The sequence below is a fragment of the Podarcis melisellensis genome, assembly GCF_964234715.1.
Source record: "Podarcis melisellensis genome assembly, chromosome: 6".
NCBI lineage: Eukaryota > Metazoa > Chordata > Lepidosauria > Squamata > Lacertidae > Podarcis > Podarcis melisellensis.
Window position 1 is genome coordinate 27,794,004 of NC_138538.1, and position 218,743 is coordinate 28,012,746.

General features: G+C 42.2%; 5 protein-coding genes and 3 long non-coding RNA genes across 11 annotated transcripts; 2 read left to right on the forward strand and 6 right to left on the reverse strand.

The window, feature by feature from the left end:
- Nucleotides 1-36,962: 36,962 nt before the first annotated feature.
- LOC309373025 (beta-2 adrenergic receptor-like) lies at nt 36,963-40,937 on the reverse strand. Its single transcript, XM_081917199.1, has one exon. It carries the CDS (start codon nt 39,809-39,811, stop codon nt 38,729-38,731), a length of 1,083 nt encoding a protein of 360 aa, XP_081773325.1. The 5' UTR covers nt 39,812-40,937; the 3' UTR covers nt 36,963-38,728.
- Nucleotides 40,938-71,306: 30,369 nt separating this feature from the next.
- LOC309373291 lies at nt 71,307-72,203 on the reverse strand. The gene is made up of 2 exons (XR_014169949.1): nt 72,026-72,203; nt 71,307-71,447 (listed from the first exon to the last, which is right to left on the reverse strand). It is a non-coding gene; the product is annotated as an uncharacterized lncRNA (long non-coding RNA).
- Nucleotides 72,204-72,469: 266 nt separating this feature from the next.
- Nucleotides 72,470-106,704, forward strand: PIGU (phosphatidylinositol glycan anchor biosynthesis class U). Its single transcript, XM_081917088.1, has 12 exons — nt 72,470-72,625; nt 74,598-74,662; nt 77,978-78,037; nt 80,426-80,488; nt 82,024-82,133; nt 85,531-85,631; nt 86,179-86,276; nt 87,060-87,214; nt 89,130-89,273; nt 98,487-98,611; nt 99,890-100,032; nt 105,059-106,704. The coding sequence occupies exons 1-12, from the start codon at nt 72,496-72,498 to the stop codon at nt 105,170-105,172; spliced, it is 1,308 nt and encodes a 435-aa protein (XP_081773214.1). The 5' UTR covers nt 72,470-72,495; the 3' UTR covers nt 105,173-106,704.
- A 5,929-nt stretch (nt 106,705-112,633) lies between these two features.
- Nucleotides 112,634-154,287, reverse strand: MAP1LC3A (microtubule associated protein 1 light chain 3 alpha). Its single transcript, XM_081917402.1, has 4 exons — nt 153,961-154,287; nt 130,021-130,076; nt 115,390-115,496; nt 112,634-113,821 (listed from the first exon to the last, which is right to left on the reverse strand). Exons 1-4 carry the CDS (start codon nt 153,998-154,000, stop codon nt 113,659-113,661), a joined length of 366 nt encoding a protein of 121 aa, XP_081773528.1. The 5' UTR covers nt 154,001-154,287; the 3' UTR covers nt 112,634-113,658.
- On the reverse strand, nt 115,504-120,908 carry LOC309373279. Of its 2 annotated transcripts, none has more exons than XR_014169934.1 (3): nt 119,267-120,908; nt 116,428-119,040; nt 115,504-116,312 (listed from the first exon to the last, which is right to left on the reverse strand). It is a non-coding gene; the product is annotated as an uncharacterized lncRNA (long non-coding RNA). The 2 variants fall into 2 exon arrangements; XR_014169935.1 differs by having other exon boundaries at nt 116,428-119,052; nt 119,283-119,317.
- A 2,429-nt stretch (nt 154,288-156,716) lies between the features above and the next one.
- DYNLRB1 (dynein light chain roadblock-type 1) lies at nt 156,717-162,820 on the reverse strand. The gene is made up of 4 exons (XM_081916148.1): nt 162,682-162,820; nt 159,557-159,632; nt 157,621-157,788; nt 156,717-157,123 (listed from the first exon to the last, which is right to left on the reverse strand). Exons 1-4 carry the CDS (start codon nt 162,682-162,684, stop codon nt 157,080-157,082), a joined length of 291 nt encoding a protein of 96 aa, XP_081772274.1. The 5' UTR covers nt 162,685-162,820; the 3' UTR covers nt 156,717-157,079.
- A 2,859-nt stretch (nt 162,821-165,679) lies between these two features.
- On the reverse strand, nt 165,680-215,943 carry ITCH (itchy E3 ubiquitin protein ligase). 3 transcript variants are annotated; one of them, XM_081916771.1, is made up of 24 exons: nt 215,815-215,943; nt 200,162-200,252; nt 196,743-196,884; nt 194,721-194,845; nt 193,649-193,786; nt 192,946-192,988; nt 190,068-190,237; nt 189,037-189,259; nt 186,317-186,412; nt 185,428-185,602; nt 184,518-184,578; nt 183,370-183,454; nt 179,978-180,106; nt 179,176-179,248; nt 177,978-178,049; nt 177,627-177,715; nt 175,627-175,786; nt 174,550-174,683; nt 173,765-173,905; nt 173,205-173,325; nt 172,570-172,674; nt 171,304-171,400; nt 170,172-170,244; nt 165,680-168,904 (listed from the first exon to the last, which is right to left on the reverse strand). In XM_081916771.1, exons 2-24 carry the CDS (start codon nt 200,229-200,231, stop codon nt 168,805-168,807), a joined length of 2,622 nt encoding a protein of 873 aa, XP_081772897.1. In that variant the 5' UTR covers nt 200,232-200,252; nt 215,815-215,943; the 3' UTR covers nt 165,680-168,804. The 3 variants fall into 3 exon arrangements, with proteins under 3 accessions (XP_081772897.1, XP_081772898.1, XP_081772899.1); XM_081916772.1 differs by lacking the exons at nt 200,162-200,252; nt 215,815-215,943 and adding an exon at nt 198,685-198,819; XM_081916773.1 differs by lacking the exons at nt 196,743-196,884; nt 215,815-215,943.
- A 97-nt stretch (nt 215,944-216,040) lies between these two features.
- Nucleotides 216,041-218,497, forward strand: LOC309373276. The gene is made up of 3 exons (XR_014169931.1): nt 216,041-216,269; nt 216,794-216,863; nt 218,391-218,497. It is a non-coding gene; the product is annotated as an uncharacterized lncRNA (long non-coding RNA).
- Nucleotides 218,498-218,743: the final 246 nt, after the last annotated feature.

A 218,743-nucleotide genomic window follows, 5' to 3' on the forward strand; every position in this document is an offset into this window, starting at 1 on the left:
TTTCCATTTTGCAATTGCAGAGTGGAATTTGTTGCATCAGTACTGCCTTGAATGTTTTGCTCTGCTAGTGATCTGACTGTTTATTAAAACAAATCCCAGTCTCAGTGTTAGGTAACATACTCCATTAAGCCATTAAGAAGGTGGGGTGGAGCCGATGGGTGTGATCAGCCGTTGAAGACAAACAGTCTCCTTCTCCAAGCTGGTGGAAGATCGATGGCTTTTAGCCCATTAAGAGACATTTGTGCCACATTATCTGTGAGACAACCAGCATGTTCAGAGACTAGTTCTACTAGACTAGGACTGGGAAAACCAGAGTTTGAATGCAGCCATGAAGCTCACTGGGTGACCTTTGACCAGGTACTCTTGTTCATCCTAACATACCTTAATGGGCTTGCAGTGAGATTAAAGTGGCGGTGTGGTTCAGGAGAGGGACCGTGTATGGTTTTGTGAACATCCTGAAGGCAGGTTAAGATATAAATGAAATAAATACATAACTATTAACGCTTTGGATTTGCTATCTAAATCTACTTGGAGTCAATTTAGAAACATGCAAAGGATAAATGTTTTAATAAATATTTCAATGTATTCCTTTCCTTTCAGTACTGGCAGATGCGGAATTGCAATAGCCACTAAACCTAGCAGGCTCATTCCTCTGTTCCCCACAATATGGAGCAGAAAGTTCCGCAGAGAACTTGAGCGGACAAGGATGTAATTTGATGCAGGGAGCTGACAGAGAACAAGGGTGTTCTGGTTGTGGAAACAGATGGGAGGGGATACTTTTGTTAAGCATCTCCTGTCTGTTTCCCGTGCTTGTGGGATAGACTTTTCTCCCTCGTTATCTGTGTAGTGTCCTCGTTGTGACACTCAGAAGAGCCCAGATGGCTGAGTCTGATTAATCAGAGCTTTAGTTTTAATCTGTAATCAAACTATAAATCGGTCCATCAGTCAGATGAATCGATTTTAAAGCCTTCTGCTGTAGTAAGGGTTTGTTTGTTTTTTGCTGTCTATTCTTTGGTGGTCATCAACGGTATAGCAAAGGGATCCTGTTTTGCATGAAGTGTCCCAGTTTTAAATGGGGAGGGGAATGTGACGATGGGTGTGATTGATGTGATGATGTCTCAGGTCAGAACAGGTATTACCATACATCAGTGGCATGGGGAGAGCCCACAGGGGTGGTTGACCCAGGTGCAAAATTATTAGGGGGCACAAAATTTCAACACCCGGTACTGCCTCAAAACAGCTGTGCGCTTCCGTCAGTGGGCTGCATTGACAATGGCTTTTCCATGTGAGCCAGGAAGTGACCTCTTCAGACAATGAAATGACCCTTCTTTTCTTATCTCTGCAGCTGAGATCTCCTGGGTGACATGGATGCCATTAGGCAGTTGAATGTGCATGCATACTGTGATCTTGCACAGTGCCCCAAAATGTGCATTTTGGGGTGCTGTTCCCCCTCCCAAAAATTGTTTTGGGGGCTGCAACCTTGTGTGGGTCATGTGACTTGCAAGGGAATGTGGACTTGGAAGATGGTGTCCCAGACTTGGGCCGGGTCATCTTGGAAGGTATGCTATTACATCCAGACAGATCGGAGCAATGTTTCTGTATGACACACACTTTCCTCCCTGTGCTGGATGAAATGGAAAATTTAAAGGTCGAATTTCCTTCTTGCTGACCCATAGCTAAGAGATATTCTTCATTTCTACTATTGCTACCCTTCTGTAGGAAGAGCCCCAGGAAACTAACGCTGGCAGTACTCAGTTAATGATGGGTAACTCTACCTGAGGAGATTGAACTTGTTTTGGAAGCCATGTTGGCACTGGATGATCCGTTACTCATTACTGTAATAGAAAAGATTCTCTGTTTCATATTCCCAAATTAATGAAAAATAAAATATTAAAGATGACCTTTCTAAAGATTGTATTGAGTGGCAGATTTATTTATTGCCATACATGAGATAAATTGTACATTTATACATCCTCAAAAGGCACAAATACTTATTTATCTATTTATTTAGAAAATGTCTGAATCACTTTACATTCAAAAGAATGTCAAAGCAATGTAAACATGCAAGCGTGTTTACTGTAAATCTAATCATTTGTTAGGGCTTGTTCTCAGCTGGGTCATTGCCGAATCTGTTAGCCGCTAGGTGCCAGCGTTGAATTTGACCTGAATTGACATCTGTTTAGTTACCTCCAATTCTTCTAATCTTCTGCTGCTCTATTATCTGCGCTCTACCTTCAGAAGCCTCAGGGCACCGGGTATGGCACAATCCCCTAAAATGAATCATTTGAGCTTCTGTATATTTCCTGGCTGGAAATTTTCCTAGTTGGAAAAAAAATTCCACTGTATCAAGCTGAAATATTTGGCTGTGTTGCGTGCCTTTGAACTGTGTGTAATTTAATTGCCTTTGCCCATATGCCAGACTGTTTTGTAAACCAGCTACAATAAAATCTCACAATAAAATCTCACAACTCTTTGTTTCACAAAACCCTCAGCTTAGCTGGGCAAACATCAAGCTTCTAGTTTGACCTATTCCCCACCAGTAGCCTGATGTTAAACGTGTATATAGTATTTAGGAAAAAGTCATGCACTCACTTCAGTGGGACTTACTGCATTTAAGATCAGTCACACTGCTTTTGCAACTTGCTTTTATCTTTTTTTGGCCATTTGTTGCTCAAATAAAAAGGTGCTTTCTCACTCGCCTCTTCTCTCTGTCATCTTGTGGATCCAATGTAGCTGCTGAAACTACTGACTTTAAATGACATGTCCTTTAATTTATATAAAGCCATTCTCAACTTGGAGCTCTTTTCTTGGTGCTGTCAAGCAGCACCAAACAGGAAGAAGGAGTCATCTATTTTAGTTTGTTGATGTCCTTAGGTCAACTGCTGGCTAGACACACATGCTTGTGTAATCCTATGGTGTGGGGGGAGAAGGGAGGAGAGAGACTGTAAATCACAGCCGTAATATTGGACACCAGGATAGCTATAAATGTCTTGGTGTGTATGCTGAAGAGAGCTAGGGGACACTAAAGTCCTCTCCTAATCCCCCAAGATTCCTAGCCTTGGTGTAGATCTTGCCTTGCGTGTTATGCATCTCACACATACCATCTGTGAATATCTGAAATACGAAGAATATCAACATTGACATGGGAATGTTGAGGATCCCAGGTAAGTTTTGTGAAAGTCTCAAAAACTCCATTGACACACCAGTGAATATCTGCTAAAAACGATTGTCAGCATCCACTCATGTACATCTGAAAAATGGGACAACATCTCTGTCTTTGGATAGTCACAAAATGCACCTGGGATTGTCAGCATTCACATGCGCATGTCGGCACCCACCAAATTTCAAAGATTCACATGCATGCATTTTCGTAGGGTACCAGGCACTAACAGGAGGCACTAACAGTGCAATGGGGCTTACTTCAAGGTAAGTTGGTAGAGGATTGTAGCCTAAAAGCTGCCTCCATTTGAACTGATATGTCTGTGGCAGGAAGGGGTAGCGATGATTAACACAATCTGATGAAAATGAGCTTGGGAGGGTTACCAGTCATACCACAGTCATTCCCAGACTCTCATAAAAATACCAAAACCTGTATAATTTAAAAGCAAAACCCTCAGTTTTGTCCTGCTAATTATCAAACCTAAAAGGTAGATATCATATTCTTTCTCTTCTCTGTGGCCTTCTAGATGTTTTTGGCTTACAGTTTTCATCATCCCTGACCACTGGCTGCAGCTGATGTGAGCTGGACTCTTGTTACACCTGTAATCAGTTTTAAAAGGAAAGAAAAAAGGAAAGGGGGAAAGATACGGAACGGGGAAAAGAAGAGAAAGAGGATACAAGGCCCTCTACCACAATTACTGTATAACTTCAACACACAGAAGAGTGAACCCTCTCAGTTAAAGTTCATATAAAAGTAAGGTTAAAAAAGAAATATAAGGAAATAGGAAGGGCTTCCCATTCTCTGCCAATTATGCATATGGCAATTATAAAAAATATTCAATGTATGCATTCCAGGATAACATCTAGCTGTATTATTCTTCAGCTGTTTCTCAGTTCTGCTGGACTCCTGCTTCTTTCCCTGTGGTCAGTGATCTTCAGTCTGATAACATCTGACCAAAAATGATACCTAGGGATGAGGAATCAGCACTTTGTAGTGGAGAGAGTTTCATCAACTGAATTTCTGCTTGTTGTTCAGTTGTTAAAAGCACAAGAGCCCTGCCACAGAAACAACGGGAACCTCAGGTGGGAGAAAAACCCCATGTCTGCCTCTTAGGGGTCCGGGTGCTCTCAGTGTGACAAAATGCTTCAGGGCCAGTCCTATCATTAGGCAAACTGAGGTGACTGCCCTCAGGCAGCAGCAGCCCTCTGTAAGTTTCTCCTAAGTCCATTGGCCATTTTCCTCTGATGAAAGACAAGAGCTGTGAATGCTGCACAGCCTGTCCTCCCCCCTGTAGTGTGCTATAATAGATTCACTCAGCAGTCTTATCCTGCCTGGAGATAAGGTGCCATCTTGCCCTTTGCCTCAGGCAGCAAAATGTCTTGAACTGCTCTATGCTTTGAGGAGTTATAGAGTGAAAGGCAAAAAGATGATATGGTGGGAATTCAGATCTCAGAGAGGGGAAGGGGAGCTGGAAGACTCCAAAGGAGAGCTTTCACATGTCCAAACATCCATCTGAAGGACCCTCTCCCCGCACTGAATAGATTCCAGTGGGAAGTGTGTGCATTGATGTAGGCCTGTGCTTTAAAATTCATAATCTGGCCTTTTGCAATAAAAGGCCTATTTCTGTTTCTACCTGTCTGAACACTCACCCTAGGCGGTTATTCATCCCAGCTGGCTGTACTTGCGAAGGTCACAGATACGTTTTCTAAAATGTGGCCTATAAATAGTTTACCAGTTAACATGGAGTGAAATGCTGACTAAATTAGGGCAGGCTGTGGGTCAAGCTGGCCTCAGAGAGCACTGACCAAGCATTCCTCAGCCTTTCTTCCAAGGGGAACATATGATGCTGACTTGAGTTGCATTCACATGTCAGTTTATTGCATTTTCCTGACATTCCCCTAGGTGTTCCTTTCCACATTATATTCCACATTCTATTATATTCCACACAACGTAAACGCTACTTGCAGAAATATAGTAAAATATAACACAAGTTTAGCATGCTATTTGCATTCCCCCCCCCCCCCCGGAAGCAAGTAACATGCAAATGAGCACTAAATTTGCATTATATTCCACTGTATTTCCACAACTAGCTTTTCCGTGATGTGAAAGTTCAAATATATAATGCAGAAATTAACAGATAAGGAAATGTCTAGAAAATGAAATAAACCGAGAGTGCAACTGTAAAAGCCACTTACAGAAATATACCAGAATATAATGCAAAACGGCATTCACATGACATGTTTATTCTACTTTACCGACTTCTGTGTCATGTGAAAGCTCAAATACAATGTGGAGATTATCAGGAAATTGTTGAGAAAGCAGGATAAACGGCTGTGAGAATGCAATCTTACACAATGTTCCAGGAAGTCTCATTTATGTAATGTGAAAGCTCAAACAGAATACAGAAATGAACAGTTAGAGAAATGTGTGGAAGATGGAATAAACTGCCATTAAAAAGCAGCCTTATAACAGGTCAGACTATTTCTTCATCTAGCTTAGTAATGTCTACTCTGACTGGCAGTAGTTCACCAGGGTTTTGGACAGGCGCCTCTCGCATCACCTGAAACCTTATCCTTTTAAACGGAGATACAATGTGTGTGCTCTACCACTGTGCTACACATCTGATCCAGCTGTCCAAAGAATTCATAGTCAAGATGTGTGTTGAAAATCATGTCTGATACACATCCAAACTGCTGCAGTTAAATCTATTAATAAATGGCTACAAACCATCTATGAAGATGTGATTCTTTACTGGGCAGAGATGGTGACTAGAGAATAAATAAGTATCTGTTCCCATTAGAGATGCCGCATGCCTGCCTTGTAAAGCTTGCCTTCCAATGTGTATGGAGTTATGATGCACCCGCAAGTTCCTCTCTGGCTCTCATTCAAATACAAGTTGGAGAAGAGCCCTGACTCTCAGCTTAATTGGCCTCATAACAGGAGCCACTGGAGCCCCAAGAAAGGCCTTCATCCCTGGTTCCTTGATCACAGCCACACAGTTGTGTCCCAGGTGCTAGCAACATTGGGAAATGTAGTTTTCGAAGGGCACTCCAGTTCTTTGGATAAATGTCAGACTATTTATTTATTTACGCCCCAACGTAAGCATAAAAATAAATGAGGGAGACCAGGAGGTCTCTGTGAAGTCTGTGCTTCTATCACCACCAGACCAGGAAAAAGAGAGCAGGGCAATTTTTGAAATCTCAATAAATATCTTTTAAGAGAGAGAGAGAGAGAGAGAGAGAGAGAGAGAGAGAGAGAGCAGGGCAGGGCAGGCTATAGGAACTCTCTGGGGCTCATGAGAGGTTTGGGAAGGTGTTTGAATCTTGTTATGCTCCCAATGTCAGTGGGAGCATGAAGAGTCCCAATTCGACCCAGAATGAACAAATCTATTTTTTTGTTTTGTTTCATAAGGTAATAGCTGTGTTTGCAAAACCTAATTTTGAGCCAGGTGTGTGGGATTTTACAGTCTTTAATTTGCATTTTGAACTCTCTACTTTTGTTGTTTTGTGCTGTTTTCAGTATTATTATTATTATTATTATTATTATTATTATTATTATTGGTGTTGGCATTGCATTGAACTTTATGTATACATAAATAAATTTACCCATCAACTCAACCACGTGGTGAATCTCTCATGGATGTCTGGGATGCATCTCTGCTAATAAACATATGATAGAAGTACTAAATACTCAACTACGTTTCAGAAAAATGTGGACATTTCACAAGTGGAAGAGGAGTCTGTTTGATCCCCTGCTCTCAACTGGTCGCCACAATTTACTGCCAGCATCCTACAAAGTTGTGGCAGCAAAGTGCCTCTTTTTGGGGTCTGTTTTGTGCCTTGCTGAGTTTTAAAGGATTGCTTTCTGCTAACTGAAGGGCTGCTGCTTTACAAGGCTGTCCTCCACAGATAGGAACTTCGCCTGCTGCCTCATGAATGCATTCCCAACCGGGACACCGACATACAGAGGGATTGAGTATCCCCCACAAGCCAGCGCTTGCTTGCTGTGTATCATTTATCTCAGCTGTTTGTCTCACTGATCCAGTACACAAATTGGTATGTAGATAGGCCCTGGGTTGGAAAATTAATCTAACGATCCTGGAGAAAAGAGGAGGAGGTGGATAAATTTAGCATCTGTCTGAGTTATTCTGGGTCCTGGAAAAAAAGAGAAAAAGAAAAGTCAAGGTGAAAGGGATTTCAAAGAGTTATTGGTACTGCTGACAGAAACTCTACACTCCCACAGTGCTTTCCTTTATGATTTCAAAGCAGAACTGCAATGTAATTTAGGCCCCTGAATCCCAGAGGTTACAGAAAAGAGGCCATAACTGTATAAAGTCAAAATATTTCCTCTTCCTCACATAGTCAGTCCCATAACTATAGCATCAGGCTGCTCAGAGTTGAGTGAGCATGTACAAAAACTAGTAAGCCCTTGGACATTTGCAGGTGGGTGCCACCATCTCAGTGCTTGGTAACCAAACTTCACAGAATCACAAAATGGTAGAGTTGGAAGGGACCTTGAGGATCATCTAGTCCAACCTTCTGCAGTGCAGGAATCTTTCACCCAGCATGGGACTTGAACCCATGCCCCTGAGATTAAGAGTCTCGTGCTCTACCAACTGAGCTATCTCTATGTTCAAAAGGTAATGACAGCAGCGGTGGTGAAGTATGGAACCTGGTATGAGGTTTGGCACAAGGATCTCCTCATCTTCTCCTGTGGTAGCCAGAATAACCATTGCCAAATACTGGAAGATAATGGGAAAATGGAGGACTAGTATAGACAAACAGGGAGAGTGGCATGGATGGAGAACTTCTAACTAAATGAGTTAGAGCACCAAAGACTTCAATTTACACCAAGGACAGCTTTGGTGAACAGTAGTGTTTCATTGCATACATCTCAGAGTTGTCCAAAGATGCTTCATTAAGTGGGTCAGACTTCTGCTGAAGGGTCTCAGGCTGACAGATGGGAGCCTTTCACCTCACCTGCTACCGGCACCTTTTTAAAGGATGAGATGCTATTGTTTGAACCTGGCCCTTCCGCATGCAAGCATGGGCGTTTCCACTTTGCTGCAGGCCTTTCCCCACTGCAAAACAGCCATTGAAAAACGGTCTCGTTCCCATTTGTAGCAGTGTGTGAGAAAGGTATGGCAAGCATGTTTTGCATCTCATAGCTTCCAGTTACCCCCAGGATTGAAAAAAAGGGAGAGATAAGAAGAGAGGAGGAAGCAGGGTTGTGTGCTTTGCTAGCTGGGAAGCTTGAGAGTCTGCTCCATCTGATCTGGCAAACTCTGCTCCCCAAAATAGAAAAAGGCCAGGCATGGGAATGAAATTATCAGCACACAGAATTTGATAACCACCAGTGCATAAACATGATTTGCACACAGTCACACACTGTGTCCCTGTTAAATACTCAGCATAGGCTATTGCAGTTTAGAATCCATGTTTTGGATTTATGGTACAAGCTTTCTAAATACTTTGGGATTACGGTAAAGGAAAAATTGGGTGACACTGTGAGAGGAAAAGTTGTTTGCGGCTACTTCCTGAACAGTATTATCTCTTTGTTTCCAGGCATCGTACAATAATTTATCTTCAAGGACCAACTTTAGGATGTAACCCTGCGGAGGTATCATAAGAAGCAGATTTGCTTAAGCGTGCCACATAACATGTAGATTTACTTCAAGAGTGCCTTCTCGTGGCAGTGAAGCTCCGTTCATTAGCTAAAGTATGTGCATGTAAGTTTATTGCATTAAATATTTCCCATTATTGATGTTAAATCCAAAAAGCATCTGAACTCCCATGTAGAAACATCTGCTATCTAAATCATTCCTGGGGAAACAGAATTCCCCATGGAGGAAAACTTGGGGAAAGTGTTCACTGGAAAGACAAACAAATCCACATGGATTAATTATTATTTTTTACTTCAATGTAGGGATGGATGAATCTGTCAGGTTTAATTTCTCTCAGTTTCTATTTTTTCCCAGTCTTAAATTCAGTTAACCACACTTCCTCATCAGTTTGCTCTTTTATTTTTTGTGGGGGGAAAACTCCTCATGGAAATTCACCAGCATATTTTTGTATGCAGTTTCTCCAAATATATACATTTTTGCAAACTGATTCCCCTAATATAATTGGTTTGTTATATAATTCTCACCATTGTGTGCATTTTCCAGCGCACATACACCTTGTTTTGGTTGAAGAACTGCATTGTAAAATGTGGAGAAGTGCAAAATTCAGAGAATAGCTGTAGTGTTTCAGTTTGCAAATTAGGTAGGTTCGCTTTAAAATGCAAACCAAACTGAATTTCTCCCTTATCCCTGCTCTAGATAGTGTTTCCTTCTTGAACGAGCTGCCAAACACCTACTTAGTTATGGTAAATGTGACTATATATTTGTAAAGCAGTTTGATTGGAATACTAACACCAGAAGAGAGCAGCAGAGATGGCAGCAGATAGTGAAAAAATAAAAGTGCTTAAAATCTGCATGAAGTGGATATTTATCCATTCCCAGCAGGAGCGCCCAATCCGTTTGGACATGCCGGCCAGCCGGACTAATGACTTCACATCAAAGGATTCAACACTTGACTTCTGCTCATTCCAGGAAATAGTTATTTAAAAGTAGGGAACAGGACGGAAAACATGAAAACATTTTACTCATTTTATTTATTTATTTAAAGGCACTGCTAAACAGCTTCATAAAAAATATATCCAAGCAGTGTACACTGCATGCAATATAAAAGCAACGGGTGAAATCCATTGTCGTACTAACTCGCTCTTTCCATTTGCACAAAGAATTTCCACTTGTGCAATGGAACCTCTACTACCCCTCCTCTCCCTAGGTGGCCCCTAAATGGGTTCTGGGTTTCTCCCAACCCTCGTGATTAGATTTGGGGAGGGTTTGGTGCACACATGTGGGAAGACAGGGCGGAGTTCCATTGTCCAATTGGAAATCCTTTTGCTGACAGAATGAGGGAGTTGGAAGCAGCTAGATGCAACATCTGTTAAAACAGGACAAAACAATACAACCTCACAGACTTTTGCTTTTCTCTTAAGGGTGGGTGCACAGCACCATACCCAAGAACAGGCTCAGTCCCTGGCATCTCCTAGTACTGATGGAAAAGAGTCCTCTCTGAAACCTAGGAGAGTTGCTGGCAAGTCTGTGTGGAGCAGTTTTCCCCAGACTTGGATTCCATAGTTTTGATGGACCACATGTCCCATCATCCTTGACCCAGTGGCCATGCTGGTCAGGGCTGATGGGAGTTGGAGTCCAACAATATCTGGGGACCCAAGGTTGGGGTCTGGTGTAGATAGTACTGAACTATGGACCAATGGACTGGCTTGGTATAAGGCAACTATTTATTTGTTTATCTGTATCATTTATATGCCACTTAATATAGCAACATCTCTAAGCAGTTCACAGAAATTAGAAACAAAAAATCACAAGCAAATACACAACATCAAAATGCAATGAAAATCCAATAATATGTTCAGCAAAACATGAAAGCATAAATACTGAGTGGCATAGTAAGGGGATTAAGTGTCAGGGGAAGCCTGACAAAGCAATCAAGTTTACTGTTTAAATTGCACCACAGTGACGGCCTACAGCAGTGGTGTCCAAACTTTTTTCAAAGAGGGCCAGATTAGATGAAGTGAAGGGCCGTGAGGGCCAACCAAAGGGCCAACCAAAGTTGTTGACCTTTTTTGAGGATTTAGGTTATGGAGGTTTTTGTAGGATTTTACCCCAGGAAATAAAGTGCCACAGGGACCGGATTAAACGGACTTTGGACATGCGTGGCCAGTATCTGCCAATGAGGCAGTCCATGATCCTTACAATGGTATTTCTATAGAAGGTCACTTGTTGAAATCGTGCCGGTTCAAGGACTATTTGCTTAAAAGGAAATGGGGATAGTAATTTTTTGGAAGCCAGATAATTCTTCCCAGAATTTTGGTATGCAGTTCTTATGAATTTACAATTCTTCTGCTTGTGGTTATCCTGTTTAGAATAGCATCACCAAGGAAACAATCTTTTGATGTGAAATGTGTGTTGTGTGAATGAGCTCAGTGTCAATAATATACTTCTCATTACTAGCTTTAAATGTGCCCAGCGTAAGAAAAATAAAAGAACTGGCGTTATTCCCTGGTATGCTTAATGACGTAGAAGGGAACCAGAAATAGCTGAGCTAAGAACATGCAAGCAGGATTCTTTTGTCAATCATTTCCTCTATTTTGAAACTCATAGGTGACTGTTTATTCTTAAGCAGCCAAAATAGAATCAACCACACATAAAAAAGAAGGCGGCATCAGCCAGTTGGAGGGAACCTGAAGGTTTGTGGAAGTACCATTGTTCTGTAGGGGGAGCTAGGTGGACAGACTTCCTAAAACAGAAAATTGAGGACTGAGAGAAATCAAGGGCCACAGAATGCTGCCTGACCATTGTAGATAAATGGAGGGGTGAATAGAAAACTGAGTAGGAAGGGCAAGGGAATGGAGTATTCAGCAAGGGGTCATGGCTGACTGACTAGGGCAGAGAACAGGAGCAATCCACCCTGTAACATCTGTTTCAGGTTCCACATTTGTCATTGTTCCAAAGGACTCAAAAGAATATGAAAGACAGCTTTTCACTAAAAACACATACCAATTTGTGCATAATTTATTAGGTTCCTGCTAGTCATGGGAATGGGAAAAGAAACCATATCCACTCACTGACCACTAAGAATATTCAGCAGTGAGCAATTCTGGCAAGGCAGATTACACCATGTTCATGAAAACAACTTTGCAACCATAAGGACTGGAAACATGCCAAAAGAAATAAAAGAAAAGAGAGAGGAGAGGAGAGGAGAGGAGAGGAGAGGAGAGGAGAGGAGAGGAGAGGAGAGAAGAGAAGAGAAGAGAAGAGAAGAGAAGAGAAGAGAAGAGAAGATCCACAAACACCTCAGATTCACTGGGAGTAATTTTTGCACCTCACACTAGGCATCATGTTTATGTGGAATCATAGCCCTGTCTGTGACTGAGTGTGCAGAAACAACACATGAGCATGGAGGAATTTTGGAATAATTTTGACAGATAATACACTACTTCAGACTTCAATTTCTGACACACACACACAACAAAAAAAATTCCTTCCAGTAGCACCTTAAAGACCAACTAAGTTAGTTCTTGGTATGAGCTTTCGTGTGCATGCACACTTCTTCAGATACCCCTTCTTCAGATACACACACACACACACACGGCTGGCATCAGGTGTTGGAGTTCCCCGGAGAGGTCCAGCTGCCAGATCCTAGAAATTCCCCGCTCTGCTTCTCATTTGCTGCCTGATCACTTCTGAAAAAAAGAGGTAGTGACTGAGAGCACAGCAGCGTCCATTTACACCTGTGCCTTTCCATTTGGATGGTGGAGCAGACTGGGCCCAGAGGAAGGACGCAAATGACTAGGAGTGGAGATAGCAGCATGAAGAAGGTGGTCCAAAGAGGACATCTTATCCAATAACTACCCAAACCCTATTGTCTGTGCTAACAAGATCTTCTCAGATAAGTGTTATTGCCTGCTTTAATATGCTAATGTACTTTATTATTGTGAAATATTGTAGTGGTTGACGTTCATTATTTTTGTGTGATGCATTTCTGTCCTGGGACCATATGGTAAAGCCGTGGCTTTCAGCCATTGTGCTGTGGCACTCTGGGGTGCCTTGAACGATGGTGAGGGGTGCTGCGGGCAACACTGGCCTCTGTCCGTCTTCCCTTCCCTTCCTCCTTTGATGCCCTCGCAAGTCTCTGCCTCCCAAAGGCTTGTGTGGCTGTTTGTTGCAGCAGCCCTAGCTACATACAAGCTCCCCAGGTGAATGGTGCCTCTGGGGCTGACCAGGGAGTGCTTCCCAGGCCTCTGTGGGGCAGTGTGAAGAGGCACCTCCCTTTGAGGCGTGGGGGAGCAGCTCTGAGACCAGGGGTGGCAGTAGTGGCTGCCCAGAGGACTCCTGAGGAGAGGGGAGAGGAGAGGAGGCTGAGGGAACACTCCACAAGGGAGGGTGTTCGAAAAGGGGTGAGGGGCTGCCAGCTCTGTGGGCAAGGGGTTCCTGAGCCCCACAGGGGTGCCACCAAAAGAATGTAGTTGGTCAAGGGAGCCATGGACTCAAAAAGGTTGAAAATCTCTGTGGTAAAGGGTGGAGTATAAATGAGTTAGATAAGAAGCATTAAATAAAACAACAACCAGCACCATTGCTTATTTGTGCATTTTAAAGAGCTGCCATCACTCCCCACAATCTTATATATCCACAACAAGATGCTTGTTTATGTCTAAGCACAAGAGGCCTACTTAAGCCAGTGTAACTATAGAGCTACAGAAGATCTTGGCTTTCTGAAAAATGCACTAAATATAGACAACAGAATTGGACTTTGTGCTGCTGCAACACTTATGTGCTCTCCTTTCTTTCCTCACTCAAGTTGCTAAATGTCACTTGCAAGCAGACCTCAACCCTCCTGCATTCTTTATGCACACAGAGAGTTATAAAAGGGTTGGCTCAGCAGTTCAGCAAAAGGCTAGCGTATATTTTTATCATCAAAGGGCCCCAGGACACTGTAAATGATAAGCTGTGAATGCAAATGCGATAGGAGCTGGTGCCATATCACAAAGGCCTCCTGCTCAGACAATAACCTTAATTGGCAAGAGATGGAGCAATTCCATTGTCGAGCTTCGTTAGTGTGCACCGTAGATCATATGTGGAGCCAATAGAATTTCCCGTTAAACTCAACCATGCTAAATGGGTCCCACTCTGCACCATAACAGCTATGTCCCATGATTTACGATTTCCTCAAGGTTTTTGCTGTGAGTACTGTAGTATGTCCTTGGGTCACATAATACATGCCACTCTCTGTACAACACTGTGTAAGTATCTTGATACATTCTCAATAATTAAAGTCACCATTAGGGAGGTTTCCAGGTTACTTCTTGCTGCTATTTTGTATCCAACTCTCCTTTTAGTTTCTGTATGTGGTTCCTTCTCTGGAACTGTCGACTTTTGCCCCAGCAGAGCTCTTTAGGATTCCCCCAAAGTGCTATTTTGGAGTGCCATTTTTAAATGAGGTTTTAGGGGTGAGCTGTTGCCCCAGTCCTTCAGAAGGAGTTTCAAAGTCTGTGTGGCTGCTAAACCTTATTTTAGCTGAAGTGCCTTGAAGGCTTAAACATTGTTTTAGAGGTAAACTGCAATCTGTCTCATCCCCCACCAATTGTAAGGAATGGATTTCGAGTCTCCCTGACCTTCTGTGTGGTTCCTAAACCCAGATGTTGAAGTGAGGAACATAAGTTTGTTTCAGCACATTGTGGCAACCATCTACATGACTGGCTCAGCACCCTCAGTCCTATGGAATTCAGTATTGGGATGGTTTTTAATATATGAAATGGTTTTGTATTATTTACTAATGTTGGCTGCTCTGAGCCCGACTTTGGCAGGGGAGAGGGCGGGATACAAATTATTATTATTATTATTATTATTATTGGAATTGTTTTTTACCATGACATTTTATAAATGAAATAAAAATAAATGGAACAACATAAAAACAATAAATAGGCTCAGTGTGTCTCAAATGTGTCATCTCTACAAGCTTGCCCTTACCCATGTGCTTGTTGACATCTCAAAGAGATTTCCTCAGCAAGCCTTGCTTATTTATATGTTTAATCATTCTGGTTTTAATAATGTGCTCAACCAGTTTACTCAGGAGAGACATTAAGTTAAACAGTGTGTTAATTTCTTGTCTCCCCATCCCCCACACAATCCCTTCAGTGTTTCCTTGGCTATCTTACAGTCCTCCAGCAAAGAGGCTGATCTTAATGACAAGATGTATATTTCTGCCAGGAGGTCAGCAGTTTTGCATTGGAAGGCCTTCAGAACTCTTGGGTGTATAATCAACTTGCTAATTTCCAAATTCCAATTAGCCACAGAGCAGAAGTGGGGAGCTAGTGGCCTTCCAGGCATTGCTGGACTACGGCTCCCATCATCACTGACCATTGGCCATGCTGGCCGGGGCTGGTGGGAGTTGGAGTCCAACATCTGGAGGGCCACATGTTTCCCATCCATGCCCTAGAGCTTCATCGCTTGTCATCTCAATTTAATTTATTTCTTAAGACAGCTCTTTCCCAATAATCCAGGTGTCTGTCCAACATCTCCCACAGTTAAAACCAATGCAAATAATTAATTCAATGCCTGTACAATTTCCCTTTCTTTCTACAGCAGCCCTTTCATATCACCACTACCACCCCTTGTTGATTTCATACTCTGAATGTACTTAAAGATTTTTTAATTTGCTGCTTTATCAATGGTTTTTACACACACACACACACACACACACACACACATACACACACACAAATCTTACTGTCAGTTTCCAGGTTTTTTGGTGTTTTTTCTTGCTTTCTTCACTTGGGCAAGACTTTCATTTTTCAGAGGAACCACTCTTGCCTTTTTTTAGCTTCCTTGACTCTTTGTTAGCTGTAATTGCATCCTCTTGGAATTATTTGTACTTGTACCTTCCCTAATCTGTAGTATACATTCTGTCTAAGCTTCTATTATCTTATCGTGGTTTTAAATGACCTCCAGACATCCTGAAGGGATTTGACCTTCTTGAATCTCCCTTTCAACCTCCTTTTAATTAACCACCTCAGTTTGAAGGAGTTTCCCCTTTTGAAATTAAAAACAACTTCCTGGGCAACTTCTCACTTAAGTATATGTTACATTCAATGTCACTTTGATCACTCTTCCTGATCAGTTAAACAAGAATTATATTTTGTACCAGATCATGGGCACCGTACAGGATTAATTCCAAGATCGCCATACTTGTAGTTAATCCCATGACCAACTCTTCCAAGGCATGGCCATAATATGCAGAAAGTTAGTCTCTCTGTTGCAACCTGAAAAATCATTTTCCAAGTGAATAGGGCTATAGCTAGTATCCCCTGGTGTACAAGGAAGGAAGGAAGGAAGGAAGGAAGGAAGGAAGGAAGGAAGGAAGGAAAGGAGCAGCTTACACCACAGAACCATTGGAAAAGTAGTCATTTGGGGCCCAAATGATCATTTAGTACATCTATGTTATGAAAGCAAAGATCTATGAGCCGTGCTGATGTTGTTGTTTAGTCGTTTAGTCATGTCTGACTCTTCGTGACCCCATGGACATGCAAATAGTAAAAGCATCACTGTAAGGTTTGAAAAAAAAATATTTCAGACACCTAGCCCGGATGTCACAGGGACTAAATCTACAGACGGGCTCTCCATACATGCACATAGAGCCCCGAGCATTTAGGATCAGCACCCACACTTTATGTAGAGGAGGGAGTCTCGAAACCTTCTTCATCAGATCAGCAGCAATGGGACAATCACACACATAGGTCACACAGTACCCTAAAATAAACTTTTTAAAAATAAGATCAAATGCATATGAAATATATATTAAATGGTATATATTTACTTTATTTTTATTTTGACTTTTGGTAAAAACAGGGAGGGGGGTCACCTGTCACCTTTTTTATTACCAAAAGTAGTCACAATTGTCTTAGGACCCAAGGCAGTTCACAATATGAATTAAAAAGAGATGCAACTGAAACACACACCAATCAATCCACCCTCTAGGCTTTTCACAAGGTGCCATAGGAAAAGTTAATAGGCACAGGTGTGAAAACAGCATTTTCAGTTAGGATTGTTCAATAAATAACTTTTGATCTGCCTGTTTCAGTAAATGCCCTTTGGTTTATGGGTGTGGGGTGTACAATATTGCAAAGTGTTCGACCTTGGATCTTTCCCCTTGATGATTCAGGGGGAGGCAGTTTTGAATTTCTCTGGGTGTGTCTCAGGACTACAGGGAAAATGGATAACAGCCTCACTGAAACTCACTGCCTAGTCCTCAGTTTGTACAATGCTGGCCAGATTTCCTACCCTAGTTGTAAAAAAAATCGACTCCCGTCAGTTTAAACCATTGAGCTTCTTAGGCTTGCCAATCAGAAGGTCGGTGGTTTGAATCCCCGCCACGGGGTGAGCTCCTGTTGCTCTGTCCCAGCTCCTGCCAACCTAGCAGTTCAAAAGCACACCAGTGCGAGTAAATAAATAGGTACCACTGCGGCAGGAAAGTAAACGGCGTTTCCAACCCTGCAGTCCCTGTGGAAGGCAGACACTTAAAGTCATGTTGTGGCCATGTCTCCTACTCCACAGAGGGCAGCCCTCCATATGAAAGGTTGTTCGTCTGAGATGAAAAAGCAGATTGCGGCACTGACAAAGCCAGTCCTGTCTTTCAGGAGTCCAGACAGAAACTGGAATAAAATGAGGAAATAGATGGTTGAGAATTTGGCCATCTGGGTGTAGCACTCCCCTTTCTGTTGCATGCGTGTGAGTCAGGGATCAGACAGATCTAGAAGGTGCCAGGAGTACTGGGGCAAGTCTAGTTAACCCATGTTGATGCTACCAGGATCAGCAGGACACATTTAGAACCTGATATCACTCCTAGGAGTACTTTAAATTGTATGCACTTTGAGACCAGGTCCTGTCCTTTTTTTGTTATAATTTCTAACAGGGACAGTCCTACAGGTAGGCAGAGTGAGGCGTCCATCTCAAGCAGCAGTGATGGCAGGCATTGGACCCCCAAAGCTAACCTGCTGCACTCATATATATTGTAGAATGCTGTCCTGTCACCATTGTTGAAGAAAGATTTGACTGGAAACCTTGGTCAGCTTCTATACATGGCATTGTGATGACACCATCTTATCTATTGCCTCAAGTAGCAAAATGCCTTAGTCGAGCCCTGAGTTTTTGCTTATGCTGTAAGTGTCATGTGCAGTGAGGATACACATTATCTACATAAAAACAACAACAATGACACCTTCATGGCTCAGACCTGAAGGAAAAGAAATGTTGAAAAGATTTCTTAGGTCTGTATTTTCCAAACTTTCAGCATGCGTCGGACAGCAGCCCTCCATTTTTAATACCTTGTCTCTTGCTGCAATAGTTGCCCTGCAATTCTTATTGAATAAAATGGTCACAAATGGCCGGGGGGGAAAGGGATCAGAATTGCTAAACGTGCAGGGAATATTTCTTCTGGATTTCTGTTGAGAATGTGTGAGTGTGATGGCAATTAGATTAAAAAGAAGAAGAGTAAAGTCCATTTAAAACACAATTCTGGGGATGTTTATTCATAGTAAGCTGTCTTATTAAGTTTGGTGAAACTCACACCCAGTTAAAGTTAAAAGTAAAGGTACCCCTGCCCGTACGGGCCAGTCTTGCCAGACTCTGGGGTTGTGCGCCCATCTCACTCAAGAGGCCAGGGGCCAGCGCTGTCCGAAGACATTTCCGGGTCACATGGCCAGCGTGACATCACTGCTCTGGCGAGCCAAAGCTGCACACGGAAACGCTGTTTACCTTCCCGCTAGTAAGCGGTCCCTATTTATCTACATGCACCCGAGGGTGCTTTCGAACTGCTAGGTTGGCAGGCACTGGGACCGAACAACGGGCGCGCACCCCGCCGCGGGGATTCGAACCGCTGACCTTTCGATCGGCAAGCCCTAGGCACTGAGGCTTTTACCCACAGCGCCACCCGCGTCCCTTTTCACACCCAGTTAAGCTTGCACAAATTTGAAGTGTCGTTGACTAAGCATTAGATGGAACTTGCCAAGCATTTTTTTTAGAATTCCTATCTTTGTTCACGCTACTAAGCGGCACATGAATCCATAATTTCTGGAAGGCACAGTTATAGCATCATATTAGCCCTGGTGAAATGCAAGTGCAAATCCACCAACTGGATTCATTCTACTGAAATGAAGTTGCCTAGCAACAGGGGATGGGCCCATATACAACAACCTCTCAAGCCCCTACCTTCTCTTAAGAACGTCTTCCGCAATTTTGATTTGTTTGCTTCTGTCAGGAACAGCCATGACACAACTCTTCGCTTACACTATTGCGTCACAGGCATGACTTATTTTCCCTTTGTCAAAATCAGAGCACCCGGCAATTATAAGAGCCACAGCCGAGGAACATGACGGGGCTGTCAGGTGGTGTGAGTTGCTGAACAGGTTCCTATTGTAGGAGCTCACAGAGCCGTATTGTGTATGGCTGAATTGTTGTCCCAAGTGAGCAAGGGTGAGACAGGGAGTTGGCAAATGGATAAAAAAGGCACATGTGGTTAAGGGGAGGAACAGGCTGGGTAAGTGGGGTGGGGGAATAATCTCTTAATCACTTGAAAAATGAAGGGAAAACAGGATCTGTGCAGTAACCTGCAAATACTTTTTGGACAAGTTAACATTTGCCTTCCGGTGTCTGACAAAGAATCTCAGGAACTGTAGTTTGTTCAAGGTGCTGGGAATTGTAGCTCTGTGAGGGGAGGAAACTACAATTTCCAGGATTCTTTGGGGAAGTCACATGCTTTAAATGTGATTTACATATAGGGTGTGTACACAGCCTTTGACTTGAGTTCATTTTCTGCTATCCGGGTGCCGTGGGAAGTGGTGCAGGGAACTGCTGTTTCTCACGCTGTCTAGATAACTTGGAAAGCCCTAGCCCCTGTCAAATGAGCCCACACTTCACAGGTGACAGGAATTAGAAAACACCATTGTGAGATAGTTTGAAAACATGCCCACCTGTGTGTACAGACAGCACAGGTGGTAGCTGCCGCTTTAGATGATGTTATTGCATCAAAGTGTGTGCAATTACAAGCAGCAGAAAAGTGCACTGCAAAAAAAATGACCTCTACATGTTTCAAAGGCCACATCTGTGCAGAGGCTTTGATCACCTGTAGGTCAGGTTGGCTGGCATCTCACTGAAGACCACAAGAGCCTACTAATGTCACAGGAATATTTGGAGGAGTAGCAAACGTTTGCACCAGAGATGGAAAACCACTGTGACCCTTCAGAAGATGTTGGACTCAAAGTCCCATCAGCTCCAGCCAGCAAATGCAGTGGTCAGGGTTCATGGGAGTTCTGGTCAACGAATATTTTGAGGGCCACAGCTACCCCCACCCCTGCTTTACACACTTCAAAAAGTTCTACATTTTTCTAGTGGTATTATTATCCTCATTTATCGGTTGTTACACAGAGATAAACAAGACACTTGATTGCAATCATTCACCAGTCTCTTTCCTTAATGAGCATTTAGCATAACTAGTAATTTGACGATTATCATAATTAATGGTGAGTCATAACAATTGGGAGTAAGCCCACTAAGCTTAGTGAGGCTTACTTCCAAGTAAAGTTGTTGTTAACAGAATACATTGCTACAATGGTTAATGAAGTTGCAATATACTGCAGCACATTAGTAAAGTATGCAAGCCATCCACACAACAGCTGTTTCAGAGTTATCTATCAGCAATCCCATAAACTTCAATAGGGCTTTGCTGACATTAATACACAGGTGGTGGTGATCTGCTTCTTGCAGTCATATATTTGAAGAGACAGGTGGATGAATTTGTTGTTGGGAAACCTACTCCAGGATTTAATTTTGACAATTGCAAACCTGTTCTGTGTATCAGCTGGCATGTACAAAGCTGTCCATTCATTTACAAAGTCTGTACCTTTGCAAACCTAGGCTGCATAAAAATTCATGAGTGAGGGTTAAACTGCCACTTTTACTTTAAAGGTTTTCCAAAATCTCTTGATTATGACCAACAGTGTCTGAGCCTGCCAGAACTCTTCATAAGGTTGAATGTTAACCAAAGTGGCCTTGGGGAGTGTGAATACAGTAATGCTGACTTGTCATCGAAGCCATAATGTCTGCATTGGTCAAATGCTCACTTTTGTTGCATAGTCTGGCACGAAACATGGCGACAAGGATCAGGTTATCGGGCTTGTTGTGAAGATCACTTGCACTTAAGAATTTGCCACCACATCCCTGTTGGAATTTCTTCACCCCGGATGCAGAAAAGGTGCTGAGCTCTGCCCCAGCATCACCAAGGAGCTCTCCTCCTCTCCCAAACCTAGCCAGAATTAATGATATCAAGAGTCAATGATGCTAAGTAAGTCCCACTGAACTCAGCTGGATTTTAACATGCTTAGGATCAAGCAGTTGGAAATGCACCTACTGTACAAGTTACAGAAGATTCCAACTAACATCAGGAAGAACTTTCTGACAGTAAGATCTGTTCAACAGTGGAACGGTCTTCCTTGGAAGGGGGTGGACTCTCCTTCCTTGGAAGTTTTTAAGCAGAGGTTGGATGGTTGTCTGTCATGGATGCTCTAGTTGAGATTCCTGCATTGTAGGTTGTTGCACTAGATGATCCTTGGGGTCCCATCCAACTCTACAATTCTATGATTCTATGCAAGGTATAGGCTTAAGGATAACCGATGAAGTGCAGCCCATCTGGGAATGACTATCCATGAATTTCAAATTGTGTGGCTTATGCAACAAGGTGATGCCATTGTGAACCATATCGGCAGACAGTCACCAAGCTGGACCTTTAACATCTGCCTGAAGCAATGTAAGTTTTTGTTTGTTTTTAACTGCTATTAGCTTTGGGTGAGTCAAGCATGGGAGAACTAGAGCAGGGTAATCTGTAGTCCTCCAGTTGTTGTTAGAATCCCATCACTTTCAGACAGAATAGCTAATGACCAAGGATGAGGGTTAAATACTTGTTATGTTTTTAACAATGTTGTTATTGATTCCTGTTGAACCCTCAAGGTCCCTTCCAGACCTACAGTTCCATGATTCTACTATCTAAACCTTTGGAATGGGAATGGCTACAAATGAAATTAACAAAGCACATTGAATTCCTGTTGTTGGCAGTATGTTGCAAGATGGGTTAGTTAATTGGTTGGCTCAGGTTGTTGGAACAGGGCACCACTCCCTGCGGACTACACTTATTTAAAAGAGGGCTCCATACACCTACACTCTGCAGTCTTCTAGCCACTCACTGGGAAGTAACCCTTCATCTACTGCAGCTGCAGTCATGGGAAAATCAAACAGGTAATATGTATCAAGTGAAGAAATCTGCATCCCCTCTTTGGTGTGTACTGAAATGTGCAATGAGAACTTCATGAATAAGAGTTTGAGGCGGTTGCATGAATAGGAAAACCAAACAGGTAATGCAAATCAGGTGAAGACAACCCTGCTTCTTCCCTGGTGTGTAGTGCAACACAGCAGTGGGGAATGACCTTGCTGCATTTTAAGTAGCTAATGTAAACATACCCTTTGTCTTAGCCTTTATGTAGCTTTCCTACCTCTGGAATAAGCAAAGCCCTTCTGATTTCTCCAACTGACCTTTCTCTGCCTCTTTTTATCAGCCCTGCCCCCACCACCTTCCTCTTTGGAAATGACCCACTTCCTTCCTAACCATCCTGGCTGGTCACTTAACAAATCCACTTCTCAATACCTCCAACAAGCAGCTCTCGCCATCTTCCTCCACCAACCACCAATGTGTTTGTTTACATGCCATCTTCCAACTCAACTTCTCAAACTGGCAGGCTGTCAAAGGGCAAGAACCAGTTTCCAAACCGGTTGTGTAAGATAATGGCATTTTGCACAAGCTCAGAATGTGGTAAGGGATCCTCGCCATGACCAGATGCCAACATATATATTATTTAGTGTGGTTAATTGCAGAAACTCTAGGTGGTAAAGGGACTTGCCTAGTGTAACAGAGTGACTAAGAAATTGAAACCCAGGACTTATTTCCATAATATATGACTGCATTTGAACATTTCAGCTTGGTTAGTCATGGGCGGAATAGAAAATAAAGTTTGAAGTTCATAGAAGCCTTCTGGGTTTTTAGGGCCTCTCCAGCAACGTGGTGCCCTCTAGATGTTGCGGACTCCAACATCCATCAGCCTCAGCCAGCATGCAAAATGGTCAGGGTTAATAAGTGATGTAGAAACTGGGAGGTTGACAGATTCGTCCACCCACATCTTAAGTAAGACTCCCATTTGCCCTGTGACAAAATATTGTGGTTGGAGTGCTGGGAAACAGCAATATGTGCAACTGATATGTTACCTTGAGAGAAGATCTCTGGGTGTTATGCAACAGACAAGCAACAACTGCACATTTATTCCACTACCTTTTGATGACCTAGAAAGGTCCCCCCCCCCCCTCTTAAGCAGTCACCAATTTTACATACAAAGAATTTGGCATAGAGCTGGATCTATGTTATGTTGGTGGGTTACAATCATTCCTCTTCTTCCTCCACCCGCCCCCGTGTTGTTGTTGTTATTTCCTCTTCTTCTTCTTCTTCTTCCTGCTGATTTCTGGAAGCCTGCATGCACACAGTTGATCCTACTAAAGCCGAACATAGGAACAGCTTATAACAGGGTGAGAGAAAGGGAAGGAAAGGGGGATGGTCAACATTCCCATATATGTTGTTGTTATACCACCCTTCATCTGAAGATCACATGGCGGTTTACAATATAAAAGCACAAGTATACTTACCATAATAACAAATAAACATAATAACTCCACCACCACACACACATACAAGATCCCATACATATCTACTTCTCATTTCATTTCATATTTCTTTATTTACTTACTTACTGCATTTTTTATCCTGCCTTTCCTCCAAGGAACTCAAGGAGGTATACATAGTTCTCTTCCTCCCCATTTTATCCTCACAACAACCCTGTGGGGTAGGCTAGGCTGAGAGACTGGTCCAAGGTCTCCCAGTGAGTTTCATGGCTGAGCGGGGATTTGAACCCTGTTCTCCCAAGTCCTAGTCCAACACTCTAACCACTGAACCACCTTGGCACTCATTCAATGATGCTTACCCCCAAGAAAATGGGTAAAGGTTTGAGCTTTTATTTCCATTTACTCCGTTTTTGAAGGAGCACCCAAGTGATGTAAAAACGAACTTCTATTGTCCAAGTTGGTGGCCATTAGCTGTGAATTCTATAGCTTAACTTTGTGCTGTATGGATTTCTTTTGTCTGTCCCAAATCTGTCAAGAATTGCTCACCACTGACTTTCTCTACATAATTCTATACATTTATATCATGTCCGTCTTCCTTTTTTTTCTGTGCTAAAAGGGCTCAGTAATTGTCACCTTTCTTCAATTAAAGTTTTACTTTAATAAAGTTTTACTTTCATAAGATACCATGAAGGAGTCTACAGATGTACAGAGGTTAAAGGCAGATCAGTAGAGCTGAAAGCTTAAAGTGACTGTGTCCTGCATATGAAACTTAATAAGAATCTATCACTGGGCAAGTTGCTGTGTTTATTTGTTGTTCTTGTATTTACATGAAAGCCAATAAAAATTATCTGGATTAGAAAGCTTAAAGTGAATCACTGGTGCCATTAAGCAGATTCATTAGCATCTTATTAACAAAAAAATTAATTGGAGTTGCCTGAATTCAAGGTGTGTCAGTCAGGTCTGGCCTTACTAGGAATCAACATGAAGTTATTGCTTCAGGCAGAAAAGGGTGCCATTTTTCTGCCTTTAGTCTCTACTTCTATGTCTCATTGAAAATAGTATTTAAATACAGCTGCACTCAGGAGCAGTAACACAGAGCTATTATTTAATCCTTTTGTGACCAAAGCAAAAGTAATCTGATTGCCATAGATTTAATTACTGATTGTACTTTTAAGTATCTGATAGGCATAAATTTTAGTACTGATTGTACTTTAAATACATTTTCAAAATACACACACACACACAATTGTTTTCTGTAGTGGTCAGCTGCTGGACCCTTCTATTCATGAATAAGAACATAAGAACTCAAGACGACCCATCTAGTCCAATATTCTGCTCTCATGATGGTAAACCTATGGGAAGCTTGCAGACAGGACCCAAGTGCAGGGGCGTATGAAGTGGGGGGTGGAGGGGGTGGGCCGCCCCGGGTGCCACTCTTGGGGGGGTGACAAGATGGCCCTGCCTCCCCGCAGCTGTAGAGCGGCCGAGGGCGCGCGTAGTCAGTATGGGTGCCGCTCTCTCACGCTGTCCATACAGATTGCCGTGCATGTGTACTCTGTACAGGATGCCGCACATGCACACTCCATACGGACGTCGCACGTGCATCACCAGGCAGTTTGTCCCACCCTGGGTGCCAGAGAGGGTTCCTCTGCCACTGCCCAAGTGCAGCAGCACAAATATTCTTCAAACATTGCCTTTATTGAAATAGTGTGCACTGGTACCTTGGTTCTCAAACGCTGAAAACCCAGAAGTAAGTGTTCCAGTTTTTGAATGATTTTTGGAAGCCGAATGTCTGATGCGGCTGTCAGCTACTGCTTATGGGGCACCTTGGTTTTCGAACATTTCGGAAGTCAAGCGGACTTCCGGAATGGATTAAGTTTTGCGTTTTTGTTTTTGAGGGTTTTTCAGTTAATTTGTTTTTGTGACTGTGTGGAACCCAGTTCAGCTACTGATGGATTGATTGTGTGATTGCAGAAATGGATAAAAGCTCCCCATCCAAACAATAACTATCATCAGTGCACGCAAGAAAAAAAATTAATTTTAATTTTTCTCATCTACAATAATGTCTTATTTATTTTATTTTATAGTACAGTACATTGATTATTGCTTTCATTTTATGGATAATTGTCTCATTAGATAGTAAAATTCATGCTAAATTGCTTTTTTTAGGGGTTGTTTTGAAACGGCTTAATCCATTCTGGAACAGATTAATCCGTTTTGCATTACTTTCTATGGGAAAGCGCGCCTCGGTTTTGGAACGCTTTGGTTTTGGAACGGACTTCCGGAACCGATTAAACTTGAGAACCAAGGTACCAATGTATATAACTAGCTAAATTAATCCATTCATTGTACAACATAACAGCAAGATAGTTAATTTACGGTACTAAGAAACACTCAGCCATATATAGGGCTTGAGGGACACAGGAACATGCCAGAGGAGACATGAAAAGTGGCAGGCTTTAGGAATGCTGAAGCTTTAGCCGAAGAAATAATAACGCTGATGCAAGGAGAAAAGTAACAGGGCTTGTTTCTGGCCTCTGCAGTAGGAAAATGAAAAGTTATATTTCTTGCGGATGCAAAATTATTTGTTGTGCCGCTTTGTGGAACAATAAATGCAACTTGGTGCTGACATTGTTCAACACACTGAATTATTTTGCAGGGGGCTAAGAGGATTGGTTCAGTTTTGTCATTGCTGCTTCCGTCATGTCAACAATACAGAGCATTTTAATGAATATTTTACTTCTGTGTGTTGCTGCAAATAATTGCAACGATTGCCTGTACAGTGGCTATTTAAGGAATTTGGGGATTTGCTTTTAATTGTTCATTATTTTCTCGACAATGGCTTCCAAACTATCCAGTATTTCACTGAATAGGATTGTGCATTTCTAATTTAGTACATTTATTTAAAAAATTGGGTGGTGTATTAGACTTTAAGAATCCAGCCATTGTTCATTTTACCAAGGAACTCTGGGAATGGAGATGAGCAAGGTACAAACATAGCACAGCTCTGACCTTTGCAAATAAAAAGGGCTGACCATAAGTGACTATTTGAATAGCATTGCAACAGAGACGCAAACCACTCCCATACAGTCAGGTGCAGTGAGCTGATGTGAAACTACCCTGAAGATTACCAAAAGAAACAACCCAGCCACAAAGTTAACTTGGCAGTCATAAGCCCATGTCTGCATCACTTCTGCTGAAAGCAACAGAACTTTAAATTCTTTATTTTGGTTGAATAACACCCAGCGCCTTGGAATTTAATGTAGCCTGATGGCCTGTGTTCTTTTGATGTAATAAGCGTGGATCTGCACATTGTTTAGTCTATGCAAGGGAGAAATTTGACATGGAACTAAGCACTCTGTGAATTCATTTTGCCACTTGCTGGAAACTGCAGGAGAAGAGAATGCTCTTATGCTTGGGTCCTGCTTGTGGGTTTCCGACAGGCATCTGTGAGAACAGGATACTAAACTAGATTGGCCTGATCCAGTAGCTGCTTCTTGTGTTCTTGCATGTTTAAAACTTCCAATCTCACAGGTAAACTGTTCCCAGCTTCTTCTGGCATTATATACTAATAGTAACACGAACTTGTCCCAAGTTCTGGAGATACAGTTTTTATTACAAAGTTTGTGCTGAACATTGTCTGGATGATCATATATTATGAAAGAGATCCAACAGAAGCCCATTCACCTCCTGGAAGTTTAAGACTATTTAAGAGTCTTAAACCAATTGAACCAATTACCTCTGATTGCATGGTCAGCATATTTCCAGATGTTCTTGCCACACACATTCATTCTCCTGGCTCACACGATGGTTTCCTCATACATACCACATGATATTTTTCATACATGGGGATAGTATTCATGTAGCAAGAGAGGAAGCATATGTCATCATATGTGCGGTGAGAAGCATGTGGCTGTTTTGCTGTGAGAATGTGGAACAGGAAGCCGGACTCAACTTTCTTACCAATATGCCAGGGATGGAGAATCTGTGCCCGGCTCCCATGCTTGGACTACAACCTCTGGCAGCCCTACAGCTGGCAATCCAAGTTTGGGAAACCTTGGTGTAGACAATACAAAGCTAGATGGACCAATGGTCTGATTCAGCATAAGGAAACTTCCTGTGTTCCTATATTCCTAATTTCTTCTTAAGTGCAAAAACAAAAACTTTTCAGATTCACCACAAGGGATCTCAGCAGCAAGTGCAAATACCAATGTAGATACCAGCTGTCAGACTTGAGCAGATATATTGCCCAATGTACAACCACCTGTCAACACAAGAAGGTCAGAGTTGAGGTTACGTGCAAATGTGTGTCATCATCTTGTTTTTGGGGCAAATAACAGGCATCCTGAGAGTTTTAACTTCGGGAAACAGAATGTTTAAACCAGCAACATTACATAAACAGCCAGCTTCATGAGCGTCCTTGATCATGGGCAGTGAGTGCCTTCATCGTCGTATAGCAGCAATAAGTCCTGTTCCACAACTGGCTCTGCACTAAGAGATAGCCAAGGTGGTCTTCAGCAACCTCAACTTTTGCAGTTGGGCTCTGCCCTCCCAGGCCATGTGGAAAAAGATCTGTAAGGCAGGGAGCAGGTCTTCCAGGACTCATGGCCAAGATGTCCACACCATGGCTTGTCTCTTCAAACCTTGGTTTGTGTTCCAGCTGGTCTTGGCTTGTGCCTCTGCAATGTGGGAAGTGTCTGGGATGGCCAAACAAACCAGGTGCTATGCAGGCTGCATCCCTATCCAGAGAGAGCAGACCTTGGCTTAGTTATCAATTCACTAGTGGCATCCACACTAGGCTATTGTAATGTGCTCTATGTGGACCTGTCTTTAAAATTGCTACAAGATGCCGCCGCCTGACTATTGGTTGGAGCCAGGCAGCCAGAGTATATTACACCTTTATTGTACCAGCTGTGATGACTGCCAGTGCATATCTGGGCCCCATTGAAAATGCTGGTTAGGACTTTTAAAACCCTAAACAGCTTGGATCTGGGTTACCTAAAGGACCACAGTCTTCTGTTCCATCTTGCCCATACCTTAATATCTGCCTTGAAGCCCTGCTATGGTGGCTTCCTAGAATGAAAGTTAGACTGACAAGCACTTGGGTGAGGACATTTCCAATGGTGGTCTCACAACTGTAGAATACATTTTCACGGGACATCAGACAAGCCCCATCCCTTGCAGGTTTGGAAAGAGCCTCGAGGTGCCTCTTTACTGCAATGTGTAGCAAGTAATCTGATCAGAGCTGTAGAATTTGCACACATCAGTGGGAGCACTGGGTTGGCTCTGGCATTGCATCTGAGCAGCTGTGATCTTGCCACTGCCGTACTACCTTCGCCGTTTACCTTCCCGCCGGAGCGGTACCTATTTATCTACTTGCACTGCATGCTTTCGTACTGCTAGGTTGGCAGGAGCAGGGACCGAGTAACGGAAGCTCACCCTGTCGTGGGGATTCGAACCGCCAACCTTCCGATCAGCAAGCCCTAGGCTCAGTGGTTTAGACCACAGCGCCACCCGCGTCCCTGCCCCCACCTTGGTAAACAGCAGCAATGCCTCAATCAGGAGAGTGGGCATGTGTCACTACCCCACTGCACCAGCCACTTCTGCAGGTACATATTCAAATTTTTGTACTTCAAGGAGGAGGAGGAGAAGGCTGCCCTAATATAATTAGAACTGTAGTGTAACAGTTGGAGTCTAACTGAAGAAGTAATGCTTCCTATGGACACTAGATGGTACCATTGCACAAAACTAATTTAAGACTTCCTTGTTGGGGCTCATATTTCACAAATCCCAGAATGATGTATTTTGCTCCATTCTGAGGCTGCTTACGCACTGCGTCTTCAAAACACATCCAAAGTACATTCTTTACTTCTTCTTTTCCCCCAATACTCAGTGCTGTACATTAAAGCAGTCTTGCTGATCATGATCGGTAATATCAGTCAATTATAGCTTATAATATCCATTTAAGTTTCAACAGTGTTTTAAAAGAAAGGTTGGAAGAGCATACTTAACCTGCGAAACACAGTACGAATTCATTATGGAAAAAGAGCATGTTTTCGTTATTTTAATGGTCACGCCTACCAGTCCCCTCTGCAAGCAAACCCAAATATTTACATGTCCTGGATTAAGGTCCACATTTGGGTGTGCTGCTTTTCATATTTCAGAAGCTCTTCAAAAGTTTCGGAAATAGGAAAAACAGAACACGCAAATTTGGTACTCTTTCAATGCACCTATGCTTAAGCAATAAAGTACCCCATTGTGCCACAAAGGGAACAGCTGCTCTGTATCAGGGGGTGGGGGGCAGTATTTCAGGAACTTGGTTCAGTGCCCAACCTTCAGCCAAATCTTTATTTCTTTACTGTACTTTGATATGGATCCATGCTTCCAAAGGTTCCTCTAGAAAATTTCAGTTATCCTATAAGCCCTATATCTGGAAATAGGTAAAGCCTTATTTAAAATCTTTTGTTTTGTTTTCGTTTTGTTTGTTTTAAAAAAAACCTGCTGTTTTAAGGCCAAAGTTAAGGCTTTCTCATTCTGGCTCAAGCCCCACAAAGCCAGAAAACTGGAAACTAAGGCTGATAGCTTAACAGGTATGCCCAGTAACAATTTGCAATTATTTTGTAAAGGTAAAGGGAACCCTGACCATTAGGTCCAGTCGTGGACGACTCTGGGCGCTCATCTCACTTTATTGGCCGAGGGAGCCGGCGTACAGCTTCTGGGTCATGTGGCCAGCATGACTAAGCTGCTTCTGCCGAACCAGAGCAGTGCACTGAAACACCGTTTACCTTCCTACTGGAGCAGTACCTATTTATCTACTTGCACTTTGATGTGCTTTCGAACTGCTAGGTTGGCAGGAGCAGGGACCGAGAAACGGGAGCTCACCCCGTCGCGGGGATTCGAATCGCCGACCTTCTGATTGACAAGTCCTAGGCTCTGTGGTTTAACCCACAGCACCACCCGCATCCCTAGCGCCACACAAATTGTGCTTCCTTACAACTTACCCCCCACACACCCACATTTCTCCTTGGTGTTTCAAACCCAAATCTAGATGGAGAGCATTTGGGCAGCGGTGGGGAAAAAAAGATGTGCCACCTGTTTATGTATCTGTACCTGTTTTTATCTATCAAATTATGTTTATATATGAGTCAAACCACATACAAACATCTTGGCATTTTACCTTTTCTTTCACTTTTGTGAGTAAAAGAAAATATGAAACACTTTTTCATCAAGCATCAAATTAATGTTAGTCTGCAGTACTAGTGTACAGTACTTGCAGAAAAGTTAAGACCACCATGAATTTTCTGGACAGAAGGGTATTTATTTGCCTGCCGAGGAGGACGGCAGGGAGGGGACCCTTGTGAAAGAAAGTGGGTATATGTACGCATGTGTGTCTGAGTGTATCAGCGAGGTAATGGGGAGGAAAGGGAAAATGGAGTGTACTAATGTTGCAACAGGGGACGTGGGTGGCGCTGTGGGTAAAACCTCAGCGCCTAGGGCTTGCCGATTGCATGGTCGGTGGTTCGAATCCCCGCGGCGGGGTGAGCTCCCGTCATTCGGTCCCAGCTCCTGCCCACCTAGCAGTTCGAAAGCACCCCTAAGTGCAAGTAGATAAATAGGTACCACTTTATAGCGGGAAGGTAAACGGCGTTTCCGTGTGCTGCGCTGGTGCTGGCTCGCCAGAGCAGCTTCGTCACGCTGGCCACGTGACCCGGAAGTGTCTGCGGACAGCGCTGGCCCCCGGCCTCTTAAGTGTGATGGGCGCACAACCCTAGAGTTGGACACGACTGACCCGTATGGGCAGGGGTACCTTTACTTTACCTTTAATGTTGCAACATGAAGGGTGGTGGAAGGCACTCTGTACATGTTCAGAGAAGCATATTTTGGATGCAGGAAGCGTTGCAAGATGTCCTGGGCAGGGGGGGTTGCCTCATGGTAGCAAAATTAGTTGGATGTGGTGGCAAAAATATCCAAACTGCTCCTCCATGTTGAAATAATTGCATACCCCTGAATCAGTAAGGCAGACCTGCTAACGTAAGTCCATAACAAATGAGGGGGTTGGTTGAGCTGTGTGCTATTAGAACTGGTCCCCTCTTTGGAAAGCATTTTTAAAGGTTGACATTATGTCATGGCCTATTTTGGAACAGCCAGTATACCTCCTCCCTCTCCATTTCTTCCTCTTCCCACACAAGTGAGAACATATTTCTGTGGGTTAATTTCATATTATATTCACTGAAACCGTGTTCTTTGTGAGCCACTGCTTTTGGTTGAAGAGTGAAAATAATGAAGCAGAAAAGAGAGTGGAGAGTTCCTCTATTGGACTCCTGACTGAATTACTGGTTTTGGTTCTTTACTATTATTTCTTATCACCCAACTCCCAAGGCCACTTTTTCACACAGTACTTTGAACTTCTATTTACCGTCTTTCAGTGTGGTCTATTGTTTCCTTTTGTGTTCGTTCTCAAGTTTGTGCAGGCCCCGCCTCCTCTTGCTCTCTTCATACGCCACTGGAATACAATAGTAACTATACACTCCATTAATACAGTGGTACCTCGAGTTACATACGCTTCAGGTTACAGATTCCGCTAACCCAGAAATAGTACCTCGGGTTAGGACAGTGGCGTAGCGTGGGTTGTCAGCACCTGGGGCAAGGCAAGTAATTTGTGCCCCCTAACCCGTGGATTTGCGCCCCCTAACCCTAACCCCCAGATGTTGCACCCGGTGCGGCCGGCCTCCCTGCACCCCCCACGCTACGCCACTGGGTTAAGAACTTTGCTTCAGGATGAGAACAGAAGTCGTGCTCCAGTGGCGCGGCGGCAGCAGGAGGCCCTATTAGCTAAAGTGGTGCTTCAGGTTAAGAACAGTTTCAGGTTAAGAATGGACCTCCGGAACGAATTAAGTACTTAACCTGAGGTACCACTGTGAATTTCATTTATAAGTCAAATTCTAACTGAATGCCTGTCAGGGCCGGCCCAATACTACTACACTATAGATGTGGGTGGGTGTTAAATAATCCCCCCTTGCCCCCAAAATGGTAAACTTTGCAAAGAAGCTTAGGCATGTATTCTGCAGTACACGCGCTAAAGGACATCAATAAGAATTCACTGTCTCCTTACAGTACAGTGGTATACATGCCTCCTTCAGGTGTAAATCTCTTTGTGTTTAATGGATCTCGCTCTCATGTTGTGTTACTATGCCCCTATGGCAGCCATTTTGCGACTGGCACCCACGGAACTCTCTCAGAATTGGTCCAAAATGGTTGGTGAACCGTGTTGCAAGTATTGAGATTGTTGACAAACAAAGCAGGCATTTTCTCCAAGAGTACATCCCTCCGGCAACTGAAAAATGCCAGCATTGCAGAACATTTCCAATTGCCTTCCGTATAAGTACATAGCACATAAAAAATGCTTTTGCACTATGAATATTGATTCAATGTCCTCTTTTTGACATGTCACCAAATGAAGAAGAAGAAGAAGAAGAGTTTGGATTTGATATCCCGCCTTTCACTCCCCTTCAGGAGTCTCAAAGCGGCTAACATTCTCCTTTCCCTTCCTCCCCCACAACAAACACTCTGTGAGGTGAGTGGGGCTGAGAGACTTCAGAGAAGTGTGACTAGCCCAAGGTCACCCAGCAGCTGCATGTGGAGGAGCGGAGACTCGAACCCGGTTCCCCAGATTACAATGAAAATGAAAATATAGCTCCTTCCAAAAAAACTCCAGCATCACAACAACCAAAAAACACCTCAGGCAGTGTTTGCATATTATATCAATCTAAACACAATGCATTTCACTGACGTATTCCAGCTCATCAGCTCATTAGATTCCTCATGTTCTAGCAGTGTTTTAAATAAAAGTATATTAAAAAAAATAGTTTACTAGCCTGTAAAATAGAAATCAAATTAATTCTCATAATGTTTGTGGCAGTTATGACCTTTGCACAATAGCTTTTCAAAGTCATACCTATCAGACTTTTCCATGGACAAAATCAAATATTTGCATGTCCTGAATAAAGGCCCAAATATGCACACACTCTCATATTTCAGACTCTGGTGTTCCTTTTCTGCTGAAAGGTGAGGAAGAATTCAGGTGTTGGATTTCCTTTGAAACTCTTCCAACAGGTGACATTCTTAGAACACTCTTAGAAATTCAGACAAGCCAGACGTAAACTCAAAGAAATAAAACACAGTGGGTGAAAATCAGAGGTGCCCACCTGCCAGTAGAACAGACATAATGGGCACAATGGACTTTTCACTTCTGCTTATGCTACAGAGGTTTTGGGGACCCTCCAGGAGGTGCTTTGAGAGCCCCAGGGGAAAAGAAGAAGGGGAAATCCATTTATTGGATATCACCCTTTTATTCTAATTTTACACAAGTTTGGCATATGCTTAGTTTGCTTTCGGCCATGCTTCAAATACACAGAGTGGAAAGAAACTTGCAGTATGTTTATCTACATCACCAGACTTGTAAACCCCAAGCAGAGACAGCCAGAAGACACAAGCAGGAATTACACCAGTAGCCAAAATCCAGTTGGCCTCATGGACTATCTTCTATCTTGAGATTGGCATCAGTGCATGAAATTAACAACCCCATAGTTAGGAATTGTGTCGTGTGCAACTTTGTGTTTAGAAAAGCCCAAAGAAGGGAATGCAGCATCTTTCAGTTAGACCCATGGAGCATCATTTTTGTGGAGTTTGGTTTTCGTATTGCAATTTGGCAATGTTCCATGTTGTTTTCAATGGCTCCTCTAGAAAATTGTTTATCCCAGAGTCTGCAGCACCTAGGAAAGACTTAGTCAGCATACAAGTCTGAGACTTACAAGCCGACCTCAAGGCTACAGCTGCCCATTTTTTGTACCTCCCCCCCCCCCATTTTTCTGTGTCCCACCCACCCTCTGCTTTGTGTAGCAACTTGCCCAGCTGAGAATTATGGAGAACCCAGAAGCTTGCCACATTTTTGTTTTTGGTATTGATATTATTATTAGTCTAAAGGGTATTATTGAGATTTTAGTAAATACTGTCTGTTCTGTTGTTTTATCAGTTCGATATATAAGGAACTCTAGATGTCCTGGCAAAGCGCAACCCCTCCTTTGAGGCACCCTTCCCACAGATGTGGATTCCTACAGCTATTGAGCCAGCTGTCTGCAGAAATAACTGTAGGCAGGAGTGATCCTGCCCTCCTGGCCCAGGTATTGCCACCTGCTCTGCTCCCTGAATCTGGACTGGGAAGGTGAGGTCTTGCACACTTAGACATTGGTCTCTATTTCTCCATTGGTACCAAGGCTGTTTCCAGACTGCCAGTATTTTCTGGGAAGGATTTCAGTGTATACCGGAACTTTAGCTTTGTGTGATCAAAGTGGATAAAGTGCAGTGTCACCTTAGCACAACAAATCCTTTTTTTTGTGGTTTGTAAAGCAACAAGGAAATGCATTGGAAAGTATGGAACGAACAAATGATTAATGGGAAGACGTGTAAATATCCCACAAGCAAATTGAGAAGAATGCTGATTATAGTATAAACTGCCCTCTAAACAAATCAGAACAATTGCTCAATGAAGGCCGGACATAGTCTAACCACCGTATAAGCTTTGTACAAGCAAATCAAGAAGAATACTTCAAGTATTTATTGTTAAGCAAGAACCTCCCTCTCCTATAACTAATCAATTTATTGTGTTAGGCTGAAAGCTTCTATTTCACCCACTGCAATCTGTCACTCATGGTTTGCATGCTCTCTCCTCAATTGTTTTAGATTTTTTTGGCAGATACTGAAACAAAATGCAGTAAGGCAATCCAATTGCTGGAACAAGTCTTGGGGTGGGGCAACTGGCTAAAATGTTTTACAATGTTTTAAACAGTTCTAATTTTGGTTCCTCTTGTTTTTGTCGGGTTGGGGTCGGTTAAATGTTTAGTTGGGGTTGGCAGTTATTTTAAATTGGGTATAACTGTAAACTGTTATTATTGTTATTATTGGTTTCTATTGATTTATTGGTTGGTTTTTTGCCTGTATAGGATATTCTGGTTTTTTAATGTTTGATGTTTTGTTGTATTTTTATATACCGGTATGCTATAAGCCACCCAGAGTGGGAAACCCAGCCAGATGTGTGGGATATGATGATAATGATGATGATGATGATGTTTTCAACAAATGAATAAAAAGCTCTTTCTAGATCTGTGTAGATTCCCCTCTCTTTTTCCATGGATTCGTAGAATTAGAAGGGAATGGAGGTAATCTCGTCTGGCTACTTGCCAAACCACAATACACTGCAGGGTATTATGCAGAATATGCCTATGAATCCAAAATGGAACAACATGGAAAGATGCATATATAAAAATGGCATCATGTCGCTGTTTCATCTGCATTACATTAGATGAAGACCATCCAAAATAATGTCACTTCTAACCAGAGATTTGCAAGGCTCATTTAACAAACTCAAAAGGCTTCCAGCATACATCAGACCCAAAACTAGGTTGGCCTCCTGCTTTACAGGAGGACAGGCCTCTATTTGAAGGACTAACAGAGGACAGTCTTCCGGTTGAAAGAGTTTCCTATTTGGGAGGCTTCCAGGCCAGTTTAAATAGAGCAGTTGAAGTCTTTAGGAGCTGCTCACCAGTAGTTGCACCTGGATAGCAGAGTGAATATATCGACCTGACCACTTGACACATGGCAATTTATTGTGGGCTCAGCACAGCTCATTCACGCAAGCTTTTTGCAGCAAAGTTAATGAGAAGGTAATGAATTAGCAGCAGCAGCAGCAGCAACAACAACAACAACAACAACAATGACATCCTATTTCCCCATCCCATTCAATACAGGTTTACTATTTCCAGGTTTGCTTGTTTTTTAAAAACAAAAACTTACCATTTTCTGCAGAAATGGTAGCTCTGATTTAAATGAGAAAATTATATGGGACAGCAACCAGTTCTGCAAGTTTGCAACAAAAGCCGTCTTTGCACAGCCCTGATTGGCTAGAACCAGTGATATCACAAAGCCACCACTCCTCCCCATACAAGCTGTGCTAAAAAAAAATCTTGAAGTATGTAGAAGGGAAAAGACAAGTAAGTGAACCAGAATTCTAATTGTTGTTAGTTGCTTTCCAAATACAGTGGAACCTCGGGTTACATACTGTAACCCGAGACCCCATTAGCGAAAGTGCGCCTCATGTTAAGAATGGTTTCAGCTTAAGAACGGACCTCCAGAATGAATTAAGTTCATAACCGGATGTACCACTGTACAGGAGGAAATTGGACTGAACCTTGCAGAGAAACATGCATAGTGACACTTGTTTTTGGTACATCTGTATGCATCTAATTCTCTTTCTGGACCGCTGCAAACCAAGTTTAAGGAAAGTTTAAGGTAATAGTTGCAGGATCCATTTCTGTTGCTTGTCAGATCACTGGAAATCTAGGATTTTGGAATTATTATTATTAATATTATTAATAATATTCCGGTACATATTGAGAATATACCGGTACATATTGAGAAAGAATGACACCTAAGTCAATAACCAGCACAAACCAATGCTACTTCAAAACTTACAGAATCCAGATAACAAGATATTGCTTTTGCCCAGTGTGTTTTCAACTTAGCTGGAACAAAGCTGCTTTTCCTGAAGCCATCCCTTTCAGGGCTGACTATTCAAGTGCTGCTGAAAATCAGAGACTGGACTGGGAACCTGTGGCCCTCCTTGACCATTGGGCATGCTGGCTGGGGCTAATAGGAGTTGAGCCCAACAACATCTGGGTGACTACAGGTTCTCCATCCCTGCCGTAAATGAACTCTGTGCATCTTTTCATTGAGGCAATGCTTTTAAAATGATTGTGCAAACAATATTTATTCTTTTTGTAGCATTCTATTTAACCAAGGGAAATTCATCATTAATGAGTACATTCAGAATGGTGTATGTTATCAAGATAGCCTCATACAACAAATACTGCAGTTCTTTTAAAGCAGCCAAATAGGAAAAGAAGTCATAACAGAGGATTACACAGAGTGAGAGCCTTTGTAAACATCCACCAAGCCTTGTGAATGCCGGATGAAAGGTCTATCAACAAAACAGTTGTTCTATCTATCACTTAATTGTCTCCTTAATATTACATCACTGTCACGTATTACAACTTCCCATCTTTTCAACATCAACATGTTGTTGTTTTTTGTAACAGGAACCATGTAAAACAGATAAGCTGCCCCCAATCCACTTTAATAAATACTTCAACATATGATCAGGGTAATTGAAACCTTATTCTTCTATACTGCTGAATACAAGTGGCACATTGCTTGCAAAACCTTCCAAGTTGGTGGTCTGGTAACTCTGCTTTATCAAGAAGTGCCAGCTTCCCATTCTTTCAATTCCTAATTAAATATGACCATGTTAATTTTCAATAGTGATTCTGAGTACAAAACCATAAAGATAGTTGTTTTGATTTAATTAACCCAGAATAAAGGATGTTATCTTAAGTCTGTGCCAGCAGTGCTCCATATTTAAGAGTACAGTGTCCCTGGTTTTTGTAGAATGTGCACATTTAGAGTTTGAGTGAATTTTATATGTTGCATGCTGAAATACCATAACCATATTTGTGATAATACAACAAGCAATAACTGCACCCAAGGGCCATTTTTGGTAATTGTGTTGTTGTTTTCCTTGGGCTTGGATCTACAAAGGGCCCTTTTCCAAGTTTGTACAGAGAAGAAATATTCTGCTCGGTAGAGATTTCTGTGTTCTGAGGTTTTTTTAAAAGGCTCTGTTCTATACCTTTTCCTCTGCTTATTTATGTAAACTGGAACCTACTTAGAACAATTTTTGAGAGAGCAGCATGCTTCTGCACTCTGCATTATAATTCATGCCCATAAATCCATGCTGCATTTATTCTATGAAATCCAGGAGGTTACATCTGGCGCTTCAAGAGAAGTGCACATTTCTAAAAGATAACAGGACCAGCTCCATCATTAGGGAGAGTGAGGTGGCCACTTCAGGCAGCAGATTCTGTGGGACAGGGGGTGACAGTGACACGTTGGAGGCAGAGATGTGTAGGCTGTGTGATCCGTCCTACACTCCTTAAACTAGCCAATGTCCAATTGTCAATTCCATACATGGAAATAAGGGGGCCATCTCGTCCTTTACCTCAGGCAGCAAACTATCTCTGGCCAGCCCTGTCCACAAAGGAGCCTGCAGTGGAATAGGATAAGGACTGCACATCCCAACACAACAGCCACCCTAAACAAAATGGCAGACACCAACTGTGCTATCGGTTGCTCTCTGGGCGGAACATCTTCTTGAGGACTGCCACACAGGCAGGGGCAGAGCTGTGCTCCTCCTGTGAGCAGGCGGCATCCTGAGAGGTCGATATCAGCACCGGCTTGTTGAACAGCTCCCGAACCCCCTGACGGAACTTGGGATCCCAAACACTGTAGATAGCCACGTTCCAACAGCTGTTGGAAGTGAGGATCCAGAAGGCGTAAAAGGAGAACTTGCACCATTGGTATCCCACTACTGACCCCACAACAAATACTGCAATGGGGAGGAAGGAAACGGAGAAAGCAAAAGTCAGAATGCCAATGGTCTTGGCAGCGGTAATGTCTGAGAAGGAGACCTGGTTGCTACCGCCCTGTGCCTCTTCTCCCAGTTGCTTCCGTTTCTTGCAGTATTGGTGGACGGCTGCAAAGGTGATGACATTGATCGCAAAGGTCCCACTCAAAACTGAGAAATCAAAGACTGGGTACAGAAGCATGATATTCCAATGGGATTCAGGCGGCTTGTCTGTTGGAAAGGCATAGTTGCACATCTTGCTGCAGGCATTGTACTGGAAGGTGATATCAGGGCTGGACAGCAAAGGCACCACTGCCAAACAGCAGCTCATGGCCCAAGAGGCCACAATGAGCCAAATAGTCCTGCGCTTGGTGATCACTGCTTTCCTGTGCAGAGGCTTCAACACAGCTACACTCCTCTCAACTGAGAGCAGAAAGATGGTGCTGATCGAGACAAAGGTGCAGCCTGCAAAGATGGGCCCAGTGATGAAGCAGGCAGGCTTCTCATATTTATCCATCTCTGGTTCCATCCCCCAGGTCAACCTATTCACCTCCCTGTAAACAGAGTAAGGCACAACGATGAGCCCCACTGCCAGGTCAGCTAGGGCCAAGGAGGCCTTCAGGTAGCCTTGGGAGGTTCTGAATTGCCTGACACGGAAGAAAACCAGGAGGCTCACCAGATTGCCGAGGCTGATGACCACCACCAGGAGGACCATGAGGAACAGCTTGCAGATGTCCCCAGCAGAGGCCTGGCTCCAGTCTGTGCAATTGGGGCTCCTGCCACTGCTGTTTCCCAACATTGACCAGGTTGTATTTCCTTCCTAAGACAAGCAGGGAGCTACAAAAGTTACAGGCTAAGGTTTCTTCACCTCTGAAATTCCATGGGAGGTGCTTCACAGGGTGCTTCCTCCATAATGAATTTCCAGAAGCAGAGTTTGCAAGAAATAGCAGCACAAAGAATTTGAGTGGAAGTCCGGGTCAAACTGCAGCCTATTCACAAATGTAGAATAGACTGCTGTGCCCACAAAGATGTGAAGTGCAGATCCACACAGGAACAAGCTTGAGGTGCCAGTCAGGCTCCCACTCAATCTACTGTAACAAGTTCCTTCTCTCCCTCCCTCCCTCCCTCCCTCTCTAACACACACACAGGAGTCTAACTATAGTAGTGCATAGTTCACACAAGCAAAGAATTAGTCAAAGATCATCTGCAAATACTGTGATCTTGCATCACTTTGTTCAAAACACACCCGTTGGTACTGCAATGTCACACAAACCCTCAGATTTTTGCAGAAGCATCTCTCAGGCACACCTTGCACGCGCCCGCACACAAATATAACAACAGACCCGTCACCAATCTTATATGAGAGCCCTTGAAGTGTTCAGGTGGTATTTGCCCTGGGATAATACTATGAGATGTAGGTTGCAGCTATCCGACAGACTATCGCTCCCTTCTCCCACTCTTGAAGAGAACTTTCCGTGCCTAGACCTACTAGTGTAACAGCAGCCTCCAGCGTAGTAAAAGCAAGGAAAGGGCGAGTCTTAACGTTCCGCCATAGATTCACATGCTGGCAATTTCTCGCATCGGTGAGAAGTCTTTACGCGGATTATCTGCACAGTCTCCTCCTCAAAACAAAGCAAAGGAACAAAGCAATCCTCGGGCCCTTTCCTGGAGTTGCCATTCAGATGCGCTCCGAAGTGGCTCCGCTCTTCTGGAAGGAACGTGCGCTCGAAAAAACCAGCACAAACTGGGAGACCCATCAGCCTGTAAGGCTCCCTGTTCGCTCTCTCAAGCTTTGCGGCGCTGCGCGCAGCTCCGGGCTGTTTTCATCCTCTGCTTCTCCCCGCATCGCTAGCCCGACGGCCGCCTCAAAGTTCAAGGCACCCTTGGCGAGAGTCCCTGCCCCAACTCCGCTGCGCTCTCGTCCTGCGGCGTTCCCGTGGTTGCTCTAGAGACCAGCAAGACGCTTCCCGCGACAAACAGCCTCTCTTCTGCAACCCGAAAATGTGGTTACCCGAAAATCCATGCAACAGGTTCCTGGAGCTTCCAAAAAGGGGATGCTACCGGAAACATTCGCCACGCGCCTCCAGATTGAATATGTCCAGAACTCTCTGCTCGCCAGTCCTTCGGCTGCTCAGCCAAAGCTAACCCACGCGCCTGAGTTTCCAAGTCTTCTTGCGTAGCTGCTTTTGGCCTCCGGGGACTGGGTTGCGGACGGCTCTTGCCCCATCGCGCGCTCCCTGCTTCTCTCACCTAAGCGAGCAAAAGGCGAGGGGCACTGCAGACTGGAGACGCACGAAAGAAGGCTGCCGAGATTCTGGGCGAGATTATTTGCAGTGCTGGGGGCGTTGCTCAGATTTCCCCCGCACTCGCCGGCTCCAGTTTGGGCAGAGGGGGTGTGCGAGGGGAATGGGTGTTACTCCAGACATCAGGGTCAGTTTCTTCTGGGAGCGCGTGCGTGCGGGTGCTCCTAAGGGCGTGCTCCACATTGGCTGGCGAAACGCAATGTTGCGTTATGCAGCGCTGCGTCCCCGGAGACCACAGGGGCGTTGTGGAGGGTTGTCGCTCTCATCCTACGATCAATCACCGGTTTCCTATTATTATTATTATTATTATTATTATTTTATTTCCCCGTAACAATTCGTTGGACAAAAGAAACCTCTCGAAGACCAGTCGAATGAAGAAGAAGAAGAGTAGTTTGGATTTGATATCCTGCTTTATCACTACCCGAAGGAGTCTCAAAGCAGCTAACATTCTCCTTTCCCTTCCTCCCCCACAAGAAACACTCTGTGAGGTGAGTGGGGCTGAGAGACTTCGAAGAAGTGTGACTAGCCCAAGGTCACCCAGCAGCTGCATGTGGAGGAGCGGAGACGCGAACCCGGTTCACCAGATTACAAGTCTACTGCTCTTAACCACTACACCACACTGAATGGGCGTTTTCCCTGCACCACTTTTTAATACAGGCCCAGTTCCATACACTCTCGAGATTTATTGCTAATCCTTTTGTCATAAACATTGCTACGTCTCTCCCTCCCTTCTCAAATTGCCCTTCAGTTGAGAACTTAAGAGACGCCTCTCCATACACAGTGGTGACGTCAGGGGGGTGGGGCGGAATAGAGGGGCAGAATCGTAGAATCCTAGAGTTGGAAGAGACCCCGAGGGTCATCTAGTCTAACCCCCTGCGATGTAGGAATCTCAGCTGAAGCATCCATGACAGATGAGCAAAGGTGCACTTCTAGTGAGTGCCTGTTTGTCCCATCCTCAGATTTCTAAGAAAAATTGATGATGTGGTGGCACTCCTGTGTCCAGCCTTCTCTTGGGAGGAGTCCTCTCTTTGAAGGGATGTCCTGCAAGTGTTGTCTTTGTCTGTTCTCATGTAGAAATTCACTGCAAGGTGAGTTGGTGGTTAACTGGACTTTATCTCCAATGTGGCCTGGGTGCCTGCATTGAGTAGAATCCAACCTCTCCTGCCAGGCCACATCTTTAAGCAAAGGATCATAACTCAGTGGTAGAGCAGCTGCTTGACATACAGAATGTCCCAGGTTGAATTGCCAGCATCTCCTGGTAGGAATGGGAGAACCCTCTGCCTGAAACACTGGGAAGCTGCTGGATAATCACCACAGGTAATCCTGAGCTAGTGAGCCAATGTACCGGTAAGTCAGTTTCCAGTGTTCTCTGAGTCAGCTCTCCAGGAGCCAGCCTCCTGTGTCATAGCTGCTTCTCACAAAGGAGCCACCTGCCAGATATTTAGCTGATAACACATACATTACATCCCCCCGTCTACCAGTAAAACATGAAATGAAAATATCCCTAGATGTTTACAGCAAGGAAGCAGATACAGGGCTAAATCATTGCTTTCTATTGTGCAACACAGTCCTCCCATCCTTTGGGTTTGAATTTCCTTCCATACATTGAATAGTTGTTGCTTTCACTTGCTGGTGCTTCTGGTCTACAAGCACGTTTTTACCTCTGAAATGAAAAGTGGAGGTGTTTTGAGTGGGTGGGCATTTTCAGGGCAAGAGTGATGGGTGGGAGGGGTATATTTAACTTTTTCCCCAGTTGCTAGTTTTGCTCCTAGTGAGGTAGCAAGAAAACTGCTTGCGTATTTGCAATTTGCAAAGTTAGGCAGGGTCTGGTATGATGTCAAATAGTTTAAACAAGCCAGAAATTCCCAGAATGATAACAGACACTTCATATTAAAACTAAAAGTTCTCACTGTTTTTCACATTTCTCAACCAACAGAAGCTGTTTCAGTAAAAGATTAGTCCTTGTCCTCATTATGTCTCTCAAAGAAGTCTATTCATCTCCTGATGGTTAAAATGTGTTAATGATCTGCAGATCCTTCACAAATCCTTCTCTTATAATATTGGCCGTCCAGACATAAATAATCTCTCACAGTAAAAGATAAGTTGCTCACTTTAGATTTCCAACAGAACTTGGTTAAGTGATCATCTATCAAGTGTTTGTGAGTCCTCTCCAAATCCTTCAGAAACAGGAAGTGCAAGCCATCCATTTGGACAGAGAACAGCATGAACTTCAGAGTAACTGACAAGCATGAAATAATAATGTCACAGTACTTGGCATCATTTCATTCTGCCTAATTTTTTTCACTCTATCCTTGGGGGCACCCTAAGGATGAAAAAGCCTGAGGAAAATGCTCCCCAAAATGGCGCCGAGGTAAGACGCTCTTATCGGAGCTCAAAGAGATCTTTTAACTAAATGTTGCTGGCTCTCCTCCTTCCTTTGGATTTTATTTCCTTTCACTATTTCGCTGTGCTTTTGAACATCTTATCTTATCCTCCTCGGTGCCGAAGGCTCTCAGACATCCCCTCCCGGGCATTAAGGCACTCCCTCCTAGTTTCTCGTTGACTCCTTGTGACAAACTTATTCCAAGATCCAAGGATCTTTAAGGACTTCCAATGGGCTTTTAACCCTAAAAACCACAAATTCATAAAACCACAAATTTCTCCCACCACCTCTAACTTCGTGGACCCCCAAACATCTCAGTTGTTTTAATAAACAGAGATGAAGGGGGGGTACTCCAAAGGAGTGCTATAATTGGACCCAGCTTTAAACTCCTCGCAGCAGCCTAGCCAGGACTGAATGAGAATTAAACGAGATTGCGACCTGAGAACTTTAGCGCTTTATCACTCTATTAGAAGTCTGATCTCATTGACTTAAGAAGAATCTAGCAATGAGAAGACCCAAAAGACTCAGGTGTCTCGATACAGAAACTGACACAGAGCCCTCTGGTTTCAAACAGAGTAATCTAGATAATTACCTGCTACCTCAAAAACAGCACGTATCTCCTCCTAAAACCTTCCTCAACTCTTTACATGGAAAGACAACTGAAGAGATATCCCTAGGAATAAATGAGGACAAGGCTACTACTCCCATAACCGAGGCACAAGCACTAATTGATAGAAAGGTGGAGCTGCTGGAGGAATGCTGCCTATTGACTGCTCAAACTGTTCAAAAAATCTTTGAACAATTACAAAACATCTCCAAGATGCTGGATAACCCAGATGAAAGGAGGCAACTCACTCCCTTCTTGCCATCCTTAACAAGCCCTGGAGATAAACAGAACAAATACAAATTTATACCTCTAAACCAGCCAAAAACCAGAGGAAGCCCCCCTCACTCAATCAACCTGATACTGAGACCATGTGAGATTGTTCTTCACATTTTTCCATATAGAGGGTCCCTACCTTACTGGGAGTCATCTTTCTGGGCCAGACATCATCTAAATCTGCTCCTAGGCCTTGAGGGTGGAAGCACTGACTTAAAAGCAGTCAAGAGGCTCACTAACGATGTATATTCCAAAAAAGTACTACTAAGATTTGGTAGCCATAGAATTCCAACCAAAATCTTAAGGGAAAAGGCTCATTTAGCCCAGAAAGGAATTATTCCGCGCCGACACTTTGAAGATATACCACCCAGACCGTTGATTGCATCTAAAAGACAGAACAAGATGAACAAGGCCATTCCACCAGAAGCCGACATCTGCCCTACTCCCGTGGAAGAGCCCAGTAGATGGGAGAAACCGCAGCCAGCTATCCGGGAAATCACCCAAGAAAAATCCAAGCTCCCAAACCATGCGACTGTAGCATCAAATAACAACCTCGCCCTTGACACAATAGACTGGACAGTCCCAGAAGAAGAAGATCTGCTGAGTAACTTTACCAAGTTACCAGATAAAGAACAAATAAATATACTCAGTAAATTGACGAAGTTACAGGCCAGATTGACCGAAATTCACCAACAGGGTCAACAAAATGCAGCAGAAACAATACACAATCAAACTTTACACTTACCAGCCCTTTCCCCAAAATGCATAGTCAAAAAGAGAGCTACTAATGGAACTTTCAAATGTATAGATGCAGAGCTTCAAATCCAGCCGCCTTTAGAATATGAAATGGCAAGGAAAAACTCCAGTAATGAGACCACAAATTCCTGGCTGAGATATCAAATACTAGCTCCAAACGAAATAGGTACCCCTCATTTAAGTACTACAAAGGACTCTAACATTGCTGAACAAAAGATGACCTCCAATAGACCTGACACATTGAGTTCAACACCAAATGAGGCCAAAGAAATGGAAGTAGAGACTGAAAACAGTCCTACTGTCCATAATAGTCCATCAACCACAGAAATTTCTCAGGAACAAGGAACAGCAGCGACAAATGGCTGTATCTGCACAAGACAAAATCCCTCGCTGGACTCAATGACAGAACTAGAATGACTAAATGCTGTCAACCAGCCACCAACTCAAAAACGGATCCTACGCTTGCTGTCCTGGAATATCGCAGGGTGGGGAAACAAAGACGGAGACCCAGACCCAATGAACTTCCTTAAAGACTTTGAATTAATACTTCTACAAGAAACATGGTCAACTAGAGATATTAAAATCAATGGATTCACCTCCTATACGAAACCCGCATTGAAAACAAACGCGAAGGGTCGGCCGAAAGCAGGGTTCTGTTGTATGATCAAAGACAACTTAGGGTTTGAAATCAAGCAACTAGAAAAATGCTTACCACTTGCACAAGCTCTACTTTTAACCCAAAAAAATGATACTTTGCTACTTGTAAATGTCTATATCCCCCCAACCAAAAACAACAGCAGCAGTGAAAATTGGTCACAACTAACCTTTTATATAGAAAATTTGACCGATAAATACCCAAATGCCTCACTGATAATAGCAGGTGATTTCAATGCCAGAGTGGGAACCAACAATGAACAACTATGTAGCAAACTAAATTGGAATACTGATAATGATATCGCACATGCCCTGAAAATAGGACGATCCTCCAGAGACAGGGTTGTAAACAACGAAGGCCTACGCCTACTTGAATTATGTAACAACTTTAATTTGCAGATTGTGAATGGTTCAACAAAAGGTGATAGAAGTGGGGAGTTTACATACTTCTCCCCCCGAGGATGCAGTGTCATCGACTATATTCTTGTCCCTTATAATATCATAAATTCGATCATGGACCTCAAAATTGGAACGCGCACTGAAAGCGACCATCAGCCATTATCGTTGTCTATAAACTTAAAGGACGAAACCAAAATAACTAAGCACAATATCATAGAACCTTCTCAATACAAACAAATGACCCAATTAAAATGGTCCCAGGAAATGAGTGCAGCAGTGGGGCAAAAACTTACAGCCAACCTGAGAAAACAAGTATTATCCAACTTAAAGACCACTAATTTCTACAGTGATATACCGAAAATTTATAATGAAATCTTCTAAATGTTCGTAGAGCTTAGTACTCCACCTAAAGTTTGGGTACTTAAACATAGCGCTAGCCCTTGGTTTGATGATGAATGTTTCCAGCTAAAAAGAAAACTGCGCCAAACATTTAAAAATAATCGCACTAAACTAGAGCCCTCTTATCTTGATGAAAAAAGAAAATATCATTACATTCTGGCCGAAAAGAAACAGAAATACGCAACCCAAAAATGGCTACAATTATTCGACTCAATTCAGAGTAAAAACAACAAAGCGTTCTGGAACTTAGTGTACGGAGGATTGAAAGCCGAAAATCAACTAACTCTACCACCAATTGCAGAATCCAAATGGTCCCAATATTTTACATCTGTATTTAACAATCTACACAGTGAACTTAAAGGAAATGAAACCACTAAAAATAAAATTAATAAACTCCAGGAGTGGCCAAGGGTAAAGGAAGAGGAAATTAGAGAGATAGTTAAAAATTTCAAATCGGGGAAATTTCCTGGGCCAGACGGTCTACCAATAGAATTATTTAAGACCTATATAGATTGGTGGGCAGAACCCTTAGCTCAACTGTTTACTCTCATAGATAAATATGGGATCATACCTGAGATATGGTTAAGATCAATAATTATTCCAATCTTTAAAAATGGCGACCCAAAAGAACCAAGGAATTATAGACCGATAAGCCTATTATCAGTTATAGGGAAAATCTACGCCAAGCACCTCTTATCTAAACTCCTTACCTGGATGAAAAATCTAAATTTACCAGGGAAAGAACAAATAGGTTTCTCCAAAGGTTGCTCTACACTAGACCACTGTCTTATACTTATGCATTTGGTTGAAAAATACAGATCCCAAAGGCAATCTAAGATATATGCTGCTTTTGTAGATTTTCGTGGTGCATTCGACTCAATTGACCGCCCAAAGTTGTGGAGGAAACTCGCAGAATTAAAAATTGATCAGCGCTTATTGATTCTAATGCAAAATCTGCACTCTTCTAATACCTGTCAAGTCAAACTTAACACCAAAGGTCACCTTTCATCAGACATCCCTAACTCGAAAGGGGTAAAACAAGGGTGTATTCTTGCCCCCTTCCTATTTAATTTATTTTTATCAGACTTGCCAGATTACCTTCAAAAAATAGAATCACATGCCCCTAAACTTAATCAGAAACCAGTTCCTCTCTTATTATACGCAGACGATGCTGTCCTACTATCATTAACGTGCTTGGGTCTGAAACGTCTTATATCTTCACTGATCCTTTACTGCGAATGCAACAAACTCTCTATAAATTATGAGAAGACAAAAATTTTGGTCTTCTCGAATGGTTGGAAATTAGAGAAATGGAAAATAAGAGGGCAAGAAATCCAACAAGTGAAAATCTATAGGTATCTGGGAATCTTATTCCAGAGCAATTTAGGGTGGGCAACCCACCGCACAAATGCCATAAAACAGGCAAAGTGCACTTCATCAGCAGTTGCCCGTTTTTATTATCAGAAAGGTAATCAATTTATTCCTGCGGCCAATCAGATATTTCAAACAAAAGTGCAATCCCAGATACTCTATGGAATCCCGCTATGGGTCCAAGCATATAACAGTGATCTAAAAAAGATCCACTCCAGCTTTCTGAGACGTATTCTTGGACTCCCAGCTATGATCAAATATGAAACAATGTGTGCAGAAATAGGCATACACACAATGGAATATTGGGCACGGTCCACCTCAATAAAGTACTGGTTACGCTGCCATTTTCGCTGCCCTCCATCAAGTCTGCTCGCTGATTTGCTCAATGACTCCTATAAATCAAGATGGTATCAGCACCTCGAAAAAAAGATTGAATCTTTAGGTATCGAGCTGGAGCCCCTGTACAATTCTAATGAGCAATACATTTTCCATAATATCCTAACTAGACTAAAGGATGTCGAGAGACAAAATATTATGGCAGCTGTAAACAAAATTTGCTCCCCCATATTCTATGATTTAAATATCTTAGATAGCAGAGCCAATTACGTCACTAAATTAATAATCCCAGCCCAACGTAGGGCTTTTATGCTGGCCCGTTTGAATGTTTTTCCCTCAGCATTTGTCAGGGGAAGATATCAAAACATTCCTAGAAACAAGAGATTCTGCAGATGTTCTATGAATGTCCCGGACACTATAGAGCATATTCTCTTTCATTGCCCATTGTACAGTACGCTCCGTCAACGCGTGCTGTCCCCTCTCTTGGGTGGTCTGGAACCCCAGCAAGGTGAATGTGTGGGACTCTACCTATCCGACGTTGACCAAAGGGTAACGGCGGGGGTAGCCGAGTTTTTGGTAGCAGTCCTCCAAGGAGCAGGTTAACAAAGAAAAACATTGATTCTATATGTATATATATGTATATGTATGTAGCCAACTGCTGCCCTTTTACATATATTTCAAGGCCTTTATATGCTATTTTCTCTTCTATGGTTTTATTCGCATAATGCCTAATAAAGGTTTGATAAGTAAGTAAGAAAAAGCCTGAGAAGATTTGTCCACTCTGCATTTCCAGCACTGTTATCAACCCTCACTGGAGCCTGAGAGAAGTGTAGTTGGTCTCGAATCAGGGATTTAGCTGTCTGGCTTTGGCCGGACATCCTATTCACTGTGCCTTCATGATGGCTTTTGCTCATGCTGCAGCTGTACATGACCCGTTTTCCATACTGTTAGCACCAGCAAAAGTGTTAGGGCAGGCACACTCTTTCATTTCCAATCAGTGCATATCCTGCTTAAATCCTACAACTATTTATGCCTCAAATGTTCTGGTTTGTTTTTGAACCAGTTTCATTGCACTGTAGCCTCTCTAGATAGCAGTATTGTGATAGCAATGGAGAAGCACTGGACACCAGGCTAAAGCAGAATAAATCCTCCACTACTATTATTGTGGGAAGGCCATGTTGCAGAGTACACTGGCAATAAAATAGCAAGCTGTGGGGGGGGACAGGGGTGCAAATAGGCACAGCTGGTGGGAAGAGCCATTTCTTACCTGCACTGTTGAAGGGGCAAAAGTGTGAAAGCTTCCCTTCCCATGCCATGGTTTTGGGGGACCCTATACCAGCCATTTAAAAAACTAATTGCTATGTGAGTGACACATCATGTCCTTTGACTGACCTTTGCCTTTATGTAACCATAGCTTCCCACTTCCACAATACCATACAAACTGAGAAAAAGTCACCTGAAGAACAAGTATTTCACTCTTGTTTTACCGAAAGTCAAATATATGGGCTGTTTACATGGGCATGCCTTAAAATAGTTCAGCTGCTGTCTTAAAAGATGTACAGACATAATTTTTGGTGGTGGTTTCTCCCTGTAACAGACCATTATCAAGGCTGGTATATATATAAAAAATAAATTCTCCCAAGATTGTTGATCCAGCCCTGCCAGGCCTAAAGTAACATCGGAATCCTAGAGCAGCCATGATGGAATGAAATGGATATAGTAGTGAAGGGCATGGGGGGAGGAAAATCCAACCTCTGAGAAAACAAGGAAAGCGCTTGTGAGTCAAAAGTGACTCCTTTGAGGTACTTCTTGGGAGGTGGAAATGCTAATCTCCCGGCACAACTCCTTATGTCACAAAGCTGCTAGTCCTACTCAGAGTAGACCCAAGGAAATTAATGAATATGACTAACTTGGGTCCATTAATTTCAGTGGGTATATAATCTGAGCAAAACGTAACTGGTTACAACCCCTAGGCCTATTTCTGATCATAAGATGTAAATGTCCAGACGTCCAAGTACTTCCTAAATATCTTTCCTGTTTTGCTTTCTCCACCTTCCTTCCTTTCTCTTCTTAAAGAACAATAATCTGACAAATGAAGGCAAATAAAGATTTTGGATTGTTCTTCCACCTGCTGTCACGTGTTGCTTTATAATGATGTTTTCAGCCTTACTTAGGTTTCAAAAATCTCTCACACAAAGTTGTTGTTGTTTAGTCGTTTAGTTGTGTCCGACTCTTCTTGACCCCATGGACCAGAGCACGCCAGGCACTCACACAAAGACTATTCAAATAATTATAGCTATGTTCTCCTTTAGTTCTATATTTGAAACAGGAAATGTTTGGCTATTGTTTTTGAAACAAGTGTGTGCCCAGGAGAGCTGCTCTACAAGACAGGTGGAATGGGTAGACTAGAAAAGGCAAGTTCGTCTGGCTACCTAGACATAAATTAATGGTTAGACATGTCCTTGCCATGGCCCCAATGGAAAAAATATCAGCTAGTGGGCATGGGATAGCTTCCCAGAATTCAGTGTGTTTTGAGGGGAAATGGAAGGGGAATCTTAATGTAAACTATCCTGAAAGGTAGTGTGTGCATTAGGAAAGAAGCTGGTTAACCCAGAAGTTAGAACAGGATTATACTTTCAGCAGTCCTGCATTAAACCATCTTCCTAAACATACATTCTAATTACATTAATATCTGAAGAAAATATTAATTACATTAATATCTGAAGAATTAATATCTGAAGAAGTGTGCATGCACACGAAAGCTCATACCAAGAACTAACTTAGTTGGTCTTTAAGGTGCTACTGGAAGGATTTTTTTTTTTGTTTTATACATTCTAATGAAAGTGAGATTTAGTCAGCAGTCAAAGGGCTCGTATCCATAGTACTTTTTAAAAGTGCCTAGTTTATTATTACAATTACCTCCCTCTGCTTATTTCAAACATGATGGCTTTTAGCTGTGGGAGCTAAGCACCAGCTTGCGCAACCTGCTGTTCAAACCCACACCCACCCACTCACACTCCAGAGTCCTAATGAATCCAGATACACAGCCACAAAAAAAGCTTTTAATGGTGTTTGATGATTTAAGGAGAAACTGGTAGCATTGTAGCACAAATGGGAGGAAGAAAAGATTGGAAGACATGTGGAACTGAAAACCACACCTACAATGCTGAGGACTTCTCCCAGAATTCATGCCATGCTGTTGGAAATACAGTACAGTGATACCTCAGGTTACAAACTTAATTCGTTCCGGAGGTCCATTCTTAACCTCAAACCATTCTTAGCCTGAGGTGCGCTTTTGCTAATGGGGCCTCCCACTGCTGCCAGCACACAATTTCCGTTCTCATCCTAGGGCAAAGTTCTCAACCTGAGGTATTACTTCCAGGTTAGCGGAGTTGGTAACCTGAAGTGTTTGTAACCCGAAGTGTTTGTAACCTGAGGTACCACTGTATCTGAAATCAAACAAAATGGTGCAATGGAGAGACCTGGTGGGGTTTTGTTCCAAAGAATCGTAGCCTTTCCAGGATTAATGAAGCATAATATTACCACATGCCCTAAGATGCCCTAAGTTATTACACAGAATTTATGCGCTATAAGAGATGCACATGATATGGGTAGCTTAGGAAATTTTCAGAAGGCTGTGGTTTATCCTGTATCTTCAGCAAGTAAACTGAGGAAAAAAGATCAACAATTTAGGGGTCTCCCAGCCTAAAAAAAAAAAAAGATCAACAACTTTTTTGAACTTCGGCAACCCTAAGATAGATGGGTCTTTTGTTTGCAACAAGGGCTGCCCTGTAGATGGTTCTCTCTTGCATTTATACCTTGTCCTGGAAATTTAAAGATAGCATACGCACCTGTCCATAATTAAATAATTAATGGCACAATCCTATACTGAAGATCCATCAGCTGAGGGGCTACTGAAATCAGTGGAATGTCAACTATGCCCCTCACCATGACAGAGAAGGTGGCCGAACACCTCAGATTTGTTGACAAACCCTTTCTGCTTCTGAAGATACACTGATGGATCGAGCAAGTATTTTCCACCCATGTGTTTTTCCTCTCCATGCCAAGTACTCCTTGATTACAGTAACTTAGCTTCCATGTCATGCGAAGCCATGGTTTGTTTTAAAGCATAGCTTAATTGTGATGTGCCTCACCTCCCCTACCCCCAAACTGTGTTCTACTTGTTTAAAATAAACCACATGTGGTAAGCCAGTAATAAGACAAAGGACTTGTGCAGCAGAGCAGAAGGCATGTTCATAATTAAGTCCAAGTCTGGCTTAGCAAGATATGCAAACAAGACATTCTATTGGCCTAGCAGCTGTGTGTCTCTGGTACTGGCATAATGTGAGAACATAGCTGTCAACTTTCCCTTTTTTGGCGGGAAATTCCCTTATTCCAGTGCCATTTCCCGCTGCTTCCTGCTGCTATCCTAGATTGTTAGATATCCGGTAGACTGTCCCTGGGACAGGTGAGGCTGCTGATCCCTTATTTTCAAGGCTGCTGATCCCTTATTTTCAAGGCTGCTGATCCCTTATTTTCAAATCTGAAAGTTGACAGCTATGTGTGAGAATAGGATTGCTCACTCAGTTCACTAGGTCATATACATATTAGTTTATACAATCTTAGGTTGCCTCCAGATTACTCCATTATTCAGAATTCATCCTGATTCATTCATACAATTATTTGCAGAGAAGTTAAACTATGGTGGTTATTTACTGAGAATTCATTCTGATTTGTTAGGTGGGACTCTGCCAGGGAGGTTGCATCAAGCAATTGTTCTCCCATGTTTTCCGGTGTATATTCCTGTCATTTTCCTTATTGCAAAAAGTCTGGTTTGGAGGAGGGGCCATGTGCAAGTGCACCAAATCAACTTTAATTGTGCAACCTCAGTTTGGCAGTATGTAACTGAATCCACTTGAAAATAACAACAATCGGGAAGTGCCATTATTGTGTGAGATTGCACAGCGGTAGAGTAGCAATACTCGTTCTGAGCCACACATAGTCCCCTTATTAATAAAACACATCTCACCTAGGAAAAAGTTGTGAAGTTCAGAATGGGTTGCAGGTGCCTTAAAAAAATCTTCTTGCTGAATTCCTTGTAAATTGTTTTCTGTTTTAAAACCCATTTAAAACCCGCATGAGTCACACTTGTTCAACATTGTTCCACTCACAACCCCAACTCCCAGATGGAGCGGAACCCCCATATGTGAAATTATAGATCTGGTCTATGGTTTCCTATAATAACTTTATGAATCACTGCTATTCATGGCCTTAGAACCAAAGCACAACACTAATTCAGAAGCCAACCAATTACAGCACAATTTTTTAATATAAGAAATGCTGTGGCATTACAAAGAAAGCTGACTTCACTTCTGCCATAGCTTTTGTTATATGTTGTTCAATAAAAATTACCCGGGGTGATGAATGGCATGGTAAACCTTCACCGACTCCACCTGCAGGTAAGGGCTGATTCATACCTATGTAATGTCCCCATGAACAGACCTAGCCCCATGAAGCTCAAATATATATATGTTTAAAACAATGAATGGTGTTTAAGATTATGTGAGATGCTATTAAGGCTCAGCCTATTTCATAGGTCGTTGTTTCACTTATGAAAGTCATCCCGTTGGACAATGAATTCATGCTGTGATGAGTTTGCCAGCTACATCACAGAGAATCTTATTATTACTTAGAAAGAAAAGAAGACAAACAACTGCATTGTCGATTTGGAGTGAAAACTCCAAGATTGCATGGGACACGGTAAGCAGTGACTTGCTACATCATTGAACTAGGACTAGGTGAGCACATCAGAAGTGTGTTGGCTGATCTAGAGCAACTGTGACACTGGAGGCAAAACATAGCCTCCATCGTGGCAAGTAGCAAACTTATCCTATATGGTCAAAACAAATTTATTTATTTATTTATTTATTTATTTATTTTGACTGCATCAGACCAACATGGCTACCTACCTGAATCTCTTATCCTACATGGATTTGTCTAATCTTCTTTTGAAGCCATCCAAGTTGGTGGCTGTCACTGCCTCCTATGAGATCAAATTCCATTGTATTTTCTTTCTATCTGTCCTGAAACTTCCATCCTGCTTGTGTCATTTTAGTCCATTCAATTTAATATTTGCTCTCTTTGGCTTTTGGTTCTGTCTCAAGAATGATCACACCTGTGCAGAAATAGACTGGGACCTCCTGGATGTAAAGCATTACCACCACTGAGCTACAATTTGCACTACTAAGGTCTTGTTGCCCTTGACAGAAACTCATTTAAAGAGACCTTCCAGCTTTCCTTGCTTTTAAGAGCTTGCTATTCTCTGTTTCATTATTCAGACCCATAGCTTTGATTTCTCTATTATTCTATCCCCAGTTATTCAATTAGCAGGAAGACTTTTCCTTTGTGCTTCCAGTAGCAAAGAGAAAATAAATGGTATGCTCTGTATGAGGCATACACCACTTCTCTATAACATTAAAAGGAACAAAAAGCCAGTTGTTCTGAAGGTCTGTTAATGCAAGAGGACATCTCTTGCTAATGAAAAGCAGAAAGATGCAGTCCACTGAGTAGAATAAATCTGAGTCATCAACACTACTGGCTCTGGGTTTCTAGCAAGGGAGTGTTTAACGAACCAGTGCTTTTCTGTTTATGAGGTCATTTCCAAGACCTTGTGTTTGTATTGCATTCTTACTGCAACACCTTTATGGTCTTATCTGTAATATACAGAATTTCAGTACTAAATGCAATGGTCAATCAACCACACTCTGTATGATAAGCTACTGTTTTATAACGGGTTTGCTATTGCAGAGGGCCTTCTTGGTAGTGGCGCCAGCCCTGTGGAACGGCCTCCCATCAGATGTCAAGGAAATAAACAACTATCTGACTTTTAGAAGACATCTGAAGCCAGTCCTGTTTAGGGAACTTTTTAATGTTTGATGTTTTTTCACTTCTTATTTTTATTAATAATATTCTGTTGGGGGCTGCCAAGAGTGACTGGGGAAACCCAGACAGTTAGGTGGGGTATAATTAATATTTTATTATTGTTATTATTACCCATGCCTGATGCAAGGAATTTGGTCAAGCGGATGTCACCCAATAAGGACTCCATAAAACCATCAAATAGCAAGGGAACTGAAGGGTCTGCTGTGCTTGGAATTAAGACTATGGAGGGCAAGTTCATCAATAGCATTCCTATACACCATGGAACCTCATGTAGCCAGAATTGCATAATCTGTGCACAAAATGGAGATATCAGAACACATGGAGGAACCTTGAGGTTTGCAGAAGTCACCCCCCCTCCAAAAAAAAATCCTAATTGTGGCAGGGTAGAAACCCCAGAACAGGCAATGGAGGACTGAGCATGCTCAGTGGCCATGGAATGCTAGCTGATGATGTGGAGGGACAGAAAAGAAGGCGAGAGGGGCATGGAATGAAGTAGGCTTGGAAAGGGTATGGCCATCTTAAACAGGAGCATGGGTGAACCATGCTCGGATCCAGCAAGGCAGGTTTGCAGCGATGCTGCTGGACTACAGCTACCATCATCCCTGATTATAGGCCATGTTGGGTGGATTGATGGGTGTTGGAGTTCAACAGTATTTGGGGGTCCACAGGTTCCCCACACCTATCTTAATAGTTGATCACCCATTATAATGAAAAGATTCTCAGTCTTTAAACTTCCAATGATAGATTTTAACCTTGTATTGTCTTCAGCATTCCAGAGAAAGTGATTCTACAAGAGGACAACTTGTTGCATTGCCCAACCATTTTTACAAGTGCTCCTCCATATCTAGCAAGCCTGTTTTGCTGTGAATATGAATCCATTGTCTGAAGCTCATTTCTTAATGTTTCTGGTTTTCTTTTCTGCAGTATTTCAGATTTTTTCGGAGAAAAACAGTTATCATCATGCTATCCCCCACCCCCATCTCAGTTAAATACCAACTGTAGATTCCACATTCCACACATTTTATCATTGCGATATAAATTAAACAATCACATGGTTACTTTCTCTCCCCCTGACAGTCCCATGTCTGGTTTAAATCATCTGCACACACTGTGCTGTTCTTGGCCACCAACTACTAGCTATCTCTCATGAACTCGACCTTGAGCATTAGCCAGAATGCTTACATAGAGGATAAAGTAGAGGTGCCAAAATAAAACAAAACAAAAATTCCTTCCAGTAGCACCTTAGAGACCAACTAAGTTTGCTACTCAGTTGGTCTCTAAGGTGCTATTGGAAGGATTTTGTTTGTTTGTTTGTTTTGACTATGGCGACCAACAAGGCTACCTACCTGTAAGTAGAGGTGCCAGTTAGGCTGGGGGACCAGTAATGTAAGCTATGGAGGTGCTGAACTCAGAACCAGGCCATGACACTGAGCTTGATCCACAGTCTGTCAACCAGAAGCCCTCTGAATCACAAGCCCCAAAACTGGGAACACCTCCTGAGCCATAGTCTCCCAGAGGGGAGATTTTCCTCTCTATACCAGGATTCTCATGCTCCCCAGTGCCTTCTTGCCAGTGATGGCAATGCACAAGGCAGGAGTTTGTGGCTATGGATCACAAGACTCCAGGCCAGAGGACTGCCCCTTTAAAATGTTCCAATATTCAAGGTGGAGGCGGAGCCTGGGAATGGTAGTTGGCCCCAAAGGCCTCCAATGGTGTTCCTGGTCTTGTTGAAAGTAGGTTGTCTGCTTGGAACTATCCAAGGTCCTGTACACCAGCATGACCCTACAGTACTTGCTACAACAGACTAAATCTCTTTCAGGTATCCATTGTGGTTTGTGTGTTCCTGTTATGATCAAGACATTCATTCATTCAAAGAATTATGCTCTCACAAGGCAGTTTACAGAATGACGTTTTGTAAAACACTTTAATTTACGATACAATGCGATATCTTTATTGTCATTGTCCCATACAGAACAATGAAATTGAACTCAACAATTCAAATGCAGCAAATCACAGTTGCTATCATTAATTTAAAGCTAGCAGCAACTACAAAGTTACCATGTTAGAATCTTTAGCTACCATTTATTAACCAAGCATAGATTGAGATAAAAATGTCTTCAGAGTTTCAAAAGGCCACCACGGAAAAGACCTGTCCCCTAGTAACAGCCAATGTAACAGCTCTGATGCTGACCATAACAGGCAGGATCATATAGCTATAAGTATCCTTCAGATAATCCTGGTTCTGCACAATTTACATCTTTAAAGGCCAAAGCCAGCACTTAATCTGGTTCTAAAAATAGGAAGCTGAATTGATACCATAGGATCTGAACACCTAACTCCAACAGGCATTCTGACTGCCACATTCTGTACTAATTGCAATTTCCAAATCCTGTTCAAGGGCAATCTATTGTACAGCACATTGCGTCAATCAAGACTGGATGTAGCCAAAGAATGTGCTACTGTTACTATGCCCACTTTCTCTGGAAAGGCTGTGGAACTAGCCAGAGGTGGTATAAAGCACTCCAAGTTGTCAGTGCCACATGAGCCTAGGACAAAATGTGGCATATCCCTATATACTTAGTGAGCACTGCCATGTCTGTTACCTGCATGGTGCACTTTGGTTTGCCAGTTCTGGGGAACTAAAAATCAATACCCTCTATTCCATGGCACAAACCCAGTGCCTAACTATTGCAGAACTCCCCAGAAGTTGTGGACTATAAGTCCCAGCACTCCTGACCATTGGTCATGCTGGCTGGGTCTGATGAGAGTTGTAGTCCACAGTGTCTGGAGTCATCCTGAGGACTATCATTGGCATAACCACTACAACAGGCTTTAATCAGCTGATTTGGCTAACTTCCCAATGACTGAAGGGCTGATTAAGAAGAAGGCTATAAAGAGATAGAAAAAACCCTTCTTCACAAACATGGACTTTCTCATACTTCTCTTGAGCTTATTAATAACACCAGCTGGTTGGTGTTTTTCTGCTAGGAAGAAAGTGGGGAGAGATAAAATCATCAAAGTAAGTGTTTGTGATTTTTAACTTTCATGGCATGTTTTGGACACAGTTTGAATAAGTTGCATTCTGCATGCAAAAGGATTATGATAAGCAGAAAGGTTGACTATAAACACTGCAAGGAAGTAATAAGGATATTAGACAGGATTTTGGAGTATTCTTTATCTCCCACCTTTCCTGCAAGGAGTCCCAGGGGAAGCACACAGTTTTCCCTGTCCTTTTTTATCCTTACAACAACCCTGTGCTGTAGGGATGGCTAAGAGATAATGGCTGGCCCAAAGTTAATGAGTGAGATTCATGGCTAACTGGGGATATGAGCCTGAGTCCCCAAACCCTAGTCTGATACCATAACCACCCTAACCTCCATCACACTGGACCTGTGGAGAAACATGTATATGTTTTTAAAGCAGGTAAATATTAGTGACTCTCTCAGTGTTGGTCTTCAGGAAAACCCTAAATACTTCTCTCCACATTGCACTTCGTTGATTTTATGGTGCTGTGCTTCCATAATGGTTTTATCTTCCACTGTTATCTTAACATTGCTTATTTTGTTGTTAACTGTTTCAATAATTTTATATAGTATTGCATGGATCTTTTGATTAAAATCTATATGACTACACTGCGGCTGCATACATGCCACAAATTTAAGGTTCATCATTAAAACATCACCCCAAATAATCCTGGGAATCCTGGTAGTTTGTTAAAGATGCTGGGAATTGTAGCTCTGCGAGGGGTAAACTAAAGTTCCCAGAATTCTTTGGGAGAAGCCATGTGCTTTGAATGTATGGTGCACATGCAGCCTGTATCAAACCTTTACATGAACCCACCACAACCATCAATTCATATGTTTTAAAATGTTATATATAAAATACCAGAGGTGATTAACCTGTAGCCATCCAAGATGTTGTTGGACTACAACTCCCATCACCCCTGACCACTTGCCATGTTGGCTGGGGATGATGGGAGTTGAAGTCTAACAACATCTGGAGAGTCATGCTTTGTACCATTTTCTGGTATCATTGTGGAGACTCTTCAGGGGTTCAGGTTGGAGGTCTTCCCTAGCCCTGTTACATGAGATTATGTAGCTTAGGTGCTAGGGACTGAATCTCAAACAAGGCAGGTGCTCTGCTGCTAAGAGCCTTCTCCCCTGAGTGTGGCCTTGTGTGGGAATTGTTGTCCTGTGCTTATCTTTGACTACTATGAAGCTACCTAGATGCAATGAAGTAACCCAACGGATGAAATTAACAGCAAGTGTATAACTCCATTGATGCAAACTAAGTTCTGTTGATTTACACACACGTGTACATTCTCGTGCAATTAGTAGCAAGCCAATGCTCTTTTATAGTTGATGTTTGTGCCTTGGTTTTTTATATATATATATATCCATGAGAGAGTGGGGGAGAAGGAGAGCCTTGAATAATACATCTGTAAATAGTTCAGATATGTTTGCTCAACTAGAAATATTCATAACTGCTATTCATTGTGACAACTTAATCAGATTTATGAAATGGTTTGAGAGGCTTGAAGAATCAGGGGAAATGAGAAGGATGAAAAAAATCTTTTATATTTTTATTGTTAAGGGAAAGCGTTTCTGCTGTTGCGGCGACAATCACCAGGCTGCCACGGAAACACTTTTGCAATGACGACTGTATGTTTCATAGCTGCCCAAGAGCATATAAATAGAGTGCATCACACCCTTTCCTGATTTTTTTCCTAACCTGGTTATTCAGTAAGCAGGGAGCCCACAAAATAGACCCAAGTGGAAAAAAATCCATGGTATTCTTTATACAACCAACCTCCCTAGGTTTACATGTCCGTAGGGCAAACTCATATGTAGGGGAAATTGTAAATAAATAATGAATACAGTGGTACCTAAGGTTCCATACGCTTCAGGTTATATATGCTTCGGGTTACAGACTCTGCTAACCCAGAAATAGTACCTCGGGTTAAGAACTTTGCTTCAGGATGAGAACAGAAATTGTGCTCCAGCGGCGCGGCAGCAGCGTGAGTCCCCATTAGCTAAAGTGGTGCTTCAGGTTAAGAACAGTTTCAGGTTAAGAACGGACCTCCAGAACGAATTAAGTACTTAACCCGAGGTACCACTGTACACCACGAGCAATGTCACATTTTGTGCCTGAGGGTATTGGAGGGGAGGCAAAAGAAGCAGTGAGGTACCTTTCCATTGTGCTTAGATCCAGCACCATGATCCACTGGATTACTGCTTTTCACACAGAGGCATGAAGGGTTTTGAAGAGCAGAAAGCTGAGATGGTTAAACCGGAGACCACCAATCTTTTGAGGCTTGTGGGCACATTTCGGATTTTGAGCTTCTGCTGTGGGCACAACCCCCTCTGGCCGCTTCTCTCTTCCTGCTTCCAGATCAAACTCTCCGCCCTGTTCCCAAGAGACAGAAAATTAAAAAGTGTACTGCACAAACACTTTGCTTTTGCAAAGGATGTGGGTAAAAGTCAGATGAAGCAGAATTAATATGAGCCTTATTCAGCATATGGAGCTGAAAGAGGACGTGAGAAGGAGTACACTCTATCTATTTCATCTGCCAACTCTATCTACTTTTCAACAGAGAAAAAGCTAAGCATCCTCACCACCTCATTTCCAAGAGGGCTTTACGTCTTGAGGGCTACTGAAAAGGAGGAGAAGGAAAGCTTTTATCCTAAATGTCCAAGAAATCTTGCTGCCCTGCGCTGTTTCTCTCTGCCACGAAAGACAATAAAACCTGCTGAGTGCATCAGTGCAAGGCTTTCGTGAGCAATCTTCTTATAAATGAGTACAAATAAGGTACATTGGTTATAAAAACATTTATCATAGGAATCAACAGGCCACTGCTGGCTCTGTAGCAATGGTAATGGTGATAGCTTGAATAAACAAGCAGTGAAGTTGTAGCTGAAAGGTTGCTAAGAGTTCAGGAAATGTAAGAAGTGCAGTAGAAATAGGCATTCTCTTGAAAGTTACAGAATCATAATACAGATTCATGTCTGTTAACCAGTTCCCCCCACTGTACTTTTTTTGGCCAGTGTTTTAGAAAACAGATACCATTTTTGTAACCTTTTCAGTATCGTTTTTTTGTATATGCTGCAAATACAAGTGAGAGAAACAGTTTGAATGAGACCAGCAAAGGGTATTCTAAGAAATGCTATGCTTAGATGGTATGTTCATCATGTACAAATGTGGGACAAGAGATTATAAATGCCATGGAGCTGGGTGGTGATTAATTCTTACAGTTATCCCATAAATATCTAAAAATAGCTGTTTCTTTCTTTTCATCTCCTAAAATCAAAGGAATAACATGTAATGAGGCTGTGTTTGCTCTTCTGAGGTCAAGGCTGGAAACGGAGCGGGGATCAGATTGTGTACATAATTGCTGTCCAAAGCCTGATTTATCTTTTTATTTTTGAGGGAATAAAATGTAAGCCTGGAACCTTTGCCACCTTCATTTCATGTGAAAAGTGGTGGTGGTGGTGATGTAAGAAGAAGAAGAAAATCTATTGCAGTGACAATTTTGTCTTGTGACACTACTCTTTCTACAGACACACTTTCTTGACCAAGTGAGCAGCATTGGACACAACAAAATTTACTTCTGAATAAACATGCTTAGTGTATATGTGAGATTACGATTTTTATGCCCCAGTGTGTGTCATGTGACACTTGTTTACACTGAATTGCATTTGTGATTTTACTGCTCATTCACTCAGTTTGGAAAAATCCTTTTGAAGCTTTTCGCAATCTCTTTCCTGTTAACCATCCTGAACAAAAGTGTTTCATTTAAAAATTGTATTTTTAATTCTACAGTTATAATTATAAAGCTATACAGGCCCTGCTGAAAACCTGTCATGGTAAAAGCCTCAGAAAAGGGGGGCGGGGATAGGAAATGTACAGGCTCCATTTTCAATGTGAGAAAGCCAGTGTGGTGTAGTGATTAAGAGCGGTAGATTCGTAATCTGGTGAACTGGGTTCGCATCTCCGCTCCTCGACATGCAGCTGCTGGGTGGCCTTGGGCCAGTCACACCTCTTTGAAGTCTCTCAGCCCCACTCACCTCACAGAGTGTTTGTTGTGGGGGAGGAAGGGAAAGGAGAATGTTAGCCGCTTTGAGACTCCTTAGGGTAGTGATAAAGCGGGATATCAAATCCAAACTACTACTACTACTACTACTACTATTCTTCTTCTTCTTCTTCTTCTTCTTCTTCTTCTTCTTCTTCTTCTTCTTCTTCTTCTTCTTCTTCTTCACTGGCATAGTTATACAGAGCTAACCTTAGCATGGGACAGGCAAACTGCAGATGAGACTTTGCCTTATCCAGCAACATTTTGGTTGTATATTTCTGTCTGCCAGGATGAACAAAAGGAAAAGGATGGAAAGCTTAATACACCCTTTAAGGTTAATGGAATACCCTCCCCAGGAAGACCTGCCCTAGCCCCTACCTTTTTTTGCGGGGGGGGGGTGCCAAGCAAACATGGCAAGAGTGCCAACATCTTGTCCCATTCAGCTGGCAGCAAGAGGGTTCTTTGAATTAACATCTCCAGCCTAAATGAATCACATATAGAGCTGAATATTATTTTGTTTGCTAAATGTTATCAGCCATGTGAATATGGATACCTGGCTATTTGATAGTGACAAAATCAATATGGGCTTCATGTTCAAGGGCCTAGACAGATAAATCCACCTATGGGTAAGATAATTTTAAAAAGTCAAATAAACATATTCAAACAGATGCATTACATGGCAGCAGATGTACAAACATATAAGAATATTATTAATCACATTAGCATTTTAATAGCTGAAGAGAGATGCAGGATGGCACATACGTTGTATCCTATCACTGGCATAGTAACGTGGCTCTCTTCCTTGTGGAGAGCAGAAGGGGATTGATAGCAATATGGTTCATTGCTTTTTCATTAGCTGATATGCTCAATACATCCAGGTGTTTGAATTGTCTGCCTGTAGAACATTCATAATTGGAAAAATCTAGGACTGAACATGTTCAAAATGTTGCTGCAGAGTAACAGTTGTATTTAACATTTCATCAAGTTAATTACTAGCACTTTGGAGCTCTTTAGAAGGTCACATAAATCATGACTAGATAGGTCACTGGTGGCAAAAGAACATTCCCAAGAGTAATGGAAAAGGAGATTAATAGAAAATAGAGCACAACAGTTCTTGGGTTAGAACAAACTAACTTGAAACAACCACCATCCAGTATATATGAATAGCAGAAGAGGGGATCCTGAAGTTGCCAAAATCTGTGGCACCATCCATGCAAAAGAGAGGGGTAAACACAGGCATAGGGGTACCCTAAGACTTACAGAGCCCCCAAAAATATTTTGTGGAAACCTAAAGGAAGTACCATCATGACCGTCTCTTGGTGCAGATCAGGTCATTGAGCCTAACTGCTTCTGGAGGAGGAATAAAAACTCACAGGGAGAGGGAATAGAATGGAGTATTCTGTTCAGGGCATAGCTGGTACCCTGAACAAAAATACTCCACACTGCAACATTTTGTTGCAGGACTCCTCTTTAGAATCAAGGAAATTGCATCATTGCTATTCTCCAACTATTCTATTGCCTTCAATGTTTGCCTACAGGCATTCTCTCCTTCCTCCTCCACAACCCTCAAGTTTTCCTTGCTTAGAAAAAAAATCCCTTAGGGATGCATTCTTAAGCTGGAGGTCAAATTCATTTGATTTGCTTGGAAGATGTTTTTTTTAAAAAAAAAAAAACAAACCCAGTTAGTAAGATGCTTAAGGGATATGCAAAAGCTTACTTGTGCATATATTATATATAGATGCCTCACTAAAGTTGGATAAATAGGAATGCAAAGAAATTTCAAGGGTCCCATATATCACAGCCTCTGTTGATGTGACTTGCCACAAATACATTTGCCTGTGATAATAAAGGACATTCATGTGAAACTCAGAAGCAGTTATACTTTTTAGTCTTCTAATCTGCTGCTGCTTTGGTTTTGTTGTCTTTGGCAGATTGCGTTACTTTAAATTGTTTCTGCTTTTGCTGTTTTACTGTTAGAGAGCCTTAGGACATTCGGTTTACACTGAAAAGTGATGTAACAATTTGAGAAATCAGGGTGTGTAAGTGTGTAAAGGAGGGTGATTGCAGTCTTAGTCCAGCTTTTTGCTTGGGTGTGGGTTAAACCACATAGCCTAGGACTTGCTGATCAGAAGGTTGGCGGTTCGAATCCCCACGACGGGATGAGCTCCCGTTGCTCAGTCCCTGCTCCTGCCAACCTAGCAGTTTGAAAGCACGTCAAAGTGCAAGTAGATAAATAGGTACCGCTCCAGCGGGAAGGTAAACAGTGTTTCCGTGCGCTGCTCTGGTTCACCAGAAGCAGCTTAGTCATGCTGGCCACATGACCTGGAAAAACTGTCTGCGGACAAATGCCGGCTCCCTCAGCCAATAAAGCGAGATGAGCGCCGCAACCCCAGAGTCGGTCATGACTGGACCTAATGGTCAAGGGTCCCTTTACCTTTACCTAAACCGTACATGTGAGTCATGAGTGTGTGTGTGTGTGTGTGTGTGTAATTTGCTCACCTCCCTGAAACCCCATCCCACTCCAGCTTGTGGGAGGTGACAGTCTGAAGTAGGGAGCCTAATATACTCATGGCGTCTCCCTGCATAACAGGTCTTAACTGTAGGGTGGAGAAGGCTCCCTGCTTCACACAATGCCCTCCATGAACTGGAGGGGGCCAGGGGTGGCAAGACAAGGGGTGAAGCTTTGTGTGCACCCACCACCCCACTTGCCAAGCTCATGTGGACGACCTACATCTGAGCAGACTACGTAAACAGGATCTGTGCTTCTTCATCAGGGATGCAGAAAAGTGTTGACTAAAAGAAGCCAGTATGTTCTGAACCAAAAAGCCTGTTGATCAGAAAAAATGCAAAATGGCTAATATTTTAAAAAAAGCTCCCTACTGTACAATTTTGATCCCCTCACTCCCAGTTGTAACTCCTTTAAACATTCTATTGCTCTACATTGCAGCAGAGTGGGCTTGGCGTGGTTGTTGACACCACCGTGACAATGAGTGTTGTGGCCCCACCTGCACTTTCCAGCTTTCAGAGTGTAAACCAGGAAAGAGAAGATTTTAAAGGGCCTAATACAAGCTGTACAGGGATATAAGATACACAAAACACCCGAGCTTGGAGATTAATTGACTCTAAACATCGGATCTGCATGCGTAAGTGGAAGAGGTGTCATTAGCAGGAGTCAATTATGGCTTAAATGGTTTCAACAAATGCTGACTCATGGTATTTACAGAAGCTCAGCAGCAAAGCCACATTTCCCCCATTTTCAAAAACTCTGTAATTTAGCATTTGGTGGAAAGAAGAGTCATATCCTCTGGCTTCCCATAGCATTATGAAATATATTTCAAAGTTCCACTAAGAGGCATTTATTTAAATAAATAAATAAATAAATAAATAAATAAATAAATAAAGACAGACAATTTACGCATATCTATTAGCAATCACATCCCCAGTTTGCTAGTCAAAATAATATAATAGCAGCCCTTTCGCCTGAGACCAAACATCCATCTACTCCAGCATACTGTTACCCCAAAGTGATCTAGCAGGTACTGGCTATGCACATGCCAAATATTCAAAGCACATTTAAAGCTCTACTAATCACCGAGCTGTAGCTTGCTAAAGGTGTCAGGGACTGTAGCTGAGGGGTAAACTATAGTGTGCAGGATTCTTTTTTGGCGGAGAAATGTGCTTTAAATTTGCTTTTAATGCATGGTGGGTATACAGCCACATGGTGGAATTACACAAAACAGACACTAAGGGAATAGATCTCTTGCACCGTTGCTACCCTAATACATGGCAGGACTGACCCTACTATGTTGCAGGGCGAAGCAGCTGCATCAGGCGGCAGATTATCCAAGGCAAGGAGCAGCAGTGAGGTGTTCGGAGGACAGAGCGGTGCTTGCTGTGGATTCCACGTACATAAAGAAACCACACATATATACACACTGGGATCTTTTTTCAGAATATGTACCGTATTTTTTGCTCTATAAGACTCACTTTTTCCCTCCTAAAAAGTAAGGGGAAATGTGTGTGCGCCCTGTGAAGCGAATGCAGGCTGTGCAGCTATCCCAGAAGCCAGAACAGCAAGAGGGATTGCTGCTTTCACTGCGCAGCGATCCCTCTTGCTATTCTGGCTTCTGGGATTCAGAATATTTTTCTTCTTGTTTTCCTCCTCCAAAAACTAGGTGCGTCTTGTGGTCTGGTGCGTCTTATAGAGCGAAAAATACGGTATTTACTGTACTGTATTCAAATAAATGGGGATAGAACTTGCTCCTTAATTGTTTTTGTCTAAAGATTACAACTGCTTCCTTTTGAAGCAAAGGCGTTACAGTGGTACCTTGGGTTAAGTACTTAATTTGTTCCGGAGGTCCGTTCTTAACCTGAAACTGTTCTTAACCTGAAGCACCACTTTAGCTAATGGGGCCTCCTGCTGCCGCTGGAGCACGATTTCTGTTCTCATCCTGAAGCAAAGTTTTTAACCCGAGGTACTATTTCTGGGTTAGCGGAGTCTGTAACCTGAAGCGTATGTAACCTGAAGCGTATGTAGCCTCAGGTACCACTGCATATACATGATCAGAAATTCTAAATAAAACACATAGTGGTTGAGGGGTCAAGACCTCAGATGTAAGGGGTGGTTCTAAATTGGTGTAGTTAAAGGAGGGGATGACTACAAAACCAATATAGTTTTTCTCCTTACCCCACTGAGTAAGGGAAGGGAAGGTTGTTAGCTTTGGAGATGTACCTCTCATGTTGCTAAACATGTCAAACAATTTGGACAATATATTTCAGTGTCCTCCAAACACATTACACTCTGTGAACCTTTTTATTTACTATTGCATTTTCCTTTTAGTATAAAACAGCAGCCACGATACAGCACTTTAAGCAGAAGATAATGAGTCATTAAGAGAAGATATTCAGTAAATACCTGCATCTGTGTTTAGGCCATTAAAATGCCCTGGAATTGTTTAGTAGTTTCTGCTGCAGAGGGAAGTATGGCACATCCTTGATCTTAAAGTGGTTTGGGGCTAATGTGTTAGCATTCTGGATGAACAGATTGGGTCCATGTTTATCCTGTTACACTCTCTGCCAGTAATAAACCTATCAAGTGATTAGACTTGTATCAACATAGAGGACTACATGGTGGCCAAAATACGCTGAGGATGTTGCGTGTAAGTCCCCATGAAAACAGTGGATACTACTTCTGAGTAAACAGATTTAAAATTATGCAACATGTTAGCAAGACTAATGTAACACAGTGGCGAAGGGTGAAACTGGATGTGACTTTTATCACGTAGTTTGGTGCTGCATAGCTGTTTCTTGTTTAATAAATGGGGTGGAGTGGGGAGCGGGACTGGGAAATTGGCACCGTGAAGGAAGCTTTAACCCCCCCCCCCCGTGTTATGTACTGAAGTTCTCACCCTGGGCCAGCAGGGGGATACTGTAGATAGTTCAGGTCCACATATGCAAATGAGGGATTGAAAGTGACGTTCAGTGATTGGATAGTTACAGAAAGTTGTTACAGTTGCGTTGTAGTGGAGCTCTATATAAGCAGGCTGGCTGAACCCTTCAGTTCAGTTCTGTTCTGAGAATAAACAAGAGCAGTTTGAAGAATCACTGTGTCGTCTGATATGTTCACCTACCACTCAACACCCTGCTTGCCTGAGTCCCAGTTGGAATCAGGCCTACCCCTTATGTCTGCTATTCACTATGCAAGAAAAAAGACAGGTATATGGACATGGAAATAGGTGTGCCTGTATTATTATTTTTTGACAGCCAGCGCAGTAACGCATAAGATAGACCCCTACCCCTAAGTTAGCCTTGCAAATTGCCCTATAACTCTGCTTATGTCTTAAAGGAGGCTTACCTCTGAATACTGTAGTTCTGTAATTGATTTCTCTAGCTCTGTAAAGAGACTTGCTTTTACAACCCAGTATTTCCCCCTTTTGTCCCATTAAAACCTTTGAAGGGCTGTCTTTTGTGGGGAATTATATTCCGTTCTTCTCCAAGGAGGCTCACCTAGCTCCTTCGTTACATATCTTTAGATGCCAGGCATTCCTCTTCTCTCAGGCCTTTGGCTAATTGAGCAGTCTATGGCCTTTTGAAATGTGTTTGTGGGATGTGTGGATTGGTTTTGTTTGTTATTAGGGCATGTGTTTTTGTGTTTTTATATAGTAAACTGCCCCGTGGTCTTCAGATGAAGCGTGGTATAGAAATTTAATGAAACAAATAAATGAATAAATTCTTACCACAGTGTAAACTTTAGCTCTTCCTAGATCTGTTAATGTTTCTGCTGCAAGACACAAGCACCATGGCCAGCCCCACCATTAGGCAAAGTGAGGTGACTGCCTCAGGTGGCATAGGGTGTAGTAGCAGTAGCCCCTGGCTCTTCCTCCTTAGCTCCCCAGCCATTTGTGGCATCTCCTTATCCCTCATTAAATACTCTTATTCCCAGACAAGTCCTACTCAACAGCTTAGTGTACGTAATCCTACATAATAATCCTTGGATGCATTCTCAAAAGTGCCAATGAAAATTTATACTTGTGTCTGTTGGTATCATTTCTGCTATCATTGCCCAGATTTCAGCACAACAATAGGATGTAACGTTATCATGACAACAAATGTCAGTACTGTATTATGACTACTGGGGGGGGGGGGAGGCTGTTCAGAAGCTGCTCCAAAACTGTTCAGAAGCTTCCAAACTCTGGTTAGATGCAATGCACTACATAAATATTTGCTTTAGAATGACACTCCAGAGAGATGTGCAGGGAATCTTAGCCCCTCTACATTGCTGGTGGTGATTCAGAGGCTCCTAAAGTAGAATTTAGCTTGTAAACTGTACTTTGTTGTTAAGCCCGGTGCATCACAGTCACAAGAAAAGAATTTGAGTAAATGTCATATCAGGTGATTCACTGTTACACTTCCCAAATATTACTCATTTGGTGTGTGTGTGTATGCCTGCATGCATGCAAGCAGGCTGTTAAGATCCAACTAAAGAAGGTCTTAATAATGACAAAATGGAAGTGACATATGGTTGGCGCTTGCCTTGTTAGGGTATTAGGATTTCTTAGGTGCTCTTGCCTAAATATAATTGTCCTTTTGTGATCACATGCATAGCACAGCAAAGACTGATAAAATTGACATGCACAATCATATGGATTAGGCATGAGAAAACATAAGACATTGCTAGGGGAAATCTTATCAAGTCTATCCTTGACTCCCCCTCGCCTACTGTAGTTTGTGCACATAACAAATGGGTATATACTGCTTTGGTTTGGAATATAAACCTCTCCTCCTCCAGCTTAGCAGAACATGAGATCAAGTGTGTTATAATTAATGGACTCAGGAGATCTGGGTTTAAATGTTTGCTCAGCCATGAAACTCATTGAGTCGGTCATTATATCACACCTCAAGTAGCTGTTCTGGAAATAAAAATGGCCAGAGCTCATGTGTGCTCTGCTGAGCTCTTTGGAGAAAAGATACACTACAAACATGAATAATAAATAAGCATGTGTATTGGGTGGATTATGCTGATGGGTGTGATTAATAGAGATAATATCTTTTTATATGCTTTCTTTTTTTCTAGAACTCTAGTTGTTGTTGTTTAGTCGTTTAGTCGTGTCCGACTCTTCGTGACCCCATGGACCAGAGCACGCCAGGCACTCCTGTCTTCCACTGCCTCCCGCAGTTTGGTCAAACTCATGCTGGTAGCTTCGAGAACACTATCCAACCATCTCGTCCTCTGTCGTCCCCTTCTCCTTGTGCTTTCCATCTTTCCCAACATCAGGGTCTTTTCTAGGGAGTCTTCTCTTCTCATGAGGTGGCCAAAGTATTGGAGCCTCAGCTTCACGATCTGTCCTTCCAGTGAGCACTCAGGGCTGATTTCCTTAAGAATGGATACGTTTGATCTTCTTGCCATCCATGGGACTCTCAAGAGTCTCCTCCAGCACCATAATTCAAAAGCATCAATTCTTCGGCGATCAGCCTTCTTTATGGTCCAACTCTCACCTCCATACATCACTACTGGGAAAACCATAGCTTTTACTATACGGACCTTTGTTGGCAAGGTGATGTCTCTGCTTTTTAAGATGTTGTCTAGGTTTGCCATCGCCTTTCTCCCAAGGAGCAGGTGTCTTTTAATTTCATGGTTGCTGTCACCATCTGCAGTGATCATGGAGCCCAAGAAAGTAAAATCTCTCACTGCCTCCATTACTTCCCCTTCTATTTGCCAGGAGGTAATGGGACCAGTGGCCATGAGCTTCGTTTTTTTGATGTTGAGCTTCAGACCATATTTTGTGCTCTCCTCTTTCACCCTCAATAAAAGGGTGAACTCTAATACATGTTGTATAATGTCTAATAGAACTCTAATACATGTTGTATAATACCTTTTCTGCCATCCTGCTCTGCTTTATGCAAGGCTCGTTTTAGGTTGAACATTATCTAAACATGCCTATGTCTTTGTTTTGACGTAGTTATACTTGAGGAAATTCACCTTTTTTGTCATGTTGTAGGGAATCTCACACACTTTGGGAAGCCTTGTTTCATAGTACTCCACCTATTGGCAGATGCTCAGATTGTTAAATTTAGTCTGTTAATAAAATTCAGAGGCAGTTTTACACTATTCAATTGCACAGGAAGCATTTCTATGGATCAGTAGTACTTTGTAGAAAATTTTGTTTACTAACATTCAAGTTAAAGTGCTTGTATGGTTTTTATATATAAAAAGGAGATGTTCCTAAATTAAATTATGTATTCCAGATATTAGCACCTTTCACTCGTGGCAAAATGAACAAAATGAATGAAACAACTGGAAGATTCACCAAAGGAAATTTATAAGAATTAGTGAAATTCTAAATACTGTAAGTAACTTTTCCAGTAAGATTAAAGAAAGTATAATCTTCCCAGAGGTATTCAGCTTCTGACTCCCTGCAGAATGAGTATATACCATGATGCCACCTGCAGTAAAAGCAGAAGCACTACATTAGTCTTTAATTATTATTTCTGTAGCAGTTGAAGAAGCCTATAATTTGTAGTCCCCTTTCTTACAGAGTGCACACAGTCTCCAAACAAGTTATTGTGCATTTAAACATGCACTCCATGTACATGTAGTTTATCCCAAAATAAGGAACATTACTGGAAAATAAACTGATTGTTGTATGATTGTATACAGTGCTTTTTTCAGGGGGACGGGGATGCGGGGCTACACATACCCCTAAACATTTTGTGAATCTAAGTTTGGCCTCATTGAGGGGCAGTATTTCAATATGAGTAGGGAAATGAGAGTACCCCTAAAAAAAATTTGAAGAAAAAAAAGCACTGATTGTATATACTTATTTCCAGAGGGGTAGCAAAATCAACAAAGTCTTGTGCCACCTTACACATTTTGTTTATAGCATCAGTTTTCATGGACTCCAGTGCACTTCACTTCGGGCATCTAATGAAGTGGACTCACTAGGTTCGTCTTAATTTTAATTAAATGTCGCAAAGCCTTACACTGCAACCCTGTGCAAGCCTCATTTAGTTATGGGACTTACTTCCATTTAGGCAGGTAAAAGGACTGCAGCCTCACAGAAAAAAAATCCTATACATAAGTCCCATTGAGTTCAAGGGAGCTTACTCCCAGGTAAACGCATATGCCCCTGACTGTAGGGGTTTTTGAATGAATTGGAAATTGCAAGGGGACATCTGCTTCAGGAAAGCGACATTGAAATGCACTGAGCTGCTGAAATAAGGAAGCATCCTGATTCTGTAACTAAAGAAGCTCAAGTCTAAAACAACGCGCGCACAGCCCTCCCCTAAGAGCAGCAACTCTCCGCTCGTTGTTAGGCCGGCTTTATTTTGTCCCGCTTCCCTTGCCGTCGGTCCTCGGGAAGTAAAGGCTTCCTCAGCCGATGGGATTCTGGGAGTTGTAGTCTCTTCGCCCCAGCCCGCTCTGTAGACGCCCAGCTGTAGGGGCGAGCCTGGGAACTACCGCTGGCATAGGCCGGTGTGTCCTGCCGCTAAGATGGCGGCTCCCTTGGTGCTGGTGCTCTTGGTGGCCGTGACAGTTCGGGCCGTGCTGTTTCGCTCCAGCCTGGCCGGGCTCATCTCGGAGAGGGTGGAGGTCGCGTCCCCTTTAAATGCCTGGAAGCGAGGTGAGAGGCCTGAGGTTAGGAGGAGGCGGCAGGGGGGGGGGGGGTAGGCGGCGGGAGGTGGGCATCTTCGCCCGCTCCTGGGGTGGCTCCCTCGAAGGAGGGGACCCCAAGCCCTCCTCGTGGGCTGCCTTCTGACGGCCGGACCCAGGACCTTCGTGGGAAGGGGGGTGGGCGATCTGCCGCCGCCCTTCGACCTGTGCCCTGGTGCTAAGCGCTTCTTGGGCGCGGAGAGGGTTTCAAAAAGTGCACCCGCGGGAGAGGTTGCCAAAAGGGCTCCTCTTCCCATTGCATGGCAGAAGCCTTTCTTCGCATGGAGAAACAGTACTGTAATTAATGGGGGGAAACTTCACCTGTTGAATTGTTTCCCCCCCCCAAAAAAAATTATTGATTTTCCCCCAAAAAAAAATTTAAACAAACAAACATAAATCTCAACCGTATTTAAACCAAACTTAGTAACATTGTTAAGTGACTTCCTCGTATCCCCTGGTTGAATTTCAGTGTATATCATTTTAACGGTTTTCCAAAACCAATATTCTTATAAAATTAACTTAATCACTTAACATCTTTCTTTCTTTCCAATTCAGCATTAAACATATTAATTCATCACATTACATATTTAAATCCTGGTATTTGCAGGCTTTTCCAATTAATTTGTTGAATTTATTTTTACTTGTTCTTCAAGTCCCAAGGGCACAGGAGCTTGCAAAGTAAACGAAACAAAAATAAGTAACTCTGTTTTCTCTCTATACAGTTAATGTCTGCAGAAAAGGGCCACGTGGTAAAAAGGTGTAAAGGTTTCTGAGCAACAGAAAAACAACCTGCTGAGCTCTAGTCAACTGTTTGCTTTTGTTAAAGAGTTACAATTAAAGCCATTCAAGTTTCTTTTTACTTTATTTCTGTCCTCCTGTTTCCCCGTGATCAAATATCACATAAGGTGCATAGAACATTCAAGGGGTGTTTACCCAGCTTCTACCATAAAAAAACCTGGTAGCTAAAAATATGACTTCTCTTTGTAAAAAATCTGTTATAAAAGAAATAATAATTTGCTTTCTCTGTCTTAGTTAATAATGGAAAACTCTGGCAACTGGAAGTATGTCATCTGACAACCAGTACGGTATTATGTACCTGTTATATCAGGCATAGGTAAACTCTGGCCCTCCAGATGTTTGGGACTACAATTCCCACCATCCCTAGCTAACAGGACCAGTGGTCAGGGATGATGGGAATTGTAGTCCCGAACATCTGGAGGGCTGGAGTTTGCCTATGCCTGAGTTATATGAAATGCACATGTATGTATGCATGTACGCACACAAAAAATGGTCATCAAAATTTTCAAAACCAAAAACAATTCAATTCAAAATGCTGTTTTTGACCTTTCAAGCGCATGTAACAGCAATACCTGAAGGATCACCTCCCCATGAGGACCAGCCCATGTCCTGCAATCATCATCAGAGTGTGTTCTCTGTGTGACCCACCTGAGAGAAGAGTGGAGGGTGGCAAAACAAGAAGGGGCCTTTTCAATGTTAGCCCGCCATCTGTAGAATGCTATTTTCAGGAATGTGCTCCTGGTACCATTTCTGTCAGTTTTTAGGTGCCAGGCTAAGACTTTATCCAGGGCTTTGGTTAATTAAAGTTGTCTCCTGTGGTGGTGCTCATCAGTTAGTGGGATGGGTAAGACTTTGCCCATATGAATTTACTCTTGGATGAGAATTTCTATGTCTTGTGTAGTTAGTCTTTCAAATTTACTGTGATTTTAAATTGTTTTTATATGCTGTGATTTATTGTTGTCAGTGTCACTTTAAGACTTTTTAATGTAAAAAGCAACTCATGAAACAGAATAACTAATAAAATAATAATACATAGGATATGTTTAAGTGGTGAATTTGTGTTTGGATCTATAACCCTCACTATTTTCAATCTTGGGCATTTAAACATTTAAACCAATAACAGCAATTTTGCATGTTTTTTTCAGTGGTTGAGGGGCTAGCCTTACTTGATTTGGGCGTGTCTCCATACTCTGGTGATGTATTTCATGAAGTAAGTATGCAGTGATTCATTTTTATAAAATATATTGAAATGCTATTTATCTTGGAAATTCTGAAGTCAAGAGGGCGTGGTAACTGATGTAGAGGGTCTTTGAGACACTGCACAGAATCCTGTTACTCCCTTCTCACTTCTGATAGGATGAGATGGGATTGGCTGGTTTTAACATTTTGGCATCATGCTAATTGGTTATTTCTGGTGATTTGTCATCCTTGGGCAGGGCAGAGGTTGCATTGTTTTTGTATATTTTAATTGCTGCAAAAATTTTTTTTTAGAAAAGGGTATCTAATAAATTTACTGAAGTTATATGTGCACATATAGTTAGTGTAACAGGGCAATCTGGGGGTTGGAAGGGTTGTCTGCATCTTTCATATCCTCAACCAGGTTTTCCTCAATGTACTGTGGAAGTTACTGAATATCTGAATCTCGAGTAACTGATACTTTTGCTCTGGTTCTCAAGTAATTTATTCTTTTATTCTGTTGTTATTCACTCTGGAAGTTTATTTTCAAATGAAAAGACTGCTATAAAATATTAATTAAAATAAATGAGCCAATACAATTCCACATTGTGAGTGAGAATTGCATACAGGGAGCTCACAAAGATCTGCTCAGGACTGGTCCAAGACTTCCTGAGGCAAAGGTCAAGATGGCAATCTTTCCATGTACAGTACATGAGTTGCCCAGTCTGACAGCTGAATTTTATTTCAACACTGGTGATGGTACAATGCCAGCAGTAGCAATTTTAGGGCAGTAGGCTGGCTTAGGAGTGCAGGCCAGGCCATGTGACACACACAGCTCTGTCTTCCTATATCCTGCTGCTTCTTTTTGCTCCTCAGAACTTGCCACCTGAAGTGGCTGCCTTACTCTTACTCTGCCTTACATTTAGAAGACATCTGAAGGCAGCCCTGTTTAGGGAAGTTTTTTATGTGTGACATTTTAATGTATTTTTAATCTTTGTTGGAAGCCACCCAGAGTGGCTGGGGAAACCCAGCCAGATGGGCAAGGTACAAATAAATTATTATTATTATTATTATTATTATTATTATTATTATTATTATTATTATTACTCTACCTAATACTAGGGTTGGCCCTACTCCCGTTCCTCTGATCAACTTGATACAAGGAGGGAAATACCCAGGGGTTTTTTTCCCCAGGAAGAGTTTTCCATAATTATAATGGCTATATAAACTTCTTTTGGATGGGAAATCGTATTTGTCCAGTGTAAACTCAGACGATTTGTTGTTATTTGTTAGCCCGAAGAAGGCAGTAGCTGACCTAACTATGCATTATCATTGGAGCATGACTGGAAATGTAAAAGCAATTGGTGTTTGCTCTGTAAGATAAAAGGGATGCGGGTGGCACTGTGCGTTAAATCACAGAGCCTAGGACTTGCCAATCAGAAGGTCGGTGGTTCAAATCCCCGCAACGGGGTGAGCTCCTGTTACTTGGTCCCTGCTCCTGCCAACCTAGCAGTTCGAAAGCACATCAAAGTGCAAGTAGATAAATAGGTACCGCTCTGGCAGGAAGGTAAACGGTGTTTCCGTGCACTGCTCTGGTTCGCCAGAAGCAGCTTAGTCATGCTGGCCACATGACCTGGAAGCTGTACGCCAGCTCCCTCGGCCAATAAAACGGGATGAGCGCCGCAATCCCAGAGTCGGCCACGACTGGACCTAATGGTCAGGGATCCCTTTACCTTTTACCGTAAGATAAAATTGAAATTAGGATGGTAGCTAAAGTGCAATCTTATGCTTGATGGGGGAAAGGGCAGAGCTTTCTAGTTTGGCCCTATATGTCACCAAATTACTCCTTATGCAGAAAGGCTCTATAACTTGGGAGATGTTCTCCACCTATTCCCTTCCCCAACACTTTCAGAGTGTGAGGGATGCTTGCTTGCATGATATTGAAGGGCAATTGGTTTTGGAGTGGGGGGCAAGAAGAGGGGCACAAAAGAGTTATCCTCCCCTTTCCTCAATGCTTGTGAGTCCCTACTTGTAATATTAAAGGCAAAGGCACAGCTTCTCCAAAGAGGAGGCTGTGGGGCTGTTTGAGTTGCCTTTGGGAATAACAGTCCTCTTCCTTGCCCTTCTTTGCCCATGTCAGTACAGGGTTTATACCAGGGGTCAGCAGACTTTTTCAGCGGAGGGCCGGTCCACTGTCCCTCGGACCTTGTGGGGGGCCGGACTATATTGGGGGGGGGGATGGACGAATTCCTATGCCAAACAAATAACCCAGAGATGCATTTTCAATAAAAGCACACATTCTACTCATGTAAAAACACCAGGCAGCCCCCACAAATAACCCAGAGATACATTTTAAATAAAAGGACACATTCTACTCCTGTAAAAACACGCTGATTCCCAAACCGTCCGTGGGCAGGATTTAGAAGGCTATTGGGCTGGATCCAGCCCCCGGGCCTTAGTTTGCCTGCCCATGGTATATACCCTTGTGGAGCACTTAACAAAGTATGCAGGAAGTCAGGAGCAATCATAAATGCCACAGCTCCAACATCAGCCATGGCTGCAGCATTGGTCGAGTTGCAATAGGTTCCTAGCACAGATATGAATGATAGGTGGATTAGTGGCTCTGCATTACATGTCATGCCATACTCTGAAGATACCACGGGTTGCATTCAACTAAGCTTTACTCTGAGTAGACCCATTGAAATTCATACTCATCACTCATGTAGGTCTATTAATTTCAATAGGTCTGCTCTGAGTAAATGTTAACTTAATGCATCCCTAAGTAATACGATTAGAGGGACACAGGTGGCGCTGTGGGTTAAAGCCTCAGCGCCTAGGACTTGCTGATCGAAAGGTCGGCGGTTCGAATCCCTGCTGCGGGGTGCGCTCCCGCTGCTCGGTCCCAGCGCCTGCCAACCTAGCAGTTCGAAAGCACCTCCGGGTGCAAGTAGATAAATAGGGACCGCTTACCAGCGGGAAGGTAAACGGTGTTTCCGTGTGTGGCTCTGGCTCGCCAGAGCAGCGATGTCACGCTGGCCATGTGACCCGGAAGTGTCTCCGGACAGCGCTGGCCCCTGGCCTCTTAAGTGAGATGGGCGCACAACCCCAGAGTCTGTCAAGACTGGCCCGTACAGGCAGGGGTACCTTTACCTTTAAGTAATACGATTATATGAAGCTAAAGTGTAGACTTTGTGTCATTTCCAGGAAATAGTGTGTGTGTGTGTGTGTGTGTGTGTGAGAGAGAGAGAGAGAGAGAGAGAGAGAGAGAGAGAGAGAGAGAGAGAGTTGCTTTGATTTGAAAGCAGTTTGCTCAGGTTAATTGTATTTCTCTCTTTGTTTCCCCCCTTAGACTCCACTAATAATATACCTCTTTCATTTCCTGATTGATTATGCTGAGCTAGTATTTATGGTAAGTATTGCTTTCATTTTCATCCACAGCTCAATTGCCTCTCTTTCAGAGCTTATTCCTTGTTTTATTGAGCATGTACACTTTCCTCTCTCTCTCTATATATATGTATATAGTACTCTTATAAATTCATACACACATACACACACACATGTGAATTTCTAAGAGTACAAAATACAGAACTGAAGAATAAAAAAGAAAAAAGTGAAAGAAAAAGAAGGGGGAAAGGAAAAAAATTAGATATCAACCCATAATTAGACATCAACCCATAATTTTTGTGAACCGCCCTGAGACCTCCAGGTATCGGGCAGTATATAAATTCAATAAATAAATAATTCTGTTCCATCGACTTCCCATCCATCCTTCCATGGCTCCCGAAAGTTTCCCATTCCTGCTGCATATGCTATTTTTTACCTAACTATTGAAACATTCAAATTCTACAGTACACTTTCCTAAACAAAGTGGTAGTTGTAATTTTTCCTCCAGAAAGCCTTTGATTATATGATACTCTGTTGTCATGTGGCATATCCTAGAATGCATTAATTCTATACATATTTTTTCCTTTAAAAAAAGTTAGCATGGGATGTTTGCTTGCCAAGAAAGATAGAAGAAGTGGAGAGTTTATAAATCCCAGCTTTATTGCTTTTTTATACTGCCTTAGAGATAGTGAAGAATCCAAAAATTAGTAATTTTCCATTGCTTTTCCTGTTCTTAATAATTTCCTACCAAAAGCAAATGCAAAGGTCTGGTGACTTCAGTAGGACTTCGCCCATGTTATAATATTGGAGTTTCAATAGTGTTTGTGCGCCAAATAAAAAAATGATCAGAGATGTGTCTAATTTTGCTTGACTTCGTGGCATTCCTGTCACAGCCAAGTTTGGATTATACTTGCCCTTACCTGTTTCCTATGCATAGTGGCCGAGTGAGATCACACCTCTGGGGTGTCCATTTGTGGGTGTCATGTCTGAATGTGGTGTATATGTATAACATTCATTGCATACAGACCAAAATGACATAGACTCTGCACGTTGGGCCTATATGCATTGCATTTTACAGGTGTGCACCATACTTGTTTTCTCAGTTATGAAATTGCTGTAAGATGCTAATCTTAATTTACCGTGTGATAGGGGTTTGCTGCTTCACAAACAAATACTTCTGCTATCTGGTTCTAGTCTTACCTGAATTTAAAAAGACCCACCTTTGATAAATTTTTCTTCTTCGTTCAAAGTATCAGGTCACAGCTGCAATTAACACACAATTAACATGATGGCGTGGATGAGCTCTGAAACAGAGTTTGTCAAGCTGTTCAAACTTGTGTGGGACTTGATGAATGAGCTCCACTGTCGACTAGGTTCTCAAAATGCTCCGTTTCCTAGATCCTTCCAGGGAGATTGATGAGCCAATAATATTACCTGGGACTGCCTATAAATGTGATCTAGAAACTTTCATTGGTTCAACATAGGGCTACAAGATTGTCAACTCTGGGACTGGCTGATATGATCATATTACACCAGTATTTTACCATCTGCGCTGACTTCCAGACTGTTTCTAGCCCAATTCAAAATGCTGATAGTAACCTTTAAAATCTTAAATGGCTTTGCACAGATAATTTGAAGGATTGCCTGCTCCCTAGAGGCCTTTCTCTGGCTTTTCTGCAGGTACTCCCACCAACTGAGGTTTGGTGGGTGGCTTCCAGAGAGAGGAACAGCTATGGAACCTCATTTCTGGACTATCCGCCGTACTGCCACCTGGTGCCTGAATTGTGGGCTCTTTGGTGCCAGGCAGATACCTTTGTTTTTTCTCATTTTTTTTTCAATCTTAAAATTTTCAGGACTTTTAAGGTCTTTTGAACTGCTGTTGTTTCTCATTGCCAGTTTTTAATCAGTATTTATTCTTCTGCTGGCTTTATACTGTTTTATGCAGTATTGTGGTTTTTTAAATTTTGTCTTTTTACTGTAACCCACCTGAGGGTATACTGGGAATTTTACACTTGAGATGTATATTTTTAGAACCCACTTTATTTCTGAATTTTATGTTGCTTTAAACTGTTCTTAATAATGTGTCTTAATTGTTGTAACCTGCCCTGGAATCTTGGGGTTAAGGGTGGGTAGTAAATTGAGGTTGTAGTTGTTGTAATAATAATAATAATTAATAATATGGTGCTGTAGAAATGAATTAAAAATATATAAATCAACTCATTATAATTTAAGCTTACAGGTAGAAAAATACAATTTTAATAAGTTTTTGGCCCTTGATGTTTGCATTCCTGAACATTGCAAATTGCAAAGCTGATGTTACTTTTAAAAAAAACATTTTGTAAAGTAATATGTTTCATTGTGATCCTTTACATTCTCAAGTGTTTTTCATTAATATTGGTGATATTTTTTTCAGATTACAGATATGTTGACTGCTGTCGCTCTCTATTTGGCCGTTCAGGATTACAACAAAGTTACGGTAAGTAAACATGTGTCATTTGTTTATTTGGTTACTGTCCACATTGATAGGGCATTTGCTGTGTGTTGTCTTCGCTTTCTTCATTTTTCTTTCTAGTAAGCATTTTCTTTACTTGTTGTGTTACCCACCTGCTATGTGGGGTAATTTGTATGAATATCTGCTCCCACATATTGAAATTTACTGTCACAGATCTTCACAATAGTTACATTATTTCGCAGTCATTGAGTACTGAAACCACACACTATCCCTCTCACACACAAAGAGAAAGAGAGAATAAGAGGGAAGCAGTACAATAATTGGGAAAGAGAGGGCAAAAGGCTGCATTTGACTCTGCTCATGAGCTCCACTTTTGTTACGTTGCTGCTGGATTTGCATCCAAATGCATTTTTGCAGCATGATGTTGGAGTGGGAAATTAGCCTTTCTTAGGCACGTGGCAATACCTGCACCCACTCTTTCAGTTTTTTCAATGCTGACTGCAGTGCATGCCTCATATGCAGTAAGTAGGCAGTGCAAGGTCATACAGCACTCGCTGCTTTTCTTGCTTTTCCCCTTTGCCTTCCCTTTGCATGAGCTGTGCTTAAACCAAGAAGCATTTAATTGACTATAGCTTCTCATTTCATCCAAACTGGGAGACTATAGTTGCCAGTGCCATAACAATCCAGGACATTAAGTCTTGGTTTGAAGTTGGGTTAATATTCTAGCTTGCTTGGAAGCTGGTGACCATAGTTTCCCAGTTTGAACGAAAAATGGGAAACTATGGTTAATTAGAGATGTTATGGTTTGTTTGCTCACAACAGAAAGCAGAAAGGGACTGTGGGTGCAGGGGGGGGGAATATTGTAAATATTTTGGCTTCAAGGTATTATTGTCCCAACTCAGCCTGTGTAGTCTAGTATTCCAGCAGGACTGATTAATCCATACCAATCCGTTTGAAATACCATTGAATGGAATATGAAACTAAAAACCCTCTCTGGAAAGGAGAGGATAATACTTTCCTTATGGTCAGTAGAAGGGATCTTTAATATAGATTGATATGCCCATTATCTTGGTGAATCATTTTCCAGTACAAATAGGAGGCAGAGACACACAGTCAGTATCCACCCAATAAATCTCAATCTAGATTGTGACTTGACCTTTTCCTTATTAACTCATGAAAACTGAAAGGAAACTACTGAAGCTGTAATTGCTTGCAATTCAAGCAGTTTTGAATGCTCTCTTCTGAAAGGTCAGTATTGATTTATCTAGCGAGTGACATTTTAAATATATAATTACATCAATATATTTCTGAAATTGTCCTCAAATGAATCTGATGCAATGTTGAGGGGGGGGAACTGCTGTGGTTTGTAGATGTTCAGGTCACGCAATATACGGTAGTTCTGCCTGTGAAAAGGTAGTAACAAAAAAATCTAAGTACTAAGTTTATAAGCTTTGGGCTATAGTAAAAAGAAATTTTCTTCAGGCAGCACAATAATGAGGCTCAGTAACTTATACAAGTATATAGTGATTTGTGACATCTCATTTTTCTTTTCTATCCAGTTTAAGAAGCAAAAGCTACTAATAGAACTGGATAAATATGCACCTGATGCAGCTGAGCTTATTCGGACCCCCATGGAAATGTACTATATCCCTCTCAAGGTTGCACTGTTGTAAGTATTGCCTTCAGTTGGTAAAAATCTTCTAATACACAGAACGTTTGTTATTACAGTGGTACCTTGGGTTACATATGCTTCAGGTTACATACTCTTCAGGTTACAGACTCCGCTAACCCAGAAATAGTGCTTCAGGTTAAGAACTTTGCTTCAGGATGAGAACAGAAATCGTGCTCCAGCGGCAGCAGGAGGCCCCATTAGCTAAAGTGGTGCTTCAGGTTAAGAACATTTTCAGGTTAAGTATGGACCTCCGGAACGAATTAAGTACTTAACCTGAGGTATCACTGTACTAATTACAGTGGTACCTAGGGTTACATACGCTTCAGGTTACAGACTCCGCTAACCCAGAAATAGTACCTCAGGTTAAGAACTTTGCTTCAGGATGAGAACAGAAATTGTGCTCCGGCGGCGTGGCGGCAGCAGGAGGCCCCATTAGCTAAAGTGGTGCTTCAGGTTAAGAACAGTTTCAGATTAAGAACAGACCTCTGGAACAAATTAAGTACTTAACCCGAGGTACCACTGTATATTGGCTTGGATCCAGAGAAGTACTAGTGGAATCCTGTTCACACAGCTGGGCTTTCTTGTCTCCTCATTCTGCCAAGCATTCCATCTCCCTAACCAGCAAACTATGGTTTGATTAAGACAGGAAATAATGAATTATGCTCTGTCCACGAGGGGAGGAGAGGCTTGGGAAGGAAATGGCATAAAAGCCCGCTGCTCATTCACAGTTCTCAAAACTATGTTTTGGAGCATTGTCTGCACACAATCATCCTCTCCATTCCAAAGGTGCACAAGACTGTTATGGTTTGTGGTTTCCCCCTCTCTTTCCCCCCAGTAAACATTTCTGCCCTTTCCTTCTTGTCCCTCCAACAAGAGGGAAAGAGGATGAGCTTCATGAACCCAATGAATAGTGTACTACCTTCTGCTAAAATTGCAGGCTCCTTTCCCAAAACTACCTTCACAAGCTTGACTTTCAGAAACAGAGAATCTCCCCTTCCTCCTGCCCTATCCAATTTCTTGAAGCAGCTGCCTGGGGCCTAACCCATGATAGCACCTAAGGATAGGGCTTTTTACTCACACACCTTATCTTGCTGTGTCTTTATTTCTAATAGTTTTATTATAATAGTAATGATTCACCCAGAATCTCACCTACTGAGCAATAATCTATCTGTGTTTCCCTTTTGAGCCTAGTGAAAAGAAACAACTGAATTGCTTATTTTTTTTTTAAATTAAGGAACTGTATCTTAAAATAATTAAAATGAACCATCCTCTGGAAGATATACAGTGATGTGTGTGTGGTTTTTAATCTTGTAATCTCTCAACCACTCTAACTCAGCTGTGTTCAGGGCTTGCAACACTTCCCACAGAGCCTGCCACCCACACAGTTGCAATCCAGCCCATTGTAAGTGTTCTCCTGTTAGCACATAATAGTCCTTGAATCATCTTCTGTGTGTTCCCTTGTTTTCTTTAATAAAACCTATTCAGTGGCAGACCGTATTTTTTCTTAAAGGTGTTGCATGCTATTTCCCCCCTGTTTTTACTGTTTATCCATTACCAAATGTGGAAGCACAAGTATTAGCAATTGTACATTAAGAAGTGGGGCCTCCATCAAGGTGTTGCGGTGTATACTCATCTCTCAGTAAGACTGCTTCTGTTCAGTGTGCCAGCCAGCCAGCCAGCCATGTCCTCTTCCCCCAGGCCATTCCCCAGTTTTCTATTTTTCTTTTCTTGCAGACAATAATTATTCTCTGGTTGCTGAACATGTTCAGTCCTTACTGAGCTTTTCTGGGAGGGAGCTGCCCCTTTGGGGTCTTCCTGTACTCTGGCAAGACTCAGGGTTTCCCTGCGCATTTTGATACCCCCCTTTTGTTTCTCGGTGACCATTGTTGGCTACAACAATGTTTTCATATTCTGTTGGGAGCCGCCCAGAATGGCTGGGGAAACCCAGCCAGATGGGCGGGGTATAAATAATAATAATAATAATAATAATAATAATAATAATAATAATAATAATAATAATTAATTGCACTCACCACCTGAATTTACAATTAGAGGGAATGATAGAGGTGAAGTCTCAAGGTCTGAAAGGCTCGCAGCCTGACAGCGCAATCACATACACGTCTGCTCAGAAGTACATCCCACTGGCTTCATTCCCAGATAAGCGTGTACAAAATTGTAGTCTTAGTCAAAAAGAATATGCATAAATGAAAGAAGAAATGCATAGGGGGAAAGGGAAAACATAATCTTTCTAATACTTCATCAGCCTGGTTCCCATGTAACGCTGAACCAAACCATGATGTATCTTACATAAGCAAACCTTGGTTCCCAAAGAGAACATGGTGGCTACTCTGGTCCTGCTCTGGTCCTAGCACTACCATACTGTGAGCTAAGCCATGCTTTGGGTTAGGGTTACCTTTGACAGTGGGCTGATGGTTTATCTCCCCCAGACAAACCATGATTGCTGAATCATAGGAAACAAACTTGGCTGCAGCTCATGGTTTGTCTTGAGTCACAAACTCTGGTTCAAATGTAATACTAGGCCAAAGCATAGCATAGCTCACAATAGCGCAGCTTCAGCAGCCAGACCGGTGGACGAGCAAAGCAGCCATGATCTTCTCTCTAGGAACCCACACATTTGCTCATTCACACTACTAAACCATGGTTTGGCTTAGTGTTGTGTGCAAAATGAACCAGTTTAAATATATCGATCCAGCCCTTTCAAACTCACATTTCTTAGTTCTGCTACATAGAAAGTTTCCATTCCTCTACCCATCCTAATCTCACCCTCTGCCAAACTCACTTTGCATACAAAAGGGCAGTTTCCCCTATTACATCATCATGCTTCCGAATGAGATTGCATTTTAAATGTACTCTTCTCTAACATTCTCCTTTCCTCCTTAGACTCTTGTAATTGTCTTGTACTGTGCTGGCAAATAGGTTTGTCTGCAAGCGCAGTACTTAACTTGGCAGGGTCCCAAAGGTACCATTTCAGTTCAGGGTCTTGGATGACAAAGCATGCGCAACCCAGAAATAAAAAAGAGATGGCAGAACAGAGTCCTGATTGCTTGGGGTTTGTTTTAACTCCTTATCTTCAGCTGCGTATTTTATACAGTGCCCTTAATGTACAGAGTAGCATAAGCAAAAAGAAGAAGTACAAGTCTGTACCCTAAGCAGCTTATAACCTCCTTTCGATGAAGGAGAAGGAAAGGAGAAGCTAGATAAGCAAAGGGTGAATGTGCAAATACAATTATGCATACTTAAGGTTTGTATCGGCTGGGGATGCGAATTACAGGGTTACGGCCAAAGGTTTCACAGAAGAACTAGGTCAGAGGAGGAAATGGAAGATAGAGTAGGCATTCTGGGACCTTGACTTTGCGTTTTTGCTCTTTTCCAGTTATCTCTTAAATCCATATACTGTGATGTCTTGCGTTGCAAAGTCCACTTGTGCCATCAACAATACCGTAATTGCATTCTTCATTTTGGCAACGATTAAAGGTAATTGATCTGGGGGAAACGGGCATACCTCTCAGCTTTTCTTTTTATAACAGTTGAAAAATGTGCCACTTTAAATGCAGAAAATAACTTTGTGGTTGTGTCTGAGCTGTCAGGCAAACCAGATCGCAGATAGGTTTGTGGTTCTGCAGTCTTTGATGTCACAACTGAAAACCTTTTCAGTCTGAAGGCCACATTCGCTTCTGGGCAGCTTTCTGAGAGCCACATTGCCAGTTGTGGGCGGGGCCAGAGGCAAAAATGGACTTCCGCTTGCTCAATGGGTCTTCATCCCCCCCCCACGCCCTACATGCCCCCTGAAATTGAAATTGGCTTGGGGGGGGTGTAGTATTGTCAAGTGAACAGCACAAAGAGGGAGGAGAGGGAAGACCATTCTATCTGGCGATTGCAATGCTTACGTGGAGGGAATGTTTGTCTTAGCACCCTTCAATCTCCTTTTTTGACCAAATGCTTCCATTTTAGAAGCCCGTTTGAGTATGGAAAGTCTAGTGATTATTAGCTGTCGCAATTATTTTGTTTTCCTGTTTTGCAGGTAGTGCCTTGCTCAGTGCTGTATTTCTGGCCTTAGCAACATACCAGTCCCTGTACCCTCTCACCTTGTTTGCACCAGCCGTTCTGTATTTATTGCAGGTAAACATTCTACAGGGGCAAAAGCTATGTTTTTAATACTGCTTCTCCTATCAACCATCAGCAAACAGAAGCTGATGCAGCAAGCACAAACTGATAGGTACCACAATGGCACCGGTTGCCAACAGTTTGCAAGACTTCCTTGGGGGGCAGACGGCTCAAACTGGAAAGCAACCTGCAAGTTGTTTTCAACTCGCCTTGGCTGGGACAGAGCGCTCTTCCATTCTCTTGTGGCCAATGTTACTGAACAAATTGTGAAACGCCAGGCATTTGCCTGTGTTGATCTAGCTAAAGTGGGGAGAGTTTTGATGACTGTCTTTTCTTCTGAATCAACTAAGTCTAGGAAGGCCCTGCAGTTGGCAACAATTCTCTTTCTTGCCCTTGTGTAGAAGATGACAAGCATCTGACTTCTCTTTTTCTGAATGTTGATCTGAGTCCCTGAGGGAGTCAGATGCATTTGCAATCTTTAATTGTTCATGTATCTACACAGCCCTGCAAAACAGATTAAATGAGGTTCTCATTCAGAGGGCACAGGATATTTTCCCAAGATTTGGGGATTGATAATAAAATTTTGCAAACCATTTTTTAGTGGTTTTTAGCCCATTGTTACCCTACCATTCCCAGATATTTAGGATTTTGCACTATTATTAAAATACAAGCGCCTTCTGTATTACAGGTGCTCTTCCATAAATATGCAAACCCTGATCTGGAAAGGGTGGGGTTTTTTCATATTATATGTTTCCATTTCAAAAAACTTACTTTGTGATGTTGTTTCTCCCCCAATAGCGTCAGTTCATACCAGTGAAAATGAAAAGCAAAGGCTTCTGGCTTTACACCATGCAGTATGCAGCTCTGTATTTGGGAAGCCTGCTGGTGATTATTTGTCTCTCATTCTTCCTCCTCAACTCTTGGGATTTTATTCCGTCTGTGTATGGTTTCATGTAAGTAGAACTTGCCCTGGATCTGTCCATCTATAAAACCACTGTCCCCCTTAAGAGCTTCTTATTGTACTTGTGAGTTCAGAACACAAAACAGTAGAACAATTAAAATATTGAATTAAGCCTCCTGTTGTTAAAAGATACGTATGTTTGTTAAATGTCATGTTAATTAGGGGTGATTCATTGCTGGGTGAATAGCATAACTTCATTTATCTGAATGGTTTGGAAGATAAACAGTTTGGAAGATGGTTTGGAAGATACTGGATAAACAGGAGCTCAAGTAAATTGATGTACAGTACTAATTATGTAGCGCTGTACTGGCATTTTAACCTAGGAGCATGCAGTGATGTTTGGATAGCACGCATTCATAAGGCTGAGATTTGTTATAATAGAGATCCTGTAAATTAAGAGAAGCTGTGTTCAAAGGCTCTTTAAGAGCAGTTGTGTGCTTCCCATAGACATCTGATTGGCCACAGAGAGAACAGAATAGTGGACTAGATGGGCCGCTGGCCTGATCCAGAAGGACCATCTTATATTCTTAATTCAAGTAGTCACAATTCCTGGAGAAAGCCAGTGTCTAAGAGGAGTTTAGATTATGTGTGGGTTAAACATGGCTCAATGTATTAAATGCTAACAAGAAAGGAAAAGCAATAAACAATACCCGATGTTGCTCTGCTTGTTGCATCCTTTAGGTAAGCATAGCTTCTGATACATAGTTCAGTCAGTCGTGGGTTTGAACCCCACATGAGCAAAAGATTCCTGCATTGCAGGGGGTTGGACTAAGTGACCCACTTGATCCCTTCCAACTCTGCAATTCTGTGATTCTATAAGGAGCACTGCCTCAAAGGCACCAGTTCTTTGGACAGGTTATACAGAATGTGCTTGCACACAGGGGGAAGGTGAGAAACCCCACAGCCTCCAGATATTCCAACCTGAAATGTTAGAAATGGAAAGATGTGGAACTAAATGTTTGCCCCCAGTGCATTGTGTTGTTGCTGTTGTTCCTCAGAGTCATTATTGTTTACCTAACACAGGACAATGGTGTTCCTTGAATAAGCCAATAGGTGTCACTGTTTTCCCACAGAAATAAATTTGTGGTTGAAATGGAACTTCAAATGCCATAGTGAAGATAATGGGGGAAAGCCTAGCTTTGGGTGGGTGGGAGAGGCAATGCTTTGTTTATTTTTTATAAAAATATATGTATTGCTTTTCAAACCAAATTGTTCCCCAAACAGTTTGCAAATATATATACAAAAAGCTAAACCACAGTTCAGTGTTATAACTAGATGAAAAACCAGACCTTTTAAATAGTCCAAAGTACTGCTAAACCCAGCAGAAACTGACATGAGTGTGGCAAAGAGAGAGAGAGAGAGAGAGAGAGAGAGAGAGAGAGAGAGAGAGAGAGAGAGAGAAATACAGACTAGCTGCTAAAAGCAGCAGTAAAAAGATTGATCTTTAAGGCCTGTTTAGAAAGGATGGAGCAAAAGGATGGAGGCTTCCTAACTTCATATAGAATTGAGTTCTAAATTGTGAGGCCACAGCCAAGAAGTCCCTATTCCATGTTCACAACAGCCTATCTTTATAGGTGGGCACCTAAGTCGGGGAAGAAGGTCCTTTAAATATAAGCTGGGTCTCAAACTATTTAGGGTCTTAAATGTCATCACGAGCACTTTCAGTCAGGCTCAGACACTGGTATAATATGGGTGTAATATGCTCCAGCTTCCCAGCCACAACCTGTGGGTGGGCAGTTATATTTTGCACCAATTGAAGTTTCTGAACCATTTTTATAGGCAGTCCCAGGTCTTTGTAATGTCTTTGTCTTTAACATGCTGCTTTTACTCTCAATTGTTCGTTGATCTGCTGTTCTACTAAGCTGTATTTATACTCCCTGATTGTGACATTGTGCCATCCATTCCAGCCTTTCCGTCCCAGACCTGACACCCAACGTCGGCCTCTTCTGGTACTTCTTTGCTGAAATGTTCGAGCACTTCAGCCTCTTTTTCGTGTGCGTCTTTCAGATCAACGTCTTCTTTTATACTATTCCCTTGTCGGTGAAACTAAAGTAAGTAGACTCTCTTACTCTTGCCTCTCTCTTTGTTGCCGCTGCTGCTTCCTCAGTTTCTGCTGGCCAGGAGTGTTAATTTTTAATGCTGCTGACAAAAGCTTTTGCTGCGCAAGGTGGTGTAAAACCATCACCAGGAGTGATCACTGTTCTCTTCGGGGGGGGGGGGCTCTTATTGCTCACTTTAGCTTGGCTAATCCTTGTTGAACATCACTATTATTCTTTTAGCTGAAGCTTGGTTTAACATAATGCTGTGCGTGTAAGAGAAAAATGTGCTGCATTCCGCATAGCTGGCTTCATGTTTCAGCCAGAATCTTCAACTGCTATCCATGGTGCTCACCTGGACCATGAAGCCATAGCATGCTTACACAGCACATGCAATCCAATTTAAATGAGATGGAGCAAACATACGTAAGTTTTTCTTACAATTCTGGTGATGTGCTTACAATTGAGCCTTATTCGTTGTATAAAAGGGACTCTGCATATAACAGCAGAATTATTCAGTGTTGAGTTTGAGGTTTTAATTTAACTCCTTTATACCTCCTGAGGAATAATGGTGTAGTTAGGGTTGACAGTGCTGTGTAGCTCAAAATATGATCCCCTTCCCCTGGCAAAGGCAAATTAAATAAAGTGACATAAACATTGCTTTGTATGCATTATTTATTTATATATTAGAAATGTTGTGTCTTTCAAATAATTTGGAGCTACAGAGGACGAAAAAGATACGAAAGTATGGATGAGGTTTCATGTGTCGCAACCTGTTGTTAGAAAACTATACACAGGCTGTTTCATCATTTAACTTCATTTATTGTTATTATTTAGGTATCTGTATGCCTCTCAAGTGGGTGGTTTGCAATAAAAAAAATTAAGATATTAAAATAAGACTTTCATAATAACAGTTCAATCTAAAAATCAGAGTAGTTATATTATGCTTAAGAGCCTAGACTGTTCAGAGTTGTTCAGCTCATAAATGTGCCACTTTGTCAATCTGTTTCATGCATCTTATGAAAGCATCTTGCTCGCAAAATAAGTAAGCTGTCTCTGAGGCGCTATCAAAGCATTGCCATGTTGTGTATTGAGGCGGCGCGAAGGGGTAATGGCTGCCCTTTACTAACCGGGAAGGGAGCTCCGTCCGAGATCGGGTCGTCCGCTACGGCGAAGCGGAGACCCACACCGGAAAACTGCAGGCGGCAGAAGCCTGCAGCCTTGGGACCCGGCGGGCGCCAGAAGCTGCCCCCGAAAAGTTGAAGGGACCCCGTAAGGGGCTCCGGATCGCGGAGGAGGCAGCGGCGCTGAGGGTCGTTCCGCAATCGGCGGAGAGAAGCCACGAAGCCGTTGCCGGTGAGCGCCGACCTTTCTTCCTGGATTTGGCACTTAAAACACATCAACCCGTGAGTAACAGAGACTTTTAATCAATTGGAGACCAATTTGAGACCAAAGTAACTGAATTTGGCGGAAAGCGGAGGACGAAAAGAAAAAGGAAGTCCGTCTTCCGCTGCCATTGAACTTGAACGCAAAGAGCTGGAGGAGTGGAGGCTGTAAGTTAATTTTTTACTGACTGGATCTGAGCATTTACTGAACTGTATTTAAAGACAGAAAAGGAGTTTAAGCTTTGGATTTATGTGTTAGCATGGACTTTGAAACTTTCTTCTGCTGAAGCTACAATTTAAAGAAGGAAACCAGGGCTGGAACTGCCTGGCAACAGTAGCAATCAGTTTGCAGACCCAGGCATTTTGATACAGAAACTGGGAAAATTTGAGAGGTCTGGACTTAGTTACTTTATAACACTTTTTGAAGTACCAGCAAGCACTGTTCTGAGACATTGTGTTTTTATAATACCAACTCTGCTAAAAACTTAACAGTTGAAGGTTTTTGGGACTTTAACTTTTATTTTGGGGTAATCCCTCCTGAAAGACATTTTAGGCTCCCCCTAGAGGTTTTTGGACTTAACAACAGTGACATTGTTTTACTTTCTATTCCTTGGCCTGCTGGCTGAGTGCTGCACCTGGGCCGTCGCTTTCTCATGGGAACAACTCAGCTTGACCTTGACTACTAGATAAGTTTGGAATGAGTGGCGCAAAGAAAAAGGAGACTGAGGAAAAAGAACAAAGACCAAGAACGAGACAAACAACTCTAGCCTCAACTCTACAGCAACGTAGATCGTCTGTGCCCCTTTCGCACTCTGAGGAAGAAGCTGCCTCCTTGCCACAGGCAGGGGGAGGAGAGACAGAGGATTTACAACTGGAGGATATGGCCTCAGGATCAGCTTCTTCCATTTTAGAAAAAATCTATGAAAAATTGGAATCTCTGGACAAGAGAGTGGAATCTTTGGACAAAAAGGCTGATGAGCAAACTGCGAAAATAGACCAGAACACAGAATGCCTAAATAGAATAACTGGGCAAGTGGCGCAGAACACTCAATCGATTGCAAAACTGGAGGAGGCTTCAGGGGAAAATAGGAAACTGGTTGAAGACACTAGCCAAAGACTTGGACAGTTAGAAAAAGAGGTAAGACCACTCAACAAACAAGTAGGTGAACACCAGACCTACCTCTCGATGATCGAATTGAAAAATAGGGAGACCAACTTAAGGATAAGATCTGTACCCGAAGTAGAAGAAGATAAATTGGCTGAGTTTCTGACTAAGATATTTTCCGTGCAGTGGAAACTTGAAGAAAAAGACTTTAAAATTACAGCGGCCTTCAGGCTGGGAAGATTGATAAGAAAAGACAAGCCCAGAGACTGCCTGATTACAGTGAGATCAAAGGAGGAAAGGGATAGAATTTTGGGCCTACATTACAAAAACCCACTGGACATTCTGGACAAAAGAATCGAATTTTACAAGGATATTCCCAGACAGCTTTTGGATTTGAGATCAGAATGTTTGGAACTAGCAAAGCTATTGAGGAGTAACTCAATTATCTTTAGGTGGGAATTCCCTCAAGGATTATCGTTTACTTTTAGAGGGAGGAAGATTAAAATCAGAACATTGGAAGACAGAGACAAATTTCTGAACCAATACGGAGAAGACCTTCATAAAGGACTTGGATCACTGTCGGAGCCTGGAGCACCAAGGGAACCGGCACCCTTGGATGACAAAGTACCACCCCCTGAAAAATAACCAGATTTCTACAGGATGTCTCTGCAACTTCTGAGCTGGAACATAAATGGCTGTAACATTCCCGAAAAAAGGAAGAAAATCTTTCATATATTGAAAAAGGAACAATTGGACATTATTTGCTTGCAAGAAACACATGTGACTAGGCTCCATAGAAAAGTTTTGGTAAATAAAAGACTCGGCCAGGAATTTATATCTTCAGACAGAGTAAAGAAGAGAGGGGTGGTGATATATGCAAAGGAGAGCCTTTCACCCAAATTATTATTCAAAGATGAACATGGCAGAATTTTGGCAGTTGAAATACAGCATCAAGGAGAAAAAATTATGTTATTAGGAATTTATGCACCAAATGAAGGGAAATCGGAATTTTATAAGAAGTTGCACGAGAACATGCTGGAGTATCTGGACTTTGACAACATCATCATGATGGGAGATATGAACGGGATTGTATCAACTAATATGGATAAGTCGCAAAGTCAAAAGGTTACCAAAGATGGCAGACTACCAAAGACCTTTTTTGAAATGACAGACAATATGGACTGGATTGACATTTGGAGAATGAGAAACCCCTTGGGAAAGGAAGGAACATTCTTCTCTGAAGCCCACCTGACTTGGACAAGAATCGACCAAATATGGATTACTAGAGGTCTGGCACCTAAGGTCAGAAAAGTGGAAATCTGCCCAAAGACCTGCTCCGACCATAACGCCTTGAAAATGGATTTGACATTGTTACCAACCGGCGCCTTTCGATGGAAGATGAATGACAACTTATTTAGAGACCAGGAGGTTATCAAAAAGGCCCAAAAAGCTTTGAAAGACTATTTTGAAATAAATTTGAACACAACGGTGGAAAAAAGAATAATTTGGGACGCAAGTAAAGCTGTGATGAGAGGGTTCTTGATACAACAGAACGCCATTAAGAAAAGGAAACAAAATGGAAAGAAAGATAAGATTTTGGAGAAAATAAAAGAATTAGAGAAGAAGTTAAGAGTAAATCCCAAGTCACAGCCGATTTTGAGAGAAATTAAACTTCATCAGGCACAATATTCTAAACTGATAAATCAGGAAATAGAATGGAAGATTAAGTCAATGAAACAAAAAACGTTTGAATCGGCAAATAAATGTGGGAAACTGCTGGCTTGGCAGTTGAAGAAGAGACAAAAGTTGAATATAGTAACAAATTTGGAAATTGAAGGAAGAAATATTCAGAACCCCGTGGAAATCAGAAAATCTTTTCAGAAATATTTCAAGAAACTATATACTCAAGGGCCGCAAAATGAGGTCGAGATTGAACAATTTTTGAAAAAAAACAGTCTTAAAAAATTTTCACAAGAAAATAGACTACTCCTGAATAGTCAAATAACACGACAAGAAATTGAACATGCCATTCAGAACATGAAGCTGGGCAAATCTGCAGGACCAGACGGCTTGACCTCCAAGTATTATAAGACAATGAGTGACTATTTGATTCAACCTTTGATGGAGGTCAGCAATGAAATTCTGGAGGGAAAGAAGGCGCCGGAATCGTGGAAGGAAGCTTTTATCACGTTGATACCAAAATCAGAAACTGAAAAGACACAACTGAAGAACTACCGCCCCATCTCCCTTCTAAATGTGGATTACAAAATATTTGCTGACGTTTTAGCAAACAGACTCAAAAGAGTTTTGAATGAAGTAATTCATAAGGACCAGGCCGGCTTTCTCCCAGGTAGACACATGTTTGCAAACACAAGGAACATTATTGATATCTTGGAACTTTTGCAAACAAATATAAATACTAGAGCAGTTTTGATCTTTATAGACGCGGAGAAGGCCTTTGACAACATCTCTTGGAAATTTATGAAGGGAAATTTAAAAGAAATGGGAGTGGGGCGGGGTTTTCAAAATGGGATTGATGCAATATATTCAGAACAAAAAGCCAAATTGATAGTTAACAATGTGGTAACGGAAGAATTTAAAATTGAAAAAGGAACACGACAAGGCTGCCCGATTTCCCCTCTGTTATTCATTTCAGTTCTGGAGGTGCTCCTGAACTTGATTAGAGGTGACCGGCTGGTGCAGGGGATTCAGGTCGGAGCGAAACAATATAAACTTAAAGCTTTTGCAGATGACCTAGTTTTGACATTGCAGGAGCCAGAATCTAGTACAAAAAGAGTATTACAATTGATACATGATTTTGGACAGGTCGCAGGATTTAAGTTAAATAAACAAAAAACGAAGGTGTTGGGGAAAAATATGACAGATACAGAGTCAGAACGGTTTCAGAGAGAAACAGAATTATCATTGGTGAAAAAGGTAAAGTACCTAGGGGTTAATATAACAGCTAAAAATCTGAGTCTATTTAAGGATAATTATGAAAAATGTTGGTCTGAAATTAAGAGAGACTTGGAAAGTTGGGCAAAACTGAAGCTTTCTTTGTTAGGCCGAATTGCTGCGATTAAGATGAATGTGCTGCCAAAGATGTTGTTCTTGTTTCAAACATTGCAAATTGTGGATAAAATGGAGTGTTTCCGGAAGTGGCAGAGAGATATTTCTAAATTTGTCTGGCAGGGCAAAAAGCCCAGAATCAAGTTTAAGATATTAACAGATGCAAAGGTAAGAGGGGGCTTCGCCCTGCCAGACTTAAGGTTGTATTATGAAGCCGCAGCTTTCTGCTGGCTAAAAGACTGGCTACTTCTCGAAGACACTGATGTGTTAGATTTGGAAGGTTATAACAATGCTTTTGGTTGGCATGCATATTTGTGGTATGACAAAGCTAAGATTAACAAGGCCTTTAAGAACCATATTGTCAGAAAAGCAGTGTTTAATGTCTGGACAAAATACAAAGACTTATTGGAAAATAAAACTCCAAGGTGGCTTTCACCCTTGGAAGCTAAGGCTTGGAAAAGACCCAATATGGAAGCCTACTGGCCAAAATATTGGGAATTGTTAGAAAAAGATGGAGATAACTGGAAATTGCAGAGTATGGAGAAAATGAAGGATAAAGTGCGAGACTGGTTACACTACGCTCAGATTAAGGAAATTTTTAAAAGTGACAAAAAGTTAGGATTCCAGGTGGAGAAATCGAAGTTGGAAACAGAACTGTTAGAACCTAAGACTAAGGTACTTTCAAGAATGTATAACTTGCTGTTGAAATGGAATACACAAGACGAAATGGTTAAGTCGGCTATGATAAAATGGGCACAGGATATTGGGCATAACATTATGTTTGAGGACTGGGAAAGGTTGTGGACCACTGGGTTGAACTTTACTGCATGTAATGCTTTGAAAGAAAATGTAATGAAAATGATATACAGATGGTACATGACCCCAGTTAAACTTGCCAAAATATACCATTCGTCTGACAACAAATGCTGGAAATGTAAAGAAAGTGAGGGAACATTCTTTCACCTCTGGTGGACCTGCCCTAAAGTGAAGGCCTTCTGGGAAATGATATATAATGAGCTGAAAAAGGTATTTAAGTATACCTTCACCAAGAAACCAGAGGCCTTTCTTCTGGGCATTGTCGACCAGAAGGTGTTAAAGAAAGATAGAACATTTTTAATGTATGCAACAACAGCAGCAAGGATACTACTCGCTAAGAACTGGAAAATCCAAGATCTACCCACACTGGAAGAATGGCAGATGCAACTGATGGACTATATGCAACTGGCGGAGATGACTGGCAGAATCCGAGACCTGGGAGAAGAAAGGATTGAAGAAGATTGGAAGAAATTCAAGATTTATCTACAGAAATATTGTGATTTAGTGGAATGTTAAGAAGGATGCTTGGTTATAAATAATTGGCCATCACTAAAATAGATTAGGAATTGGTGATAAGAGAGATTAAGAAAAACAAATTTGCAGGAGAATTATTTTATTGTATTTAAGCAAGTGGTTATAGATTTGGAAATAAGATGATAATTTGCTGGACAAAAATTTATTAATGATGTAAGTGGGAGCGGGAGACGTGAGGAAGCTCAAGGATATTATGGAATTTTGTTAAAACATGTTTATTATTACTGTATTCCCTTATTCAAAAACCCTAATAAATATTTATATATTTAAAAAAAATGATTTGTTGACCGTGGGTCAACAGAGGCAATTTGGTGGGACAGAGGGTGCATGTGGGGGCAGAAGGCAGAAACCCCACTGTGCAGGTGGAAGTCCTTATGCAGGGCTTCCGCTGATGGGACTCAGGTGAATGCTTCCCTCTGCAGCTATATTTTATCTGTATAAGTGCTGAAAATGAAAGCTATGAGATCAAACTTGAGAAATCACTATACATAGTTGTGCAAATCAGAACTTAAAGTCACTGTGGTTTTTTTTACTTGTCCTTGGAAGACCTGGGTTAAAATACCCTGGCCTCAGCCGTGAAATTAGCTTGGTAGCCTTGTTATCTCACAGGGTGGTTGTGAAGATATAATGCAACGATGCCTTTTGCTATCGTGTTGTAAGCATAGAAGCCTAGAAGTCTCCATTATTAAGTAGCAGTCTTGGGAGATCCATTTTGTCCTTCTTGGTTGGAGTCATGCCACACTCTGCCTGTCCCATGTGCTTGCAAAGCTAAGAATAGCATGGAAGGGATTCATGTGACCCCATGTTGTGACTGCAGTGTGATGGCACCGTAGTCTCTCTCAGTTTGAAGGCACCGTCGTCTGTCCCTTTCACACCATGTTTTCACTTCCCAGCAACTGTGATCAGTCTGATTTTGCCCAGATATTTCAATCTAGTTTAATATCTCCTTTCCTCATCAACTGTAGCCACAACACATACTATAGGCCCAGTTTCACATGAAGTTATTCTGAAAAGGGATGCGATTGCCATTCAGTTTGTAGGCATCATCTTTGCCCTGTTGAAGTCAGAAGGCAGCCATGCTTCTGCCTGCTTCTTGCACAAGGACTCCCAGCGTGATGTATGGGAGGTAGAGCAATGGAGCCGGGCCATGAATCTTAGCGGGTGGCGTTGGGCAAATCTCTCGGCCTAAGTTAGCTCACAGGTCACCCAGCTTGCAATTTATTGTGAGGATAAATCGGGACAGCTACATTCACGCCACTCCTGAGTTCCTTGGTGGAAGGGTGGGAGATTTATTTTATTTTTCCATTTCCTCCAGAGAGCTCAAGGTGACATACGTGGCTCTCTTCCTCCCCATTTTATTCTCCCGACAGCCCTGTAAAGTAGATTAGACTCTGAGAGTGGCTTTCAGTCAAAGTAGGGATAAGAAAATGTTCTGTTAGGGCAAGGATTGCTCATTGTGCTGTAGAATGTTCTCCTTCCTCTCTGTTCCCCCTAAATACGTTCTAGGGGTTCCTTCAACCCTCTGGAGAAGATTTGGGTATGACACATGGTTCTCATTGGTGGAGGAAAGGGAGGGGATCTTCCTTTGTACAAGCAGAAATCCTTGTGCAAATATGTGGAATACTGTTCAGTGACTAACCCAAGGTCACCCAGTGAGCTTCATGGCTGAGCAGGGTTTTGAACCCTCATCTCCCAGGTCCTGCTCGAAGACTTTAGCTGCTACACCACACTGATGCAGCAGTCAGAGCTTCGTGCATTGGAAGGGTACAGCATAAGAGTTTGCCCCTCTCTCAGACTGCATTGCTAGACTCTGAAGTTGTGGCCTTTCTGCACACATGCATTCTGCTGCCTCTGTCATTGTCTACACCCAATTATGTCCACCATGTTTCCTTATGCTACCAAACCTGTACTCATGTTGAGTGCATATGATGTCATCTAATGAAATAATGGTGGCAATACGACAAAAACTCATATCTAGAGTGTATGTATCACAGGTGAGGCTAAACTATGTCTGAATGCTGGAAGAAGGAGGGGGGCAGATTTTGTATTTTAAATACTCCTGGTGGCAGGGAGCACAAACCACAGAAGGCTAGGCTCCATCCTGACATGGCAGATTTCCCCAGGCAAAGATCTTTGATGCAGGGAGTGTTCAAACATTTGATTTCCACCCCAGTGTGAAATGGTGCTATCCCTGCCTAAAGGTTTTAGTTTTGCTTTTAGAAGGCCAGCTGGTTGCACAGATAGAACAGCAGCTTCTGCCGTTCCTACAGCATCTACACCATCCAGTTATTTACAGCCTTTTATGTTTCCCCTCTCTAGGGAGCACCCCATCTTCTTCATGTTTGTTCAACTTGCCATAATTTCCATCTTCAAGTCCTACCCAACTGTGGGAGACATTGCCCTTTACATGGCCTTCCTTCCACTCTGGAGCCACCTGTATCAGTGTAAGTGATTTGCATTTTATTCTTTCCCCTCCGCCATCCCTAATCCTGTCGTTTTTGCCCACCTTGGAAAAGCCATTAGTGACTGTCGTTCCTTGTTGGAAAGCGAGCGTAAAGTAGCATTTAAAACGACAGAGGAATGATTCAGCCAAAGTTCTAAGACCTTTTGATTTTAGTAGGAGAGAACCAAGGACATGCTTATCTTTCCCAGTGAGATCAATGGAATTCAAAAGTGATTCGTTTGTGCTGATCTAAAATTGGACCGGAGTGTGTGTGTGTGTGTTGCATCTCAGAGCTCTGGCATTTCATCACTCTGGCTGTTCAGCTGCAGCTTGCAATTGACACTTGCTCTTCTTCTTTCTCCCTCCCTGTATGTGTGCAGACTGAGAATAAATCATTCTTCAAGATGGCTTTAATTGCCTGCTGTGATGACGTTGACAAATTCTAGTGATCCAGCCTCTTTTCACAACAGGAAGCATTTGTTTTTCTTCCTGCAGTGACTTGCTTAGGGGCAGGTTTTGTAATCTCAGTCATTCAGCTGTGGCTGACTGTTTTGGATTAAGAATTTAACCTGTTTCTTTTTTAGTTCACTTTTGAGTTCAGCCTGGATACTCAAGCAATTTTGGTAGGATCAAGTATCATGAAATCTACTGATAATTAGTTTCATCAGAATGCATAAAAAGAATTTCCAAAACTCCCCACCCCGGTTTTACTTTAAAAATGTTTAAACTGGCTTTGTCAGTGAATCGCCTTGGGTATATATATTTTTTGTTAAAAGGCGCTATGTCGATACCAGAAGCAAGTAAGTAACTTGAAATGCTTCGCCAACAACCAATGTTAGTTATGGGAATTGTCTTGTGCTGGCATGACTAGTAAAAAAGGAAATGTTCTGAAAAAGCTATACAAAATGTTTCATTGTATTTTAAGACGGGAAAAGTTTGGTCCAAATTTAGCTTTCCATTCAGTCCCCATCTTTATTTATCTTCCAGTGTTATTGCTTGGACTTTTTGTATGTTGCACCTGCTCAAATAAAAACTGTGGAAGCGATGGGGTGGTGGCATTGGGAAATGAGTGCAGAATAAGCCTGTCAAAGCTTTCATGTGACACAGGAATTGCAGTTAATTATTTATTCTAACTAGAGGGATTTCTATAGCAGCTGTCTCTGGAACAACCCTCTAAATTAGTATCTGCCACCCTATTGTAGTTGGTATGGTACAATGCCAAGGACTCATTAGTATACCAGCTAACCACTTTTAATGACGCCTCTGCTTTTTGTTGCAGTCCTCCGGAATGTCTTCATCCTTTCCTGTGTGCTCATTGTTTGCTCCCTGCTCTTCCCGGTTTTATGGCATCTCTGGATTTACGCAGGAAGTGCCAACTCAAATTTTTATTACGCCATCACTTTGACGTTCAACGTAGGACAGGTTAGTAAAACAAGGTGGTGGGTGCGGTTTAAGTAGCCCTCTTTTAAGTTCCTTGTAACAGATTTTGTACTGGACACAGAAATCAAATGTCATCGGAATCTTGGCATTACAGCAATAGGCTAGAAAGTGTTTGTGTGCGTGCATGTGTGTGCGCGCATGCGCATGTGTAATATCTAGTGAAATCTCCAGAGTCGGAGGGGGGGGTGTAAGATTTCATTGTTAAGTTGCCTCACACAGTTCCATGCCTGTCCCATGAGCCGGAGCTTAGTTGGAGAATATCTCCTTTGTATACAGAAGGTCCCAGATTCAAACCTCAGCATCTTCAGGTAAAGTCTGGAGGGACACCTGTCTTAAATCCTCAAGAGTTGCTGCCTGTGCCAGTTTTGACAATACTAAGTGGACCAATGGTCTGTCTCAGCATGAAGCTACTTCCTAAATTCCTATATAATGCCTGGAATAAATTTAATAATAATATAGTCAGGTATGCTCAGTTTGCATAATTTATTCATGTTTTCTCGGTGCATAGTTTATGTTTAGCGCAGACAGGGCTGCCTAGCTAGCATCTTAGCTTTGAAAAGCGATTTGTCAAAATGTGTTCATGTTGTGTGTTTTGTCCTGCATCTCCTGTCTCTCTTTTGGTCCCAGATCTATACGGCATAAGAACAAAAACGGGGAAGTGTAACTGCAGGATCTTGTTATCTGAATGCTATTCTTGTACATTCTGATTTGGGGCATGGCAGCTTAGAAAAGCAGTTGCTTTCCCTTCTTATGGGTGGATTTTTCGATTTGGCTTGCTAGCTGCCTGGACCCATCTGCTCTTATCTGGCTCACCACATTTCACTGAGCAGCCAGGAGTGCTCCTCTATTACTAAATGTTGGGTCACCAGGAATGGGAGGGGGCACCACAGCAATCTTGCAATTGCTTTAGATCTCCTTCTTAACTGTATTGCTCACTGTGCTGGAGTTTCCTGTATCAGAGGTTCCGAATTTCCTTTGCATTAAGCAGATTTTGCTGTGAACTAGTAGGGAGTGGGGAATTACAGATGTGACTGTGGGCCTCCCATGATTTGTGCATCCTTGCATGGTATGTAAGCTAATGCCAAGGGGGTGTCACATAGTCATCTTTTGTTCTCCTTGTGCTCAGTACGTCAAGGTAATAATCTACTTCAGTGGAGATTTTGGCTTCTAGACTAGGTCTCCTGTTACTCCATCTGTCTACTTTAATTGTATATTTCATCAAATGAAGCAACGCCCCTCTCCAAATTTCATCATTGCCTCTATTTCTGTTCCAACAAAAACAACTAAATTTCTCCCTATTGCTGATCTGCTGTTAGCTTCAAGATAATTTCTTGCAAAACAGTTTGGTTTGATTTTTCTCCTGAAAGGTATTAAATGCTCATTTTAATATTAAAAAGGACATATAGTTGCTTTGCCAGTCTCTGGGGCTGGCAAATTGGTCATTTGCACTGAGCATTCTTCTAACTTGGGCTTGCTTAGAAAAAAAAGCTGATATATTAAAGAAATTAGAATAAAAACTGTTGTGAGTGTTTGGTACAAAGGCAGAGATCGTTAGAAATGCATCACTTTCAGGAACTTCACTTAGGCCCTGAGATATTTATCCAAACTGCAGCTTTAAAGATATGGGTTAATTAGTGAAACAACAATTTTTCTGCAGTCCCTAACTGATATATAAATACACAGATTGTTATATACATACTCTGATCAACCTAGTTATTTGATTAATTAAATTTAATTGAACAGCATATTGTGTGCATGAATCTTGTCAATACCAGTATTTAGTGAATGTGTGGGACTTACTGTCTGATAACTTTTACACTAGAATTTCTAACTTGAAGAGACAAAAATGACTGTGTTCCTCCATCCCTAAACTGCCTATGACATAGGTTTAGAAATAGCAAGATTGCAACGCAGAGTGAATTCAGTGTATACCTGTCCACTTTTTACTAGCTTTGTAATGTCTTTTTTAAAGCATTTATTGTCTTTGTAACCGACTTGGTCTCCAGTGGTTCTTGCTTTAGATGCAAGAGGTTCTGGGTTTGAATCCCATATGGGACCTTGAATTGGAAAAAAGAGGGTCTAAACTTCTAGAATTTGGGGAGGGGCCATAGAGCACATACATTGCACGCTAAAGGATCCCTAGAATCTTCATTTGTGTTGGGAAAGGCTCCTACTTTAAACCCTGGAGAACTGTTGCCAGTCAGTGCCTATGCTACTAAGCTACAAGACAGTGTCCCATGGTCATTGCAAAGATAGCTAGCGGGTTTCTTAACAAATTCAAACAGAAGTGCTCTGGGGACCAGTATGAGTCTGCAGGTTGGACAGAAGTATTTGGGAAGCTGTGCATTCCCAAATCCAATTGCAAGAGACATAGTTTGTTTCTGCCACTATTCTGCATCTCCTCTAGCAGCCTGAGCCTAGATATGCTTCCGCAGTTCAGTGGGGATATTTGCCACGGAGAGTGTACCTTGGATTTCAGCCTAAGTTGCAATCCTTCACTTTGTCCAGTATGTCTAAGGCAGGGTTTCCCAAACTTGGGTCTCCAGCTGTTTTTGGACTACAATTCCCATCATCCCTGACCACTTGTACTGCTAACTATCAACCTCCCATCAACCTCTGGGGATCAGTACTGACCACTTTGGGAAACCTTGATGTACATAGAAGGCTCCGGGTTTCCATGCAGAAGGTCCAGGTTCTCTAGGTAGCGCTGGGAGAGTTGCCAGCACAAAACCCTGAAATGCCGCCATCAGTCTGTGGAAACAGCACTAAAGTAGATGCTCTGATTTGGGATAAGGTAGCTTCCTATGAAGATTTTTGTGAGCCTTCAGCTGCAATCTGGAGTTGTGCAGTCCACGCTGATTTATCGTCTCATTTGCTGTTTGTGTAAACTAGTTCAGAGTGTTAGGTTTCCATGGGGGGAATTCAAGTTCAAATCCCCATTCAGAGTCACTTCACACTGTATGTGGCACTGTTTGACTGATGACTACTTTAGCCCTTCACCGCTTGTCCCTAAAGTTTCTGGGAATCCACATCTCCTCATCTTTTGAGTTTAACCATGGAAAACCTGCAGTATATAAATATGACTTAGAGCTGGATATATTTAGGTCAGGGATGGGAACCTATGGCTCCCATCAGCCCCAACCAGCATGACCTCTGGGGGGGGGGTTGTCCCTGGGTCCCTGTCCCTGTCCTAGTGCATGAATGTTTATGTTTAAAAGCGTGCCTTGGAAATTGCAAGCTTTTTAGGTCCTCTTGGTTTCTTTTGCTTGAGTAGATGGTTTTCTGCACAGATGGTTACTTTCAGTCTCCTTCATGCAGAGTGACAGGTGTGCTGTCTTTTTGAATATTAATTGCAAGAGGAAGAATTGGGTCAAAATGAAATGCTCCAGGGGTCAAGTGCACAGCACACTGGAAGCCATTAAAACATTTGCTGCTGTGTTGGAGAAATATAAGGTGCCTATGTTCTGAATGCAAATAAGTGTGGGGGACACAGTTCTATCCGGTCCACTCCCCAAGCTCTCAGCCTTCATGCTTCTTTTGCTGGGTGTGGACAGTAGCAGCCAACTGTAGCAGAAAGGGTTAGTGAAAAGGGTGCGGATAAATTTTTATATTTTTAAAAAATTGCTAGGATATGTTGGCTGAATGCATACGTGGTTTCTATTGTACCTTGTTCTCTCACAAACTATGATGCGACAATATATTTATTCATAGAATGATGGAAGGGACCCAAGGGCTATCTAGTCCAACCCCCTGCAATGCAGGAATCTCAGCTAAAGCATCCCTGACAGATGACCATCCAATCTCTGCTTCAAAACCTCCAAGGAAAAAGAGTCCACAATCTTTTGTGGGAGTCTGTTTCACTGTCGCACAGCTCTTACTGTCAGAAAGTTTTTCTGAATGTTTAGTTGGAATTTCTTTTCTTCCAACTTGAAGCCATTTGTTCGAGTCCTGCCCTCCAGAACAAGCATGTGACAGCCCTTTAGATATTTGAAGATGTCTATCATATCTCCTCTCAGTCTCCTCTTTTCCAGGCTAAACATGCCCAACTCTTTCACGTGCTCCTGGTAAGGATTAGTTTCCAGACCCTTGATCATCTTGCTTGCCCTCTTCCACACATGTTACAGCTTGTCAACATCCTTCTTAAACGATGGTGCCCAGAATTGGATACAGTATTCGAGGTGTGGTCTGACCAAGGCAGAATAGAATGGTACAATTACTTCCCTTGATCTGGACACTATACTTCTGTTGATGCAGCCTAGAATAGCGTTAGCTTTTTTTTGCTGCTGCATCACACTGTTGACTCTTGTTAAGCTTGTGGTCCACCAAGACCCCTAAATCCTTTTCACATGTACTGCTAGTAAGCCAGGTGTCCCCCATCCTATATTTGTGCATCTGGTTCTTCTTGCCTAAGTGCAGAACCTTACATTTCTCCCTATTGAAATTCATTTTGTTAGCTTGCGCCCAGTTCTCCAGTCTGTTAAGGTCATTTTGAATTCCCCCGGCTACACTTTGATATGTCACTGAGTTCTAAAAAGAAAAGGCATTTAAGGAGGATTGTTTATAGTGCTTCTTCTGAAGAAATTAATCTTCCTAGGAAATCAGGACATTGGGTAGCCTACAGGTCAGGAGTTGCCGGTCTCTTTCAGCCTGAGGGTTGCATTGGTTGTTAGCCACAGCATCTATGGCAGCTCTTCTCAGAACAGATTGAGCATTCCAGAATAAAATTGTTAAGATAATGCAGCATTGTTGGGTTTTTCCTTACTGCTTCAACACACAATCTGGCTATTCTTGAGTAGCTTTATCACCCTTTTGTTACTGGTAATGTTTTTGTGGTTTAAAAGCCTTACTGCTATGCAGGTTGGCTTGTGTCTATAATAGTTCAGTAAATATAAACCAAATAAACATTGATAGTGTAAAGTACAGCATGTCTTGGTCTGGATGTGCAGCCATTTTGTTCCGAATGAATCAGGTGTCACTCCTGCATGTGTTTTCTTCTCTTCCCCTGCAGATCTTGCTCATCTCAGACTATTTCTACGCCTTCCTGCAGAGGGAGTACTACCTCACTCATGGAATCTACTTAATTCGAAAAGACAGGACAGACCCCATGCTGGTTCTCAAATAAAGTTGGCATCTGATGCGACTGCGGGACAGACAACGGATGATACTTGGGGAGGGGTGGGGAGATACCTTTTTTTGCATATGGTGAATGGGCTCCTGTTTGGGGAATAACCAATTCAGTGCTGGTACAAAGTGTGATGCAGAGAGCATGAGAACGGGTTGAGAAGCCCACCTAGGTGACTCACAGCCACATCAGAATCTTCTTGTCACCGCTGCGAATGCCACTCATCAGTTCTGGATAATTCCTCGGGACCTGGTGAAATGCATTTGAACTGACACCAAGGAGGGGTCTTGAATCCAGGCAAGTGACAAGGCCATGGGTGGTGATTTTATTATTATTATTATTATTTCTTGGGGAAACTCCTGGGAATTTTCTCCTTGAGGAAAGGAATAACTTCAGCAAGTGTTTATTTGGTTCCTCTTGCTGCTCTGCTTCCATTGCTTGAATTGGCAGCTCGTCTGCCTGATGTACAGGGATCCTTGCGCCCTCGGGAGAGAATGGGCAGCTACTCTTGGACACTTATTCTCCTTGCACTGATACTGGAAACTGGGAGGCCCCAAGTATTCTGTGTGCAGTTTTGTGCTCTGGACAAATGGTCAGTTTGATGTGCATCAGAGTGGAGCTGCCCAGTGGAACTAGACTGGGAGACATAGAGATTTGCATTCTGCTGCTTGTAACCCAAGAATTCGGAGGGCGTTTGGAGGAATCACCAGCTGGATCAAACTTGTTCACTTTTCTTTAACGGGGAAACACTATGGACATGCAAATGAATCATTCACGTGTAATCTTAGGAAAATGAAAATTAAGAGTTACAGAAAACCCAAAGTGAATGCATATTGACCAGAGAGGTCATGGTTGGGCTACATAATCCATTCAGCTCTTAAGATTCATAGGAAAATTATTCTTCCAATCTCTTCCCAACCTAAGATTTGAGGCCAGAAAGCACAAAAGTGGGAGCACTGTTAATGGAATGTTTGGGCCCAACAGTAGTTATAACCATTACATATTCTACCCAAAGTGTTACTGTTTTAGTAGGAGAAGCAGTAAATTGTGACTGTATTAGAAAAGCAGCTATGCAAAAATGGCTACCCCATCCCACCTGCTTTTAATGCTTGTGTGTTCAGTTGGTTCACTTCCCTTCAGTAACCAAGAGACAGGTATTTTTGTTTGGAGATGGCTGCTATTTTTAACTCTTCTAACCCAGCACAGCTACAGCTAGTTTTTTTCTCTGACATTTTAATTTTACCAATGGTGTGGTTCCCTCACCGGGTAGCCAAACGAGACCCAGCCAAACTCCTAAAGCCCAGAAGAGGCCCAGTGACAAAACCACTCCACCTTTATAACTATAAGCAGAAGAGATTAATTTCAGACCCACTGAATCCGCAATTTAATGTCCCCTCTGTCATTTTTTAATTATTACTTTTTTTTGCAAAGTTGCTCTACAGGCTATAGCTTCCTTTCTCTTACAGTGTATTAAAGCAATCTTTCAGAAGGGATTTTTTAAAAATGAAAATAAAAAAGCTTGCCTTATTAAATTGCACTTTTAGTGATTTTCTAGAACAGGGGTGGGGAAGTTCAAACCCAGGGGCCTTCTTGGAATGTGCCTTTGAATTCTGATGAGCAAGAGGTATTGTCTGGATGGAAGAGAGAGGTGTGTGAAACTAGCCTACCTTACAAAGGCAAAATTTATATTCATTGCTCTGTCCACTTTTTGCCTGTGGCCCCACCCACCATAAAATGTGGCCCCCGAAGGTTGCCAAGAAAGGAATCTGACCTTTGGCTGAAAAGGGTCCTCCACCCCTAATCTAGAAGACCTCCATAACACAGTGACTTTTACCTAGGCAGGGCTTCCAGGACATAATCTTGTCTCAGGGAAGTATATGGAGACTACGGTACTTGAGTCTGAGTTTTGAAGGGCTTTCCGAAGAAGACTCTCTTTCAGCTCAACTGTACAGGTAGGTTGGGGGCACAGTGTAACTCAAAGCAATATTCTGATGACATTTCCACTCCTGACTTGTGTGCTCCCTGTACCGCCTGTCTCGTTCTCTCCCTCCTTCAGGGTTCATCTGAATTTAGGGCAGATAATATTTTGGGTTTATTCGTCAGATGGCAGGAGGTGTCAGCACAAAGTGATTCCTGATGCTTTCGAGGAGAGCCTTACAGTGGCAGCAGGGAAGGCTTGTTACCTTTATTTCCCCCTTTTTGTCTCTCCCTACACACCTTAAAATAAAATAAAAAAGCTACCAACTCTCAGCAGCTTGGATGACAAGAACTTCCTCTCTGAACTTCCTTCCTGAAAAAATGCAAGCAGAGGTGGATTTAGGGGACCATGACTGGTGTGGTCGCACTGGGTGCAGATTGCCACCGGGGCACCGCAACTATGATTGACAATGGAGTGTGAGAGGTGAAGGGGCGCCAAATTTTGGCATCGCACAGGCTGCCGCTGAAATTTGAGCCCCCAAGATCCGCCATTGATGCAAGCGTGTATGATGAGCACTTCTAAAAGTTGAAAGCGGTCAGAAGCTCCCTCACCCCACCACTGCCCTTGTGCCTCCTAAATGACCACCTCCCAATATGCCACCAGTAAACAAGGTGATGAATTGAAGGTGGGCTGTTTCGGGGCCCCACCACCCTTATGTTCGTGCTAACTGCATGTGTATAGACTCAGTGCATGCACCCAGGTTGGGGTGCAGGATCCTGTACCGGGATCCAGCTCATCCACCGCTTTCTTGCATGCATCTCCACTCCATGAGCATTTGGTTCAGTTCTGTTGCAGGTAAGATGTCTGGCTTTTCCCAACATTCTTGTCACCATTAAAGAACCTGCCAGGGGTACACAACCTGACCAAGGTTCAGAAAATTCTGACGAAAACAGCAGTCATAGCAGTTTAAACACTGCATTGTGAGGCAGGCATCATATATTTGCAACCATTTTTGTGTCTTACCAAGGCATTTTATAAATGTATGCTATCGGCTGCTCGTTTGAAAAAATTCAAGGTTACTGCAAGGATGTAGCTTTTTCTGGTTTGGATAAAATTGGGGGAGTTCAGGTTCCTATTTTAATCAGCCATTTACTGAGGGTATGTTTTGCAACACAACACACTTGGGTGGATTGATGCCTCCCTGGCTGAGCCTGTTTCCCAAAAGAAATATATCAGTTTTCAGCACTCAACAGCAGTGAAGACAATAGATGGGGGAGTGAGCCTCTGTGAGTGTTGCATGTGTTTATGAAGTACTGCTGCATCTCTTTGATGTGCTACTGTGTGTGTGTGTGTGTGTGTGTGTAAGAGAGAGGCTGAGAGGCCACATTCAAACCATGCATTTATCATAGTCTCTGGTTTTGTAGTCTCTGGCTTGGCTCGCCGTAGTGCTCTTCTCAAGGCATGATCACCTGTCTGCGAGAACAGTGGACTACATTACAGGGTTGTCGTAAGCCAGGCATGACTAAACCTGGCCCTCCAGCTGTTTTAAGACTACAATTCCCATCATCCCTGACCACTGGTCCTGTTAGCTAGGGATGATGAGAGTTGTAGTCCTAAAGCAGCTGGAGGGCCAAGTTTGGCTATGCCTGTGTAAGCCATTCTGCCTCAGCATTACCATACCCTTTGGGGGCAATATGGGAATCGCAAGAACGGCACTGTATGCCTAGTCTACTTTTTGAACCAAAGGTCAAAAATAATAAAATATAGGGATAGTGTTAAAGATGGCCCACCTTACAGGGTTTGGCATAAAGGTTGCTAGGATATGTGACATGCTTTAACCAACGTAAAAGTGAAGCATAAATACTATTATAGAGTTGTGGTTAAATGCTGTTGTTTGTTAAAAACATCTGGTTCTGCCCAGCTGTTAAACATCCCCGATTGTGACCGATGTCGCAGTCCACCGAACAAAATGGATGTCCTTCATTTGAGACGCGGTCCAAATGTATCACTTATTTAGGGGGGAAATCATAAGCTGGCAGAACAGTCTGAGCCATGTGTCAGCATTACCTGATAGCTTTGGGCTTTCAAAATGGCTACCTTGTCAGAAGACTTGAGCCCTTGGTTGCAAACGGGAAAACTGATCAATTGACAGAAAGATTACCGTGGTCTGCAATACAGTTCATTTCCCTCTCAGCTGGTCTGCCCCTTTCACTTATGGGCGTTTTGAGGATTCATGCTGTCTTTGTAAACTGGAGAATGACCACTGCCTCAGGTGCATTATTCTATTTAGGACTGAGAGTGGAATGATGGTCTAATGGTATTTATATTATTTGCAGTACATAAGAGATAATTGGAAGCTGACATTGGAAGTGTGCACGTGTAATGGTTAATCGAGAGCGTCTCTAGTCCGTCCTTACCCAAGGGCTATTAAAACCTTTTAGCTAAATGTAATTAATGTAACATAATATTTCCCCCTGCTTTAGCTCGGCGGTGTCCTGATTCTAGAGTTTCTCTCCCCATCCCCCTCGTTTTCATCCTCTTAAATCCTAATCTGGGCTGGCATGCAGAAGCCCTGGAGCTGCAGCATCTTGGCACTGAGCGGTTGCCATGGCATCAGCCATTTTGTTTCCCATGTGAACCGCGTAGAATAATTTGAGGCTTGCGCTTGTCCTTCTCCAATGCAGGTGGCCATTTTTTCAGAGGGTCAATAACTTGCTAGGCTGTGACAGGGAAATAAAAAAGCAAAGGCTGCACACATACCCCCCAAGAAGTGAGGAAAAGAAGTGAGGAAAAGAAGAGGAAAAGAGAAAGAGAAACAGGTGTGTTAGAATGAGAGGAACAGGCAAGTCAAGAAGCAGGAGAACGTTTGGTATGGATTTGGTACAGAATTATAGGGCAAGTTTTAGACCCAACCTATGTCGTCGGACCTGTTGCTTAGCCTTGGCTCACATGCAATGAAAGATGGATGACAAGCAGCTGGCAATCTTCCTTTTAGAGCATCTTACTATTGCTGATCTCATGGAGGGATCTTTGATGAGCTTCCAAAAAACCCTAGGGTTTCTCACAGTGCAGTTTGTGAATGGCAGGAGTTGAATCTGGACCTGGATTCCTAATGACTGTACTAGCACGCCATCCCAAATTACCGTATTTTTTGCACCATAACAACTCACTTTTTTCCTCCTAAAAAGTAAGGGGAAATGTCTGTGCGTGTTATGGAGGGAATGCCTACGGGTGGAATGCCTACGGATTTTCATCCTCTAAAAACTATGTGCGTGTTATAGAGCGAAAAATACGGGTAGTTTGGGTCCATAAGCTCAGGACTGGTCAAACTCAGGCTTCCCAAGCAGGGCAAGGGCTATGAGGAGTAGCATTGTACTGAATTGGGATGACTTTCAACAGGGAAGGGTTTGTTCTGATAATGAGATTGCTTTCCTACACATGGAAGGATCTGTACAGCAGGCTGTCAAGCTGGCAGGCTATAAAAGCTATACGGCATGAATAAATTGGTGCCAGCAGCCATGGGGAAGTGGCTTCTGCCTGCACTGAGCAGGATGAAAGTGTTGCTGAGCTATTTTCTCACAGAACGGAAGGCATGGTTGCACAAAGCGGGGGGGGGGGGAGCTGGGGGGGGAGCTGGTGTGTTCCTGATAGGAACTACATTGCTTCCCAGTACGACTGGTACTATCCAATTCGTTTCCAAGATTTTAATTGTAAACCTGTTGCTGGTCGACATGCTGCTCTCAGCAGTTTTTCTCGTGGGCGTGATGTATTTTGTGAATCTGCTCAAGGAAAGAAGTTGGCATTTGGCAGCAAATTCAGTCTTAACTTTCGTAAGCATATTTCTAACTTTTATGGCTGCAAACGTAGGCTTTAAACGGTATTTGCAATTGTGGGTGAATTCTAAAAAGCCAGGAGGAGTTGGGGGGGGGGTCTCTGCTTTACTCACTGGTCCTATGAGAAGCAAAAGTAGAATAAATGGTGCAAATTGACAATTTGCATCACTTATACTAATAATTTATTATTTATACCCCGCCCATCTGGCTGGGTTTCCCCAGCCACTCTGGGCGGCTTCCAACAAAATATTTAAAATACAATAAAACATCAAACATTAAAAACTTCCCTAAACAGGGCTGCCTTCAGATCTCTTCTAAAAGTCAGGTAGTTGTTTATTTCCTTGACATCTAATGGGAGGGTGTTCCGCTAGGTGGGCGCCACTACTGAGAAGGCCCTCATGGTGTTGAGACCTTTGAGCCTATGCAGAATGTACAGTTACGCTGTCAACATGAGTTAGAGCATGTAGCCTGGCTTCTCATAGATCTCCCAATAGCAGCAACTGTGAACTTGAAGGCAAGTTTCAAAGATACAGGAAGCATATGTGACACAAGACCTCATAGGTCTCATGTATCACACTGCTCTCATGAGAAGATCTCCTTTGGGAGCTTTCTCTATTTACAGGAGCAATGCCTAACTTAGCACAACCATGTCTGTTGCTGCATTTCTCTTCCTTTAAGAGACCTAAAGTTCAGCTTTTCCCCTTTGCCTCTTCTGTGTGGTCTTACAGACATCTGAAGGCAGCCCTTTTTAGGGAAGCTTTTAATGTTTAATAGGTTATTGTATTTTAATATTCTGTTGGAAGCCGCCCAGAGTGGCTGGAGAAACCCAGCCAGATGGGCAGGGTATAAATAAAATATAATAATAATAATAATAATAATAATAATAATAATAATAATAAATGGTACATGTGCAGAATGGCACGGTTCTTCCCACTTTCTACTTTGCTCATGTGGCAAAGGGAATGAAATTACTAGTGGCACCAAATGGCTCAATTTCATTTTTTGTGTGTGCGACCCTTTCTGAGCACCTGAAAGGGCTAATAGTCGAAGAGGCTTACAGTAGCCAGTGAGCCTCATGCCTCCCCATCACTGCAGCAGAGCTCATGAACAAGAACAAGAACTACATTACAGCTTGGTTCCTTGGGGTAGTGAGAAAGTCCTCCAGGCACCTATGAGTCTCAACCAGCAGGGCTAAGGGCAAGGGACGTTGGGAGCTATAGTCACAGAGGTTCCCAATCCCTAGACAGTAACAAGGGAACAGGCCTAATAGGCCCAGAAGCCATCTTCTGGTTTACTAAAAAAACCCCAGTGGTTCCATTAGCCAAATACATTCTCTAGGGCTGCAGTGTGTAGATGTGCAATTCTCTTCCCCGGGCTAGAAAAGGGTTAGTTTAATTTCCCACTTGCTAGTAAAACTGAATTACTGTGTCACGATATGATACACATCTAAACACTGTGTCACTGACATGAAAAGTTTGGAAAGCTCTGCTCCAGGGCTACACCAATGCACAGAGGTTTGTGCACATGTTCCATTTGCAGCTCCATTTACACTGCACAACTAGGTTCAGCATTTCCGTGGAAGTTTGTGGCACAAGGACACAAGCAGAGAACAGGCGTGCTGTCACGACTCCTCATCACCAGTCTTCAGTCTGACTGTATGGGGCGGCTGAGATTGGGGCAGGTGAAATCTACTGCTCTGACAACGAGACACAATTTTAACTTATCTTTATTTATATAGTTATTTGTATAGATTCAACTGGGTGGGGAGTTTTTCCTGTCATACACACACGTTTTTGGTATCATAAATTTAAAAAAAGAGAGGGAAAAAGCAATATAAATCAGCACATTCCTTGAGTGAATGGTCTGCTTGCCACAATGGGACAAAGAAAATTAGAAAAAAAGGAAAAGAAACTCGTGCATGCAAGAAAGGAGAGGGGCTGGCTTTAAAAAAACGAAACAAAAACAATCCTAAAAAGGCAAGTATAAATATCGACAGAGACACAGCACAGGGTACGGCAGATCTGTGAAAATTAAGCTAATTCCACGCTCACCTCTACTACGTTTTAAAGTGCAAAGAAGCTTGGGCTTGGTTTGTTTGTTTTTCAAAATCTACATAATACAAGCAAATTATATTCCCCCGTCGTGCTTACAAAATAAAATAAATCTAAGAGATATACATTATACACAGTCCTGTAGAAGACGCCTACATCTACTCTGTAGCACCAAGAATTGATATGCAAGTAATTAAAAACGCAAGAGCAGTGGTAGTTATTTGTTTTTGTTTGTTTGCCTTCAGATTTCTGGCCCTTTAATAAAAGTTCAGCGGATAAGCCCCTCCCCTTGCTGTAGCGGTGGCGTTTTTCTTCTTCCGCCTGCCACAAGCTCCATCAATTTGGCATTGGACTAAGAAAAAAAGGACATGATGACAACAGAGACAGAAAAGGAGACAGAGAAAACGCACGCAGCGGGGAAGGAAGGGGGACGCAACAAGTGTTCCACACGGGGGGTCAAGGGCAAGGAAGTAGAGACTTGTGGGTCACGCAATCATACACACACAGAACTAGCTTGGTCTGTTGCACTGCAAAGGTGGAGGCACACCAGTTGCTTTTTGTGCTGCTCCCGAGCCACAGGCCTCTGTCTGCACTGGTGTGCCAAGGGGGTGGGGAGGGGGGAGTGTTGGGGAGGCAGGGATGTTGACGCAACAGTTTGTGCAGTCCTCTGGTGCGGACAGGCGCTCAGTAGCCAAAGGTCTCCTGCGAGGCGTAGACCATGTAGAGGAAGCCGTCTTCGTCCTTCTCTTGCTCATAGATCTCAGAGATAGGGGTGGAAACGCTCACCATGCTGTGCTGGTTCACCAACAGGAAGAAGGCCTGGGTGGGATTCAGCTGCAGCCGGCGACTGGTGGAGAGGGGGAGAAGGAAGTTCAGGATTAATCAATTGATTCAATTTCTGTGCCGCCCTTCGCCCGAAGGTCACAGGGCAGTTTACAGTAGAACAACACAAAAACACACAAACCAAAATAATAACATGCCTGAGCACATTAAACACACAGTTTAAAGGGCCATAGGTTGTTTAATTAGCCAAAGGCTTGGGAGAAGAGGAATGTTTTGGCCTGGGACCCAAGGATATGTAATGAAGGCATCTGGTGGGCCTCCCTGGGGAGAGCATTCCACAAGTGTGGGGCCACTGCAGAAAAGGCCTGCTCTTGTGTTGCCGCCCTCTGTGTCCCATGAAGAAGGGCCTCAGATGATGATCGCAGGGTCCAGGTCAGTTCATGTGAGAGGAGGTGGTCCTTGAAGTATTGCAGTCCTGAGCCATTTCAGCTTTATAGGTCAAAATTAGCAATTTGAATTGGGCCCGGAAACTAAATTGGCTGCCAGTGCAATTGGGCCAGGATTGGCATTAAATTCTCAAAACTAAAAAAATTCCTTCCAGTAGCACCTTAAAGACCAACTAAGTTAGTTCTTGGTATGAGCTTTCGTGTGCATGCACACTTCTTCAGATGCACTGAAACAGAAGTTTCCAGACCCTTCTATATAGTGAGAAGGTGGGGAGGGGTATTACTCAGAAGGGTGGTGGGAATGGGTGATTGGCAGATAGCTGTGATGAGCCTGTTGACGACTCTGTGATGAGCCTGTTGACGACTCTGTGATGAGCCTGTTGACGACAGGCTCATCACAGCTATCTGCCAATCACCCATTCCCACCACCCTTCTGAGTAATACCCCTCCCCACCTTCTCACTATATAGAAGGGTCTGGAAGCTTCTGTTTCAGTGTATCTGAAGAAGTGTGCATGCACACGAAAGCTCATACCAAGAACTAACAGTTGGTCTTTAAGGTGCTACTGGAAGGAATTTTTTTAGTTTTGACTATGGCAGACCAACACGGCTACCTATCTGTAAATTAAATTCTCAAACTGTCTTCCCCCGGTGAGCAACTTGGCTTCTGAATTCTGTACCGGCTAAACTTTCCGAACCATCGTCAGTGGCAGCCCCATTTATAATACGCTGCAGTAATCTAACCTGGAAGCAGTTACTTCAGGAGAGCAAGCAGGAGGAACTGCACAGTGGAATCCAATTCACTTATTTGTTCAGACCCAAAGATGCCACAAATAGCTCAAAAGAGAGAGCTGGCATCTTTTGGTGGCAAACCTGGTTGGCATCTGGAGTGCCTGCAGATCTGATTATGGTATAGATTCAGGGAAATACCCTTTCTGCCTCCCCCAAGCAGCAACAATACCTGCTGTGCCTTCAGCTCATTAAGTCAGTGAATGATGAAAAGCCACGCTGCAGCCTTTGCAGCTGCCCCATCACCCTTCTAATTCATAGAGGAGGACTGCCCTATCCTCATGTCCTACTTTAGGAAGCTAGTTAGAAGGGCAAGCTGTTCCCATGCCAAAAAAATAACCCTTGATTTGCACTGTCAGGAGCAGATCACAGCTGGCTGCTTTGAGGCCTTTCACTTACCGGATTATTTTTACCAATTCACTCATGTTGACATGGTCAGGGACTAGGAATTTGGTCTTATCCAGCACAGGCAGCTGCTTCTCCCCCTTGTATCTTTCAATAATGACCTGATGAGAGAGAAATGGGCGCAGTCAGGTTTCTTCTTATCCAAATCTATCACGGCAGCCCTTAAGGAGACAGCCTTTCAAACAGCAAACAAACCCAAGGATGTGAAGATAATTAAAAATCAAGAACCAAACCACATCAAAGCTTTTCCCAATTGGTACCTTGAAGTCAGGAGTGGCTTCTGTCTGGTTTTACAAGAACCCCTTTTGAAAAGTGTACTGTAATCAACGAATTGAATGCTGACTCCACATTCGGTCTTGCTCCTCTCTCCTTCAGATTGCTTGCGCCCACCTTCTTAAAACTTATTTTAAATGATAGCCTGAACAGTCATTAGCATGTTTGTTCCATATCTTATTTGTAAAGGCAGACAAATGAAAAGTTAAAAAGAAAATGATTTCCATGATCTTGAACGAAAGCCAGCATTTTTTTTTAAAAAAAGTGTTTTATTGGCTCATTCACTGCTCAAATTATATATGCCTGTCCACAGCCTTAGCATCAGTGAGAATTCAGTAGGCCCACGTCCCCTTTGGTGTTGGGTACAACAGAAAATGTACGCCACTGCTCACAAAAAGGAGAATCTTCTGAATCAATAAAGGCAACAAGATGGTGCGACAGCCACTGAGCAGTGAAACACAGAGATGGCACAGCTCTGTGGCATGATGGTGATGATGATGATTGTATGTATGTATGTATGTATGTATGTATGTATGTATGTATTCATTCATTCATTCCCCCGCCCATCTATCTGGGTTTCCCAAGCCACTTTGTGCGGCTTCCAACAAAATATTAAAATACAATAGTCCTTCAGATATTAAAAGCTTCCCTAAAGATTTTGACCAAACTGTGGGAGGCAGTGGAGGACAGAAGTGCCTGGCGTGCTCTGGTCCATGGGGTCACGAAGAGTCGGGCACGACTAAACAACTAAATAACAACAACAACAAAAGCTTTTGATGATGACACGGAAAGACCACCAAGTTGATATTTAAAAGGCAAATGTGATGGCGCTGGCAGTAAGCAGCCACCTCAAATCTGCTGAGTCTCCATCTTTTCCCTTCCCACTATCTCAGATTTTGAAATGTGACCACTGGTTCAACCCCTGGACAGAAGCAATCCTTTTAAGCATCCATATTCGCTAGTGCCACAAACTCAAAGCCACACAACTGCCATTTTTGTTAAAATACTGTACTATGAAATAAAAGGTATCACTGATGGGGCTTTACAGAGGGGCAGGGCTGCTTAATCCACAGACCTGCTATGCATGGAAGCCAAAGCAACAGGTGGAGGGGCAAGCAGACCACAATGCCGGCCAGGATCTGGCACGGCAATTTGGCACAGATTGGGCTCAATACCATTTAACAGTAGCAGTGGGGCTGGCTGCAGAACTAACAGATGCTGCCCTTTCTCTGGAAAACCCTGATTTGGAGGGTGTTGCTGGCTGCCACTGGCATGGATCCCACCAGCTGCCCTTCTGCTCACTCTGCAGGTGAGGGACGGATGCCGCTCACTCCATCACCACCCCAGCGCAACAGGGTTTGGATTGCCCTTGGAGGGAAAAACCAGATAGCTGGGCAAGATGAAATTAACAGTGGACACTTAGGTGCCCTTGGCATGCTCATAACAAAGGCAGGCCTGAGTGCCCATCTTTCAAGGGCCATTTCTAGCTACTGGCAATAGAGGTAGACTGCCTTTGTGGGCCTGTTAGTTAATAACCACTGAAAGACTTCTCTCTGTGAATCCATCTAATTTGCTCCTTTGCAGGGTAAAGCCATCTGTAAGAACAGCCACCACAACACCCTGGAGCTGCGCAACCATGTTAATTTAATGCAATTTTGAAAATAAAAGTTTTCTTTTGTCTGCCCTGAACTTGCTGCCAATCAGTTTTGCTGGATAATTCTACACCACGAGACCAGTTTTAGTGTCCGGAGTGACATTTTCGTCTAGTCAGCTCTAGACAAAAGCAATTGTGGGAACAACTGCCAGGCAATGTGGGAATCACATCTGCTCTGCGTATCTTGGGATATGAATTATTCAACCACTGTGCCCGTACATAAAGTGTGTCTCTTATTGGATAGGAAGCAGCCAGAGAACAGGCCAAAGAGCAAATGCAAGCAAGCAGTGTGCACTGTACCCAGCACAGAGTGGTAGTCACCAACAGAGGCTTTAGCAGACATGCAGAAGTGGTTGTAATACTGGCTTCCTACTGGATCAGTTGTAGAGCACATGCACTTCATGTAGAACATGCCAGGTTCCATGGCAATTTCCAGGCAAGACAGGGAAAGACGAAACCCACTGGCAGTCAAAGTGGGCAACAATGACAATGCTAAATGGGTCAGTGGTCTGACTCTATATGAAGCAGCTTCTGACCCAGAGGCATCTACTCACTGAAGGTACCAGTTTCAGTCTGCTTATCTAGGAAGGCACATGGCTGCAGACTTGCACCAGAAGTAGAAAAGCATGGCATCTGCACTCAACTCGTGGACATCAAGGCAAGAGTGGTGTCTGGGCAGGCCCTGTGGCGTCGCCCTGCTCCTGCTCCTGTGTATGTGTGAGAGTCCTCTATGTGAATAACACATGAAGAGGAGTAGAATGTGAAACAAAGGATGATAACAATGTCAGAATGATGGTGGGGTTGTGGAGTCAACATGTTCTATTTATCTTAAGAAAAAGCTTGGGTCTCCAATTGACAGCTAGAGTATCAGAGAAAAGGGGTTAAGCCTAACTGTTCCTTGGATATACTAGCTTTTCCCATGCCGAAGAGTACCCAATCATTATATACCCTATACACACACACCTAAAAAGCTTTTATCCAAACTGAAGGCATAGTTCAACTCTAAACAGTAAGTGGATTTTGTTTTTCACCTACATGTACGGTATATGCCAGTGTACTGGAAGAAGCAAAGATCACAAGTGTCAAAGCAATGATTCTTCAACATCAACTTCAATTGACTGGTCACGTGCAGATCCCTGATTATCGTCTTCCAAAGCAACTACTCTATTCCGAACTTTAAAATGGAAAGCGTAATGCTGGTGGTCAACAAAAGAGGTTTAGAGACTTTCTCAAGGCAAATCTTTAAAAAATGTAGTATAAACACCGACTGGCCTGCGAGCACTCCAATCGCAGAACAGCCTTTACCAAAGGTGTCATGGACTTTGAAGACACTCGGACTCAGGATGAAAGGGAGAAATGTGCTAAGAGGAAGGCATGTTTGGCAAACCCTCACTGTGATCAACTCCCGCCCGGAAACCCACGTCCCCACTGTGGAAGGAAGTGTGGATCCAGACTTGGCCTCCACAGTCACTTACGGACTCAACTGTTAAGACCGTGTTCATGGAAGACAATCTTACTCAGCTACAAGTGATTGCCAAAGAAGAAGATTATGCATCCATCATACATATATGTGCATTTGTATGTATGTGAGATACATATGTGTGTATCCTCCTGCCTCTCATAACCAAATAAGCTGCTCGCTAATCTTGTTATTCTCACAGTTCTTACTTGCATAGTCTTGTGATCACTGAAATCTAATGTGCCAACCCTGCATTTATCTACAGTGGTACCTCGGGTTAAGTACTTAATTTGTTCCGGAGGTCCGTTCTTAACCTGAAACTGTTCTTAACCTGAAGCACCACTTTAGCTAATGGGGCCTCCTGCTGCCGCCACACTGCCAGAGCACAATTTCTGTTCTCATCCTGAAAAGCAAAGTTCTTAACCCAAGGTACTATTTTTGGGTTAGCGGAGTCTATAACCTGAAGCGTATGTAACTCCAGGTACCACTGTATTTACAAACTGAGCTGAGCAGAACCTGCTGTTTACCATGAGTATGTGACCCCCCCCCCCCACAAAAGAAATGTCTTCTGAGGTTTCTGACAAACCTCTGGAGCAGATTTGGAAGGGGTTCATGTGGAGAGAAAGTACCACTGTGCAGGCAGCAGTCCTTGTGCTAAATACAACCCAGTATGAATCTGAATGAATACCAGTTATTGGGGGACATAAATGACACAGGGCGGGTGTTGCTGCATTCATGTGGGCTTCCCAGAGGCATCTGGTTTTTGTTTCATCAACCCCTTTTGGGGAATTAATTTGATTCAGTGTTGGCCATATGTTCTGTATTTTATGATGTTTTGATGCTTGTATAGTACACTTCCACGGTATTTTTCTCAGGCGTTGGCAGCTTACAAATACTCGTATAAATAAAAAAAAATCTGGCTGGTTAATATTAGAGGAGAATGCTAGATTGGATGGGCCTCTGGTCTGCTCCAGCTTCTTAACATCATTTCATTTACAGACCCGAGAAGCTATATAGGTACGTAATGGGGAAGGCCCTGCTCCCCAATTACTGAAGTGTGGGAATTGTTTGGTTTGCTCTCTAGTTAGGAAAAGGAACTCTGCACATCCTCAGTAGTTCTGCTGCTTCACTAGATGTCCCTCACAGCCCTTCCAACTCTACGATTCTATATATGCTCAAGGGCTGGGCCCCAAAACTGAAAACAGGTTCTGGGGCTGAGTTCCAGCTGAATGCTGATCCACCCTCATTCACCCCCCCCCCCCCACTTTCAGTCCAGATTTTATTTTTATCTCTCCTTCTAGGAACAGAAGTGCTACTTCAACAGAAAAATGTCTGAAGCCTTTTTTACAGATAATAAATGCAGTTATTGTGCAAATGCATGATTGTTTACAAAAAAGGGGGGTGCCCTAGTGTAAGAATTGGCCTTAAAAGATCAGGCCAAGGTCCATCTGAACCACTGCCAACCAGCTGCCTTTGGGAAGAGCCAAGAAGCAAGGCATTCAAATACAAGTTCAGGGCACTGAATCACGTCTGTTCAATGTCTCCTTGCCATGCAGTTATTAAAAAGCATAGTGAATTGCCTTCAATCAGAGCCTTTTAGGATATAATGGATGTTGCCCCTTGCCAAGGGTCCTTCCAGATGGGAGCTTATTGTAGATTTGGTGTGGCTCATGCCTGCAAAAAAAAATTTTCCTCAGCATCCACACAATGATATCACTGTCAAAATGCCAACCCATACTTTTAAAGTATTTAATCCAGATTTTCCTTCACTGCAGAAAATCTATTAAGCAAAAACTACCCATTATATATCTGCAGTACGGAAGCTCATTGTTTCCTTCTGTGTGTATGTCTCTCTCTCTCCCCCCCCCTATATATATGTAGCTAATTTGGGGTATGTGTATGTGTTGCCAGTGTTGATAGGTGGCCTCTACTGCCACAGCCCTACTTACATTTGCTCCCTGAGTCAGTACAACCCAGCCATTTTATTTCCAGCAGCCCAAAAGATACTAGAATGCCTAATTCCATCAACTGTTGCATAATGAGGGCATGTTTGAATTTCAATGACCCATTCTCTCAAGATGTCAACATGTGGGGGATAATTTTGGGGACTGTAATTGTGGTATATAAACCAGGCTTTTAGATAAGATAGATAGATAGATAGATAGATAGATAGATAGATAGATAGATAGATAGATAGATGATAGATAGATAGAGATAGATGATAGATGATAGATAGATAGATAGATAGATAGATAGATGATAGATAGATAGATAGATAGATAGATAGATAGATAGATTGATAGATAGATGATAGATAGATGATAGATAGATAGATAGATAGATAGATAGATAGATAGATAGATAGATGGATAGATAGATGGATGATAGATAATAGTGCCTTTGCACAAGGCCTCTTCATCACTCTTGCACAAACCTCAACCGGGAAACTATCGGTTCTCAAACTTAATCCATTCCGGGAGTCCGTTCGACTCCCAAAACGGTTCGGAAACCAAGGCACAGCTTCTAATTGAATGCAAGAGCTTTCTGAACTCAAGCGGACCCCATGTTGAACATTCGGCTTAAGAAAAAAGTTTGCAAACTGGAACGCTTACTTCCGGGTTTGCGGCATTTGGGAGCCGATTTGTAAGCCGTTCGGGAACCAAGATGCCACTGTTTTGTGAAACGTGATAACTAAGGCTAGTAACATTTGCTTTTGCACTTGGGTGCACTACTTAGGATTTTTCATTTTAAAGGTATGCATGTACACAGAGAGATACAGAAACACCTGCATGCGTGTCCCCAGACTTAAAAAGGGTAGTGAAGGATAGAGTGAGAGTGACTGAAGGGGTGGCACACATCTGCCTGCACAGATGATGTTCAAGTGCCTAGCTACTGTCAACCTTCTGAGTTTAGGAAATCCTTACGTTCTACTATTAGACAAATGGAAGATGACAAGAGCACAGCATAAGCGTTGCTGGCTTCAATAGCTTCCTCCCTGGATCCTCACCATTCATCTTCCTCTCTGCTAAAGTCCTTACCGGTGTCTAATGGCAACAGTAGGAGATAAGAGGCATCCTTTTAATTACCAATCCCACCCACCACCCCCACAGGAGGAAATCATTCCTACTGCAATGAGAGTAGGCAGAGTAGGAGCCCTTGCTGTTTCTGCTGCTGCTGCTGCCTACAGCTTGGAGATTACAGTGACAGCTGATGACATTCAGAGATTTATGGCAAGACTCTGTTTCTGCAGCCGTGGGCTGAGAGGCACCCAGGAGAAGTGAATGGGAGACTGCTTACTACAGCAAATTTGCTACTCGCTTAGCTCTAACAGCATCCTGGGTGCCCCCTAAGGGATACAGAGGTGACACAACTCCAGGCTTATTTATCTACAATCTAAGCAGTGCAGGCAGGACAAAAAATGAAGGATGGAGAGGACTTTGGGGTGGGGGAACAGAGAATAAGGAGATGTTCCTTTCTCTCTCAAAATTCTAGAGCCCAGGGTCATCCAATGAAACTGAGTAGAGGGAGAATCAAGACAGACTATTAGGCTGAGGGCGGCATGATATTGAAGTAGGAAAGGGAGTTTTTTATATACAGTGGTACCTCAGGTTACAGACGCTTCAGGTTACTTACTCCGCTAACCCAGAAATAGTACCTTAGGTTAAGAACTTTGCTTCAGGATGAGAACAGAAATCGCATGGCGGCGTCACAGCAGTAGCAGGAGGCCCCATTAGCTAAAGTGGTACCTCAGGTTAAAAACAGTTTCAGGTTAAGAACGGACCTCCAGAACTAATTAAGTTCTTAACCCGAGGTACCACTGTATATAGAGAAGGTGGTTGTCTGCGTTCTTAAGGAAGAGCATGGATTAAGACGGGAGTGGGGGAAAGGGAGACAATAAATGAGGTATAGAGTGGGACAAGAAAGAATGTGAACCTTATGCAAAAGCTTCAGAAAAAATAGCTTAGGGTCTCTGAGTCTTCATGCATGAACACTTGAAATGTGTTAACATCACAGTGCAGCAACAGAGCAGCACTGACGACATGCACACATAGACTGAGTGTGGACCTATGGAAAGTTGTCAGTTGAAAGCAACCTTAGGAATAAGTGCAGAAAAAAAGGAAGCTGAAGGTGAGTGAGTGAGAGAGAGAGAGAGAGAGAGAGAGAAGCAGAACTGAACAATGACACAGAAGTGTGGAGTGGCAGGTGATGGGCAATAGATAAGGATTATGCGTTCTGCTTTCAAACACATTCAGGTTAAGAGTATGGCATGACTGAGATGGCTAGGATGAAATTTCAGAGCCAGCTAGAGATACTGTATTGAGCAGAGGAGGTGGGGGAAATGTCAGGAGCAGAAAGTTAAGTCTGGGAGTCATCTGCATAAAAAATTGTGGTTGAAGGAAATTATCTAATTTTTTTTCCTCTCAAGTGGCACTTAAATCTCTTTCTTTGTGTGTTTCCCCATGTTTGCAAAGTAGATGAAGATCTTGACAGTGACCAGAACAGTGTTGTTTTTTCTTCAAACTTGGATCCCTGGGGTTCCCTGGAAAGTAACAGGGGGTTCCTCAAGGAAAATATCAGTAATGGCAGATACATCTTCTTGAAAGGCAGCTTGCCCACCACTGATTTTTCTTCTGCAATGTGCAGCTACAGAAGAATGCTGTACATGTTCTCAGCTGCATTTGTACTTCTGGCAAGGGCGATGGCAAGACCCAACATGCCTTGCTAGCGCCATGCATCAGATGAGTGTGCGCCCTAGAACACATACCCAAATCCTTTGCAGTGTGCATGAGATCCTTGAAAAACTCTAGAAATAGATCCCTCAAGATCGAAAGACTGCAAAACCGCTCAGCTAAAACACTGATTTGCAAAGGGCGCTCTTTTCCTTTTTTTAAAAAAATCCATATTAACAAACAACACATTCTGCAGTAATAGGCATTCTTCACATCTTGCAACATTATTTTTCTAAATTATTTCCCCTCGCCCATATTCCATCTAAAGGGGGGAGGGACTGAAGGCTGTAGACCTACAAAGCTCCAAAAATACTGTCCACAATGACTTTCAGCCACAGTTATTTGTTGGTTGGTGCTGCTGTGATCACTGCAATCTGTTGTCAAAGGCTGCCTTGTGTTGTAACTTCCCATAGGGCATTTGGAGAGAATGTAGCAGATAGCAGCCACGACACTGATGGCATCCAGGACTGTGGGGAGGAATGCAGAGACGATAGCACTGCTGGAACTGGAGAAAGAGCCACAGCTCAGTGGCAGAGCATCCTCATGATGCGCATAGTTAAACTATGGAACTTGCTTCCTCAAGAGGTTGTAATGGCCACCAACTTGGATGGCTTTCAAAGAGGATTAGACAATTTCATGGAGGATGAGCCTATCAAAGGCTACTAGCCCTGATGGCTATGCTCTCCCTCCATGCTTGGAGGCATCAATGCTTCTGAATACCAATTGTTGGAAGAGTGTACTTGTGCTCAAGTCCTGCTTGTGAGTTTCGCACAAGCACCTGGTTGGCCACTATGAGAGCAGGGTGCTGGACTAGATGAGCCACTGGCCTGATTCAGCAGGCTCCTCTTATGTGGAAGGATCCAGTTTCAATTCCCAGCATCTCCAGGCAGGCCTGGCAAGCATCGGGTTCTGAATCTCTAGAGAGCTACTGCCAGTCAGGCACTGACAATACTCAGCTAGATGTACCAACGGACTGAGCTAAACAGCTTCCCATGTAGCTATGTAAACCAAACCAAACAGTTATTCAAGTATCAGTAGCAGAGAACAGATGGGTGTACATACAAGCACACCAGATATCATGCTTGTGGCATTTTAGAGTCCAATAGCTAAAGAGCTGTTGGCTAGGGAGCTGTGTACTTTGCAATACTGAATGAACACTATGCAAGTTACAGGATTTGGTACCGACCACAAAGTTCAGAATCTTAGCGTTGTAGGAATGCCTTTCCATTTTGCAGATATGTGGTCAATGCCTAGTGAAATCCAAGGAGCTAGAGGGGATATTGAATAAGATGCCTACTTGTCAGCACTGCTGATTGGATTTCAAAATCCTGCATAGCCTCCCTTCAGTTTCCTCACCGACCAGCAGCAATGGAATTATGCAAAATATCACAAACCAACCCATTTTCCAAGTGGCGATCCTTATGTAGCCAAACAGCACCACACATGAACAAGGAAGAATTACCAGGATGCCTGGATAATCAAGATTTATAGAGCTACAAATAAAATGTTAAGGGGAGCAAATCTAAAGAAGTCCAAAATACCCCAATGAGGACTGAACATGCTGATAGTTGAGAAAATGAAGAACATATATATTTTTACAAAACTAGAGAGGAAGGGGATGGAGTATCCTGAGAGAGTGCATGGTTGGCTGCCTTGAACCCCAAAAGGAGCAATCCACACGCTGCAATGTTTTGCTGCTGGTCTCACTTGTAAGAAAATACAATGCAGACTGGGTTAATTTGCATAGATAGCAGAATGCAGCTCAGTAGCAGCAAATAGTTAAACTATGGAACTCATCCCTACAGGATGCAGTGATGGCCACCAAGTTGGTTGGCTTTAAAGGAGATTTAGACAAGTTCATGAAGGACAAGTCTATTAGCGGCTACTCGCCATGATGCCTATATTCTACCTCCACTGGCAGTAGCAGCTGGCCTCTGAACACCAGTTGCCAGAAACTGCAGGAGGGAAGAGTGCTGTTTTTGCTCATGTACTGCTTGCAGACTTTCCACAGGCATCTGGTTGGCCACAGTGAGAACAGGACGCTGGACTCGATGTGCCTTTGACTTGATCCAGCAGGGTTCTTCTTACTTTAAAAAGAGCTTGGCTCCCTCTAGCCAGGAGAACCTGTCCCCGTTCCTTCTCAAATCAAGCAGCTGACAGCAGAGATTATAAACAGGCAACCACTGTGTGGTCACAAGATTAGCGCTGACCCAGCATGGACTCTCAAGGAGGAGAGGCTAGTGAGGGGCAGGTGGAGAAGAAAGACAGATGGACAAGGAGACAGCTGGGGAGAGCAGAATGATTCTGCCCATTCACTGCAGGAGCAAAACAAGACAGGATTGTCATATCCCATCTCTCCATTTAAAAAGGAAAGAAGGAAGAAGATTTCAAGGCCATCTTACAATATGAAAAAAGAAAATAAAGGTATTACAACGAAGATCTGAAATACCATTTAAAAACCTCAGGAAAACAAGACAGACTTGGCCTAGTGCCCAGAAGAAGTAACAATGACAGCATCCAGGGACAGTGTTTCTTCCATAGATAGGGATTTAAAGCGTTACTCCTGAATAAACATTTTCTAGCTTTGCACTGGGGCAGAGCATCCATCTGAAACTAGGTGCTTGAGACAAAATCACCCTTTGTTTTTATTTTATTTTAAATTCTTACATATATATCTCACTTTTCTTCCATCATGGAATCCATAAGGACAGAGGGTCAGGTCAAAGGTCAAAGGCCAGTCTAGTAGCCTAGCATCCTATTCTCACAGGAGCCAGCCTATGGGAAGCCTGAAAAATACACTTGAGTGCAACACAACACTGTTCTCCTCACTGAATTTCTAGTCCTCATAATTTACTGCAGGAATGATCCTGGAAGTATGTCTGGTGAAGTCTGGAGAAGCATTAAAGATTTCCCTATTTCCACCCACCCTTCTCCAAATAAATTTCCTTTTATAGCTGGGCATTTGGCGTCTTCGGCTTAAACATGAAATTCTCACTAAAATTTTCCCCATGACTGCCCCTTGTGTTATAACACTATCCATTGTACTATAATGATATTTTACAACGTTTCATTAAGTTCAGTGTCCTGTGGACTCTGGCAAAGTAAAGTTCCTCTTGTTCATTTCCTCCCCAGAGGTGGACTGAAGGGACTGGGGCTCAGAAACTCCACAAGCAGCTAGTCAGACTAGGGAGTGGCAAGAGTTTCATTCTGCCTGATGGTAGCCTAATTTTCTGAATGGGGAGAAGGACATATAAAAACGGGGTCTGCTAGTAATACCCCCCTGATGTGTGACAACCCCTTTGGATTCTAGAATGCTATGGTTTTATTTTCATTTTCACTCGCAGCACAGTTTGTCTGCATGATCCCTAAACTATAAGCAGAAAATATTTCCCAACCTTTTCTTTTGTCTAGTCATCCACCATTCACATCTTGCCCAGATTAAGTGACAAGTTGATTGGATTCAGCTTCTGATTTTGGCCACATTTCCTCAAGCATGACACCTGCCACTTAAGAGAATGTAACTTAGACATACAAAATTGTGCTGGGGCAGCTGCTAAAAATGGCAAAATTGTGATCGGCTGTCTCCTTTCTCCCCATAATGCATAGATTAGTTTTGCCTGTTCTTGTGCCATTTTCATAGACAGGCAGCAATGGTTCCATTGACCTTTGTGCAATTGCAACTTATTGCAATTGCAATAAGTATTTATGAAGGAAGTTAAGTTTCGCAGTATTTGGAGACTGGATGAGAGAACAGCGCAAGTTTAGAGCCAACAGTGTTATTTTTCAAGAACTCATATTTCAATGGAACAATATGCTCATAACAAAAGAGCTAGTATACATTTCTCTGAGCCACGGCAGAAGGAATCTGACATTGCTGGAGCTGTCAACAGAACCAAGCAGCAAAGCGGAGGCCCTGAATGCTCATAAAAAGGATATATAGTTCTTTCGAGAGCAGTGACTCTCATGCCAGTATATACCGTAACTCACAATCTAGTAATTCATCAACCAGCCATTCTGGCAGACTCCATCTGTTCTTTCCCTACCTGCTAGCCATGCCTATTGCCCATCTGAACTGTTGCCCTGTTCCAACCCAAGGTTTGGCAAGTTTCAGTAGACAATTTGGGTATCCCTGTTGACTAAATTTTAGAACTTCTATCTTGGCACATTCTTCCTCAAGTTGTTGCCTCAAACAAACCCATGTCCAACCTGATGGAAATCTATGAGCAGTGGCAAAGGACATTAGTAGCCCACAATTATTAGAAACATTCACGGAAATCTGATTTAACAATGAGAATAGCTCCACACAGGCAAGATCTCTTAAATTCTTCTGCCACTTCAGGCAAAAAATACGATTTGGGCACTCTCCCTCTCTCCTCATGTTCATCCAAGAGCAAGAGAACTGCTGCATTCAACCTTTAAGGGGATGCTCAGCTCCAGCCCCCTCCTCTTCCTCTGCTCCATGCAAGTGAAGAAAGGGCTGCAATCCGGGGGATAGGGAGATTCTAAGGAGGTCAAGTACCCCTTTCCCAGAGACCCTGCTCTTCCACAGGCCAACACTACAAATGAGTTAATTGCAACAGGTTTCTTTGATTTCTCAGATTAAAAGATTAACTTCAGATTAATGTGGGGTGGGGAGTAAATGTGGGGCAGGGAGGTAGAGGAAACATAGGCTAACATCTTGATGGCAACATCTTTGTGCAGATGCAAAAAAAGAAAAGGAAGCTTGCGCACCCATCCAGAAGGACTCATAGATATCCAGATGACAGTTTAGCCTGGACACTGAGGTCCAGCTCCGAGGGCCTTCTGGCAGTTCCCTCACTGCAAGAAGTGAGGTTATAGGGAACCAGGCGGAGGACCTTCTCAGTAGTGGCACCTGCCCTGTGGAACGCCCTCCCATCAGATGTCAAGGAAATAAACAACTATCTGACTCTTAGAAGACATCTGAAGGCAGCCCTGCTTAGTGAAGTTTTAAATGTCTGTTGTTTTATTGTATTTTTAATATTTTGTTGGAAGCCACCCAGTTGGCTGGGGAAACCCAGCCAGATGGGCGGGTATAAATAAATTATTATTATTATTATTATTATTATTATTATTATTATTATTATTATTAAATTTACATTATTCTTTCAGTTGGAAACAAAAAAAAAGGAGGAGGAGGAATAAGTATATGATCACAACCAAAAATAAAGTTCAGAGGATAATTTCCTGGAAAGTCTCTCCCATGCAAAAATTACTGCTTTCTAGTTCCAGTTCGTCCTTTGATAACGCTGGAGTACCAGGTACGCTTTTGCTTTGGCACAAGTGAAAGAGATTGCAGTAATGTTTGTGCCTTGAGGCAACTACCTCCCCAGAGAAACTTGAATTTCTCTTTGGCATTCACTTGATTACTTCAAGGTTAAAGCCAGGAGGATAGAATCAATCGAGAAGATAAATGTTTGATAATGTTGTAATTAGAATCCCGAGCCCAAAGAAGTGTTTGGGAAGGAAAGTTTGAAATAGGATGGGGTGGTGAGCAAAAGAGAGCCACAAACTATGTAGGAAGTAAACAGAGCATGCTCGGCCCTTGTAATTAAAAGGACTGCTGTTTCTTTTTGCTGCTCCCTTTGGTTAGGAAATAATAAATGTTGCCAGCAGCTGGCAGAGCTGGTCACTTACAAGGGCCTAGTTATATTTCCCAGAGATCCCTGGGAAGAGGGACTGACTATTAAACCACTCTGGCAATTGTAGCTCTGTGAGGGGAAGAAGGGTTTTCTAAGAACTCTCAGCACCCTTAAACAGCAATTTGTGTGATTCTTTGGAGGAAAGCCACGACAGACAGATTAATAATAATAATAATAATAATAATAATAATAATAATAATAATTTATTATTTGTACCCCGCCCATCTGGCTGGGTTTCCCCAGCCACTCTGGGCAGCTTCCATAGAAACCAAAAATACACTAAAATATCACAGATTAAAAACTTCCCTGAACAGGACAGATTGATGTGGTATAATACTGCTTTAAATGTATAGTGCAGATAAGGCCTAAACCAGGCAGCTGAGGCTCCCTGAAGTAAATAAGACCTTGTACCAGCAGTTTGAAGTTTATCGTCAAATTTCTTTTTGCTTTGTACTTACGTATTTCATTTAAGATTGCTTCTTTTGCAACACTGAATTTATTGCATGTTTTCTAAATTGTTGGTTTTTGTCTTCTTTGAACTTATTGGCATGCCTTGTAAACGGCTTTCTCCCTCAACCTCCATCTCCACCTTCACCCTGCAGAGTGCATATCCTTGCCCTCAAATATTGGCTATAATTTTTATAAGGGGCCAGGCCCCATTTTATTATTTTCTGCTTTCAAGGTGTTGAGTCTTAACAATACAGCGATTTCATCTCGGCCCATGTAAGAGGAAAATGAGCAACTTTAGCAGGCTGGCACTGAGAGCCAAAACCGAAGCATGGAACACAGGAACACAGAAGTTCAAACAAAAGCGCACACACACCACACAACCATCCGTTCTATACTCACTGGAATTTTGTTTGGATGCTGTTCTCGGATCTGCTGTACTTCTTTACAACGATCCGCTGCAAAAGAGGAAAAATAGCAGATTTAGCAATTTGGAAGACTTTTCCTGGCTACTTTTTTCAATTAAAAATTGGGGGGGGGGGAGAAACCTTGCAAATGTTTGCAAGCAGGATTATACAACTCATACCAAACTGGGACAGTGGTCAGAATGCAGCAGTTACAGCAATAAATAAGAATATTTGCTATTTATATAGCAATCCCCCCCATCTATGGGAAGTCTTGTATATCACCTGATGTCCACCCACACCCAAAGTCGGGTACCATGCAGATTAGCTAGCTAGATAACACAAAGGATGCTTCCAGACAAGTGCTTATTATGAAATCGGTGCTGTTTATGCACACAATGCTGTTGTTTATTTGCCACATCCACATGAGGCCATTGGCATCAAAATGTCACCCTGAATCTTCCATCCCTGCCCCATTTAATCCCAATTTCCCCCTTCCCATGGAAAATCAGGAAACCTGCTGCCAATGACTGGCTTGCAACATTAAGTCCTTGTCTGGAAATGCCAAAGTACAGAGCTGCTACAGCAATGAGATGGTAATTTACACTGACCTACATGTAACTAAGCTGGACATTATCCACATTGTGAAAGGCTTATGCCAGCTCATCAGGAAAGCATTCAGGAAGGAAGCCAAACTTCTGATGTAAAAGGATGCCTTAGCCTATGCAGATTACAGTGGTACCTCGGGTTAAGAACTTAATTCATTCTGGAGGTCCGTTCTTAACCTGAAACCGTTCTTAACCTGAGCTACCACTTTAGCTAATGGGGCCTCCTGCTGCCGCCGCCGACCAATTTCTGTTCTCATCCTGAAGCAAAGTTCTTAACCCGAGGTACTATTTCTGGGTTAGTGGAGTCTGTAACCTGAAGCGTCTGTAACACGAGGTACCACTGTATTATTTACAGGATGTCTATGCTACTTCTTCGTCACTCAGCGCCCTCAAAGCAGCTTACAAAACACATGTTCCATCTCCTTATAACTAGGACAATCAGGAAGACTACTTTATACATTCTTTTTTTAAGGTATATCCATGAAGTCTCAGATATACATCTAAAAACATGTGGATGGGACATGCATTTGAAAACAAGCAGGTCATACACCTGCCCTCACCAGGGCATCACGAATAGCTATAGCTCTCTGCTGAGTACACACTGCGGCAAATCCAAGTTTGTCCCTATAGAACACGTGAAACAGCTCACATAAATTAGTAGACAAAAAAAATGCAGAATGAAACACTCTGTGTCAGGCATCCCCAAACTCGGCCCTCCAGCTGTTTTGGGACTACAATTCCCATCATCCCTGGCCACTGGTCCTGTTAGCTAGGGATGGTGGGAGTTGTAGTCCCAAAACAGCTGGAGGGTCGAGTTTGGGGATGCCTGCTCTATGCACATTCATTAGGAGGGAAAGAAAAGTCTTCTTAGTTCTGTTCAGGCCTGGTTTCCACATTGTTACAGAGATTTCACTGCTCGTGTCTCCTGATGCCAGATATATTTCTGATAAACTGAAATGGTAGTGATTGGAGACACAAGAGGAAATAAATTCCACTCCCACCCTGCCTCAAGCCCAGCTGCTGCTTCACCCCAATAGAATAGGGGTGGAAAACCTGTGGCCCTACAGGTGCTGTTGGGATGAGAATGACCATCAGCCACAGTCATAATGTCCAAGAGATTATGGGAGGTGTAGTCCAACATAATTTGGGGGGGGGGACACAAGTTCCCCATCCTTGCCACAGAATCTCAGTGGTCTGCAGATTAGAGAAAGGGTGGAAAGTTGAGTACAAAAAGAAAGGAGTACACTAGTTTAAACCTAGCATGAAAGGGCACAATGTGTATTTCAGAGGGTTGAAAAAATTATTATTTTTCACAATGAGCAATAGATACTGTATAGGACAAAATATAAATTTTAACCTCTGGGGAAAAGTCTGGGGAAAGTGACTTGAAGTTTACAACACATTATTCTTTGAAGGAGAACTACCTGAAAAAGATCCACAAATGGTATTTAACTCCAAGTTTGCTTGCTATGATGTATAAGACTGAATCAGATAAGTGCTGGAGATGCAAAGAGGTGGTGGAAACGTTCTTTCATATGTGGTGGACTTGTAAAAGGGTAAAAGAGTATTGGGAAATGATCCATAATGAATTGGGGGGAAATGTTTAAAAGTACTTTCCCCAAAAAACCAAAGTCCTTTCTGTTGGGGACTGAAATTCCCAGGTGTCAAAAAAGGTTATTTATGTATGCTTCTACTGCGGCCTGTATTTTGTTAGCCCCAAAATGGAAAATGAGTGAGGGCCCAACCAAAAAAGAATGGCGACTTAAGTAGATAGAATATGCACAACTTGCAAACTTAACATATAGAATAAGAGAAGAAGAAGAACGTATGTTTAAAGAAGATTGGAAAGCGTTAATTGTGTACAGCTGAAAATGCTAGCAACATTAAGATAAATTCAACAGTGTAAATAATGAAATACTGATTGGTATAGTTTTTGTAAAATATGCAGCGATTTATGATATGTAAAATGAACCATGGAAAAGGGAAGTCACTGGTATCTTAAGGATGTAAAGTGAGTATTTTAAATTGTAAAACAGAAGATTTAATAAAAACTATATTTTAAAAAGGAAATAATAATTATTTTAACAAGTGTTTGAAGTGCTCCCAATGGTTCATAAAACAAGTATATAAAATTAAGGCTAGTATTATTATCATCATCATCATCCCTGTATAACAGATGGGAGGCAGAGAACAGAGACAAGTCCAAGATGACCCAACATAACCTAAACTAGGGACTTCCGGCATCCAACTGGTACCCTTAACTACCACAGTAGCTCACATACACCTATAGTTCTGCACATTAGCTGCAACCCTCTTGCTCATGGTGAATTTCCAGTATCTAAGAGAAGTTGTCTCCTTCAGGCTTGGGACTTAGGATATAGTTAAGCCAGCCTTTTTCATGCAAACTCAGCATGACATGTTATTCTGCGGTGACACAAGAATTTAAATGAGATAGAACTGGAAGGGTCCGTCCAATGTATTTGTGAGTAATGAGCCAGCCCAAGTGTACAGCTCAGCACTACTGCACCATCAAAGACCATTCAAACTTAGTATAATTGATATGTCACCCATTTGTGCACTACAAATGCATATGCTGCCAGCTGCTCACAGTATGTCACGGGTGAACCACACGCACACACACACACCAGTAATTTATATGCATGAATATTTTTTATATAAAAGCATTGAAGTGACGATAGAAATAATAGAGCCAGTAAAGCTGAAAAGCACTTTTGGATCCACTGAGATTACAGGGATTGCAGAAATGTGCAAATATTTCTAGTTTCACCATATCCCCCCCCCCCCACAAAATAAATAAATAAGCAGACCATTTTTCTGCATTCACCCTCATGGTTCCATCACAGCTAATGGCTACCCAGCATCTGATACAAGGGAAGATGAGAGTTGACTGTTCTGTGTCAGATCCACTGTGGAAAAGTCAGCCAAGCTGAAATTGCCAACAAGCACCCAGATCACTGGGAGGAGGGGGAGGAAAGCAATCTGCAAGCCATTATCCTACAGATCAAGCAAGTTTAAACTGGAATAAGGAATAAAAGGGAGGAATTTAGTACAGAGAGGCATTAAATCTATTGCCATCTTTAGAACACATTTTTTTTATGTAGAAGAAACTGAAAGGCAAAGGACTATGAAAAACTGATAAGAAGAAGAGGAGGAGTTTGGATTTGATATCCTGCTTTATCACTACCCGAAGGAGTCTCAAAGTGGGTAACATTCTCTTTTCCCTTCCTCCCCCACAACAAACACTCTGTGAGGTGAGTGAGGCTGAGAGACTTCAGGAAGTGTGACTGGCCCAAGGTCACCCAGCAGCTGCATGTGGAGGAGCAGAGATGCATGTGGTGGGTTTTCCGGGCTGTGGGAGCTGCAGGTGGCCATCTATGTTTCCCACAATGCCCTGGAGCCATCGACGGCACTATGGGAAGTTGAGTATGGCTTGTATCTAATGCGGCACTAGTTAAGAATCCCATCAGTGTAAGTATTCATGCTTGCACAGCAATATGGATACTCCCTCTTTACCAAAGTGTTAGAAGCCATAGTCTTCAAACATCCAGAGCATCTTCATTAAATAAGAAAGGAAGCGATAGCCAAGACAGAAGGACTGGGAGAAAAAGAGTAGGAGTCCTTTCTTGAACATTTGAGACCAACATTCTACATCTCTGCTTGGAATGGACCAGGAGTCAACATGGATAACTAATACTGTATAACCTCTCTCTTAAGGAACATTCCAAAGCTAAAATACTCCTCTCAGCTCCTTGGAGGAAGACTGGGATTCAAGTGGTACCAATAGATGCTCTATCAAAAGACAGCTACTCTATTTATTGGTAGCAGCAGAAGGGAGTTTAGGTCAAATGAGAAGATGTGTGTGAGGCATGTATGGCCCTAGTTTCAGTTATGTTGAATGCTTGCAATTAATTCCAGTGGAAAGAACAATCAAGAGGAGTAAGTGAATGTGGGTGGCAATCCTGGCTCCAGTGCATGATCAGCAGGGCTGATGTGGCTGGATAAGCAGGGTCTCCTCCTCTCTCTTTGCTCCATGTACATCCCTACAGAAGCTGTGCACTTGGTGGAAGAAGGTGACCTCCCCAGAATGAAAATGCTACACCAGCAACATTATGTTTATAAGCTGCACTGCCTCACAGTAACATCTGCCTCAACTGGGAAGTGAGGGATGTTACACCTGACAAGACAAAACAGCAGAAATAAAATAAAAAAATACTTCCACTTAGTTACAAAAGTAGCTGGAGGTGATTTTGTATTGGTAAACAGGAATCCGCCAGGAGTAAACGAAGCCTGCCACTAGTATAATATCCCATCAGTCACTGTTGAAAATGGGATGCTGGACTTGATGGTTGCACAAAGATAAATCCAAAAGAAAGAACAAGACTAAAATCAAATTATCACATGCAAACTATCTCAGGTAACCTCCAGCCCCAGCAAAGCTGACAGTAAGCAGAGAGGTCGGAGCTTTGTTTGCAAGGGGATTTCATTATTAGCAGCAAGGTAGATAAGAACACTAACTCTGGGCAATATCTGTTATCATTCCACTTGCTGTCAAGCAGGAACAGCAAGTTCTTGGGGAAACAGGGCACAAGGTTGCCTCACTGCAATCAACAAACCAAGGCAATGTTATTGAGGGGCTCTTGCAAGTGTTTTCTATTTTTTTTTTTTTAATAATTTTTATTAAGGTTTTCCAAATTAAAACAAATAAAATCCAATTCATAAACTTTTTCCAATATCCAGGACTTCCCCTCCCCACCCCCTCTTCTGTTCCAAATCTTCCAAAAAAGCAATAATATTCAACAAATTCTTATTCCCAAAATACACTCATCATCAATAACTCAGTTTATCCAAATTTCCATCCCCTAAGGTCGACCTCTTCCCTTCCACGAGTTCCCCCCTTTCAAATATAGTACAGATGAAAATAGAATAAAAACAAACAATAATTTTACAACCTTTGGATTCCAAATTTCCCTCCCCTCTTTCCCTGTTGCGTTCCTCCTATCCCTCCACTTCTAATGTCTTCCTGATGAACCCACATTTCACTAAACCCACATCCCTCTGGTTCTTTACCGGTCTTTTTTTTTAAATTACAGATGTCCCATCATAGAAGGAGTCTATCAAAGGGGGCCCATTTCTTCTATCCAGATTTTTATATCCAGGAGTATAAACTCCAATTTTATATCCATAAGCTTGTCAAATCTGGATATCCCAAATGTTCCCACTCCAGTTCTGTCCAGTTCTTGTTGTTTCCTTGTTCTTGTCAATCACTCTCCTCCTTTTTACTCTTGCAAGTGTTTTCTAAACTCGCAAAGAATCTAATTAATGAACCATGTCCTCAAATGGGTAACCTTAACAAGGGGGCACACAAAGCAGATCCTAGCCTTTTAGTAGGCTATGTTTATTTATGTTTCTGCAGGCTCGTCACTTCTGTGGGTTTACAAGAATAGGACCATCAAGATATTGTTGAACTTCAATTTCCTATATAACCAATGGTTATATAACCCAGCAACATATGGAGGGCCACAAACACTTGTTTGCAAGGTTACTGTAAGGATTACTCTCTGGCCATCAACCTCCCAGAAACCTATATAAGGAGGATTCTCCCCTAACTATCACAAACAATTTTTCCTTTCCCACTTGGTTCCCTTCCACAACATACCAGAAACAGGAAGTATTCTTTGTTGGTGTCCCTTGCTGTATTCTTGTGAGTGCAATCCAGTGGTATGCCTGAGCCTCTCCCTTTCCAACCCCATTTTGGATAGCAAGGAAGCAGGAAGCAGCTGCTGGTCTTTCCCCACCCAACTCTCACTTTTAGCAATGGCTCACTGCTAAATTATCACAGCAAGGCAGTGTCACAGAAATGAGAGGGTTGGTAAGCTGCATAGGGTCATTAGTTCTATGCTGCTACAGAGTAAAATTCTACATCCCAGTCTCCTTATGTGAATGAACAGAGGTCCAGCATGCCATTTTGGAGTACCTCAGAGAGTAATGATGAACCTAGAGAGCTACAAGAAAACCAAGTCACGCAAGATCAAAACAACCTCCTGGAGTGGTTGATGCATCCTGGAAGAAAAATGCTATCCGAACACCAAGAGAAAATGGTAAGCAAGACTTTGAGTGTGAAGCAAAACAGACCCTTCCACTAAGTGAAACCCATGGAGCACTGCTTTGCTGCAGACAAAAGCACCAAGCACTGTTTGGCTAACCATCAGAATTTGTCCCTGTGGATCTAGTTTTGGTTTTCATATGCAGGCACATATGCACAAAAAAAGGGGAACAGAAAAGTACTTCTAAACTGAAGCATCTTGTTGGCCCAAGAGGCAGAACTGGGACAAAATATTTGGAGACATAACACAAATGGAAAACACCAGGCCCAGCAACATCTATCCATCCTCCCACCCACCAGACCCAATCTAAGAGTCTTTTGTGGCTTGAAAACTGCCACCCAAACTTTCAATTGTAAGTTGGTCCACATAAATTCATTATTGCAACTTGCTAAGTTTGTAGAGCTCGGAAAGGGATTTGCTCGGAAAGGGATTTGCGAATCATTGACTGCAAACACTGGCAAGAAATCTGCTCCTTGGGGCTATCATTTCGTTTGCCCTGTGCTTTATCGTTGCAACAAAAGACAAAGACGACTCTTGTGGCACAGTCAGGGTTAACACGTTTATTGTGGTAGCAGATGGCATACACACCTGATTAAGTAGACAGGGCTTAGCCCATGAAAGCTTATGCCATAATAAATTTGTTAGTCTTCATAGAGGTGCTGAAAGTCTGAGTTGTTATTGTTGGATAGTTACACCCACTACATGCTAATCTTTTAAATGGGTGCCAATGCACCAAGCCAAATTACCTCTGAGTTCGAGGACACCAAACCTGCCAGTTCCATCGCCAGCCAGCACCTCCCCGCTTCTGTTAATACATTACACGTCACATTGAAATCAAGCAAGTCAGGACATTTCATAAGTGGCTGGCGTTTTCTCAAAACAGGTCAGCCATAAGTTAGGCAGCTTCAGCTTCATTGTAGCCCCAGTAATGGTAGATGACAGAGAGAGGTTTGGTCCCAATAAGGTTTCCAAAAGGGGAAACGGATAAATATTAAAACACAAGCCTGACAGATGGATATTTTTGCACAGAGGCTGTTAATTACACATGCTACAAAGAGATTTATGTCACAATCCTGGAGAGTCATGTACTGTATTATAATTGTACCAGAAGCTACAAACAAAAGCCAATCAGGCCTAGCTGATTAAGTACTTGCAGTTCTGTCCTATGCGCTTTCTGGGAAGTAGCCCTGATCAAGGACAGTTTAAAGACCTTGATTTCATGGTCACTGATGGAGGGACAACCAACCCCTGGTCACATGTTCAGGGGAGAAGAGAAGCTGGAGTGTCAACAACACAGTCAAACTCAGAGTCTTTCTTTCTTTCCAAGATAAATAATAATGGAAATAGCAGGAGGCTGTTTATATCAGATGTTAACAGTTCCAGTGAGAACACAGTGACCTGTGAATAAACCCAAGATAATAAGGGGATGCGTCTAGGACATCTTAGAAGCACAAGTTCCCATCAATAATCTCTGAAACCTGATTGCTTAAGTCCTAAAGCCAAGAGATGAAGAAGAGGGAGAGTGGCAATGTACAAGAAAACAAAATCCACAAGAAGTCCTGTGCAGATATTCGATAGTGTAAACAACTTAACTTGTGAAGAGTGCCTTGGGAGACACCTGCTCATTAACGGTTCCTCATCATCCTGGGAAAATGATAAACAAAACTGGGGGAGTGGGGGTTGATTTTGAGGAAGGATAACTGTAATGAGTGTTTTCCTCACACTCTGTGACATCTGGTGGGGAGAAACCTCTTGGCTTTCCCACCATCCAACAGGCTGGTGGCCACACCATAACGTTCTTTCAGGGCTGGCTGGCTAGAACCAGTTACCAAATTCAGTGGCAGATCTGGGAAAGCCGGTCCTTTTACATTGGAGGCAATTGGACTCTCCAACTCCACCTGTCTCTGGGTTTTGGATTTTTTGTCAGAACATTCTCAGAGGGTTAGAGTAGGGTCACATATGTCCAAAGCCCTTAGCCTTAACACCGGCTCACCACAGGGTTGTGTGTTGAGTCCCCTGCTCTATACTCTCTATACGTATGACTGTACAGCCATCTATTCCAGCAACAAAATCATCAAGTTTGCTGATGACACTACGATGGTGGGGCTCATTTCAGGAGGGGATGAGTCCGCCTATCGGGACGAGGTGGAGCGGCTCTGTGTTTGGTGTGGAGAGAACAATCTGGCTCTTAATACGGCTAAGACTAAGGAATTGGTGGTGGATTACAGGAAAAAAAAGGCGGACATTCAGCCCTTGTATATCAACGGGGAACGGGTGGAGAGGGTGGCGGAATTCAGGTTTTTGGGAGTGACTATCGATCAGGGCATGACTTGGAGCGCAAATACCACTGCTCTGGTGAAGAAGGCCCAGCAGAGAATTTATTTCCTCAGACTTTTGAAGAAGAACAATCTGAGTGAGAGACTGCTGGTGTCCTTCTACCGAGGCTCCATAGAGAGCATTCTCACATACTGTATTTGTGCTTGGTTCTCCAGTTGTACAGCTAGGGAGAGGAAGGTGCTCCAGAAGGTCATAACCACAGCCCAAAGGATTATTGGTCATCCTCTCCCATCTTTGGAAGAACTGTACGGTTCCCGTTGTCTTAGGAAAGCAAACAACATCCTGCAGGATTCATCTCACCCGGGATACAGTCTGTTTGCACTACTGCCTTCTGGCAGGAGATATAGAAACATCAAGTCAAGGACAAATAGACTGAAAAATAGTTTCTATCCAAGAGCTGTGGCCTTTTTGAATGCTGTAACTCGATAGTGTGACCTGGGAGTTTGATGGGTGTGGGTGTGGGTGTGGCTGGAATGTGGTTTGTTTGGTTGTTGTTGTTGTTTTGCTTTTGTTGTTTTTCAAGGGATGGCATCCAATTTCGTTGCACTTGTGCAATGTTGCACTTGTGTAATGACAATAAAGAATCTATCTATCTATCTATCTATCTATCTATCTATCTATCTATCTATCTATCTATCTTTTACATGAGCTGCCAAGACCACTCTCTTTAGGCAAAGCTCTTAAAAGAAATATGTAGCTTTAATGCCACCCCTCTGATTTAATTTGTATTAACAATGTTTTGTTGTGATGGCTGCTAATTTTTATGAAGACATTTTATGGGATGGTATTTGGAGCTAAATGACATCTCAGGGGTCCCAATGAGAAGATTTTGGAAAAGATTCAGGATTAAAAAGTGCAGAGAGTATATAGGAAACCAGTTGGGCCATGTTTGGGCCTTTGCCTGGTCATGATGCAGGTTTAACAAAACTATTATTGGTCTGGAGGGATCTGGAAAGATGACACATCGGGATTCCCCTTCCCTCCTCAAAACTATGGAATGTGTTCATGCAGTTGTCTGCGAATGGAAAGGACAAGGCACGCAGCTTGTACTTTGGAACAGAGAATCAGAAAGCAAATCTAGAGGTCTGAGATTTTTTGGGGGGAGGGGATCTGTTGGGAGTGCTAAGCTGTGATCCACCTGTACTCAGCTTGTTAAATAAATACAAATACTACAAAACACCTAAGACCTCATTCCTAGTGCTGCTCCCCTGAAACCTCATAGCTTGGAGGACTGGGCTAAGCACACAACTATATTCTTCTTTGCTTGTTAACACATTTTGAGAACAGTAAATAGGATATAATTTTTTTGCCAAAGAAACAAATAAAGTAGCTGTTTTCTTGGATGTTAATGAAAGGCACTTGCGCTTTGAGTACCTTACTGCTATAGGAAAGAGAAGACCAAGTAATTCTGGCAAAGCCACCAATGACATACAGTGGTCCTCTGGTTACAAACTTAATTCATTCCGGAGGTCCATTCTTAACCTGAAACCGTTCTTAACCTGAGGTAACACTTTAGCTAATGGGGCCTCCCGCTGCCCCGCCGCACGATTTCTGTCTCATCCTGAGGCAAAGTTCTTAACCTGAGGTACTACTTCCGGGTTAACAGAGTCTGTAACCCGAAGTGTTTGTAACCCAAGGTTTTTGTAACCCGAGGTACTACTGTATTTCCCTTGCAGCTTGTGACTTGGGGTGGTCACTTCCACACCACGTTTAGAGCACATGACTTCCCCCAAATAATAATAGGAGCAATAATTTACCCATTGCAGAACTACAATTCCCAGCATTCTTAACATACTACGCTTCCCAGGATTCTTTGGGAGAAGCTATGTGCTTTAAATATATGGCATGGATGCAACTCAAGAAATGGGGGGAGGGGTATCAACAGCTTATAGCCATGGCAATACGAAGCTTGGCGAGAGAATAAGCAAGCAATGTTCCAGTGACACCACTGAATGACTGTAACTCTAAAACTATCTAGTAACCAGCTGAATCCTCTCTTACCACTACATGTTTGTGGGAGAATTGGCCAATGTTTATTTCCCTCCTTTTCAGAGTGGAAATATTACAGGTAGATAGTTTTAGAGAAGGGTTTATCACCTGCCCACTCACAAAAGTCTTCAAACAAAACCTCTCTGCAGCATAAAATTATTATCCGTTGTTACTGCTGTTTTTAAAAAGTTCCCTTCTTGAAGATCAAGTGTCCCAATGTTAGAGAAGAATGAAGAGGATACTTATGCTAGATCAGAGCCTTTAGGTTGTCATTTTTCAAAAATAACCTCTCTTGCCCCAGTCCTAAAGTTTAACACACACTTTTGAACGCGGCATTAAGAGGGGGGAGGTGTCTCAATCCGCTTTCATACATGCATGCAATCTGTTTATGGGAGAACAACAGTTTTGTTGAATGAGGACCTTCTGATCGGGGCCGTAGCATTGTTAAAGCTCTTAAATGTATGGAAGAATAGGTCCTGCAAAGGAAGAATAAGCTTGGCTTTTGCAAAGGGAAGTTTGGCATGACTCACCCTATTAGAGTTATTCGAAGCATTATTAAGTATGCAGTTGGAACAGGGCCCATGGGCACATTCAGAAACCCAAGAAACAATTGTGGGCCCTCACCCACCGCATGCACCCCTCAATGCAAGGACGTGTTTTAGCTTTTCCCAAACCTAAAGAGGGGAGTTGGTGATATTCCTGGACAACACAGCCTGCAGGGAGGGGGCAACCCACCCTTGCTTACTGAAGTCTCCAAAAGAGCAACAGGTTTAGAAAAAAGCCTTCTCTTGGAGCCAAAAGACTTCTTTTGAGACTAACTGCAATTGTCGCGGGGGTGGGGGGTGGGGGTGGCTCTTTTTGGTGGGATGGGTGGGATTGCTGCTAGAAAGAAAGCATTAACCCTTCCCCAGTGGTGACTCCAAAATTTCCAACACACGTCAACTAGCCTTCTATTGGCTACAACAGATGGCTTTTTTCAACCCTAATTTCAGCAAAGGAAGGAGCAGGGTGAAGGGTCCTCACGGTGGGGGTGGGGTGACGGCCAGGAATGCTTTGGTAGGTTAATTCCATGCACTGGGCTGTTGAACCCTGTCAAGAAAATGGTGCCATCACTTGCGCCTTGGGGTAAAAACTGGTCTCTGGAAGAGAAGCTACTTCCTAACAACTGGAATGATCTCAGCAAGTTGAGACACCTGTGTTATCTGGACATGTTATGCTTTAAGGCCAGAGGGCATGCTATCTGGGAACTAGTTTCAGCTATGACAAAACACGTACACCAAAGTGCTAGAAGATTCTAGCTTTTAAGACTTCTGGTTGGCTCACGGGGTTCCCCTGAGTTTTTATACCTTTGCATTTTCCTCTGCCTTCTGTTTTCTGTCACCTGTTACAGCCTTTAAGATCAATGCTCAATGGGATGCATAGAGTTGGGATCAGTTAACTTTTGTCATTATATTCTGGTTCGTAATTCCCAACCACTCTTTCCAATCAGATTCTGGAACTATAACTTTTATGGGCCTTTTGATTATCTCAAATGCTACTTGTTAATGCTGCTCTCTTTTCTTTTAGTTTTTAAAACGAAACCTACATCATTTAAATCTGGCGTTCTGTCTCTCTGGGGAACTGAATCCAGTTCCTAACTTCTTGTTTACTTTCTTTTATCATCATTTTAAACGGCCTTTCACCCTTAGGTTCCAGGGACAGTTACATTAAAACTCAATGTTAAAAACAGTTTAAAACAACATACTGTGTAAGTTGGCAGCCTGAGGCTCAGGAAACAGAAAGCCCCGTTCATACTTGCTTCTTTGGAATCTTATGGATAGCTAGTAAAGTATGGGCCCAGGCAGGTTGGACAAAAAGAGTGTTGTGTTGTGGTGTATTATATAATACTTGGACTTAATTACTGGATTCTCATCCCTGTTTTCAACTCAAAGCATCTCACAGTATTAACAAAGTACACTAAATACATTTAGAATAGCTATAGCTCTGAATAGCAAAGAGTAGAAGATAAACAACTCAGAAGGGATATTGCTGCCACACCCTGCTTTTGTTTTCCCCAAAGTCATCTGGTTGGCCATTGTGTAAAATAAGGTGCTGGACTAGACGGACCCTGGGTCTGATCCAGTCAAGTTCCTCTTCAGGTGAGCAAACAGTGGCCTTGACACCCCTTTCAGGTGGCCCTTAAAGTTAATATCAGGTGGATAGCAAGGAAGGTGAAATTGAGAAAATGGGGTGGAAGAGTGAGGGAAAAGAAAGTAATGGAACAGGAATGAGATCCCATGCACCTTTGGTTTCACCACTACCATTGTAGATCTGAAATTCCTGATAGATCTATCACCTCTGAGGAAATGCAGGCCTAGACAGAAAAAAAAAGGTTGTCCACCCTGGCCAAGAACTTTTACTGTATGTTAGGATCAAATGAGTTTAAGAAGAAATTGTTTTTAACAAGAGAGAGAGACAGAGAGACCTAGATTTCTGGCCAAATATTTTGTAGACGAGTGCCACTTTCGTATAAAGCAACAACTGCCCTCCATTATCCAGCAACTCTGCTAGAACTTAAGTTTTGAAAGTGTTTCAGAGCGCCACAAATTTCACTGAATGTTTTCTTTTAGAAAAATATTTACTTAACCTACAATGCTCAGCACAGCTGTGTGTGCAGAAGTCCTATTGCAACCAGATTGCACGCCAGTGGTTATGTGCCAGATCACAATCTTATACTGGAAGAAAGGAACTCAAGAGAAAGAAAAATATACAGTCAAGCTTCTACAAGGATTATGAGGATAATTTATTTTGGTCGTTAAAAATTATCCTTAAACCTACTGAAACTCTTATTCAACAACGGGCTACAAACATTACTATTTAGAGGTCCCAGTTCAGAACTTTAACCTAGCTATGAATTCACTGGATGGTCTTAAGCAAGTCATAATCTAGCCACCTCGGCCTGTCATTCTATACCCATTTATCAGGGAGTAAGCGCCATTTGACTCAATGGAACTTAATTATGAGGAGAAACGTGTAAGACTGCACTGCCCAGTGAGATTTATCTGCAAATTTATAATTTGCCCTTTCTTAAAATATAAAAAGGTGGCTTACAACATGTAAAATAAAGTATTTTGTTTGGGAAATGAACTACATAAATAATAAACCTTGTTTAGTATTACTTTGATAAGCACATACAGCATCATAGATTTGTGTATCCTGGGGAGGAACTGTTGTCATAAATGTACTGTATATAGCTATATGAAAGGCGTCATTGTGCCATGGCGACACCTAAGCAATAAAGTTAGAATGCAGCAAGGCAGAAGTGGACAATTAAAGGAGGCAAGGCTAGGACTGGCATGATCAACATTCCAACTCAGGCCTCATATTCCTGTAACAATAGCCCAATTTCAACTTGCAACATGTGGGTTGTATTTTAAGAGTTGGCTCATGCCTTGAATTGAATTGTTATTTATACATTATATGACAACATGCTTCTTCTATATATTTGGGAAAGTTCTTTGTTCGTCCACTATGCATTTGGACCTCTTAAAAACGGCTGAACTAAAATTTGCAGGAATGCTCCTGGGATCAAAGAGCAGGTTTGCAGTGAACAAGCAGTGGACAGTTGAAAAGAGTAGCATGGCCTGAATGTGAGTAAACCCATTTATACAAACTTACAGAACAATCTTGTATGTGTCTACTCATAAGTAAATCCCCATCAAATTCAATGACACTCCCAGTGTATACAGGTTTGCAGCCTTTCATTATAGTGCAATGAGAGGTGGATATTTTAATTGGGGGAGTGGGGCTAAACAATGGCGTCCTACTTCCCTCTACAAAAGTGTTTGGACTGAAAACAGATGCCTTTCTTAAAATAGTTGTGGGGCGAACACAGCAATTTGTTTTCATTTTGGATGTGATGCACCCAGAGTTTTAGTATTGTTTTTGCATTTTTAACTGTTTTTAATTAACTTTTGCCTTGAGACAGTATTTTACAAGGAGATGAATAAATTAACTGATGATGATATGTTTTACTGCTTGCTTCTGCCTCATCTACATGTAACTACTCATCCTTTTAAGTTTCCATCAAGTTTGGTTCAGCTTTTCCACATCAGGTTGTCACTACAAGGGAACAACTCGCTCAATAACCTTGGAGACTCTTATCCCAGAAGGCAAAGACAAATAAACACAATCAAGGCTTTTCAAAGCATGAAAACAAAGAAAACCTAGAACTACATCCAAAAATCAGCCGTAAAAGAAAAAAAAAGTGGAAGAGTCATTGTTAAACTACTCTGGAAGTTTTAGCTTGGTGAGGGGACTGGGTGTCTCCGAACAACTCTCAGCACCCTTAACAAACTACATTTCCCAGGATTCTTAGAGCGAAGCCATGGCTGCTTTAAATAGTACAGGTGGGGCCTACAAAAACAGTGTACAGGATACAAGGAGGTCTTGTAAAATTTCAGGAGATTCTCCCGTGAGACAGGAAAAGGGCAGCAGCTTCAAACACTTTGTAAACAGATGTTCTTGTGCCGACTGTTTGCCTTGCAGGCCCAGCCCACGACTGTAAACTTTGCAGGGCCTGAAAGGGCAGAGAAGCCAGAAGAGCACTTGACCCTGAGGCATTTTCCTTAACACACTCTCTGCTGTGCTTCTTAATCCCATCCTGGAGGAGGTAGAGAAGGAAAACAGGACTACTTTTTTTTTTTTTTTTTTTTACTTTCTCCATAGAAGCAACAACATCTTTGGCTCAATGCAGATGGCTGGCTGGCTGACAACATCCCCCCTCTACCCTTTCTTCCCAGAAAGTATTTAGCAAACCAGTCAGCTGAGAGAGCCAAAAGGGCATGTGGAAAATAAGCTGAAAGGAACACGTAACCATCAGTCGCAGCTGCCTTGCCTGACCTCGCCATTCCAGCCCCCTGTGCCTTCTAGGCTATTTTAATCCTGTTTGCTTTCAAATGGGATGGCTGGGATTGGGAGAGGGGGGTGGGAAGGAAGGAGAGAAGAGGGCATCTGGAAAGAAGCCAAGCTCGCTGCTCTCCTCCTACTTGGCCCACCCCCTGGCATCTAAAGCAGCTGTTCTTCCCCCCCCCCCAAGCTCACAGCAGGCGGTTGGGAGGGAGAAAGCAAACTTCAGCCATTGCCCTTCGCCAGCCAAGACGTCAGCAGCTCTAGATGGGTGATGGCATATACATTGCAGCAGTCAAATACCTGGTAGTCAGAAAAGCCTCGTGATATTTTTGTTTTTGTTACTCCCTTCTCGACTGGGGCGGGCGGTTGGGCAAAGGGCGGGTGAGTAAGCGGTTTGTGAGGACAACAAGCAGCTCAAGAGGTATTCAAGTCTCCGGCATGTGGGAGAGTCAGCTACAGTGTTATGAAAAACACAGCAGTGCAACACGTGATGGTGTCATTTCCATAGTGGCTTTTAAGGCGTCAAGTGCTCTTTGTAATTCCTCTCATTTCTCTTCATTATAATTATGTGCCTTTGCAACTCTGGTCCAGGGTTTAACCCTCCACCTTTTCCTGACAGGGCTCCTGTACCTTAAGAGCTGCAGCAAGCAGAAATTCAACAGGATAAGGCTTTCCTCAACAGGAACAGTGTGTTGCCTGCCCATTATAATCTGTTAAAAACACAAGAACCTGTTCAGGGGAAAAGGTTGCATCCCAGGACAAGTAGTGTCCCCGCAGTCCCTACTTGCTTAAGGACTCTTCAATTTGTTGCTAAGTTAATATTTTAGCCCAGGCCAAGCTGCTGCACAGGTTCAAAGCAGGGGTGTGACCTCAAATGTGCTTGCACAATACTTAAGAGTTGCTCACTGACAAGGCAGCGTTGTCACAGCATGACAACACTTGAAAACCATTCCGTGAGCTTTCTTAGAAATTACTGGACAAGGGTTCCAAGAATAATTCAAACTTTCCACAGCTCTCACCAACATACCACATAATAACCCCAGAATGCGGTAGATTTCAAGCATCAAGCAAGAGACATTCTCTACGGCTTCCTTTGCTAACCTGTTTCGCCTTCCAGATGTTTCAGACTACAACTCCCATCAGCCCAACAAACGTGTAATGGCTTGGGCAGATGGGAGTTGCACTCCAATACATCTGGAGATAAACAAGATATCGAAGGTTGATCTGTGGTGTGGCCTGTTGGGTGGAATCTGAATTTGGTGCAAAATAATACACACACAACAAAAGAGGACATTTTGGAGAAAACATTTGCTTCCAGAAGGGCATACAAAACCTTCAGGAATGCCAGTTCAGCAAGGCTTCAATGACAGAAGAAGGGAGCCTACAAAAGACACATCTATCGGACCAAAACAGATGCGGCACAGAAGATCACATAACCATAAGAGTTAGAAGGTACCTCTAGAGGTCACCCAGTCCAATCCCTTGCTCAGGACAGGATCTGCAATGCAGAGTGCCATGTAGAAGAATCTGTGATCAGATTTCCCAATTAATTTAAAAAGAAAAAGAGGCCACATCTTTACAATGACATGCCCAATGTAATATTCATTCCAGCACCCCATTCTCCACTGCAAATGTTTGTCTGGGGGCTTGCCTTTAGCTATACAAAATCCCTGTTTGCCTCACTAGGGGAAAGTACAGATACCCATGCTGTGGCTTCCCCCCACCTTCCAAAAAAGCCCAAAGTTAAATAGCAGCTTTGGGGAGGGACAGTATGGCCAAAGACAGGTTTGTTATTTCTACAGCCTCCACCAGAGTTGCTGCTCTGCACAAAACTGAAACACCACCCCAGCTGTTTTAAACAAAAAACAAAAACCCAAAACAAAATATTCAGGGGATGTGATCACAGATCTGCAGTATCACATCTGTTTCAGTCTTTGGATAAACAGTACTCAGATAACAGAATACTAAGGTACTTGCATTCCTGGGTGCTTTTTCTTTACTCAGTTTCTGGTTACATTGCATGAGGTGATTAGGAAACCTATCCAAGCCCAGTCTTCAGCTCCCTGGATGCCCTTAGTCAAGTCATTCCTCTCACCCTCAAATTCTTCAGCAATAAAATAGGGGTGACAGAGAACTCACACACATAATGGATGTGGAGCTGAAAAAAAATGGTAAAGTAGGCTTGTACAAGGTCAATTGACTGGTTCTTTCTGATCAGAATTACCCCCAAGGGAATCAGACAGGGAAGTTTTTCTAAATTTAGGGAAATGGTTAACATAGCGAAATACTGAGGTGGGAAAATAAAAAGTGAGGTGCACAATAGAGCTTTATTATTGATCATCATCATCACTGTCAACAACTGTTTTTAAATAGGATTAACCAATAATATTGTTCTCTAGGTGGCTCAAACATAAATGAAAGTTAAAGACAAGTATGGTACAAGGATCATTAAACACACAGTCTAAACATTACCAGCACAGATAGGAATAAAACCAGAGGACACTACCCCTCCCCTGAAAAGTCTGGGAAACATGGCCTAATTTTGGGGAATCACAAGTGGGTAGAGAGATGTTGCACCCTGGTTCTATGTTTGGGCAACCCACTTTCCTCTGGTTGGCCACTGTGAGAAGAAGATGCTGGACTAGATGGAGTAATGGCCTAATCCAGCGGGCTCTTCTTATGTTCTTCTGAAAATAAAAGGTCTTCACCTAGTGCCTGCACAACCTTAAAGAAGGCACCAGGCGAGTCTCTCTGAGAAGGGCATTGGGGTGCCACCAATGAGCAGGCCATCTTGCTTGTAGTCACTTTCCTCACTGCACTGGGCACAGTGACTCAGGGCAGGGCTTACAAATAGGATCAAAGTTCAGGTATATATGTGTGTGATATTTCAGATATCCTGGTTGCAACCATTAACGGGCTTGAAATATAAAACCAGCACTTCATGCTGGGTCCAGAGATGGACCAAAGGTCAGAGCAGTAGTTTATAAGATTGTGTACAACGTGAAACAAATAGATAGCTGCCCAGAGTGGCCAGGACAACCTAGTGCATTGGGTGTTGTACAATTATTGTTATTCTTATTACAATTATTGTTATTGTTATTATTACAGATATCCCCCTTAACATCATTAGAATTCACCCAACAACACTGAAAAGTGGTAGAGATTCAGGACAGATAAAAAGGAGTACATCACACAATGCAAATTTAACTTATGGAATTCCCTGCCGTTTTGAATGTCTTTTAAGGATTAGATATTGTAAATTCATGGAGGATCCTCAGTGGGTGCTAATTATGACAGCTAATTGAAACCTCCATGTACAAAAAAGGTTGTATCTCTCTCTGGATGCTTGAGACAAAGGGGAAGACTGTTTTCTTCAAGCTAGCCACTGCAGAAAATAAGATTCTGGACTAGATATAACTTTGCTCTGATCCAGCTGGACTCTTCCCATGTTATTTTGTGGGTGTGCACTAAAAAGGCATTCTGGATCACCAAGAGAATAATGATTAACCACTGTTGCCATCAATAGTCTTTCCCAGCGTGCGCTCTCTCTCTCTCTCTCTCTGTGTATGTGTGTATGTGTGTGTGTGTGTGTGTGTGTGTGTGTATATATATATATATATATATATATGCAGGTTTTGGTGTCCTCGGGTGTCTTCCCGTGTAAAAGTTGGGGTGTCTAGGCGACGTTTCGACGAGGTCTCACTCGTCATCTTCAGGCTGGTGCTTTCGGCTTCTTGTTACTGGAACAGAGCAGGATCTCAGTGTTTGAGTTCCTATAAATACTGTTGAGGGGGTGTGGTGTATAGCCTCCAATGTTCTGGGCAGAGAGGAAGTTCCCAGGCTAGTGTGCCTTTTCTTCTTTTGTTCCTTAATTACTTGAGGGATATCTTGAGTGATTTCTTGAGTGATATCCTGAGTACCACTTAGGTGGGTCATTAGGTGTGGATTAGTTGCTAAAGTCTTTGTGTCTTGACCTCTTGAACTTTGTGAAGAGTTTTTCTGAGAAGATGGCTGTACTGCACTTAGTTGTGCTCTGGCTTGGCTTCGTGAGGCTATACACCACACCCCCTCAACAGTATTTATAGGAACTCAAACACTGAGATCCTGCTCTGTTCCAGTAACAAGAAGCCGAAAGCACCAGCCTGAAGATGACGAGTGAGACCTCGTCGAAACGTCGCCTAGACACCCCAACTTTTACACGGGAAGACACCCGAGGACACCAAAACCTGCATTCCTGTACCCGTGAAAATCTACGAAAGCAAATATATATATATATATATAACCAAACAGTTTAAGGGAACATACTATTTTAGGAGTTGAATGGATACATAACAATGCTTCTTCTAAAAAGAATAAATCTACATTTGAAAACAGTCATTCTTTCTAGCTAACAACACTCTCCAAGCTGGCATCTGAAATAAGAGATCTTGTTTATATGACAAAAGTGTTTTTAACTAAGGTGTAATCCTTTAAAATAAAAGAAAATAATGCAACAGTATTTCAGCAAACTTAACACAGCAATCCTAGATACATATAAGTCTAACTGAATGCCAAAATAGGGAGGAGGTGGATGACTAGAAAATACTTGATAATCTGATAAGCATCTATTCACTTGCAGACATAGCCATTAAGGGGACACAAGGGCCTTGACAGCTGCTTTGAGTCAAAAATGAATAATGGAAAATGAACAGGGTCAATATTTATGATAGGAGAAAACTATTGATGAGTCACTGGCATTTTCTTGGAGGAAACACAAACCTGTCTGGTAAAAAGGATCATTCTGAAGCAGCAGGACCTGCTTATGGTGAAAAACTCCAAAAGCATTCAACTGATCTTCATTCAGCAAGTTGTCATTTTAATGCCCAGGCTGCCATAGATGAAGAGCAGTGCTCTTGCACAACTGCAATTCATCACAATAGGGATGTGCTAGAGAACTTCCCTGTGGACTCACTTCAGTGCTCTGAACTAGTTTTGTAAGTTATGCATGTGTTCTTGTTTTACATAAAATATTTTGTTTTCCTACCACCCAGTGGCCAAATTGGAATGTACTGGAAGAGGCAGAGAAACAGAATGAAAATAGATGAATCACAGAGATTAGGGATGGGAATTTTGAGGAGAAATGAGATCCTGTGCATCACACTCATCCCCTGATGACTACAGATCCTGCTCATCCTTCCATGTTTCTGAATTGCTTTATCTTACACAACTGATAAGGACTAGAAACTTTCCTTATTTTATTAATGAACTATTATGCCCAAGAGAGGAATAAGTGTCCAGCGCTGTACTTATTTATCCTCTATGAAAGACAGTGGCAGAATACAACAACTAACAACAAAGTCGAACTGTTGGAGAAGCATAAACATCAACAACATACAGATCTAAATCTAATCCTTAATTAAGGATTAATGACTATCAGTCTGAAGACAATTTAACAAGTGAGAAGGTAGTTATTTGAACACAGATTCTGGAATGTATTTTACATTTTCTGGAAGTATGGTACTTTTAGGGCAGCAGATGTGTGAAAAACAGGAGAGATTAATATTTCTCAGGAGCCCTTTAGCTGCCCTTGATCAGAACAGGATGCTGGTTTCAAATGGAAGACCAACAAAATATACATTGTGCCTATTCCAAACCATCGCTCACCAAAGGCAGCTGCCAATTTCTAACCATGTGGAGGGGGGGGGAGTCATAGACTTTTGTCCCTCCTTTCAGCTTCTACAGTGGGTTTTTTTTATGTTTGTGTGTGTATTCTTAGATATTTTCAGCAAAAGGGGATAACAATCTGGAGACCCTAGAAATCTACCGACACAGCAGATTACCCAAAGCCACACTCTCTGCTCCATTAATCAAAACAGAAGAATGACAAGTGGGAATACTGTGGGCATAACAAGCGCTTCGAATCTCGGGGGCGGGACCCCGCTGAATGCCTTGGATCCCATTGGAGGCAGCAAATATTTCCACCCGAGAGGGAGTGAAATGGCTCTCTTCCAGCGGAGCTCCTCTTTCAACCGCACATTTGGCTCTTTCGAGGGCTGGGGGTTTCTCTGGCACAGGGACTTGGCTTTCCAACTCCGCGTTCCAAGCCCCCATCATTGCAGAGGCTGGACCACATCAACGTCCCCCCCCCCCCGTTTTCTTATTTGTAGGCATTACATCACCGCTAGGGTTCGGCTGGGCTGCTGCAGCTGCTAATTACCTCGGGCTTCCTTCCTGCCTCCTTGCCCTGCCTGGCTCCGCAGCAGGAAACTTGAACGATCAAGCAAAACAAAGAGAGTCACCTGGCTGCCTACAGCTCCCAGAGTCGCCCAAAGCGCATTTATCTCCAGGTCTGGGTTGAACATACACCAAGGCAAGGAGGGATTTTTTCCCCCCAAGGGGCGGAACCTGCAGCAATTTGGGCACCGAGTTTCAAATTGCTTTTAAAAGGTGGGGCTGGGGACGACGACAAGGCAGGTTTTAGAGGGGGCAGGAGGAGCTGCCCCTGCCGTTAGGAGGACTCCTCAGTTCTTTCACTCACCCACCCCAAACCATGAAAAAGAGCCCCACAAAACGGGTGGGGAAAGTGGGAAGATGCCAGAAGCAAAGCAATCTGTCCCAGTAAAGGGTGTTGAGTCCAACAAAGTTTCCTTAACGGGGGAAGGGGGGAATATTAATGAAAGTGCCTTAGGTTTGGATGACCGAAGGGCACATTTTGGAGAGGAGGCGATACCTGCCCTTGTTTTTAGGCACTTCTCATTCGCACACCCCAAACAGGTACGAGTTAAAAGTCTTGCCCTAGATTGAGAGACGCAGGTGAGCTGGAGGGAGCCGAAATCTAAATAATCTTGGGGAGGAGGCACCCCAAGGGGGTGTGAGCACGGCCCCCTCTCCAGCTCTGAGCCCGCTGCGCCCTCTCCAACAGCATAAGGAACCCTGGAGGCGGAGAAAGCCATTTCTGACCCCATGGGGGAAGAGAGGGGGTTGCGGTCTTGCCCCTCCCCCAAGCGCGGGGGCTGGCCCGCTGCCCCCGCGAGAGTTGGGGGAATCCCTGGGCGTGCCTTCCACCCGTCCGCCAATCGGCCGGCTGGGGGAGGCGTGGCCTTGGCATACTTAAGGCCAGGCACGCCCAGGGACCACCCTCTTTACTCCTGGCCAGCTGAGAGGTTTTCCCATCCCACCCACCCTTAGGTATAGGTTAGCTTAGGTAGATATGACCTTGCTATGGACTTCGGTTGGTCGCCGCAAGGGGCCTGGTAGGAATTTTTCCAAGTTGGCGAACTTACGGCCTTTTGGTTTTTTCGCCTACCTCGTAGCAATCGTCACAACTTTCTTTAGTATTGGCGGTTAGGCATTGGCTGGGGGTTCAATTGTTATGCAAATGGATCGGGGGGAAGGTACGCCATCACCTTCCCCAAGAAAAGGGGTAGTCCGGTAAAGGACTCCGGGGGGCGTTGTCTTGTCCGAAACCTGGGAAGGTAAGGGCCTCCGGCACGCCCCCGAGCGGTGACACCCGTGGGATCCTAGTTGGCGTACTTCAACAGGACCCCCCACGGTTCGTGTTAACCCATCCCGGTCACCATGCCGGGTAGTGGATAGGTGCCAATGCCTAAGGCCAATACCTTCAATTCTCTAATCAATAAAGTTGTGGCCTTTTCATGCCCAATTAACTTAATCAACGTCTCCTGTGTCTTTATTTCTGGGGGGGGGAGGGGTATTGACACGCAAAAGGGAAGCACCCTGGGTGGAAAAAACAAGAGCGAAGAAAACAAGGACATTAAGCTCCTCCGCGTAATTCCGCGGCAGCGTTAATGCAGAGCAGCAAAAAGGGCTCCTTTGGCGGCCGGAGGCCCCCCAACATTTGCGCCCTCCAAACCTCCGCGCCCCCCTCGCGTGCTCCCCAAAACGTCAGGGTAGGAGGGACGGCGTCGATAAGCTCCCTCTCTCCCCACTAAAAAACCCCCAACCTGCTGGGCCTGGGAAGCCGAGCGTTTTACCAACGTAGGAACTTACAGAAGCTCCGCCGCTGCTTGAAAGGCCGGTCCGAAGGCATCTCGGCCGGGGATGGAAGGGGTGTGAGCCAAGAGCGCCGCGACTCAGCAGGGACAGCGGGATCTTGCCCGGGCTCCAAAGACCCCGCGGCTGGAGAGGGACGCGGCCGAGCTCCCCACAGCCGCCTGTGGCTGCCGGAGGACGCCGCCTATTTAAGTCCTCGAAGGGCAGCAGGTGCCTCGCGGGCGGCAAGAACCAGCCGACTGTCGCTGCTGCTGCTTCGTCGTCGCTGCCGCCGGCTGGGCGATCCTCGGCGCTTCCCGGAGCTGGCAAAGCAGCGGTGACTTCACCAGCAGCCTCCTTAAAGGGGAGGTGCGCGGCCCCGCCCCTTCTGCAGTGCGGCCTCCTTGCCAGGGACGCACCGCGGCCGGAGCCGGCAGTCCTCGGCGCTCTTTCCGCTCCAGACACCCTGGCGAGGAGGCTGGGCTTCGCGGGGAAGGGAACAATGCAGGCTCGGGGAAGGGCGAGGAGCATGCACAGAGTGCTCCTTCCTCGGGCTCATGTTTTTAGGTGGCGCAGGCCTCGCTACGGAGGGAGCCTCGGGTCTCTCTTTTAAACTAAGAAGAGGCCCGTTCATCAAAGACTTAACCTCGGATTTCCCCTCCCCGCCAATCCTTCCTTACAGGCTCTGATAAACCACAATAAATCAAAGCAGAAAGCCTCAAATCGCCTTCAGAGCAATCCATAAAGCCTTTCCCCTTCTCTTGATGATATAGCCATAGTGATGCCATGAACCCAGTAAAATGCCTCTGAACATGTACAGAGTGCCCTCTTCCTACTGTATAGTCCAAGGAGAATAACCTAATTATGTGAACAGGAATTCTGGGTCAGAAGGAGCTTTGAGGTTGAGCAGGGTCTCATATGCTTATTTATATTTTTATGAGCAGGTACCCAAAGGTGAGGGACGAGGGTGGCACTATGGTTTAAACCACAGAGCCTAGGACTTGCCGATTGGAAGGTTGGCGGTTCAAATCCCCACGACGGGGTGAGCTCCTGTTGTTCAGTCCCAGCTCCTGCCCACCTAGCAGTTTGAAAGCACGTCAAAGTGCAAGTAGATACATAGGTACCACTCTGGCGGGAAGGTAAACAGCGTTTCCGTGCGCTGCTCTGGTTCGCCAGAAGTGGCTTAGTCATGCTGGCCACATGACCCGGAAGCTGCCTGTGGACAAACGCCAGCCCCCTCGGCCTATAGAGCGAGATGAGCACACAACCCCAGAGTCGTCTACGACTGGACCTAATGGTCAGGGGTACCTTTACCCAAAGGTGGTGTTCTACCCTCATCCCACCATTTTATCCTCCCTACAACTCTGTGATGTAGGTTAGACAGTCCGGAGAGATCATGACTACTTGGCCAAGGTCACTCAATGAGCTTCATGGCTAAGAAATCCAGCATGGCTCCTTATGGAATTTCCAGCAGCAACAGTTCCCATTGCAAAAACCTATAGGCCTCTTCACGTCTCTAAACGCAACTAGTCTCCTGCTTCTCTCTTTTTTAATTATAAGGGCCAGTTCTACTGCAGCTGGGGTTGGGACCTTAAGTCCCTAGCACCAAATTTATTTGGACCTCAGGAGTCTCCCTAGGCCACAACCTGCTTCACACCCTCTTTGAGTGGTTTTACCTGGTTGAAATGCATCCTTGAACTCTGATAATGCCGGGATATAGAAAAGAGCCGAGGCATGAAGAAACCAGCCTACTGTGCAATTGTAAAATTTACATGCATTGCACCCAGTGGCCATCAGTGCCTCCTGTGGAAGTGAGTTCCGTGGTTTATATGCTGTGTAAAGAAGTAATTTCTTTTATCTGTCCTGAATCTTCCAACATTAAGCTTCGTAAGTTATAGTATTATGTATCTAGCATTATGAGAAAGGGAGGAAACTTAAATTTCTATCTGCTTTCTCCAGGTCATGCGTAATTTTACAAACTTCTATCATGTCTTCCTTGCCTTTTCTCTAAACTTTGTTGTTGTCGTTTAGTCGTGTCCGACTCTTCGTGACCCCATGGGCCAGAGCACGCCAGGCACTTCTGTCTTCCACTGCCTCCCGCAGTTTGGTCAGACTCATGTTTGTAGCTTCGAAGACACTATCCAACCATCTCGTCCTCTGTCGTCCCCTTCTCCTTTTTAAGATGCTGTCTAGGTTTGTCACTGCTTTCCTCCCAAGAAGCAGGCGTCTTTTAATTTCGTGGCTGCTGTCACCATCTGCAGTGATCATGGAGCCCAAGAAAGTAAAATCTCTCCCTGCCTCCATTTCTTCTCCTTCTATTTGCCAGGAGGTGATGGGACCAGTGGCCATGATCTTCGTTTTTTTGATGTTGAGCTTCAGACCATGTTTTGCGCTCTCCTCTTTCATCCTCAATAAAAGCTTCTTTAATTCCTCCTCACTTTCTGCCATCAAGGTTGTGTCATCTGCATATCTGAGGTCTGATATGCAAACCTCAATGAGGTCTTTATACTAAAAAGCCCCAAATGCTGCAACCCTTCTGAGAGTCGCTCACTTATCATTTTGGTTGCTCTTTTCTGAATCTTCTCCAACTCTCCCAATATCCTTTCTGAGGTGAGGCAACCAGAACCGTACAGAATTTTCCAAATTCAGTCACTCAAAATGCTCGGGAATACCGTGACAGCGTGGGTGATTTCAAGATACACAAGACTTCCAATTTCTGTATTAAAAACTCAAGGCTACTGAAATCTTTAAAAATGAAAGATCACAGTCCAGAATTCTTCCATTCTTTTAATCAGTTTCAGAAGAAACAGCAACTTCCAAATTTAAATAAGTGTCAAAATAAAAAGGACGCAAAAGAAAAACTAATATATGATTAGAAAGGTTTCAGACAACAGTCCTGTACAATTACATTTTCTGGAAAAAATCTTTGACACTTAAGTTAGCCTGATTTCATTGCTTTTCTTCTTCATCTAGTTACATTTTAGTTATATGAAGATACTCCTTGAATCTACATTTAACCGTTAAAAACAGAATCTCAGACATTATTAATGTGGCACAAACAATTTCTAACAGCTTTTTTGGACGTTAAATAAAAATACATTTAAGTATAAGGAACTGAAGGTCATTTTGAGAGGATTTCACTCCGTTGGATTCTGAACGACAATCAGGAAATAGTCCTTATCTGCAAGTAAATAATAGAGGATTTATTTTTTTAAAAAAAGTATTTTATTGTTAGTGCTAATTTACAGTAATCACATGCATTCTAGGCTCAGTTACAGATAGAACACTGTAAGAGTGGAAGTCTCACTTATAGACCATGCCTTTCACAACTGGCCAGTAGTACCTAGACTATCTTATATACAAAGCACAAGAAGTAGAAGAAGTTCAAGAGCTGTTCAGAAGACTTTGAAGTAAAATATAAATAGGACCAAGTCTCAAGATTGTGAAGGATATGTAAAAACCCCCATCAGTGATAAAGTTCTTCAATGTTATTTGAATCTGGATAGGAAACCCATCTAAAACTCTTTCACCACTATTTAGAACCCACACTTTTCTGTATTTCCTATACAGGTGTACAAGATAAAGAGTGTATCCCATATAAAAGTTTAGATTTAGAGATAATGAAATTCCACTTTGGCATCCGAATGTACCAAGAAGAGCTTTCCCTGTTTATTTTACCTGGTGCAACCATGATTTCGTTTTTCTTGGAGCGAATCCGCAAGAATGTGAGGTCATTCTGGGGATCAATATCTCGCACGGTCCCCCTTGCCTTCATTATTAAGTTGTGCATTAAGCCTGCATACTGCACTGTGGTGGGGTTATCCATGGTGCTTTTGATGGGAATGCCTGCAGGGTGCAAAATGATTCTGTGGTTACGTTAGGCTAAGTCACGGTTTGATATGAGAAACTTAAGGGCCTAAACAGCCCTGTCTGCAGAAGGCCTGTACTAGGACTTCCGCTTGTGCCTACCAAGTGAAGAAAGCTTACTTCTTTGCCACCACTGCACCCACAAGTAGCCGTATGGCAAAGCTTTTCTGAGTGGCGAATGGGCTTTTGTCATCTGGCCAATACAATATTGCTCTGACACCCTCCTTTGCAATTCACTTTGGGGGGGGGGGGAATCACTTGTATTCAAACAAAATTGGATGCCACAGTTACTCCCAAGTCCAATGGAAGTGCCTAGAACACTGCATCTTCCTTCTATACTGAATCAGTTTGGATTATTGCAGCCTGAGGATGTGGTCAAGCTGCTTGAAGAAGTGCAGCTGATCACCTGCCTGCTTGATGCTTGCCCATACTGGTTTCTTAGAGCTAGCCACAGGGAGTTGACTTGGTGGATACAGGAAGCGATTGATGCTTCACTGGAGAAAGGGCAAGTACCATCTGCCTTGAAGAAGGTGGTGGTGTGGTGTGTCACCTCCTTAAGAAGTCCTCCCCTTGGCCAATAAGTGTTAAACAACTATCACCCAGTGGCAGATATCCCCTTTTGGGACAAAGTTCTCGAGAAGGTGGCAGTGGTCCAGCTTCAGGAATGCTTGGAGGAAGCTGATTACTTGGAACCATTCCAGTCAGGCTTCAGGCCTGGTCATGGCACTGAAACTGCCTTGGTCGCCTCAGTTGCTGATGTTTGGTGGGAGAAAGAAGAGGGCAGTCTCCTCCATCTCTTGGCCACTTTCAATACTGTTGATCACAGTATCCTTCTGGAGTTCTTCATGGAAGTAAGGGTTGGGGGAACTGTGCTTCAGAAATCTTACTACACACCTATTTACCCTGGCCTTTTGACACCTGAGATGTATATTTTCAGGACCCACCTTATTTTTTTGAGATTGTAAGTTGTTTTTAATGTTGTGTTTTCATTGTTGTAACCTGCTCTGAGATCTTACAGTAAAGGGCAGGTAATTATGGTGAAGTTCTCCACCACTGTTAATAGGGTCTTGTGGATCACAAGTATCATTTTAGAAACAGGCACACAGGCGGACATTCAACAGTATTACACCATCCCAATTTGTAGAGGAAGACGCAAAATTAATTGGCCACAAGCACTGCTAAATTCATCAGAGGTACAGCACATTCTTAAAGATATATACCATTCCTTTTGATTTCACTGGGTCTTACTCCCATATAAACATGCATAGGATAGTAGCCTTAGCATCACAGCAGACATCTTTAACATGCATGTGGGTTTCTCTAACCCAAGTGTGTTATGTAGCCCATGGAAAACTCTGTCTGGCTCCTGGAATTCTCCCCAAATTGTACAACCCTTTTCCAAGCCACACCCCTCACTGGCTCCATTCCACACCTGGAATATTTCTGCCTGGCGAGAATGTATCCCTGAGTTCTGATAATGCATCTTCCTTGCCTGGATGAAGGCTAAAGAAACCAGTATACTGTGCAAAGGTAAAATCTACATTCATTGCTCCACCCACTTTTCCCTCTGGCCCCATTCATCACAGCATATGACGGTTCACATATACTTAATAAAACAAAAACAAACTAATAACCCCCTCCCACACAAGAACATTTATTATTAAATTTACTGCACAATCAGGATGCAATAGAGCATCAGGGCCTAAAAGAGTGGCTTTCACCAACAACAACCATAATTACACAATACCTTCTGAATTAACAATGATGATTCCTTGGACCCCCTTTTGACTCTGAATTCGCTTAAGGGTTTCTTCTACCTCAGCCTGGAAGAAAAAGAAAATATGCAAGTGTATCTTGAAAGATGCAATTTGTTTTCCAATAATGCTGTGTAATAAGACATCTGGAAAGACTGGAGGGGAAGAGGATTCGGAGAGGTACTTCTCGTGCTCCAAGCACAGAAGCACAGCTCTCTCCAGCACCACCATATCATCAAAGTCTGCTTAAGCTTTACTTAAGGCCACAATTTTCCTCCCATCATCTGGCAATAAGTCCTGGGAAGCCAGAAACTGGTTCCGCTTATCCGTTTCAGTGGCTTTGCTTATCAGGCTCAGACGTTACACAAGGCAGTGGGATGATAGGGGTGAAATCCTGCCACATCTTGCACAGAAGTCTCCCCCCCTCATGTTACAACAAAGGCCTCTTCACACATCACTTCCTATATGGAAATCATCTTTATGCTGGAAAATATCTTGCAGAATGCAACCTGGGAAGCACAGTGAAAATATTTAAATGCTGCTATGGCAAGCCAAGATCTGTCATTTAAAAGGTTTCATGGTTCAGCAGCAATGGCATGTAGACAATTCTAAGAGGTAGGTTAGGGTCAGAAACAGACTGGCTCAAGGTCAGCCAGTGAACTTCGTAACTAAGTGGCGAACTGAACTCTGATTTCCCAGGCCCTGGTCATATACACACACATCCCCACATATATATTTAAGTGCTCTTTTTTGTTTTGTTTAGGCATGTCTACCCAGATAAGGATTTTTATTACACATAAAAATGCAGAATTTGCCCAAATTTTAATGTTTTCGGTCTTCTTGATTTTAAAGTTTGATTTTGCTTTTTTAAAAATATGCATGCTTTATTGTTTTGTCTAAATTATTTAGAGAGTTATATTAATAATGTTAAACACACACACACCATATATATACACACAGACACGCACACACACCTGCAACTCAGGATAATGCAATGCATCTAATAATGTGGACTTATACTATAATAATTTAGTTAGGTTTTTCAGGTGCCACAATACACTTTTGTTATTTTGACAAAACTGTGTCAAAGGTACCAACCAGAGGTTTCTGCCTGCAGATAATTTTGCCTAGACAAGGCCAGACCTGTTATTAGGGAGACTACTTCATCTCTGCAGCCAGGAGGGCATGACCACAACCACATGGAGAGGCACCAGTGATTAAGGAAACAAGTAAAGTGGCCTCGAGCAATCAAAATCCACAGCAGAAAATCCAAACTAGACAAGTCCTGACCATGATCAAATAAAAAATGTTAAGTTCTACAGTATTTGCAATCCGAATATGTGGTAACAGGCCCTTTGCCCCACACTCAACCATAAAATGAGGTTATTTATTTTTCAAACTTTTGCAAACCTGGCGGGGAAGGGGGAGAGGGTTCCCTGAGGGCTGATGCTTCCGCTCTTCTTGGTCAGTTTTGGCTACAATGCTAGCAGCATTCAGCTCATGAGTTTGCTATTATAGTGGAAGTGATAGGGGAACACAAGGTTCAATTTAATACTTCAAATGTACGGTGTGCCCACACTTGAAATACCATATTTACTCAAATCTAATGCTCTCCTTTTTTGGCCAAATTATAGTGCGGAAATTAAGATGTGCATTAGAGTTGATGGCATATTTACATTTGCCAGCATTTTGTTTTTGTTTCAAAGTTCTGAACATTGAGGTGTGCATTAGATTTGATGGCGCATTAGACTCAAGTAAACATGGTACATGAGGCCACCACCATGCTGGAACTGTAAAGGTTTGACCAGTGGCTGCCTGGATGGCTGACTGCTTGGGAAGAACATGTTGACAGTCTTGGGTTCCATGATGGAGAAAAGGTGGACCATGAATGCAAATATGTATGCACCATGGAACACCCATGCATTGCCTTCTATATACATGGCCAACAGGCAATAGTAATGCAATACTGTGTATTTCTGCATTCGGTATGCTTATTGTATATGATTTATGCTGTATTTATGATGCTCTGTTATGTTTTGTCACATTATTGTCGTTTGTAAGCCGCTTTGGGATTCATCTGAATGAAAAGCAGTACAGAAATATAATAAATTAATCAATCAATTCAAGAACATATGACAAGCTCTACTGGATCAGGAACCAATGACCGATCTAGTTCAGCATCCTATTCTCACAGTGGTCAATGAGATGTCTCAATAGGAAGCCTGCAAATAAACCTGAGCACTCAGCACTCTCCACACTTGTGATTCCCAGGAACTGGAATTCAGAGGCACACTGCCTCTGACAGTACAGGAAGAACATACCTGCTGCTGCTAGTAGGCCATAGATAGGGTCTTTTAAGTTTAGTTGTACTGTACACAGGACGTAGGAAGCAACCCACATGCATCATCTTACTAATAGTTTTGGGTGCCAACAACATGCCTTGGAAGAGACATGACGGAAAGGACAGCTAAAGTGATTTAAATAAAATAATATATACATGCAGCAGTCCCGAATCTAGACATTTTGCAGCATTCTATACAAAGTACAATGAAGGGCCAAATGTTGTGCAGGGGCAAAAGTCGTGGGTTTGGACACTGGGAGCCACAACCCCACTCTGCCAACAAATACAATGCAACAGAAAGCCACTAGGTCAGCAGACCCTGCCCCATTGTGATGTTGGGGGGGGGGGGAGAGCTCCTGGGAGTACAAAATGTATCAAGCAGGAATGCATGCAGGTGAGAGCGTTGCGCATCATGAGCTGTGCGCCTGTTCTTATATGGGACCAGAAAGATGGTCACATCACGGAGATGGGGATGATGCTGTAAACAATGCAAGAGGCCCCGAAACCCCGAAGGCCATGGAAATGCACGCGATCAGAGAGAAGCTGAACAGCAAAAGAAAAGAGCTGGTGAATGCAATGGGGATCCCGGACCCCGGGGCGCGCAGGAGCTGGCCGGGTGTGGCACATCACAAGGGGGCAGCGGAGTCTGCTCTGGACTTTTCCAAAGAGCTGCCCAGGAAGTCTCCACTGGTCACCCGAAACCCACCCAGGAAGTCTCCTCTTTTCTGCGACGGGGAGAATTCGGCAGAAGCAGACCGCCCACCGCCCTTCACTCACCATCTTGCAGAGAGGGAGGGAGATCAATGCCTTCCCTGGGAGGTACCCACAAGCTGGCACCCGAGCCCCGTCACAGTGCGCGCGCGCGCCTGCGCCCCAGTCTCACCCCGCAGGGCGAGTCGCGTCCTTAGCCAATCGTTAGAGAGGGAAGGCGGGTTCCTAAGTTTAGGGACCGGGTGTCATTTCCTACACCGCCCTCTTGTAGGAAAACATTCTGTGGGGGTGGGGGGGGTGGGGAAGTGAGGGTGGCAGCTATGAATCGTTGCTTTGGAAGGCTCTCCATAAATACAGAATGGGTGTTTGCAACTTCGCGTATAAAGGAGGAAAACACGTAATGCTGGACGACCCAGCAGCTCAGACAGAGGCGTCGGTGGCATAAGCTGTTCTCTCAAGGGGGAGAAAACTGAGCGTGATTTCAGAGCTGAGACCCAGGTTCAAATCCCTACTCGTTTGAAGCCCACGGGATGGTGCTTGGGGACACTCGCTCTCCCTCTCGCGGTGGCTAAAATAGGAATTGGATGGGGATCGAGTTTGCTATCTGGGTCCTTCTGGGGGGGGGGAATAGAAGTATGTAGAGAGAGAAAAAGCAGTAAGTAATTTAGTGTTTGAACATAAGATTGGCTTAAAAGAGAGCAAGCATTATGGAACATTTTCAAAGCACGCTTAAAAGCAGGTGAGGTGGAGAGGGTGCTTGACAAATTTCGCCTGGGAGATAGTCTTGATGCCACTGCCAAAGGGTGGGGTGGGGGCTGCTTCCGGTATTCAAAACCACCCAAGTTTTAACAAACGCAGTCCTTGGGAAAACGAGACCCCAAATCGTTTAAGTGATCTGTGACTTTTCAGCTGTCATTGGGCTGCCTGGATTGAAGGGGCATAAGGCTTTAGGGAGGGGTGCAGGTTACCCAGCCCTGGATTAGGGCTTGAGAAAGATCAGTACCAACCCCTTAAATTGATCCAGGAAACACACTGGTACCAGTGATTTTCTTAATTGAGAGAAGGCCGATAAAAGTTCTGCAAACCACCCACCCTCATTCTCTCACTCAAATTCCTGCTTTGCTACAAGCCACAGTTAAGGGCAAGGTTGGGTGGCAGGGAATGGTAACACCCCCATGTACCTGTTCTGTACCTAGAAATCCCCACAAAGCTTACTGGTATCACCAGCAGCAACAGCAGGGGAGCCGCAGCAGAGCAGGTAAACTTTTGCCATCTCTCCCTGATTTGTGTTTGCTGCTGCTCTCCCTGCAAGGAAGTGGGCAGCCACTGGATCATGGACGACAGGTTCCCACCCCACTGGTTTGCAATAGCTGGCCTGGACACCAGGCTTCTAGCTGGGGTGGGGAGATCAAATATAAAACTAAACAAATCACAAGGTTGACATATCTGACTTCTGGGTTAGGGTGTGTTGATATTTGAGGTTTTGTTTTGTTTTGTTTTGTTTCATCTGCTGGTTAGGGGTGGAAGTATGATTTTTGTTTCACTTTTAGTGCACTGCCCAAGTTTTCTATCACAATTATAGGGGGTTGTGTGGTTTTTAACATGCCGTATGAGATGTCTGCTTTGTATCAATTCTCCCCTATGATATAATGTATTTATGTGTATATATTCCCATGTAGAGGGACGCGGGTGGCGCTGTGGGTAAAAGCCTCAGCGCCTAGGACTTGCCGATCGAAAGGTCAGCGGTTCGAATCCCCGCGGCGGGGTGCGCTCCCGTCGCTCGGTCCCAGCACCTGCCAACCTAGCAGTTCGAAAGCACCCCCGGGTGCAAGTAGATAAATAGGGACCGCTTACTGGCGGGAAGGTAAACGGCGTTTCCGTGTGCTACTCTGGTGCCGGTTCGCCAGAGCAGCTTCGTCACGCTGGCCACGTGACCCGGAAGTGTCTGCGGACAGCACTGGCTCCCAGCCTCTAGAGTAAGATGAGTGCACAACCCTAGAGTCTGTCAAGACTGGCCCCTACGGGCAGGGGTACCTTAAAAAAAATAAAAAATTCCCATGTAGGTCATTTGAAAGCCTTTTAAAAAACAAGTGACTATAACGTTTAATAAATAACCATGCTTAGCCTCATTCTGTAAATGTGTTGTTTCGCATGAGGCCTTGCTTCCTCATTAACTCCTCTCAGTTTTAATAGCACAACATGCTATTTTAGTGCGTGGATGGCTAACCTGTGGACTTCTAGAAATGGCTTTGCTCCAGGTGCCATCATCCCTGGCAGTGCTGAATGGGGCTGCTGGGAGTTTGAGCCCAACAAAATCTAAAAGGCCCCAGGATAGTCACCCCTGATTTAGCAGAGGGCACACAATTGCTGACTTTTTGGCACTAGTGTATTCAAGTGCTGTTCTGCCATCTAGTGATGTGGCCAGGAAATACATGTCTATACCAGTAACAGAAAAATTCCAAACAAATGTCACTAAAATGCAGTTACCTGCGGACTAGGGCTTGCAGTAATGTAGAAGTTTTGGATATGGGAAGTCCATCAGTGTAAATGGGTTTCCTCAGTTATAATTGGATGCAACACTTTGACGCATTTGTGATCAACAACAGTGAGAGCATAGCATACGCAAAAGCTTTAATCAAAACAGGAAGCCTATGATTGATGTGCAACAATATTTCCTGGTACTGGTTTGTTACTGACAGTGACATTACAATATCTCCCCCTCACAATGGCAACCTAGGCTAAGACTAGTTCACTAAGGAGTCAACAGGATAGGAGAGAATTACAATTGTGCAGACAGCTACAAGGTGTGTGTTCAAAGTCCATGAAGCACATACATGTCAGTGTGAAATAAAAGGGAAACTTTAACCTAGAGGAAGCATATGTGATGTGGAATTCACCCCTTTAGTAAAAACATAAATAAAAACAAACCCAACATTTCGTATAACATACACAATTCCATTTAAGTGACGATTAGAGTGAATGTATGTTGCTTAGTGACTGTTGTTGCAGTTTAAGGCTTTTAAGAGAAACATTACACACCATAAAAGGAATGACAACCACCACCAGCTTTTCAGTACTTTTATAAAAGTTTGACTTGGTGAGAGACTTTTACAGTTACCTGAGTATTTGAAATTACATTTCAAGGAAAATTTAACAATGGGATTCCAGTACAGTATTTTACAATCCAGTGCCTCTGATCCCAGTTCATAAACTAGTTAGCTAGGGCACATATACATAACAATGATTCCAGGGGGGCGAAGGGGGGGACACGTGACAGACCATCACAAAAGGAGCTGGAGATACCAATGCACTGAATGGAGCTTCAATTAAAACCCCGCTGTAGTGTGTATTTATTATGAATATGAATCAAGAGCTCTACACAATGGAAATGGCTGATCATGAAACTTTACACACTAAAAACTGGAAATGTAAATTCCATACAACCTATCCTGAGCTTTCCAGAAAGATAAGGCGTAGAAAAAATTAAGATCTGTAGGTTGAAGTACGTACTTTCATAAGGCAAAAATTCAAATAACTGATTAATGTTTCCAGTCAGATTGTGATGTTATCACACGCATGCAGCAGAATGTGGTTGTTATTGCTGTCCACATGCTGTCGAAGCTGTTTGAAGCAGACAAGTCTTAATATTTGCAGAAAGGACTTGTTGCAATCCAATTCATTTCAGTCCATTGCCCATCAAACCAAACTGTGCTTCCACAAGACTCCCAGGTTCCCACAATGAGAAGAGTGCGCCGACTGCTCAAATTATTTTTTATTATTGCAACATTACATGGCATAAAAATAACAGAATTTAGAATTTACAATGCAAAGGGACTTTAAAAGCAAGTTTTCATTCTGATCTTAGAAATATTGCAAGCATAATGCTTAACAACAAATCTCTTTTAACAATACTTCATGGTCAAAATTCCATTTCTTAAATATCCTCAGTTTTGAGTGTTCAAAATACTTTCTTGTGCTTGGGATATCCAGCCCCCATTACCCATGTAATACAGCAGTAAAGACAAATAAACATGCCATTTAAATTAAAATAAATTGAAGAAGCTAGACCCCCAGACTGCAAAAATATATACAAGCTTTTACTTTTTCCTGAACTAAACATCTGAGCCATAAAAATATTAAACAGCCTTAAGCCCTATAGAACTAGGGCTTCAGCTATTTCAATTAGAACTACTCTTTATTTTAAAAATAGAGGGCAGAAAGCCTTTTGAATGATATTTATACATTAACAATATTCCTAGGTCCCTAAACAAATCATGAGCCATTATGGAGAACAGACTATTTTCCATAGCTTACTCTTGGTTACTTCATTTCATTTCTGTATTGTAAATGTTAGTTAACTAAGATGTATTAAAATCAATAAACAAAATATTTCTAAGGCTTTTTCTCTTCCGTAAGCTATATTTCTAATACACCCATCAGGTGTTCTGATAGGTGGCATAGGTAGACATATCTCCAGCATTCACACATGCATCCTCTACCCACAGAAGCAGTAGGCCATTTGTGTAAGGGGAAAACTTCTACATATATATATTAGAAGACACACTGAAAGGGAGGAAAAGTAGAGCATGTTCTATTACCCTCTTCTTGTAAGCTCCAGCCGAGGGGAAATGGGCTGCTTACTTCACAGAAGAGTCCTAAAGTCGGACAGTTGTAAAAATGGTTGAGCCCACTAGCTTTCAATAGCCCTGAATTAAGTCTCCCCCCCTCCTTGCCCCCACCCCTCCAAGTCTGGATGGGGAAGATGATATTTGTTACCAAGACAAAAATGTTTGATCTTCAACTGTCACGGCAAGCTTTCAAACTTTGCTGCCTGCACAGCAGAACAATGCAAGTATATAGTTATCAACATGCACTACTGCCGGTTCAAATATCATCACTTCTCCCATTTCACAGCTGCATGCACACCATGGAATTATAACAACCTGGAGGAAAGGACACAAGGCAGCCAAGCTGGGGTAAAGAACAAAGTGCTTTCGTTCCAAAACTGGGAGTGTAGTTTAAGTACTGTTGTAAGCTATGATGGAAGTTTTGAAATTGTGATAATATAAATAACTGAAGCGCAAATCAGATTTAAAATCAAGGGCAGCACAAGCTGCCTGTAAGAAGCTGCTCAGAGTGCTAGTCTAGAAGCTGCACAGTCTCCACCTTCCTAAAGGGTTACTGGGTGGGTTTTCCAATGTAAAATTTGGATTCTTTCAAGAATTCCACTATTGCACATCCATTTCCTACAATACAATTCAATGCATGTTGACTCAGAAGTAACTTTCACTGTGCTCAGTGAGGTTCACTTCTAAGCAAATGTGCACAGGATTGCAGCCCCAGAGAAATTAAAGTGGCGGTTTCATGGCAATGATTCAGCCACTACTTGGAAGTGATATTCCCTCATTCAGAGGAAAACAAGAGTTGTTCATTTCAGGCATTCACCTACAAACAGGACTGGAAATGAATTCCAGCTGCTGCCTTTTAAAGAGACTTTGTATTCTCTTTTAAATTCGCTACTAAAGTTGAGAATTAGTCAAGAATAAGTTAAAATTCCTATGAATTTGAAGAAGCACATTCAAATGTAGGGATAAACCTGAGGAATGTGATCATCATGGTTAAATAAATAAAAGTGCTATGCTCTGTAAGTGTGCATTAGCTTTTCAGGTCCTACTCTGCAGCTTGAACTGAGGTGATGCGGGAATAAAGTTTGGAAGGCAAACACAGTTAGATCTCACTTGGGTAAGAAACAGTTAACATAAGCAATGGATCTGTTTACAGCACCTCCAGAGTCTGATTGCAAGGAAGCACTGTTAGCAATAGGATGGGTGGTGCAGCAGCAAAAAGATGCTACTATAACAGAGTAACTTTTTTTAAAAAAAGTCAAGAACACATTCCAGTTAATGAACATGACCCAGGACAGAACCCCAGAAGTACAGGAAGCCTCTGGTTAGGGAAGATTTCATTTATAGTTGTATCATTCTTGGATTTTGCAAAGGGACTCAGGAGAAATCAATAATTAGTGGGAATAAAATGGCAGGATAACATCCATTTACTTACACACTAGCAATTGTTTAAATAAATCAAGGTCAAGTCCTGTTTACAGTAAGAAGTGCAACTAGCAGAGGCAGTGAAGAACTCACACCACATATGACTTAACGTTCTTCAGGTGCAAATTCTCCCCAATTGTTATTCTTGCCCGAATCCTTCTGTTTCTTCTATTGCAAACAACAGCTTTTCCTTCAGTTGTTCATAACTCTTGTATGGCGGCAAGTCCAAGCGGTTGAAACTGAAAATAAGCAGCAAACCTCACTTTCATTTGAATAATTAACCCACAAACACAGGAACAAACTATTTACACCACTGACAGTTTAAAACGTGAGAGGCATATTTATCTGACATTATTCCTCAACTTTGGTTCACAGCAGCAACCTAGGTACAATACTGTGACTTCCAGGTTTCTATCTTGTGTGCTAATCTGCTTCATTCTATTAGGAACATACTGTCCACAGGGTTGAATCCAGACTCTGCCCTCAATGAACAGAAGGGCTCCTTCTGCACATACAAGACCTTTAATCAAGGAATCCTACTGGCAGAAGATGGGTGCCTCTCCCAATTTCTCCTCCCCCCTGCAGCTGGCAGTGTCATTTCCCACTGCAAAGGGAAGTGAGCAATGTCTCCTCCCCCACTTATATCAGCTGAAGTGAAGGGTTCAACTTCAGAGTAAATCTATGTTTATTTCCCAAGACCTTAGGGAATACTGATTTTAACAGGACTGTGAATGAATCTGTTTTTCAATACTGGTGGTTGTTTTTTTAAAAAAAGGTTTTCACAACTTTTCATTCCTGGGCAGTCAATAATATATCTAAAATAGAGTGAAGGAGAGCCTCATCAAGGACTGTCATGTAGAATGGTATAGCAATGCTCTCAACATGCTTGAAATGTTTATTTTGGCTTCTGACAATATGGTAAATTAAGAAGCAGCGAAGAACATCTTAAATACCAAATTATGTTTTGTATGAAGGCACACCATTTGCTAAAGGCATGATTTTGTGTGTCTAGTGTTGAGGCTACATGACCCTAATGATTCCTTGTCAAAACGAATTTAAGCAACCAATTACACAAACCAAATTACTCAACATTTCTTGTGAATTTGATCTAAAAAAAATACAGTACACCTGTCATTCTAGATGAAACCAACATAGGTTAAGCAAAAGTAAAGATACAGCAGACTTATTTTAAGTGCTCATTTTTAAACCAGAAACTTTGGCTCTCTGGGCTACCACACACATTTTGTGGAGTCAAGCATGAGTTTGCTATCAAGTGTACAGTTAATAAAGAAGCTCCAGTTGATTATATCTTTATGATGCATACTGACAATTTTGAATGTCACATTCATATGTGTGCCATGTATTGAGATGTAATTTTATACATCTTACGTGTATAACTAAAAAACATGATTTGGTTGTAAATCTGTTATTTAAATGCCAAATAGGATCATCAACTGTAGAAAGAAGTATCAGAATCACAATTCTCATCTAATATATTTTACTCACCAGGTATGGCTTCTAGGTAACCAGTTTTCTTTGCCAACTTTCTCAATACAAAACTTCTGGGGTCCATTACTCCCTAAATAATAATAATAATAATAATAATAATAATAATAATAATAATAATAATACAGGATATGGGAAAATAAAAATTGCAAATAAATACACATTGAAAATAAAATCAGTTTAGGCCAGGACATTTGCATTTGATAAGAAGTAACCCTAAGACGAGTTCTCAAAGTTTTAAGAACTCAGATGTATTTTATGGCAATAGAAGACACTGGTCATACTATCAAGTTCCTGTCTGCAAAATCTTCCCAGTAAGTGGCATTGCCACTACAGCATGGCAAAATATTGTCATGCAAAGCTCTTACATGGGTCAGATATGACCAGGGAGTCATAAAGTGCTTTATGCCCCACGGAGGACCTTAAGGTCCATAAATAGCAACACCCTAGAGGTCCCGGGCCCTAAGGAAGTTAGATTAGCTTCAACCAGAGCCAGGGCCTTCTCAACACTGGCTCCGGCCTGGTGGAACGCTCTGTCTCATGAGACCAGGGCCCTGCAGGATCTGATTTCTTTCTGCAGGGCCTGTAAGACAGAGTTGTTCCACCTTGCCTTTGGCTTAGAATCAGTTTGATTCCCTCCCCCTCTTTCTTTTTCCTTTCTCCTCCTGTGAAGAGGCTGCATCCTAATGTTTTAACGTATTTAATCTTGTTTTTTAAATTGTATTTTAATCAACTTGTTTTTATTATTGGTTGTTAGCCGCCCTGAGCCCGGTCTTGGGTGGGGAGGGCGGGGTATAAATAAAATTATTTATTATTATTAAGCCTCTAGGTGAAATTATTGCAATGCTTTATACATTGGGCTGCTTTTGAAGACAATTTGGAAACCATAAGTAGGGCAGAATTTGGCAGCCAGATATATGCTTTGACCACTCAGGCCACCAATTCTGGCCTGAGTAGAAAGTCCATTTGCTCCCAAGCCTAATTGGAAGTGCTGGTTTTGACCCTATATGCCTCGGGACCACCATATTTCAAGGAACACCTTTCCCCAAAATTCTGAACTGGGAACTCAAGCCAACATTCTTACACACAGTGTCACCCTGGTTCTCGCACACTTAGGAATAATTTTGCATACCCATGAGGTCAGAAAATCCTCCAACTGGTAATCGGCATGTTCCAGTAACAAACTGTAGTAGTCTCATCCTCTTCTCATTATCTATGTCCTTCACAAACTGAAAAAGAACACATTTAAAATAGCTGTACAGACCCCATCCCTATTCCAGTCTTAAAAACAAATAAAATTTATATAATCCGTTCTCATACCCTTGTGTTTTGAGGGTCTATTTTTTGGTAAAAGGGCCGTGGAAGGAACAAGGATAGAGGCAAATGGAAAACAAAGACAGCTTCCATGGGGAATAGTAGTGGAAAAGCCTTTCGAGGAAGCTTATTTAACTAGAGTGCCTAGATAAGCTTCTGAAGTATTAGTGTGAGATATCACTGGTGTTAGCTGTATTCCACTGAAGATTTTGTATGGTTTAAAGACTGTAAAATGTCCTAAGAGGTAACTAAAAAAGAAAAGAAAAGAAAGCCTTTCCTCCTCATCCATTATTTCTTTTTCCAAGCCTGGAGATGCCCATGTTCTTCAGTGTTTGTTATCTCATTCCCAGGTAAAGAAAGGATTTGAAAAAAGAAACATTTTTGCACAGTTCTGAACATATAGATCCATAGAATAGTTTGTAAGTAACCACAAAGTAACAGCCACATAAGATCACTTTAAAAAGACTGCCAAAGTACACTGTACCTTAGTTTTTGTCAGCCATTATATACTATCATTTTAAACTTTGTCACCTAAGTCTGGCTTCACTATTGCCATTTTTTCTTACATAGAACTTGTAGCATACGTGCAAAATGTTCCAGCTTCAATCCCTGGCATCTCCAGATAGGACTGGAAAAAGACTGCTGTCTAAAACCTTGAAAAGCCACTGCCCATCAATGTACTCTTTAATTAAGGTAATACTGAGCTAGATGGACCCTGTTCTGACTAAGTGTAAGGCAACTTCCTATGCTTAAAGTATTTTTACTATTCCTCACATAATTCCAGTAGGAAAGCTGCTACTTATCCCATTTTTAGATGAGCAAGAAAGGCTGAACAATTGTGACATGCACAGGGTCAAGCAGAATCTATAGCTGGGTATAAACCAGAAACAGTTTTAAGGTGCCACAAGACTCCTGTTATTTATGGCTATTTATGGCTCCCCCTCTGAAATCTGTTGGCATTCTGTAATCTTAAGTTTATAGGGCTAATACTTAGGTAACTATTGGAACAAGAACAGAAGAGATCCTAGATTCCCAGAAGTTCCATTAGTGGCACATTTGGCACAATTTTTGCTGCAATACAAACCTGCCAAAACCACATTATTTGCTTGCTTGTTCTGGTATAATGTCGGTAGATGGTATGCCTTTGCCAGTCAGTCAAGTCAATCTCTTGCATTCCACACAAAAGCACCTTTTTGAAGAGAAATAGTTGAACACCAGCTAGGTTAGTGAAACTCTGATGCCATGATACGTTGGTGTAAGAGATGATGGAGGAATCTCTTACTCAAAGGGTTAATGAAGAGTTAGTATCTTTCTAGATATGGTGCATTTAGGAATTCATTTTCTAGCTCAGTTGTCCAAGGATTTAAACACAATTGTAGCATCCTTGTTTAGAAGAGTTTCATATGTACAGGACTATGTGCCTCTGTGTTAAAACATGTTAAAATATACTTTGCCTTGATAAGGTGATTGTCTAGCCTTGTATTTGGCTGTGTGATGCCCTCCAGGTGCTATGAAACTATTCTGACCAGAGTCAATGCTGGCTGGAGCCAATGAAGGTTGTAGTCCACAACATCTGGCTATTCCAGGTTAACTAAACTGCAACATCTTTATTATAACTCTGCTATGACTCATGTCATAAAGGTGCACCACATTTATAAGCCCCTGCAAATATGCTAACCATTTCTCAACTAAGCCTTATGCCCAAAGGATTAGACATACCTCAAGCTCTTTTGCATCAAAGTACTGCAAGTACTGCTGTGGTAAGATCTCGTTGAAACCTTCAAAGAAAGCTTGTGTCTGCTCTTCAACACCCCGGGAAAGTCTCCACTCTGCCACTAGCCTAGAGTATGAAAACACACAGTTACTCCAAACAGGCTCAACCAAGTCTGAAAATGTTGATTTTTGATGAGCAACAATATTAATTAAATTGTAATAGGTATTATAGTAGACAGACATTGAATTTGCAGTGGAAGGTCCACCTCCATGGCAGAATTACAGCACTGTGCCATGCGACACAGGCAGAGGTTACTGCTTAAGACTATAGCACACCAATCATAGTAGTTTCCTATGCATGAATATGCTCATGCTGTATTTCGGGCAAGACTAGCTTTGATGTAGCAATTTGACTATTTTACTGATAAGCCCACGTCTATTTTACATGTGGGCCTTCATGAAGAGGTTTGATAATACTTCCAAAACATTAAAAAGGGAAAGTTTATAGAATAAAAAAACAAATGGTTAAAAGATAAAATAAACTTGCAAACCAACTTTGAACTTACTTAATGTATTCCTCTTTGTTTTCCTCAGTAACCAGGATGTTGCTGCCATCGGGTTTCAAATCATGGCTCTTTATTTCACCTAGAATTTCCTTATCAACTGAGAAATACATCTCCAGGCCACATTCCTCAATATTGTTTTCCCTACAAAACAAACACCATATATATTAACTACTATTTTCAGGAAGTGCAATCAGCAGTATCATTAAACAAGTTGATGTCACAAGCCGAAAATTCCTTTTGTTCATCAACAAATGGAGAGGGAGGCATATTCTACAATGAGATTTTCAAAAATTTGTAAGGAGAAAAGGTTTTCTGAATTTTGATATTGAATGTTCATATATATTTTCTGTATACCAAAAAGTTCGGTATCTATACTAGCTATCCAGTCATAATTTACAGTACCTCAGAATTGGCATGCAATAATATTTAACAGATACATACTTTACATTTCATATCAAGTAGTTTATAATTACTACCCATTTTTTAAAAAACAAATGGTCAAAGCAGTTTACAATCCAAACAAAATATTACAAAAAGATTTAATGCATGGCAAAATAAGGAATGTCAATATTCACTTCAGTTTTGAGGCAAATGTTCTTATTTTTAAAAATCACACTTGAACAGTAAAACTGACTTTTAAAACAAACTGCAAATATGTTTTTTAACACTAATCCATACACCACGGCACTGATTTTCAAATGTGCATACACACACACACACACACAATCACACATTTTAACATCTACAACATTTCAAGAATTGAGAAGCTGATTTCAGAAACTCACTTTACCCAGATGAGTGAGTTGTAAAACTCAGGATCTACAGATTCTAAATCCTTTAGTCCTACTGGCTTGTTGAGGATACGTTTGTAGAATGGTAGAGAAAAACCCGTGTCTATAAATTTCACATGGAATAAAGCCTGCAAAAGATGGAAACTATTAATTATTTGTTTTATAGGAAACCTTGTCTAGTCAACCTCATAACCAGCAAACAGGTGCCTGCAGCCTAGATTTTGGAAGAAACAATGAATTAAAGGTCATCTTAAAGTCACTCAAAAACCAGTAACTATTTCCTTAGGTGGATGTGCTGTGTTGATGGTTACTGGTGACAAGAGAAAGGGGAAGCACAGAAAACATGTGAGGTATAATCCCTCCCTGTGTGAAATAGGCTATAATTCCCCATGGTACAGATTATGGGTGGGATTCACCTAATGAATCCCATCTGTGGAACCCTTGTACACAAGAGGGCTTTCCCCCCTCTACTCAGGCAGAATTTTCAGGTGGTGCTTTTATCGGAAAATTGCTATAAGATACTATATATTTTGGAGCTGTAGGTTAATATGGATGATATCCAGCAAAGCCACACTCAACAGTATAGCCATTGAAATCAATGGATTCAAGTCATTATTTATTATACTCAGATGGCCTATAACCCGTACTTCATTAAAACCAGCCCTAGAGTAGGGTGCAACTTCAAAATACGTAATTCATAATAAAGCAATCTGAAAAAAATCAAATAATAATAAACCAAATTTACAGCACAGCACAAGCATGACCAAGCATGTTTTCACTGTCACAAGCATTAAGGAAAAGAAACAGAATTAAGCACCTGGTATGTTTTAAAATACACTAGAGTGTAAGAGTGCACTGCACTGAACTGCAAACAATGTCGTAATCCCTCTTGTCAAGAGTGGGTTTTTTCAGTCTAGATTCCCCTGGCCCCACATGCGGACTTAAGAGTTTTTGCTACACATTAAGAAAAAATAAAATAAAATAAATCCTCATTCTACCAGGAAACTTTCAACTTGTCCTTACTATGTTCCCAGAAACTCCCCTATTTATTATTTTGTGCTCTGAACTCACCATGGCAATAAATCTGCCAATAAAGTGGAAGTATTTCAGGTGGTCTGGATTGATGTAAGAAGCTGGATTTATCTGTAGGCAGTAGTTATCCTTTCCTGCATATTCAAACAGGCAATACATTGGGTTCAGCACTTCATGCGACAACAGAAAGAACCATTCCCTGAAACCACATAAAGAACTCACAGTCAACACCACAAGAACCAAGTATTAGGTTTAGACATTGTGTACAGATTCCATAGTGCTAATTTAACCTCCAAAGCTAACATAAAACTATTGGGGCAATCTATTATGTTCAGCCTGCCCACAGCTAGTTGGAATGAGCACATCAAGTGCTTCGATAGGACGCCAAAAGTAGTTCTCAGTTATAGAAATTCCGGTGCTTCTAAAAAGACTAGGATTACTCAAGGTTCAGATGCAGATAATTAGCAATTTACTTATGCTGGGTTCAGCTCCTACATGCGGTACTGTTTGAGGCTTATCATTTTTCTTTTGCATATGGGAACTCAGGGTTCTCTTTATAAACAGGCCAACACTATTCTTGCAATGCCCATGTACATACAGTGGTGCCTCGCTAGACGAAAAGAATTCGTTCCGCGATTCTCTTCGTCTAGCGGTTTTTTCGTCTTGCGAAGTAAGCCCATTGACAGCTTAGCGGATTAGCGCTACAGCTGTCAAGTGGCTTCCAGCGATCAGCTGTTAAGCAGCTTATCAGCGGAACAGCTGATAAGCGGCTTAGCGGCTTAAGAAAAGGGCAAAAAAAGCAAAAAAAAACCCGCGGGGGGATGCAAGATTTTTTTCGTCTTGCGAAGCAACCCCATAGGGGAATTCGTTTTGCGAAGCGCCTCCAAAACGGAAAACCCTTTCGTCTAGCGGGTTTTTCGTCTTGCGAGGCGTTCGTCTTGCGGGGCACCACTGTATCTTAAACAATGTCACAATATTGAGTGAAATTAATTATGTCCAAGATGCAGCCCTGTGACTTCTGATGTGGAATCAGATGTTTAGTTTATAAATACTGATGCTGACTTTACATTTTTTTTAAGCTGAAGAGTGTATTGACTGATATGCTGGGCTATTTGGCTTTAGAATAGACACTTACAATCAGTATAGCCAGAGTAGATAAAATCATTTTAAAGATAGTTATATGTATAATGAAGGACTGACCCAGCACTAAAGGTATGGTTATTTTGAGTGCCGCAAAAACACAAAACTAGGGATCAGTTTTAGTGGTTATCAAAAAAATTTTGCTACATCAGCTAAAGAAGCTAAAGACTCACAAGTATTGTGAGTCTAGCCCAACTCAGCTGATACAAATCTTACCAGGACGCATGAAGATGTAAGTCAGGGGTAGGGAACTGGATTCAACCCAAAGGCCAGAACATGTCCTCCCCACAAAGGCTACTTTGACAGCTGGGTGGTGCCACCCACTTGTCAAAATCGGTGACAACTTCAAAGGGGCCTACTGTTGGCAGTGACCAGCTAATTGGTGCCAACAGCAAACCCTGATTGGACTCAAACTGTGCCTGTAAAGAGTCAATTTCCCTCTGTGAACCAGCAAAGTCTGCTGAAGGAAAATGCCCATTTGCAGGCATGTTTTGCCAAGGCACAATTGAGAGCACACTTCAAGCTCCTTATTGTTCCCTTGCAGCCATGTGATGTCATGCGTGGGGTGAATAGGAATGGTTTGCAGTCAAATTAGGAATGCTAATTAGGTCCACAGGCTGAAGCTTTCTCACCAATGATATTAATGTTATCCATGATACTAGAGCCCAAATTTGTTTACTGAAAAGTTGTGTATATAACACACACGCAAGCTTTAAATCTGCAAGTTTCCCTTTCCCGGATACTGACAAGTTAAACCCCAAATTAGATAGAACTTTCCAAAGAAAAGGGTCACGGTTTTTAAAAAATGTAAACCCCTCAGAGTTATCTAAAAAACTTTCCTACCAAACAATTTCAAGTGCCTATGGTTCAATTTGTTTTACATAGTAAGACATCCCTACCGTGCAACACCTCCATAATCTAATCCTTCTTCTCCAGGGAAAATGACCCACAAACGTCTTCGTAGGTCCGTAGGGCTGAGGCTCATTATCTTAGTGGAAGAAGTATTAGAAGATTAACATTCTAATAATTGCTCACACAGTCATGCACATTAAAATGGACACTGCTATATGGTGGTTTTGCTGTTTTACTCATTTATTCTGGATCAGCAGATCCCTGAAACATTTAATATGCCATTTAGAGAGGAAGGTTGACATTGAACAGATTAGAGAGGGCTGAAACATAGTTCAGATGAAATACACATACTCCACACATTTTACAATGCTTTAAGTACTGAAACACAGCTCAATTACCTGCTGAAATGAATCTTCAAACAATGTTTTTCTGCTCACTGTGATTTTAATGTGCTGGGGCAGGGCCAATTGCTAAAATGTAAGAAACAGATTTGAAAGACAAGCCAACTACATAATAGGACAATAGATGGTAAAGTATATGAAAATACTGAATTCAAGAAACCCTGGTTGCACATATGTGAACTGGTTTGCATGTACAGTATAGCATTTACACATATGGAAGTGTGCCAGATGCAACTGTGTATGGTTAGAAAAAAGAATCCTAAGATATCCCTTCCACATGTGCACGTCAGCTATGAATCTGAATGCAGGCAGATCTAACACATAGGGCAGATCTACCATGAATGAATGGAATAGATTGATGTGTTTCCATCTGTGCCAGGTGTGGAGAACCTGTGGTCCTCTAAATGCTGCTTGACTACAATCCCCATCGTCCTTGACCATTGGCCATGCTGGCTGGGGCTGATGGGAGTGGTAGACCCACAATATCCAGAGGACCAAAGGTTCCCCTCCCCTGTTTTACAGAGATAGGTGCAACTGTGAATTATTTCCCCATGTGTGGTACTAGCTGCTTACAATGTATTACTGCATACACATATCCTTGAAAAGAGGCCATTGACACCATTGCTAGATATTGCCAGTGATATAAAGCTGTTGTATGTGGATGGTATTCCCACTGATGTTCATGAATAATTCCAAATATACACAGTGAAAATAGAAGCTCTGTAAACTTTATTTTGTAAAACAACTCCAATTCGAACTTATGCTGAGAGAAGCTAACTCCTTTGTTTATAGTTTACTAATGCTTTCACCTGACAAAGTTTAATTATTTAATGACTGCCCTGTGGCCAAAAACATCTAAGGATGTTTTTGAGTTTGCATGTAAGACACACTCTAAGATAATGCTTTTATCTGATGGCAAATTATCACAGTTATTCTCATTAATATTCATTTGTTAATGTAGAGGACAGTGCAGTGGAAGATTCTGAGTAACCTCTCTCCCCACTCTTCTTTGGAGTGTCCAACAGAGTTACTGCCACCACAATTTCACGAAGCCTCATGAAATCCCACAGGGCATGGGGGTTTGTGGAACTGGCAGCTCTTTTAGAAACATAAATACTATGTAACACAGATTATGACAATGGACTCACTAGAAACTTGCAGTAAAACTCTTTCCCCAAAGTAAAACATAACTTACCTGACACCAAAACCGGAAGTATTGGACCTTTGCCTTGAAATCACGAACATATGCTATCTGGGGTCCATTATCTCTGAAAACAAAAGTAAAAAAATCACTGGAATACAGTTGTGCAATTGTCATCCATTTCAGTTCTTTGCCTAGTTAACTGATTCACAAAATGAAGGTTTGTTTTGTGGAAGCACATATAGCTACAATATAGCTAGGTAAATTATTCCTTAGGAACAAAATCATCTCCCTTCTTCCCTTTACTCAGTGGCATGCTACTAGTACACCGAGGAGTTGTAATTTTCCACGGGCCTCTGTAGGCTTTCCCCCTAGCATGGTAGCAGCCAGTTGATCCTATTTCCCCCTCTTCTCTTACCTCAACCTGACTGCTACTGCCTCTCTTACTTTCACCATTCCATTAAGTAGGTGTGATTAAAAGGGAAGGGTGGAGGGGGATAGAGGGAGTAAGATGAGTGAAGAGTAAACTGGGAATTCTCTGATTTGAAATTTAATCTTTGGGGTCTTTGAAGCAAAACTGATAAAATGCGGAAGCGCAGGTTAAATAAGTACTAAAGGAAAAACTGGTGTATATTATTTTATAAATAAAAGAAGTATTTAACATTTAATAGCACATAAAAAAAAACCTTAGGCAAGTTGTTGAACAAACTCTGCTAACATTTCAAGAACAGCATCATTTGTTTTCACCACCAAAGGTAACCAAGTTTAATCGTACGGCTATCCAGCAGTGTGTATAACAGATGCCAATAGTAGAAAGAAAGTAGCAGTAATACAAAATTGTAGTAAGAAAGCTTACAGAGCCGATTTCCCAGTACGAGGATCGATATAGGTAGTTGTTCTTCTATTGTGATCCACAAAATATGGAATTCCATCTACAGTGAATCTCATCTCCCAGCCCTCTGGCAAAGGTTTCTCATTTAATTGACTGCAGAAACAAGATAAACACATTTTCCATTTTTATTCCAGGTATTTCATTTAGCTTTATTAGACCAAGATAGTAAATCGAACTCTTAGTTATACTGAGCTCTAAGGAATGCACAGCTAACACCACAAATCCAAAATGGAAAACAGTTTGTCAAGAAGTTAAATGCCTACCCCGTATCTCAAAAGGGAGCATGTGTTATTACAATTAATCACACGGAATCAGAATAGGGAAGAAAAACTAAACATTACACCAGACAGCCTAGTAAGAGAAGACTCAGAAATACTTTCTATCCTGCTCACGGAATGTAGGTTGATGTGTGGGTTACACCCTGTTTGCTTGTTACCTAGGTCTCAGCTATACTCGAAGTCAATTATATCGTTATAACTGCTTTATAAACACCAGATGGCGCAGTAGAGTTTGATCTTTCACCAATGTGATTTTCCATTATGAGCTTTACAACACGTTTTCCTGAAACTTTTTTTTATGTGTCTAGATCCTGCCTTAGTTATCTGTTGATCACAAAACAACTCAGAGAGCTTCATGCGGGTGTATCCTTCATTTCCCCTCTCTGCTAATGTAATAATCCCTGTTCTACATTTAGATAACATGTAAGAGGTGTATAAACAGGTCATTTGCCAGTGTATTCAGAGTTTTTAAGTGTTTGGGGAGAAATCCTCACAGGATTACAGAAGTGCAGGTCCGGGATACACCTGAAGATTATTTAGCACAATGCCTGTTTTTAAGGCCTCAAATATGTACAGTGGTACCTCGCAAGACGAAATTAATTCATTCTGCGAGTTTTTTCGTCTTGCGAATTTTTCGTCTTGCGAAGCATGGATTCCCATAGGAATGCGTTGAAAATCACTCCCATAGGAATGCATTGAACGTTTTCGTCTTGCAAAGCAAGCCCATAGGGAAATTCGTCTTGCAAAGCAACTCAAAAAACGAAAAACTCTTTCGTCTTGCGAGTTTTTCGTCTTACGAGGCGTTCGTCTTGCGAGGTACCACTGTATTACTTTCTAATCCTTCTTGGAGATATTCTAGAGAGTATCTACTATGCCTTTGAAATATTAAGCTATTTTTCCATTCCTCCTTTTTTGAAGAACTCTAGTAAGATATGAAATAAGGAATAGGAGTAGAATGCTTATCGAAAACAAGTCTCTGCAAGACTCTGGCTGAGATCCAAGGAGCAAAGTTCTTCCATGTGTGCAAGGCAGATTTCTGACTTTCTATTGCAGCAATGAGCACCTGTGCCTTTGGGAATGCAGCTTCAGAGGGTTCTTTGTGCAGCAGAAAGGGGGTGCTAAGAACACCTGCATCCAGGCAGATGACGACACATGACCTTTGAGATCTCCGCCTTTGATCATGTTATTAGGTTAGCCAATAAAAGAATGGCAAAATGAGTCAAAAGTTGTATAATATGCTGAGTCGCCAACATGTAATTTGTAACACTGCACTAGATGCAATACGTTCTTTTACCCACCAACTCACTAAGACTGGATATGAAATAAACAACAGGATATGAAATAAAATAAATAATATTGAGTACAAGAAATGTTTTTATTGTGTGTCGGATGCAAATATGAGGATTTCCTTTCTGGTTCTTCTAGTAATAATTTTCTTATGTTTTGTTTCAACAAGAAATATTCCTCTTAAGAAACCGCTTCCTCATATCTGCTACTTTCCTCTTATGTTCTCAATACACTTTTTAAGAAAATCAATCAATCTCCTTTATTGGCATAGAAAAAGTGCACCATATACATGGATCAGAACACAACACAGTTAATGGAACATAGTAGGAAATACTTTAGGATAAAACTGTCCAGACATTGTGAGTTATGAAAATGGCTTTTAGGATCTACGGTGACATAATTTCATGGAATACACTTTTGATAAGCAACATGTTTTAGTAGTCTAAAATCTAGCCTTATTTCAGTTTAAGATCCATTTCAACCTAGCTTTGAGACTGGTTTGGGCACTGAAACAGCCCCGGCAGCTCTGACTGATAACCTCTTTGGAGAAAGAAACATGCGGAGTGCATGGTTCTCCTGGAGTGGTTCTGTGAATTGGAGGCACTGCTCCTATCTGCGGGACCACCACCAGAGTAGCAGTAAGGGCAGACTGCTGCTTTTGGCATTTGTGCTGTGGGGTCCTGCGGGGTTCTATTCTGTACCCCACACTTTTTAACATCTATGTAAAGCTGCTAGGAAGTGTCATCTGGAGAATTGGAGAACAGCATACCTAGTATGCAGATAATATCCAGCTCTCACTCTCTCCATACCACTTTACTAGTGTCTGGAGGAGATAATGGGCTGATTCAATCCAAACTTAGATTGAATCTGGACATGATGCAGGTGCTGATAGTTCTTATATTCAGGAATTGAGGCAACCTGTGTTAGTTGGGACCACACTCCTCCTGAAGGACAAGGTGTGTAGCCTTGGGGTGCTCCTGGAACCAACACTTTCAACTGGAAGCTCAGGTGGCTCCAGGGGTAAGAAGTGCCTATTTCCAGCTAGGGCTGGTTCACCAACTATAGTCCTTCCTGAACCAAGATACCACAGCATGGACCACTATGGCTAGGTTAACCTCCCATTTAGCACTACTGCAATGAGTTCTAAATGAGGCTGTCCTTGAAGATGGTCTAGAAACTGGAGCTAGTGACAATGCAGCCATCAGCTGAGTGGCACTGCAAGGTGGGACCATATCTCAACAAATCTTAAGAACTGCACTGGTTGCCTATTTGCTGATGGGCCCAACTTAAGGTTTTGATTCTGGTATATCAAACCCCATATAGCCTGGGCCCCAAGTACTTGATGAAGAACTTCTGCCAATATATCTCACTCTTAGACTTAAAATCTGCAGAGCATGTCATAATCATGATCCCACCTATGCCTGCGGTACATTATGCAGGAACCTGGGATATGGCCTTCTCTGCTATGGCACCTTCATTTTGGAACACCCTCCCATTAGTAATACAGTTGTCCCTCTCAAGAACAGCTTGTTGTAGTCAGGTAAAAACAGTTTTGTCCATCAGGTTCTTTGGGGGAGATGAGCAAAGAATGATTTTGTTCATCATGATTGCTAATCAGAATATATATGTATTTTGGTTTTAATATATCTTGAGCTATGTATTTATTATTTGCTGGGGAATCTCTCTGGGATGAAGGAAAGTTTAGAAATAGTAGTAAACCAAAATGTTGCCTGTGTTTGCTTGATTTTGGATTATGTTCTGAAGACTATTAAGAGAAGAGAAAAATCTTACCCTTGGCTTCTGGGATCTTCCCACTGTGTGATGCGTGTATTGTGATTGACAAAATATACTCTGCCATTGGCGTCTGTTCTCTTTTCTGAGGGAATATAAATTAGGATCATTTTAGTTATCATGGACATATAGTTTAGATAATGTTAAGATAATGACAGTGAATTATATATGCCAGGAGCTATGGGGAATATATCACTTCTTTCTCCCCTCTGCCAACAAAAAACCTCTTAAGGGTTGGGGGCCCTCATGAAAGACTTGGGATGTAGAACAGTGGGAACAGGAAATCTGGCAGAGGCAGCTTGCCTAAGCGTGATCTTTTCTGTAGGGACACAAGGGGAAGCAGAGGGCAGGAGGGAAAGGAAGGAAGTTCACCTTGTGCAAGCACTTCTTTAGATAGAACCCCATGTGTTTGGCAGTTCTGCTCCCCCCTTTGACTTGAATTGTGCCCAAATGCCCAGTCTGGAAACTTAGCATTTCATACCAGCTGTTTCAACATATCATCCAACTAATGAATACATTGTGTTCCATCATCTTAACTTCCTAGTTCATGAAACCTCAGTAGAACAGCACTTTATATCCAAGTCAAGGACATCTCCTTCAGGGAGAACCTTGCACAGGTCAGTAGTATAGATAGCAGTACAGATGATTGGTTGTGAGAGTAGGGCTCAGATTCCTGTCCTAGATGAAACACCGTTACTTATGATTCTGCTACTAAACTAATAAAGGTCCCTATAATTGTATACCAACTCAATGACAAGAGACTATAATATGTATGAAATATAGGTCTTCACTCCTGAAGGCACACACTTCCATTGCCTCCTGAAGCAGATGGATGCCAACCAATGGGTGTTTATGCTTCTCAGAAGAACTGTGCTACATATTACACTATTCCTCTTGCGATATGAACACAATTTATCTACAAAGACTGCCCAACACCTACTGAGATTTGCAGTCTTGCTGGCTGGAGAGCTCTGAATTTGAAGTGGCATTATTGTGATCCCCAAGTAAATACTACTTTTATCAGGTTTCTGGAGTCATCAGAGTGCAATAAAAAAACACCTCATGATGGCAGAGTAATAGCTAGACTCAGTGTTGGCTTGGACCACTATTTAAGTGATGTTGAGAACCAGAACTTTTAAAGACCTTACCCCATCCATGTGGCAGGGGACCAAGAGGATCAAATTCTTTGTTCTGTGTGAAGTCTTGATTCTGCAATCACAAGAAAGCATACTGTAAACTACTGACTGAAAAATCTAAGCTTGGATAAATCATATACATTATACTTACAACTGGTTATTTTTAAAAGACCTTTCTACCTTTTTGTAATGAAGGTAAAATCACCTAACAAGATAGTCCCTGGACCTATTTGGCAAGTTTCTTAGCCATCGGCACCTCTCTCACTTTTCCAAACCAATGCCCACAAAAACTAGGAAAGGAATAGGATTTTACCATCCCAAAATGGTAATATGTCTGTCCTTGTGGGACAACCACTGCATCCACCTTTCTGGAATCTGACAGACTTCCACTCCACAGTAGAAGCAACCTACTTTCATCCAATTCTGCAGAAAATAAAAATACCAAGCCAAAGACCTGATAATATGGTTTCCAAGGACGGCATCCTATGAAGTTCAATCAAAATATGCTCTCACTATGCCTTGAACAACCCTTGCCAGTAACTCTGCGCTTGCCTACAGCTGCTTGAATTAACATAACAATCTTTGCTGGCAAATGGCAAAGTAAGAAGCCATAGGCAAAATATATTTGATTTGTAACCCTCTGTGATCAATTTAAACTACAACTAAATCTGACAAACAGGTTATACTTTGTATACTAAAGAAATTTCCATTGAAATGTTTGGAGGGAAATGAGTAACTTCCATGTGTAGAAATCAATCACCCTGTTTTATTTAGATACTACTCTACTTTTTGCTGTCTCTGAAGTATTAGTGATTAGTTATTAGGAATTTTAGGCTGAGGATAGAGCAAGTGCTGTTGAGATAATCTGCATTAGCAGATGTTATGCCAATATGAATTCCAGCCCAATCCTCAGTGTTCTCACCCCATATATAAACCTCTGGTTAAATTGTTGCATAGCTCCTTGAAGCTGGCTGCGCTGAAGTTGCCACTGTTCATAATTCCGGACAGATTCCAAAGTTGGCCGCTGCCAGGTGGTTGTTCTGGTGAAATGGTCAACATAGTAAATCCGCCCCATGTTGTCAACTCGACGTTCCCAGCTAAAGAACACAGATGATATAGTCAAATGAATGCACTGACTTCACAGTAGACTACAGTCTGACAGAATGGAATACAGGAGCACTTGTTCAACATAATAGGACAAAGCGGGTCAGCACAATAATTCCTCAGTTTTGCTTTATGTCACCTTATTACTCAATTCCAAGGGGTTTGTCATTTGATTAAAGGTTCTGCACTTTGCTCTGAACTTCCTAATTTGAGGTAGCAATATCTATTTATCGGTCCGCCATTTTTTTAAAACCTCTAGAAGTGTGCTGCAAGTCCAAAGGATGAGAAAATATCACTTTCATATGCAACAACATTATGATGCAGACCCCAAACACATCCGACTTCTTTGGCTGGTTTTGATTCTCCTCTACTGAAACAGTGAGCAGCATAGCAGGCTTAAATATACCATATCCATGCCTAGAGGCACTTCAATTGCTGCCAAGGAATGCCACAGATTTTGGCGGTTTGTGGCACCATTGGCCTCCCATGGCCTAATATAACTGACATTTCTACAGCCAGTCTTAAGATTCAACATACACAGAATAAAGTGCAAATTAGACCCATTTTCTTTTCACAGAACCTTGACTTAGCTATCTGGAAGTGCAATATTTTAACTGGACCTAAGCTGGACATGAAGATGGCAAGCTTGGAATGACATCTTCAAGCATGTTATCAAGCACAGTTTGACAGATCACCAAGTGACTCACCCTGGGGGAAGAGGTTCTGGCCTGTCCCATGTAGTTCTTTTTTCAACATGATCTACGTAATATACTCGGCCATGTTGATCCACTCGTTGTTCCCAGCTGGAAATACACAAATAATTTGTATGTACTATTGCGCCAACCTATTCACCTTGTTGCTTTCTCATAGTTCTTATTTCCAAATGGTCCCCTGATCTGTTTTGTACACAGTAAGCCTGCTACTTATGCGGGGGTTACGTTCCAGAGATTGTGTCTAAAATCACATATAGTCAAAATGCCAAAGTCATTTTTCCTTGAACCCCACCCCCTTCCTGTTCCGTTTAATTTTTATTTTGACATGCATGTAAGTTGTGGGCTTACTGTAGGACTAAATCTTCATTGTGACAATTAATGAAATGGCATTTTCAAACACATTTGTTTCTATACAAGACAAAGACGAGGGTTTAATTTTACATTTGTATTTATGACACTAGTACCATATAACTCTTGAGGGACATTCTGTGATTCCTTCCCTTGGACACATTTTATAGGAATAGGATTTATTGGTCATCTTTATAGTGTTCCCCTCCTTTCTCAAAGTTGCAGAGAGTAGCATACATGGGAATTATCGGTTGTGATCTTATATGAATCTTGTAAATTATGTTATGCTGACAGAAGTCTGCTCCAAAGTCAACAAGTTAGGATCTGAGCCCCCATCCCTGTGGTTGAGGTCTGACAATTCCCATCTCATAAGGTATGGATGAAGGGTATGTCACAATCCACCAATGGATCAGTAGTTCTTTTCTTAGTGCCTGTTTACTTACAGACTTCCTATGGATATCTAGCTAGCCATTGTGGAAGAAAGCACACTGAACTAAATGAATCTTGACCTAATCCAGAAAGGCAAAACAGTGGTGCCTCGCAAGACGAAATTAATCCGTTCCACGAGTCTCTTCGTCTTGCGGTTTTTTCGCACAGCTATTAGCGGCTTAGCGGCTATTAACGGCTTAGCGGCTTTAAGAAAAAGGAAACAAACTCGCAAGAACTCGCAAGACGTTTCATCTTGCGAAGCAAGCCCATAGGGAAATTCATATTGTGGAACGACTCAAAAAACGGAAAACTCTTTCGTCTTGCGCATTTTTCGTCTTGCGCGTTTTTCGTCTTGCGAGGCATTTGCCTTGCGAGGTACCACTGAACTTCTATTTTTCAGGAAGAGTGCATACTTTTAAACTGCTATGGCATGACTAACATTATTGGAGATGTTGAATATGTACTCTTGCTTTAGAAATTTAGTGAACCACAGAGCTTCTTTAAAACATACTCCATGAAAACATATTCAGCTCCACCCTGTACCATATCACACTGACTTAAGATCAAAAATTTCAGGACATTTAGATTCCAAACCCACTAAGCAACAGCAGCCACATTGGCCCACTGTGGCTACATGCTACCACATATATTGCACACACAGAATTGTATCCATTTCTCACTATACATATTCAAACTGCAGCCATTCAACTGTATTTATAAACATACTGGCTTTCTTGTATAGGTATTCAACTATGGAAGTTTTGAATTTGTGATCATCATCGTAATTGGGCACGTACAATAGTTTTAAAAAGTGTTTTGCAGAGAATGGAGATGGTGGGAAAAAAGGCTTCTAAAACTTATTATTGGGGTGTGTCATTTATCAGATCTTATGGAATTATGTGCTCATGCCAGATTACCTTTTACCACTGTATTGTGGGGTAGTCCACCACAATATAAACAAATGTATCTTGTTCCACAAGCCAAGTGCTGAACTTAGTTGTTCTTAAATAGGGAGACAGACAAAAGGATCTTATGCTCTAATACAGTGGTATCTCAGGTTAAGTACTTACTTCGTTCCGGAGGTCCGTACTTAACCTGAAACTGTTCTTAACCTGAAGCACCACTTTAGCTAATGGGGACCTCCTGCTGCCACCGTGCCACCAGAGCACGATTTCTGCTCTCATCCTGAAGCAAAGTTCTTAATCTGAAGCACTATTTCTGGGTTAGCAGAGTCTGTAATCTGAAGCGTATGTAACCTGAGGTACCACTGTATTCATTTTTGCCTTTGCTCACTTCTTCAAGCAACAAAACTTGCTGAGAAGACTGAAAAGTATGACCATTATCTTTGATACTTGCCTTTCTCAGCTCATATTACTGCTCTAGATAAAGTCTGTTGATTGTCTCTCTGTATTAGCTTGGATTTCAAGAACTGTGAAGAGTTCTACTTGCAGGAATAGGGCTTCCCTGCCTCTTCCTTCCTGAAAAGATATTCCTGGTGGTCTGCAGACTCTACAGAATGCAAAGGTGTATGGCACAAGGAGCTGCAGTGAGTGAATTCATGAAAATTAGAACAAAAAGTTCCACTCATTGTGCTGTTTCTCATCTCTGTGATTTCTCTCAACTCAGTTAATTCATGATATCTTTCACTTTAATATTTAGCTGACCTCTCAGCTTTAAATAATTAAAAACTCACATCTTGTCTCAAGCATTTCCGTGCTGGTGTTCTATTTTTTCTAATTATTACACAGGTTTTACTTTAACTCTTTTGTGGCTTTTTTTTAGTTCCACCCTGCAAATGCAATGTACTGTATAAAGCATAGTATATTTTGGTGCTTTTAGAAATCAAATGGATGAGACGGAGGAAACTTTTATCTTGCAGGAAATTTTGTGTTAGAGACCTATGTATAACATAAAACCTAAGAGCATCAAACTCTTACCCAGGTGGAAGAGGACCTTGACTAACTGTGTGATGTGGCTGTGAAGCTGGAGTTACTGGCTGAACTTGTCTGGATATTGGTGGTGTGGCCAAAGCAGCTGCTGCAGGAGCACCCGTTCCTGCTGTTGCTCCCTCTGAGTTTTGTTCCGATGCTGAACTTGTAGTTGGCACCAATCCTGCACTAGCCCCTTCTGATTCTGTGGAAGAAGTACCATTGACACATGCTGCAAAGAACACAGGCAAGAAAAAGACAAATATTTATGTTTATTTTAATTCCAGTATTGTATATTTATTTATACTTTTACCTCTCCCCCTGAAATAGATTCAAGACAGCAGTACAGCAAAGCAGGAACAGATAAGCCCTCAAATAACTACTTGGTACACGGTAGTTATTAAGTTTCCAGACTTCTAAGTAAAAGTAGTCAATGGCAGAAACCCTTTCAACAACATTTCCACAAACCTATCAGAACTCAGTTCAACCCTAAATGGAAAAGCCTTCTTGAATTTTAGTTTGGCTCATTGTTCTATTTCATTTACAGGAAATCTGTGCTCTGATTAAGAGAACACTATGAAAGAGATTCTTTTTGAAGCAGTTGCCTCTTTCTCTTGACCACAGAAAGCCTGAAGTCCTTGAAAAGAAAATTCCAGGCTGCAACTTCAGTAGGCGTCACATAAAGCTACTTCAGTATTTTGTATGAAGAAAACTTCCATAATTTAACTGAGGGACAATGTGTGTTCTCAGAATTACCATATGATGCACTTCTGAGCTGTATAGCTTTTCCTTTCAGCAGTTTAAGAATGCTTTGCTGAAGGTCAGACAGAAATATATCTGGCTTCACAAATGCTAAAGCATGCTTATTATGAATTAAGCCACAATTTTTTGGAGGGGAGATGCATGTGGCATTATCTTTTATTATATTAGACAGAGCTTTAATACACTAGTGCAGTGGCAGAATACATTGAACAAACTTAATTCAAACAAACACTGCATTCAAGAACTTTTAAAGTGATACTTTTCTCTTGCAGACATACCAGGTGGAGCGGAGGGTCTACGTGGAGTAGGTGGAGGTGGCCGAGATGGTCTAGGCGGTCTAGCAGGCTTACAACCTCCATTTGCAATTAATGGAGAATCATTGCCATTAGATGCTCTGCTGTCACTAGACCCGGGAGACTCACAGCTTTCAGGACCATTTGTATTGTTCCTTTATGAGAAATCACAATACAAATTATCATGGAGACATGGACATCTCACTGAATGTTAAAACAATTTTGAAAAAGAAGTTTCCTAATTGAAGTCTTGTCACAATTCATATAAACAAATTAGAACCCTCTTCTTATAAAAGTTCAGAAACATATATATGTTCATATATAGTGATGCCATCAAAACATATGCTCCTGGACCAGAAATATGAGTCACAGAGGTTCATAATGCTCACCTTAAAGATAAAACAAACACTGTAGCTTAATTAATTTTTCTCCAGCTTAGATTTTAGGCTACAAATTTTACAACAGCTTCCTAACTACATTGGTATGTGTAAATGATACTGAAAACTTGATAGCAACTGTAAGGAGTTGATAGCTCTCAAATAAATAAAATAGGTAGGTGTAGGTAGGTTTCAGACAAACAAAAAAGCATCAGTAGGGTTATGGCTGAATTGTAATATATTCAAGCCAACTACTGACAATCATTTTATTTTCAATTATAAAAACTTCAAGTGGGCAAAATAACATAAACCACAAGAAATGTGCCCCTTAGATATCAAACCTTCTATAAGAGTCAAAGAAATACAGGACATCTTATTCAAATATTTGCAAATCTGCAATTATTTGAAATGCCACCCTGATAAAAACTTCTGACTAGATGAAATAGCTTACCATTTGTAAATTAAATTATTTTTATTATTGTGGAAGGTTGACATTGTGAAAGGAGACCTATGAATTTCTGGCATAATGAACAAGAAAATGTTTAAAATGAACTGAGGCTGTCTCAGGCAACTGAGCCAAGTGTTAATGCTATGAGTAGCTTGGACTCGGAACAAAAAACAAACCATCATTAAACTTTAGTCATGCTCATTACATTGTGACCAATTATAACCACAAAGAACTTTTGTAATAGCTAACAAAAACATCCATATTTAACTTTTCAACTGAAATGTACATTGTTTTGTGTATGTGTTATTTGTTTCTTGATATATCCTGAACAAACAAAATGTATATTTTAATTAAAATGTGTTAAGAAAACACAACTGGAAGATTCTGATAATTTAAGGCAGTAAAAACTACACATAAAATTAACTACACCACTTATTTACAGGCTTATAGTCAGAATCTTCACAGTGTCAAGAGCCTAACATTAGCATTAGCAGCAGCAGCAGCATTTTAGTTTAGCATAAACATGGCCATGATCCTGTTTCACATATATTTCAAAAGGTACTAATAAACACTATTTCAAGTGGAATATATTCAGAATTCATCTTGCTGCTTCAGACTTTGAGGGAATTTTAAAACTGTCAACTCAGATATTATAAAATCTTTTGTTACTTGCAGTTTACAAGAACTAAAAACTTTGTATCACAAACAATGTGCTTTTCAGGATGGAATAAAGGAACTGTAAGGACACAGACACAGAGGTATTTATTCTATTGCATACAATTAAGTTGGACTAAGCGTCCAATGGGTCAGTGTGTCTGGCTGCTAACCAGAAGGTTGGTAGTTCAAGCCCATCCAGGGTTGGCTGTGGGAAGGATTCCTGGATTGCAAGCCTCACCATCTGACCACAACAGGGTGAATATGGTGGGTAAGAGTTCCTTCCCCCTTGGAGAAGACAGCGCCGAGGGCCTTCTGGCGGTTCCCTCATTGCGAGAAGTAAGGTTACAGGGAACCAGACAGAGGGCCTTCTCGGTAGTGGAACGCCCTCCCAGCAGATGTCAAGGCAATAAACAACTATTTTACTTTTAAAAGACAACTGAAGGCAGCCCTCTTTAGGGAAGTTTTTAATGTCTGATTCTGTACTGTTGGAAGCCGCCCAGAGTGGCTGGGGAAACCCAGCCAGATGGGTGGGGTATAAATTATTATTATTATTATTATTATTATTATGAAAAGCTCTGAAGACCCTGTGAAGACCTTGCCTGCCTCCAGAAGGGGAAGTCATCCCAAACAAGAATGTCATCCACCCCATCTTAAAAATATGCGTGCACCAACTCTTTTGCCTGAGTAAATGATTATTTATTGGTGAAGATCTGAACAGAAACTGGATTTTGCTTTCATTTTCTTCATTTCTTTTGAAATGTGTGTCTATTATAACCAAGATTTTTACAAGCTAGACACTCTTACAATTACAGTGGTACCTTGATTCAGGTAGGTAGCCGTGTTGGTCTGAGGCAGTCGAAATAAATAAATAAATTGTCCAGTAGTATCTTAGAGACCAACTAAGTATGTTCTGGGTATAAGCTTTCGTGTGCATGCACACGGTATCTGAAGAAGTGTGCATGCACACGAGAACTTATACCCAGAACATACTTAGTTGGTCTCTAAGGTGCTACTGGACAATTTTTTTATTCAGTGGTACCTTGGTTAACAAACTTAATCCACTCCGGAAGTCAGTTCTTAAACCAAAGCGTTCTTAAACCAAGGCGTGCTTTCCCATGGAACACACTCAACAGGAAGCGGAACATGTTCTGCTTCCAAGGCAAAGTTCACAAACTTCTTAATCTGAGTTGTTCATAAACTAAGCTGTTCTTAAACTAAGGTCACTGTACTAAAACTACTAAGGATGCTTGTATCCCCATGACCACTTCCAACCAGTTTCCAATACTCTGAAATATCTACAAAACTGCTAAATCTCAGCACTTTAAACATCACAACTATCAGCACTCCACAACTCCACTGCAGGTGTGGAAAACCACCTTACCTTGTTTCATTTTTTGCCCTGGAGCCATCATTCTGCACAGGACCTTTAATATTAAAAATAAAGAAATGGAAACTTATTTTAACATTTGTGTTGTTTTATAAAGAGACATAAGAAATAAGCATGATTTTCACTATTGGTCAAAATATATGCCATTCGCGTTTTAATTATTGCAAGAGATCAGAGTTCCCACAACAGCTCCAATACAGAGTATGGATAAAGTTTTTTGTACTTTAGAGCTGGAGTGCGCAGAAGGTTGATTGGGAATTACTGGTTCTCTCGGTAATTTGCCTCCCACAGACCACAAGCAGTTAACCAAGAATAAACCTTGTCTGGATTGAGACAAACCATGATCCCTGCTTCAGACATAACACAAAGGTAAACTGTGGCTTAGCTCCAGGTAGTGTGGTAGAAGAAGCATTGGGGAGCAGCAAAGCAGATGCAATTTTTACTGTGGCTACCAGTATGTGTGCTCATTCATGCTTAGCCATGATTTGGCCTAGTGTTATGTGCAAGCCAAGTCACTGTCTTCAGTACTCTCAAGCATGCATGTATAGGTTTGTAACCTAAAGCACTTTGGCTTACAGTCCTTATCAGGGTTCAATGCATTCTTCAAGAAAAGCCAAAAGCTACCAACAATAACAAATGTTAAATAGTTATATGATGCAACAGCAGTGTGCACACATAGAAGGTAAATATTACTCACTTCTTATACTTGAAGCATCACCATTACTCAGCAGCTCAGGATCTACCTGCATGCCATCTAAACAGACAGACAACTCTCCAATCCCGTCAGTTGATTCTTTGTCACCAGTAAGCATCATATTCACCACCACTTGTTCAACTATTGAAAATATACAAAAAAACCAATGTTCTTAACTGCTTGTATTTTTATTGCAGTGAACTGATTAAGATTGATACAATTTCATGAAAAAGCTGAGGAAAGCTTTTAAGAAATGGCCACAGTTCCATTTCCTCTTACACATTCAGTGATCACTGCACATGGTGAGCCTCAGAAAACTTTACTAAATGGGGGTCATTCCCTTACTGAAAAATGGGATTCTGAAGCTTTAGCTCCTTGTTTTAAATTTGACATCCATGCTCAGCCCATGCAATCAAAGATTATAGTCCATATTCAACAGCTGCACTGAGCAGAATTCATCTAGAGCAGTGTTTCCCAACCTTGGGTCTCCAGCTGTTTTGGGCTACAACTCCCATCATACTTAGCGAGCAAGACCAGTGGTCAGGGATGATGGGAAGTGTAGTCTAAAAACAGCTAGAGACCAAAGGTTGGGAAACACTGATCTAGAGCATTTGCTCTTGTGGGTAAAGCCCACAACAATTACCACGGAACAGGTATCATCAGATTCTTAGCAATGAATTAATGTTATATGGTATATTGTTCTGATTTCCCTAAATGTCCCTAGCAGAACAATGTATAATTCTCATTTATTTTTATGTCATCCTCAGGTTGTGCCACCCTTCTCTCAATAATCAGCAGAAGCAAAACTCATCCATGAATATCTTTAACATCAAACAAAAGAGCCCTCATAACCGTACAATAAATAATAAGAGTTTAAGCATAGTTGCATATTCTCTGTTCCAAATGAACCAAATTTTAGTGGAGACTTCATGGAATGATTTCTGGTTCTTAGGACCCTCTGGAAGACTGCAGGGGTGGGCATCACACTTCTTAAGATCTTTAATATTAACATTTGCCCACACACATATACACCAAAGTTTACATCATTTCAAGTTATGTGCTTTTGTATACTTACGTTTCATATTGTTTGCTTTGAGAGTCTCTTTAATTTCTAGAGTGGCGCTTCCCAATAAGACATCAGATTTCAACGTTTGGTGACTCCATACACGGAAGCACAGGTTGCTGACGGGTGAGACAATTCTAAAAAGAAGAAGCAAGAAATACTGTAATGCATACTCGCAAGTTCCATTTAAAAATACTTCTGAGTAACTTAGAATCATAGACTTATAGAACTGTAGAGTTGCAAGGGACACCAAGGGTCATCTAATCTAACGCCCTGCAATGATTTGAGCCCCATGTTGGGCAAAGATTCCTACACTGTAGGGCATGGGTAGGCAAACTATGGCCCGGGGGCCAGATCCGGCCCAACTGCCTTCTAAAGCCGGCCCGCGGACAGTCCGGGAATCAGCGTGTTTTTACATGAGTAGAATGTGCCCTTTTATTTAAAATGCATCTCTGGGTTATTTGTGAGGCACAGGAATTCATTCATTCCCCCCCCCCACAATACAGTCCGCCCCCCCCCCACAAGGTCTGAGGGACAGTGGACCAGCCCCCTGCTGAAAAAGTTTGCTGATCCCTGCTGTAGGGGGTGGGACTAGATGACCCTTCATGGTCCCTTCCAACAGAATCTCAACTAGATTATACATGACAGATGGCTGCCTAACCTCTGCTTAAAATCTCCAAGGCGGATGAGTCCACCACCTTTCATGGGAGTCTGTTCCACTGTCAAACAGCTCTTACCTGTCACTTACTATTACAAAATTGACACAAACACCCCCAAAAAATGCACAAATCAATTGATCTTCCAAGAGCTATCATATTCCAAACAGTAGTAACATTTATAGAAAAATGTGGCTTTTTATGACAGAAATTAATCCTGCAAATATATGTTTATTTCAGTAGCACATACCGTATTTTTCGTCCTATAGGACGCACTTTTCCCCCTCCAAAAATGAAGGGGAAGTCTGTGTGCGTCCTATGGGGCGAATGCAGGCTTTCACTGAAGCGTGGAGAGCGAGAGGGGTCGGTGTGCACCGACCCCTCTCGCTCTCCACGCTTCAGGAAGCTATCAGCAAGCCTGGAGAGCCCGTGGGAATTCCCGCAGGGCTCCCTAGGCTGCGGACAGCAGCCTGCTGCATGGAGCGTGGGGCGCGCTGATGCCTAGGGAGCCCTGCTAAAAACTAGGTGCATCCTATGGGCTGGTGCGTCCTATAGGGCGAAAAATATGGTAAATGGGGAACCTTGTGCACAAAAAATAATAATACTCTAAGTGTATTTATTTCATGGTAAATCTTACAGGCAGATTTTTACATGCAGGTTTTGAAGTTTTAGAAGCAAGAACAGTATATACATCTTTCACTAAGTTTTAGGGGGAAATAACCTTTCTTCTAGCAACTGTATGCTTCTTTAGTTCCCTCCTCATTCCTTGTACACCTTGGTTCAGATACAAAGATATTTAAAGTTGCTCACCTATGTACATTGGGACTTTCTGGGCTTCCCTTTTATGGAACAACTCCCTGTACTCCCCCCTATAGCCATTCATGAGGCTCAGGGAACCCACCTAGTGACACACCTTACACAGTGTAAGGGGCTGAAACCCATCTAACCTAGTTTGCAGAGCTACTGGTCTGCCTCCGTGCTTAATTAAAAACAAACAAAAAAATCTAAAACATTTAAACCAGTTAAATCAAACCAATAACCTTTATTGGCATCACAGTATAAAACATTTAAGTCACTGGGATAATTAAAATGACAAGGGTGAAGCTATCGAGGGTTATAAGGTCACAGTGTGATCGTGTGCACTTAGATATTATACAAATCAGGTGAATGAGTTAAAACTGATTGGGGGGGGGAAAGATTTGGAGTTCTCCAATTACAGATCTTGGGAATGGCTCAGAACAAAATACTTTTTCCCATGATCACACACCCTGATAAGACCTGCATTTTTCTCTTGTCAATATCCATCACACAGTATAAGGGGGCTGCATTTCTGTTTCTTATAACAAAATAACAAAATAAGGAACATTTCCAAACCTACACTGTAAGATGTTGTTTCCATTTTGGACTATTAGTATTGTTGCACTTTTCTGTTTTCTTTGACTGTCCATCAACTGAGACTTCCACGTAAGGGCTGGGTCCAAACCATTTGTTTTTGTTTTCTTTCAACTTCGCAGAAATAACTATTGAAAGAGAATGAATGAGTGCTTTATTTGCTTCAGCAACTTCTAAAGTTTCTACTATTACCTAGCAAAGTAGATTATGGAACCACAGCCAAATTACAACTCTTTTACATTGACAGAAAAGACACCATGGCACAAAGTCCTTTCATTTGGATGTAATATTTACATTGGACCAAAGATTTTCCCTTCCATTCAATCAATTTAAAACCTAAGATGAAACATTTGTCAAGTCATCACTATATCAAGCCATTTAATTTTCTTAAACCTTTCCAAAACTATATTCACCATCCTAATTCTGATCCATTTAGCTCTTGTTGCTGGTATGCCCGCCTTTTGCTAAGTAATTACAGGACACATTTTAAAGCAGGGGTAGGCAACCTAAGGCCTGTGGGCTGGATGCGGCCCAATCGCCTTATCAATCCAGCCCATGGACGATCCAGGAATCTGTGTGTTTTTACATGAGTAGAAGGTTTCCTTTTATTTAAAATGCATCTCTGGGTTATTTGTGGGGCATAGGAATTCGTTCATTTCCCCCCCCCCAAAATATAGTCCGGCCCAGCACATGGTCTGAGGGACAGTGGACTGGCCCATGGCTGAAAAAGGTTGCTGACCCCTGTTTTAAAGTAAACATAAAGATACATACATTTTAAGTTAGGTGTAAAAATGCATGCAACAATCTTAGTTCTGTGTGCTCCATTTGCACTCACACATATTCTTATGCTGTACCATACCAACCACAACCAATCTTTTATGTTACCACTATTGTCTGCAGCATGTAGCATTTCAAAAAGTGGACCAATTAATTTTGCATGTCTTCTCGTTGTCTTGGTGGTATTTATATAGCTACACTAGTCAAATTTAGCACCAGAAGTGTTGAGTCTCTCACTGCAGTTACAAAAGTGAAATAAGTAGTAAGTTTTAAACAAATGTGCTTTATTTAGAAAGCTGAAGTGTGTTCTTCAGTGTGTGAGTTAAGCAATGAGAAAGTGAGCCTGACTCGACAAAATTAACATCAAGCAAATAAAAATCTTTCTCTTTAGAAATTGTACCATTTAGCAGGGGCAATTTTACCACTCAGACAAGATATATTTTATTTCTGCTCGCACCATTGCAAGTGGCTTATTTCTCTCTGGTCTTGCCTCACCATCAACTGTTCACATCTACTAGAACTTTTACTGCCAAAATTACTTACATATCTTGTCAGTCCGACCACTTCAAGCCCTTCTTTAAATCCCAGAATTGGTTTTTTGCCAGCACCAGGATGTTACACAAGCTTCTTGCCCTTATCTTCAAAACCCTCCATGTTTCTCCCCCCCACCCCCAATTTTTTTCTGTTGTTGTATCCCAACGCACCGCTTCCTGTGATTTTTGCTTACCCAGGTCTACTCTACTCAATTATTTGAAGAGATCTTCTGCTACTTGAAACAAACCCACTCTTTCTCCCTTGCTCTCCTTTATGATTGGAATGGCCTTCCAGAACATCCCTTCCACACATTTTTCATGAAGCCTTTGAAACAACCCTCTATTCTCAATATCCTGCAACTAAAGTGCATGTAACTAAAATAATTGCACATTCTTCCCTTGTTCATCCCTGCCATCAGTTCCCTTCCCTTCTTCTGTTTCCCTATAAACCTCTCGAGGTAGGGGCAAGGCAAACCTGTTCTTTGTTAAGTGCAATGTAAACAGATAATTCCATGTAAACAAACAAACAAGTACACACTGGATATGTGGAAGTGGCTAAGAAGTGGCAACTACTTGGCTATATGGCTTATCACTTGTGTGAGTAGTCAATCATAGAACATGTCATCTGTTGCTTGGAGATAAGTGGAATTCTCTACATATTGCTTATGATCATGAAGGCAAGCTTATCTGTTGCCTCCTGGGCCAGTCTGCCTACCTCTTGATAGATAGCAGAGGTTGCTTAAACTCCTCCCCCAAAATCTCCCTATTTCCTGGCTGAGATCTCTCCGTATTCAGTCTCCCCAATGTTAGCAGTCTCTTATGATGCTGTTATCTTGACTGACAATGCTGCAGACCTACACAGTCCTCTTCCTGTTTTTGCAGTAGATGCACTAGTGCCTGGGTCATTGCAAATATTGACTAGCTAAGCCAAGCTTTCCTCGGTAACACTCAATTTTTCTTGACTCAAGTGAGGCCTCACTGGGACATTTTTTCTAAAGTAACACTCATGGGTGTTATATACAAGGTGAAGAGGCTAAATTCTAACATAATAAATAATTTGCAGGAAGTAGATTCTGTGTTAACTACTTACAACACAGTTATGATAGATGAAACAGATTTTTCAAAACAAAACGGACTTTAAAAGTAAGTTGCGACACTGCCCCCAGTGCCTTAAAAATAAAAAAATCACCTATCATCTGGTTCTTCAAACTAGGAGTCTATACTGATCACTCATTCATATACCATATTTTTGGCCTTAACTGTCATAGTGAAGATGAGCCAAAATAAAGTTTCCTTCAAAGACCACTGTTGATATCCATTAATATGTTCAAAGAAATATTAATGAATCAACAAAAAAGGAGGCAATGTACATTCTTTCCCTTAAAGATTATTCCCTAGGCCAGTGGTTTTCAATCCTGGCTGCCTTGAATGATTGTCAGGGGCACCGCGGGCAACACTGGACTCTATCCCTCTTTCCTTCCTTCCCTCCCTCCTCTGATGCCCTCTCGCATCTCTGCCTCAAGAAGGCTTGTGGGGCTGTTTGTTGCAGCAGCCCTGGCTACAAGCTCCGCACTATGCACTAGTTGCAATGGGTTAAAACCAATTTATAAAAGGTCTGTAGAAACCTGCTTAAAGGACACTGAAATAACAAAGCAGAGCGATTAAACCAACAACACTAGCTGGAACAGGAAAATTATTTAAAGGGTTCTGGCGCAAAAATCCATTAAAACACCTCTGAATCAACAAAGAGAAGGAACAATGTGAACATAGTAGTGGAAAAAATCTGTTCCAGTGGTCACAGAGAAATAGTGACAGAGAACATGTTCAATCCTCAGCATCTCCAGTCAAAAGAAATCTTGGATAAGGCTGGGAAAGACGTTCTGACAATGTTAAGGACTTTAGGGCAGTTACAGTTAGATGGGCAAATGGCTTGACTTGACATGAGGGATCTTTATATGCCTTCCAATAGGATTTGTTTTAGATTTTCCCACAAAGATGTAGGAAAAGGTCACAAAGATAGGAGTCTGCAATTCCTTCAGTTACCTTTAAAGGAAAGGCTCTACAGTCAGCAAGCAGGCCTATTTGAGACACTTACCAGTGATCTGAAGCTGTGATTTCATAGTTAGTCCACTGATAGGCTCTGAATTTGACCCATTGCCAGCCATACCACAGGAAGGTACATGAACCTGAATGAAGAAACAAGAAAAAATAACTTTACTCTTGAGACAAAGAGACTAAAATTGAGTTCAATTGAAAATATAAAAATATAAAATTAAGCTTAGTTGCCATATGCATTAATATATTAGACAACTACACTATAGGATATCTAGGTAGACTCCCACAAGAGGTTGTGGACTCTCCTTCTTTGGAAGATTTTAAACAGAGATTGGATGGCCATCATCTATGATCTAGTTGAGATTCCTGCATTGCAGGGGGTTGAGCTAGCTATTCCTCAGGGTCCCTTCCAGCTCTACAATTCTATCGTTTTATACGTGATGGACAGACCAATCTTTCTTAAGGCAAACCAGAACAAAACAAATACTGGTGAAATGCCTGTTGTGATCATTTGTAATGAAGGAGCCAAAATATGTGGTACTCTTCTCCTCCACCCCAACTCATTAGCAGATGCAAGCAACCAGTGGCTTGGGAATAAGGTTGTGTCTTCCTCTTGATCACATCCATTTACTTTCAATGACAGAGCTGAATCAAACATTCATTCATAAGGTTACAAAGAGAAATAAATATTCAACAAAAACAATCGCCACTCATACATCCCTCACCCCTTTCAAATGGACTTTGTTAACTGATTCTCCACACAGACAGGAAAAGTATTGACATGGTCTCAGCTGATTCTAGTACCAATTTCCAGTGTGAGCTACCCAACTTGCCCTGCCTCACCTGCTCCCATGATCCCTTTCTCGTATTTATGTTCTTTTTCATTAGAACAAAATGATTTGCCCTCAATTTTCTTGGATTAGATCTAACTATAAAATATTTATTATAACATCTGTATACACAGGAAAACTGTGCGATTAGACACAATAAAAACACAGCTAATTAACTAGTGCAAACTGAAGTTGGAAAACAGCTACATATACATACATAAATGAAACTGAAACAAATTACTCACACTAGATTAAACCCCACTGAAATATTTTTTCATGTACAAACTGCTATCTAATAACTCCACAAAGAGTTTCCAAAATGGCACAGAGTTATAAACAGCTTCCGCAAACCCCATGTGTCAATATATTTCAGCACATAGTTCTGGACACTTCCACTAAGATTTGGAGAGTACTTGCCAGACTTGACTGAAGTTGTTTAACAACAACAACAACAACAACCACCACCCATACATCTGGTAGGGCTGAATATCAGAATCTTAGATGTGGGACTGGAAGGTCTCATGTAAAACAGAGTTTTTTAGTTTCAAAGTTCAAGAAATCAATTATTCCTATTTTCAGGTTTACTTTAATATGCCTCACAATTTGATAAGCAGACCTTAGTGTTTTAAAGCTATCACCTTTGAATCAATAAGGAACCAACACTTTCAGGCTGGTAATAAAATTAATATTTCAAACATTTGCCTAGCTGATGTCAGCGGTGGTTTCTTCTTCCTGGAAATCCTTAGCTATAGGAAGCATGCTTTATGATCAAGAACCTTTTAGAATTTGCTGTATTAATGATGTGCTGCTCTCACCTCATGAACAAAAACATTTCCCTACTAGAAATGGCAGCTAATTTAATTATGTAGTTTATAAGAAGAATAGAGGAAAAAAGGGAAAAACAACAACAGCTCAGCAGTTTCCTGTAATTTAGTAATTTTCAGCTTTGCTTCTGTGTGGAAACTCTGGACTCCTACAGACTCCTACAGAGTTGCCACATTCCCCCCCCAGTCAGAAGCTTTGTGCTTCAACTGCTGCAGAACCATCAACAGCAACAGCAGAATGCATGGGGGTCAGGGAGGATCCTGCCACTGTTACTCTTCAACACCCACCTCTTCGTGTTTGCATTGAATATGTACTTTTTGTTAGTATCTTGGTTATTTTTCCCTCACTTAGTGAATTAGGGGGTCTCTCTCACTAATAGGACTTTTCATTTTGGAGGCTGAGCACTCTAGCATAATGCCCCATTGACATGTACGGCTTTTTACACAAATAGGAATCTATGAATAATTCACATGGCGTGAGCTGAATTGCAGGGAAGGGAAAGGAGACAAAGAGCTTATGATTCCTTTGTGTGTGTCCCTTCCTTTCTCTCTTCAGTCAATTCCAAATCCCTACTTCCCTTTGCTATCCTTTTCGCGGCAAAGAGGAAAGACTTTGCTGCTGGAAGAATCATGCTTTAGGACCCAGGCTCCTTTCCCAGACTATGCATGCAGTTCCCCAGTTATAGCCCAGGGAGGTACAATTATATACATGATTAAGAGGAACTAGGACTCCATGTGGCACTGCTGAATATGACTATCAGATTCAGCTTACATATTCAGCAAGTTCCTGGTCTTACCTCTACCAGGAACATACTAGGTGGACTTAGGCATTCTCACCTTTAGTTCCCCATGTGTAACATGGGTGACCTTCGGCCAGTCACCATCTTTCAGTCTAACATACCTTACAGGAGGATAATATGGAGATGAGGTGAGCTATGTAGGCCACCTTGAGTTCCTTGTATAAAAGGTGAGATACAAAGCAAAAATAAATGATGAGATAAAAATAATACTGTGCATCCTTATAGGATTGCTATGTGAATTACAACAATAAAACATAGGGTAATTGCTGTAAGCACTATATAAATGCTAAGCATGATTAATATTAATTTCTTCCTACTATAATTACTATTGTGAATGGTTAGCTTGCTGTATGCACATATGAGAAAGGTGGGGGATTTGTTTTATGGAGCATGGGACTCCATGGGTGGAGATGAATTAAACTTCTGGGGGCCAGGAATATAACCAGCCTATCTTGGGATGTACAGCTCTAATTTGCCTACTTTAAGAAAACTCTGTGATGGTTAAAAAAGCATTTTCACAACCTAGCTTTATTTGTCCCTATGGTTAAGAGGAAAGCCTCTGGGCTTATTTCAGTCATATGAAGTAATTCCTATTTAGCAGAGACACGCAACCTGTTTGATTATCTCTGAAAAGACAGAGACAATTAGAAGTTACTTTCAACTTGTCAAAATTAACCATAGGTTAATGTTCTAGCTATAGTGTCTGACAGCACCACGGAGGAGACCTGTGTGAATTTTAACAGAAAGGAATACAACAGACAGAGAAAGTTACTATTTGTTATTATTAACCTAATGGTGAATTCAGATGCTGAGTTTTATGCCATGCAGTGATCTCTATTTAACATAACCCATTGGTGGCAAAACTGTCTGAACCAGTTCAAGGGCATCACATTTCACTTGGTTAAAAAAAATGCTCCTCTGAAGTGCATGGGCCTCAGTAATTCAACTAATCGGGACCTCCTTTGCCCATGACTTATACCACATGATCATCATGGTAGGAGATTAGTCATCTGAAACAGTTATAAAAGGAAATGCTTCATATAAGCATCCAATAACCCTAAAACATTAGGTAAGGAGAAGTTTCTGATGCTCACTATTATGCAAGTCTGCAGATTTTGAATCTTTAAGAGCTTTCACAACTGTAATTGACAGGTTTAGCAATCAAGACAGTAGTGAGGCCTGAAACATCACCAGCAACCTATACAAATAATGGAAAACTCATTCTCTAAGTGTAAGTATTTAAATAGCCAAAACAGCACTAACCACACAGACAAGGGAGGTATCACTAGCATTACTGGGGACCCAAAATAGGCCAATGACGGCTGAGTGGCCATACAGTGCTGGCTTACTCTTTGGGGGATGGAGGCTAGGGAAAGGGGGAAATAAAATGGGCTGAGGTACCCAAACTGGCTGCCATACTGAAGGGAGGGGATTAAGGTTAATAAATAACCCCAAATAGTGTTGCAAATAACTCATTTTGAGTTAATTGTTGAATTTATTAACTTCATCTATAATATGGCCATTCTGAAAGCTTTACCCGCATCTATTCACCAAATTTCAGCATCCTCACTTTACACGAGGAATTGTAAAGCATATAAAAAGATGTCAAAGACTGAAGGGACTGATTATTCTTAGCTAAAAGGTATTTATTTTTAAAAAGTTGCAAATAGGCAAAATACTGTTAATAAGCAGGCTTATGAGTTTATCTCCCCTACATGCAATCGTCATGGAAAACTAATTAACAAGCTTAAACTGGGAGATTAAGTTTAAATTGAACAAACGTTTTCTAGCCAAAGAAATAGGTGAGTAGCAAACAGATTAAAGGCTGTCACACTTGTCTATTTTTAAATGCACTATATAAAACAGAAGATGCAGCAAGTGCCTTCTTTAAAGGCAGAAGTAAAGACTACTTGGCACTTAAGTGTCTTCTACTCTTAATATCCTGTTTCATTTTATATTGAATGTCAGAAGGTGGAGAATGAACTGCAGACATGTGTCAATTTTACTCAGTATAAAATATATTTAGCACATATATTAGAAGTAGGAAATACCTTGAATGGATGCTGTTTCAAGGTACCTATGATGGTAACAACAATAGGTGTCACATTAAAGCATGAACTTTACATGTTGTAATGTCTGATCCCAGACAAACTGTAGTTAATCTTAGCTATGGTCTGAACAATCCAACTCCAGGAGGAGGAGGGAATGAAAGCCTATGGCTTACAGTGTCTTGTTCTCAAAGCACAACAACTGATTGGCTAGAAGATACCTACTAATTCTTTATCTTTATCTTTTACTAATTTAATTTACAAGCCCTCACTACTGACCAAGGGTTTGGTATCATAGAAATTTTAATTGTCTACAATTGCTTGAGGTGCTGTGATGTAACTGACTGTTCAGTAACATTCTAGTAAGAGGCAAACAATCAGCACAAAGGGACCAAGGGCAAAGCAAACTTTGTACAGCTGATGTGTGAAGAGCAGTAAGAAGGCAAATTTCGGAAATACCCTTTGCTTCCTAAGTGATATTTGAGGATGTGATTGCTAGATTAGGGCGGGGGTGGTGCAGCAAAATGCTTTTCCTGACAGTGACTCTAGCATACACGTTTGTTACTGGCAGGAATCAGAACAACTCTAAAAATTAGGATCATTCCACCAGAATAATTATAATTTCATTTATTATTAAATAATTAGTTTCCTGGTCCAATTCAAAGTGATGGTTTCGATCTATAAAGCCTTAAATGGCTCAGTGCTGCAAAAGCTCAAGGGCTGCCTCTCCCAATATGAAACAACCTGGACCCTGCAATCATCATCAGAGGCCCTTCTTCATGTGCCTCCCCTGTCAGAGCTTTGGAAGGTGGCAACACAAGAACAGGCCTTTTCTGCAGTAGCTCCATGCATGAGGAATGCTATCCTCAGGGAGGTTTGCCTGGAACCTTCGTTACATATCTTTAGGCAAAAACATTCCTTTCCTCCCAGGACTTTGGCTAATGAAACAATCTGTAGCCTTTTAACCTGGTGGGCATTGTTTTGGTTTGTTACTATTGTATGTATTTTTGTGTTTTTATATTGTAAACCACCCTCTATTCCTCAGATGAAGGGCAATATAGAAATTTAATAAATATTAATGAAACAATAAATATGAACAATTGCTATCCTATATTCCTAAACTTCGCCACTGACATCCAGTTACATAACTGGAACAGGAAGTATTAGCATGGTTGAGAGAAACCCAATGTTTGCAGAAGTAGAAAAAAGCAAGCAAAAAAATCTCCCCATCCCCAAACCTAGTCCACTGAGGACCCTTTGTCACAGGCCAGATAACACTGAGTGCAACTGGGGGGGGTGGAAATTGGGCAGAACAGAGCTAATGGAATATACCAGAAGCATGACTGCCTGGCTGGAAGGAAGCCTTCTTGCCTCTACAGTAATAGCTTCTGTGACTCCACTTGTTAACCACATTGGCATCCTCTTCACACTCATGGTATCTTTCCTGAGCTTCTAAGACTGTATTTTTATACAGCTCCCAAGCATTCTGGAGTGATTTGATCTGACCTTCTTGACTTTGCCTTTCAACTTCCATTTTATCAAGCCACTCATTTTGGGGGAGTCTCATTTTTTGAAATCAAATGTTACTGTGTCAGATTTTCTTGGTGATTGACTGTTTATATGTAGTATATTTAGTTTAAGAACACTATGATCTCTGCTCCCAGTTGGCTTAACAACACTTACATGTTGCAGCAGAGGTAACGGTGTCTCATTGGCTCTCTGCAGTCCACCTCAGTTAACCCACACTGGCTTGGACTCTTCTAACATTAGCATCTCTGTGTTTATACACAGAGAATATACAAGACTCACTCTTCAAGTGTCTTTGGCACTTCCATTTTGATCTACGATGCTTTCTCCTCTCTCAACTGCAATCATGTGCTCCTGCATTCACAGTGCTGAGTTGTATACCTCCCACATTTAAATTTTCATTAATTTTATCATCGTCATTCGAGTGAGATTTGCTCCAAACCCTACTCAGCTCCTGCGGGCTTTTCCTCCCCCCCCCCAACAGTTTAAAAGCTGCTCTGCCAGAGCATTACGGCCGCAGAGCCACAGAGCCACCACCCAGCCAAGCACCAGCTTACTGTCGCCACTACCAAGGGAGAGAGGTAGGAGGGTACCGGGAGGTTCAAGGAAGCTGCAAGGAACTGGCCCGACCCCGAGCTTACCTCCCTGGCAGCTAGTGCAAAAAGAGCACCCCAGGAAAAAATAAACACAACGTGGCCACTCCCTTGCTGAAAAATTATTATTTTATTTTTTTTCTTTGAAGAACTGTAATAGCATCCATGCAGGAGGCCTGAACCATTGAAGGTCACTCCCTGGGACTGCTGCCTTAGTCCTAACCCAAGGACCCAACATCCAGGTCCTGTGGGCCCCGCAGTGAAATTAAAACTGCCTGTGAGTCAAGGCTTTGGCATTGCCACGTTTTGCCATGTGTCTTTGTTGCTAGGGAGTGGTAAGAGAATTCCTCTTCTAGAGCATAGTACGACGGGGCTTCAGTGGGCCTTAGGATGGGATCATAAGGAATGGTCTCAGGGTCGGTAGGCCCAACTCTCTGCTCACAAGGTTCCCAGAATTATGAGAGAGCCCTGCTCTGCCAGACTGTCACAAGGCCATCTGTTTTGGGTTTTGATTTTTTACATGGCTGGAGGACTGGGAAGGGCATTTATGTCTACTGGGATGCTACCTGGCAAGGCTAGGAGTATACAAAGCTGCCTAATACTGGGTCAAGGAGCCATTGGTTTATCTAATTCAGTGTTGTCTACTCTCACAGGCAGTGTTCCTAGGGGTTCAGAAAAGAAGGTATTTCTTATCCTACCTGGAGATACCAGAGATTGAACCTGGGATCTTCAATGTGCAAAACAGATGTACACCAACCTATGATCCTTCCCCATCAGGCAAAATGTGAGGAAGAGGAGGTATCACATAGGTCACCAAGGAGAAGGATGAGCAAAAGGGGCTAAGTGGTCCGTATAGGAGGCAGGCTATTGCTCCACGCAGAACATCTCCTAACTGGCTAGTGTGCCTGGTATAGCAGTCCAACCCTTTTTGAGTGTGCAGTTGTCACCTGGATTCAAACAAGGGGCCTCGAGGATGTAAAAAGGGAGTAGGGAACTGGATCCACCCAGAGGACGGACTCCAGAACTGGCCCACTCTCCAGTTAATTTTGACATATGGTTGACATGTGTGATACCATATGAGACAGTTCAAGGTGTGGGCCAAAGGCTCATCTCCAGCCTTAGAGCTGTGATGCTTAGAAAAAAAGATGTCTTACTGCTTAGATTGGAGATAAAAAAAATATCCACACCTGTCCTCATGTGACTGACATATAGGCCTGAATTGTACAAAATGACCACATGGCCCAAATTCAGAGGACTGACATGCTAATCAGACTTGTACATGAAAGGTTCTCCACAGCTAATGTAGAAAACAAACTGCTTGGGTTTAGGGTTTATCTTGCAGTCCCAGTGATCGTAACATCTGATCGATGGGCTGCAGTGGGATGATGTCAATGACCCATGGTTTGTCTGGTGCCTGTCTTGCTGTGTGAACACTTTGTGGAGCTCGAACTGTGGGTTGGGAATCCCAGGAGCTCCCTCTTTTGCCATGATTATGATTTTATGTTATTTTGCCAGGCATGCAAAAGGTGAGTAGGAACATATTTGCCCCTTCCTCCTAATGGGGCTCAAACTCCCATTATCTGCTTCCTAACCTTATGTAAGGAGCTGCTGAAGAATGATTGCAGCAGTCAGTGTGTGCCTGTCTTATTGGATGTTTTGGCCACTTCGCTTTAATTCTTGGCAACAGTGACTTCCCCTCATTTGGTCTTGAAACTTTGTCCTAGGGAGGGCTGTGTCCTGTTCTCTGGAGGCCCGGGAAACTACATCAATGTTGTTTTGCATGGACTGTCCTCCCTCCCTTTGTATGTGCTGTTCTTCCAAAAAAAGTGGTTGTGAGTGACATACAAGGATTCAGACTCCAGCCTATAAGGATGCATGGGGCCAGAAGCAGCAGAGATATTGGTGGCTGTGCAACCAGGGCAGATGAAGTGGAAATACTCTAGCATTATCTTACATGTAGTGTGTGCTGGAGGCATATCCTCACCATCCTGTGTTCATCCCTCTGAGTGGGATGGTATATGTGTGTTGCTGTCAGCACAGTTCTCTGTGTATGTATGTAGTTTTGACACCGTGTTGTTTTCTCCTTGTTGTACCTTCCCTGTCCCTCTGAAGCTGACCACACATAGAACATAGTGCCCATCTGCCAACCTTGTATTGGCATATCTCCATTCATGGTGTATTAAGAGTAAAAAAATTGCCATATAAATGCAGTGAAGCTATAACATACAGCTGGAATAGCTAACATAGACCCCTTTAGACATCGTTGGACTCCCAGCTGCCGTACATCCCCCACAGTATGGCCAATGATAAGAGTTTAGACCAAAACATCTGCCGGGCACCACATTGGCTACCCCCACCACTGTCATTGCCATCAGAACATAGGAAGAGCCTGCTGGATCAGGCCAATGGCCTATCTAATTCAGCATCACAGTGGCCTACCAGATGCCTGTGGGAAACCCATAAGCAGAGTTAGAGCACAGGATCCTACGACTTCCAGTAACTGGCATTCAGAACCATTACTACTTCCAACTGTGGAGACAGAGCATAGTCATCATGGTTAGTAGCTATCAATAGTGCTCTTCTCTACGTCAAGTAGATGAGTTCCAAGCATTGCCTCCATGACAAATAGCCTTGGGAATATATATGCTGTTCTGAGCTCTTTGTAACAAATAGTATATTACATGGGTTGGTTGCTGCTATCTTGTTTTTAAAAATTGAGATATTTTTAAAAAGATAACATTTCTTTTGTACACTGAACACTACTGGAAAATCCAACTGCGCAGGTATAACTGCATTTTTCCTCATGATCGTAATAAGCATTATGTAACCTTGGTTTAAAAATTCAATTGCAGCCAAAATATAGGAAAACAAGTTTTTACTGTACTCCAGAGTAACTTGAGGTTATTATAATTCAAAGTGAAGAGGACAGAATAACTTATTCTGGTTAGTTTTACTTGCACGCATATCCCACAAGAAATATGCAATTTGTGAACAACAGCAGACCAAATTCTTTACCAAGACTCCATTCTACGAACTAATGCTTATAAGTGGAACCCTGTGCAGTACCTGGGATTTCAACAGGATTCAACATGGACACAAGCACTAAAGATAAAAGTGGTATAATTGTAATTAAATAAAATAATAAAACAAACTCCATTCTATTCCTCCTCCCATTACAGTGGTGCCTTGTAAGACGAAATTAATCCGTTCCACGAGTCTCTTCGTCTTGCGGTTTTTTTGTCTTGCGAAGCACGGCTATTAGCGGCTTAGTGGCTATTAGCGGCTTAAAGAAAAAGGAAAAAAACTCGCAAGAACTCGCAAGACGTTTCATCTTGCGAAGCAAGCCCATAGGGAAATTCGTCTAGCGAAGCGACGCAAAAACCGAAAAACCCTTTCGTCTTGCGCGTTTTTCATTTTGCAAGGCATTCGTCTTGTGGGGCACCACTGTATTTACCCACAGTAGTCAGAATTACATGTCCAAAGTACGGTCAGTATTCATTGGACAGTTGGGGAAGGGGTTAGCCCACTTATTTCATCTATTTTCCCCCTGCAAACCTCCAGTCAAGCCATACTCATAGAGCCATGAAAATAAATGGACTTAAGTTGTGACTAATTGAAATCCATCAGTTTCAACAGGTCTACTCCACATATCGCTTGGTGGATGCTACTCATAATAAAAAAGGTGTATGAGCTTAAAGTTTATAATATTTTTCTCAGCCTTGTCCAAACACCCAGAATTCCTAATAACTGAATTCATCAGAAATCTATCCTGTTAATGTTTTCTCTTGCAAGAGTACTTTTCTCTGATGTTCTCAAGTTTTGCTTCCAACTGTGATGCTGTCATCCCTATTCAAACATCTGAAAGAAAAAACCTTGCCATACATCTGAAAATATATGAATCTGCTACTTTATCATGGGATATAAATTAAGCAGCTGAAGACCGAGAATCTGAAGGGCCCACCCATAAAGGCAACCAACCTGTGCATCTTTGCATGCTTTGGCCTTGCCTCCTTCAAAACAGCTTCCACTGGGGTCAGGTAATTCTGCCACTTCTCTGTAATCTACAACTGGATTATCCAATCACTCCCAACGCAGTGGGAATTATAATCCCTCAGAGAATGTTCATGCTGCATCTCTGCATTAGTTGTTGCTCTGGCACTAGCCTCTTTTAATCAATATGTACATCTAGAATATAGTGGTTCACACAGATTGCTAGAGGATAGAGTCCTTTGAGGCAGATACTATTTACACATTCTTAAAAACAAAGTTTTCAAGGATAAAGTTACAATTCTAATGTTATTTTCTTAAACAGCACCTCAGAAGACAAGGGAATCAGACAAGTTTAGAAAACAATACTTTAGGACAGAATTAACAAGTTAGACAGAAATACTTTTCTGGAAATAAATTTCATAAACCTCTTTCATCTGGCCTTTGAGTTTGTATATACTTTTTCCTTTATAGGAAAAAGACCCTGAATCACGATACCTGAATGCAGAAGGTCTCAAAGTTTAAACCTTTGCTCACAATGAGCCTGTAGCCTGGAAGAGTTTATTTATTTATTAACATTTCTTTTAAAGAAACATTGACACTGCAATAAAGATCAGTGGGAACATTCAAACAACTGCTCCTGTTCCTTTATATACTGTATTTTTCGTCCCATAGGACGCTCCGTCCCATAGGACACACCTAGATTTTTTGGGGGGAAATAAAGGAAAAATTTTTTTCCTTTATTTCCCCCCCAAAACCAGGGCGGGGAAACCAAACCAGGTCGAGGAACAGCAGGATGGCGGTGCTGCGCCTCCCTGCTGTCCCCCAAGCTTGTGGGGCTGGCCAATGTCTGGCCGGCGCGCGGCGCGCTCTGCTTCAGGGCGCCGTTCGCGCCGGGCGGCAGGCTGCTATCCGCAGCGTGGGGAACCCTGCGGAGAACTCCTGCAGGGCTCCCCACAATGCGGATGTCTGCCCGGCGCGAGGGGCGCTCCGGGAAGCAGGCTGCTATCCGCAGCCTAGACAGCCCTGCGGGAACTCCCGCAGGGCTGCCTAGGCTGCGGATGTCTTCCTGAAGCCTGGAGAGCGAGAGGGGTCGGTGCGCACCGGCCCCCTCGCTCTCCAAGCTTCAGCGGAAGTCTGCATTCGCCCCATAGGACGCACCCAGATTTCCCCTTCATTTTTGGAGGGGAAAAAGTGCGTCCTATAGGGCGAAAAATATGGTAAATGCTTTTCATATTTGAGGTAAGAACAAACCGGTACTGTACAGCAAATTTCTCATAATTACAAACCAATTTCACAATCTGTAGGTCCATAATGAGCATAAGGACAACAAGCTTGGGAATTATCTGGTTGCATTGGACAAGTTCCTAGTGACAAAGCCTATCATTATACGTGTCATCGCCTGGCAGTTTCAGAATCAGTGCCAAATACCACTGAACAAAGTAATCTATGAAGTGGGGGAGACATTATGCCTTTTAAAGATAAGCCACCTTCTCTTATCTGTTTCTGAACGTACCATTTTTCAAAACAAAAAGTTTTCAAGCATCCTAACAAATGTATTTGAGGACACCTTCTTGTGTATCAGCATAGTTTTCACAAACAGCATTCCATAGATTTGCCCTTTGCTGAATTCCAAAGAATATGTTTTGCTCCTATACCAATAGATATTGATCCAACAAAGACCATCGCCTTATCTATTCTATAGCCTATTTCCACAAAGTGAAAACCACGAAGTAAAGCAATGGTCATTGGTTCCAATGGCTTTAAAACCATTCATTACAGCAGAATTAGATCATCATGGAGGATAAGTCTCCAAAATCCATGGATAATTATGTCTATCAAAAGCTATTAGCCATGACAGCTAACAGAACCTCCAGTTTCAGAGGCAGTATGCCTCAATACTAATTGTTATTAGTTATTGCTATCATGCCCTGTCTGTCAGGCACAGGAACTTTTGAGCTGTGCACCGTAATCAAAACACTTTAAACTGTGGTCTAATGCAATGTGTGAACAAGATATTTGTGTACACCCAATATGCAATACAAGATGATTTAGTTCACAATTTCAATGGCCTCTTTTACAAAACAACTTTGTTTTGGCAACAGCATCATTGTGTGTTATTGGCATTCATCCATTATAAATATTTGCCTGTTAGCTGCCAAATGAATCAGAACACAAGTAATTTTTGGTGAGACCTACAAAACCATGTCTGTTTTCAGTTTTCAAATTCAGGCTTTATGGTGCTATTTTTACATGAATATCAATTTATCATTCATCTGCCTTGTTGTGCTAAACTTAAGACTGCAGAATGAAATACCTTTACTTGGAGCTAAGATTTATGAGTAGAACTTTCTTTTTAAATGACTCGTCCACAATTTAAATTCATTTTTAAATGTATATTCAATAATAATTCACAAGCTTTTTTCAGACTTCCTATGTATTTAAAATATTTTGCAGTGCTGCAAGATAAAGTTTGCAATTTACTAAAGAGTAAAAGCCACCTAACTCAGTACAACTTACAGTGCAAGTGCATCTAAAAGTAGGGCCCCAAACTTAAGCATACAAAAAAAGAAACAAGTCACCCTTAATGGGACCGACTTCTTAGTAAGCATGTACAGGATCAGGATGCAAGTGCAGTTGGTTTTAGACTTATACCAGTGATACAGTAAGTCCTACTGACTACAGCAATTTCTGTTTTAAGACATATTCCCCTCTTTTGGTACTGTTTCTCAAACATTTGTAACTTTATCCCAAGTGGTTACAAGCAAAGACGTCTCAAGATTCTGTTGTATTCATCTTTTAACATTTCTTGTCCAACTTGTAGCACAAGGTCCCTAGAGAGCGAGGCAATCTTTCAAGCACAACTACAAAATTACTGAGTAAAGAATAATAGCAAAAGAACAAAACAGGTTGTAAATAGATCTGTTGTGGTCAATAGGGCCAATTCCCAAGTAAGTATGTACAGGATTGCAACCTTCCCGTTCAATTAGTCATTGTAGAGCCTAACAAGTCACCTGATTTCAAGAGACTTAGGTCAAACGAATTCTGCACAGAATCTTGCTGAATGGCTGAAAACTTATGAACAGTTACATGAACTATTGGAATCAGAGGGGCTAACATTAGAGTAACCATTAGAAAGGCTTTATGTCCATATAGCAATTCCCCTCCTTACAGTGTAATATGCATCCAAGGAACTCTTCCCACACATTTGCTGCAATGAGACTGTTATTACTGGTAGTATAAAGCTTTGAAAACCTTCCCATTAACATTTGAAATAATTTAAAATATTTAGCACCATCTAAATGCGTGGGTGGCACTGTGGGTTAAACCACAGAGCCTAGGACTTGCCAATCAGAAGGTCGGTGGTTCGAATCCCCGCAATGGGGTGAGCTCCCATTGCTCAGTCCCAGCTCCTGCCAACCTAGCAGTTCGAAAGCACATCAAAGTGCAAGTAGATAAATAGGCACCGCTCCGGCGGGAAGGTAAACGGCGTTTCCGTGCGCTGCTCTGGTTCGCCAGAAGCGGCTTAGTCATGCTGGCCACATGACCCGGAAGCTGTATGCCGGCTCCCTCGGCCAATAAAGCGAGATGAGCGCCACAAACCCAGAGTTGGTCACGACTGGACCTAATGGTCAGGGGTCCCTTTACCTTTACCTTATCACCCATTCCAAATCCTGTAAGATGAAGGCTCTGCTGTTCAGTGTTTAATATTCAAAAACTATCTGAATTTAAAAGCAGTTCAGCCTTTTTAACTGGAACAACAGACACAACAGTTGCTAACAATCCTCAACTTTAGATTGATGACTTTCCTATCAATTACCGGTATGTACTGCATTTCATTATATTTATCTCTTGCCTATTCTAAACTTAAGAGTAGCACCCCATAAGATGACCTAAAGCCATCTAGCAAAAGCCAATCCACCCTTTATGCCACAGGTATAGATGCAACATGTATATTTGCAAAGGCAAACATCATTAAAGCGTCAAGGGGATACTGTGTTTGTAACCACACAGGGACACAAGCCAAGAGAGTCTCAGTTGGTCAGGGCTGCACTACACCTTTTGAAATGTACAAGATTTTCACAGCTAAGAGTTCCAAAACATCATCCCCCCCCCAGCCATTCAACCCCAATAACCTAAACAGCAGGATCTGCTTGGCTTCCTTAAAAAGTAGCAGGTGGAAGAGAAGAGAGTGCATTCCCTGTATTTAACAACTGGTGCTGTCCCGATATGGCCGCTAGATGACAGAGACATACAGAAGCCAACGAGAAAAAGAACAATCCAGGAAACAATATTCCCATAAATGCTAACGAAACTGGAATGGGTGAAAAGAGCCAAGAGGTGTGGACAGCAGCAAAGGATACACATAACTACAGCGCGTATTTACACAAACAGCATTGGAGTGTTTCCCTGAGGCTGGGAACCTTCGGGTCACACATACCCCCCCCAGCTTTGCGTCCCAGACCAAAGGGCCACCCACCTCGGGACACCTCCATCCATCCCACCCACCCACCGGACCTCGTCTTCCTGACAACACAAGGTCGCGAAAGGGGGACCGAGAAGAAAATTAAGCCATCCTGAGTGCACAATCCCTGCGAACAACTTCAGTGAAGGGGGAAAGAAAACGCCTACCGACGACATAGCAGGAGAGGAAGGGAGAAGAGGCCGTAATGGGAGGGGGTGTCTCCCATCATCCCCCAACCCCTCAGTCTGAAGCTGTGAATGCCTCTCAGTCCACAGGTAAAGCGGGGAGGCACTGAGCTCACAGGCTGGAGGTGGGGGAGAGGGAGGGGAGAACGGAATCCCCTTCCCCTTCGAAGGATATAGGGCAGGACCCCACCCACCGCACCCCCTCCCTCCCCCTAAGCGAGGCTGCTGCACCTGCTGCCAGCCTTCCCCTTCTCGCCGCCCACCCTTCGCAAGCCAGGCCTACCTTGAGCTCTCCGCCCTGCCTTAGACGCCCCCTCCCTCGGCCTCGGCCTCGCCGCAGGCCCAGAAAGAAAAGCCTTCTTTCCCCCACCCCGCCCCCGCGGGCCCAGCTCCTCTACCGAGGCAGCCCGAAGAACACACAGCAAGCTCCTCACCAGCTAGAAAGGCGACGGCTCCTCGCCTAAGATGGCAGCCAGTCCAAGTCCAACCTGAGGCGGCTTCTGTCCAAAGTCAGGCGCGCGAAAGACGCACGCGCACAACAAAGGCGGAAGGAGAAGGAGAAGCGAACGGGCGCGAGGCAGAAGGCGGGAGCCGGGAGCGACGAGGAGGAGGAGGAGGAGGAGGGCGGAGGAGTACGCAGACGCAGGGGAAAATACAGTCAGGACTACAATTCCCAGCATGCCGTGAGAGAAGCCCGGCGCGCTCCGATTGGCTTCTCAGCGAGAGAAAGGGCTGGTTCAGTTCCACTCGCCAATGCCTGGCTTTCTCATTGGCTCTCGCTTTTGTTTCTGTTTACTCGAAAAGAAGAGGTGGGTTGGATCCAGGGGAAAGGGCTTCTACAGGTTTCGTCCTGTTCTTAAGGTGGTGCTTGAAGGCTGTCAACTCTGCAGTTGAGTTTAGCCAATTTCTGTTTCGAACTGTGGGGGAAACCGCTGTGGTTGACACGTGCCCCTGACTCATTTGCAAAAAACAGCAAGAGTCCTGGGGACTTAACACATTTATTATGGCACGAGCTTTTGTGAACCACGGTCCGTGCATCATGTTCTGATTTATAGGGGACCCTGTCCTCAATGTTATTTTCTTTTAAGTACAGTATTATATAAACACACAATTACAAGTACAGAAAACAGTGCAAGCATTAGGCTGACCTTCGCCCAGTTATCTGTTGCTGTGGTGGAAGGTAACACTGTAAGGAATTTATTTTATAGAATTTCCAGTTGGTTTGCTAAGGTCAGCTCTGAAATCTTCGTGTCAGGAGTGATTTGTGAGATCACCCCGGGGCTCAGAAAAACCTGCCCTTTTCCGGTATAATGAAACCCAGCTTACCTTAGCACAGAAGAAGCTGAGTGGCAGTTTCAGGTGATCTGTGTTAACTAATATAAAAATATAGTTTGACTTTTCTCCTTGTTTTAGTTACTTGCCCATCTCTAACTATTTGGATCTGTCATGATGATATCCAAACAACTACTGTATCTGTGAAGAGGTAATGCAAATTTATAATGTATATTGCAAATGTATAAAATTTACATTAAATGTGTTTCTTACAACATACTGACCCATAGTCTTTCAGTAGCTATTTTATATGAATTTGTATGGATGAAAGCAGGATTGTGTTGTTCCCCATACAATGGAATGGATATTTGATGGGACCAAACAGGAAAATAGCCTGTTTTATGCTTTAAGTTTACATCACTGACAGAAAGAGTGAAAAGTAGAGAAGCCCTAACAGCCTACAAAAGTGCCATCTAGTTATAACACAACAGGAAAAAAAGCAGTACAAAGAAGAAAAACATTGGCTAACTGAAGTGCTGTAACTGGAAATCTTAAGGACATGGGAGAGACGGTGTGATATCTCTGGCTTATGTTGTGCAGCTACACCAGTAAAGTTGGCTCTACAAGACAGCGCTACCTTTCCAGGAAGTATCCACCCTGAGAAGTACTGGTGTGCACAGAAAAACAGTTCTGACACATTGATGAATGTCAGTATTTGTAGTGCTAACAAACACCACAGCACAAAGTAGCAACAATACTCCTCCTTTGATCAAGCCCTGCACCTGCCATTCTCCAGATCTCTTATATGTACTGCCTCGGAAGTAACTTTAACACTGTCTATGTGTTGTCTTTTATATAAAGACAAATTCAATGTAGTAATGTAGTGATTAGAACAGATATATTTTATTAGTAAGCAGGCACCACATATATGCACAACATCAATCAACTGACCTTAATATTCTCTGACAATCCTAAGTGACAGACTTGCTCTTAAGATTCTATTCATCTTAAAGATAACTGCAACATCTACAGTATATCCCTACAGTCTGTGTGACAGTTTCTCCTGTAAGTTCCAAAGATCTCTGAAGCCTTGGTAACACTGAGCAGGGCCTTTAGTGTGGCTGTCCTGTTCTGTGGAACAGCATTCCTGTCAATATATGACAGGTATTCATTATCTTCACTTTCCGGATATAAATTAAGACATTTTCCCCCCAACAGGCTTTGCCAGCTGCATAAATGGTTGTTTACCAGAAGTACTGTATCTACTTTGTTGGGGTTTTAGTTTTGTTTTAAATGTAGTTGCTGTGTATTTATGTTTTCCAACTATTTTTAATAATATGCGTAAATCACCTTGAAATAGTTGTTTAGAAGGTGATTAATAAATGAATAGTGATGATGATGGTGGTGGTGATATGCAGTAACATTGTTGGTTTGGAAATTTTTGTGATTTAGTAACAGGACTTAAATGCCTTATTATATACTGCTTGCTATTATTGCATACTAAAACCTCTTCTGCATACACCCAAATTTCTAGGGAATTTTATATGCTGCTTCACTGCCTGTACATTGATTTAAAATGAAACATTGTCTATACAAAGAATTGTGTAAGCATATCAGAGCAGACTTTGGACTTTTTCTCTGAAGACGTGTTATTTCTGCATGACAGAGTTTTGCTTTTGTTCTTTACCATGGTGTTCCTGTTGTACCTTCCTGTTTTTCTTTCCTGGTTTTTTTTCAGCAGACATCATAAGGAAGAGCAGAGACCTTGAAATTATCCATCAGCAGTTGGTGCCTGGACAGTAGATTGAGTAGGCACACAGGTCACCTCAGCGCAGACTGTCTCACTATAGTCAAAACAAAAAAAATTCCTTCCAGTAGCACCTTAAAGACCAACTAAGTTAGTTCTTGGTATGAGCTTTCGTGTGCATGCACACTTCTTCAGATACACTGAAACAGAAGTTACCAGACCCTTCTATATAGTGAGAAGGTGGGGAGGGGTATTACTGCCAATCACCCATTCCCACCACCCTTCTGAGTAATACCCCTCCCCACCTTCTCACTATATAGAAGGGTCTGGTAACTTCTGTTTCA

Excerpts from the sequence above, each read along its gene's own strand:
- LOC309373025 (XM_081917199.1), bottom strand. The coding sequence starts at position 39,811 with ATGTTGGGAAACAGCAGTGGCAGGAGCCCCAATTGCACAGACTGGAGC.
- PIGU (XM_081917088.1), top strand. The coding sequence starts at position 72,496 with ATGGCGGCTCCCTTGGTGCTGGTGCTCTTGGTGGCCGTGACAGTTCGG. Across the intron at positions 85,632-86,178 it reads CATTTTGGCAACGATTAAAG|GTAGTGCCTTGCTCAGTGCT; the intron begins GTAATTGATCTG and ends CCTGTTTTGCAG. Across the intron at positions 89,274-98,486 it reads CCCTTGTCGGTGAAACTAAA|GGAGCACCCCATCTTCTTCA; the intron begins GTAAGTAGACTC and ends TCCCCTCTCTAG.
- MAP1LC3A (XM_081917402.1), bottom strand. The coding sequence starts at position 154,000 with ATGCCTTCGGACCGGCCTTTCAAGCAGCGGCGGAGCTTCT. Across the intron at positions 130,077-153,960 it reads CAAGCAGCGGCGGAGCTTCT|CGGATCGTTGTAAAGAAGTA; the intron begins GTAAGTTCCTAC and ends CCTCTTTTGCAG. Across the intron at positions 113,822-115,389 it reads GAATTGGTAAAAATAATCCG|TCGCCGGCTGCAGCTGAATC; the intron begins GTAAGTGAAAGG and ends CCTCTCCACCAG.
- DYNLRB1 (XM_081916148.1), bottom strand. Across the intron at positions 157,789-159,556 it reads CATCATTGTTAATTCAGAAG|GCATTCCCATCAAAAGCACC; the intron begins GTATTGTGTAAT and ends TGCACCCTGCAG. Across the intron at positions 157,124-157,620 it reads CGAAATCATGGTTGCACCAG|ATAAGGACTATTTCCTGATT; the intron begins GTAAAATAAACA and ends ATTTACTTGCAG.
- ITCH (XM_081916771.1), bottom strand. The coding sequence starts at position 200,231 with ATGGCTGGCAATGGGTCAAATTCAGAGCCTATCAGTGGACTAACTATG. Across the intron at positions 196,885-200,161 it reads ATCACAGCTTCAGATCACTG|TTATTTCTGCGAAGTTGAAA; the intron begins GTAAGTGTCTCA and ends CTCTTTCAATAG. Across the intron at positions 186,413-189,036 it reads CAAGGTCCTCTTCCACCTGG|CTGGGAACAACGAGTGGATC; the intron begins GTAAGAGTTTGA and ends GTGTATTTCCAG.